The sequence below is a fragment of the Macaca fascicularis genome, chromosome 9, assembly GCF_037993035.2.
Source record: "Macaca fascicularis isolate 582-1 chromosome 9, T2T-MFA8v1.1".
Classification (NCBI taxonomy): domain Eukaryota; kingdom Metazoa; phylum Chordata; class Mammalia; order Primates; family Cercopithecidae; genus Macaca; species Macaca fascicularis.
Window position 1 is genome coordinate 109,073,116 of NC_088383.1, and position 288,358 is coordinate 109,361,473.

A 288,358-nucleotide genomic window follows, 5' to 3' on the forward strand; every position below is an offset into this window, starting at 1 on the left:
ACAGGCACACACCACCACGCCCAGCTATTTATCTATATACTTATTTATTTATTTATTATAGTTTTTAGTAGAGACAGGGTCTCACCACGTTGACCAGCCTGCCCTCAAACTCCTGGGCTCAAGCCATCTGCCCAAGTCAGCCTCCGAAAGTGCTGGGATTATAGGTGTGAGCCACTGAGCCCGGCCTATTCAACTTTGATTGCATCAATAACTTCATATGAAGAGTGAAAACAAAAAGTAGTATCTTCCTCATGGGACTATTGTGTTGACTAAATATGATAATGCATGCAAAATCCTTAGTAGAATATCTGGCACATAAAAGGTACTCATAAATGTTAGCTGTCATAATAATAATGAGAATTGTTATTTTCTCAAACTCCTGAGATCAAATGATCCCAAATTCCAAAGTGCTGGGATTACAGGTGTGAGCCACCACTCCTGGCCTGAAAATTGTTAGATGTGATTGGAGGAGTATTTTTCTCTTCATTTTCTTTTTTTTTTTAGAGATGGGGGGCTCACTATCTAGGCCAAGCTAGTCTCGAACTCCTGGCCTCATGTGATCCTTCCACCTCAGCCTGCCAAAGTGCTGGTATTATAGATGTGAGCCACTGTGTAGCCCTACCTCCTTTTTTTAAAGAGATATAGTCTCACTCTGTCGCCCAGGCTGGAGTGCAGTGGTATAACCCTAGCTTACTGCAGCCTTCAGCTCCTGGGCTCAAGCAATCCTCCCACCTTAGCCCCCCAAGTAGCTGGGATACAGGTGCATGGCACCATACCCAGTTATTTTTAAAATGTTTTATAGAGAAAAGGTCTTGCTATGTCACCCAGGCTGGTCTTGAACTCCTGGGGTCAAGCACTCCTCCCATCTCAGCCTCTCAAAGTTCTGAAATTATAGGAGTGAGCCACTGTGCTTGGCCTAAATATTTAAAACCGAGGAAACTCAATCCAGGGAACTGGCATAAAGGAGATGGAAGCACTGAGAGGCCACATCAGGGGCAGCAAGCCAACCTGGTGATTATTAGCAGCAGAAAGTGGCCACCACCGCCCAGTGGAGGCACGAAAGGAGGAGTTGGCATCCTTGGAGCTCAGGGGCTGGGTTACCTGACAAGAGCTGGAACCAAAGCAGGACAGCCTGAAGGAGCTGGAGCTGCAGGGGATATACAGCCTTCGGGGAGATGCCAGCCCTGGCCTCCTCTCTCCTCCACTCCTCACTCTCTTGCCATTGCCTCCCTTTGGTTGATCCTACCAGAAGACAGCTGTTAAAGGAGTGTAGGAAGTCCAGCCTGCAGCACCCTAAAACTGTTGAAGAAAAAGGGCCCATGTGAGACAGGAGAGAAATGGAGGTCAAGCCCAGAGAAAAATGGATCATCCTTGAGGGAGACGGCATTACCCAAGAGGTCAGATTCTCGGGCAGGTGAGATGCTGCAGGACCTAGGGCACAGATGGAGCTTCTCCCTGTCAGGATAAGGTACACTTTTTCAGTTGCAATTAGAGGAAAAAAGGAGAATATGGGTGTAGAGGCAGCTAGACCTATAAATAAAATGTTGAAGAGGAGAGAAGGTTCCTTGGTGACGCCTCTATTTTTTTTTGAGACAGTCTTTCTCTGTTGCCCAGGTTGGAGTGCAGTGGCGCAATCTTGGCTCACTGCAACATTTGCCTCCCAGGTTCAAGCAGTTTTCCTGCCTCAGCCTCCCGAGTAGCTGAGCCACCGGGTCATGGCTCACGGTAGCATGAGCCACCGTGCCCAGCCCAGACTATAGCTTTCATGCCCTTTGTCCAACCGATTAAGCCTTTTTGCCCCATAGGGCAAGTAGGAGAGACAACTCTGCCTGGAATCGGGGGAGTTCCAGCAGTGGCCACTCTTCTTCCCCAGCAAGCACCACGGCAAGCCTCTCAGGGTTGTCCCTGATCATCCCAGTGGGAGTCTGGTAGTGCGCACAGAGGAAAGGGCTATGAGAGGAGATAAGCCTCTTCTGTTTCCTTAGGTTTGTTCTCCTGCCTAGGGCTTCACATATTCTTGCCAGCCCTCACTTGGCCGTTAGCAATTCATGAAACATTTTTAGCTGAATCACCTTATACTGTGCGAGGGTGCTATTTTTCCCAGGCCAGCACGTGTTCCAGCCCTGTGTCGCCTGTCTTTCCTAGCTTTCAGGTTACACCTTTCCCTGAATCCTCAGTTCTCTGATGAATTCAAGAAAAGTTAATTTACTGTTGAGGTTTTTTTTTTTCTTGTATGGGTAGAGCAATGCTCTTCTAGCTTTTTACTTCTCCAAGCTAAAACTGGAAGTCCTCAAATTATATTTATTGTAATACTTATAAATATTCAAGGTTTTCTGCTTGAGCTGGGTGCAGTGGCTCATGCCTGTAATTCCAACACTCTGTGAGGTTGAGGTGGGAGGACAGCCTAAGGCCAGGAGTTTGAGACCAGCCTCAGCAATATAGTGAGACAGCAGCTCTAGAAATAATAATAAAGAATTAGCCAGGTGTGGTGGCACGTGCTTGTAGTCCCAGCTCCTCAGGAGGCTGAGGTGGGAGCATGGCTTAAGGCCAGGAGGCCAGGGCCACAGTGAGCCATGATTGCACCACTGCAGCAGGGGGCAATAAAGCAAGACCCCATCCCAAAAGACAAAAGAAAACAAAGTTTTCTGCCCATGGAAAGAATATTTTATCCAAATGTAATAGTAGTTTCGATGAGAAAGTCATTCCGCCATTCATTGTGCATGGGAGCAGAAGTCCTCCCATTCATTCTTCATCCCACTGCAGCCCAGCTCCGCCCTCGCTCTACTGACATGGCTCCTGCTAAGGATGTGAACACCACCTGCTTGGCCAAATCCACACCTATGGTCCATGAACCCAGCTGACAACTCTTCTTCCTTAGCTTCTGAGTCTCCCCATCTCCTGGTGTCCTTCCCACCGCTGGGGCTGGTGTTTCCTAGGCTGCTCAGAGGGCCCCTTCATCTGCCTGGCAGCAGTATCCCCTGTCCCTCCTGCTCTCCTGCAGTGTGGACACCACCTACCCATCAAGAGGAGAGGCCTTACTCCTCTCACCGCGAATTTGGGTTGGCTGTTGGGAGTTGCTTGCAATGAATAGACGGTGGCCATACATTCTGAGGTTTGGTAGGCAGAAGCTTCGCAGCCTCTGCCTCGCTCTCTAGATGTCCCCTAGGAGGCTCCCTCCTGGGTTCCAGGCACCAAGCCATGAGGTGGGCAGGCCATGAAAATGCTCGGGTTGATGCTCCCAGCTGACCTCAGCTTTGAGGTCATCCCTGCTCAGAAGCCAGACTTGTAAGTGAAGAAGCCTCAGTAGGATTCCAGCCCTCAGCCATTTGAATCCATGCAGCTGTTCAGGGTGGAAAAAAATTGAATGTCTGCTGAGGCCCCAGGCTTAGTGGATCAGGGAAAAGCCATTTGCAATACCCCGTTTAGACTCCTGATCCACAGAACTTACAAGGACAAAAAATGCCAGTTGCTTTACATCACGGAGTTTGGGGAGGTTTGTCACATAACAAGAGATACCTGGAAGGCTCTCCCGTGTCTCCTCACTCTTTATGGAGAAACTTGTGAATATATATGTATACATTTAAAATATATTTATTTAGCTGGGCGCAGCGGCTCACACCTGTAATCCCAGCACTTTGGGAGGCTGAGGCAGGGGGGCCACTTGAGTCCTGGGGTTCGAGACCAGCGTAGGCAATATGGTGAAACCCCGTCTCTACTAAAAATACAAAAATTTGCTGGGCATGGTGCCTGTAGTCCCAGCTACTCGAGAGTCTGAGGTCGGAGGATCACCTGAGGCATGATGGTGCCACTACACTCCAGCCATGGTGACACTGTCTCAAAAATAAAATTTATTTATTTATGTAACATATACTTGTATATCCTATATTTATATTGTGGTTATTAATATATAATACATATAATATTTATAATATTTATATATTACAAATTGTAAATTTATGCTATATTATGTATTTATGTAAATATATCTATTTTTAAGTATTTTTACTTCTCTCATACCTGCGTCCCTGTAATTCTGGTGCTTTTCGAGGAAGCAATGCCCTCCACACCCCAGTGTGTCTGTGTGAGTGCGTGGATGGGATGCATCATTGCATAAAGGGTTGTTCCTATTTATGTAAACCAGATTCTCCCATAGGTCTCTACAATTTATATGTCAATAAATACTACTAGATTCCTTTCCAAAAATGTTATAGTATCTGTGCTCCCTCAGGTAAGGCATGAGGGGCTGTTTATCGGTGCCTCTAAGAACACTAAGTTATTTTAAACTTTGCATTTCAGTGAATGAACAATAGCATTTAATATTGGTATGTGACTCAAATGAATAAAATAAAGTAAGAGTTTGATCTGTTGCCATCTGTCAATGAGATAAAAATGTAAAGATTAAGAAATGAGACCAGGAGCAGTGGCTCACGCCTGAAATCCCAGCATTTTGGGAGGCTGAGGCGGGCGGATCACGAGGTCAGGAGATCGAGACCATCCTGGCTAACATGGTGAAACCCTGTCTCTGCTAAAAATACAAAAAATTAGCCAGGCGTGGTGGCGGGTGCCTGTAGTCCCAGCTACTCCAGAGGCTGAGGCAGGAGAATGGTGTGAACCCAGGAAGCGGAGCTTGCAGTGAGCCGAGATTGCACCACTGCACTCCAGCCTGGGTGACAGAGCGAGACTCCGTCTCAAAAACAAAAAAAAAAAAGAAAAGAAATAAGAGGTCGGGCATAGTGGCTCACACCTGTAATCCCAGCTCTTTGGGAGGCCAAGGTAGGAAGATTGTTTGAGCCCAGGAGTTCAAGACCAGCCTGGGCAACATAGTGAGACCCAATCTCAACTTAAAAAAAAAAGAAATGAGGCAAAATATCGAGTCAATAGTTACCAGGAAAGGTTTCAACAACTTGATTAGTTAGACATATATTCCAGGAATATGGAGCACTATGTTATAGCTGTTTAAAGATGTCAGAAAACAGGGCAGGCATGGTGACTCATGCCTGTAATCCCTGCACTTTGGGAGGCCAAGGCAGCAGGACTGCTTGAGCTCTGGAGTTCAAGAGCAGCCTGGACAACATAGTAAGACCCCATTTCTACAAAAATTAGCCAGGTGTGGTGGCACTTGCCTTTAGTCCCAGCTACTTGGGAGGCTGAGGCAGGAGGATTTCTTGAGCCTAGGACTGTGATACCAGCCTGATCAATATAACAAGAGCCTGTCTCTTAAATAAATAAATAAATAACAAAAAATAATAAAGATCTCAGAAAGCTATTTAGTATTTTAGCAGTTATTCCATTTACTAAGGTATTATTTACTGAATTGTTTCCCCCCAAAATAATGCTGGTGCCCTGACCCCCAGCATCTGTGAATGTGAACTTACTTGGAAACAGGATCTTTACAGAGGTCAGGTTGAAACGAGGTCACAGGTGGGCCCTAAGCCAATATGACTGTCCTTATAAAACAGGGACATTTGGGCACAGAGACAGACATGCATACGGAGAGAATGTCACATGAACATGAAAGCAGAGCTCAGGGTGATGCCCCTACAAGCCAAGGAACTCCAAAAATTGCCAGAAAGCCACCAGGAGCTAAGGCAGAGGCATGGAACAGATTCTCCCTCACAGCTCTCAGAAGAAACCAAGGGTGCCGACACCTTGATCTCAGATTTCCAGCCTCCTAAACTGTGACACAATCAGGTTCTGTTGTTCTGAGCTGCCAAATTTTTGATACTTTGTTATGGCTGCCCTAGGGAACTAATAGAGAAGGAAAACTGAAATATCAATGAATGGCACTTTTCTCTGTTATTTTCTAAAATAGAAAGGTTAGTGGAAGGAAGGGCTGAATTACCTATTCCCATTACAGGCTAGTAAGGAGTGGTAACAAGAATTTTATGGAAAGTTTGGAAACCCATTTTTTCAGAGTTACCAAAACTGCAAGTTTTAGACCAACAATTTTCCCCAGCTTCAGCGCAATCCAGCCCCGTGGCCTCCATCTCCAGTTTTAAAATTAATATAAAAGGTCATGCACACCCAATATAATCAACTTGTTTTTCAAAAAGGGAGGTTGTAGAAGGAGAGCTTGGTTACTTCTTCTTTTTTTTATTTCTTTTTCTTTTTTCGTAAACTCAGTGGTAAGAATTGATTGCTTCTTTAGTAAACAAATGTACCTTGATCTTATGTGAGAGAGACCAAAACTCACTTCTCTTGTAGCACTAAATACACTGCATTGTATTTAACTAATGATTCATAAATATGCTTTGAAAGAATTTAGTTTCTACTTTTCCAGGACTTGCAATTTTATAATTTTAAGTGGTTTGGAGGAGACTTTCAGACTGTCCTAAATTTTTTTTATTGTGTGTTACTTGATACATCTAAAGGAATATATGTAACACATCTAAATTTTGAAGCATAACAACAAAAGGAATTATTTGTAAGCCTATTATCCAACTGAAGAACTAAAACATGGCTGGTACCATTATAGCTCCCTGTGCGTGACACCCCTGATTTGACCCTCCCTCCTCTCCATTCCCCTAGTGCCCAGGCTATCATTGAAAGCACAGTTATTTTTATGTCTAGTCATTGTCTTCTGTTGTGGCCACGGTGCCACTGCATCCTGTATGTCGTGGGAAACTATACCCCAAGCATGACTGCTCCAGCTCCCTCAACCCTGAGACCTCTGGGTAACAATTCGTATTTCAAAGGTTATCAGATTGTTTTTATCTCAATTAGATTCACAGCATTAACTTGCAGGATACTTGAGGTCTGTTTCTGATGTTCATCTCAGTGGAGCTACCAGAGCATCTGTTGTCATATAATTAAACAAACAAACATATTATATATATTTTGTTCATAGTTTGTGGGAGCTTCTAAACCCTTGGAATTTCCTGAGTGTTAGAAGTGTCATTGGTAGGCTGGGCGCAGTGGCTCACACCTGTAATCCCAGCACTTTGAGAGGCCAAGGCAGGAGGATCACTTGAGGCCAGGAGTTTGAGACCAGCCTGGCCAACATGGTGAAACTCTGTCTACTAAAAATACAAAAATTAGCATGGGGGCAGATGCCTGTAATCCTAGCTACTTGGGAGGCTGAGGTAGGAGAATCACTTGAACCTGGGAGGTGGAGGTTGCAGTGAGCGAGAGTCCATCTCAAAAAAAAAGTGTCTTTGGAATATGGTGGATCCCTGGGATCACACCTGAGTATGTGCCAATGAGATGACTCAGGTGGACTCCAGGATAGTTTTAAGATGGAGGCCAGCCATGCCAGAAAGACCAGCCATATGTTTAGAGGGTTTGGGCTTTGAGCCAAGTGATATCAGCCTGAACTCACAATCTCCACGGAGGAGAGGAGGCTGGAGACTGAGTTCATGAGTTCAATGACATGGCCAATGATTCGATCAATCATGCCCATGTAATGAGGCCCTAGTAAAAACTCTGGGCACTGAGGCTCAGGTGAGCTTCCTGGTTGCTGAATACATTAGTGGGTCACGGGGGTAACACATTATGTTTCCAAGGTGGAGGATACAGAAGCTCTGCATTTGAGAGCCTCCCAGGCCTCACCTTATGGGATTCTTTATTTGTATCCTTTATAGAATAAAACTGTAAGTATAGCACCTTCCTGAGTCCTGTGAGTTGTTCTAGCAAATTATCATGCCTGAAAGGGTCATGGGAAACCCTGATTTGTTTTAGTTAGTTGATCAGAAATATGGGTGACCTGGGGACCCTTGAACTTGCAGCTGGCATCTGAGGTGAGGGTAGTCTTTTTGGGGACTGTGTCCTTGATCTGTGGAGTCTATGCTAACTCTGGGTAGTTACTGTCAGAATTGCATTGCAGTATGGTAGCATCTAGTCAGTTGCTTAGTGCAGAACAGACACCGTTGAATTAGTTGATCAAAATTTTTTGCTAAATATTCAGGTGCAAAAGAAAACCTGTATTTTGATTTGAAACATACCGTACCTTTTCTGGGCATCAACAATAATTGGAATATGTCCTCTGCCAAGGGATTTATCACCCTGATCAATCAGAGCTTCCTTCACTGCTTCATATCCATGGAAGACCATGGTGGGCCAGGATCCAAAGTACAGGGTGTAAACAGAGCCGTACTCTGGCCAGCTGGAAAGAGATGCAAGCATCTGTGTAAGTGCTAGTGTGAAATCTGTTGAAGGTTTGGGGAGAAATTAAGTAATAATTATACATGTGGCTTAGCCTTTGCTCCATCAGTTCCATTTTAGGAGTTCAACCTGAGGTATCGACATGCATTCCTTCTTTCCTTCATTTATATATACAATCACTCAGCAAATATTTACTAAGCATCTATGCTATGTCAGACACTGTGCACAGCCCAGGATTCCTCATGGAAAGTCTGGTGAAAGTGACAGGAAATAAACAGCCAAAAAAACTACATTTGCAATACAAATTGAGCATAATTCTATAAAGTGATAAAGAGTATATTGTGTTGGATGACAAAGGGAGAACTTAATAAAATAGAGAGGTAAGAGAAGGCATTTATGAGGAGGTAGTATTTAAGTTAAACCTAAAGATGAGGAGGAAGCAGCCAGGATAAGGGCTTCAGGGAGAGCTCACTATGCAGGTATAAACTCTTTCAAGGATGATATCCATATATTGGCTGGGCACAGTGGCTCATGCCTGTAAACCTAGCGCTTTGGGAGGCCAAGGTGGGAGGACAGCTTGAGCCCAGGAGTTCAAGACCAGCCTGGGTAACATGGTGAGATCTCATCTCTAAAAAAAAGAAAAAAAACCCAACATATATTTATGGTGGTGTTGTTCAAGGAGGAAAATGTAGTATTAAAGTATCCAATAACTAGGGGTTGGTTTTCAAACTTATTTTACATTCATGCAATTAAATTCAAAGCAGCCACTTGAAATTCATTACAGGAGGTTATATAATGTTATGGAAACATGCCCTCCAGCCCAGGTGACAGAGCGAGTCCTTGTCTCAAAAATAAAACATAAAAATGTGCAAAAGATCTGAAGAGACATGTCACCAACAAAAGATCTACAGATGGTACTACAGCTTGAATGTCCCCTCCAAAACTCAGGCTGAAATTTCATTGCTATGGTAATAGTGTTGAGCGGCAGGACCTTTAACACTTGTGATTAGGTCATGAAGGCATTGCCCTCCTGAAGGAATTCATGTTGTTGTGGGCTTGGGTTAGTTATCACAGGACTGTACTCCTGATAAAAGGGTGAAATTCAGTCCTTTTTTGCTGTGTCTCTCATGTGTGCTTCCTGGCTGCGTGTTATGATACAGCAAGAGGCCCTCACCAGATGTAGCCCCTCAATCTTGGATTTCCCAGCCTCCAGAGCCATGAGCCAAAAAAAAACGCTTCATTTCTTTCGAAATTACCCAGTCTGTGGTATCCTATTACCACAGCAGAAAACAGAATAAGACAGATGGCAAATGAGCATATGAAAATATGCTGTACATCATATATCATTAGGAAATTGCAAATCAAAACATCAATGAGATACCACTACACATCTATTAGAATGGCCAAAATCCAAAACATGGACAACTGCAAATGCTGATGAGGATGTGGGGCTACAGGAACTTTCCTTCATTGCTGGTAGGAATACAAAAAATGAAACTGCCATTTTGGAAGACAATTTGGCAGTTTATTTGTTTTGCTTTGTTTTTCAGACAGGGTCTTGCTCTGTTGCCTGGGTTGGAGTGCAGTGACTTGATCACAGCTCACTGCAGCTTCTAACTCCTGGACACAAGTGATCCTCCCGTCTCAGCCTCCCAAGTAGCTGGGACCACAGGCATGTGCCACCACACTTGTCTAATTTTTAGTTTTTTTTTGTAGAGATGGGGTTTTACTATATTGCCCAGGCTTTTCTTGAACCTACAGCCTTAAGCAATCCTCCCACCTCGGCCTCCCAAAGTGTTGGGATTACAGGTATAAAGAACCACACCTGGCCCAGTTTGGCATTTCTTACAAAGTAAGCATACTCTCACCATGTGATCTGCAATCACACTCCTACCCAAAAGAGTTGAAAACTTATGTCTGCACAAAAACTTGCACGTGGATGTTCGGAGCAGCTTTTTTACAATTGAAGCAACTAAGATGTTCTTAGGTAAATACATGAATAACTAAACTGTGGTGCATCCAGATAATGGAATAGTATTCAGTGCTAAAAAGAAATGTGCTATCAAATCAAGAAAAGACAGGGAGGAAACTTAAATGCATATTATTAGGTGAAAGAAGCCAATCTGAAAGGGTGATAGATGGTATGATTCCAACTATAGGACATTTTGGAAAAGGCCAAAGTATGGAGACAGCAAAAAAGATCAGTGTTTGCCAGGGCTTGGCAGGAGGGAGGGATAAATAGGCAGAGCACAGGGGATTTTCAAGGCAGGAAACTATTCTGTTTGACACTATAATGGTGGGTACCTGGTCATTACACATTTGTCCAAACTCACAGAATGTACAACATCATGAGAGAACCTAAGTAAACTATTGTCTCTGGATGATGATGACATGTCAATGCAAGTTCATCAGTTGTAACAAATGGACCCTCTGGTGTGAGAGGTCAGTAGTGGGGGACATGTGTACATATGTAGGGGCAGGAGGTACATGAGGACTCTCTGTATTTTCCACTCAGTTTGGGTGTGAACCTCAAACTGCTCTAAAAAGTAAAATCTATTTTTAAAAAAGTTACCTCTGCTCCCCTTCTCTGCATTATTTTTCTATACAGCATTTATAATACTATGATGCTATATATATATATTTATATATATATAACAGGTTGAGTATCCCTAATCCAAAAATCTGAAATCTGAAAAGCTCCAAAAATCAAAACTTTTTGAGTGCCAACATGACGCCACAAGTGGAAATTTCCACACTTTACCTCATGTAATGGATTGCAGTCAAAATGCAATCAAAACTTTGTTTTATGCACAAAATTATTAAAAGCAGTGTATAAAGTTTACCTTCAGGCCCATATAAGATGCATATGAAACATAGATTTCATGTTTAGACCTGGGACCCTTCTCCAAGATATCTCATTATGTAAATGCAAATATTCCAAAATCATGGCCAGGTGCGGTGGCTCACACCTGTAAACCCAGCACTTTGGGAGGCTGAGGCAGGTGGATCACCTGAGGTCAGGAGTTCAAGACCAGCCTGGGCAACATGGTGAAATCCCATCTCTACTAAAAACACAAAAATTAGCCGGATGTGATGGTGCACCTCTGTAATCCCAGCTACTCATGAGGCTGAGGCAGGAGAATCACTTGAACCCAGGAGGCAGAGGTTGCAGTGAGCCAAGATCACATCACTGCACTCCAGCCTGGGTTACAGTGAGACTGACACACACACACACACACACACACACACACTCCAAAATCTTAAAAAAATCTGAAATCTGAAACACTTCTGGTCCCAAACATTTTGATAAGGAATACTTAACATGTGTTGACTTGTTTTGGTTTTGTCTGACTCTCCTTATTAGAATTGTTTAAGTTATACAAGGTCAGGGTTTTTTCCCATCTTTTGTTCATGGCAATGCTCCTAGACTCAAAAGGGCACCCTGTCAAACAGTATGGCTCATAGAATGTTTATCTAAGAAATTAGGGCTAAGGCTTACCATCAGATAAATGTCCTATACTGCTTCTTGTGTACTAGATAATATGTTTTTGCAATGAATTTATGGAGATAATATCTTTCCCCCAAACAGCACTTCCAAAGGTATGAATATCAGCCAGGGTAGCCAAGCTGGCTGCATCAGAGCTGGGTGTTGGGGAGAGGAGTGGAGATCACTCTCTAGAGAGGATCACAAAGCCTCCCATGGATCATTTAGTGTAAAATAATAGTAATCATATCCAAGGGCATTTATTACTTTTTTTTTTTTTTAAGCAGAGTCTTGCTCTGTTGCCCAGGCTGGAGTGCAGTGGTGCAATCTTGGCTCACTGCAACCTCCACCTCCCAAGTTCAAGCGATTCTCCTGCCTCAGCCTCCTGAGTAGCTAGGACTACAGGCATGTGCCACCACACCCAGTTAATTTTTGTATTTTTAGTAGAGACTGGGTTTTGCCATATTGTCCAGGCTGGTCTCGAACTCCTGACCTCAGGTAATCCAATTTATTGCATTTTTACATTTCCATGTCTGGCTTTTTGGTGTTATATGCTGGGGGCATTGGAAGCCTTCCAATTGAAGTATGTTCTGACCCCAGGATTTTCTCATTCACTAGAATTCAACCAATATCTCAAGTTAGGTCAACATCCTCACTACCTGCTCTGCAGTGCTCCAGTCCTAAAGCAAGAGGATATCTGTCTTGTACGACAGGAATAAACAACCAAAAGTGGCTCCATGATGTGAAGAACTAAGAAAGGCCGAGGAGAGGCTGCTGGCCCGCAGTGGTCTGAGACGCAGAACCTGGCCTAGAGATGGCCAGCCTCGGAATCAAAGCCCCTTATCTTGGAGAGAGATGCAAGGGCGTCCTTGGGGTTTCGTTGCGGCCTATTCCCAATCACGGGAAGGGGAGTTGGGCCGGGAGAAGCCTTCCCCTGTGTGACTTTTCTTCCACACCAAAAAGAAAATCAGGCAAGTGACACATATTGCAAGAGCCAAGCAGCGAGTTCCAGCAACTCCATTTCACTCCTGGGTGTTAGCAACCATCTGGGTCGCTAGTCAGAAAGCAACAGCTGAGAGAGGAGCAGCTGGAACCAGTCTGTCCCTGCCGGACAAAGGCTGCCCCAGGTTCTTGGACTCGGAAAAAAAATGGAAAGAGGTTTTGAGTTTGTTGACTTTGCTGAAACTTGAGATTAAGAAGATTCAGAAGGGTTCATCTCTTTCCTACCTCTTATTCAGAAACTCTGCAACTTTTCTCTTTGAATTTCTAAGCATCCCCATTATATGTACTTTTTCTTTTCAGCATTGATGATTCATTACATTTAAAACTTCATTTTATTTTTCATAGCTGTCTGAAACTGTTCAAATAATTAACTTCACAAATGGGAGAAAACAGGTCATATATTCTGAGATCTGATTTGGAAAGACACAGCTGTCAAAGTCATCCTCCTCAAACATCATTTTTCTCATTTCTCTCATCAGTTAGAAGTCTACTGTGTTCTTGACAGTGAATTGAGGTATTTGAAAGAAAAGTGCACATGTCCATCAACAGATACATGGATAAATAAAATGTAGTTATATGCACAATGGAATATTATTCACCCTTAAGGAGGGATGACATTGTAACACATGCTACCCATGGATGAACCTTTAAAACACTATACTAAGTGAAATACGCCAGACAAAAAAGGTCAAATATTGTATGATCCTGCTTATATGAGGTATCTTCAATAGGCAAATTCACAGAGCCAGAAGGTAGAATAGTGGTAGGTTACTAGGGGCTGGGAGGAGGAGGAAGGTAGGGAGCTATTGTTTAATAGTCACAGAGTTTCCGTTTGGGATGTTGAAAAATTTCTGAAAATTGATAATAGTGATGGTATTTATTGCCACTACTTGTAGAATTTAAACATGGTGGAAATGGTAAATTTTTTTGTTGTTTACATTTTGCCACAGTAAAGACAAAGAAAACATCTACTAACTTGGTAGTTGAGAAATGTTACCTCATTTTTATTTGCATTTAAAATAATGCCGTTATTGATTTATTTTTTGATTTTTAATAATAGCAAATTCTCCAAGATCCTGAGATTTATTCTTTGAGATAAATCTTACTATTAATGTCTCATGGTCTATACATTATTTTATGGGGAATTAAATTGTTACTATAATACATCTTTTAAAAAATCTAAAAAAAAAAATCTACTGTGGTTTTCCTACTACTTATTGTAGCAAACACTGAAAATCTCTGCAGCACTAAAATTATTTATTAAATGCTTTCAACTCTGATATTTTTCTCTTATTTCAGAGCCATCCCTCTGTATTTCCCACAGCAGACTATTTACTTCCATTAAGTAGACTTGCTGATTAGCCTGCATTCACGTATCCACTAGCACAAGGACCAGGAGGATTTTTATGTAAAGGGCTTTAGGGCCCATGAGGATAGGGCCAGGGCTGAGGATGAGTTTGTGCATGGAGAAAAACCAAGGTAAAGAGAATCAGCTGGGGACCTCACATATATTTGTCTTACTTTTGGTACCTTCTGTGAAACCAACATCCACTGGTGTTTTTGCTGTTTCTGTGAGTATACACTTGCAGACATTTCAGGGAAGTAAATTATTGACTTTGAAATACTGTGAAAAGTTAGAACTTTAATGTTGATTTGGATGTGGAAAGCAGGTGAATAAATAGAGGGAACTGGTAAACACGTTGGGTAAAGGGTACTTTGACAATGACCAAATCATGTCCGTCTTCTGCTCAAAACTCTTGAAAGGTGGTTTTTTTTTTTTTTTCCTTTTTCCCACATCTTCTTTCCTTTTATTGAAAAACATTTTAGAAAATGTCAGTTAATAAAAAGTAGCAATGAATCAACAGGGATATACTAGTGGAAAACACATTATAAAATTAAAAATGCCATTGGCTTCTTCAATTGATTAAGAGCATACAATGTAACAGAAGGTCTGTTTTAAACAAATTTTCTTTTTTGGGGGGGAAATTTGCATTTTTAAAATTATTACACTTTAAGTTCTAGGGTACATGTGCACAACGTGCAGGTTTGTTACATATGTATACATGTGCCATGTTGGTGTGCTGCACCCATTAACTCGTCATTTACATTAGGTATATCTCCTAATGCTATCCGCCCTCCCTGCTCCCACCACCCCATGACAGGCCCCAGTGTGTGATGTTCCCCTTCCTGTGTCCAAGTGATCTCATTGTTCAAGTCCCACCTATGAGTGAGAACATGCGGTGTTTGGTTTTCTGTCCTTGTGATAGTTTGCTGAGAATGATGGTTTCCAGCTTCATCCATGTCCCTACAAAGGACACGAACTCATCCTTTATTATGGCTGCCTAGTATTCCATGGTGTATATGTGCCACATTTTCTTAGTCCAGTCTGTCACTGATGGACATTTGGGTTGGTTCCAAGTCTGCTATTGTGAATAGTGCCACAATAAACATACGTGTACATGTGTCTTTATAGCAGCATGATTTATAATCCTTTGGGTATATACCCAGTAATGGGATGGCTGGATCAAATGGTATTTCTAGTTCTAGATCCTTGAGGAATCGCCACACTGTTTTCCACAATGGTTGAACTAGTTTACAGTCCCACCAACAGTGTAAAAGTGTTTCTATTTCTCCACATCCTCTCCAGCACCTGTTGTTTCCTGACTTTTTAATGATTGCCATTGTAACTGGTGTGAGATGGTATCTCATTGTGGTTTTGATTTGCATTTCTCTGATGGCCAGTCATGATGAGCATTTTTTCATGTATCTGTTGGCTGCATAAATGTCTTCTTTTGAGAAGTGTCTGTTCATATCCTTTGCCCACTTTTTGATGGGGTTGTTTGATTTTTTCTTGTAAATTTGTTTAAGTTCTTTGTAGATTCTGGATATTAGCCCTTTGTCAGATGGGTAGATTACAAAAATTTTTCTCCCATTCTGTAGGTTGCCTGTTCACTCTGATGGTGGTTTCTTTTGCTGTGCGAAGCTCTTTAGTTTAATTAGATCCCATTTGTCAATTTTGGCTTTTGTTGCCATTGCTTTTGGTGTTTTAGACGTGAAGTCCTTGCCCATGCTTATGTCCTGAATGGTACTGTCTAGGTTTTGTTCTAGGGTTTTTATTTTTAGATCTAACATTTAAGTCTTTAATCCATCTTGAATTAATTTTCGTATAAGGAGTAAGGAAAGGATCCAGTTTCAGCTTTCTGCATATGGTTAGCCAGTTTTCCCAGCACCATTTATTAAATAGAGAATCCTTTCCCCATTTCTTGTTTTTGTCAGGTTTGTCAAAGATCAGATGGTTGTAGATATGTGGTATTATTTCTGAGGGCTCTGTTCTGTTCCATCAGTCTATATCTCTGTTTTGGTACTAGTACCATGCTGTTTTGGTTACTGTAGCCTTGTAGTACAGCGTTTTAAACAAATTTTCTAAAGCGATGTATTTTTAAAATTCTCCCCATCCTCTACGTACACACTCACAAAAACAAAAACAATGTGTGAAGGAAACCTGTCATACACAAGAAGTTGTATCCTGAATTCTTCAGGGAAACAGATATTGAAATAGGAATTAAAAAGAGTCAGCAACAGATTAATTATATATATATAGTATTTATTTATATTTTTATATATTTATATATTTTTATATAAATATATAAAATATATGACTATATTATATACAATGTATATTTATATATAAATATATATTTTGTAATATTTTACAATTATATATTTATATATAATATATTCATATATACATATATTTTTATATATTTATATACATTTATGTATTTATATAATATAAATTTATATACAAATATATAAATATATAAAAATTATATATATTTATTTATATTTATATATAATATATATATTTATATATATATCTATTTTTGAGATGGAGTCTCGCTCTGTTGCCCAGGCAGAAGTGCAGTGGCACAATCTCAGCTCTGCAGCCTCCGCCTCCTGGATTCAAGCGATTCTCCTGTCTCAGACTCCCAAATAGCTTGGATTACAGGCACCTGCCACCACACCCAGCTAATTTTTGTATTTTTAATAGAGACAGGGTTTCACCATGTTGGCCAGGCTGGTCTTGATCTCCTGACCTTGTGATCCATCCACCTTGGCCTCCCAAAGTGCTGGGATTACAGGCATGAGCCAGCACGCCTAGCCTAATAATATTTTTAAATTGAGTCTTCAAGTGCTGCGTGACACAAAGCTATACTATATAAAGTACTGCTAGGTACAAAGGAAAAAATCTGTACCGCTTTTAGCAGAAGTGCTTTTCCAGATAAGCAAATCAAAACAATGTAATCAGCAGACCAAGGAGGCTACAGCCAGACATCAGGGCTACACCTTCTCATATCTTGCTAGAAGATCCTATTTATCCAGAATAAAATTTCAGGACAAAACAGGGACATTTTAAACATTTCTTACTTCACCCATTTAAAATTTTCTGTATTTTCAGCATGATCCAGCAAAAAGAGGGCTGCTGTGAGAACTGGCTATTTTAATTTCTTTCTGTGGTGAGACTGTCATGGAGCCTGGATATTTTAGGCTCTTATACATCCCTGACCAGTGTCCCACCATGGTCAAAAAACTTAGCGATGAAGTTGGTGAACTCGGCTTCCTGCAGCTGCCTTCTTCTCCCATTGAGGAAGGTCAGCTGCCAAATACCAGGATCCACTCCTGCAGGATCCTTCCTGTGCACCACAAGGAAGATGCTCTTCTTATGTGAGCTATAAATGGTCATGGCCGGGCACCGTGGGTCACGCCTGTAATCCCAGTACTTTGGGAGGCCAAGGCGGGCAGATCACTTGAGGCCAGAAGTTCAAGACCAGCCTGGCCAACATGGCGAAACCCCGTCTCTACTAAAAACACAAAAATCAGCCAGGCATGGTGACATGCGCCTATAATCCCAGCTACTCGGGAGGCTGAGGCACAAGAATCACTTGAACCTGGGAGATGGAGGTTGCAGTGAGCCAAGATTGTGGCACTGCACTCCAGCCTGGGTGATACAGCAAGACTCTGACTCAAAAGATAAAAAAAGAACTAAGTGGCCAGAATCCCCATCATCACAAAATAGGATAGGATGCACATGGCTAAAAAGGGCTTGGACTCTGGAAAGGGGTACATAGAATCCCAAATCAAAGCCACTATGGCAAGGAAACAGGAGTACATTCAGATGATGAGGCAAATGTCAATGAGACCAAAATTCTCCCCCTACTGGTATTTTTCCAGAAGTACCTTTCCGGCAGAATCATCCAGAGTTTTTCATAGCGGATCCATCCCACTTGTCAGTTTTTCCACGCTTCTCATCCGTCTTCCACTTAGCCAACAAGCCACTGAGGCTACTGCCTCCGCCACCACTTCTCCTGCCCTGGGCAGCTGCTGCCATCTTGTCACAAAAAGCTTTGTTTGAAAGGTTTTGTTTCCAACCTTTGGGAAAAACCACCAATGGGTAATAAGACTTGGAAGGCCCACCATGCTCTACCTTGCCCTTCCCCTCTTCTCACACCACCTCTTCGGTCTCATGTTTCGGTGCTCCCATTCTCACTAATAATGTTGTGCCTATGTTGAATATTTTTTACCATTTCTGGAAGGTTCTTGAACTGAGGTCTTCATGCTATTACTCAGTCCTTTAAAAAAAATAACAACTTGAGATATAATTCATATGCCATACAATTTATAATTTAAAGTATACAGTTCAATAGTTTTTATTATTTTTTTAATTTTTATTCTTTGAGATGGAGTCTTGCTCTGTCGCCCAGGCTGGAGTGCAGTGGCACGATCCTGGCTTACTGCAACCTCTGCTCCTGGGTTCAAATGATTCTCCTGCCTCAGCCTCCCCCAGTAGCTGGGATTACAGGCGGACGCCACCATGCCCAGCTAATTTTTTTGTATTTTCAGTAGAGACAGGATTTCACCATGTTGGCCGGGCTAGCCTCAAGCTCCTGACCTCAAATGATCTGCCCACTTCAGCCTCCCAAAGTGCTGGGATAACAGGCGTGAGCCATCGCACCCAGCCTCAATAGTTTTTAGTGTATACAGAATTATGCAACTACCACCAAAATCAAATTTTAATATCTCTTCAGTACCCCAAGAAGAAACCCCATGCCCAGTAGTAGCCACTCAATTCCCTCTCCTTCCAGCCTCAGGCAACCACCAGTCTTTTTGTCCATATAGATGTGTCTATGATGAACATTTAATATAACTAGGACTTGGCTTCTTCCACTTAGCCTAATGTTTTCAAGGCTTATTCGTGTTGTAGCATGCATCAGTACTTCATTCCTTTTTTATAGAATATTCCATCATATGGATATACCACATTTGATTTATCCATTCATCAGGTGATGGACACTTTGGGGTTGTGTCCACTTTCTGGCTACTATGCATAACACTGCTATGAACATTCATGTGCAAGTCTTCGGGTGGACATGTTCCCATTCTTTTGGGTAGATACCCAGAAGTGAGATTGCTGGATCGTATGTTAACTCTCTGTTTAACATTTTGAGAAACTGTAAAATGTTTTCTAAAGCAGTTCCCTCATTTTACATTCCTACCAGCAAATTATGCAGATTCCAATTGCTTCACTTCCTTGCCCACACTAGTTACTGCCTTATTATAGCCATCCTAGTGGGTGTGAAGTGGCTATCTTGTTGCATTCCGCTAATGACTAAAGATGTTGACCATCTTTTTCATGTTTTTATTGACTATTTGTGTATATTGTCTGGAGAATGTCTGTTGAGATCCTTTGCCCATTTTATTAAGTTGTTATTCCCCGATCTTTAACTGGCTTATTCTCTTTCTCATTCTTTATCTTCTCCCTCTTTTTTCAGACCCTACTAGCAATGCATTCCTCCCACTTTGATAAGTTTCTCAAGTGCTTTGGTTAAGGCCTACTTTCCCACCAGGCCGTTTTTTTTTTTTTTTTTTTTTTTTTTTTTTTTTTTTGAGACAGAGTCTTACTCTGTCCCCCAGGCTGGAGTGCAGTGGCATGATCTCGGCTCACTGCAACTTCCGCCTCCCGGGTTCAAGTGATTCTCCTGCCTCAGCCTGCCAAGTAGCTGGGACTACAGACACACACCACCATGCCCGGCTAATTTTTGTATTTTCAGTAGAGACGGGGTTTCACCATATTGGCCAGGCTGGTCTCAAACTCCTGACCTTGTGATCCGCCCGCCTCTGCCTCTCAAAGTGCTGTGATTACAGGCATGAGCCACCACGTCCAGCCCGAGACTGTTGATTCTAAGAGAGCAGAGACTATGTCTGTCTTACTCACTGTTGTTCATTACTAGCCCATTACTTTATACATTTTAGGTTTCCTGGCACATATCAGGTACTCAACAAACATCTGTCGAATTGTATTTAATGTGATTTTCACAGTTTCTCTTGTGTTAGTAGGGTTGCTGTCTCCATTGAAAAGGTTTTTGTGGGTCACCTCCTCTCTAACCATTTGTGGTCCTGTCTCCTACCAGTTGAAGGTTGTCCCAGAGGCTATTAATTCTTGTGCCTGAGTTGAGCATATGTTTGGACTAACTGCAGCCTCCATAGTGTTGGAGGATCCCTAGGGTGAAAAGCAGTAAGTGCAGCTCATGTGTGAGGTGAGACGCAGTCAGAGGAAAGTGAGTTGATGCCTCATGGAACTGTCTACCATGGCCACAGCTGGAATTAGAGGTGGGGTGGAGCGGAATTGTGATAGGGCGCCAGAGGCATCAGACACACCTAGTGTGTCAGAACCTGCCTTATGTGTCTGAAATCCAGTTACAGTTATTGTGCCTATTAAGATGCACACTCTAACAGACTTATATATGGAGAAAACCAAGGCAATTTTGTTTAGGACAAATTGCCTTTCGACCCCTGCATCAACCACTTATGGAATGTGTTTTTAATTCCTGGGAAGGGATGTGACCTTGGCCCGGGGCAGGGGTCTTTAGCTGAGGAAAATTTCTGCAGAGCAACTCTGCTAAAAGCTGTCACCATGAACACTCCCAGCAACTGGGAGAATGAGTGGTTCACATCTGCAAACGGGATCTGGGGGTTGTGCCATCAGCCCTGCACTGTTCACCTCCACTTGCTTTGTAACACAAATAAGGGGAGCTGCTCCCCCAGGCTCCAAAGGGCTGATCTTTCTGGAATCAGCTGTCATACTGCTCAGCTTACTGAGAGCACCTCTGCCAAGCCCTGCAGAGGGCAGAGAAGTCACCCATAGGTCACCACTTCACACATGAACCATCTGATTATCCCTTTTCCTGACCTTGACTGCAGGGCCTACAAATCTCTAAACATCCTCTAAAATCTCCCCTCAATTTAGAGCTTTCATCACCCTAAACGTAATGGCTTCAAAGGCAAATATAAAGGGCTGTGGTAAACTTGGATCTGGAATATGACAGGTTCAAATCCTTTGCCACTCATATTCATGGGATCTTGAGTAATGTAATCTCTCTAGATCTCAGCTACGAAATGAAGTAACAGTAGAGCCTCATAAGGTTTGCAATGGACAGCTCCTCATGCCTCTTGGCACTGCTGAGGCAAGGGGATCCAGTAAACTGCATTTTGAAATGCAATAGTAAGTGCTTCTCCCACTGCCTGGAACATACTCCACCATCACCATTGCTCTCTTCAGCTGGCTGGCTGCCTCCTGTCCATCCTTACAAAAATGTGGCTCCGGTCAGACATTGCTTCCTAGAATCCACAAGGCTGGGCTGATCTTTACCGGTACCCCACAGCACCCAGTGAATACCCTGCTTACTTACCACACTATCACACTTGCCTACTTACTTGCTGTACTGCCCCATCTCTCTCTCTCTCTCTCTCTCTCTCTCTCTCACACACACACACACACACACACACAAGGCTATATGGCTTTTTGTTTCCTCAGCAACTAGCACACAGTAGATGCTCAATAAATATTTGTAGGAAGACTTTTTTTTTTTTTTTTGGCATTTTTAGTAGAAACAGGGTTTCACCATGTTAGCCAGGCTGGTCTCAAACTCCTGACCTCAGTTGATTCGCCTGCCTCGGCCTCCCAAAGTGCTGGGATTACATGCGTGAGCCACCAAGCCCCGCCGGAAGGACACTTTTTTTAAAATTAAAAAAAAAAAAAAAAGTAGAAAAACTGATTGGAAAGACAGGTACTAATTCAGAAGAAATATGGTAAGGGAGACAAGTAAAACATTCTGAGTTACGGTCTATGTCAAAATAGACACTAGAAGTGAGTAATGAATGAACAGTAAATTTGTTTGTTTGTTTTGAGACGGAGTCTTGCTCTTTTGCCCAGGCTGGAGCGCAGTGCCTCGATCTTGGTTCACTACAACCTCCACCTCCCAGGTTCAAGTGATTCTTCTGCCTCAGCCTCCCGAGTAGCTGGGATTACAGGCATGTGCCACCACAGCTGGCTAATTTTTGTATTTTTAGTACAGATGAGGTCTCACCATGTTTATCAGGCTGGTCTTGATCTCCTGACCTCACGATCAGCCTGCCACAGCCTCCCAAATGCTGGGATTACAGGCGTGAGCTACTGCGCCTGGCCCAGTAAATTCATTTTAAGTGTTTATACCAGGGCAGAGACCAGGAGAAAGATGAGAAGCTGGCCCAGCTTGTTGGGATGCTCCTGGAGGGCTGTGGTTGGGGTTTAACATCCAGCTAGCTTAGCTCATAGCTGCTGAAGACATTAATCAATGTGCTCTATTATGCAATTGCAGATAGCAGGCACTGTGCTCTCTCCACTATGGGAACTTACAGCTACTCAGAGACAGACACATATATTGACTCCTGTAGACAAGGTGAACTAATGCATCCCAGCAATTACCATGTGCAAATCTTTACGCTAGATGCATCAACATATCCTCCTGAACCCACTGAAGAGTTGCCCTGCAAACATGAGTAAACAGGTTCAGAGATGTTAGGTAACTTCCCATGGTTACACTTAAAGTCCTGACATGGACACTGTAGGCTCACTTCTAAGTTCTTTTTTCCATGACTCACTTGCCTGATTTACCTGCATGTCATATTCAACTTTTTGTTCTTTCATGCAACAAAGCCATCTCATATGGGCCAGACGCCATCTTAGGCATTAGCAACAGAAACAATCCCAAGGGAACAGCACAGCCACAGCCCCCGCCCTCACAGAGATTAGCATTTGTGAAAACAGACATCAAGCACATAATGAGAGACATGACATTATGTGCTTGATGTCTGTTTTCACAAATGCTAATCTCTGTGAGGGCGTAACTATGTGCGCATAACATGTGGGGGGCGGGGGGGGGGGGGCATCCAGGATGCTAACCCAGGCCAAGCAGTTCAAAGTGAACTGAAGCTTTTACATCTGAAGAAGTGATGCAGACTCAGGAGTTGGCCAAGGAAAGTCAGCATTACGAGGGAAGGAAAGTGAACCAGGCAGATGGAACAATGTATGAGATGGGACAGAGAGAAGGTGCATTCAGGGACCTTAGAGAAGGGTGGCTGGAGAGGACAGCAGGGGTCAGATCACGAACTTCGTGTGCACACATTTGAGACTTAATCCCAAAGCAATTAGAAGCCAGTTTCCAATTCACAAAATTCTTTTGCCACAGAAGAGGCAGAAATCACTTCATTTTAATACCTACCAATAGCCTATAGGATGGTCAGTTCGAATTATTTTCAGGTCCACAGCAACTGACATAGGATACTATGGGGTTGATCCCATAAGAACAGGAGGAAAGAGCTGCTTTCCCCAAAACTCCCATTACCACTCCCTGCTGGCCCAAGATCACCAGGAAATTGACCCCAGGAGGGAATATAGAACGTTTGGGAAGAGCAGGTCCAACTCTGGCTCTTGCGCCGCTAACATCTTAATAGTGAAGTTGGTTATATTGTGCCATTACACTGCCAGTTATAATTTACACAAATTGTTCTTCCTCTGGCTTGGTCTGTCTCCTCCCCTGCTCGGTGTAGAAGTATTTTTGCTCTCAGGGACGGATCCCAGTAGCCTGATGTTCCATCCTCCCTCCTTGCCCCTCTGTTGCAGGCCCTGTCCCACAAAGAATTAGAAGAACATCCCTTGCTAAATTCCAGGAGTCAGCAAAGAGCGGACACCTTGTTTTAAACATTCTGACAGCAGGTAGGCAGTATTCTGGGAAGAGTATAATAAAAGCCTCTACAGTTAAGTTAAACCAGCAAATAAACTGGCTCCCTAGTTCAAATGTGCAAGACAGCCTTAGGAGCATGTTAAGATGACAGAAAAATGAAGACATGGGGAAAAAAACACAAATCACTGATAGTAAAATAATTTTATTTAGTTTCTTATTTTAAAAAAGGTAGCATTTCAACATATAAATTTAGACTCAAGATTACAGGGTATATTTGCCAAAAGGAACACCCTGAAAGATGGCCAGCCTCAGAGCTGAGGGCACAGGGAGGCACACTCCTCACATGTGGAGTTTAAGCAGAAGTGCTTTAAGACTTCACAGCGGCATTTCCCTGTTCCTCAGCCCTGCCTCCAGGGCCATCACTTTGGGGCAACAGCTTTGCTCATGTAACTATAAAACATCTCTAGGAATGAAAGCACAGAGGTCAATGATCCAGATTTTCCACGACAATCATCTGAGGCAACAATTTGACAGGTAAAGAATTTATTTTTATAATTCAAAAGTTCTTTTAAGGAGAACTAAAGAACACAAAATTCATTCATAAAGAGAATTTATAGAATTAAATGAGCAAAAATGAAAAATTATTTTCTCCATATTACAAATGCCTCTATAGGATAAGGCCCAGGGGAAAGACCCACTCAAATCTGGGCTTTCCTTTCCCAAATAAAGTGTTTGGCACAACCAACAAGCTGTCATGAGACTGACAGGCCTGACAGCTGAAAGGTTTCTAGAAGTGGTCCCATGACTTTTCTGTGGAGCTTCAATATAGTGTACACAAGAGGTGTCTTAAGCTGCACAAACTCAGGCCAAACTACGCAGCACACTGCTCCAGAGAAGTTAAAACTGAAGGAAAAAAAAAAGGTCCACATGAAGTAGGTCTCCTATTGCCACAGGTTAACTCTGTTGTTTCTCATGGAAAATTAAATTCACTGGCTGCCCAGGACGTCAGTGGAATCCTGATCTCCTGGGGGAGGTGAGAGCTGGAGAAACAACTTGGATTTAAGCATCTCTGGGCCAGGTGGGAAGGAGACAATGACCAAGGATGCTTTCCAGGTGACTTTTTGTTCCACACTATGTGGGCTCCAGACAAACAATCTTAAGGAGCATCAGTGTGCTTGTGACCATCGCAGCCCTCGGACTTGGGCCTTTAGACGGAGGTGATGGGGCAAATGAATATACCCCAGATCCAGTTTTAAAAATAAAAACTTCCTGCAATTATGATACACAACTGTGCAGCAAATCACTAGGAATTGTATGCTGCTCCTATTTGTGGTTAAAGCCCTGTCCCACTCGTGGCCAGTCACAGCCGAAAGGTAACACACAAGGAGGTGGCTGTAGCTAAAAACCAGGCACCTTAGTCAAGCATGGCCTGCGGCAGTGATGCTGACAGTCATCACCCAATGGAGGGAATGCAGGGCCCCAGAGCTTTGGTTCAGAGCAAAGGTTTCATCTCACCCCAAACTTCAAATCAAGCCCTCTGTATCTCTGAGCTTATGAATACAAGAAACTAGTGATTAGGAATCTCTATGAGGAATCTCTGGTTGGGTAGCAAAGCTCAGGTCCCTGCAAGCCACCACCATCCTGTAGGAAAACAGAAAGGTGCAAATCGTATCAAGTAAAAGGTTGCTCAAGTGGAAGATCGTTTCCTGGGGAACTTCAGTGGCCTGGATCTTAATCACATGGATGAAGGCTGGAACTGGATCCCAAAGAAAGGGCCTAGGTCCCAAGTGCAATGAGTCTTCTTGAACTTACCATATCCTTCTCAGTCATCTCTTGAATGGCTGAGCACACAATTCCCTGGGGGACCAATGTAAACATTATTCAACTGATCTCCACTTAGGAAAACACAGCTTGTTATATATTTAGTGTTTAACATTCCAGTGCAGGCAGTATCTTAGCATCAGACTTTCCTCACTCATGAGTAGCAGTTTAGAAAGGAACACATATAGGTTACTTGATAAGACTGTGGCTGAAAAGACCATTTGTGTGTCAGACAGCTGGCTCCATCCTCCAATCAGTGGACTACCCAGGACTATCGCAGGAGAGGCAGAACAGATGAAGTGTAAGTTCCGTGTAAATCTGAAGAGTCCGTATAACCATTGTTCCCACTTAACCCCTTGGGCCACATCTTGATATGGAGAACATTTCCACCTCTTGCATCAACCTGTGCTCTCTTTGTTTTGGATGAGGTTCTCTCCAGAGGGTTCAAGAGCCTCCTTAGAGGGGAGTGAGCTTTCTCTTCCAGTCCTAATATCTGAATATTTCAAAGCACATGAGGAGTCCACGAACATGTTAGGGATGTTGCTGCCAAAATAGATCTTACTGTTGGAAGCAATGGCCTGGTACTTTTTGAGCTCCAGATATTCCGGGGTCAATTTGTGCTGTGTGGGAGCAAACAAGAGCAAAGGCATCAGGATACTCTGGTGCAACAGTCTTCTCTCTCTCTACATACATTTCTCCTGTTGCTCTTCTGAGTATCACGAGTCAAGCCTGAATAATTGCCAATGACCCTCTCTCACTTTGGAGAGTGGCTATCACATTAACAGTTGCGTTCCTGACTTAAAATTCCTTCAATAAGCTCTTGACTTAATGCAAGAGAAGCTGTTCACTTTTTAATAAAAGGATGGGGGAGGTTAGAAAACAATTTGTGATAACTAATGATAATAACTAATAATAATAATAATAACTATGGTGACTTTCATTTCATCTAGTTGAATTCAACCTGGAATTGGTCTGGAGTTTCTGTTGATTGTCTTTCTAAAAAACTTATTTTTATTTTTGTAGAGATGGGGTCTATGTTGCCAGGCTGGTCTCAAACTCCTGGCCTCAAGCAATCCTCCTACCTTGGCCTCCCAAAGTGTCGGAATTAAAGATGGGAGCCGCTGCACCCAGCCTCTTTTTTTTTGGAGATGAGATCTCACTCTGTTGCCCAGGCTGGAATGCAGTGGTTCAATTATAGCTCACTGCTGCAGCCTCCAACTTCTGGGCTCAAGCGATACTCTCATCTTAGCCTCCAGGGAGGCTACAGGAATAAGCCATCATGCCTGGTTCTCTGTTGATTCTCTTGAGAGAGATACACAGATCAATGGATGAGAGCAGAACTTCAAAGGAAGGGCTGGTGCTGCTTTTCTTGAACAAATTCTAGAACTAGAATAAAATCTCAAGAGGTCATCTGATCTGGTCTTTTGCCTTTCCCCAGAAGCTGGATGTTTAAGCTGTCTGTGACAGACAGATATTTGTCCACCACCAGATCTCCCTCTGTCACAGAGTTTTGTTTTGTTTACATCAGTGCCAAGATGTATCTATCTAACCAGAATCTCCCTGGGTTTGATTAAAACTCACTGACCACCAGACCTCCCTCTGTCACAGTGTTTTGTCTAAATCAGGATGCCAAGATTATCTAACCAGAATCTATCTGGGTTTGATTAAAACTCGTCGACCACCAGATCTCCCTCGGTCACAGAGTTGTTTTTTGTTGTTGTTGTTGTTTTTTTGCCTAAATCAGGATGCCAAGATGTCTGTAACCAGAATCTATCTGGGTTTGATCAAAATCCATTTCCACTGTTCCCTGGAACATATGCCTTTCAAAGCCCCTCAGATCCTGCTCTGTGATCCTCTCCTTGAGTCCTGGCCTGTCCCCCAGGCAAAAGTCCATGTTGTCCTTCACAGTCCTACAGCATTTATTTTCTACACTTTGACATCTTTCACTCCCTGGATCTCTATCTTCCCCAGGTGATTCGTATCCTCTGTCAAAACACTCAAATCAAATCTGGTCATAGTGTACAACCACATTTCTTCCTCAAGCCTTTTTAATATAGGTTAGTATATGAGTCACATTTTTCAAAATGGCATAAAACTACTGCCCCTTTCTGAATAAGGTAGACCTCAATGGCAAGATCTTGAAACTTGTGCCGGATGAGCTTCTCCCATTAGATTTGGACTCCTAGCTTCCTCAACTGGAGCTTCCTGTCATGCCTTTCTCTTGGTCAAATTCCATTCTGTGTCTGTAGAATTGTCTTTCAATGTTACGTTCATTTTAAAATGTATATTGGTTTTCAAAGTACTGACAACTCTCATTCTATCATATCTTATCATTTCTTCTAAATACAGATTATGTTGTTCCTTTCTAAATTGAAAGCCCTGTCTATATCTTAAAACTTGACTCTAATCCTTCAAACTGCATCATCCACTTTAGTAATCTCTTTCTCAACCCTTTATCTCTTACAAATCTGCTCCACAATAACCTTCTCAGAATACTAGCAGAGTTCTAGCTGCCTCTTATATAGCCCCTGCTCACTAGCCCTTACCCGCTAGCCAGCTTACCCCAGTCCTTACAGCAAATTATCACCTACAGATCACCCAACCTCCCTTCTCAAGTTATCCCACATGAAATTCCTCATGACTGGAATAGTTTTTTAAATCCAATAAACAAGAAGTACTCAATGAGGGGCATATGGAAATACGTGCATGTGTGTGTGGCAGTTAAAACAACTGGTGACCATTACTGACATTTAGTAGACAAGGGCTAGGGATACAAAATATCCTACAATGCATGAGATGGTCTTCAATGATGAAAAAGTATCTCAACCCCAAATGCCAGGAATGCCTTTGACGAGAAACACTGCTCTAATCAAGCTAAGTATCTACCCAAAAAAACTACCTTATTTGGAAAGCAATTGTAAATAGACTCTACTCTTCTCCTGTCCCTCTTACCTCAGAAGACCTTTAACTTGACTAATTATTGAGCCTTATACAGCAGTACAAATGAATGGATTTATGGCGTTTGGCCTGTGTTTATATACGTTAGCCTTTGTCCTAAGCTTCCCACTTTTATAAGGGACTATATAAAGTTCCCTACCCAATGAATGTGAAATAGTTCTTGCTAACTGACTAATTCTGGAGGATGTCTTGGTCATAACACTTTCTTGACAATGGATAAAATCACTTCTATCATATCAGAGCCCCTGAAAAGAGAAAGCAAAAACCCGACATGCATCATTAGGAAAGTGGCCGGGGAGCCAGTCACCTTGTTTGAGGTGGCATATTTATGTGCAGCATAATATTCAGCATCTGCTTTCGCCTTCTCTCGGGCCAGGAATGCAGCATCTAGCAAATAAAAACAAAGGAAAGGTGTCAATCCATTCCCTCAGCTAGTTAAAAGTCCCTTTCCCCACTGCCTAATATTTTGACTGCTTATTTCACATTGAAAGTTTTAAAAACATATTAGCAGTTTTTGAGTCCCAGTCCCCAGACAGCAACTTCTCCAAGAGGAATACTCTTTTCACTGTCAAAATAACTCTCAGCTCATCTAAGCCCACTTGTTTTCTACTCTAAGTTGCTCCTTCTTTCCTCTACCCACTCTCCCACCTCCTATCACTCAAAGCCTCATACTCCACCCAGGTACTAAGCTTCAAGTAAATTAAGTCCAGACATAAAAACTCTATTTACTGCATTGTCTCTAGCCCCTCCAAATTTGATCGAGAATCAGTCAACACAGACAGGAAGCAGTAATATATAAACAAGTGACTTCAAGACTGAGCTAAGAATATCAACATCTCACTATGTGAAATCAAGGAGTGTGAGGCCCTCCATGAAAACTGTTTTTTCCATTTTATTTTTATTTTGGACAGGTGGAAAAGAAACTGGTGGTGATGATGGGGTTTATTATCTTGTATATTCTTTACAGTTGATTATGGGTAATTTTCAGATCTTGTCTGCCTGAAAATAAAGTGGTAGCTAATAAGCCCCAATTTAAGGAAGAAAAGGAAAGCTGAGCTACCCACAGTCACAAACAAACCCAACAGCTGGATATGTGACAGCAATTAAAAAAAACTGATTCATACTATCAGGACAGCTACTTCCTCCAGACCAGATTATTCCATGGCCTTCTCACCCACCACAATCAAAGGCAGAGAGGAGGCAGTTCAGGACAGTCAGAGCTTCATCCTCTCCCCACAATGTACCTTCGATTTCAGAAATGCGCTTTTCAGTTTCTTTTTCCATCACTTTCTGCTGAAACCGAATTTTTGCCACTTGTGCAATCTTCTCTGCTTCTATAATCATATAACATAAGAAGACACATTCAAAACCATTTCTGCAGTACCTGAGGCACTTCGAACCAGCAGCACACAGTCTAACACTTAATTACAGAAAGTTTTATGTGCTAATTGTTTCACTAAGTTTTATCTAATCAGACTGTAAACTACTCAAAGGAAAAAAGGGAATTTATTTCCTAATTTACTGTTCTATTTTGACAGTGCTAGTTTTGTGGGAAGGAGTAAAAAAGGTTAAAGTGCCAGTCCTTCATGCAACTCTGTAGCAATGGTCCACAAGCTAATGGGAAAAAAAGATACTTTATGAAAGTACCAGAGAACAAAAACAGAGCAACATAAATGCATGGCAATACAGGACAATTAACTAATGTGGCAGGAGAAAGAAAGAATGAATGAGATAAGTTAAACCAAGGAAGGCCTTCTGGAAGTAACCTTAAAGGAAATAATGGATATGACCTAAGAAGACATGCCAGGAAGCACAGAGAAAGACAAGAAGCACCAGGCATGGTGATTAACGCCTGTAATCTCAGCACTTTGGGAGGCTGAGGCAGGAGAATTTCTGAAGCCCAAGAGTTCAAGACCAGCTTGAGCAACATAGTGAGACCTCCATCTCTATAAAAAAATTAAAAAATTAGCCAAGCATGATGATGCATGCCTACAGTCCCAGCTACACAGGAGGCTGAGGCATGAGGATCTCTTGAGCCTGGGAGGTCAAGGCTACAGTGAGCCATGATCATGCCACTGCACTCCAGCCAGGGTGACAGAGTGAGGCCCTGCCTTAAAAACAAAAACAAAAACAAGAAAGACAAGAAGGCACAAATGAACAAGTCACAATGAAGAAGTGATACGGAGCCAGCCAACAAGACGACAAAAAATAAGAACAGAAAGAGGGCTAGGAGACCTCTGTCGAGTGACAGGCTAAGGAGCTTAGTTTTACTGTACTCAGGATCTACTGTTAAGCTACCATTAGGGAAATGACATGATGAAAATGGTATCAGAAGAGGAGTATTCCAACTGCTGTAGGGAAATAAAGCAGAAAGCAGGGTGATTCATTTGGGAAGGTGAAAACAAGCACTGGGAGTGAACATGTTGGTGCGGCAAGCAAGTACATGCAAGGGAAACTCAACATCTTTAACAAACCTCTGGCCTACCCAAATGACCCAGGACAAGGAAGAAAGACTCAAATTATACTTTACATTCAATCACTGCTATTCGTAAAGAACATTCTCAATTCTCCTTTTCAGTCAAAGAAGATGGGTATTTTAAGACATCTTATCTCTGACCCCTAGAGAAAGTGCATAATGGAAAGAAAACTTTCAAGCGATTTTTTCTTTCCAGAAAACAGTATGCTTTACGAACTACTCCAGGAAATAATTCCCTCTTTCTCCATCAATATAAAATCCATCTATATTACACCATCCAAAAACTAAACTACTGTGTTCAATGGGGCTAGAAATTGAACTGTAAGGAGAAACTCAAGATAAAACATGAATAAAAGGTGAGGGATCTGAAGCCTGCAGCTAGAACCCAGAGAATGCTGCCTCAGCCTAGGGGGACTATTGTGGTAATCTCATTTAACAAAGCTCTCTGTCATGTGGGAATAAAATCAATAAAAAGCACAACCAGACTTCTAGAAAAAATGGTGCAAAAGGCCAGAGAGAAAACCCTTTATATATCTAACAACATCTTAAAATGCTAGATGAAATTTAGCAAATTTGTTTTTCAATGCATGGCTGAGTTGTAAGAAAGAATGAGAGATCCTCAAGTGACTTAAGCCAAGGGGGAGCCAAGAGCCTGTATGGTGGCGTCCCTGGGGTGGTTATTAGACAAGAAGGGAATGGGACAAGAAGGGAATGGGACGCAAGACCAGGAGATGAGGCCTTGTGATGGTAGGACTAAGACCCTTGCATAAAACTGAGACCTCTAGAGGGCTGCAACTCTAATGAAAGAGGAACTAAAACACTCTACCAACCAGCCCAGTTAAGAAGTAACCTTTTCTCTACCTAGCCGCATCACAGTGAAACTGAAGAACACCCAAATACAGAGAGAAACAAGCTAAAAGCAAAAAGAGAAGAAAGGCTGATTACCCAAAAGGAGCAATTAGACTAACAGCATACGTAGTAAATAGGTACAAGAAGCCAAACAAAATTGAAATAATACTGCCATATTGATAAGGAAAAATTAGCTTGCTTTAGAATTGTAGGCTAAATTACCATTCAAGAATGAAATAAAAGCATTTTCAGACCAAGGAGGACTGAAGATAACTTTCACTCCTTAGTCTTCACTGAAAAACAAATTACTAGAAAAAAAAAAAATCGGCCGGGCGCGGTGGCTCAAGCCTGTAATCCCAGCACTTTGGGAGGCCGAGAGGGGCGGATCACGAGGTCAGGAGATCGAGACCATCCTGGCTAACATGGTGAAACCCCGTCTCTACTAAAAAATATACAAAAAAAAACTAGCCGGGCGAGGTGGCGGGCGCCTGTAGTCCCAGCTACTCGGGAGGCTGAGGCAGGAGAATGGCGTAAACCCGGGAGGCGGAGCTTGCAGTGAGCTGAGATCTGGCCACTGCACCCCAGCCTGGGTGACAAAGCGAGACTCTGTCTCAACAAAAAAAAAAAAAAAAAAAAAGAAAAAAAAAAATCACCAGAAGCAATGGAGAGGAAAAAAATTACTCAACACAAGTCCAATCAAAATAAATGTTTACTGCAAGGGTTAATCATAATGATCATAATCAATGGGAGGATAAAGACAACATGAAACTAAAATACTATGCAATAATAAGATGTAAGACTGGAGGACAGTGATAAGAGTTAAAGCATTCTAAGGTACTGTTCAAAAAGAGGATAGAATGATTAACAACCAGTTATACATTCCAGAAATGGAATGTAAAACTTCCAATCAAGTAAATGGAAGAAAAGAAAAGAAAATTCAATCAACTCAATACCAATCAGAAAAGGGAAAAAGCAGCAGAGAAAAATGCATGGTAAATAGCACATAATCAAATGATACAAACACATCCAAATATAGCAGTAACCACAATAAATATAAAAAGACTAAACTCACCAGTTAAAAGACAGATTCTCACATTGGATAAGATAACAAAATCCAGCTATATGCTGTTTACAAGAGACACACCTAAAACATAATGACATAGAAAAGTTGAAAGTAAAAGAATGGGAAAAGGTACACCAAGAAAATAACTAACCAAGAAAAATCTGGTATAGCTATATTATCAGACAAAATAGCTCTTAAGTTAAAAACATATCTAGGGATAAAGGTTATTACAAAACAGAAGCAATTCTCCATGGAGATATAACAATCCTGAACCAGAATGTTCTTAATGATATAGTCTCAAAATATGTAAAGGAAAAAATTACAAGTCAACAAACCCATGGTCATAGTGGGAGATTTTAACACATCTTTCTCAGTAATTGATAGCTCAAGAAGGCAAAAATTAGAAGAATAGAGAAGATGTGAACAACACAATTCATAAGCCTGACCAAATGGGTGTATAAAGAAACCTGCATCCAACAACCAGAGAACACAGATTCAATCTTTTCAAGCACACAGACATTTACAAAAAAGGACCACGTACAGGTAGGCCACAAAGCAATTTTCAACAAATATTTAAGAATCCATATAACAGGTCTTATTTTCTGACTACAATGTACTAACACTGGAAATCAACAATAAAAAGGTAGCCCCTCAAAACCTGCTAAACCAAAAATTGAAACATATACTTTTAATAATTCATGAGCCAAAGAAGAAATTAGAAGGAAAAGGTTTTTTAAAAAATTAAAACTGAACACCAATAAACAAAGTACATTTCAAAACCTGTGAAACATAGCTAAAGCAGTACTTAGAAGAAAATTTATAATCCTCCATGTTTCCACTAGAAAAGACTGAAACTTAACTATCCAACTCAAGAAGTTAAAAAAGAACAAATGAGTAAGCTAAAAAAAAAAAAGATGGAAGGAAATAATTTTTAAAACGTGTAAATAATTAAAACAAAGTAACAGTCAACAAAACCAAAATCAAAAGCCAATTATCTGAAAAGATGAATGAAATAAAACAGACCTCTGGCAAAACTGATTCAGCAAAAGAAAAGGCACAAGCAAACAGTATTAGCAATGAAAAGGGGCACACAGATTTGGTAGAAGTTTTAAAAATCATGAAGAGAATTCTACAAATAAATTTATGCCCCCAAATTTGAAATATCAGATGAAATGAATAATTTTCTATGAAAATATAATTACCAAAACTGGCTTAAAAAGAAACATGTATTTGAATAGACCTATACTCAATACAGAAATTAAATCAATAGGTTAAATATTACCACAAAAAGCAAACAAAAATAAAGCAGAAACCTCCCAAGACTAAGATGGCTTTTACAAGTTCCACCAGACCTACAAAGATGAAGTTATACAGATCTGATATATAATGATCTGATTTACAACCGAACACAGAAAAGGAAGCCATGCTCTTCAACTCATCTTGGGGACAGTATAACCATGATACCAAAAAACCTGACACTAAAAGTGTAAGAAAATTATAAGCTGATCTCATTTATGAAAATAAAGGTAAAAATTCTAAAGAAATTATCAGCAAACTATATAAAAATGTATATAATGACCTATAAAATGACCAAGTGGATGTTTATCCCAGAAACGCAAAGATACATCTGTTAATATAATTTACCATACTAACAGCTTTAAAAACATCTCAATATATGTAGAAAAAAATTTCAGGCTGGGCACAGTGGCTCACACCTATAATGCCAGCACTTTTGGAAGACTGAGGCAGGTGGATCACTTGAGCTCAGGAATTCAAGACCAGCCTGGGCAACATGGTGAAACCCTGTCTCTACAGAAAATACAAAAATTACCTGGATGTGGTGGCGTGCACTTGTAGTCCCAGCTACTCGAGAGGCTGAGGTGGGAAGATAACTTAAGCCCAGGAGGCTGAGGCTGCAGTGAACTGTGATTATACCATTGTACTCCAGCCTGGGTGACAAAGCGAGACCCTGCCTCAAAAAAATTCTGAAAGTTTTAACAGCCATTCAAAATAAAAGCTCTCAGCAAGCAACGTACAGATTGAAACTTTATTAACCAGTGTTAAATACAGTAAATGCCACTGGGACTATTTAAAGTTAAGGACAAGAATGCTTGTCACTTTCTTTTCTACACTGTACTAGAAATCATAGCCTAAAGCAGTAAGATAAGAAGAAATAAAAGGTATGTGACTATAAAGAAGAAAAATAAAATTGTACTTCTGTGAAGATAACGACCTATTGTCTGAAGACCATATGATTGTTCATGGGAAATCTAAGCGTCTATTAGAAATAAGAGCATCTTCAGCAATATTGCTAAATAAAAAAATCAACAGCACACTTACACAAAACCAAGTAGAAAATGTGCCTTTAAAAAGTCAATAACAAAAAAACATAAAGGTATATAAGAACAAATCTTTAATGAATGTGCAAGAACTTTAGAAGAAAATTATGACACTTTTTAAAAGACATCTCTCATAAATGGAGAAACAGATTTATAAGACTCAATATCATAATTTTCTCCAAATTGATGTATACATTCAATGCAATTCCAATCAAAATCTCAACACAATATTTCACAAAACTTAAGGAGCTGGTTCTAAAATTCATGTGGATGAATAAAGGGCCTAGAAGAGTCCAGGATAATTTTAAATATAGTTAGGAAGAGTTAACAGGTAAGAGGAATAGTTACACAACTCACTCTCCACATAGCAAGACTTAACATAAAAGCTACAATAATTAAAACAAAGTAGTATTGAGGAAGGAGAGACCAAAAAATTGGAAAATAATAGAGATTCTGGCATCAGAACAAATTATGTATAGTATCTTATTATATGATGGATATGGCATTAGAAATAAGTAGAGGAAATAATAAACTATTCAATAAACAGTCTGAGACAATTGGCTTGCCATTTGAAAAAATTAAACTGAATCCCTATGTCATACTCAACATCAAAATAAATTCCAAATGGGTTAAGACTTAAATATGAAAAGCAAAATTTTAAAACTTTTAGAATAAAAGTATTACTTTGGACTAGGGAAAGAATTCTTAAGATAGGAAAAGCACAAAACATAAAGGAAAAGACTAATGAATTTGCCTATACAAAAACTACACATATATGTATATCGAAGACATTGTAAAGTTCAAAGAGAAACCACAAATTGAAAGAAGATGTTGGAAATGCATAAATCTGAAAAAGGATTAGTATCCAGAAGATATAAAAAACTCTTACAAACCAACTCAAAAAAGCAATCAAATAATGGGCTAAGGACAATAGGCAATTCATATAACAACAAAAAAAAGGAAACTTGAATAACCAATAAGCAATATTCAACTTTACTAACAATCAGGGGAATTCAAATTGAAATTATGTGATACCATGTCTTCCATTAAACTGGCATAAATTTTTAAGTCTGATAACTCCAAGGACCGAGAAGAATGTGTGGAAATGGGAATTCAAATATGGCAGCACAGAAACTGGAAATCAAATACTGTTGAAGAGACAGTAAAATCAAAGAAGTACTTGAGAGAGCAATTTGTCAATATGTTGAATGTGAAGACATGCTACTCTATGACCCATCAATTCTACTTTGAGATAGCTATTCCAGAGTAGTGCTTCTCAAACTACCTGTGGAAAAGTACCTTACTTTTTTGTGTGTGTATTTCAATTTATGAGGAACCAATAAATTGTAAACTATAACAAAAACAAATTATAGTACTAGAAAAAAGAAATTAAAAAACAAAAACATAAATATATAAGCTCTGATTTTTTATTTTTGATTCAATAGACATAAAACTGCTGTATTAAAATGCTATAAAAACTTCTAAACACTCATTCTCAATTTCTGTACTCATCTCATTGAGGCTTAGAAACGAAAAGCTGGTGATAGGGCACTGGCCCACAACATACATTGAGTAATGCTACTCTACGGAAACTTGCACATGTACACTGTATCCAGGAGGCACTGGATAAGAATGTTATTGTGGTAGTGTTTGTAATAAGGAAAAACTAGAAGCTACTTTACCCTTCGCTGGTAATTCATTACAATAAAACTAGGTCTGCTCATAGAACGAAAAATATAGCAGCTAAAAAATAAACGATCTACCATCTCACAGAGAATAAGGATAAAATGCCAAAAAAAGAGGAAAAAACCCTAGATCTACATGTATCAATATGGATAAAATTCAAACAATGTTAGTGAAAATAAGGCAAGTTGTAAAATAAGAGTTTGATATCATTTTTGTAGTTTCGAATAGGTAAAACAATTTTATAAACTGTTACACACTTACAGTAAAAGTATAAAAATATGGACAGAAAGGATATACATCAACTTCAGAATAGAAGCTAATCTGAGAAGAAAAGTCAAGGAGTAGGACCAGCGAACATACAAAGGAGGCTTCAAACAGATACTTAATTTTTTTCTTAAAAAAAAAAAAAAAAGATCTGAAGGGAATAAGGCAAAATCTTAAACTTTCATTATATTGTTCTCTGTACATTCCCGTATAATTGAATTATTTAATTAAAGATGTCTTAAACTTTCAGCATCAACTGAAGGCCAAAGAGGGCAGTCTAATACACAGTGACCTAGAGTGTAAGGGAAGCCATTGTAATCCAAAATGAACTGTAAACAACCCTGCCATGCTTTCATAAACGGCACTATCTATCCAGGTAAAACGAAGTGCATGTCAACAACAAGGATGCATACTACAATCTGAAACTTTGGTCAAAAAACTTCCCTATTCTTAATCTGTACAAATGAAAATGCTATCCACAGGCTCAAGTTGCCTATAAACCCTATCCATTCTCCCTGTTCTTCAAAGAGACAACAGTGGCAGCCAACAACATGATGGAGAGCCACAGCACGTCATTAAGTACTGGTCTCACCTACTTTTAAAGGCATTAGAACATCTGAATGTACAGTGGAGGTTCCAGAATTCCCTACTACCTATGATGCAATCTTACTGAGTCCCATGATACCCAAAATGAGACTGACAAAGAACAGGACAAACAACAAATGTACTTAGAGACAATCATTTCAGAGAGAAATTCAAGTACCTATAACTGCCTTTTTCCTCTCTGTCTCAGCTTCTTTTTCCACAACCTTTTGTTTCTGTGCAGCTATAAGGAGTTTTGTCTTCTCAGCCTCCCTGTGAAGCAAAATGTTATAAAAATTAGAAATGATTCTCTTATGTGCAGTCACAGCCAGTAATTCTGACCCTATAGTGAGTCGGAGAACTGTTTTTTCAACACGAGCTTTTGGACTCATTAAGGTAGGTTAAGAGAGGTGTTACTTTATTTTTACTTATAGTAAATCTGAGGTTGAAAGATTCAATGATTTGCCCAAAGTCACCCAGAGATAGGAAAGAAATTTAGTACATTTGAATTTTAGTTTGGCTTTCTTCTCCTAGTTGTATTGTGTAAAGCCTGTGATTTGCAAGAGAATATATCAATACTTCCTTTGCTGTTAGACCTCCAGCTAGTCCATACAGTAGCTCTGTGCCAATTAGAAAATGGCACCAGCCTCTGGGCAGATGCAGTCCCGCAGGTGCATGGTTTGACATGCAGAATGAAGCTGGGTTTCAGCCCCTGCCCTCCTCAGGCGGGCACCCATGTGCAGTGGCCATATTTGTTGCACAGAAGATGTAACGAGGTCGTAGTTATTAGGTAGTAAACTGGGGCTTAGTGTAAGGAGAATTTTCTAAGGCTTCCAGTGTCTAATACAGGTTAAGCATCTCTGATCTGAAAATTTGAAATCCAAAATGCTCCAAAATCTGAAACTTTTTGAGTGCCCACATTATGACACAAGTGGAAAATTCCACACATAAGCACTTAAGGTGAACTTTGTTTCATGCACAAAATTATTTAAAATATTCTATAAAGTTACCTTCAGACTATAGGTGTATATGGAACATAAATAAATACCTGGAAAAAAAAAAAAACTAACCACTATACCAACAAGGAAGAACAAAAATAAATTTTATATTTACACCTGGGTCCCATCCCCAAGATATCTCATTAAGTCTATGCAAATATTCCAAAATCTTTACAAATCCAAAATTTAAAATACTTCTGGTCCCAAGCATTTCGGATAAGGGATACTAAACCCGTAACGGAAACGGCTGGCATTATTACTAAGCATGTACAAGTAGCTACTGAGTAACCACGTGGCAGAAATGGTATAAGAAAACACTACTATCAGGTGCAAGGTTATACTGGATCATCTCAAGGTAGCTTTTAATTCTGGAATTCCAATAGTCTATAAAATTAAGAAAGATCCAGAATCATCTGAAAAGTAACTCCAATAGTTTCCCCAAAACACTTCCCCTCAAAGTTTCCCCTCTTTCCTCTGATAACATTGATACACACATCAAATGACAGTCTGAATACTATGATTTATTTGAGAGCAGAAAACACACAATATTCATTTTTCCATCACAGAAGCAATCATATTTAAAGCCTAAGACATGCTGAGCCTTTAATAAAAATTTTTTTTGAGATGGAGTTTTGTTCTTGTTGCCCAGGTTGGAGTGCAATGGCGTGGTCTCGGCTCAATGAAACCTCCACCTCCCAGGTTCAAGCGACTCTCCTGCCTCAGCCTCCCAAGTAGCTGGGATTATAGGTGCCTGCCACCATGTCCGGCTCATTTTTGTATTTTTACTAAAGACAGGGTTTCACCGTGTTGGCCAGGCTGGTCTCAAACTCTTGACCTCAGGTGATCCGCTGGCCTCAGCCTCCAGAAGTGCTATGATTATAGGCATGAGCCACCATGCCCCGCCTATAAATATTTTTTAAATAAGTGGATCACATCCATAATCTACCCAGCCTGGCACTCTACAGTTTTAAAAGAAGAGTGCCTTGTCTACAATGAAAAAGAGAAAACAGGCTGGGTGTGGTGACTCACACCTGTAATCCCAGTACTTTGGGAGGCCAAGGCAGGAGGATTGCTTGAGGCCAGGAGTTTGAGACCAGGCTGGGCAACAGGGCAAAACCCTGCCTCTATGAAAAACACAAAATTTAGCCAGGTGTGGTGGCATGCACTGGTAGTCCCAACTACTCAGGAGGCTGAGGTGGGAGGATCGCTTAATCACTTGAGCCTGGGAGTTTGAGACTGCAGTGAGCCGTGACTGTGCCACTGCACTGCAGCCTGGGCAACAGAGTGAGACTCTGTGTCAAAAAAAAAATTAAGAAAAAGAAATAAAACTCTGTATGAGCTCAGAGAGGTATGAGGGAAAAGAAAAATATAAAAGAAGAAACAAACAATAAAAATATGCATGGTAACGAAAAGGATTCAGAAGTAAACAACCTCATAAAGCAGTATTACTGCTCCTTGGACCTCCAGTATTTATACATCTGTGGTATCTTTGACTTGTGCAAATTTATTTTTCCAGCATCTGTCCCTTTAACATAACAGCCAAATTTCCTGAAGACTTTTATTTCTTCTTTTCAGTACCAGTCATACCAAAACAATATTGCCATTTCAAACACAGTAAGTATTCCCCTAAAAGGGATCCTCTTAGAAACTAATTTCATGTCTTCTCATTCCCAGCCAGCCCTGGATACATAAAAGAGAAGACCATCAGGAGTCAACAGAAGCAAGGCTTCCCTAGAGGCACATTATAAAGAACCAGGTCTAATTTTAGATATACAATCACATACAATGGAAAACCAAACTTTATACCAACAAGATATCTACTCCTACCATTACAACACAGAAACAAAATATGAGCACTCTCTTCAACCCTAACACAGGTTCAGGACTCTTTCCTCTATTAAATATTTAATTCAAGGTACTATTCATATAAAATTATAGCTCCTTAAGCTTCCAACAATAGTTTTACAGCAAACTGCATCTTTAGACACTGACACTTCTCCTGAAATATCCACACATACAGAAGAACACTAATAAGAGTCTAGTGGGAATTAAGACACAAGAGTAGCAATATTACTAGAGTAAGAGTAAAGAAGATACACACATACTCCACCCCAGAGTGTATTATCTCACATGTTTCCTCTAGACTGGAGTGTTAATATGCAGACAGCCCTGAACAGAAATATTGGGATCCCATGCATATTACTCACATTAACTCAAAATTTCTTCTTATGGCTTCTGGGATTTTGGGTTTTGTAACACGCACAGCCTAAAAAATAAAAGTGAAAAAGCCAAAGTATATTTGAAAGATAAATCTTCAATTAAATCTTCTACAGAAAAGCACCTCAAATGATACTAATCTAACAAAACAACAGCTATAATATAGCGGCCTACTAACACGTTTGGGGATCCCACTGGAACATTTACTTTTCGTGCCATCACACCAAGAATCAAAGACAAGCTGCTTCGTACTTCCTACACAATGCCAGATTACAGGAAAAACTAGTCTACCCACTGAGGAAACAACTGCCTTAGGAAAAAGGTTCTCCCTTAGAAGATGTTTTACAAAGGTCGTTAGATACTTTTGCTTTCTTTTTTAACCCTGAAAACCAAAGAAGCCAGGAAGGCAAATTTCCAAGACTGAAATTGTAAAGTCAGAAACAATTAAGTCAAATACAAAAACAAACAAAAAATCCCAGTTTGGTGCATGCAATTTAATACAGTGAGTAGTGAGTAAATTAATCTATCACTTTCAACCCCTGCAATCACTCGGTATTTGCTATAAGTAAACAGCGCAGTGGCTGAAGGAAAACAAATATCAATTAAAAGCTTATATTCTTTCTTCCTGAATTCTCACTTAGAAGAAAGTCTGTCTTTGTAGAGGCTGTTTACTACACACTTTGTTTCCCTAATCATAGTGTTCTTTGACATAATTAAGATTATCTACCTGGACAGTACTGTTTTTTGAAGGCTGACTTTTCTACATCAAGGAGTTGATCTCTCAAAAGCTTTTGATTTTACTAAACATATGATACCCCGCTGCCCCACCTGTACTGCAAACACACAAAAAACACTTTGCTGGTCTGAGGAAGTTTTCCTTCTGAAAACTGGCTAACCTTTTAGGTATTATAACAAAGCCTTTAAGCACTTAGTCTTCTTTAAAGGCTTTTAAAACTTTTAAGCAATATAGCATTCCCTACATGAAACAGATGAGTCAAATTTGTAGGTAATTTTGAGGACTATCATAACTAAATATAAGCATTACAGTGGAATGAAATAAGCAGCTGAAGACTGTGTGGAAACACACTGGCAGTGACACATGTGAGGCCTCACGAGACATCCAGAAGACAAATAAAAATTCAGGACCAGATTTTGTGAGATGTCAGATTTCACCATGTGACTAGCAGACATAAGATCACTTCCAATATGGATTAATATGACTCTGAGGGAAGCACTGTCACACTGCATTTAATTAAGAGACTGGCCACATATCTTTTCAGCCTTATTAAAAGAAGCATAAAGCAGGACTGTCTTTTTTTCTTTCTTTCTTTTTCTTTTTTTTTTCTTTTTTTTGAGATGGAGTTTTGCTCTTCCTACCCAGGTTGGAGTATGGTGGTGCAATCTCAGTTCACTGCAACCTCCACCTCCCAGGTTCAAGCGATTCTCCTGCCTCAGCCTCCCTAGTTGCTGGGATTTCAGGCATGCGCTACCATGCCTGACTAATTTTCGTATTTTTTTTAGTAGAGGTGGGGTTTCACTATGTTGGTCAGGCTGGTCTCGAACTCCTGACCTCAGGTGATCCTCCCACCTCGGCCTCGCAAAGTGCTGGGATTACAGGCATGAGCCACCACACCCGGCCAGGACTGTCTTTTGAAGACTCCTATTTTGCTGAATGAGGCTGAAGAACATACTACATTGTGCTTGCCAATCTTGGGCAATCTCACAGATTTTCAAATATGTGAAAACATAAATACTCTACAGATACCATGAGTAAGCTGCATCATAAGAGATTCTAAAAGTAAAATGACAGGAAAGTCCCACTCGAGTATCCCTCTCCCTCACAGGAGAGACAGCTGTTCTCCTGTTTCTTTTGCCTACTAAACCTCCGCTCTTAACCTCAAATAATAAAATAAATAAAATAAAATAATGCCCCCACACCACTCACATACACAGAGTGAATGGAGGGAAAAAAAAATGGCTAATGAAATGAATATATGTGTTGAAACTAACCCCTGGGTTTTAAGCATATATTATAAATCAAAAGTCAGTCTAAAATATTGTCACTCCCTTAAATAACATAGGAAAAAAAATCAAAGATGACCATTTTCATCATTCTAATTTGCCAGAGTAGTTTTTCAAGAGGAAAAATGGGATATAAATATATGGAAAGGAAAAAAATAAAATGACTGTTAACACAGAATGTTCATTCAACAATAAATATTTATCAGGTACCTACTCTGTGTCAAGTGCTATCTGTTGCAGGAATTGTGGATAGAGCAGTGAACAAGGTAAGGCTGCTCTCATGTAATTTAACCCAAAAATTACTAGAAGGCAGTGAATTCAAGCTGTAGACATACGATAAATCTACCAAGAACCAATCACATTCCTCAATGATTGAACGGCATTAAAATACATTAAATCCATTGGTATTAATTTAACTTAGGATATGAGTTTCTCCCCCAAATCAGAAATTCGTTTATTATTTTTTTTGAGATGGAGTCTCACTCTGTCGCCCAGGCTGGAGTACAGTGGCGCGATGTCGGCTCACTGCAAGCTCCGCCTCCCGGGTTCACGCCATTCTCCTGCCCCAGCCTCCTGAGTAGCTGGGACTACAGGCGCCCGCCACCACACCCGGCTAATTTTTTGTATTTTCGGTAGAGACAGGGTTTCACCGTGTTAGCCAGGATGGTCTCGATCTCCTGACCTCGTGATCCGCCTGCCTTGGCCTTACAAAGTGTTGGGATTACAGGCGTAAGCCACCGCGCCTGGCCCAAATCAGAAATTCTAAAAACCAGAAAGGCTGATATGATAAAGTAAAGCCATAAACTATGTTTCTATTTTTAACTTATATTGGAGGATTGCGTGAAGCCAGGAGTTTGAGACCATCCTGGGCAACACAGCGAGGGCCCATCTCTACAAAAAATTAAAAAATTAGCCAGATGTGGTGGTGTGTGCCTGTACTCCTAGCTACTTGGGAGGCTAAGGCAGGAGGATCACTTGAGCCCAGGAGTTCAAGACTGCAGTGAGCTATAATCATGCCACTGCACTCCAGCCTGGGCAACAGAGGGAGACCCTGTCTCAAAACAAAACAACACAACACAACATGTATATGACTACTTAGGTGCCTGATACAGCTTAAAAATATCGATAATGAAAACTTATCTGGAAGATTAAGCTGGCAGAAACAGCAAAGGCCATTATTTTTTAAAAGATGATGTTTCTTGCCAGATTTTAAAATAAAAAGTTGAACTATCACAACCATATGGTAATGTGTTAAAAATAACAAAGCTCAAACACAGACTTGGAATTCTTAAAATGCATTTCAACTATTGTAAAAAAAAAAAAACATTTATAACAAGACAAAAGCAACCAAAGGAGCTCTTCTCTTCTCAGGATATGCTTAAGTTATTGCAAAATATAAAAATTATTTTAAAATTTTTTAAACCCTAAAACAACAAAGATCTTCTCTACCACTTTAAGAATGTATAACAAAACTACATTTTTTCACCCAATAACTTCTTACAAAAACAAATGAATGTAAGTAAATTCAAAAGATCCTTCTGGCTGTTGTGCAGAAAATGAAGTAGACAAAGGTAAAAGTGAAAGTGGGGAAAGAAGACAGGCGGTTACTGCTACTGCACATGTCAACGTAAGAGTTGGTAGCTTGGCTTGAGATGACGGTAAAGATGGAGGTGTGGTCAGTTTTATTAATACATGGATTTTGGTGGTGGAATCTGCATGACACAGGGACTAATTAGATGCTGAGGGTGAGATGATTGTCAAAGATGCCTCCTACACTTCTAGATTGGCTTGAGGGAAAGGAGTTACCATTAACTGACAAGATGAAAAAAACAGGAGAAAATCTGATTTGACGAGAAAACACCAAGGACTCAATAACTAATGAAAGAGTAGGAATGGGAAGATCAATGGAACAGAACTAAGTTCAGAAAAAGACTCTAGTATATAATGGAATGTAGTATGTAACATAAAAACTATTTCAAAGAATAAGGAAGATGGAAAAATAAACTATTCAGTAATTACTGCTGTTACCCAATTTGGGGTTGAAGGGATGGAGTTGAAGGCCTTCCTTGCAACTGAGATCAAAATGGGTTCCAGATGAATTAAAAGATTTAAATCTAAGAATACAACTGTAAAAGCAGATACAATTTTTGTAATTTCTAATTTTAATTCCTATACTTTTAAGGTGGTGAAAGGCTTTTAAAACATGCCAGCTCGGCCGGGCGCGGTGGCTCAAGCCTGTAATCCCAGCACTTTGGGAGGCCGAGACGGGCGGATCACAAGGTCAGGAGATCGAGACCATCCTGGCTAACACGGTGAAACCCCGTCTCTACTAAAAACACAAAAAAAATTAGCCGGGCGAGGTGGCGGCGCCTGTGGTCCCAGCTACTCGGGAGGCTGAGGCAGGAGAATGGCGGGAACCCGGGAGGCGGAGCTTGCAGTGAGCTGAGATCTGGCCACTGCACTCCAGCCTGGGCGACAGAGCGAGACTCTGTCTCAAAAAAAAAAAAAAAACATGCCAGCTCAGCAACACACCATAAAGACAAAATCGCTGAAATTACTATGTGAAAGATGAAAACTTCAACGTTATCAGCAAGGCAAAAACAAAGTTAAACAACAAAGAAAAAACTGGAAGAAAATGTTTCCTATAAATATAAAAAAGAGCTACAATAACTAACATATGAAAAATAGTTTATTTTTAAAAACGAATTCTACCCCTCTCAAAGGGTAAGGTTCAAAAACAAGTTATCTATATACAAATGCTATTTATTTACTTACTTATAGAGAGGGTTTTGCTCTGTTGCCCAGACAACAGTACAGCATGAACACAGCTCACTGCAGCCTCAATCTGCTGTGTTCAAGTCATCCTCCCACCTCAGCCTCCCAAGTAGCTGGGCCTACAGGCACATGCCACCATATCCACCTAATTTTTTAAAAAAAATTTTTGTGGAGAAGGGGTTGCCCAGGCTGACCTCAAACTCCTGGGCTCAAGGGAGCTTCCCACCTCAGCCTCCCAAAGTGGTGGGATTACAGATGTGAGCCGCTATGCCCAGTCAAAAGCAGCTTATTAAAAATCAGTTAGAAAAACCTTAACTTAAAAAAAGAGCAAAACCAACAATTTATAAATGAAATAAAAATGGCTGATAACCTAAGGTATTCAACTTTAATAATTAATACAAAATAACAGACTAATTTTCTCCAAAAGGATTAAAAGAGAAAGGGAAAGCTTGCATCTGCTAATTATTTGGGTACAATCATGCAATCAAATGTGTTAAAAACTACAGCTTACCAACACTGCTAATGAGAGGGTGGGAGCTGCTAAAATTTTTCTAAAAGGTGATTTGGTAGTACGTATCAATAAGTCCCCAAACAGGGAATACACTTTGATCACCAATCCCACTTCAAGAATTTATTGTAAGACAGGGATTTAAAAAGATGTACAGAATATATAAGCTTGGTCATTTCAACATGTATATAATAGTAAAAAATTTGAAACCATAGAGATTCACTAAATATAACCATTAAAAGTAACGATTTACCAAACCTATATTTTTGTTTTGGAAAGATGTTCATAGACAATGTTAGTGAAAAAAGCAGGTATGGTATGATTCTGCTTTAGTTGACCATGTATGCATTTATATCTACAAACATTTGTTCATATATATGAAGAGTCAGAAAAGATACAACAAATGATGTTATCCCCGCTTAATAAGATTACTGGTGAATTTCATTTTATTCTTCATCATTTTCCTAGTATCTAACTTCTTTCTACAACATATATAACATGTGTGTATAAAAATTCCAAATTTATACAGAACAAATCAGTAAGCAAGAAAACAATCCAACAGAACACTGGGCAAAAGATATGAACAGGCGATCAACAGAAGAGAGTATAAATGACCAATAACTATATCAAAAGATGTTCAATCTCATTAATAACCAAAGGAATGCAAATCAAAGGGAGATATAATTGCCCACCCATCCATATGGTAACGATCAGTATGTCTGATTGCTTCCAATGTTGGTGAGTTCATGGGTCACAATTACTTGCACATATTGCTGTTAAGAATGTAGATTCGTACAGTCAGTTTGAAAGATAATTTGTACATACAGGAACATGTGTCATGAATGTTCATTACACTATTGTTTAATAGCAAAAAACTGGGAACAGAAAAATGGCTAATATAAGGCAAGGAATTCTAAACAGCTGTTGAATAAGCTACATCTCTGAGTAACACCCTGGGCAGAATCTAAGAAGAGCTGAACTTCACATTCACTATCTTTAAAATCAAAAAGCTACTCCAGCTACAACTGACTTGAACAACTCAGAGGACTTTCCAAAGTTACCTCTGGATATTTCAAACTACCCCTTAACTCTGGTGGCTCACCTTCAGGCGCCTGTCTGAGATAATGACATTGCATGAATGAGGCCATGAGAAAAACCCCACCTATCTTTCGAGTCTGGTTTATGAGGAAGCACAAACATACAATCACAGTGAGTGCACACTCTCAGTAGCAGTGGCACTGAGTGTAAAGAATTGAGAGACATGTGATAAGCTTTAGTTGCAGTAATGTTCATCACAACAATCAACAATCAACTGGTCTCCTAGAGCCCCTGTAAAAGGACACTAGAGAAGCCTCAATACCACTTCTTAGGTTATCTAGATTCAGAGCAGTGGCTTTCGAATGTTATTGACTGTGGACACAGTGAGAAACACATTTTGCACTGACACCCAATATAAACACCTACCCCCCCAGACTGTGAAACACAAGTTTCACAGAATATTTAAACTTACTACATGTCATTTCTTTTCTTATTCTATTTCATTTTATTTAAAATGCTGTTCATGACTCACTAAAGTTGATTTAAAACCCACAATCTGAAAACACAGTGACTCAAAAAAAAGCAGGGGTAAAACCTCTCACCATTCTATTTCCCAATGTCACCATCACCACTACCACTAAATTCACCTGCTACCTTGCTTTTACTAGGGCTCTCCCTCCCACTTGAAATACCTTTCTCATTCTTCCCCCATTTAAATCCAATTAATTTTTCCAAACCTACTTAAAATCTCAACTCAATCATAGCCCTCTCCTAGACACACTGTCTTCCAATGTTCTCTTACTCTTACAGCAATAATCATTCAATAGATTTATCTGTCAATTAATACTTTGTGATAACTATTCTGTCCAGAATTGTTCAAATCTTACACTTGAACTCCCTTTCCATAATCTTACTGAGGGCAGGGATTATGCTTACACTGATTTATAACCATTACTGTATCTTAGTGCTTCATACATGGCAGAAATATAAATTTGACTTCCTTGTAAGAGCCTCAGCTTATCAGTTCCCTCTAGGAGTTCACAAATGTCACCCATAATAAGCTACGAGGGTATTTTATTTTGGCAGAGATCTGAAGTCAAATTGAGAAAGGTATTCTATAAATCACCACAGCATCCCAAATAATTGCTGAATAAACAATCCAATGAAAGGAGGAACAAACTCAAAACTCTCAAAATCCCCAGAGAACTTCCCTAGGAAAAGAACTTACCTGTATGGTGAGACCTGGGGCCATGAGGTTTAAGTCTTTCTGCAGAGCTTGCTTCAGGTTTTCATCTATTTGATCTGTTTTTTAAGCCAAGAACAACAGATCTCATGATACTCAATTTTTTTTACACTGTATTCACGAAACAAAACTAATCACTATTAGACCTAAAGTTTCCACAGTACTATTCTTTTACAGAGCTTAAACTGCCTTTTCTTCTCTTTTGTGTGGGGAAAAAAGTTGTGAGGAATTATTTAATAAATTAAGGAAGATGACAAGCAGATAGTCTGTTTATCCAATAAGTTCACCCACTAAATGTGCTACTTAACTATGGATAAGCTTATTTACTGGGTAACTTACTAGACTTATTTACTGGATAAACAACTACTGGGTAAAATATGTTGATCTAATAAATGGAGAATCTGGATCTCTAGTATCTTAATTCAGGGCTCTTACTCAATATGTATCCTGATTCTCAAAGAAAAGCAAATTTCTACCTTCAGTAAATCTTTACTCGAATTCCCATATAACTAAACTTCATTTCCATGGATCTCAGCCTTACTGTTATTTTGGATTTAAAGAGAGAGAGAAAGAGAGAGACAGAGAGAAAAGCTCATAGAAAAGTATTTGAAGTACACACAGCAGGAACACTTGGGCTTGTAGCCATGCACTTTCTCTTCACCTCAATGGTACTTCAGCTATTTAAATGATTGCTGGTGAGACAAAGCAGGACCCATCAGTTTTCTCCCATGCCACTGCAGTGGTTGACAATCACCAAAGAGGACTAAATTGATAGATTTTAAATTGATTATTCTTGCTTATTCCTTCATCTTAGAAATTCACTAAAAATTTCAGGGGGGAAAAGTGAGCTACCAACAGCAACAACTCATTGCCTGGTCAGAATTTCCACTATCATAAATGAAAAGCTAAGTTGTACAGAAGTGAGTTAAGAAAGCAGGGCTGATACTGCGATCCTTAGGAAGGCCTTTTGCAAACTGGTCCTTGTTTGGAACCTAGGAACTTGGATTTGTGGAAGGGTCCCACCATCCCCAGAGCTAATACAACTGACTTGCTGTGAACTGTTTATACAATGTGGTTTATGCCAAACACCTGCATTCCTTCTAGGAGTCTGGAATTTTGTTATGTGGTAGGCAGAGGGTGCCTACATAACCAGCCCCCAGTGAAAACCCTAGGCAATGAGTCTCTAATGAGCTTCCCTAGTAGACAACATTTGACATGTGTTGTCATAGCTTGTTGCTGTGGGAATTAGGCACATGTTTGACTCTTGGAAGCCTGCACCTGCTTTCCTCTGCACTTTGCTGATGTGCCTTTTCCTCTCGCTGATTTTGCTTTGTACCCTTTGGCTGTAATAAATCTTAGCTGTGACCACAACTATATCCTGAGTCGTGTCAGTCTCCTACCAAATCATCAGAAATGGGAGCCTCAAGACACAGGTTTCTAAATTTTTCAAATTATCTATTAAAATAGTAACAAAGCTATTTTCAGTAAGTTATTACAGTAAAAACAGAATATAGTCTGTGAGTAGTTTTTCCAATCTCTACCAAATTATACAAAAATTTTTAAACTTAAGATAAAAAATATTTTAAAGACAATTGCTCTATGATAAATTCAGAACAAATGCTTAAATAGCACTAAGGTTTACCAATATCTCAATAAGTTGAACTAGATTTCCAGTTGGCTATTTACATATTTAAAAGAATTAAGACACTTACCAAACAATTCAATGTAAACTTCCTGAAGTGTGTGGGCACTGCAGAACTGGTTCAGCTCATGGTGGATTTTATTGAAGATTAAAGTCTTGTCATAATCTGCAGTATAGTTCTTCACGATATCAAACACTGAAGGAGAGGTACAACCCATGTTTGTTTTACCCAACAATGACTCAGGTACCTTCAAATTCAGCCAGGGTCAAAGTCAGGGTGATATACTACACACGAGGAAAAGTGCCAACAAAATAGTGAAACCAAAAACCACAACTAACAAATCTTGATGTGTTGCTTGTGCTCAATTTTCCAAATACCCTTGTATTTGCAATACTAATACCAAACACCTGCTGGTTAGCCCATCAAACAGGGGCTAACTTTAAAGTTCATACTAAAAAGCATACATTAGTTTGGAGGTAATAAGGAACTATCAAAGTTTTCAAGCAAGGGCATGACAGTCAGATTTACACTTTGGCCAGCAGTGTGAAGATGAACTGAGAGGCATAGAGATCAGAGGCAGGGAAAGCATAAGGCAATTACTGCAAAAGTTTAGCTAAGAGGTAAAGAGAGACTAAGCAAACTGAGGAACAGTAGAAATAAAAGAAGAAAGCAGCTGCAAAAGACCATTTTTTAAAAGGCAATTTTTTAAAGCTGTTAAAAAAGACACCAGGCTAGAAGGGAAAGGAGCAAATATTAACTGAGCTGGGCTTTATCTCAGGTAATTTACATAAATTAGCACTGAAGTCTCCTAAATTTGCATATCAGGAAACTAAGAACCAGAGAATTTTAGAAATGCCCCAAAAGGTACATACTAGACCATGTCAGAACCTGTTCTCTATCTATAAAAACATGCTGCTTTCTACTTCTGTCTTCAGATCCAAGAATTTGCTCCACTGGCCTTCCCATGTGGGATATTAGATGCAACTGGATTTCAAATCACAGCCGGGCGCGGCGGCTCATGCCTGTAATCCCAGCACTTTGGGAGACGGAGGCAGGTGGATCATTTGAGTCAGGAGTTCAAGACCATCCTGGCCAACATGGTGAAACCCTGTCTCTACTGAAAATACAAAAATTAGCCTGGTGTGGTGGCGCACACCTGTAGTCCCAGCTACTAGGGAGGCTGAGGCAGGAGAATTGCATGAACCCAAAAGGCAGAGGTCGCACTGAGCTGAGATCATGCCACTGCACTCCAGCACTCCAGCCTGGGTGTCAGAGCAAGACTCCATCTCAAAAAAGAAAAAAAATTAATGGACAGGCCATTAATAAATACTTAATACCTAAATCATTTGCTTGATCATTTCCCAAATGAATTATATCTAATAGTTTCCTATTTAATCTCTGGCTAAAGAATCATCAGTCCCTTCCCTTTTTCAATCAAAATCCATTCCATTGATTTGTGATCAAGGAAAGGAGATGAAAAAAAAGACAAGGAAAATGCTTAATATCTGAAAAATATAATCCAAATGCACTTGACAGTAATACACCTGGCTCTCTACTCTGAAATCTTTTCACTATTTGTGCCTGTACTGGTGATGTGAAATTTATTATGACCTTACATCCCAATATATTCTTTTTTAGGTCTGTATTATGTCTTCTCAAGTACAATTAAAACCCCTGAAGGCAAAGGCTCTAACTTCATCTTTTTAAATTGTTCTTGCCAAACACAATATTCTGTATATACTAGACATACCAGTTTTATTAACAAGCATGCATCTAAAACGGCATATCTTTCTTCACAGCTTCTAATTAAGTTTTTGATTACAACAGTATCTACCCACCCCATTTCTGTAGGTTTTCATCTTTTATCAAGAAAATGCTTTCCCCACACTGAAGGCTTTCACACTGCTTTGCAAATTACAGCAAATATCAACTAGAAAATACTTCTCTTTGATGGCAAATCAGTGTGGGCCAAGGAATTATCAGTTACAGATATCTAACACCTAAGGAAATTATCTCTCATCCTGACTGGATAAAATACTACTTTCCTATTCTAGAAATAACCAATGACCATCTTGCTCTTAGAAACACTAAGCTCAGGGAAAAGTAAGTTATACAGTTGCATAAAGTCACCTCTGTCCAGAACTTCTGACCTATTTTTGCCTCTATTCCCCAGAAATTTATTAATCAGTGATCAATGAAGTCATAAAACTTTCAAAGTACCCCTCTATTCCTCAAAGAATCTCTCAGCTATAAAGCCTCTGGCTATAACTATGAAAACCACAGATAGATGGGTAACATACCTGCATAAGGAGCCAACATATTAACCACTTCTATTCGGTCAATATAGATCATGACCCCACCACTAAAAACAAAGAAACAAAAGTGTGAACTACTAAAGGCAATCCATAAAATACAGTTATAGACCTGTGGAGAAGCTGATAATCAAACATATTATTATTCACTTAAACACAGAGAGAATTCACTTCCCTTTTCATAGCATTTCTGCCCCTCTATAGGTGTCAATGTCTTCTGTACACTTGTAATAGTCATTTAAAATAAGTAATTTAAAAAATACCTTGAACTTCACATTCTTCTTTTGATACAATTCAATGCAGTGATTATACCCTAGAAATAATTTGGACCCTGCTTGCCTTTCTTTCCCTAAACCTCTTTAGGACAGCAATTCTCAAAGTGAGGTCTTCAGACCAGTAGTATCAGCATCACACAGGAACTTTTATAGTTAGAAATGAAAATTCTCAGGCCTCACTCCAGACCTACTGAATCAGAAACTCTAAATTAGATGGCATTTAACACTACACATGAGAAGAAGGTGGGATGATTAATTTTAAACTATGTTTTATTAAGCATCTATTCTGGGCCAAGTACTGGTTAGGCATTTTCATATACAGTAATTCTAATCCTTACAATAACTCTGCAAGGTCGATTTTACTGCCTTTTATAAATGAGGAAACTAAGCTTTAAAGTGTCAATAAAGGAATCTGTTGGGGAAAGAGGTATATAGAAACTGTCTGTACTTTTTGCTCAATTTCACTATGAACCTAAAACTGCTGTAAAAAATAAAGTCTTTAAAAAATAGTCAATAAAGCAGATGCAGCAGTGCTAATACAGTTAGGTCTACTTGCTCTAAAACTCCAGTTTTTTTCAATAATACCCTAACGGTTCTTAAGATGGAAAAGCTCCTATTTGGAGACAGGCCTTTGCTCAAACAATGCTCAAATCAGAAATCCCCTTGGGTTCACTATCATGCCTATTTGAGAGATGTCTAAGTGATCATAGGTGTAGGAACAGAAACTCCATCTGAACTAAAGGGAGGCTGGTAGGCAAAGAGAAAGCTTACCTTGTTCCACAAGGCACATTTTTAACTTCATCAGTTTGTAGTGTCGTCTAGGGAGGAAAAGATATCTCATCAACATTCAAGAAACACATTGTCAAAAAACTACTGGTGCCAGAGGCAAATCTCTGGAGAGCTGCTGACAGTAAGTACAGCAGAGTTCCATCACAATTTCAGTTCCCAAAGATTAGCTTTCAGAATAGTCATTTCTTTCTGTATTCTAGTAGAAATGAAAGACTTGAGACAGAAAATATTTTACAACAATTTTTTTTCTTTTTTTTTTTGAGACAGAGTCTTACTTTGTCACCCAGACTGGAGTGCAGTGGTATAATCTTGGCTCACTGCAACCTCTGCCTCCTGGGTTCAAGCGATTCTTGTGCCTCAGCCTCCCAAGTAGCTGGAATTACAGGCATGCACCATCACGCTCAGCTAATTTTTGTATTTTTAGTAAAGACGACGTTTCACCATGTTGGTCAGGCTGGTCTCAAACTCCTGGCCTCAAATGATCCACCCACCTTGGCCTCCCAAAGTGCTGGGATTACAGGAGTGAGCCACGGTGCCCAGCCTACAGCGAATGTTTGAATCAAGATGCACTGGGAAAGGTTCAATGTTCAATCTGCTAATAAGTAGAAAGGACTCTTCCAGAGTCCCTTATCTGCCTGGAGCTGGCCAGGGGTCGTAAACAACACAGCTTGCTCACATAGATACTCTGACTAGGACTTGTGCTCTGAACTTTGATTCCACTGCTAATACTACTATTTATGTTGAAGATAAAAGAGATTATATGCATACAAGTACTCTAAGACTCAAAGCTGCCCTTGAACCCAACAGCAACCTTTCTTCTCTAAAGCTGTGGTCAACATTTCAGTTTAGTACCTAGTGATCTCTCACATGTCTTATTCAGTTTCCTTTTTAACAGAAGTGCTACCACCAGTACTGCTTCCTCCTGGTGAACCAACAATCTGGTACTTAATTGCTTTGCCCATGTCACACCTTTGTTCAGATCCAGAATGAATGACTTCCTGCTGTACTCTAAGGCCTCAAATAGGTCAGCACCTAATGAGCACATTCTAGACACACTGCATCTTATCAAGCACAAAGCAAAGGAAAAAGGAAGCACAGTCCCCGTTCCCAAAGAGTTCACAATCCAGTACAATGCAATCCATCAACACGTACAAAAAAAACAAACCAAAACAAAACCAAAAACACAGATTATAAACTGAACTGTTAAGTGGTAAATTACAGAAAGTTAAAAAAACAGTAGTTTGAAAAGCTCTCTGAGGTGAAGGATTTACAAGCCAGGTCTAGAGTGGGAGAAATAAGAACAGATGAGGCAGAGGAACATCTTAAGCTCAATAAATATCCTACTGAAATACACACAGTTGAAGAAGACAATACATGTATAGGTGAACGAAAGTAGATGGGCTTGCCTGGAGCAGAAGGGGCAACTTGGATGAGAGATGAAATTCTGACAAGAGACCACGGTGATATTAGATAGAGGGCCCTGAATGCTGGCTGGGGAGTTTGGGCTCTCTCTAGTTCACCTTATATACAGTCACAAAACGAACCATTCAAAAATATGTTTACTTAATTCCTTTTCTCATATGTGATGTATTCTCATTCTCCATCTTATATGGAGGTAAGAAAACCAGCTGGGAGGCTAAATAATTAATTTATTTAGATTAATTGAGTAAAGGCCATGAAATGAAAGCTGTCAATCCAGACATAATAGAGGAGGAATCTGATACTTGGTTGATATAAAATTTCAGGAGGGGAAAAAATAAAAAATAACTCTTGAGAGATTAGAATGATAGTTAACATTGGCGGTAACTCTAGGTAAAGTTAGGGGGATTGATGAAGAGACAAATTCTATTTATTTCCTTTAAAACATTAATTCAGTTTCCATATTCCACACCAACTTTACATACACATTCCTATTTAAACCAAAAGGATATTCTCTAGCCAATTTTCAAACTGAGAAGAACTAGAAAAGAGTTCAAACATTAGCCTGTTTAACACCCTATCTTTATGTACTTTTATATTTCTTTTATGTCCTCTTAAAAATTACTTTCCCAGTATGAAAGAACATTTATTTAAAAAGTGAATCTATGACCGACCTCTTTATGAAGGCTGAAGGTTTTCATATAATTTCTCTATTACTTTTTCTTCTTACATCATATATGGAATTTCACATTTATATACATTCAATTGCCAAGTTTGTTAAACCATTTATTTGAACTATGTCTTCTAATATGTTCCAAAAATTCCTAAAAATAAATTTATGTCTTACTCTCCTATGAACCTTTTTTTTTTTTTTTTGAGATGGAGTCTTGCTCTGTCACCCAGGCTGGAGTGCAAGGGTGCAATCTCGGCTCACCGCAACCTCGGTCTCCCAGGTTCAAGCAATCTCCCGCCTCAGCCTCCCAAGCAGCTGGGATTACAGGCACGCACCACCACACCCAGCTAATTTTTGTATTTTTGTAGAGACAGAGTTTGACCGGGTTGGTCAGGCTGGTCTTGAACTCCTGACCTCAAGTGATCTGCCTGCTTCGGCCTCCCAAAGTGCTGGGATTACAGGCATGAGCCGCCACACCCGGCCAAGAACACTTTTAAAATATGGTTTTATTAATATAATTATTTCCTAGAATGTTACTGTTTTACACATAAAGAACATTCCTATTTAGTCACACTGGCTGGCTGTAGCATGTAAAACTTTTTTGTAGATGCAAAGTATTTTAGTTTACACTGAAGTCTGTACTAATTTCATTTACATCTCTTATGATAGTTTATTACTAATATATACACACACACTATATATTTGTTATATATATACACAATTAAACTCTCAAATCTGTTTACTATTATCTATATCTCCTTTATTTATATTTTTGCATCCGTATGACTTAAACATACTAAGCATTAAAGCAGAGACAGATCTACCTGGCTTTGAACAAAATCTATTTGTTAGAGTCTTGATTTTTTTTTTTAAGAGATGGAGTTTCCCCATGTTGCCCAGACAGGTCTCAAACTCCTAGGCTCAAGCAATCCACCTGCTTCAGCCTCCCAAAGTGCTGGCATTACAGGTGTGAGCCACTGTGCCCGGCCTTAGAGTCTTGATTTGTAAGGGTCTAATGCTACCATTGCTAACATTATTATAGATTGTTTGGGCTACTCATGAGGTCCCGTAATTAAAACTCCTCCTTTCACAGAAAGTTAACCAATTTTTCCAAAGTCATGCCACCAACTGATGGCAACGCCACGTCCCCACGTTCACTACACCACATTGCTTCCTGAGAAGTCAGCTCAATTTAACAACTTCCACCATAAATAGAAAGCCAGAAATACAAATGTGTTACAACTCCTGTCTTTAGAAAACTGGAGCCTTTCTGGAAAGAAAACACACAAAAAAACTTAGCAAACAATGCAAAGACAACAATATTAAAGAAAATAAGGCAAAGGGCCAAAATTTACAATACAGACTTTAAGAGCTACAGATCAGAAGAGGAAGAATCTGGGACAAGCCTTCAAAAGCCTGGCAAGATTTAGACAGAAGAGAAGGAATGGAGAGTGAGATGGTAGATAAAGAAGTGATGGCATGAACCAAGGAAAGAATGGGTAAAATAAATATGGAACAACATAAGGAAATCAGTCTGACTAGGGGAAGAATACATTTCACTTCAATAGACACAATTTTTTCCCTAAGCCATCTAAAACAGGTCGGAAGAAAACCTGGGGGATTTAAGAATTTATAATTAAACTCTCACTTAGCAGGAAGCCTAGACATAAGATTACAAGATTAAATAACATAGAATTTTCCTGAGTCCTGAAAAATTAGCAGCAGATGGCAGACAAACTTCTGAATCCAAAGATTTATGATCACACTGGGCTTGCAAAAGTGGTCACAGTCTAATCCTGGTTTTGTCATCTTGTTACATTGAAAGATACTTATTTTATTGTCTCCCATGGCCAAGACACTTTTCAACGATCAGACACTTATTTCAAATATCCTGAGATGCCATCAAAATATAACATTCACTAAGATTCCACATAAAATTGTGCTTAATATACCAGGCAAAAAAACATGAGGCAGAAAAGCTGTGTATAGGGCGGATCACGAGGTCAGGAGATCGAGACCATCCTGGCTAACACAGTGAAACCCCATCTCTACCAAAAAAAAAAAAAAAAAAAATACAAAAAACTAGCCGGGCGACGTGGCGGGCGCCTGTAGTCCCAGCTACTCGGGAGGCTGAGGCAGGAGAATGGCGTAAACCCGGAAGGAGGAGCTTGCAGTGAGCTGAGATCCGGCCACTGCACTCCAGCCTGGGCGACAGAGCCAGACTCCGTCTCAAAAAAAAAAAAAAAAAAAAAAAAATTTTTGATCCTCCATGTTAACAGTAGCCCAGGAGCCTGCCTCTGTGGAAACCAAACACTGTTCTAAACCACATAATCAAATCACTGGTTTGTATGTCTAGTTGTGTTCCTAATTCTTACTTTTATTGCAATAGCAGCAACAAAAAATTTGCTACATATCACAATATAGATGGTAGAAGTCAGTCCTTCCAAGCTACCTGGTTCATACTTTTAATTCATTTCAAGTAAGTGAGGTGGTTTAACATAGTAACTTGTGTTGTAACAACTGTACTCTGAACGTTAACTCCTGCATTTAAGTAAATACCACCATCTGCTTAAGCAATAAGGAAATCTATCTCCACCCAGAAGTGTGGTAACTCCTGTCACACCTGTCTATCTGGTATGGGGGCTTCCCTAGGAATCACTCACCTGCACAGATCTGAATGTAGTAATGAAAGGCAACATGATATGATAGCCTGGTCCACTGGGGCTAGTTAGTAAAGCTCCTCCCCTGCAAAAAGATGTTTCAATTTGACAAAATTATAAAAACAAAAATTATCTTTCTAAATCTAAAATGCTATAATAAATACTCACTCTTGCTCATGCTGCTGACCTACCAAAGCCTCACTAATATGAATTACTCATAATGAACAACTGCTTAAAATACCTCCACACCTAAAAAGGTAAAAAGATCAAATTAAACTGCCAATGTTACACCTTGTTTCATAAGCTCAACCAACCGTACCTCTGCATCTCCAGCACTGCTCTCAGGTTCAAAGGATTCTCCTCGGTCTTTAACCTTCTGAGAAATATTTGTTTAAAAAATTTTAATGGCTTTCAGTAGAGGTACATTAACTGTACATAACAAAAGCCAAATCAAAATATATAATACATTTAATCACCAGGTTGAAAAAAGACAATGCAAACTTTGAAGTAAAGAGAAAATTTCTGAGGCTTATAGTTCTTTCAATCTATCTGCAAGGTAATTAAAATACTGGGAACATAAAATTTCTATATAAAAACAAAAAAAAATTAGCATGAAAAGATGAAGAGTGACAAGACTATATAAACAGGTTAAGGGCCTGTTCACCAAATCCTGGAATGCGAAAACTATGAAAGCAAGCCCTGGAAATTATAAAAAAGGAGGCATTTGGAGAGCAAATAAAACAAAGAAGTCCTATTTTGCACCTTGTAAATTCACAGAACTTAGCTTCCTGTCTTGAAAATATAAACACGTTTGCTAAGTCATAATAACAAGAAAAGATGAACTGTTTGAGGTTCATCACTAATTCTTTGAGTCATTCTTTGAAATGTCCTTTCTCTGGTTTTACTGCCAGAAAGACAATGCTAAACTGGAAGGAAATCTGGACTAATCTGTAATTTCTTATGCTAGAGCTCCATCTGCTAAGATATACCATTAAAATTGTTCTTTTTCTAGGATTCAGGATGGATCTGAAAATAGAAATATCAGTTTTGAGGGATAGTGGAAGCAAGCAAAAAGTTGACCCTCTTTTTGAATACACCATTATCCCAATTTCTTCACAAACTGGCCTCTCTCTTACCAGTCTACATCAAAAGGAACTTGTGGTAATTAGGCTGAAGGAAAAGCTATGAGAGCTCAACAAGAAAGCAACAGCTCCCACACCACTCCTGTCCCCAACTTGAACAGAAACAGTAAAGGGGGAGGAGAATGGCCCATCAGTGTTATGCTTATGTCCCTGGATGTCCAGGGATATAACCACTATCATGGTCATCATGGTGTTACAAGACGTAACTAGACACTGGAAGCTTTTAAATGAAAAAGTCTAAGAAACAATCATAAACAGAACCAAATTTTCTATACAGCATAAAGTCTGTACAGTTGGACAAACTATAATTTATCCATCTCTTCAGTTAGAGGTAGAATGACTACTTTCTTTCTTCCTTCTTCATTTTTCCACAAATAATTTGAGTTTGCTGTGTATAGGAATAACCGTAGGGAGACTTAATCTCTGCAACAAAACGAACATAGCACTAAAACTGTCCAACATCTGGACGGTGTTCCGTAAAAGCCCGCTTCGACCCCCGTGCTTTCCCTAGAGATGGGACATGCGTCCCCGAACGCTGCAGAGGGAACAACTTCCCAGACTCCACTCTGGAGTACCCTTTTAACGTTCTCTAGAGCCCTGACTGACTGCACAAGCCGCTCACCTGTAGTACACAGCCAGGTGGCCCTCCTCAATCTTGTGGATGGAGGCGTAGAGCAGGACAACCACCAACCCCACCACTGCAGCCACCAGGACCCGGGCTTGAGTCATATTCATCCTCGTTCCTCCTGGGAGCGGGAGAAAAGCACCCTCAGTCCCGTGAGTGACAGGTCCACCCCCTCCAGCTTCCACCCTCTCCCTTCGGAAGCCTGGCGCTCTCTCGCAGGCTGAGCCGCGGAGTCCAGTGCCCCAGTCCCCTCATTCTTCCCTTCTGGCGGAGCCCGCTGACCCCTTGCCAACTCCTCCGCCCCTGGAGGCCAGTGGGCCGCCCCTGCTCGGTGACCTTCCTGACACTCTCTCTCCCAAGGGTCTCTCCCAGGTGGAAGGCACTGAGAACGAGCCCAGCCGCAGGCTCGCGAGGAAAGCCGACCCCTCGGCCGCGCCTCACCGATCAGTGACGCATTGCCCCCGCCCGCACGTGCATCCGACTCCCGGGCCAAGCCAACCGCCGCCAACAGCCGGCCCCGCCTACTCGCCCAGTACTGCGGCTGCGCGGGGACGCACACGGCGTAGCCCCGGCCCGCGACTAGTGAGACGGGAAGCGCATGGGACAAAATTATCCTAGCCGCGGACCGCGCAGGGTTTTTGGAGGCAAGTCGCTGTTTTTCGGTACACTGCTGGTTAACTGCTGTGGAAGAGGACAGCCGGGGATCTGGAGTGAGCAGCGAAGCAGAGAAAAGGAAAGGGCCTTTCGGACAAGGGACTGGTTGGTTTGTTCTTGTGCAGAGAACCCACTCGGTCATTCTCAAGCGGTAGCTGTTTGGTTTATGTGTCCTTTTGCAGTGTATGAGGAGCCCCACTGTGTAACACGCACGTACTTCCAGCACAGATCCTGCACTTCAGGAGCAACTAAACTTGTTGCAAATAAAGTGCTGTCAAAGTTCAGAAGAGGAAGACACTACGTATAACTGCATCATTCTCTCGCTTTTTAAGTGTTCCTATTATGTGCCAGAATGCTGGTCCAGTGAGGGCTTTATGAAGGCCATCCAGACAACAGGAACAGAATTGCTAAGCACATGGGGCGGGAGGCAGAGGGAATCCTCCAGGGAGACAAAAGTACTTCAGTTTCCTTGAAGGCTTGTGTGATGGAAAGGAGTGCTATGGTAGGGGTCACTACATATTCTGTTCGTTTTAAATTCTAAACCATGGGCACATATTGCCAAAAATAAAAAAGGGAAGGAAAAAGGTATAGGTGGGAGATAGATGAATACAAGAGAAATCAAGGGCATTCATGGTTTAAGCCTTGAAAGGCTAGAGGTGGAACTATAACTGGACAAGGTGGACTAGGGTTATAAAGACCTTTACAGTCCCCGTAAAGGGGGTGGGGGTGTGTGTGGGTTGCGGGATGAAACTGTTCCACCTCGGCTCATCAGGCATTCTCACAGGGAGCCCGCAACCCTTGCATGTGCAGTTCACAACAGGGTTCATGTGCCTATGAGAATCTGATGCCACTCGCTAATCTGACAGCAGGCCGAGCTCAAGGCGATAATGCGCACTTGCCCGCCGCTCACCTCCTGCTATCGGGCTGGGTTCCTAACAGGCCACTGTCTGGTACCGGTCCGCGGCCCAGGGCTTGAGGACCCCTGCCCTCTTGGGTAGGGAAGTATGGGAAAGCAGTGCTTTAGGGCCAATGAATCTATAAAAGGCTGAAAGTGGAGACAGACTGTTGGCAAGAAAGTCAAGTGGTTAGGAAACTGCAGGCCCAGGGTTACTTTAGTAGTGGAAGTGAGAAGAGGTAAATAGAATCAATTTGTCTTCATTAAAGGAAGCCTTCCCAGACCACTCTACCCACACCCTTCAATAAATACACTTACCTGTATCATTCATTTGATTTTTATTATCTAGGAATGTCTGGGACCTTATCTGTTCCTAATAAATGATATTTGCAGAGCTTAGGTATTTTAACTTCCAAAAAGCAAAAGGAATGGAAAATAACTTGCTCCATACCCTGTTTTCTATAGACATTCTCTTAAATTTTTCATAATATTGCTTAAAGAATGAAATGTATACAATTCACAACTGCCATTCCCCTCTGAAAAGTTATTACCCACCAAAAAATAGTGGTCCAACTCATGCATCAAAAGCAAGTTTGGGGATCCCACTATAATAGTCTGTTCTGACTCACACCATCTGCCCAAATTATATAGGTCAGGCGGCCCTGACAACCCCAGCCACACACCAGCAGCGGCTCCCACCCTATAGCAAATCTTTCACCAATTATTAAAATATTTAGGAAATGCATGACCATTGAAAAATGATCCTTAACAATAACTGCAATGCTTGGATGACTTGTAATGTTCAGACTCCCAGATAAGCACTTTTACTGTACTACCTATGTTGTTTCTGATCTTGCCATCTAGCTTAATACCCTCCAAGTAATAGGTACCCAATAAATGTTTATTATTAAAATCTTCTAAAAGTAGGGAAACAAGATAGAGACTGCCTATTATAACAGATGACGAATAGTGGTATGTGATGACTAAAAAATTTGGTTGACTAGGAAAATGATACCACTTTAGCAAGAATGGGGATGGTGGGACTGTGACATCAGTTTACAGGGCAAGATGCAAGCATGTTTTTAGATGTAGATAGTGGTGATAGGACATCTCAGAGGAAAACACTATTAAAGAAGTTGTCCAATACTACCTTTACCATACGTCCTAGTATCCCTAAGGAAAGTACATGTATCCTGTGCTCTTCATGGAACCTTCATATTTTCCTAAGCCATATTCAACTGTTTTATTATAATCTGATTTTTATAATGAATAGAGATCAAAAAAGTAATTTAAAAACCATTTAATACACAAAGTGAAAAACTGTTAGAATATAAAAGCATTTCACATTTTTTAAGACAAATAATATCTTCTAAATTACTTAACAGATGATAGAGGTCCACAGTCCTTTATCTGAAACCCTTGGGGCAAGATGTTTCAGAATTAAGAAATTTTAGATTTTAGTAAAGTAATTTTGTGCATATACCATACTACATTACCCAGCCCTCATCAGAGTCTGTGGCAGCAGCCCTCCCTCTCATCATCAAGCAGCAAAATAAAGGAATAGTCACACTAAATGGGGTAAAAACATTCAAAGTCAGTTCAGATTAGATTGCAAGCAAACGAGTTTTGTCACCAAGCTTATGGAAACCTTGTTTTCAGAGCTTTTTGGATTTTGGAATTACAATTACAGATAAAGGATTGCAGACCTTTATAAATTTGTGTGACAAGACATGAAAGATTGTTTAAACAAATGACTCATTTTTACAAATGAAAAAACGTAATTTTCAAATACATTATAAATTAACAGGCATCTTCTCTTTGACACTATTAAATGTACATCTTAAATACATATACACAAAACAACATGATTTATGAAAGCCAACTAATATTAGAAGCATACATACACAATCCCTTCAGTGAGAAGGGAATACTGTTAAATTTTCAGTAAAATTTAAAATGATTACACCAACTCCTTATGATGCCAGGAAGAGCACCTGTTCAGTGCAACACAAGGAGGTAGAATTTATTCTTCAAGAAATAAAACTTGTGAGCAGCCCTTTTAGAAAAAACATAGACAACTTTTACTTAAAATGCCTATTAGTTGAGGTTTTCTTCTCTGTATACAAAACTACATCTGGCCTTATGCCCAACAGTTAAAAGTGGAAACTAATACATAGAAGGCATTTTTAATCAGTTAAATAATGTTTCACCAAGATTGAAGGCACAAATGTGTCATGATGATGCTCCTAAACAGCTGTGGCATTAAAACAAATATTCAAACAAGTACATTGACTTTTTATGAATTTCTGGCTTAAATTACTCAAAAATGTTATACTTGTAAAATCATGTTCTTCTGATCATAGTAGAAATGTAGTTTCTGTTCATAGCCATTTCTTCCATTGACTGATGTCTGAAGAATGGTTTCATGGGGAAAAAACACATTTCCAACATGTATAGCAACAACTTCCATAGGTTTGGGGACAGTGAACAAGTGACAACTCATTCTGTTAACCAACTCCAATCAAGATTCTAAAACCAGGCATGAAAAAGTTATAATTAGATGTTGACTATAAGTAATAAGTATATGGGTGTTCATTTTTGCAAGTTTTCTGTCTGTTTGGACATTTTATAATCAAAAGTTGAAAAATCATTTCATTTACCTTATTTCCTGATTTTAAAAATTTCAGAGTTTTTTTCATAAATATTTGAAGCAAACAATTATTCTTTCCTTTTCGTTTTCTTTTTCTTTTTTTTTTTTTTTTTTAAGAGAGCAGGATCTTGCTATGTTGCCAAGCTGGAGTGCAGTGGCTCTTCATAATGCACTGCAGCCTTGAACTCCTGGGCTCATGCAATCCTTCTGCCTCAGCCTCCCTAGTAACTCGGACTACAGGTACATGTCACTATGGCTGGCCGCCATTATCATCCTCTTTTTTTTTCCTTTTTTTGAGACAGGGTCTCACTCTGTCACCCAGGCTGGAGTGCAGTGGCAGGATTACGGCTCACTGCAGCCTGAAACTCTTGCACTCAAGCGATCCTCCTGCCTCAGCCTCCCAAGTAGCTGGGACCACAGGTGTGTGCCACCACACCCAGCCAATTTTTATATTTTTTGTAAAGACAGGGTTTCGCATGTTGGCCAGGCTGGTCTCAAACTCCTGGGCTCAAGCAATCCATCTGCCTTGGCCTCCCAAAGTGCTAGGATTACAGGCGTGAGCCACCATGCCTGGCCGCTGCTATTTTTCTTAATGCAAGAGGAAATATACAGAACTGACATTAAGACTAAATGCAGCAAAAGTTGATGCAGTAAACATTTTATTGTAATTTCCCCAAGTTTTAACAAATCAGTAGTTTATAGTAACCAAATTTTAGCACACAGTTTTATTATTACAGCTATATAAACATAATTTATTTTCTATTTGGGAGGTACCATATCTGAATTAAAGTACAAGTCCCATCTTAATGAAGAAAATGGATTGCTGAAGCAAAAAGGTACAGAACAAACCATTCAATTTCAATGGTCACATTGTTAAGAAAGCTTACCACTCATTTAATTTGACCAAAAATGCTATTATTGAAGATAATTGATGACATAATCCTAGTATATCCCTGAGTAACAGCAGATAAGGATTTAAGGTTGAGGATATTCCCCAAATGCTCTTTCCTCTTGAGTTCTGTTTCCTATATGCATCCCAAATGCCAGACAGGCTAGCATGGAAAGTTAAACCTTTTGCACCCAACATAGCCAAAGCAGGCACCCATATCCACACAAAACTTACCATCATACTATTGCCCTGTTCCTCATTTGCCTCATGAATAATAGTGCTTAAATGGCCAAGGCAGTTCAAATTTTCTTCTATCATTTGTGCTGAAGTATCCCTGTGAGATGAAAGAACAAAGCCTTTTCAAATTCAGCAAAAGGGCATATGAATTTCCTCTACTTTCTAGTCTTCTAGGTTAGCACAATCACTACCCTTCCTGTAACCCAGTACCCCAGTGCAGTTGACTCCTGTAGTCTTTAGTTTCCTCATCCCTCCCTACAGAGGCAGAGTCCTGTTTAAACCAAGCTTCTGCCTCTACCTCTACCTACCTCTAAGGATAAGAAGTCCACTATAACTCCAATCTGACTTTCCTCTGAAACGTAAGAGGCACTTATGTACAACTTGCTTTTCCCCTGAATATGTAACTAGGGAGGAAAAAATCCTTGTGGCAAAGACAGATGAAATACCTCTTTTTGTTTCTAAAAACTTCTCTTTCCTTAAAAGTAGTAAAAACACCAGCATGCATACTTCACAGACACAAATGTAGGGGAGAAGAGAAAAAAGTAAAATCTGTTATGTAGAGATCACAGAAAATGAAAAACTCATTAGAAACTACAGATAGCAATGAAACAAAACAAGCAAGCTGATTCCTGAGGACAGCAAAAGAAAACAGTGAACAGTGTGGTGGGGGAGCTACCTAGAACCAAGAAGTATCCCTGGAAGTTCATATTTGAAGGCAATCCTGCTTGTGGTTTCTACCTTCATGCTTTCCTCTTCTACATGGCCTCTCTCTTCTCCCTTTGCCAACTTCAGTCCCCTAACAAGAGTCCGTTTTAGGTCATGGATGATAGTCACTATCAGCTTAGAATGACATTCTGATTCAGCTCTTATCCAACAGATGGAAAAATTGTGGCCAAACAGTTCCCAATCCTTGGTAGTTAAGTACCACAGATACATAATAATTGAAATCAATTTTCTTATACAGTGTATTCTGACTGGACACGGTGGCTCATGCCTGTAATCCCAGCACTTTTGGAGGCCAAGGCAGGTGGATTACTTGAGATCAGGAGTTCAAGACGAGCCTGGCCAACGTGGTGAAACCCCGTCTTTACTAAAATACAAAAATTAGCCAGGTATGGTGGCACGCGCCTGTAATCCCAGCTACTTGGGAAGCTGAGGCAGGAGAATTGCTTGAATCTGGGAGGCGGAGGTTGCAATGAGCCAAGACTGTGCCACTGCACTCCAGCCTAGGCGACAGAGTGAGATTCCGTCTCAAAATAAAATATAATGTGTTCCTTCTAGAAAATACATTGAAAGTATGTCACATATACTTTTGCAAACAACCACACCTCAAATTGGAAATTACCTGTATTGCGGTGACATTTGCAAACATTAGCATCTGCCAAAAAAACCTAAATGCCTTTAATAAAGGCATAAAAGTAAGTAAAGTATTAAATTTTATTTCCTTCAACTCTGATTACTGGAATATTTTGTAAAGTCCATATATTTAATTATAGCCTGTGCTACAGTTGTAGGTGTACTGCATTGGGCCACATGTATAATGACCCCAAGATATATACCCTGGAACTTCCTTTCTTTAAAAAAATAAAATACCTGATATCAGCTTGCCTTCCTGCCATGTGCTTTTCTCTCATAAAAGTAGAGTACAGAATGTGCAACTGCATGACCTCCTGAGCAGTGATGTAACATGGCTGCTCTTCTGCAAAACTAATTATGGGCAGAGTTTCCAGGAAATGCTGGTGCTGTAGAGGTCTCCATGAGTTGTGAGAAAAGCGACAATACACAAGCTAGCAAAGAGCCACTGGCTTTGGATACGGCACATCTTATGCTGAGAAAATAACAGAAATGGATAGTCATTCAGCTTTAGCAAAAGAGTAGGAATTAATAAAATATAGGGCTTGGAATTTCAGTTCTTACTTGCAAAACTGATTTAAAACATTGAAAAAAGTCTAATCTTAGAAATACAAAGTTATAAAATAGATCTCAAAAATTTATTAGAAGGGTAATCAAGGATCCCCAAAATGATAAATGCAAAATGATAGCATAATTTCTTATAAACTGTTAATGAAGGAATAAGGTTTGAGTAAAAGAAAGTAATAAGCCAATAAAAGAAAAGACTTAGAACTTGGACTGAGCTAATAATAAGCAACATTTGCTGAACATTTATTTCCCAAGCACTTTATATACATTGTCTAATCAAATTTCCACAACAGTTCTATGAGACATTCCTGTTTTACAGGTGAGGAAATATGAACATCAAAAAAGTCAAGTAAGTTGCCTAAGATTATTACAAAGGGATAGTCAGGACTCAACCCTGGTCTGAAGGCACAGAAGACTACCTTAACAACTACTGCCTCATTCCTATACCACTGCTATGAAAACACAGCTATCTATTGTTACAAAGTAAACCCACCCATCTTGAGGAGTTACCACACATGACAGAGAATGATCATGTTCTGCTGAAGTCGGGGGCAGCCATACTGACGTCTGAGGGGTTACTGCACCTTCTAGACTGGATCCTACAAGGGACCGGGCAGAACTCTGTGTCTGAAGGAAAATAAAAAAAATCATCAAAAGATTACAGGCAAGCATCTCTGTTGATTCACACAATTTCTTACCATATTCCTAAGACTTACATTTCCATTACTACTTATATGCACAACCAGAGTATTTCAGTGCAAAACTATTCCCACCTTTACACACTGTTAGTAAACTGTCCTTGGCCCCTTTCTTCATTGACTAAAACCAAATGTATCCATTCATCTTATACCATTTTAGTTGAAGAAAGAAAAAAAACCCAGTTGAATAGATGGTCAGTTTCATCATCTAGTCAGGTACATCTATCCCCAAGTTGGGTTGGAATACCACAGTGGTCAAGGGCTAAGAGGAGTATAACAACAGAGAAATTGGAAAGGAGAGATGATAATAAGTCCTGCATCTCAACTGCTAGTTTGGACACCAAGCAAGGAACATGGACGTCATTTCATGCCAGTGCAAAATATATACATGCCAGCACAAAATGTGTTCAAGAGGGCTCACCTCATGCTGATAAAAATCCCCTTTGCAGGGAATAACAGCAACTCAATGTCACATTAAATAATTCATTAATAATTACTTACACAGGCAATTTTAAGGAGATGCCATATTTCTTTCTGCCTTTTTCCCTGCATGAACATGACAGTATTATCAGCTTCTTTGATGTTACTGAGGGCCACTTCCACCTTAGGGAGTAGATCAATAATCTTCTGCTTACAGCCCAACAACTTGCTGGAGAGATTAAATCAGTGTCAGACACTTACATGTTCCCCAAGACTGTATGTATACCATATTCCCAAAACCCAGCTGAGGAAATGAACCACAATCAGCATCAGATTTAATGACTGATCTCCAAAGTAATGCATACAAAAGGACACATAAATGCAGACAGCTATGGCCAAGCTACCCAAGGTACTTTCAGAATCCTTCCTGGGTAAGTATACTTTACCAAAGAGGGCATTTGTACTTTGAGAAGAACAAGATAAACGTATCCTGGTTCTTCAGTAGGAAATGAAGCAATTTTCCTACCTCAAATGACCAAACAGCTCCTTGAGCACACGGTCCTGACTCTGCACAGTGTGCACAATGATTTTCACCATCTCTGTGCTGTCACTGTAGGAGTGATCTATAAAAGACATCAGTCAGTAGGTATAATCTTTCTTCTGCAACATATCAACCTCCAAACAAAAAATTCCTCAAAAATCCCTGAAACTCTGAAACTAATTTTAATTAATAAATATCTCCATTTAAATTAAAAATTGGGTTAAAAGATATAAAGATTACCTATAAATAAAATCTAGTTATATATAAAAAATAAAGTTTGTATGTGTATAATGTATATATAAATTTATCAGTAAGAGGCCTTAGTTGCCTGTGCTTAAGAAGAATAGTCTTGGCTATCTTTAACCCATACTAACCCAAGCCCCAGACACAAATGCAGCCTCTGGCCAAGAGAACAATTTTTCTTGGATGATTAACCACATATTTAGAAACAGTAGGACAATTCATCAAACTTTCATTGCCTAAAGGAAGGAGGTCCTTGAACTAGGTTGCTTGGAATTTCATGTTTTTCCATCTGTTTACAGCCCAGAAAAACTTTGAAAAACGCTCACTGAAACCAACTAGTAAAGGGACCTATAGACAGCCTGAAAGTTCCATTTGAGGGCAGTATGACATCTTAAAGCCTTAACTGGCAGCAGCCAGATACCCTCAATTGGGATAGCTGTTGGTCACAATGAGTTCTACAATTTATAATGTGTCCTCGATTTAAAACAAAACAAAACAAAACCCCAAAAAACTATCATTAATTGTTGTATTTCAGAAAATGGCTAAAGGAGTTGAAAGTTGCTCATGCATCATGCTGGTATTTTCTTTGGACAATAATTAAGCCTAAATGCAATAATAATAATAATATTTGCTACTCTCTGCTTATAATTTTCCCATTTAATCCTCACAGCAGTCCTGTGAGGACTATTTTTGTTACCCCCATTTTACCAAAAAGGAAATGATGAAAGGAGCATCAAAGAAGGTTTAAAAAATGTTGTGTCCTTTGTTATCACTCCAAATACCTCCCCCATAGCCCAACTTTATTCCCCACACATCTGTGTTGTCTCCTCCTCACCAACAAGCAAATGAAAGGCTCCAAAAAGGTTCTTCTCCAAACAGCATTCCTTCCTAAATACCATGGACCAAGCCAAGAGCCTTCTCATATAACTAGCTCTTTTAGATAGTGAAAGCCCTCAGAACTTTAGCCTTCTCCAAGGCTAAAGGATGAAGAAAGCTGGTTTTAACCATTTTCAGATGAACAAGAGATTCAAGTCAACTCTAAGCTAGAAAAGACAACAGAGGCCACAAATCAAGTGTGATTATATAATAGGCCCCAATGACAGACACAATCTTGTTACAGTTTGTCACTCAAGGTGACACTCAAGCTACCTGGATAGCAATTTATTTCTGAGCTTCGTGCTATGTTGACAGGGCTACCTCAAAGTTTTTAAAAATATAACCTAAACAAATGCTATCACTGTGTATCTGCGGAATCTGATTCATTAGCCAGAAGACTGGGAGTCACAATTTTTTTTTTTTTGAGATGGAGTCTAGCTCTGTCGCCCAGGCTGGAGTGCATGCAGTGGCACAATCTTGGCTCACTGCAACCTCTGCCTCCCTGGTTCAAGCGATTCTCCTGCCTCAGCCTCCAGATTAGCTGGGATTACAGGCATGTGCCACCACACCTGGCCCAGAAATATTGATTAAAGAAAAAGAATTGGACTTGCTCTATTTGAAATCTTAGATTTTAATATTTTACTCTAGCTACAACAACTTCTATTACTTAAATCACTATTTTGTTAACATCTTCAACCTTTTTATCCTCTTATTCCATCAGTAAAATCCTAACCTTGGATTAATCCAACCATCTGCTCTATCAGTTCCTATATCCAAGCTACTAAATTATCAACAAAAAATTAATATTACTGTTCACTATTTGCCACTGCTAATTCACAAGTTTTTCATTTCTGCTCTGGGTACTTTTCTTTTTTTAGAGAAAAAGTCTTGCTCTGTCACCCAGGTTGAAGTGCAATAGTATAATCTTGGCTCACTGCAGCCTCGACCTCCTGGGCCTCAAGCGATCCTGCTACTTCAGCCTCCCGAGTAGCTGGGACTACAGGCATACACTACCACACCCAGCTTTTTAAAATTTTTATTTATTTATTTATTTATTTATTTATTTATTTATTTATTTTTTGTAGAGACGGGGTCTCACTACGTTGCCTACACTGGTCTCAAACTGTTGGCCTCAAACGATCCTCCCACTTCGGCCTCCTAAAGCCCCTAGTATCACAGATATGAGCCACCTGGCCTGGATTCTTAATGTATGTTTTGGGTCAGCAACATCTTCCACTGCACACAGTGGCTTTTAGAAGTCTTTAGTACACTATTCAAATCTATGAGGTCATCACCTCTTCCATTTCAGTTAACCTCACTTACCACTGCAGGATAAGAGGCCATAAGGCAGTAAGACCCTGACCTTCCAACCTCTACTCCCAAAAAAGTATCTGTATCCACACTCATTCTCTTTCCAATATCAATAGTATCAAGGCTAATCCCTCCTACTGTTCTTTGGAGCCAATCTCTCAACTTGTTCAGGGACCTCCCTCTCCACAGGGTTTTTTGGCCCCGAGTATATGTTCTGAGAAATGCATCACTGGCCACTTTCGTCACTGTGTGAATACTACAGTGTACTTATGCAAACCCTGATGGTATAGCCTTTTGACAATAGGCTACATACCTGTTCACCAAGTGACTGTACTGAATACTGTAGGCAACTGTAACACATTGGTAAGCATTTGTGCATGTAAACATAGAAAATACATAATGAAAATACAGTAGTATAATCTCTATGGGACTATCATAGTATGCACAGCTTGTTGTTAACTAAAACATCATCATGTGGCACCTGATGTTTAAGTCTTCCTTCTGAGAAGTGACCTCCCTTGGCTCTACATCTCCTTTTAGCTACTCACCCACCTCTCTTCTTTCCTGAGCAGCCAAGCTTCTGAGAATAGTCTAGATAAGCAGTTCTCCAACTTTTTGGTCTCAGGACACCTTTACACGAGAAAATTCTTGAGAACCCCAAAGGGTTTTCAGGAATTAAAACAGAAATTTAAAAATACTCGTGTCTTAATTCATTTAAAAATAACAAACCTATTGCCCACTAACATGTTTTTATTAAAAACAAACATACAAAAAAAAAACCTTTATTTAGGTTTTCTCTCTCTCCTGAAACTCTATACTCCAGTCATACGGCATTTCCTCAGACATGCTAAGTACTATACATACATGTCTTTACACAGAATACTCATATCTACGAGAGCCACCTCCTTTCACCTGGCTACTGCTACCTGAGATACTTGGAAACCTGAAGTGGAAGGATTGCTTGAACCCAGGGAGTCCAAGAGCAGCCTGGTCAACATAGCGAGAGCCCACCTCTAAAAACAAAAACCAAAAAAACATTATTTTCTACATCAAAAAAATTTCAGTGAGAACCCTTGCACTGTTTTACATTTTTGCAAATCTTTCTGATATACCACTGATCTCGTCAGAAAAGTTTTTAAGTGCTGAGAAGCTGACAAATTCCAGCTGGTAAATACAAGTTTTCTAAAATTCTTTTTGCTTGAAACATGGAATGTTATCATTGACAACAAATATTGTTTTTTTTCCCTTAAAGTAGTAAGCGCGCTATACTTTTTATTTTCATTTAATTTCTTAGAAATTATCTCATGTATGCAAATCTGAATAATGATAGTTTGCCTGACAGTTGCTCTTCCAAGTAAAAATGGTGTCTTCCCTGAAAGAGGCCAGACAACTAGCAATGTAAACAATTACTGAAGTGGTTTTCCTTAAGACGACCATCATACTTCACTGTGTAGAAGAAACACTTTTATGAGTACTTCCCATTTCACCACACAAAATATTAAAAACACATACTCAAAGGTTGAGATTTAAATAAAATACTATTTTTACTGCTTTATCAAGAACATTTTTAAGTGAAACTGTCATTTTTAAAAAACTGTGAATGCATGGTGATAAAAAATATAACTACTACTAGCATAGTTTGGTGCTAGTGCCTTGATTCATACTAAAGTGCAAGCCATTTTACGTTGCACCATCAGTGAAAATGTCAACATGGTGAAAAACACAAATAACATCTTATTATGAAAATGGTTCTAACCTCACAGACTCTCTGACAAAGTTTCAAGGATTCTCACAGGTCCATATGCTACATTTTGAGAACTGCTGGTCAGACTAAACTGAATACATTTCAGTAAAATAAAAGCAGTATAAGAGGAGATAGTGTTCTTTTTTAAATGTGAAAAGAGTATATGAAATACAATTTCACATGTATATTAATTTGCATGTGTTGCTATGTGTCTACAAATTTTAAAGTGTAAAAGTATATCTTTTTTTAACATATTCATTTAAGTATAATGCACATTAGGGCACAGACTTTATTTCTTCTGTTACCCTTCAAAACAAATTTTTAACTAAATGATAATATCTTGCAGGTACATAACAGTTTATAGTTTTCAAAGCATTTTCACAAACATCCTCTTAAATACATTGTCACAACATACTCACTGAGTAGGAACGCTAGGTTTCCACCCCATTTTGCAGAAGGAAATGGGAAACGGAGATTTGCCTGAGGTAACAGTAGGTAAATTACTCAATCTAGAATTCAAGCCTTCTGATTCCCCATCCAGTACTCTTTTCAGCAGACCTTGCTCAGTATTTAGCAGGTGTTCAACAGGAATTGTTTTACCAACAAAATAAGTCATCAGTGACCAGTGCAGATGAAGGCATTATTTTCAAGGCAATCTGCTTTGGCCTAGAACAGCACAGGCCTTCCCTCTAACCATTCCAAACCTGAACCCATTGCCTCAAATTCTTTCCAACCTCTCTAAGTATTTTTTTGTTTTGTTTTGTTTTGAGACAGAATCTCGCTCTGTCACCCAGGCTGGAGTGCAGTAGTGTGATCTTGGCTCACTGCAACCTCCTCCTCCCAGGTTCAAGCGATTCTCCTGCCTCAGCCTCCCAAGTAGCTGGTATTATAGCCACGCGCCACCACACCCGGCTAACTTTTTTATTTTTAGTAGAGATGGGGTTTCACCACGTTGGCCAAGCTGGTTTTGAACTCCTGACCTCAGGTAATTCACCCACCTTGGCCTCCCAAAGTGCTGGGATAACAGGTGTGAGCCACCACAACCTGCCCAACCTCTCCAATCTTAAGCAACACTTATTTTTTTTCATCTTTCTAAACATTTTCTTGCTGCTTCTTCCTCTTTGAGTTCCTTTTTTCTGTCTTCCATTCTTTCTTTTCACATCCCCTTCTAAAATTTTTCTACCTCATTTTCTCTGTTACTTTCTCTTTTTAATCTCCTAAATTCTCACAAACTTAAAACTTACTATACCATGTCTCAATGGTAATACCAAAACTGGAATTTATTCTGCAGCTTTAAGAAAATTTTTAACTTAAAAATATTTAATCCCCCACATTTGTTAGGCTAGTAATAGTTACCTAAAATGCCTTCAAGCACTGTGATAGAAGTGTCTTACCTGAAGGTCTGTGTTTTAACTGCTTATATAGATCAATAGCACGCTGTTCCCTGTAAAAGAGAAAACATGCTCTGATATGTGAAGGTAATTTAATGACTTCAATAATCTACAACTTGAAACAATATTATTTTATTTGAATAATGAACCCATTTTAAAGCAAGTTCATATTGCCAACGAGTATTTCACAGAGCATTTTATTGAGTAATAAGAACTACACAAGTTCTTAAAATGCAAAGTTTAATATAGTTCATATCTATTATGATCTACCATGAGGACATCTCTGCACCAGAGACACTTAAACAGACAAAAATTATGACCTATAATTAGAGAAAATATCTGAAGTTTTTAATCCAGAACTTTAATTAAGAAAAAATCTCAAGTTTTAGGGCATTTAAGAGTCAATATCTTGGACCAGAGGTACTATGAGTAGGGAAACAGTTTGTAACTTAGTTATACTTGGAAAATTCTTAACACTCATATGAAATAAATGCTTTTATTCAAAACCAAAAAAGGCCAACCCAAAGAATTATTTCTGAAGTTTCCTGTGACTAAGAAAAAGCTTCCACTTTAAAGATAATCCCAATATATTTGGGGAAAGGAAAACTAGAGAAAAGAACCACATAGAGGTTTAATTTGCCAGATGTAAGCAGAAAGAACAATATGCTACAAAATATAACAGATGTCAAGACCAACAACACAAGTACATCCTTACAGAGATTCCATCAAGTCTCCCTGACGTCTTCCATAGGGGCTCTTCTGTAGCTCCATGATTTCAGCATGCAAAGACATAATCTGATCCTCCAGGTATCCAATGACACCAACCTAAAATATGATGAAAATACAAAGGAAATGAAAGGCTTACCACTACATCATTGGAAACAAAATTCAGATCTTAAGGATACAGAATGACCTGCTGCTTCATTAGAGAACTAAATAATATAATATGAAACACTGATATTGTTAAAGCCTTTCTATTCTTCAGATTCTGACACTTAATCCTTCACATAAGAACACACTTATTCTTAGTCTTCTCTCTTTTCTCTCCTGACAACAGTAAACTACTAGTATTTGCTTTTACCTCTGGAGAAGCAAAAAGGTACAACAGGTGTCAACTAATAAGAAAGACCAAAACCACTGGTATTACTTGTATCTTGGCTCTATGATTTTGATTGCCTCCTGGCCCCCACTGCCTTGAATAGGGACACAAAAAGATAAAGACCTTGGATTTCCCACCCCAGGACACCATGGGTATTCCCACCCACATCCTCAGGGTAAGTACTGACATTAAGGAGTGTAATAACTTAGGACCATGGACAAATGTACAGGATAAGGGGAAGAAAATCTGCCACCTAGAGAATGATCTATACCTAGGGACACCATATAATTTATTGTCCAAACCAGTGTCATTTTGAGAGTGAAAGGGACTACTACTGATAATTATGGCAAGATATTAGGTATAAACTGGGACAGTCCCACTAAACCCAGATGTGCAGCCATCCTATCTAAACCAGTCACAAAAATAATACTGACTCCCATTTAATCTTCATAACCCTACTAGAAAAGAAATTGTGCCCATAATATGGAAACTAGCTGGATGTGGTGGCTCATGCCTGTAATCCCAGCTCTATGGGAGGCTGAGGTGGGAGGATTGCTTAAGCCCAGGAGTTTGATGCAAGTCTGGGCAATATAGTGAGACCCTGTCACTAATAAAATGTAAAAATTAGCCAGGCATGGTGGTGCACCTCTTGTCCCAGCTACACAGGAGGCTAAGATGGGAGGACTTGCTTGAGCCTGGGAAGTTGAGGCTGCAGTGAGCTTTGATCATGCCACTGCACTCCAACCTGGGCAACACAGTGACCCTGTCTCAAAAAATAAATAAATAAATAAAGGAAACTGAAGCTTAGTAAGGCACTAGGTAATTTTCAAAAAGCCCTTGTTTTTAATCACTATGATACCTCCCTCTTTATATACAAAGCATCTACTAGAATTTTGTCTGAATTTCGGGAATGACATGAAAAATGCTCTTTATATACCAAAACCAAAGACAGTTTCTAATGGAGACATCAAGAATTAATAAGTACACAGAATGTGGTCAATGATTTTACCTCAGCATAGTGGATGGCCTTTTCTTCCATTTCTTTCCATGCTTTTAGCATTTTTTCTGAAGCTAAAAGAAAAGTCTAAATTGGTTATCTCAGAAATAGCCATATCTTTAATTACTGGCCTGCCTGCCTCCTTGCCATATCAACATCAAAGATGTGTTATGAGTTGAATTGTGGCCCCCCAAAAGATATGTGGAATTCCTAACCCCCAATATCTCAGAATGTGACCTATTTGGAAATAAGGTCATTACAGAAGTAATTAGATAAATTAATACTCATACAGGAATGGTCTGGGCTCTTAATCCAGTATGACCAGTGTACTTAGAAGAGACGAGACACAGGATACAGATACACAGGGGAGAATGCTATGTGACAATGGAGACAGATTAAGGTGCTGCAACTGTAAGCCAAGGAATGCCAGTGATGGCTGGCAGACCATAAGACCATAAGAAGCTAGAGAGAAACAAGGAAAGATTCTTCTCTGCAGATTTCAGAGAAAACATGGCCCTGCCAACACCTCGATTTTGGACTTTTAGCCTCCAGGGCTGTGAGACAATAAGTTTCTATTGCTGAAGCCACACAGGTTATAGAACCCTTAGGAAATGAATACAGATGACTGTTTTCTTTCTTTCTTTTTTTTTTTTTGGGGAGATGGAGTCTCACTGTCACCCAGGCTGGAGTGCAGTGGTGCAATCTCAGCTCACTGCAAGCTCCGCCTCCCAGGTTCACACCATTCTCCTGCCTCAGCCTCCCAAGTAGCTGGGACTACAGGCGCCCACCACCATGCCTGGCTAATTTTTTGTATTTTTTAGTAGAGATGGGGTTTCACCATGTTAGCCAGGATGGTCTTGATCTCCTGACCTCGTGATCTACCCGCCTCGGCCTCCCAAAGTGCTGGGATTACAGGCGTGAGCCACTGTGCCCGGCCGACTGTTTTCTTAAAAAAAATATGTATATCAGTGTGGAGATAGGTGGATAAAGGAAAAACCAATTTTTTTTTTTTTTTTGAGATAGTGTCTCACTCTGTCACCCAGGCTGGAGTGCAGTGGCATGATCTCGGCTCACCGCAACCTCTATCTCCAGGGCTCAAGTGATCCTCCCACCTCAGCCTCCTGAATAGCTGAGGTGTGCACCACCATGCCCGGCTAATTTTTGTATTTTTTGTAGAGATGGGGTTCTACCCCACATTGCCCAGGTTAGTCTTGAACTCCTGAGCTCAAGGGATCCACCAGCTTCGGCCTCCCAAAGTGTTGAGATTACAGGCGTGAGTCACCACACCTGGCCAGAAAAGAAATTTAATACTTGAATGTGATTTTTAAAAATTAAATACTATAAAAGGATATAAACAGAAAAGACTCTGTCTTCCTCCCTTCTACCATCCACCTCAAGGGACCTTACTATGATTATTTGTTACACAGACACATACCCTGCTCCCTCGCAAGTGAAACCACTGGTATACTCTCTATTTTTTCCCACAATTTAAAACTTTTCTGTCAACTAAAGACCCAGGTGATCTTTTAATAAAGCACATACAGATCTACCTCATTCTTCTTTAACAATTGTATAATAAGCCTTTGACAAGTCTAAGGTATTTTAATGAAATAATTATATTTTATCACTTGCCAGAATGTCAATAATATACAAATAGAGATAAAATAACAATATTATTAATAAAACCAGTTCTGGAGAGTAAATTCATTCACCCAACTGGACACTATTGATTGTTTATTCTGAGATACACATACTTTGCTCAGGACAAGTGTACAAGCAGTATTTGTTTCCTAAAAAGGATTTGTTTTATAAAAGAAAACAGAAATGCTGGTAGTGACTCCTTCAATTTACTCATATTTTAACTCTGTCTTTTTACATTTCCTTAGTGCATCTGAAGGAGATAAGCTTGGAGTCAAATATTGAAAATTTGGAGATCGTGTATGCAAAAAATAGGACTCCACGGTAGATGGTTTGAAAAAAATCATAGCCTTAGAATATTTGTGTCATTATTTACAGAAAGGTAAGTAGTTTAAGACTCCCCTGGTTGTCTTAGTCCATTTGGGCTACTATAAAAAAATACCATAGACTAAGTGCCATAAAAACAATAGAAATTTATTTCTTATAGTTCTGAAGGCTGGGAAGTCCAAGAACAAGGCAGATTTGGTATCTGGTGAGGGCCTGCTTTCTGGTTCCTGATGACTATCTTCTTGCTCTGTCCTCACATGCAGAAGGGGTGAGGGATCTCATTCAGGCCTCTTTTGTAAGAGCATTAATCCCAAACACGAAGGCTCCACTTTCATGACCTAGTCACTTCCCAAAGACTCCACCTACCAACACCGTCACCTTCAGGGTCAGAATTTCAACATATGTATTTCATGGGGGACACAAACATTCAGTCCACAGCACTGGCTAAGAAGTCCAGATTTTGTATTTATTTTTAAATTACGTTTGAAATTCAAGATTATTAAATTGCTTCTGTATTTTTTTGGAGCTAAATAATTTTAGCCCAATTGTGAAACTAAATTGCTCAACTAAGCAAATTTTTAAAAAGAGGTAACATTCAAAACAAACATGGTTTCTGGTAATCTAAGTTGTCCTGTCTCCTGTCCTAATGTGAAGGTAAGTAAAACAACTGGCTGAGTTAAGAAGGCAAAACAACAGATGGCTTCAAGAAACCAGATATTCCTTTGAAATATATCACTCAGACACTTACATATCCCATACGTCATCTGCTCGCTGTATCTCTCCAAGTCAAGCTGAATGCTTTTGTGAAAAAACTCCAATTTAGCTTTCAGTTGTTGTGATGCTGAGATCAAAGTGTTCTTCATTTTTGTTAAGTTAGCATTATATCTAAGAAGACTTAACCTAAACCATAGCAAAAAAAAAAGAAAAAAGATATTATCAGCATTCGGCATTCAGAAACATTGAACAATAATTTAAAAACATAAACTGCCACAAGGCCAAAGCCTAAGTTTCTATTATCAATCTATGAGAAATAACTGATCTCTAGAATCTGATCTCTAAAGACTTCCTGCCTATAATATTCTGTGATAAACAATCTTTTTGTACTAGGACCATACGGGAATTATTACCCTCAAGTCATTATAATAGAATGGTCTCAGTCCATTAGTGAGAATTCTACAAGTTTAATCAGAACATTACACTTCAAATTGGCCTAGTATGTTACTATTACATGAAATATTGATTAGTGAAAACCAGCAAGATTAATTCTTGAGTATATGATGCACATTGCATTGTGCTTATAAACAACAGAATCCACTTACATTGCTGCCCTTTGTCCCTGAAAGAGCCTGCTGTAGTCTTCTTTTAGTCCAGACACATAGTGCACTGCTTCAGCCCACACTTTACGCAGCTGTACAATTGGAAGCTGTATTTTGCTGTCCTGTACTATATACAAGAAGATGAGAAAAGGGGCAAGGGAGTTAGTTACTTTTGAGGATTTTAGAGTTGATTTATTGTTCTCTGTGATTTTCTGTCTACAAAAACAGGATTCCCATAGATGCTAGAAACTGATGCTAAAAGAGCCACTTGTTTCCATTTAATTCAGTTCAATATACATTTACAGAGCACCTGCAATACATAAGCCCTGCTCCAGATACAAGGGGGAAAAAAAAATGAATGACATAATCACTACACTCACAGAGCCTGAGATTATTCCTGTATCTGTCTTTTTTGTTTGCTTTTCTGCAACCTGGAATACTCTTTTTCTCTCTGCTAATCCAAATTATTTCTTTCAAGTTCTAAATCAAGTCCCATCTCCTCTGGGTCTTTCCTACCTCTAAATAATAAATTTCATATCCTGGACCAACAATCCAGCATTAAGAATACACACAAGAGTCAGGTGTGATGGCTCACGCCTGTAATCCCAGCACTTTGGGAGGCCAAGGCGGGCGGATCCCTTGAGGTCAGGAGTTCAAGACCAGCCTGGCCAACATAGTGAAACCCTGTCTTTACTAAAAATACAAAAATTAGCTGGGTGTAGTGATGCACATCTACAGTCCCAGCTACTCAGGAGGCTGAGGCAAAAGAATCACTTGAACCCAGGAGGTGGATGTTACAGTGAGCCAAGATCGCACCACTGTACTCCAGCCTGGGTGACAGAGTGAGACTCTACCTCAAAAAAAAGAAAAAAAAAGAAAACACAGAGGGTAAATGGCAGTTTAATAAAATATGCTTTCTTCAATGCCAGACTTTAAAAAGTTATCTATTTGTGATTTTTATCTCACCCATTCTTTGGTAAAGGGAATGCTACTTTTCTAAAACCATGTGTTAAGTTCAATGAAATTCTATTTTAACATATGGAATTCTCCAACATTGAAACAGATTCATATTGTAAGGCAGCAAGTATATTCTCTGTTACTTTTTTCTAATGAAAACTTCAGAGAAAGGTTAGGCAAAACTTGCTACACTAGTGTTCCTACGAGAAAACACATCATCTGAAGCAGACTTTAAATAAATTAAGCTATATAAATGGAAAAATATTTGCCTCCCTTAATAATTATTAATATTCTCAATTAACCTTTCTCCTATTGTATAACCAAACTTCCACCTGTGGCTTCCTACAACAGACCAAAAAAAAAAAAAAAAAAAAATCAAACTTTTTAAACAAAATAAAACAAAAACAACTCATTGATGGGGGCATGTAAAAGAGGTACAGGAGCCCACTGAAAGAGCTCCAAATGGCCAAAGCTGGAACAATCTGAGCAACAGAATAAACTAGTATTGGATTATAATATAAAGTATTTTAAAAAATCCATTAATCCATACTAATATAAATAAATGACTGAAATTAATAAATGGGAGAGCAAGGACAAATCTCCTATGCAGAAGAATTCCAAATAAATTATGTAGATACTCTATCCTAAAAGAGGGGAACATAACTCCCTCTTTTTTTTTTTTTTTTTTTTTTGAGACAGGGTCTCGCTCTGTCACCCTGGCTGGAATGTAGTGGCATGAACTCAATTCACTGCAATCTTACTTCCGTGACCTTTCTCTCAAAAACCCACTGCCCCAGTCTAATCATGAAAAAAAAAAAAAAAAAAAAAAGGCCAGGCACGGTGCCTCATGCCTGTAATCTCAGCACTTTGGGAGACCAAGGCAGGCGGATCACCTGAGGTCAGGAGTTCGAAACCAGCCTGGCCAACACGGCAAAACCCTGTCTCTACTAAAAATACAAAAATTAGCTGGGCATGGTGGTGCGTGCCTGTAATCCCAGCTACTCGGGAGGCTGAGATAGGAGAATCGCTTGTACCCGGGAGGTGGAGGTTGCAGTGAGCCAAGATTGTACCACTGTACTCCAGCCTAGGCGACAAGAGCGAAACTCCGTCTCAAAAAAAAAAAAAAAAAAGACAAATTTTAGCAGAGGGACATCTTACAAAATACTTGACTGGTATTCCTTAGAACTGTCAAGGTCATCGAAAACAAGGACTATTTGAAGTCTGAGAAAATGTCACAGCAAACAGGAGCTAAAGAGACATGACAACTAAATATAATGTATCCTAGATGAGATCTTAGAATAGAAAAAGGATATTAGGTAAAAATGAAGGAAATGTGAATAAAGTATGGGTTTCAATTAATAATATATGGGTTCATTAAATGTAACAAATGCATCATACTAATGTAAAATAGATTTTTTTAACTTTTTAATATTTTTTAATATTTTATGTTTTTTATTTATTTTTTTGAGAAAGGGTCTCACTCTGTTGCCCAGGGTGAAATGCAGTGGTGTGACATTGGCTCACTGCAACCTCCACCTCCCAGGTAAAATGTTAACAATAGGAAAAACTACATGCGCGAGTGAGGGGAGTTACATGAAAACTCTGTACTATCTGCCCAATTTTTTGGCAAATCTAAAACCATTCTTTAAAAAAAAAAAGTTCATTAGTAAAATAGTAATAATAAAGTCTGGGGCAAGGGGAGTTGACTGAAAAGAGACATGAGGGAACTTTCTGAGGTGAAGGAAATGATCTACATCATGACTGTGGTGTGGATTACACAAGTATATAAATTTGTCAAAAGTTATCGAAATATATCTGTGAATTTCATGCTACATAAATTTCACTCTATGTAAACTGCCTCAATTTAAAAGAAAATTTCAAAAGAAAACTAATAAAAAGATTTTTTAAAAAGTAAGATTACATATATTTCAGCCCCTCTGCTCAATTTTGTTGTTGATTTTGTAATTTTGTGCTTTATTTTATTTGGGTAGACATACAGTGATCAAACACTTAACTTGTTCAAAAGAAAAGAATAATTTTCACACGATAAATTAAAACATTTGAACATCAAGCAGTATTCACAGGAAAAATGAAATAAATACTTTAACATGCTTAGACAATGAAGAGACAATTAAAAAGTAGGTTTAACTAATAGTGAAGTTTCATTCTCCTGTGAGAGTCCCATCCTCAAGAAAGTAAATCTTCTCTTAAATGAATGATCTGGTGGAGATTTAATATCTACCTTTTCACATTCCAAACTATATAAATCAATTTTTCAGAATTCTCATATAACTCCATATAGAAATTTCAAGTATGAGATACAGAACACAACATCAAAAGTCCATTTCTACTAATCATACTGAGAGTTAAAGTTAAATTAATTCATGTTTAAAGCTCAGCCGCTAAACAGACTGGACTTACCAATATAATTTACACAATCAGATAAACTTCTGGAAGCAAATGGCCCTTCATACACAGTTTTACTTTTATCAAACAAATAAACCATATAGCTATCACAGCCTCTCTGAAAAAGAAACAAACAATTAAAATCCTGCTCAAGGATCTTTGAAAATCCTAGGTTTTCTAAATACTTATGCACCAGATTTTCTACTTTGAAATGCAAATGATCAAAGTCAATGTGTATTAGCATATCTCTTACAAATAACAGAGTCCATACTTTTGTTGAGGAAAAAGACCCAAACTTTTGTATGGGCTAAAGTAAACAATCACCAAAACCCAAAGAACAAATGCAAAAAGATATATACAGTGAAAAAACTATTCAGTAATCAAAAGGAATGAAGTACTGATACATGCTACAACATGCATGGACTTCAAAAATACAAGGCAAGTAAAAAAAGTCAGACAGGAGACTATATATTACATAATTTCATTTATATGGAATGTTCAGAAAAGGTAAACTTTTGGAGATAAAAAATAGATTCCTGGTTGCCTGGGGTGGGCAGAATGGAGATTAACAGTTAATGGACTGTTAATGGAAACGTTTTTAAGCTGGTTTATGGTGATAGCTGCAAAATTTGGTAAATTTACTTAAAAAAAAAATCACTGCAATTGAGCATCAAGTCAGTGACAAGTTAATAAAAAAGAAACAAAAAAATCACTATATTGTACACCTTAAATGAGAACTAACGTGATAATTAATATGCCTCAATAAAGTCATAAAAAGAAAAATGGGGAAAAAAGTCATGACCAGTCGTATTTTACTACCCATCCATCCTTTGGCAGGACCTATGAGACTGCTGGTCTCACAGTAGTTTCAGAGTACTGGACTTCAAATACGAAAAGAAATTTTTTTGTTTGAGACAGGGTCTTGCTCTGTCACCCAGGCTGGAGTGCAGTGGCGTGATCATGGCTCATTGCAGCCTCAACCTCCCTAGACTCAAGTGATTCTCCCACCTCAGCCTCCCAAGTAGCTAAGACTACAGGGGTGCACCATCAAACCAGCTAATTTTTGTAGTTTTTGTACAGACAGGGCTTCACCATGTTGCTCAGGCAGGTCTCGAACTCCTGAACTCAAGCAATCCACTCACCTTGGGTTCCCAAAGTCCTGGGATTACAGGCATGTGCCACTGCACCAAGCCAAGAAGGAATAATAAGTGGGAGTGTGGCAGGCCAGGTCTCACTAACACAGGCCTCCATAACAACTGTTTCAGCACTGACTGAGTGGTGAAGTTAAATACTAAAAGCTGAAAGAGCAGCCGGGCACAGTGGCTCACGCCTGTAATCCCAGCACTTAGGGAGGCCGAGGTGGGTCGATCACCTAAGGTCAGTCAGGAGTGGTGAAACCCCGTCTCTACCAAAGATACAAAAAACTAGCTGGGCATGGTGTCGGGCGCCTATAATCCCAGCTACTTGGGAGGCTGTGGCAGGGAGAATCACTTGAACCCAGGAGGCGGAGGTTGCAGTGAGCTGAGATTGCGCCATTGCACTTCAGCCTGGGCAACAGGGCAAGACTATCTCAAAAAAAAAAAAAAAAAAAAAAAAAAAAACTGGAAGAGCCAGTGCCCTTACACAAAGGCTGAAATGTAACCAAAGCCTACCAAGAGTTCCACCCATGCCCTTCCTGGGACTAAAAGCAAAATAATGAAGGAATTCTTAATAGGACCCATTTACGATTAAATGTTTTATTGGGGGTCTGAAGAAACTCCTCAGGCTTCCACAAACAAGTTTATTGGAGATCTGTAGGAACTCCTCAAACCTCTGTGATTTAATAGGAGACAAGATAAGGGCAATCACCCCAGCACCTGGACCCATTTAGAGTAAATAAATTTACTGAGGCTCCAGAGGAATGTCTTCAAGACTCAGACCTTAGTTACAGATTAATCATTTATGTTTTTAGATGAATGCAAACTTACACATAGACATATAGCTTAGAGGATATATAAACTCTGGGAAAACTTTGTAATTTTGAGGTGGTCTGGCGATAATTTCCAGGCCTTCTACCTGTAACTGGTTACTGAAATAAAAACTCCCTCCTCTCCCAGTTCATCTGCATCTCGTTATTGGGCCGAGAGAGTAAGCAGCCTGACCCTCAGTTTGGTCTGGGTACAGGAGCAGAAAACTGGCACCAAAGAAAAAGTCTTGCAAAGTTCAAAACAACAAATGTTTCATTTCTATCCTGTTCACCTTGCAAAGCAATGATAAGAGTTGGGAGTAGGACAAAACCAAAACAGAATGTGCTCCCCAGACCAAGGAATTCCAAGTATGCATAAAAATTGCAGGGCATGCAATCCCTCTAGATTTCATATACTCTAGGGATATTATAATTAATTTTCTTACAACTCCATCTAGAACACATTGAGAGGCTGGTTTCCGAGGATCCAGAGAAATTCCTGTCTCTGAAAGAAGTTCTTGAGAACCAGTATTTATTCCAGTTTCACGCTCAATACGAGACTGTAGTGAATGAAGACTTTCATCAGGTGGTAACAGAAAAGAAATTATCTTTGCAGAAGTCATATTTAGGATGTGTACTATCTGTATAAATAAAAAAAAAGGTAAATTTATTGATCATTTGCTACATAAAAGATTCACTGCCAGATACTAAAAGGTGAATATCAACAACAGGCATTATTTCTACATTAAACAAGGTTCACTCATTCTCCAAAGTGAGATCTCCTTTTATAATTATAAAATGACATTCTGAAAACTGAACAATTTCCTTTTCTACAATAGATGTTAGTTCCAACAATAAAATTTCAAAGTTATAGGGATGCACAAAATGAATAAATAAAAATCTCAATTTGAAAGAACAGTTATTTATTTTGAAAAAAACATTATCATAGACCTAAAAGGAAACATTCCAATTCATGAAGTGCCTAACAGAAGACAACCACTGGGGTAAACCACTTTCTTTCTTTATTTTATTTATTTATTTTTTTTGAGACAGAATCTTGCTCTGTCGCCCAGGCTGGAGTGCAGTGGCGCGATCTCGGCTCACTGCAAGCTCTACCTCCTGGGTTCCCGCCATTCTCCCGCCTCAGCCTCCCCAGTAGCTGGGACTATAGGTGCCCGCCACCACACCCAGCTAATATTTTGTATTTTTTAGTAGAGACGGGGTTTCACCGTGTTAGCCAGGATGGTCTCGATCTGACCTCGTGATCCGCCCGCCTCAGCCTCCCAAAGTGGCTGGGATTACAGGCGTGAGCCACCGCACCCCACTGGTAAACCACTTTCACATAACATCCCCAATAATTAGATCTTTTAATCTCCATTTTAAACAGAGAAAGAAACCAGAGTTCTAAGTTAAATAACTTGTTAGGGATCACACAGCTAATAACTGGTAGAGCTTGGATCTTAACTCTTTTTGTGTCTGGCTACTTTGTGCTGCCTTAAGAAATCATCTGATAGAAGAACTAGGTCTCTCTTTAAACAGGAAAAAGCATTGTTATGCGTGGTGAGTTATCTTTTTATAAGGCAACCTAACCCCAGAGCAGCAACCTGCCTAAGGGCCCCAAATCAAACAAGAACAGTTTTATCACTCTCTCCTAAAGCCCCAGTAAAAGTAACCTGATACAGGCCAAGTGAGTGTGAGGCTGAGTCAGGTGGGGCTCTGCCCATGTAAGTGCGGACAGCAACAGAGTTGGACTTCAGTCTTTTGAAAAGAACATGATTTTAAATTCTCTTCCTTCCAGTGTCCTTAGAAAAGCCATACAAAATTAATGCCTACATTTCTCCATGCCTTACATTGACTAGTATATGCAAATGATTAAAATTCTCTCAGCTAAAAATCCTTACTACAAAGGTGGACATAATCCAAGGCCACTATTATTTCTTTTTTTCCCTTTAAAACACAAATTTGAATTGATGTTCAAAGACACAAAACTGTAGACAACAGTATAATAAGCCCCCTCCCAACCCTGTGAATGCCTCACCTAGTTTCAACCACCATTTACATAGAGCCTATCTTGTTTCTCTGTCATAGCCCTCTCCTGATTTATTGCTTTATCTTTTAAATATTTTATTTTGTGACAATTTAATTTTTTTGACATATAAAAATGTTATATATTTGAGATATACAACTTGATGTTTTGATATACATTGTGAAATTATCACATTTCAGCTAATTAATATATCTGTCACCTCTTCATAGTTGTCATTTTTGTACTTTTTTCTTTTGCTGCCATGTTTGGACCTTTTGATGAACATCTCTACATACACCTCCCCACTCCCGTCCCTGCAGCCCCTGGCAACTATGATGCTACTGTCTGCTTCTATTAAGTTTAACTATTATAGATTCCACATGTAAGTGAGATCATGCAGTATTTCTCTTTCTGTGTCTTGCTTATTTTACTTAGCATGTCCTCCAGGTTCATCCACATTGTCCTAAATGGCAGAATTTCCTTCTTTTTCTTAAGGCTGAATACTATTCCACTGTGTATATATGCCACCTTTTCCCTATCTATTCATCTGTCAAAGGACATTTAGGCTATTTCCATATCTTGACTATTGTGAATAATGCTGCGATGAACATGGGAGTGCAAATATCTCTTCACAAGCCTGCTTTAAAATCCTTTGGATAGATACCGAGAAGTGAGATTATTAAATCTTACAGTTCTTTTTTTTTTTTTTTTTTGAGACAGAGTCTTGCTGTGTAACGCAGGCTGGTGTGCAGTGGCATGATCTCAGCTCACTACAACTTCCACCTCCTGGGTTCAAGCAATTAACCTGCCTCAGCCTACTGAGTAGCTGGGATTACAGATGTGCACCACCATGCCCAGCTAATTTTTGTAATTTTAGTGGAGACGGGGTTTCCGCATGTTGCCCAGGCTGGTCTCAAACTCCTGACCTCACGTGATCCACCTGTCTCAGCCTCCCAAAGTGCTGGGATTACAGGTGTGAGCCACTACACCTGGCCAGTAGTCCTATTTTTAATTTTGAGGAACTTTTATACTGTTTCCCAAGACAGCTGTAATAATTTACATTCCCACTAACAGTGTAGAAGGGATTTCTTTTTTCCCACATCCTAACTCTTACCTTTTTTCTTTTGCATAATAGCCATCCCAACAGGTGGGGGGTGCTATCTTAGTGTGGTTTTGATTTGCATCTCCCTGATGCTAAGAGTTGTTGAGCACCTTTTCATATGTTTGTTGGCCATCTGAATTTCTTCTTCTGAGAAGTGTCTAATTTAGGTCCTTTGCACATTTTTAAATTGGGTTATTTACATTTTTGGTATTGAGTTGCATGAGTTTCTTGTAAATTTAGGGTATTAATTTCTTATTAGATGTATGGTATGTATGTATCTTTTCCCAATCCATGGGTTGCTTTTTCGTTTTGTTAATTGCTTCCTTTGCTGTACAGTTTTTAGTTTAAAGGCCCACTATTATTTCCACTTACAAATCCTAACACAGATGCCCAAATAAGTGGTGCTACAGAAATACTAAACTGAGACTGGGCATGGCGGCTCACGCCTGTAATCCCAGCACTTTGGGATTACAAAACAGGTGGATCACTTGAGGTCAGGAGTTCAAGACCAGCCTGGCCAATATGGTGAAACCTCGTCTCTACTAAAAATACAAAAATTAGCTAGGCTTGGTGGCACAACACCTATAATCCCAGTTACTCAGAAGGCTGAGGCAGGAGAATTGCCTGAACCTGGGAGATCAAGGCTACAGTGAGCTGAGATTGCGCCATTGCACTTCAGGTGACAGAGTGAGACTGCGTCTCAAAAAGAAAAAAAAAAGAAAGAAAAAGAAAAAAGAAAGAAAGGGATACTGAATATTCCCAACACAAAGAAATGATGTTTGAGATGATGGATATGCTAATTACCCTAATCTAATCACTACACAGTATATGTATTGAAACATCACTATTTACCCCATGAATATGTACAATTATTTGTCAATTTAAAAAATTAGGCCAGGCGCAGTGGCTCACACCTGTAATCCCAGCCCTTTGGGAGGCCAAGACAGGTGGATCACTTGAGGACAGGAGTTCGAGACCATCCTGGCCAACATGGCGAAACCCTGTCTCTACCAAAAATACAAAAAAATTAGTTGGCCATGACGGCACACACCTGTAATTCCAACTGTGTGGGAGGCTGAGGCACGAGAGAATCACTTGAGTCTGGGAGGTGAAGGCTGGAGTGAGTGGAGATCGTACCATGGTACTCCAGCCTGGGTGACAGTACAAAACTCTATCTCAAAAAAACAAAACAAACAAAAAAAACTTAAAAGCATATTAACAATTTTGTTTGTTTTTGACACAGAGTCTCTCTCTGTTGCTCAGGCTGGAGTGCAGTGTTGCGATCTCGTCTCACTGCGGCCTCCACCTCCCGGGTTTAAGCAACTCTCCTGCCTCAGCCTCCCGAGTAGCTGGGATTACAGGCATGCACCACCATCCCTGGCTAATTTTTGTATTTTTAGTAGAGATGGGGTTTCACTATGTTGGCCAGGCTAGTCTTGAACTCCTAACCTCAAGTGATCCACCTGACTCCGCCTCCCAAAGTGCTGGGATTATAGGCATGAGCCACCGCACCTGTATTAACAAAATTCTTAAAAAGAAATACCAAACTGTTTTTATAACCGGAAGTTGATCCTTTTCATGTGAATTCCAAATGTCACAACATGATTGCCAGTATTTCTCTTATTAAGAGACTTCTCTTTAATATAAATCTTTTATGCTTAAAAGGGGAGTAGGGAAATCTTCAAAACTGATATGGATTTACAATACAATTATACTACCTGAGACTTTCCATGCCTTCCCAGTTTAGGCATATTTCACACTATGACAGCTGCCATTTATAGCAACAGCAGAAACTTAGGATGAAAAATCCTATAATGGACATCTACTTTTACACAGGATATTAGGATATGTCATCATGGCATCCCACTACCAAAGCTCCAGGCCAGAAGGGAGCAAAAGAAAAAAGAGGAAATACAACCTAAATTTATCTTTTTGTTCACTAATATTTAATGAGTACCTACTATTGGTAGGTACATACTGTTGGTACATAATATTAAATGTGTTGTGGTGGTAGTAGTGGGTATACAAACTGAGTACCTGATGATCCTTGCCCTCCAAACAGTTATAGTCAAACAGAAGGTATTAAGATATACTAAGAGAACTAAAGTACCAGGCAAAATGTGATAGGTGTTATAATCAGCGTAAAGTATCATACACTTGGCAGTAGGAAGCGGGCACTTCATAAAGGAGGCACTACTTGAGCTAAACTTTGAAATGAAAGAAAGACTGAAATGGGAAAGGACTGAAAAGTAAGTTCCTTTAGGCAGAAAACAAGGCGAGCAGAAGCAGAAAAGTAGAAAGGGATGGGCATAATCAGACAATACAGTTAATCCAGTTCAAATGTACCTAAAATGATGCTCTCTCGGGGTATTAGTAAGAGGTAAGTCCGGAAGTATAAATTGATATGAAACCAAGATAGGTTCTGAGTACCAATGAAAGGGTCTGAACTTTATTCAATAAGTGAAAGAGAACTATGCAAGCCTTTCTAAATTGAGAACCTGGCAAGCTCAAAATTATTAAGATATTCAAAAGATAACTTTATAAAATAATTGGATATATCGATTGAAGAGAAAGGAAGAGCCAAGACAGCCAAAGTTTCCCATCTGGGTAACTGAAAAGGTGACAGTGCAAATAAGAGGTGTAGGAAATCTACAGAGGTAGATTTAATGGGGCCAGGTGCAGTGGCTCATGCCTGTAATCCCAGCACTTTGGAAGGCCAAGGTGGGAAGATCACCTGAGGTCAGGGTGTCAAGACCAGCCTGGCCAACATGGTGAAACCCCATCTCTACTAAAAATATAAAAATCAGCCAGACATGGCGGCGGGCGCCTGTAATCCCAGCTACTCAGGAGGCTGAGGCAGGAGAATCGCTTGAACCCAGGAGGTGTAGGTTGCAGTGAGCTGAGATCGTGAGACACAGTGAGGCTCTATCTCAAAAACAAACAAAAAAAAGAAGTAAATTTAATGGATAGAACAAATATGTTCAGTTTTTAATAAATTAAGTCTTAAGTGCTAGTGGAACAACCAGATAGTTATACAGTTATACGACAGTTATAAGTCCTTGGTGGAAACGTCTAAGCTATGGAGAGAAATAACTTTAGGAGTTATCCATGTGCAGTTTATAGGTAAAGCTATACAGCTGAAGAAACTGCCTAATAAAAAAAAGGAAATGTAATGGAAAAAGAACCAAGAAGAGACTCAGAATACAGTTACATTTAGGGGCATGAAAGAGGAGGCAAAGAAAAAAATAATTAAATGTTGCTGTTTTACCATTATTTTTATTGGTAGGTTCAGTACACTTTTTCCAACTCTTCAACATATTTAAAGATTTTCATAATAAACAGTTGAAAAATATGCATACAATCAGACTTGCTAAGCTGTTTTTTCAAAAGGGAAATAGTAACTGTTTTGTTGCTTCCTTTTTTAAGTGAAAATCAAACAGACATCATTCCTTTCTTGTACAATACATATAAACATTTTAGGAAAATGTTCTACAGTAACACCAAGCTGTTTTGTAGTTCATACTTCTGTACTTTTGCTCATGATGCTCTGCTGCCTATAAATCTATCCCACCCCCACCCTTTTCCTAAAAAATCTCATTCTTCAAAATTCAGTCTTATTATCATGTCTAACAAGCATCCTTGAAGTTTCTTGAACTACTATAACTAGTACCTTATATATACCTTATTCTGTATAACCTCATAATAATATTGGTTCTTTGAGGAAGATATTACTGTCCTTGAGATAGACAGACAACATTTGCTCAGGTTCACAGACAGGTAAATAGTGGTGCTGCAAACTGAATTTAAGTCTGTAAACTACAAACTCCATAATGTGGAATCTTTCCCCATGCCCTATAACAAGAGGCTCACAGATGCCCTTCAAAGCAGAAATGATGCTATAATTCCTATGATGAGTATGAAACAAATAAGAGATGTGATTCATTCACAACCGAAATGTTTCAGAGGCAACATAGAACTAAAGCCCTGCTTTCCTAACGCACTAAGGGATAATTTATTCTTTGGCACAGTAGAAAGAAACCAAATCAAGAAGAAGCTAGGTATCTTTTCAGTGTTAGCCAAGAATGACATCCACATGGCCTCAAGTTTCTATTTAATAAAGTATGCCAAGATCGGGCACGGTGGCTCACATCTGTAATCCCAGCACTTTGGGAAGTCAACGTAGGAGGATCACTTGAGGCCAGGAGTTCAAAACCAGCCTGGACAACACAGCAAGACCCCATTTCTACCAAAAATTTAAAAATTAGGCAGGAGAGCTGGCGCACACCTGCAGTCCCATTTACTCTGGAGGCTGAGGCAGGAGGATCACGTGAGTTCAGGAGTTCCAGACTAAAGTGAACTATCTCGCCATGTACTCCAACATTAAATGATTATAATTTCTCATTTCAATTTTAGAAACCTGTATACTATAAACTATCAATAAAAATGTGAAGACTATTATGAGAGTTGTTTCTGGGTACACTGCCCAACAGAACTATCTATAGCTCTCATTCATATCAATAAATAATTTACTAAGAACCTGATACATGCCCTGCTCTGTACTGACTGCCATGGTTAGGATGGGTAGGGTGGGTGGTTGTTAGTAAAAGTAGTAAAACAATCCCAACATTGAAGAAGAAAACAATCTATATGAAGATGCATGAATGGAAGATGAGAAATAGAGAATATAACCTTTAAATGACAAATTGTGTGGCAGAGACCATTTAAAGAAAAGTTCTTGAAGACATGCCAGTGTAGGTGAGGAGATACACAGAAATGGATATCATACTAGGCAGAAGGATAGCATCTGTCAAAGCATAAAGGTAGATAATGGGTTTGAGGTATAAGGAGCAGTGACAAGCTGGTCTTGTATGAGGTAAAGGTTAAGAGAGGCAGGTACAAGGCAAAACTTGGTTAGGGAAAGCCCCCTAAAAAAGCCAAGCAGATCAGTTTACACTTGACTTGTGAAAAAAAAAAAAAAAAAAAAAAAGAAGAACTATGTTAGTTTCTTGGGCAGAAGAATAAAAAAGCATTTTCAGAAGATGAGATAGGTAGTACATATTGAATTAACTATAGGTTAGGGAGTAAGTGCAGAACCATGAAAGGCAGATAGGAACCTTCCTTACCAAATCAAATCCAGTATGACTAGACATAAATGAATGAGGATAATGGCAACAACATGGGAAAAGGTAAATTAAAAAGTTGCTTCAAAGGAGTAATCAACAAAGACCACAGAGAAGCAAACTGAGACAGCTTGCTAAAGAAATTTTTTTTAAAAATCAGCTCTAAGAATATAATTTTCTTTTTTCAAATATGCATCAGCGCTGGACGCAGTGGCTCACGCCTGTAATCCCACTTTGGAAGGCCAAGGCGGGCGGATCACCTGAAGTCAGGAGTTCAAGACCAGCCTGGACAAGGTGGTGAAACCCTATCTCTACTAAATATACAAAAATTAGCTGGGTGTGGTGGCATGCACCTGTAGTCCCAGCTACTTGGGAGGCTGAGGCAAAAGAATTGCTTGAACCTGGGAGGTGAAAGTTGCAGTGGGCTTAAAACGTGCCACCGCACTCCAGCCTAGGTGACAGAGCGAGACCCTGTCTCAAAATAAATAAATAAGTAAGCAACAGGAAAAGATTATTAAACTATATTTATGCTAACTTTCCAAATAAACTTGTTAATTTCAATGCTGGTCTTATGCAGTAGACCCATTAAGACTAACCTTCAAATTCAAAATGTGATCCATTAGTACAAAACATCTTGGCTGCTTCAAAGTAAGGTCAACAGGTCCTCCTCTCTGCTGAGGGTCCCAATTCAACATCAACTGTAGCCAGTTTTCCATGGGTTCTACTATTAAACTAGAAAACATACAAAATAGGGTGAAAAGCAAATCATTATGTTCCAATTTCCCTTTATACTGTTAGAAAGGTAATTTTGTAGGTTGTCCACTTTCTTTCCCACATCACTTGTCTATACCATTTCATAACTTACTTTCAAATTCATGAAATGACAGGGAACAAACTTTTTTCCATCAAAAACTACTCAAAACTCCACGTTAGTTACTGACAACTCCAACGGATGAGTCCAAATCCATTCTGCAAAGAACCCATTTCCTTCATTATCCTAAGAACCTTCTTAGGACCTATGTCAATCAGTTAAATGGCAGTTCTTGTTTCCACTAGATCTGTGCTGTCCGATATGGTAGCCACTAGTCAGTCCCAAATGGCTATTTACATTTAGTATTTATTCAAAATTCAGTTACCTAAACAAACTAGCTACCTGTCAAGGAGTCAATAGCCTCATGTGGCGAACAGAGATACAGAAGGTTTCTACATCATCACAGAAAGTTCTACTGGATAATGCAACTTGAAACAGAAAACTACTCTACTGTTCCTTTACAACCCTGGAGAAACTGAGGCAAACTTCCTTAACTAAAATATACTTACCTACAAAGGCTATTTGGTTGAGGTAAATGGCTACTAAACCGAACTTCTCCTGACATCTCTTCACATGCAAATATACACTTTGGATCCTTCTTCTTAATCTTCTCATGCCTATAAAATCAAAAGCTACCTCAGCTGACAAAGTGATTCTCACAAATACTCTTAAGATTTCTTGCCATTTAATTATATTCAATTGTATATTTCAAAGGCAATTAAACAAAGAAAAAAAAAAAAGCAGACAAATGAAAATATTTCCATTCCCATTAAGCATGCCCAAGTTCTCATCCATTTCTTACCAGGTAAATGGCTGCAGATGATGCAAAAAAGGCCTATATCCAGCAATACATTCAAATACCATGGTCCCAAAGCTCCAATAATCAACAGTGGCTGTGTAAGGCTTATTCTCAAAGAGCTCTGGGGCCTTCAAAAGAGAAAATGTTTTAAACACCAACACTGTATGGGAAAAACTACTTTATTTTTGAACTACTATATTCATGATCTTCAGAAATAAGAGAATCCTACACACATTTAAATTCAAAGAAACAATACAGGCCTCACCAGATACTGCAGTGTTCCCACAAAAGATGTACACAGACTTCCTTGATCAACATCTTTGGCATATCCCAGATCAATTATTTTATGTATTATCTGAAAAATAATAAGACAGATTAAGTATTAAATGGTAGAGAAATTTAAAAAGGAAAGACAACAATATCCTTATAAGGCTATAGAGAGGGTGGTGGTGAGGAGCTTAGGCTCTGTAATATCACAAAAATATTTCAAGTCTGAGTGCCACCACTTAACTAGGTGTGTGATCTACCAAGTTATTTAACCTCTCTCAGTAATCTAATTGGACGACTAACAGTCCCTACCTCACAGAATTGTTATTAGGATCCAATGAAATAATGAAAGTAAAGAAGGTAATACAGTGCTTGGTACACGGTAAAAATTAAATACAGGTGGGCTATTAATTTTTATTTTGCTATATTCAAAATAAGCTCGATCCATTAAACTGGAAAGTAAAGGCAAGGGTGACTTCCAAACTTGAAGAAGCATCATACCCCCTTAGAGTGGATTAAATGTGAGTAAATACTGAGATCTAACTTCAAGAATGTCCTGAAGTCTTTGGATTAAAAAAAAAAAAAAAAAAAAGCAGAGATATTTGGTGCCAAGCATACACGAAAGGCTCCTAAGAGAAGAAGCATCACGAAGGTTCCAACACCCCCACGAGACCAACAACTATCTTCACTAACTGAAAAGACAGCACACACAACTCAACCCAAGGCGCAGACTCTTGGCTTTTAAGTCTTTACTGGAATGAAATTTGGACGCTGGAAACAAGAAAACTGCTTAAAAGTTACTAATTAAATGAACATTTTAAGAGTCAATTCACAATTTCTGGTTCTTCTCCAGATAACTCATCTAAATTGGGGGAAGGAAAATAAGTTTTAAAAATATACATACTTTCTTTTTTTCTTAAAGTGAACCCAGGATGTGTGTGTATGTGTTTTGGATGTGCTTCATAAGAATAAAATAGTAAGTGTTAACATATTATGTATTCACTGCCAGTATCTTTGCTAGATACTATGCTGGAAAAACAGACATGAACAAGACAGGTGAAGTCTAGGAGCTGCGTTAAGTATGAAAAAAAAGAAAAAGAAAAAGAAAAAGAAAAAAAAGACAGGTGCAGTTCCTTCTTTAATGGAACCACTGTTTAGCAGAAGGGACAAAAAACTAAACACAAAACTACAGTTCAGTGTGGTAAGGTCTGAAATGGAAAAAGTAAGAGTGTTACGGGCATACAGCAAAGACACCAAAGCTCAAGGACTAACTATATCAGACAGACTATATTCAATAGGCATGAAACATTACTTCAGGTTTCACCTACCTTTCCACCAACGTCCTGAAGAACTATGTTTTCAGGTTTTAGATCTCGATGTATAATTTTGTTTTCATGCAAATATCGAATCCCAGACCCTAAATAAAGTTTAAAATACACTTTGAAGTAACAGAAAGCATTGAGTTAAAAGAAAAATTCACCTCACATTTTGTACAAATCTGCTCTGATGCTCAAGTTTATATGGATCATCGTAACTACACAACTAATATTACAGTAGTTCAGGTTTTCTTCACAGAAAAACGTAACATTAAGCAAATACTACAAAATTATACTATATGTTCATCTAACTCATTAGAATTAACATTAAATAGAAATGCAACAAGCAATTGGGAAAATCCCTGTAATTCTAATAAGCCCCCTTCTCCCACCTAAATCAACCATTTAAATTGGACTTTAGCTCTCATGACCTTGGAAAAGAGGCAAAACCAAAATCTACGCGGAAACAAATTTTTGGTTTTTGAGGTTCCTCCAAAAGGTTAGGTACTGGTTATTTTAGGAATTTTTCTGGAGTCATTCTGATTAAGCAGAGATTTTTCACCCCAAGAGTTGACTTGGCCGGGCGCGGTGGCTCACGCTTGCAATCCCAGCACTTTGGGAGGCCGAGGCGGGCGGATCATGAGGTCAGGAGTTTGAGACTAGCCAGGCCAACACAGTGAAACCCAGTCTCTGTTAAAAATACAAAAATTAGCCAGGCATGGTGGCGGGCGCCTGTAATCCCAGCTACTCAGGAGGCTGAGGCAGGAGAATCACTTGAACCTGGGAGGCAGAGCTTGCAGTGAGCTGAGATCGTACCACTGCACTCTAGCCTGGGTGACAGGGCTAGACTCCGTCTCAAAACAAACAAAAAAGAGTTGATTTGAGGACCCATCTCTCAAGGAGATGCAATTCCACTGTAAAAAAAATTACTATGTCAATGGTGTGGGAGGAGTGAAATTGAGTAAGGTCATTTTGCATGATTTTTTTGTCAGCTATTGGAACACCTATTAGATTAAAAAAGGACTCCTAGCCAAAAATAAATAAAATATCCTAGTTTGTGTGTGTGTGTGTGTGTGTGTGTGTGTGTGTGTGTGTGTGTGTGACAAAAGTCTCACTCTGTTGCCCAAGCCGGAGTGCAGTGGCCCAATCTCGGCTCACTGCAACCTCCACCTCCTGGGTTCAAGCAATTCTCCTGCCTCAGCCTCCCGAGTAGCTGCGACTACAGGCATGTGGCATCATGCCCAGCTAATTTTTCTATTTTTCTTTTTATTTTTTTGAGACGGAGTCTCGCTCTGTCGCCTAGGCTGGAGTGCAGTGGCGTGATCTCGGCTCATTGCAAGCTCTGCCTCCTGGGTTCACGCCATTCTCCTGCCTCAGCCTCCCAAATAGCTGGGACTACAGGCGCCCGCAACACACCCAGCTAATTTTTTGGATTTTTTAGTAGAGACGGGGTTTCACTGTGTTAGCCAGGATGGTGTAGATCTCCTGACCTTGTGATCTGCCCGCCTTGGCCTCCCAAAGTGCTGGGATTACAGGCATTTTGTATTTTTAGTAGAGATGGAGTTTCACTATGTTGGCCAGGCTGGTCTTGGACTCCTGACCTCGTGATCCGCCCACCTCAGCCTCCCAAAGTGCTGGGATTACAGGCGTGAGCCACCGCACCCTAGGATATAAAAATATCCTGGTTTTAATTTAGCATCAACAGTAATAGATTTATATGATAACTTCTTATAGATGTTGAAATTCTATAGACTTTGTACAGTGTATCAACAATTCTCCTGAATTCCCAAAAAGGTACAGAATCTTTTATGGACCAAAGGGGCATTACATCACAATGGTATTTTAATACTGATTACATACCTATATCACTTAGTAAAGAAAGTATCTGGCTTTCTTTAAGTCCACAACAATTTTCTGGTTTGTTGAGCAGCTAAAAAAAGAAAGAAATCTAAAAATGTGTTCTGCAAATTGCTGGGCTGTAATAGTGACCACACATTAATTACTATACTCTAAGAGAATATTCAATGAGAAAGTAAGTCATAATAAAATACAAGGGAATACAATTACCAAATCCATACTGACGGCATGTAAATTTCATGATAAGGCTCATAAAAGTAAAAAGAAGCAAAAAGCACTTGAAACTGGAAAAGGCTGACAAATCTCAGGGATATATATATAAATGGTCATATGGGCACATTTAAAATTAGCTAGAAAAGAAAGATTGCAATACAGAAAACAACTTTTTACAAGCACCTTAACCACTGAAAATTTCATCTAATACCACTGCTATAGTCCCATCAAACAGCAACAACAAAAATGCATTTTCTAAATCAGGAGTCAACAAACATTTTCTGTAAGGAACCATATGGTAAATACTTTAGGTTTTGCAAGTCACATAGCCTCTGTTAAACTACTCAATTCTGCAGTCATAAGAAAGCAGCCACAGACAATGTGTAAAGAAATGAATGTGGCTATGTTCCAATAAAACTATTTACAAAACAGGAAGCAGACCATAGTTTTTCCGATTCTTATTCTAGTTTATTATATTTAATATGATTCAAATAATGCTAAAGTTTGTGATTTACTATCTCTCATCTCAAAACATCCACACTACCTTTCGGAGATCTCCTCCAGAACAGTATTCCATTGCTAGAAGAGGCACATCATGAATCAAAATATTCAATTCTTCAGGAACATCACAGGCCTTTACAACGTTGGCATGGTTCAACCTAATAAGAAAGAAAAACATTACAATAAAAAATTTATTTCCAATAAAAAGGGACTGGATTTGAAATGCTACTTAATTGCAGGTGGATGAACAGAGGGGGAAAGATCGGTATTATTTATAATACTCTAATTTCTGATTTGTATAATTAAAAATTAGAATTTTTTAAAAGAAAACATACATAAAAATACCATCACTATTACTACTATTACATTTCTAAGTGCCAAGCAGTAAGCATTTTAAATATATTAACTCAATTACTTGTCACAATAATCCTAATATAGGTAGATTTATTAATACTTTCACCACACAGGAGAAAATTGAAGCACAAATTGGCTAAGTAACACAGTCAGTAGGTAGTCAAGTAAGGATTCAAATCTGGCGTTTTAGGCTGGATGCAATTGCAACTGTAATCCCAACAATTCGGGAGGCTGAGGTGGGAGGATTGCTTGAGGCCAGGAGTTTGAGATCAGCATGGGTAACACTGAGACCTCATCTCTACAAAAAATTAAAAATTAGCCAGGTGTGGTGGCACATGCCTATAGTCCCAGCTACTCCAGAGGCTGAGATGGGAGGACTACTTGAGCCCAGGGGTTCAAGTCAAGCCTGGGTAACACAGCAAGACCACATCTCTTTAAGAAAAAAAAAAGAAAAAGAAACAAACAGAATTTCCATGTACATGCAGGGCCTGATAATTTATATTGTTAAGCTTTCCTGGTGATTCTGCCACATAACCAAGTTTGAGAAGCAAAATGAAATTAAGCACAGATATATTAGAGTCAGAAAGTATTTATTTCAAATCCACACTTTACCAACCACCAGCTATGTGACTCTATATGCTTCAACTTCCTCACTTACAAAATAATACCTAAATATAAGATTGCTGTGATAAACTGGAAGAATGATCCGTAAAGCACTTAGCACACTACCTGTGGAAGTTTTAAAATATATCTACTTCTCTTTTCAAAAACTTAACTCTCCTCCCCTTGAATGTAGGCTGTACTTAGTGACTCACCGTAACAAACAGAATGTGGTGGAAAAGGATGGAGTCTTACTTCTGAGGAAAGATCATAAAAGATATGTCGGTTTTCATCTTGCTCGCTCATTCGCTGTGTCTCTCTCTCAGATCACTCACTCTTTCTGGGGAAAAGATCTTTCTGGGGAAGCTAGCTTCCATGTCATGAAGACATTCAAGCTTCCCCATGAAGAGGCCCACGTGGTGAAGAACTGATGCTTCTGGCCAACAGTCATATAAGTGAGCATGGAAGCAGATACTCCAGTGCCAGTTAAGCCTTTGGATTACTGAAGCTCCAATCAGTATCTTGAGATGTCTCAGGAAAGACTCTAAGCTAGAATCACCCAGCTAAGCCAATCCTAAATTCCTAAGTCACAGAAACTATAAGATACTAAATGTTTGCTATTTTAAGCCACAAAATGTTGGGGTTATTTATTTATTTATTTATTTTTGAGACAGAGTCGCCCAGGCTGGGGTGCAGTGGCATGATCTCAGTTCACTGCAACCTCCGCCTCCCAGGTTCAAGCAATTCTCCTGCCTCAGCCTCCCAAGTAGCTGGGATTACATACACCTGCCACCACGCCCGGCTAATTTTTGTATTTTTAGTACAGATGGAGTTTTGCCATGTTGACCAGGCTGGTCTCAAACTCCTGACCTCAGGTGATCCACCCACCTTGGCCTCCCAAAGTGCTGGGATTATAGGTGTGAGCCACCATACCCTAACTGACTTTTGTTAACTGAAATGAAATACTTTTTTGATTGTGGTAAAATACACATAGCATAAAATTTACCACCTTAACCATTTTTAAGTGTATGGTTTAGCAGCATCAGATGCTTTCCTTTTTTTTCAGACAGGGTCTTGCTCTTGTCACCCAGGCTGGAGTACAGTGGTGTGATCTCAGCTCACTGTAGCCTCGACCTCCTGGGCTCAAGTAATCTTCCCACCTCAGCCTCCCGAGTTAACTGGGACTATAGGCATGTACCACCACACCCGGCTAATTTTTGTATTTTTTGTAGAGATAGGGTTTTGCCAGGTTGCCTAGGCGGGTCTCGAACTCCTGAGCTCAAGCAATCCACTCGCCTCAGCCTCCCAAAGTGTTGGAATTACAGTGTGAGCCAACGTGCCCAGCCTGGCATCAAATACTTCCACACTGTTTTGTTACTATCACTACACTGCACAAAACTGTTGAATTCTGCAAAGCTGAAACTCCGCACCTATTAAAAATTATTCTCTATTTGCTGGTCCCTTCACTGTCTGGCAAACACCATTCTACTTTCTTCCACTGTGAATTTGACTAGACTAGGTACCACATATAAGTGGAATAACACAGTATTTGTCTTTTTGTGACTGGCTTATTTCATTTAGCATAATCTCCACAAGATTCATCCATGCTGTGGCATGTGTCAGTTTCCTTCCTTTTTAAGGCTGCATGATATTCCATTTCATGAGTACACCACATTTTGTTTATACATGTCTCTGTTGGTAGATACTGGGTTGCTTTTACCTTTAGGCTATTGTGAAAAATAATGCTATGAATATGAGTGTACAAATTACTCTTGAAGTCCCTGCTTTCAATTCATTTTTGTATATACCCAGAAATGGAATTGCTGGATCATATGGTAATTCTATTTTTAACTTTTTAGGAATCACCATACTGCTTTCCATAACAGCTGCACAATTTTACGTTCCTACCAACAGTGTGTAAGTGTCCTAGCTGATTTTAACTAAACCTTCTTAATCCTAATGTGATGTTATTTGAAACATAATATATTTAATGAGAGAAAAAAATACATGTTCCCAAAAAGATCCTGAGAAGAGTGGATTCCTGGTCTCTTTCCCGATGATGACATCTGGTTGGGCCGTAGAACCAGGGGAATATAAGTCAAGGAGTACACTTACTTCTTCATAATCTGGATTTCGTGGCACCATCGTTCTCTGTTTTTGGTACTTAGCTCTAGGCGACAAGACTTAATTGCTATTTTGAGATCAAGTTCCTGCCAAAATAGAAAATCAGCAGAAAAAAAAAAAAATTAGGTTCTTGTGCAGATTTATTTGCTACCAAAGAAATAACCTAAAACAAAACTTTTTAGCTTTACTAATTAAATATATTTATCCACAGCTCTCTTGAAGCAACGCTTTTTTAAAAAGATAAACCATGAGACTATTACACCAATGCTTTAAAACTGACCTTCGAACACATAACAGCACACAAGGGAAAAGTGACTGAAACTGATTTTATAACAGGTCTCTTTGGAACTCTCTCTCATGTGTAATGTCAGAAAAAAAAAGATCCTGTCTCCACAGCAAATTCCATTCAGAGCTTAATCAAGACAACTAACATGGGCCCCAGCTCCCAGCATAACTAGAATGAAGAAGGTAATTCAGGGCTTCCTGGACTCCAAACAGCAAGAGAAAGTTTTAATATAACCAAGCCTAAAGCAAAAAACTCCAATCTTAATGTATGCATTTCAAATGACATGAAGGAAAAAAATCCTACCAATGAGTGTACTTCTGTTTCCATATCTACACAATGAACCTAACATCTCTGGCCTGTGACTAGTAATTTAGCCAATTCTGACTGAAATTAAACCCATTCTGATGCACATTACAGGAAATAGCCAGATCCCATCATATTCTGGCAACACTAATAATGCAGCTCAGAAACAGCAGCCAGGGCAAAACAGGCTACACTATGTTTCTGATATCACAAAGAGAGTTCAAAAGAATTTCCAACATACGTAATCTCTGACACAAACCAGAGTTGTAATAAAGGCTGTGTATGAATAAAGAGAGGGGCCAGGACAGAAAAAAATATATTATAGGTGGGGAAGGAAGACACAGCTTGGATAGGGTAGTGTGAATTGGGGGCTGAGAGGAAAAAAAGGCTAGAGATAAGATGATACTTGGTGCATAGAGAAGAAGGAAAATAGGACAGACTACAAGCTAGCCTACCCACAGGTCTCACTCCCTTCAGTCTTCCTTTTGTTATGAGCAGGTGGCCAGTTATATCTATGTCCCATGCAGACCTTTACCACCATGGAGATGAGAATCAGGCACAGCTATGAACAGCACTGAGTCCTAAATGCTCATGTTGATGGAGCAGTAAGTTATCTATTTCAAAAATCCCACTTTGTAAGATCCTTCAACTCCTTAATTTATATTTCATCCACTCTGTGAAATTCTACCTTTTCGCAAAGAATGTTCTATGGGCAGTTTATAGATGTACAACAACAACAAAGTTATGTGCTTAAAAAGCTGGAATATTCTGGGGATAGGGTGACGGCTGTACAACGTCAATATACTTAATGCTACCTAACTGTACACTTAAAAATAAAGTGATAAATGTTGTGTTATGTATACTTTACCATAATAAAACAAAAAGTGATGAATTCATCCATCCCCACCCAGGGACCAAAAAAAGAAGTCACAAAAGCTGCCAGCATGCATCCTTTTTCCTTATGATCAGTCTATAGGCAGGCTTAGGTAACACAGGCAACATGCCACTGGAAGCACTTGGCTCCCACTTATTTTTTTAGTGTGTTATATTCCCTCTGATGGTGAGAATTATTAAATTTACTACTTATCCTGCTATCATAGGATTTAATGCCTTAGTCCTTCACCTTCCATTCTCTTTCTCCAAGATTTTCTCCCACACCCTATCTAGAAACCTGGTTCACAAAACTTCCTCAGTTCTATCAGTTTCAGTTGTCATTCTAATTACCCTAAACATGCCTATTTCTCCAAAGTAGACACCTATCTCCCCTTTCTCCCACCCCAAATTATGAGCTTTCTCACTACACCCATGTTCCTTTAGATAACAAATTATTACTTTTCCTCTTGAATTCATTTCTCTATTCACAATCCAAGCCCAGGCATTTTAGTAAAATCTTAACTGTTCATCTTGTCCCACATGTTGTTCCACTCAAATTTATCCTTCACAAAACCATTTTCCTAGAACAACACTTTTAATCTTGACATTTCCTTGTTTAAGGCCAATTAATGAGGAGCATTATGATCATAGCAGCAACAACAAAGTAGCAGCAGGTGCTAACAGTTGAGGGCTTTCATGGGTCAGGTACTGTATTTAGCTTTACATACATTATTATTTTATTTAACTCTCAAACCCATGATGCATGCAAGTATTATACTATACCTATTTTATAGGGAACAAAACAAAGCCTGTATTACAGGAAGTGTTAGTCCGGGGTCTATTTACCTAAAATGTCCTTTAGGAAAGCATGAACCTCTCAAATGGCAATGCATGGTTGCGTGGATGTGCATCTGTGCATTTTTCTGGGGAAAGGGTTCACAGCTTTTATTGATTATCATTTTTTATAACAAAAAATACATGTCCCAGGCCTGACGCAGTGGCTCACGCCTATAATCCCTGCACTTTGGGAGGCTGAGACAGGTGGATCACCTGAGGTCAGGAGTTCGAGACCAGCCTGGCCAACATGGTGAAACCCTGTCTCTACTAAAAATACAAAAAATTAGCCCAGCGCGGTGGCGGGCGCCTGTAATCCCAGCTACTCAGGAGGCTGAGGCAGGAGAATCGCTTGAACCCAGGAGGAGGCTACAGTGAGCCGAGATCGCGCCACTACATTCCAGCCTGGGCAACAGAGTGAGACTCCGTCTCGAAAACAAAAACTAACAAACACACAAACATGACCCAAATATTATTTTTTAAACTGCTGTTACAATGGTTAAACATTCTCTATTAAATCAAAGTAAAATTCTTGAGTCTGATGTTAACTGTCCTCCACTGACTGGAGCGCCCCCCATCTCCAATCTATTAATATCGCCTTCCGTTTGAAGCCATGATCTGCACCAACTTACCCTCATACTGTCCCGACCTGGAATACATCCCCAATTCCAAAGCCCATCCATACTTCCAAAGGTTTAACTCTGGACCCATCATGAAGCCTTCCTTGTCTACTGCAGTCCCCACTGATATCACACGGCCTCCAAGCAAGCGCGCGCACACACGGACCCAAACACACGGACGCACACATTCCAACAGGCAGTCTCCTTCAACCCTCTTCTCACACATTCGTGCTCACACATACACACTGTGACGTGCATCTGCCTCACACACCCTGACACTCTACATTCACAGAGACACACGCGCACTGTCACACTCACTAAACACCTGGTCACAGCCTGACAGTCATACCCAAGTTCCCCGCAACAGCTCTATCTATGCCCAGTACCTCAGATACAACTTTGGACACACACAGGCAGAGTATCTTTCTCTCTCATACACACACACAAGCCTACTGGCCCACAAATACTGCCCAAGGTCCCACTAACCATCTATCCCACACTGTCAGCCCTGTGTTCCACAGACGCTCAAACCCACCGCCGCTCCCTCTCGCGCCCCGCCTCACCCGATGCTGGTACAGACAGACGTTCCCGAAGCCGCCGGTGCCCAACCGCTCCCGCATCTCCCAGGGCCCGCCCGCGCCCGGCCGCAGCCCCGGGGGCCGCTCCATGGGGCGGGAGGGCAAGCGGCCTCAGGCTCCGCCGCTGTTCCAAGGCCGGTTCCGGGCCGCCGACGCTCGCGCGTCTTCCTTCTCGCGAGAATGAATGCGTCACTTCCGGTAACCGCTGCGAGAACGGCCCTTCCCTACGTTTTCCCAGGGCGCCGCCGGAGCCCTGCCGGCTAAGGGGTGGGGAAACGAACAGGTACTCGGTCCGCTCTTTAGGTCCCCTAGGTATTTTCTGGGAGGGCTGAACGGAACCACAATGTTTTTCAAGTCTTGGAAAACATAAGATCTCTCCAAACCTCGCATTCCCATCAAATCCACTTTTCAAAGCAGTCCAGTCTCTCCTGTATTAAATATATTTTTTTAATTAAGATGGGGTCTTGCTCCGTTGCCCAGGCTGGAGTGCAGTGGCATGATCACGGCTCACTGCTGCCTCGACCTCCCGGAATTGAGCGATCTTCCCACCTCCCGAGTAGTTGGGATTGCAGGCGCGCACCACCTCGCTTGGTTTTTTTGTTTTTTGTAGAGACATGGTCTTGCTACGTTGCCCAGGCTGGTCCCGAACTCCTGGCCTCAAGCAGTCCTCCCACCTCGGCAACCCAAAGTTCTGGGATTATAGACGTGAGCCACCACGCCCGGCAATTAGTCTTTTCTAAACTTCACATTGTCTCCACTCGTCTACACTTCACCTTTCTTCAGATCCCTGCCATCTATCCTCCAACTCCACCACCCGCTGATCCGGCACGCTAAAGACCACCAATGATTTAAAGGCTGCGGAACTGGAAAAATACTACGCCAGCAGGCCCACTAATGAATTAGCCTTACTGTTCACTGACTTCCCAATACACCTGCTCCATGATATGCCCCGTCATCCCAAATGACTCAATGATGTGACGCTATTCCGGAGTGAAGAATGTTTCTCGGGATTTTGGGAACTTTTTTCCTAGATGCCTCACAGAGCTTGCTGTCCAGCAGTCCAGTTAGGGCTCTGCCAGCACAGCAGTTCATTGTGAGAAGTGTTTCTAATGGGTGCTGCAGGGCTGCAGAGGCAAGCTTTGGGAATGCTGTTGGTGCAGCAAGTGCTTCCGGGTGGCGGATTGACATAGCATAGGAGAACCAGCTTCTGGTCTTCCATTTGAGAGGCTCATACTTTCACTGTACCTGGGGAATCTCAATACTCCAAGTAAAGGAGTCAGCATGGAATCAAATTCTTGAGAAATGTGATGCTGCAACCAGAATGTTGAGCACTGCATGATACAGACCAAGTCGATGTTGTAGGTCATTAGTAACATGTGGTATGGGAGGTTCTGGTTTCTATAAGTGCGTGGTTTCCATGGACTTGGAGATGATGGCGCCTCTGAGGACATGTCATTTAGAGCTGGGCAGACCGCACAGAGAATTGTGGTACAGATTGTTATAACAGTATGAAGCCCTCTCATTTGACGTATGTACAGCATGGCCAGTGCTAGTGTGCTCAATTTCCATAGGTGGGGCTGTAATCTCATAATTCCCACTCAAAAGAGGAAGGGATACTGAGGACCCAGGGATACTGATGATTGGGCTGACCCGGAAGTGGCCATCTTTGTGGAAACCAGGTTGGTTCCCTTTGTTAACTTTTTAAATGCCCCCATTCCCAGGGCCATGAGTAATTTGAGTTGTTTTTTGTTGTTGAGACAAGAGTTTCACTCCTGTCACCCAGGCTGGAGTGCAATGGCGTGATCTCAGCTCACTGCAACCTCTACTGCCCGGGTTTAAGCAATTCTACTGCCTCAGCCTCCCAAGTAGCTGGCATTACAGGTGCGTGCCACCATGCCTGGCTATTTTTTTCTATTTTAGTAGAGACAGGGTTTCACCATGTTGGTTAAGCTGCTCTCCAACTCCTGATCTCAGCCTCCCAAAGTGCTGTGATTACAGGCGTGAGCCACCTCGACCAGCCTTCAAATTTTTAAAAAGCCTAAGCCTGTTGACCCCAGGCTCCACAATCTTCAATTTTCTGAGTCTCAGTTTTTATTCTTTTTCATGTAAAATAGAGGTAATACCTACCTCACAGAGATTTTGTGAAGATTAAATGAAACAGTGTCTGGACTGTAAGTGCCCAATATAAAGGTAAAAATATTTTTCTTTTTGCTCCTACTATGTAGTATTCTCTTTGCTCCTTCTCCATGTAAATGTTAGATCACTATTTTCAAGCCCTCCTTAAATACTGATATTTCTGGCCAGGCGTGGTGGCTCAAGCCTATAATCCCAGCACTTTGGGAGGCCGAGACAGGCGGATCACAAGATCAGGCGATCAAGACCATCCTGGTTAACACGGTGAAACCCCGTCTCTACTAAAAATACAAAAAATTAGCCAGGCGTGGTGGTGGGCACCTGTAGTCCCAGCTACTCGGGAGGCTGAGGCAGGAGAATGGCGTAAACCCGGGAGGCGGAGCTTGCAGTGAGCTGAGATCTGGCCACTGCACTCCAGTCTGGGCAACAGAGCGAGACTCCGTCTCCAAAAAAAAAAACAAAACAAAACACAAACTGATATTTCTTAGGCAATCATCTTCAGCTCAGGACTGTATTTACCCTATCTTAATTTCACCTATGGCCTATACCTTGATGATCTCCAAAGCCCTGTAACCAACCCAGGTACCAATGAGTTTAGAACTGCCCACCAGCACAAAAGACACACATTAGATATATCAAGCACATAAAACAACAATATCCAAAGCAGAATTTATCCTTTTTTTTTTTTAATCTGTCCTTTCTCTTCCCCATTAAACTGTAATCTCTGGGACAACAGGGACCATACTGGGACAAGACTATGGTCCTGGAGCTTAGAAAAATGCCTGGCACATAAGAGTTAAATATCTGAAGGACTAAATGGGCTCTTCTCTATGAATAAGATGAATGCTTTAAGAGAAAAGTAGCAAAAGCCTTGGATCCCTTCTCCACTTTGGGTTGCTCAGGGAGAAACCGCCCTGTGTGATTCTGGAACAGCTGGGCCTAAAGCTCTAGCCCCTCCAATTACACATACTACTTCATTTCAATGGTCATAGGCAACATGAACACAAGACACTTCTCAACCATGGAAAAACATCTGGATTTCATTTGGTAGTTTAAAGGTTTTTGAAAATGTTGATATACACAAGCTGTACTTGAAGCTGGATGACAGACATACTTTTATTCTTTTATTTTTGAGATAGAGTTTCGCTGTCACCTCGGCTGGAGTGCAATGGAGCAATCTCGGCTCACAGCAACCTCCACCTCCCGGGTTCAAGCCATTCTCCTGCCTCAGCCTCCCGAGTGGCTGAGATTACAAGCACCTGGCCCCACACCCAGCTAATTTTTGTAGTTTTAGTAAAGACGGGGTTTCACCATGTTGGCCAGGCTGGTCTCAAACTCCAGTCCTCAGGTGATCCACCTGCCTCGGCCTCCCAAAGTCCTGGGATTACAGGCATTACAGTCCTGGGATTACGCCACTGTGCCTGGCGACTTTTAACATAGGATTTTTTTTTTTTTTTTTTTTGGACAGAGTCTCGCTCTGTCACCCAGGCTGGAGTGCAGTGGTGCGACCTTGGCTCACTGCAAACTCCACCTCCCAGGTTCAAGCAATTGTCCTGCCTCAGCCTCCTGAGTAGCTGGGACTATAGGTGCGAGCCACCACACCCAGCTGATTTTTGTACTGTTAGCAGAGACAGGGTTTCACCATGTTGGCCAGGATGGTCTCCATCTCTTGACCTTGTGATCTGCCCGCCTCGGCCTCCCAAAGTGCTGGGATTATAAGCGTGAGCCACCACGCCCAGCCTTAACATAGGATTTTCATCCTAGAATGACTTTTCCCCAAAAAGATTCAATCTTAGGCCTCTTGCTGCAGGCAAGTTCCATGGGACTGCACAAAAGAGGCAGGGAAACAGTCCCCATGGGAGATTGTAGTTTCTTTAAAAATATGCTTCTAGGCCAGGAATGGTGGCTCATGCTTGTAATCCCAGCAGGTTAAGAAGCCAAGGCGAAGGATCCCTTAAGCCTAGGCATTACAGACCAGCCTGGGCAACACAGGGAGACCCCCGTCTCTACCCTCTACCCAAAAATTTAAAAAGTTTGCCAGGCATGGTAGCATGCGCCTGGTGGTCCCAGCTACTCAGGAGGCTGAGGTAGGAAGAACTCTAGAGCCCAGGAGGTTGAGGCTACAGTGAGCCAAAATTGCGCCACTGCAGTCCTGCTTGGGCGACAGAGTGAGACCTTGTCTCAAAAAAAATTCTTCTAATTAAAAAAAAAAAAGAAAAAGGCTTTACTACTTCCTATGAAGTTCATAAAAAGGTCTTCCCTTTGTTTAGTCATCCAGAGTAAAGTCATAGGGCTCAAAGTCTTTCTGGAAGCGGCGAGCCAGGGTCTCCTCGTCTTCCTTACTGATCTGACACTGCCTCCAGTCAGATTTACCAGGAATATTAAGGATGGCTTCACTGGCCAGGACCTCCCTGCAGAAAGAGCACAAAGAAGTCAAAATGGAAACTAAAAGCCTGAGTTCTCCTCAACATCACCCAAGGAAGGTATGCAGATTTATCTGACTTTGCTCTCCTGCCCTGAGTGCCATCTCTGGCATACTATTGATCAAATCATACCCATTTTAAATGACCAGCTCAGGTACTACTTATTTCCTGATCCTTCAAACCCCACTTGCTTCTCCCTCTCTTAAAAAACTCGGAACTATATTATTGGTACTTAGAGAAGCAACACCACATAGTAGAAAAAGGGCAGGCCCTGGTGTGAGAAAGATCAGAGACTGGATTCCATTTCCAGCTTTGCCGCTTGCTATCTATGATTCAGACAGATGATTTCATCTCTGAGTCTTGATTTCCTCACCTATGAAATGCAAATAAGAATACCCACTATACAGGGTTTTTGTGAGGTACAGAGATAACACAAAGTACCATATTAACTGTGATTACAACCTGCCTTAAACTGTAGTTTTGTCACCTCAACTAGACATGGAGTTTGCAGAGTCAGGAGCCTAGTCGTACCCACTCTGATTTAAAACTCCTCTGCCTCTCCTTCTAGGGGACTCAGGCCCACATAACAGCAGCATAAGCCCAATATCAACAAAACAACTTATCTTGGTTCTTAGGACTAAGGAATAACTACATACAGACACACACACACAAGCTGCCTTCTAATTGCCATTGCTTTATATTTTTATTTATTTTGATATATTAGAAATAATTCTATTACACATTTATGTGGTTCATTTTCCACTCTGAAGTTACAATAAATAGAAGAGTTAGAAACAAATCACAAATGCTCTAAAAGTCAAAGAACCTACGCTCTTTTCAATAGGCAAACTTTGAGCCTATTTCAAATGTAAAAAGAAAATAGAACTACCTTTCTTGTACAGCTGAAAAAAAATGCCATTTCAAATATTTTGTTAACTATAAAATGCTATATAACTATAAATTAGTATCTTGATAATTACTCAATACTGAAAATACAACTATCATAAGCACAAAACCATTCAGAGAATCTCCTTTTTGTGTGCTTTATACACCTATGTGTATCTGCAATCGTGTGCTTATGTTGTCAATGTTCATAACTGCATCTGTTGCTGAGGCAACAACAAAAAATCATGTCAGATGTCTAAAGCTCGTAACACACTTGTTCCCATTTATCTTTCTGAAAAATGCAGACAACTACATTTACTGGACTTATCTAAAGCGGCAGTCTCTTGGAGGCTTTCTGAATTAGTCCAAGACAGGTTCAAGGCTCACTCAAAGCCCATTGTTAACTAGAGGAGAAGAAATAGCTGCAAATCACAGACACCAGCATCAGATACTCTCTTCTACACACTTTCCACTCCCCTTCAAACCGTATCTTCTTGTCAGCAACTTCCCATCTTCAATCTTTGCCTAAGTTATGTTACTCCCTCTATGGTTTTGCGGTCATGTTTTGCCTGATACGAGGAAAGGAACTGAAGCCTCCTCCAGGCCTTTACCATACTGTAGAATACTGAGGTTAAGACCTAAGTTTTGAGGTCCAACAGGCCTGCATTTGAACCTACCACTGTGTGACTACAGACAAGTTACCTAACCTCTCTACAGCCTGCTATCCAGTGGGGTAACCATAAGCCAGGTATGGCTATTTAAATTTAAATTCTAATTACTTAAATAAAATCAAAAATTTAGTTCCTCAGTCACATTAGCCACATTTCAGCACTCAGTGGCCACAAGTGGCTAGTCACTACTGTATTGGACAGTGCATGTATTTGAGCATTTCCATCGTTGTGAAAAGTCTACTGGGCACTACTCTAGAGCCTCATTCTCCACACTGGTAAATCGGGATGACAGTACCTACCTTACAGAGCTGTGAAGATTAAATGAGTCATGTATGTGTAAAGTTCTTGGCACAGTTCTTGGCACAGAGTATGTGCTCAATTAAAGTTCCCTAGCACTTCTGGCTAGAATGCCCTCACCCCAATCTTTGCCCTGTAAATATAACTCTCAGGTTTAACTTTGCCACTTTCATGAAGGTTTTCACCAAGTAGAAATGAGCTGTCCCTTTTCTGAATTTCTACAGCACATTATTCTCCAAAACTCTGTCATGGTACTCTTCACACTCTACATTACATTACTGTCATATATGTAAACATCTGCCCTAAGACCATGGGTCCTTTGGGGCAAGGACTGTTTACAATTTAGCTTTTTATCAATTGTCCCATGTACCCACCACTTTGTTCATACAAAGTCTAGTGAAAATACATTGAAAAGAAGAAAAACATACCTTCCAAACTGCAAAGGAAAATTCTTTTTAATTCTGTGGAAAAGCTTTTCTCCTGTGTCAAGTTCAACATAAAAATATGCTGCTCCTGGCTGTGCAATCTAAAATAAACAGAGTTGTATGAGGATGTCCAATAATGCTTTAAAAATCTATAATCCTTGTTTATCTCTAGGCAAAGAATTCAGTCTAAATGCACAAGAAAAAAGATGTGTATGTTGCTACAGATCCCAAGCCACTTAGTGGAACTAGGGCTTAAAAAGCCTAACTGGAAGATACTACCAATATCCTCCCAGTGGCATTCATCCTTCTAAGTTCCTACCTTAGGAAATTCTAATTTCTTGCTCTTCCCAGGAAAGCACTAAACTTTGGAGTAATGCCCTCTTCACCTCCAGTCTAGTCAATACCCAGTACTCTAGTTCCAAATTGTCCACTGCCTCTTTTGGTTTTTTTTGTTTTTTTTTGAGACAGGGTTTTGCTATGTTGCCCAGGCTGAAGTCCAGTGGTGCAATCATACCTCACTGCATCCTCCAACTCCTAGGCTGAAGTGATCCTCCTGACTCTCAGCCTCCTGAGTAGCTAAGACTACAGGCACATGCCACCATGCACAGCTTATTTTTTAATTTTTTGTAGAGACAAGGTGTCTCACTTTGTTGCCCAGGCTGGTATTGAACTCCTGGCTTCAAGTGCTCCTCCCGCCTTGGCCTCCCAAAATGTTGGATTACAGGTGTGAGCCACCATGCCCGACCCATTGCCTATTTAATAACATTTTTGGAATGCCTTGATAGCACCTTAGGCTCAACATGTCAAAAACCAGATCTTGCCGGGCACGGGTGGCTCATATCTCTAACACCAGCACTTTGGGAGGCCGAGGCGGGCAGGTCACAAGGTCAGGAGTTCGAGACCAGCCGGACCAATATGGTGAAACCCCGTCTCTACTGAAAATACAAAAACTAGCCACATTATGGTGGCACATGCCTGTAGTCCCAACAACTAGGGAGGCTGAGGTGGGAGAATCACTTGAACCTGGAAGGTGGAGGTTGCAGTGAGCCAAGATTGTGCCACTGCACTCCAACCTGGGCAACAGAGCGATACTCTGTCTCAAAAACACAAAGAAACAACAACAGAAAAAACAGATCTTTACTCTTCCCTGAATATCACCATCCCGTTTCACCTGCTTGATGTCAGAGTGCTCTGGGATTTCCAACAGCTCTATCTGCTGCTCCTGGGCCTGGGTAATGAAGGCATCTTTAATGTCATCAGTAGCACAGCAGCTGACTGGGACAGGAATGACCTGGGGGTTGGGGAGAAAGGAGAAATTCTTTGTGCAGGTCCCAGAGAAGTTGTGCCTGCACGGTCTCTGAGAAGTAGCAAATCCATCACAGGGGTAGAGAAACACCCCTCAGCACAGAATCTCCTCAGGCCAGACAAGCCTGTGTCAGCCGGTCTGTAAGGACTTAAACTTATGAGATAGCCTGCCACATGTGGGAGCCATTCTCTGATGCAGGAAAGGCTTAAGAGAGATATCTCTGTCACCAGCCTTTGCCATCTCCGCTATTATATATGTGGCAGAGTTAGGCCCATTTGAAAACTTAACAAATGTGCCAAAAAGAAAACCACCACAACTACAAATGATCTACAATCTGATTTTCTGAGCTGCTAGCCCCATGTAGGCTTTGAGACTATTTCCTGCCACTAAGTTTTCCCTCATGCTGGGCCTCCACACAAAATACTCACTTTCTTCTAAATTTTTATCCAACAAGCCGCACATCTTCTTTGGCACTTCCTCGGAACTTCCTCAACTACCCATTCCTTTTCTAAACAAAGAACTTACTATCTATGCTCTTTACATGTACTGACCACACACTTCCCTGTGAAGTCTCTTGGGTTACCACCAGATACTTTTTAAAAACTTTTTAAATGAACGTTATTTAAATATTAATATAAAAATATTAAATACTTTAAATATTAAAGCTAAACATTATTTAAATTTTTTTTTTTTTTTTTTTTTTTTTTTTTTTTTTTTGAGACGGAGTCTCGCGCTGTGTCACCCAGGCTGGAGTGCAGTGGCGCGATCTCGGCTCACTGCAAGCTCCGCCTCCCAGGTTCACGCCATTCTCCTGCCTCAGCCTCCGAGTAGCTGGGACTACAGGTGCCCGCCACCACGCCCGGCTAGTTTTTTGTATTTTTAGTACAGACGGGGTTTCACCATGTTAGCCAGGATGGTCTCGATCTCCTGACCTCGTGATCCACCCGCCTCGCCTCCCAAAGTGCTGGGATTACAGGCTTGAGCCACCGCGCCCGGCCCTATATATTTTTTTTTAAGATGGAGTCTCATTCTGTCACCCAGGCTGGAGTGCAGTGGCACAATCTCGGCTCACTGCAACCTCCGCCTCCCAGGTTCAAACGATTCTCCTGTCTCAGCCTCCGAAGTAGCTGGGCGCCCACCACCATGCCCAGCTAATTTTTTTGTATTTTTAGTAGAGACGGGGTTTCACCATGTTGCCCAGCCTGGTCTCGAACTCCTGAACTCAGGCAATCCAACCACCTTGGCCTCCCAAAGTGCTAGGATTACATGCGTGAGCCACTTCTCCCGGCCTATTTAAATATTTATTTACCAATATCAAGGTCCCCATAGTGCCCTTCCACATTTCTATGAACAGATCACCTACCTGTAGCTGGAGGTGATGGCTCTTATAATTTCTCTCAAATACAACACACCGTTTCCCTCGACTCTTAAAGAACCGTCTCAGTGTGGCCTTATACTTCTCCACCTCTTCTACCACCTCTGCTGAAAGCTCCACCACTGACTGGTAGTGTCCAATGGGCAGGATGAGGACATGGTCATCAGATAAGCCTCCTTTGGCCAGGGCGAGGTAGCACTGAAGAAGCAGCACACAGAATTGAGACATCAATACAGCATGTAGGATTCTCCAGGGAGAAAAGCCTATACAAAGAGTGAGTCTCAGGATGTAGGAGAAGTACTTGAGGTTATTAATAAAAATTCTTTCTTTAAAAACTCTGATTTTAGAGATTGCAGCAACAATGTTCTCAAGTATCCGCTAAAGAATCAAATTAGACATAAAAAATTTCTATACAAGTAGCAAATGAACTAGGAGTAAATGAATTGGGAGAGGCACACAAACAGGCTTTTGGCTTCAAACACACTGAGCTGAGGGAGACCAGAACAAATCGCTGCGTTTTCCCTCCCAGGCTCCAAACTTGAAAACAGTTTTTCAGTTTTTATCACCTTCAACCACAAAAAGATACAACTTCTGATTTCAAAATGACCACTTGCGGCTGGGGTAGTGGCTCACGCCTGTAATCCCAACACTCTGAGAGGCCGAGGCAGGTGGACCACCTGAGGTCAGAAGTTCCAGACCAGGCTGATCAATATGGTGAAACCTCATTTTAACTAAAAATACAAAAACTAGCCAGGCCTGTGATGGCATGTGCCTGCAGTCCCAGCTACTCGAGAGGCTGAGACAGGAGAACTGCTTGAACCCAAGAGGCAGAGGTTCCAGTGAGCCAAGATCATGCCACTATACTCCAGCCTGGGTGACAGAGTGAGACTCCATCTCAAAAAGAAAATGACCACTTTCTGCCTCCCCAGTAACTTTCATTCCCACCCCTCACCCCCAAATATACTCCTTGGGCTCACAAAAAAGGCTAAGATGGCATGCTTAGTATCTAATGTTCCTAAGCCTTAAGCTGCTGACTAAACTCTACAAAACAAAAGCAAACATACAACCTAATGGGGTAGAAGGAAAGTAAAACTTCAAACTCAGATGCATCCAAAGAGGCAGAAAAGAATGGTTTCCAACAATGGATGTCAGCCTTTAATGGCAACTAAAAATATTTCTGTAAAAACCAAAACATGCAAGAATGTTCTACCACTCAGATATTCTCTGATGGGAAGATGCCATGAGTGAGCACAGAAGGGCCCATTGAGTAGCAGTATAGGCAAACATAGATATGTTAGAAAACAATTATTCAGACTGGGCGCACTGGCTCATGCCTGTAATCCCAGCACTTTGGGAGGCCGAGGCGAGTGGATCGTGGGGTCAGGAGTTCAAGACCAGCCTGGCCAACAAGGTGAAACCCCATCTCTACTAAAAATACAAAACTTAGCTGGGCATGGTGGTGCACGCCTATAATCTCAGCTACTTGGGAGGCTGAGGCAGGTGAATTGCTTGAACCTGGAAGACGGAGGTTACAGTGAGCCGAGATCGTGCCGCTGCACTCCAGCCTGGATGACAGAGCAAGACTCTGTCTCGGGGGGAAAAAAAAAAAATTTATCCCAAGTATACTCTTAGTGTGGTGGGCTCAAAGTTAAGGCTGAAGGAGGGAATAATTTCTCATCTAAATAAGAAAGTCCAATAGAATGACAGGATATGTATTGGAAAGATACTAACGCATGATTGTCCTTGACTTGTTTGGCAGAGAGGACCGGGCATGTTGACAAAGTTAATTTTCCAGATGACTAAAGTTGATGAAAACCTCATAGGCACTAAAATTTTTTTTTATTTTTATAATAACCACTTTATATTGTATTTGTTTAAAAGGTTACTCTAGAAGCCTGATTCTTCTAGCTTTTTTTGTCAGAAGGTCACTGCCATAAATATCAGCTTTTCTATTATGATACGCATTCTTTAGGTAATGATGTCTAAACTAAATAGCTCCTCTGCACCATCTCTAATCCTGTACTTGCAATTTTTGTGAAGTTTCACACTTGCCTAATCTCCTCTCTTTCAAAATCTCGCCTTCTAATCTGTTCTATACTAGAATTATCTCTAACCATGTATAAATAGGACCTGAACTAATGGTTCTCCCCATAAATAAAATGCATTGATTTTGCAATAATTTTTTAGACTGCCAGCAGCCCTTCCACCTTTTAACTAATCTGTGGCTATGGACCATCAGCACAATTCTATGTACTACCTTTGAGGAAGGCACGGCAAAGAGAAAGCCGGGGAAAAAAATTTAACAAACAAAAAAAGGCAATCAAAAAGAAAAGTTGCAGGGAGGAGATCCCAAACCCTTCCCCAGACACCCAAAGGTCATTACAGGTTTGTAAGCGGTTTCTACCTAAGGACAGTGTAGACTTGAGGCTGAAATACTCATGTGGCCTACTTGGGATGTTGGGTTGGCCCACAAACAAGACCTTTTTCCCCTCTAGTTTCAGGCCTAGATGAGAACAAAACAGATTTCCTTGATTGTTGCCCAGGCCCACACCCTGAGTTAGATAACCTGGACAACAGAAAGATGAACGGAAAAGAAAAGTCACTTCTCACTGAGGCCTAGAGCAGCACTGAGCTATGTCACACATTCCAAATCTCTTATCTCCTGCGTGTGATCTTGAACCTACAGAAGCTTCCCAAACAGAAGGCAATTCAAAGCCTGCCTTACTATACAAATTGTGTGGGAGAGAAAAATGGCATAAACTAATCCAAAAAGGAAAAAAGATGCAAAAGAGATCATCCAAAAAGGGCACTGCTGTAAAAGCTAGAGCTTCTCAAGTTTGCTCTTATTCCACCCAAGATGTCATCCAATAGGTTCTGTGGCTCAGCTGAGTCACAGGCCTTGACCCCATTAGTGCTCCCCCTAGAGATAGGAGTGTGCCACTAATTAAGACTTTTTTTTGTTTTTGTGACAAGAGTCTCGCTCTGTCCCCCAGGCTGAAGTGCCGTGGTGCCATCTCGGCCTGCAACCTCCGCCTCCCAGGTTCAAGCAATTCTCTGCCTCAGCCTCCTGAGTAGCTGGGATTACAGGCACCCGCCACCACGCCCGGATACAGGGTTTCACCATCTTGGCCAGGTTGGTCATGAACTCCTGACCTCGTGATCTACCCGCCTCAGCTTCCCAAAGTGCTGGGATTATAGGCATGAGCCACCACACCCGGCCAAGACATTTTTTAAAATGTAAAAGACTGAGACTCTGCAGGTGGAAACAACACAGGCAGAAGAGTAACCGCCTTAAAGTACAAGATGAAATTGAAACTCTAGTCAGTCTATAGGAAGGAAGACACAAAAAAGAGTCCTCAGATTGTTAGGATAAGTTGAAAGGATCAATCCCGGAAACCAAAAGTAGAACAAATCAATGAGAAATGGATGACAGCACCTGTCTTCAGAAGCACTATACATTTAAGGAATTGTCTTAGTCCATCTTGTGTTGCTATAATAGAATACCACAGACTATAATTTATATGAATAGCAATCTATTTGGCTTGTGGTTCTGTAGACTGGGAAGTCCAAGTGCATAGCACTGACACCTGGCAATGGCCTTTGTGCTTCATCACCCCATGGCAGAAGGGCAAGTAAGGGTAAGAGTAAAGGAGCAAAAGGGGACCTGAACTCACTTTAACAAAGCCACTCTCATGATAACCCACTCTTGTGATAACATTAATCCATTCATGAGGGCAGAGTCCTCATGACCTAATCACCACTTATTAGGCCCCACCTCCCAAAACTGTCACAAAACAAAAACAGCTTGTAAATATTTTCCTCAGGAATCCTGGGGAACATCCAGTTCCAGTCATCAGTGACTACAGTGTTAAAAATTAAGCTTTCTTCATTCTAAATGAATGAAAAAGAACAATGGTTTATAGAAAACCCCCAGGGAAATGAGAGTCGAAGACGGGTATTATTTAATATCTAATCCAGCCCTACACAAGCAAAAGTATCTGGGGAAATGTGAAGTAGAATGACTTTCCCATGAGACACACACATTCAAGCTTTCCACCACCTGAATAAAATCATACTCAAGACCGTCCCGTTCTCATAGTCTGATTCAATACTTACCAAACAACCTTATCATCATCTTGGGTTCCTAGGTACTCACACCATGAGTGTGAATATGGGTATTCCTGTCATTAGTAAGCTACACCCTCCACTACTAAGCAAAACTGAAATTTTATCTTTGATGTGATCAGTTACTGTGAATCAGTTTCCAGCATTACATAATTCTAGATAAAAATTAATAGGCCGGGTGTGGCGGCTCACGCCTGTAATCCCAACACTTTGGGAAGCTGAGGTGGGCAAATCACCTGAGATCAGGAGTTCGAGGCCAGCGTGGCCAGCATGGTGAAACCCTGTCTCTACTAAAAATACAAAAATTGGCCGGGCATGATGGTAGGTGCCTATAATCCCAGCTACTTGGGAAGCAAGTGCAAAATCACACACTGACTAAAGTAGCACATAACTGGCAATAGGCTACAACAAAAGAACACTGAACAGGGTGTCAGGAGCCCTAATTATAGCCCCAACTATGCCATTAGCAATGACCCTGGAAAATTTACCCTCCTAAGGTCAGCTTCTTCCATGAAACATAAAGACGAAGAAAGAGAATCACTTGAACCCGGGACGCAGAGGCTGCAGTGAGCTGAGATCGCGCCATTGCACTCCAGCCTGGGCAACACAGCAAGACTCCATCTCAAAAAAATATATATATATTCATAAAGCTCTAGCTTCTGAATCTGAAGCTATAAAGAGTATCAACATTTTTAACCCAATACGGGTACATAAGCATCAGAAGACTGCCTTTTTAGGACAAAGAAAATCACTTTAAATGGTAATTAGCAAAAGGAACTCATCACTCTCAAGTAGATGGGCTAAAAAATACAGACAGTCCAAGAAGTATATAAAAGCATCACCCTTGGAGAACCATACCTATTTATGAGAGAGGAAAAGAGAGAGCTATCTTGTAAAACTGGCTATTGCTATAACAAATGTTGGCAGGAATGTGGAAAAGCAGAAGCCTTCATACATTGCTGGTGGGAATATAAGATGGTACAGTCATTTTGGAAAACAGTTTAGCAGTTTCTTAAAAAGTTAAACATAAATTTACCATATAACCTAGCAAATCCATTCCTAGGTGTATCCAAAATAAAAACATATATTCACACAAAGACTTGCATTCAGATATTTTATGGGAGCATTATTTCTAATAGCCGTAAAGTAGAAACAACCCAAATGTCCATCAATTGATGAACGGATATAGACAAAATGTGTATCTATACACTGGAATATGATTTGGCAATAAAAAGGAATGAAATACTGATACATGCTGCAACATGGATGACCCTCATGAATATGATGCTAAGTAAAAACAGCTAGACACAAAAGACTACATGTTGTATGATTCCATTTATAAGAAATGTCCAAAAAAGGCAAACTATGGAGATAGTAAGTAGACTACTTGCTGCCTGAGGCTAAAGTTGGGAACAGGGATTAACTGTAAATGGGCATAAGAGATCTTACTGCCATGATAAAAATGTTCTAAAACTATACTATGTGATGGTGGCATAACTCAGTAACCTTACGAAAATCACTGAATCGTACACTTAAACATGGGTAAATGTTATATGTAGATTATGCCTCAATAAAGTTACTAAAAAACAAATAGGCATCTCCTTCTCTATAAAGGTCCAAGGAAGTAACTCACATGTGTGCCGATGTTGACCACCAAATGCTTTTCCACTTCAGGGCTAGCAAGGCAAAACCAGCAGGGTCCTGGAGGCTGAGCTTCATGTAAAAGAAAGCCGGGTGTTACTATGGTCCAAGCACAGCATATAATCACCCCACAGAACTTAGCCTTATCTGATTTTTATATCCTGAAAAGACTGGTATACAACACTGCCACAATGGGCTGAGCCTGTGTTCCTCACTATGACCCCCTATGAACATTTTCAATGAAATTAAACTTCCATTCGAATTTGTAACCAATCCACAGGTAGGTAACCCACAAGTGCAAAATCACACACTGACTAAGGTAGCACATAACTGGCAATAGGCTACAACAAAAGAACACTGAACAGGGTGTCAGGAGCCCTAATTATAGCCCCAACTACGCCATTAGCGATGACCCTGGAAAATTTACCCTCCTAAGGTCAGCTTCTTCCATGAAACAAAAAGACGAAGAAAGAGAATCTCAATGAAACACCTTTAAAGTCCTTCCTCTGAGTTTGATCATTCTTTTATGAATCTATATTGGTTTTGGAGGCTCTTTACCTCATCATGTTCTACAGACATAAAGGAAAGATGCTTTTCCCATAGTTCTTGCAGGAAGCGCCTCAGAACAGCCTAAAAGTCAGGCCAGTCTTGTTTTATTTTTTTAAGACAGGGCCTTGCTCTGTCACCCAGGCTGGAGTGCAGTGGTGTGATCTTGGCTCACTGCAATCTCCACCTCCTGGGTTCAAGCGATTCTCCTGCCTCAGCCTCCCAAGGAGCTGGGACTGCAGGTGGGTGCCACCACGCCCTGCTAAATTTTTGTATTTTTAGTACAGACAGGGTTTCACCATGTTGGCCAGGCTGGTCTCGAACTCCTGGCCTCAAGTGATCCAGCTGTTTGGCCTATCAAAGTGCTGGGATTACACTTAGTGTGAATCAGTTTCCGGCATTACATAAATCTAGATAAAAATTCATATAGCTCTAGTTTCTGAATCTGAAGCTATAAAAAGAGTATCAATTTTTTTTTTTTTTTTTTTTTGAGATGGAGTCTCACTCTGTTACCCAGGCTACAGTACAATGGCATAGTTTTGGCTCACTGCAACCTCCACCTCCCGGGTTCAAGCAATTCTCCCACTTCAGCCTCCCAAGTAGCTGGGACTACAGGCGCATGCCACCACACCTGGCTAATTTTTGTATTTTTAGTAGAGAAGGAGTTCCACCATGTTGGCCAGGCTGGTCTCGAAATTCTGAACTTGTCATCCGCCTGGCTCAGCCTCCCAAAGTGCTGGGATTACAGGCGTGAGCCACCGCACCTGGCCAAGAATATCAACATTTCTATCCCAATATGGGTATATAAGCAACAGAAGACTACCTTTTCAGGACAAAGAAAATCTCTTTAAATGGTAATTAGCAAAAGGAACTCATCTCTCTCAAGTAGATGGGCTAAAAATACAGAGAGTCCAAGAAGTATATAAAAGCATCACCCTTGGAGAACCATACCTATTTATGAGAGAGGAAAAGAGAGAGCTATCTTGTAAAACTGGCTATTGCTATAACAAATGTTGACAGGGATGTGGAAAAGCAGAAACCTTCATACACTGCTGGTGGGAATGTAAGATGGTGCAGTCACCACACCCAGCCAAGGCCATGTTTATATTTTATTTTTATTGTTGGTCCTAATGACTCATTGCACAATTTTCCCCTGCCAGAAGAGGCTCTCTTAGCAATGCTGCTTTCCAAACAAAAGCCGAAATAACAGTTACTGTTCACAGAGGAGACCTCTGGAATAAAGGTACTTACGAGGTTTGCGAGGCTGCTTTGGGTGAGGAGATTTGCTATCTCTACCTGTGGATGAACGCTTCCTTCCCTGCTTTTCATTTAAATCAAAGAAAAACTGACAGGCTGATTCTTCCTGGAATGGCCAAATGCAGAAGATTAAATATTATTCAACCAACCTTTAGATAAGTAGCCAACCACTCACATACAAGGGAACATTCCTGCCATGCCATATCTTTCTTTCTTCTCAGTCCTTTCTGCATACTCTAAGGAAGCAAAATATCTTCCCAATTCTGATGCCTGAACTCTCAGTCACACATCAATGCTTACCCAAACTACTGCCAAATTCATCTCTTTGGAAAAACAAGTTAAAATGCAAGTTATAAAGTAATTCTTGCCTAAAACAGAACAACATGAACCCACCCAAATTCACTCTTCCTTTTTCTCTCAACAGGGACATAGTGTAGTCATACAATTTCACAGGTCAAATAAGCCTAATTCAGCCTTGATTGAGAGATGAGAAGGTTGCTCGGAAAGAAAGAAAAGTCTGAGAAAGCAGACCGTGCATGCTAGTAAGAGAACTTGACCTTCCTTGCTTTAGTGGGGAAAAAATTAATTTGAGAAAACTCTGCTCTTAAGAGAATTTCTTCAGAGTGAATCTTATTTTCCTACTGGCTCCTACTGGCAATCATCATAAAATCACAAATTACATTGCTATGAAACTGCTAGGGCCTTGCCTAAAGAGCTAAGAACCGATAATCAACTTTAGTCAAAGACTTTACAAATAAAACTGTAACCCCAAACGTATGAATCCAGTTTGGACAAAGAAAGACCTAATCTATGAAACTGTTAACCCCAAACTACAATAAAAAACACTAAGTTTAGTTAAAATCTACTAAGATTTTCTAAACATCATCATGATTTCCCAAGGGGGAAAAAAAAAGATTTAGATTCTAAGGATTAAACTTGTCTTATGTACTAAACTATAACCAGGAAAAGAACACATGTAATGGGCAACCCTGCCCAGAAAATGCCAGCCCTCAATCAGAACATACCACAGGGGCAGGAATTTGCTTTCCTATGGATGCTTCCTGCCCAGATTTTCTGTAAGGGTTTTCAGTGACATCCGGAGGCTGTTTTACCAGTTCTGCTGCATCCATTAGCTTCATGGGAACAATACTGAATGCATAAAGATACTTTAGAGAAAAAGAACATAACGACATTAGGGGATATACTATTTACCCAACTGTAATCAACCTATTTTACTGTGAAGATTTCAGGGAAAACATGTGAAACTAAGTAAAATTAAAAGAACAGCAACCAGCCCATCCATAGCTCAGAGAATAAACAGTAAATCAAATGCCAATTCAGTGGCCTCTGCAGGGGCTCACCAAGGGCTGACAAAGAAATGAACAACAAATCAAAGCCCCAGCCCTCACAAACCAGGAGTTCTCACTCGAATAATGGAATAGTAACAACTGTCCCCTAGAGGGACTTGCTCTATAACACTTGAAGACAAACTGCTTCTGCGTCCCTTATCTTTGTGTACTTTGTCCACAGAATTGTGGCACTGCCATTCATTTTTCCTAAAGAAAATTACAAATGAACTTGGGGTTTCTCTCTCTTGATATTATACAAATTCTGCTATATATGCTAATAAAATTTTCTTAAGAGACTAGCAGCAAAGAAGTAAATATTCATATAAATATCTGGAATCTTGCACTAATGCCACAGATATTGAAAACTTTAGATAAGATATAGATGTTTAAACTTACTACTGATTAGGGAAATGCAACTAAGTAACAATTACATATCATTTATCACATTGGCAAAAACTTTAATAAAACTTTGATGAGGGCCGGGGGTGGTGGCTCATGCCTGTAATCCCAGCACTTTGGGAGGCAGAGGCGGGCGGATCACCTAAGGTCGGAAGATAGAGACCAGCCTGACCAACATGGAGAAATCCCATCTCTACTAAAAATACAAAAGATTAGCCAGATGTGGTGGCACGTGTCTATAGTCCCAGCTACTCAGGAGGCTGAGGCAGGAGAATCACTTGAACATGCAAGGCGGAGGTTGCAGTGAGCCGAGATCATGCCACTACATTCCAGCCTGGGCAACAGACAGAGACTCCATCTTAAAAAAAAAAAAAAAAAAAAAAAAAAGAAAGAAAGAAACTTTAATATGATCCAGTGAGAAATATGGAGAGAGAAAAACAAAACAAAACAAAACACACCGCTGGGGTAGGGGTACAAATTGGAACAAAATTTTTAGATGAATTTAATAATGCTTGCCAAATTTTATAATGTGCACACCTTTTGACTAAAGTATAAGTTGCTTATGGCTGAGGCTAACATGTCCCTGAGAATAAAACAGACTGAAAATACTAAGTGTTATTCAGTTTGAAAGGGCAATTAAAAGAAAAATTACAAATCTAAACTTGCTAAGAATTGGGCAAAAAAGCTGAAAATAGGCTGGGAAATTTATGTGGAGGTCAAAGGGGAAGCAGGTATGAGAGGGTCCAGCAGAAGAAAACATAGCTGCCAAAGTGTTATGAGTCCGTCAGCAAGTTTGGCCTGGACTTAGCTGTTGCAGGAGACGTGGTGAACTCTGCCCTGTATGACATGGATGCTGGGCAAAGAGCTGTCATCTTTGACCAATTCTGTGGAATAGAGAATATTGTGGTAGGGGAAGGGATTCACTTTCTCATTCCATGGGTACAGAAACCAATTATCTTTGACTGCCGTTCTTGACCATGTAATGTGCCAGGCATCACTGATAGCAAAGATATGCAGAATGACATCACGGTGCACATGGGGGCCTGTCACTAGCCAGCTTCCTCGCATCTTGACCAGCATTGAAGAGGATTATGATGAGCGTGTGCTGCTGTCCATCACTACCGAGATCCTCAAGTCAGTGGTGGCTCACTTTGATGCTGGAGAACTAATCACCTAAAGAGAGCTGGTCTCCAGGCAGATGAGCAATGACCTTATGGAGTGAGCAGCCACCTTTGGGCTCATCCTGGATGACAAGTCCTTGACACATCTGACCTTTGGGAAGGAGTTCACAGAAGCAGTGGAAGCCAAACAGGTGGCTCAGCAGGAAGCAGAGAGCGCCAGATTTGTGGTAGAAAAGGCTGAGCAGCAGAAAAAGGCAGCCATCATCTCTGCTGAGGGCGATTCCAAGGCAGCCAAGCTGATCGCCAACTTACTGGCCACCACAGGGAACAGCCTGATCGAGCTGCGCAAGCTGGAAGCTGCAGAGGACATCACATACCAGCTCTCACACTCTGGGAACATCACCTCCCCTCCAGCGGGGCAGTCCATGCTCCTCCAGCTGCCCCTGAGGGGCCACCCTGCCGGCACTTCCGCGGGCCAACTGGGCCACAGCCCTGATGATTCTTAACACTGTCTTCCTTCTGTCCCCACCCTAGAAATCACTGTGAAATTTCATGATTGGCTTAAAGTGAAGGAAATAAAGGTAAAATCACTTCAGATCCGCGCCCCCCCCAAAAAAAAGCTTAAAATATTATGAAAAAAATATATCGATTTGCTTATCTTTTGTATGCTTTGTCTATGGCATGTGATAGTGGAATAATCTTCAGACTCTTTATCTGCCTATTTTCCCACTTCACTAACTGTTCTTATTTTAGCCGTCTCAATCCATAATAGGTCAGTTTTGGCCCTGGGAAATCAGAAATGCTCTCAGAGAAGTGAGAAAAACAATCTACTTTTCTGGTATATTCTCTTTCATCAACTGCACTGTTTTCCAGTACAAAGATAGATTCCAGGTATCACTAAGATATCCCTCAGGAAATCTTAGCCCTAAGGAGGGCTTAGGTAAGTCCCCTGGGTTTTTTGCTTTTTTGTTTCCTGAGACAGAGTCTCACTTGGTCACCCAGGCTGGAGTGCAGTGGCCCGATCTCAGCTCACTGCAGTCTCCGCCTCCCACATTCAAGCAATTCTCCTGCCTCAGCCTCCTGAGGAGCTGGGATTACAGGTGCCCCCCACCATACCTGGCTAATTTTTTTATTTGTTATAGAGATGGGGCTTCACCATGTTGGCCAGGCTGGTCTCAAACTCCTGGCCTCAAGTGATCCGCCCACCTCAGCCTCCCAAAGTGCTGGGATTACAGGCATGGGCTACCATGCCCAGCTCTTTGGGGTTTTTTTATTTCAGCTAAATGAAGTTGCTAAAAGAAGTAAGCAAGCATCTGAGGGCAAATTCACAAATACCCACAAAGACAACCACATAGATGTGAAAGTAAAGGAACACTGTTCATTTGATATTTTGCCTTTATTCTTCTGGGCCTATTTTCCCAAACCCTTCTTTAAACTCTCCTACAAAAAGACCCAAAGAGACTTGACCTTTCATTACCATATCTTTACAAGGAGTCTCCGAAGCTGCTGGGACCTTGCAGTGAGGGAGAAAAGAAGATCTGAATGCTAAACTGGGCAAGAGATACATTTATCAGGCAGACCGTGAGTATCAACTTTCCACCAAATAGGCAAATCTTTACCTTTTTCTTTTCTGGATTTCCAACATTTGCCAGAGCTATAAACCGGGTGGCATGCTGTGCATTTTCCTGTAGAACGACATGGTTTCTAGAACATATTTGAGAGACAAAATATTACAATTTTACTTTTGATTTGCAATGACAAAACATGTGGACTCCATGGGGCCATAAAAAGAGCAGAGGTCCTCAGTTCATCACAAGTCAAATGATTTCAGATAAGTTACTATCTATCCGTCTAATAGGGCAACGATCCCTACCTCACAAGGCTGTTTTAGGAAGAGATGAGATTATGTCTTCAGAAACCATCAAAACTCCAACTTTTGGCTTTAAAAGAGTTGTAAAATTAGTAAAATGTTGACAATAGTTCAAGCTAAGTGATGGGCACATGAGGGTTCATTTTACTATTGCCTCTTCTTTTGTGTAATAAAGAGCTAAAATAAAATAGGCCAGGCACTTTGGGAGGCTGAGACAAAAGGACTGCTTGAGCTCAGGAGTCTGAGACCACCGTAGGCAACACAGTGAGACTGTCTCTACAAAAAAATTGTTTAATTAACTGGGTATGGTGGTGCATAACTATAGTCCCAGCTACTCAGGAGGCTAAGTTAGGAGAATCACTTGAGCCCACAAGGTTGAGGCTGCAGTGAGCCATGATCGTACCTCAGCACTCTAGCCTGGGATACAGAATGAGATCTTGTCTCAAAAAAAAAAAAAAAATGTGTAGTCCTTTGTGTCTGGCTTCATTCACTTAACATGAAGTTTCAAGGTTCAACCATGTTGTAGCACATATCAGTACTTCATTGCTTTTCCTTGCCAAATTACATTCATCATATATTTACCACTTTTAATTTACCCATTCATCAGGTGATGGACATTTGGGTTGTTTGCACTTTTGAGCTATTATGAATAATGCTATTATGATCATTTGTGTACAAGTTTTTGTGTGGACATATGTTTTCCCTTATCTTGGGACAGGAATAAAATTGCCATTACCATGCTGCTGACTCTTATGTTTAACCTCTCAAGAACTGCTAAACAGTTTTCCAAAGCAGCTGCACCATTTTACACTCTCACCAGCAATGTGTGAGGGTTCCAATTCCTCCACATCCTTGCCAACACTTGTTATTATGTATTTGTCTTTTTGACTACAGCCTTCCTAGTGGGTATTAAGTGGTATATCATTGTGCTTTTGATTTGCATTACCATAATGGCTAATGATACGAGCATCTTTTTATATGTGTATTGGCCTTTTTTTTTTCTTTGACACGGAGTCCCTCTCTATTGCCCAGACTGGAGTGCAGTGGCGCAATCTCTGCTCACTGCAAGCTCCGCCTCCCGGGTTCACGCCATTCTCCTGCCTCAGCCTCCCGAGTAGCTGGGACTACAGGCGCCCGCCACCATGCCCAGCTAATTTTTTGTATTTTTAGTAAAGACAGGGTTTCACTGTGTTAGCCAGGAAGGTCTCGATCTCCTGACCTCATGATCTGCCTGCCTTGGCCTCCCAAAGTGCCGGGATTACAGGCGTGAGCCACTGCACCCAGCCCTATTGGCCATTTTCATATGTTCTATGAAAAACTGTATTCAGATTCTTAAGAACTGTGTACGTTTTGAGTGGCTTGTTCTCAAAACTTCTGTTTTTGCAGTATATTTTTAGAGAACAAGACATTTTTCTGGAATGCATATATGGAGATTTAACAGAAAAAGCTGTATCACCTATGATTCTGCATTAGGCTGTGGGATTATGGTAAGGGGGGTATTCTCTTCTTGCTCACTTACATTTTTTTTAACTGGCAACAAGTGTATACTACTTTTGTAAAAAAAGAAGGAAAATAAGTTATTTTAAAGATAATCCATACCCTTTATCAGTGAAGATAATTCTGAGCTTTTACTTAACTCGCTCACTTGTAAAACACTGGTTTTCTTGGCAATATATACTTTTTTAAAAAATTAACTTGACCTCTATATACCTACTATGTACTCACAAAAATTAAAAAAATTAAAACTCCACCTCTGAGTGCTAAATAAAAAAAAGAAAAAAAATACTTTATTGGCTGGGCGCAGTGGCTCATGCCTGTAATCCCAGCACTTTGGGAGGCTGAGGTGGGCGGATCAGGAGGTCAAGAGTTCAAGACCAGCCTGAATGACATGGTGAAACTCCATCTCTAATAAAAATACAAAAAAAAATTAGCTGGATGTGGTGGCATGCACCTGTAATCCCAGTTACTCAGGAGGCTGAGGCAGGAGAATCGCTTGAACCCAGGAGGCGGAGGTTTCAGTGAGCCAAGATCATGCCACTGCACTCCAGCCAGGCAACAGAGTAAGACTCTTTCAAAAAAAAAAAAAGACAAAAAAAAAAATTTTTGTTATTTTTCCTTCTCATTTACTTTTAATTAACAACTAAAAATTGTATATATTTATGGCATACAACATGCTGTTTTGAAATGTGCATATATTGTGGGATGGCTAAATCAAGCTAATTAACATATGCATTATCTCATATTTATTTGTGGTAAAAAAATTTTTAAAGAAATGGGGCTCCCTATGCTGCCCAGGCTAGAGTGCAGTGGCTATTTACAGGCGTAGTCATTGCACACTACAGCCTAAAACTCCTGGGCTCAAGCGAGCCTCCTGCCTCAGCCTTCCAAGTAGCTGGAATTATAGGCACACACCACCATGCCTGGCCCTGAAAAGGAAAAAACTGATACAAGTTCTTGATTCTGAAACTGAAGGAATTCCAAAGTGATTTCAACTTAGGGAACAAACTCAGGGAAGATGAATGACTTGAGAGTCACTTATTTCACTGTCTGAGTAACCAAATGGAACCAAGACGTTATATGGTTAAAAACGAACAAGAGAAGTTTATATAGAAGATCCATGGCAAATTCTTCAAAAAGCCAAAGAGAATGAAATGCTACTCACCGATATGGAAGCCTCTCATAATAGGTCTTTTCCAAAGCAGCAAAATGATATCTTGGTTTCAAGCCCATGGCAAGACTGGAAACCAAAGCAGAACCACATTTTTTGGTATCCACTTCTCCCTAGTAAACAAAAACTTAGTCATCCATACAGACCAAAAGTTATCAAGAAATGCAAATAAATAATAAGACATTTTGAAATGTCTTTGAAATTTACACATGAATACAAATGCGGGCAGAAGGAATTGCACAGTGAATTTCATACATATGGCAATCAGAGAAAAAAATCTTAAATAAGGAAGCTGAACTATTATGAATGTAGAAATAGGAACAACTGTTGGAAGCCAGAGATTAAAAGGTTACTCCTCTATATTAATGCCCAAAACATAATTAAAACCTTTTTTGGAAAGTAAGCTCTCCCTCTGGAGCCCACAGACTGAGCTTCTAGTTGCTTTTTTTTTTTTTTTTTCTGAGATGGAGTCTTGCTTTGTCGCCCAGGCTGCTGGAGTACAGTGGCACGATCTTGGCTCACTGCAACCTCTGCATCCTGGGTTCAAGAAGCGATTCTCCTTCCTCAGCCTCACTAGTAGCTGGGATTACAGGCACGTGCCACCACACCCAGCTAATTTTTGTATTTTTAGTAGAGATGGGGTTTCACTATGTTGGTCAGGCTGGTCTCAAACTCCTGATCTCGTGATCTGCCCGCCTGGGCCTCCCAAAGTGCTGGGATTACAGGCGTAGGCCACCACACCCAGCCTCTAGTTTGTTTGTACTGCATCTGTAGTTCACAGGTCCAGAGAGTCACAGTCAATTCAGAAAATCAAAGTGAAAAGCTAGGTTTCAGGGCTCCTAGGATCCACAGAATATCTGGTATAGAGTACTCAAGGACTTCATCACGAGCATATAATCTTTTATTTTGCTTGAGTCAAGGAAGTAGCAGTTTCAGGAAGGGCATAACCACACCCTTCTTAAGTAACATGAAGTTTGCCCAAACTTATTCTTGTTCCCAGAACACCTCAGATTCTGTTAACAACCAATTAAGTGATCTCTCACCCACAGCATTATTTATGAACTCTATTCTAAGAGAAGGTATTACTTGGAAATAAGCTAACCAAGTTTGTTTTCCACTACGTAAAGCAGGAATTTTCTTTTGTCTTATGCTTGTTTCCTTCAGGTTTCTGCTGAAGGGCAGGGAATTAGCTTTGAGGTTGGTCCTAGCATCTTAGGGACTGGTGAACTATACTTTTCTCCTCCATAAATATACTGTATGGTTATTTATAAGCCTTGATCAAAATCAATTTTTAGCTCCCTGCAAAACGAAGGGGCCTCATTTTCTCATCCTTCCTTACAGAGCATCACATGTGTCTTTCTCTCTTCCTTCATCACTTTAGCAGCCCTTCTCTAGATCTTCCCTAGCTTTGCTATATCCTTGTGCTCCAACCAGCACTACCCCTTGTATTCTAGGTAAAGAGTAACCATGGGTTTGTCAAAAAAGAAGAGAGCATCCTCGATAATGCCTGGTATCCTGCTGGCCTTTCTGGTCATGGACACATGGTGCTGAAATTGGCAAGGGGTGGTGTACAGGTTCCACTTCTGGATCATCACTGATAATCCTGAATCCATCCATGGAGATTTGTCCCCAAATGCATTCTTACATTTCCCTTCAATGAAGCTCAGCCAATGTTTTCTGCCCTCACATATAACCTTTTCAAAATATTCCTTAGGCTTACCACCACCAGTGTAGTATTTCACTCCCCATGATAGTTGTCACTCCTGGTGTACCATCCTTTTCAAGATTACTCATAAAATATTAAAATCTGGCCAGGTATGGTGGCTCACACTTGTAATCCCAGCACTTTGGGAGGCCAAGGCAGGTGGATCACTAGAGCCCAGGAGTTCAAGATCAGCCTGGGCAACCCCCTCTCTACTAAAAATGCAAAAATTAGACTGGGCGCGGTGGCTCATGCCTGTAATCCCAGCATTTTGGGAGGCTGAGGTGGGCAAATTACTTGAGGTCAGGAGTTTGAGACCAGCCTGGCCAACATGGTGAAACCCCATCTCTACTAAAAATTCAAAAAATTCTGCCTGTAATCCCAGCACTTTGGGAGGCCAAGGCAGGCAGATGGTCTGAGCTCAGGAGTTCACAACTAGCCTGGGCAACACAGTGAAACCCCGTCTCTACTAAAATACAAAAAATTAGCCAAGCACGGCAGCGTGCACCTGTAGTCCCAGCTACTTCGGAGGCTGAGGCAGGAGAATTGCTTGAACCCAGGAGGCAGAGGTTGTGGTGGGCAGAGATGGCGCCACTGCACTCTAGCCTGGGTGACAGAGTAAAACTCCATCTCAAAAAAAAAAAAAAAAAATTAGCCAGGCACAGTGGCGCATGCCTATCATCTCAGCTACTCAGGAGGCTGAGGCAGGAGAATCGTTTGAACCCGGGAGGAGGAGGTTGCAGTGAGCCAAGATTGCACCACTGCTCTGCAGCCTGGGTGACAGAGTGAGACTCATCTCAAAAAAAAAAAAAAAAAATTTATCAGTGAAGCCTCAAAACATTAAGAGGCTTAGGAAAGGGCACTTGAAGCAGAGAGTATTAAAAAAATTCCTTTATAACTAAGATTTCAGCAGTCTCATCTATGAAGCACACTTTCATGAAATTAACTTTTGCTTTGGTCAGTTGATATAGCTTTTAGAATCCTGAAAATTTTCACAAAAGACTTCTAATAAAAGTACCCAAGAGCTAAAATACTCAATATAAACAGGAAAAGAAAAAAGGCCCAACTCAAGCCAGTGCAATTTGCTTTTAGAAATTCCAACTGAACAAGTACTACTCACAGAAGAATTCCCAAAGTTCCCCACATACTTGGGCCACGGGGATGTGAGCAAGATATCAACACCCTTAAACTGGGAGGTTGTACACAGCATCGTTCTCAGAGAAGACACATCCTTGGGACTAAAATTATAACCTGGTACTGGCTCATTTAAGGACTCTGTGCCACTGAGGTACACAATCTGCAGCCCCGAGCTTCCAGTGAAGATACCTTTACGACCTGGGTTCAAAGAAAAACGAACAAATTTTAGTCAAAATTACAGAATGAAAAGCCATCAATAGGGGGATGAATCTCCCATGATTCTCCTATGTCCCTGCCATTTTACATATCTGAAGTGTAAACTCTCCAGCAACTCCCTTCTGGCCGCTAGGCATCAATGGTGAATGGCTATAACAATATTCCTGCTCAGTAAATACAAACAGCTCTACATGGAGGCTGCTGAGCCCACAGGCCAGTATGTTTACACCAGGTGCCTTACAAATATTACTAGAAAAAGCTAGGAAGAGAAGATTAGAAAAAAGGCTTTCTGCCTTCTAGAGAAGACTCTACATGGACTTAAATGCAGACATCAGGACACAGGAAAAGGCAATGAGAAGAAAAATACAGTTCTAAGGAAGCTACAGTCTAGAAAAGATGCACACGATGAAATCTCGTCTCTACTAAAATACAAAAAATTAGCCAGGCATGGCAGCGTGTGCCCATAGTCCCAGCTTGGGAGCAGGCAGCAACTTCCAAGTGAAGGAAAACATTTGGAAAGAGCAAGTGTTTAGGAAAAATTAAAGACTCTACTCTCTTCTAGGGTTGGTCCTGGCTTGTGGCCTTGTTTCTATTCCCTCCTGTTGCCGTCAAGACCTTGCTCCATCAGTTTTCACCTCCCTTTCATCTACTGAGTCTACACAGCTGGCGCTTTCTGTTCAGAAAAAAACATGCTCAATCATCCCCATCCAAAATGAACACACATACTAAGAAACTTCCTCGTCTTCAGTTTTGAACTTCTGAAGAGCAGTCCATGCTAAGTGCTTTACCTGCTTTTTGGTTTTTTTTTTTTTTTTTTGGTTTCTGTTTTTCAGATGGAGTCTTGCTCTGTCGCCAGGTTGGAGTGCAGTGGTGTGATCTTGGCTCACTGCAACCTCCACCTCCGCCTCCCGGGTTCAAGTGATTCTCTTGCCTCAGCCTCCCGAGTAGCTGGGACTCCAGGTGCCCGCCACCATGCCCAGTTAATTTTTGCATTTTTAGTAGAGATGGGGTTTCATCATGTTGGCCAGGATGGTCTCAATCTCTTGACCTCATGATCTGCCCGCCTCAGCCCCCCAAGTGCTAGGATTACAGGCGTGAGCCACTGCGCCCAGCCTACTTTATTAGTTCCTTAAGCCCCTGCAATCAGTTTCCTTCTCCCATCACTCTCTTAAAGGTCACCCTATATCTGCCAATGTTCTCCTGAAACTATGTTATCTTCACTTGGATTCCTTGAAGTTGACAATATCTTCACCTCTCAAACAGTCCTCTAAGCACTTTTATGTCTTTTTTCCTACCCCCAAGATGAAGATATACCATCCCCACCCACCAAGGTACTATCATCTACGTGCTTCCCTTATGACTGTATTTCTTCCTTGATTTCGAGACCAGCCTGACCAACATGGTGAAACCCTGTCTCTACTAAAAAACACAGAATTAGCCGGCCATGGTGGCACACACCTGTGACCCCAGCTACTGAGGAGGCTGAGGCAGAAGAATCGCTTGAATCCAGGAGGCAGAGGTTGCAGTGAGCCGAGACTACGCCATTGCAATCCAACCTGGGCAACAAGAGCGAAACTCCATCTCAAAAAAATAATAATAATAATTCTCACTTCCAACTATATGTTGGATGTCTTACCAGTACTTCAAGCTCACTATCACATGTTCACTACCAAGCTCTTTGCTTGATCCTCCTACTGGATCCAAAAAACCTATTTCACAGAAGTAACCCAAGTACCTCAGCTGCTCTTTACACTCCTGACACTAAATTCATATAGTAAAATGGCTGCCAAATATCTATAGTAATGCCCTTAATCCAAATCTACAGACTATACCGAGAACTACATAAGTCAGACCCATGTTAAAATATACAACAGAATTTCAAAATGTGTATCTGACATGTGTAGTTAAAAAGAAACAGTGCTCACTTCAGCAGCATATATACTAAAACTGGAAAGATAAAGATAAATATTAGCACGACACCTGCACAAGGATGACATGCAAATTCATGAGGAGTTCCATATTAAAACAACAAAACAAATAAAGTCCTTCCTTCAATTTTTGCTTAAAGAAGTCTCATAGGATTAGAACAAAATAAGACTGGTAACAGGGGGGCCACAGCCAAACAGAGACAAAAGGCCAAGATGAACTATGATGGGGAAGGAGAGAGAAGACATTTACAGCAAAGGAAATGAAGAAGCTTTCTAGAGAAATAAGACCAACAAAGAGGAAATGTGAAGAACAGTAGAGTCAATTAAAAAAAAAAAAAAGTCAGGCACAGTGGCTCATGCCTGTAATCCCAACACTTTGGGAGGCTGAAGCGGGCGGATCACAAGGTCAGGAGATCGAGACCATCCTGGCCAACATGCTGAAATCCCGTTTCTACTAAAAACACAAAAATTAGCTGGGTGTGGTAGCACGTGCCTATAATCCCAGCTACTCAGGAGGCTGAGGCAGGAGAATCACTTGAATCAGGGAGTCAGAGGTTGCAGTGAGCTGAGATCACGCAACTGCACTCCAGCCTGAGCAACAGAGCGAGACACTATCTCAAAAAAAAAAAAAAAGAAAATAAGCAGTTGAATGATCTAAGAGGCAGCAGACTGTCAGCAGGTGGGGGGAAAACAAAAGCAAAATTTGACAGTGCTTTTGAAAATGGCCAGACATTGAAAGAGCCACTAAAAGCAATACAGAGGACTGTGGAGGAAACAACTTTAAGCTGGAACTGAAGAGTGTACCTGGAACCAGAAAAAGGAGAGTAAAAAAAAAGTTAAAAATCCCCAAAGAACAGTACTAAAAATGTGAGTTGCCAAAACCTTAGAGTGAAACCTAGAGCGATAAATAGTTGGGAGCCTAATTAACAAGTAAGCTGTATATATCCAGCAAGATTGTATGGTAAGGCCACATACATGAAATTTCCTTTGTGTGAACATAATTTATACCTTAAGTATCCCATATAGTGTAGACAAGGAGTTTATCCCTCTAGTTGGCTAAACAAGTGTGTACTGGGTTGTGGCAACATAACGAGATTAGGGCTAAGTGGCAGAAATAATAAAGGAAAAATGCCACTGTTCTAAGGGCATTGTCCTAAAGGTATAGCAGCACATATACAGACTTTGGGAAAAAACCCTCCAAACTCCATTATCTCAGGCTGTAATCACTGAAAAATCTAGCCAAAAATTTCCTGGGACACTAATTCCTGAGAACACTGTATTATGTTCATTACAAATACAACAAATATCGGCCAGGCACGGTGGCTCACGCCTCTAATCCCAGCACTTTGGGAGGCCGAGGCAGGCGAATCACGAGGTCAGGAGATCAAGATGATCCTGGCTAACATGGTGAAACCCCATCTACTCTAAAACTATAAAAAATCAGCCAGGTATGGTGGCACACGCCTGTAATCCAAGCTACTCAGGAGGCTGAGGCAGGAGAATCACTTGAACCTGGGAGGCAGAGGTTACAGTGAGCCAAGATCGCGCCACTGCACTCCGGCCTGGGTGACAGAGCAAGACTCCGTCTCAAAAAAAAAAAAAAAACACACACACACACACATACACAAATATAACAAGTATCAGCTTACCCAGATAAGTAATGTTTTCAGCTAATTCACATCCATCAGCATCCTGGAAATATTTTACTGTTTCCTGGTTATTAGCACCAAGCACATATGTCTGAATAGGAGCTAGTGAGGGAAACAGACATGACACCATATATTTACCAGATCTGCTTTAGAACTTGAGATATGCCTCTCTATAGAAAAAATATTTACAGCAAAAGTAAACAGTCCATGCATTCACATTCCCCATATTTAGCAATCCTAAATGTGGAACTGCTATCCACTAAGGATATACTACACCCAACCTTGTAGCTTGACTATTTTCTGTTTTGTTTTGTTTTCTGAGACAGAGCCTTGCTCTGTCACCCAGGCTGAAGTGCAGTGGCGCGATCTCGGCTCACTGCAATCTCCGCCTCCTGGTTCAAGCGATTCTCCTGCCTCAGTCTCCCGAGAAGCTGGGATTACAGACATGCGCCATCATGCCCTGCTAATTTTTGTATTTTTAGTAGACACAGGGTTTCCCCATGTTGGCCAGGCTGGTCTCGAACTCCTGACCTCAGGTGATCCGCCCGCCTCAGCCACCCAAAGTGCAGGGATTACAGGCATGAGCCACCGCACCAGGATAGTCTCAATAATGAAAAACAACTTAAATTCTTAAATACTGAAAATTATTCTTAAATTCTTAAATAATGAAAAACAACTCAGCAAGAACTGTGGCCCTTGAAATTTTATTAGAAATCGTATGTTAAATAAAAATAATTTCTATACCTTTCTTGATGCCAGTCTTATACTCCTCCCATTCAGCATCTGGGGTGGAGCCAAAGAAATTTCCTACACACAACAGCAGCTAAAATGAGTTTTTTAAACAGATATATGAGATTTTAAAATATCAAACAGTACATAATTGATAGTAATATTTAACTAGTTATTCAATAGTTTCAAATCAGTTTATTCTTAATCAATTTGCAGATTTCAATATACAATTCTTTAGCAGCAACTGTTAAGTTACTGATTCTATGAATTATTAAGTTTTGGCTTTTGGCTGTCAAATTCATGTTAGAGTCAAGGAACTAAACTTTTAAAAGAAGTTAGAATTCAAGGACTCCTCAAATTCCCAGTCCCACTCTGCCACTCATGGCTCTCTCCACATATCCTTCCCTGGAATATACAGTAATATAAAAATAGATCTCTAAAGATCCCCATGTGAAACAAACAAAAAAAAACTTAAAATATCAGAAACTCTGAGAAATACAGGGCATAAAAAACACATTTCCTGACTGTTGTCTTTACTCAACCTTTAACCCAATGAACAAATTATCCTCATACCTGGAATACTCTCTTCTGTACTCTTAAGAGTTTACAGTCTAGTTGGCAACCATACACAACATTCATATAGAGCTTTTAAGCCTACGATGCATTGGTATATATGTTACCTGACTTAATCCTCACCACATTCATGAAATAGATCTGTGCTTCCCAAACCCGGGGGTCAGAATCACTTAGGGAAGTGTTGCTAGTCTGTTTTCAGTTTTTTGTACAGGGATAAAGTAACAAGATTCAAAGTCAAAAAATGTAAAGATCAATAGTATAGTAAATAGGTCTCCGTCCCCTAACCACTCAGTAGCTACTAAGTTCCTATGCTCATGAAGGGAACTCAATTTAACAAAAATGATATGTGTTCAATCAAGACCTAAAGGAGTGCAAACTTTATTTTTACATGTGACTACAAAGGTAAAATTAAATTCAGTAAAAACAAACATCTTACATCAAAGTTTCCACTTTTCTTCTGAATTGCTCGAACTCTATTGAACAAAATATCAAACTTTCCTTCAACATCTCCACAAGCCAAGCTGCAAACAAAGAAATAAACATTATAGCAATTCAGGAAACAAATGGGCCTGCCAGGTTTGGTATATACTAGCCTTTTGGATTAGATAGATACATGATTTAGTCTCTCTGCAGTTACCTTGCAAGGTTCAGAGCACGTAAACCACTGGGTAGATCCACTGAGGGTCTCACCAACACCTCCCACTCGCCATATCTAAAATTTAGCTTATCATTTACTCCACAATTGAGCCAGCTTCTCCTCATTCCTAAGTTTTGTGGACATGTCTATGGCTGACAGGGTCAACAAGAGTCAAAAATACCCCATCCAGTCGCCAAGTCCCATCAATCCCTTTTTCCAGACATCTCACATTCATTCTATCCTTTTTATTTTGACTCCTCCTATCTTAGTACAGGGCTTCAGTCATTCATTTGATAAACAGGCTCTGGACAGCTACAATACGCTAAGTACAATATGCCAAGTATACTATGAACATGTTAGCAGTACAAGGTGGAGGAAGACTCAGTTTAAGCCTCAAAGAGTTTATAATCAGGGAAAGGAAAACACTCTAATCTTTATAAATTTGTAAGAAAAGGGCTACAACAGGAGGTATATGTGAAGTGTTATGGGGCAGGAAGTAGAAAATGGCAAGAGCTGACATCGGTAAGGTAAACTGGCCCTAGGTTGTGAAGGGACTTTTACTATCATCTCATTTCTGAGTGTTTCTGATTTATATGGTTTTTCCATGGCTTATATCATTTTCTTAATGTGTTTTAATTCATCTTGAAATATTAAAATTTAATTGTTTTGTGAGTGTGTCTTTCTGGCATGCTTTTATTGTCCACCTTGCCAAACTTTTTTTCTTTTTCTTTTTCTTTTTTGAGACAGGGTCTCACTCTGTCACCCAGGCTAAAGTGCAGTGGTACGACCTTGGCTCACTGCAACCTCCACTCCACTCCACCCCACCCTACCCCCTTCTTATGGCAGAGGAAGAATCAGAGAAAAATACAATGAATCTAGTGTTAGACTCAAAGTAGAGAATACACTTATGTTTCCTCTAATGCCTTCTTTTCTTCCTATCCATCCTACATAAAGTTGTCAGCTTAATGTCCTTTCCTCAAAACATTAAGAGGTTCCCCACTGCCTACAGAACCACAGCTTTCCACAGGCCTTGACCTGTCATCTTTCTTTTTTTTTTTTTTTTTTTTTTTTTTTGAGACGGAGTCTCGCTCTGTCGCCCAGGCTGGAGTGCAGTGGCCAGATCTCAGCTCACTGCAAGCTCCGCCTCCCGGGTTCCCGCCATTCTCCGGCCTCAGCCTCCCGAGTAGCTGGGACTACAGGCGCCGCCACCTCGCCCGGCTAATTTTTTGTGTTTTTAGTAGAGACGGGGTTTCGCCGTGTTAGCCAGGATGGTCTCGATCTCCTGACCTTGTGATCCGCCCGTCTCGGCCTCCCAAAGTGCTGGGATTACAGGCTTGAGCCACCGCGCCCGGCCCGACCTGTCATCTTTCTAGTGCTTTCTGCAAGTTTTCTTAACTCAAACCTTACTTACTGGCAATTTGATTACTCTCTGCCTCTGTCATTCCCTAGGGTAGTTCCACCCTACCCATCCTGAATCTAAGCTTTTCCCATCCTTCAAGGTTTAGCACATTTCTGAAGCCTTCCTGGCTGGCTCAGAAGTCATCCCCTTCTCAAAACCTCAGAAAACCATATTACAGCATTTCAGAGCAAGCTCTGTCATAAACTAATAGGACTTTTATTTATATTTTGAGCGCCACCTCCTCTAGGAAGCCTTCTAGTACCTATTAGTTACCAATTTCTAGTGTTCCCATAGGATCCTGCATTTCTTCCATCACAGCAGTTGTCATATGGAATTATCATTGTTTCTGGGCGATCCACTGTCCAGTTTATACATCATGAGGTGCCTCATCTCCTCATCTGGGCCCTTTTCCAGTGTTCTCTATTCCGCTGAATAAAAATAGAAATCTATGACCCAACAGGGCCAACTCCTTTTCACTCACAATTAAACCATCACAAGCCTTGTTGATTTTACTTCCTTAATAAACTTTAATCCCTAAACTTTTCCTCTGTCATCACTCCACCTAATCCCAACTGTTCTCTACTTTGGCTCTGATTTGTTCTCCACATTGCAGACAGAACTGCTTTCCAAAATGAAAATTTGATCATGCCAAGTCATTCTTAAGCATTTCAATAACCCTTTTAGGTTAAAGACAAAAATACAGTTATGTGCACATAACAATGTTTCAGTCAACAAGGGACCACATATATGATGGTGGTCCCATAAGATTATAATGGAACTTAAAAATTCCTATCACCTAGTGATGTCTAGCCATTTGTAACATCACAGTGCAATATATTACTCATTTGTTTGTGGTAATGCTGGTATAAACACCTACTGGGCTGGTGGTTATAAAAAGTGTAGCACATACAGTTAGTACAGTATACAATATTTGATAATGATAATAAACAACTATGTTACTCGTATATATATAATATTTAGTATGCTATTGCCAGGTAAGGTGGCTTATACCTGTAATCCCAGCACTTTGGGAGGCCGAGGTGGGCGGATCACGAGGTCAGGAGATCGAGACCATCCTGGTTAACACGGTGAAACTCTGTCTCTACTAAAAATACAAAAAATTAGCCGGGTGTGGTGGCTGGCGCCTGTAGTCCCAGCTACTCAGGAGGGAGGCGGGAGAATGGCGTGAACCCGGGAGGCAGAACTTGCAGTGAGCCGAGATTGCGCCACTGCACTCCAGTCTGGGCAACAGAGTGAGACTACGTCTCAAAAAAAAAAAAAAAAAAAAAAAATTTAGTATGGTATGCTCTTTACTGTTATTTTGCAGAGTATACTCCTACGTATTTAAAAAAAAAAAAAAGTTAACTGTAAAAAAGCCTCAGGCAGGTCCTTCAGGAAGCATTCCACAGGGCACTGTTATCATAGGAGATGACAGCTTCATGCATGTTATTACTACTGAAGCCTTTCCAGTGGGACAAGATATGGAGGTGAACAGCAGTGATACTGATGATCCTGACCCTGTGTAGGCCTAGACTCATGTGTGTGTGTGTGTGTGTGTCTTAGTTTGCAACAAAAAAAGTTTAAAGCCAGGCACAGTGGCTCATGTCTGTAATCCCAGCACTTTGGGAGGCTGAGGCAGGATAACTTGAGCCCAGTGAGCCCAGGAGTTCAAGACCAGCCTGGGTAACATAGCAAAACCCCCTCTCTACAAAAAATACAGAAATTAGCTAGGTGTAGTGGCTTGTGCCTGTAGTCCCAGCTACTCAGGAGGCTGAGGTGGGAGAATCACTTGAGCCCAGGAGGTTGAGGTTGCAGTGAGCCGTGACTGCACAATTGCACTCCAGGCTGGGCAACAGTGAGCCCCTGTCTCCAAAAAAAAAAAAAAAAAAAAAAAAAAAAGTTTAAAGGGTAAAAAGAAAAAATAATAATAGAAAGAAGCTTGTAGAATAAGGATATAAAGAAAATATTATATATACACAAAGCTGTACAATGTGTTTTGCATCTTAGCTCTGTTATAACACGTCAAAAAGTTTTAAAAAACTTAAAGTTTATAAAGTAAAAGTTACAGTAAACTGAAGTTTATTGTTGAAAACAAATAATGTTTTTATAAATTTAATATAGGTGAAGTGTACAGTATTCATAAAGTCTACAATAGTGTAAAGTAATACATTCACTCACCTCTTACTAACTCAGAGAAACGTTCAGTTCTGCAAATTCCATTCATGATAAGTATCCTACACGAGTATACCCTTTTTTTTTTCCTGTATACAGTATTTTCTTTTTTACATAGTTGTTTTTTGTTTTGAGACAGAGTCTCACTCTGTGGCCCAGGCTGGAGTGCAGTGGCGCGATCTCAGCTCACTGCAACCTCCACCTCCCAGGCTCAAGCCATTCTCCTGGCTCAACCTCTTGAGTAGCTGAGATTACAGGCACCCGCCACCATGCCCGGCTAATTTTTGTATGTTTAGTAGATACAGGGTTTCACCATGCTGGCCAGGCTGGTCTTAAACTTGTGACCTCAGGTGATCCACCCACCTCGGCCTCCCAAAGCATTGGGATTACAGGCGAAAGCCAACACACCCGGACAGGTATTTTCACTGTACCCTTTCTATATTTAAATACAAAAATACTTACCGTTGTGTTACAATTGCCTACAGTATTCAGTACAGTAACATGATGTACAGCTTTGTAGCCTAGGAGCAACAGGCTATATACCATTTAGCCTAGGTGTATAGGAAGCCATACCATCTAGGTCTCTGTAAGTACACCAAAGATGTTCGCACAATGACGAAATCGCCTAACAACTCATTTCTCAGAACATAACCCTGCTGTTAAGCAATGGATTACTCTATTTCCCAAGGCTCAATCCTAACTTTCTCGGGAAGCCTTCTTGACTCCTACCATTAAGCCAAACACGCGCCTCTTATGCACTCTCCCACAACCATGAATCTTTTCTTCCCAAAATTTACCACTATTGCTTTTTTTTTTTTTTTTTTGAGACAAGGTTTCAAACTGTCACCCAGCCTGGAGAGCAGCAGCATGATCACAGCTCACTGCAGTCTCGACCTCCCCAGGCTCAGGTGGTCCTCCCGCTTCAGCCTCCCAATTAGCTCGGACCACTACGCCCAGCTAATTTTTTTTTTCTGTATTTTTTTGTAGAGACTGGGCCTTGCTATACTGCCCAGGCTGGTCTTGAATTCCTCCACTCAAGCGATCCTCCTGCCTCGGCCTCCTGAGTCGCTGGGATTACAGGCGTGAGCCACTCCACCTGGCCCTATCACTATGGTAACTTCACATTTATCTGAATTCCCCCCCTTTTTTTTTTTAGACTGAGTCTCGCTCTGTTACCCAGGCTGGAGTGCAGCGGTGCAATGTCGGCTCACTGTGCAACCTCAGCCTCTGGGTTCAAGCGATTCTCCTGCCTCAGCCTCCTGAGCAGCTGGGATTACAGGCACGCGCCACCACGCCTGGCTAATTTTTTGTGTGTATTAGAACAGACAGGGTTCACCACGTTGGCCAGGCTGGTCTCGAACTCCTGATCTCAAGTGATCCGGCCACCTCAGCCTCACAAAGTGCTAGGATTACAGGCGTAAGCCACCGCGTCCGGCCATTATTTGTTTTGTTTTTTTGTGTTTGGTTTGGTTTTTCTTTTGTTTGTTTTGAGATGCAGTATCTTCTGTCGCCCAGGTTGGAGTGCAGTGGCGCGACCTCGGCTCACTACAACCTCCGCCTCCCGGGTTCAAGCGATTCTCCTGCCTCAGCCACCGCGTCCGGCCCATTATCTGGATTCTTTAGTGCCTGTCCCTCTAGACTATAGGCTTCGTTAAAGCAGAAACTCGATCTGTTGCAACACCTACCACAGCGTCCAACACACCTGCAATTCTTCAATAAATACTTGATGAATGAAGACACCACCCGCGCCCCTCCTCCCCGCAAAAAGAAGTGCGCCAGGGAAGCGTCCCTATCTACTCTGTCCACCACTGCCCAGGGCCCATCAGTGGGCCCAATGGCTAAGAGTATTTGGTGACTAAATATATGGGGACAGGAGAAACGAAGGGGAAAGGATGTGTCAGAGGCCAAGACTGCCCCCTAAGATGGAGGAGGCCTAACTCTGGGAGGTTCCGCCTCTCCCAACGAGCGTCGCCAAGAAAAACCCCTTCAGAAGCGAAAAAAGCCAGGAAAAGAGGCCAGCCCCGGCCAGGAAAAGACATCACCTAAGCTCCCCAGTAGCCCAGTGTCTCTGCGCCTTTTCCTTCTCCCTTCCTGTCACGGGAAAGACTCCCGCCCGTGTCGACCCCTACACACACGAAAGAGACAGAAAGAGAGAGGCTTCCATTCACGGTCACTCACAGGCGCAGCGGTTTCTGTGCCATCTGTCCAAATAGTATGAGTTGTGACCGCCACCTAAAATTGGGAATGCGAATCTGCGCTCCACGGAAAAATGTGACCGCGCAACAATCAGACGTCAGCGCCCTGCAGCCAGTAACGGTTCACTTACTTACGGAGACCGCCGAGGGACAGAAGCCTCTCTCAGGTGGTTGCGCCTCAAGAAAGAATCAGGAGGAAAGGGGAGGAGTGAAGAGAGAAAGAGGAAGTGACCAAAAGAATTACAATTACAATTTTTTAAATTACATTTCAGAGCACTTGAAGCGAGTGAATGGCTAAGAAGTACAGAGCAGAATGTCGGGTTCTAACCTAACCTAACCTAACCTAACCATATCGGTGTAGTGGGCAAGACACACCCCCTCTATCCACGTTTTTTGTAAGTTTTTAACCTATCAAAAAGTTAAAAAGTTAAAAGTCGGGGCGGCCAATGCCTATAATCCCAGCACTTTGGGAGGCTGGGGCGGGCGGATCACTTGAGGTCAGGCGTTCAACACCAGCCTGGGCAACATGATGAAACTCCGTCTCTACTAAAAATACAAAAATTAGCCGGGCATGGTGGAGAATTGTCTGAACCCGGGAGGCGGAGGTTGCAGTGAGTCAAGATCGTGCCATTGCACTCCAGCCTGGACAAGAGCGAAACTCCGTCTCAAATTAAAAAAAAAAAAAAAAAAGTTAAAAGAATAATGGCTATTACCTTGATTCATAAGTCTCAGCATGTTGCCAAATTTGCTTGTGTTCCCTTTCTCTCAAAGTGCCCAAACCCTTCCATTCTCACTGGATCATTTGAAAGTAAAGTGCAGGCAGGGCGCGGTGGCTCACGCCTATAATCCCAGCGTTTTTGGGAGATTGAGACCATCCTGGCTAACACGGTGAAACCCCGTCTCTACTAAAAATACAAAAGATTAGCCGGGCGGGGTGGCACGTGCCTGTAGTCCCAGCTACTAGGGAGGCTGAGGCAGGAGAATCGCTTGAACCCAGGAGGCGGAAGTTGCAGTGAGCCGAGATCACGCCACTTCACTCCAGCCTGGGAGACAGAGAGAGACTCCGTCTCAAAAATAAAATAAAATAAAGTGCAGACAACAGGAATACATCTGCATGCATCTCCTAAGATTAGGACATCCTCCTACATAACCATCATAGTATTAATACAGCTACGAAAATTAACATTAATTATTCAATATTATCTAATATACATCCATATTTAAAGTTCTCCATTTGTCCCCCCAAATTGATTTTATATTTGGGGCTTGTTTTGATTCAGATCCAATCAAGTTTCACACTTGCATTTGGTTCTGTCTCTAGTTTATTTTAATCTACAAAAGCCCTCCTACCTATTTGGTTTTAGTTTTTGTAATACTGACTTTTTTGAAGGGTTCAGGCCAAGTGGTAGGAAACAAGTGTGTAAGGAAATGGAAACAATAGAGAGATCCTGACGACTGAGGGGAAGGAAAGACTCATCAAGGACATCTAAATAATTCAAAATTAATTAAAACATAAGATTAAAGAAGAACTACAGGCCAGGCACAGTGGCTGATGCCTGTAATCCCAGCACTTTGGGAGGCTAAGGCGGGAGGTTCACTTGAGAACAGGAGTTCAAGGCCAACCTGGGCAACATAGCGAGACCTCGTCTCTACTACAAATCTTGAAAGAGAAAAAAAAGTGCTTCTTCTCCGAGAAAACACCAAATGGTGGATGACGCCGGTGCAGCAGGGGGACCTGGAGGCCCTGGGATGGGGAACGGCGGTGGCTTCCGTAGAGGTTTCGGCAGTGGCATCCGGGGCCGGGGTCGCGGCCGTGGACCGGGGCCGAGGCCGCGGAGCTTGCGGAGGCAAGGCCGAGGATAAGGAGTGGATGCCGGTCACCAAGCTGGGCCGCTTGATCAAGGACATGAAGATCAAGTCCCTGGAGGAGATCTACCTCTTCTCCCTGCCCATTAAGGAATCAGAGATCATTGACTTTTTCTTGGGTGCCTCTCTCAAGGACGAGGTTTTGAAGATTATGCCGGTGCAGAAGCAGACCCGTGCTGGCCAGCACACCAGGTTCAAGGCGTTTGTTGCTATCGGGGACTACAATGGCCACGTCGGCCTGGGTGTTAAGTGCTCCAAGGAGGTGGCCACCACCATCCGTGGGGTCATCATCCTGGCCAAACTCTCCATTGTCGCCGTGCGCAGAGGCTGGGGGGGGGGGGGGTGGGGAACAAGATGGGCAAGCCCCACACTGTCCCTTGCAAGGTGACAGGCCACTGCGGCTCTGTGCTGGTGTGCCTCATCCCTGCACCCAGGGGCACTGGCATCCTCTCAGCGCCTGTGCCCAAGAAGCTGCTCATGATGGCTGGTATCGATGACTGCTACACCTCAGCCCAGGGCTGCACTGCCACCCTGGGCAACTTCGCCAAGGCCACGTTTGATGCCATCTCTAAGACCTACAGCTACCTGACCCCTGACCTCTGGAAGGAGACTGTATTTACCAAGTCTCCCTATCAGAAAATCATTGACCACCTTGTCAAGACCCACACCAGAGTCTCCGTGCAGTGGACCCAGGCTCCAGCTGTGGCTACAACATAGGGTTTTTATACAAGAAAAATAAAGTGAATGAAACCTGAAAAAAAAAAAAGTTAGCTGGACATGGTGGGTATGCCTATACTCCCAGCTACTCCAGAGGCTGAAGTTGGGGGATCACTTGAGTCCAGGAGATGGAGGCTTCAGTGAGCTATTACCTTGCCACTCCTCTCCAGTCTGGGTGACAGAGCAAGCCCTGTCTCAAAAACCAAACAAAACTACAAAGTTGTGGCTTCTCCCACAGCCTGCAAGCCTTCTTTTTTGTTTCTTCCCTCATAAACACTGACAGCTGTGCTTTGCTGGCACGTAAGCATGCATTTTTTCCTAATCTTTGGATAATACAACACCGCCCAGGAGTGGCACTCAAGACTGAATCTTGAAGAAGAGTAGAAGTTTGCAAAACATGAGCAGGTAATAATTCCCAGAAAAGGATACAAAAGTAAGATATAAAAACTCATCCGTGGCCGGGCGCGGTGGCTCAAGCCTGTAATCCCAGCACTTTGGGAGGCCGAGACGGGCGGATCACGAGGTCAGGAGATCGAGACCATCCTGGCTAACACGGTGAAACCCCGTCTCTACTAAAAATACAAAAAAATTAGCCGGGTGAGGTGGCGGGCGCCTGTAGTCCCAGCTACTCGGGAGGCTGAGGCAGGAGAATGGCGTGAACCCGGGAGGCGGAGCTTGCAGTGAGCTGAGATCCGGCCATTGCACTCCAGCCTGGGCGGCAGAGCGAGACTCCGTCTCAAAAAAAAAAAAAAAAAAAAAAAAAAAAAAAAAAACTCATCCGTATTGAAAAATCAAAAGACTCCATGAAAGACTGTTAGAAATAATAAACGAATTCAGTAAAAGTTGCAGGATACCAAATCAACATGCAAAAATCAGTAGCATTTATATGCACCAACAGCAAACAATCTGAAAAAGAAATCAAGAAAGCAATCGCATTTACAATAGCTACCAAAGAATATAAACTACGGAGGAATCAATTTAACCAAAGAAGTGAAAGATCTATAAAAAGAAAACTAAAAAACTGATGAAAGCAATTAAAGAGGACACACACACAAAAAGGAAACATATTCCATGCTTATGGATTAGAATAATTAGGCGGGAAGACCACAAGGTCAGGAGATCGAGACCATCCTGACTAACACGGTGAAAACCCGTCTCTACTAAAAATACAAAAAAAATTAGCCAGGCATGGTGGCGGGCACCTGTAGTCCCAGCTACTCAGGAGGCTGAGGCAGGAGAATGGCGTGAAGCTGGGAGGCGGAGCTTGCAGTGAGCCGAGATGGCGCCGCTGCCCTCCAGCCTCCAGCCTGGGCAACAGAGGGAGAGTCCGTCTCAAAAAAAAAAAAAAAAAAAAAAAAAAAAAAAAAGACAACACTACCTAAAGCAATTTACAGATCAATCCAATCCCTATCAAAATACAAATGGCATTCTCTACGGCAAGGATCCCCAACCCCCGGGCTAGGGAACAGTACCCATCTGTAGCCTGTTAGGAACCAGGATGCACAGCAGGAGGTGAGCGGTGGCCAAGTGAGAATAACCGCCTGAGCTCACTTCCTATCAGATCAGTGGTGGTGCCAGATTCTTACAGAGGCTGGAACCCTGTTGTGAACTGCCCATGCAAGGGTTCTAGGGCGCTGAGCACCTTACAAGAATCTGATGCCTGATGATCTGAGGTGGAACAGTTTCATCCCCAAACCATCCTCCATCCCTACATTCAGCTCTCTTTTTCTAATGTAAATGTCATGTACGATAGTTTGTTGTTTTGTTTTGTTTTTGTTTTTGTTTGAGACGGAGTCTAGCTCTGTTGCCCAGCCTGGAGTGCAGTGACGCTCTCTCGGCTCACTGCAAGCTCCGCCTCCCGGCTTCGCGCCATTCTCCTGCCTCAGCCTCCAGAGGAGATAGGACTACAGGTGCCCGCCACCACGCCCGGCTAATTTTGTTTTTGTATTTTTAGTGGAAACGGGGTTTCACCGTGTTAGCCAGGATGGTCTTGATCTTCTTGACCTCGTGATCTGCCCGCCTCGGCCTCCCAAAGTGCTGGGATTGCAGGCGTGAATCACCGCGCCCGGCCACGATAGTGACATCAGAACTGTTTTGTAAAGCGAAGTGGGATAGATGTGGCACACACCAGCCACGGTTTCCACCGTCCCCAGAGCGTGGAGAGGCAGCGCCACTGCTCTCAAGGTTAATGACAACTCAGTAAAGCACTGCTCTTATTTTTTGCAGTCTTCAATTTGAGAAAGGCGAGAAATAATGTTTTCAATAAATATGGTTCATACCATTAAAAAAAAAAAAAATCCCCCCAAGTCCATGGAAAAATTGTCTTCCACAAAAGCGGTCCCAGGTGCCAAAAAGGTTAGGGATTGCTGCTCCAAAGAAATAGAAATAGAAAAAAAATCCTAAAATCTATATGGAACCACAAGAGACCCCAAAGAGCCAAAGCAATCCTGAGCAAAAAGCACAAAGCTGAAGGCATGATGCTACCCAACCTAAAAATCTACTACAAAACTATAGTAACCCAATCAGTATGGTACTGACATAAAAATATACACATAGACCAATGGAACAGAATAGAAAACTCACATATAAATACATGCATTTACAACCAACTCATTCTAGTCAGTACCGAAAGTACAAAGGTGCCAAGAACATACAATGAGGAAAGGACAATCTCTTCAATAAATGATTCTTGAAGAACTGGATAGCCCTAAACTGAAGAATGAAACTCAACTCTCTCTCTCACCATATACAAAAATCACATCAAAATGGATTAAAGACTTAAATTAAGACCTCAAACTATGAAGCTACCAGAAGAAAACACTGGGGAAATGTTCCAAGACATTGATCTGGGCAAAAATTTTTTTGTATACGACTTCAAAAGTACAGGCAACAAAAGCAAAAATAGACTAATAGGATTATATCAAACTAAAAAGCTCTGCACAGCAAAGGAAACAATCAACAAAGTGAAGAGACAACCCACAGAATGGAAGAAAATATTTGCAAACTATCCATCTGATAAGGGATTAATAACCAGAATAAATAAAACAAGGAGCTCAAACAACTCAATAGCAAAAAAACCCCACAAATAATCCTATCTTAAAATGGGCAAAGCCATATGTGGTGGTGCTTGCCTGTAGTCCCAGCTACTCAGGAGGCTGAAGCAGGAGGTGTTTTTTTTTGGGGGGGGGGGCGGGGGGGGAATGGAATCTCACTCTATCACCCAGGTTGGAGTGCAGTGGTACAATCTCAGCTCACTGCAACCTCCACCTCTGGGATCCAAGTGATTCTCCTGCCTCAGCCTCCCAAGTAGCTGGGATTACAGTGCTCACCATCATGCCCGGCTAATTTTTTGTATTTTTAGTAGAGATAGGGTTTCACTATGTTGGCCAGGCTGGCCTTGAACTCCTGACCTCAGATGGTCCACCTACTCAGCCTCCCAAAGTGCTGGGATTACAGGCCTCAGTCACTAAGCCCAGCCCCAGGAAGACTGTTTGAGTCCAGTTTGATTCCAGCATGCACAACATAATGAGAACTCATGTCTTAAAAAAAAAAGGAGGCGGGGCAAAAGATCAAAATAGACATTTCTCAAGACATACAAATGGCCAACAGCTATAAGAAAAAATGCTCAACATCACTAATCATCAGAGAAACGCAAATCAAAACCACAACAAGGTATCACCTCATCCCACTTAAAATTTCCTATCAAGAAGACAGGAATTCACAGATGCTGGCAAGGATGCAGAGAAAGAGGAACTCTTATACACAGTTGGTGGGAATGTAAATTAGCACAGCCACTATGGAAAATTGTATGGAGTTTCCTCCAAAAACTAAAAATAGAACTACAATATGATCCAGCAAATTCCACTATTGGGTATGTGTCCAAAAGAAAGGAAATCAATATTATCAAAGAGATATATGCACTCTTATGTTTATTGCAGCACTACTCACAATAGCTAAAATATGGAATCAACCTAAGTGCCCATCAGTGGAAGAATGGGTAAAGAAAATGTGGTATATATACACAATGGAATATTATTCAGCCATAAAAGGAATGAAATTCTGTCATTCTCAGCAACATGGATGAAACTGGAGGTCATTGTGTTAACTGAACTAAGCCAAGCACAGAAAAGACAAATATTACATGTTCTCACTCACATATGGGAGCTAAAAAAGTGGATCTCATGGAGATGGAGGTAGATTGGTGGTTACCAGAGGCCAGGAAAGGTAGTGGGGATGTGAGGATGAAGAGTTTGATTAGTGGACACAACTACAGAAGAAATAAGACCTATGATAGATCAGAAGAGTGATTATAGCTAATGTTAATCTATTGTACATTTCAAAATAGGTAGAAGAGAATAATTCAAATAATGTTCCTAGCATAAAGACAAAATAAATATTAAGGTGATGGATATCCCAATAACTCTGATTTAATATTTATACATTATATACATGTATTAAATTATCACATGTACTCTGAAAATACATACATTTATTACATATCAATATAAAAACCTCATCCATGAAATTCTGTATTATCTTTGCAACTTTCCTGTAAATCTCAATCTATTCTAAAAAAGTTTATGAAAACTCATCTATGGGAATTTAAGGTGGCTAAAGATAGCTGAACACAGTGTAACAGGAAATAAAAACTTTTAAAAAATAGATCAATATGGCCGGGCGCAGTGGCTCATGCCTGTAATCCCAGCACTTTGGGAGGCCGAGGTGGGTAGATCATTTGAGGTCAGGAGTTCGAGACCAGCCTGGCCAACGTGGTGAAACCCCATCTCTACTGAAAATACAAAAATTAGCCTGGCATGGTGGTAGGCACCTGTAATCTCAGCTACCCGGGAGGCTGAGGCAGGAGAATCGCTTGAACCTGGGAGACAGAGGTTGCCGTGAGCTGATATTGCACCAGTGCACTCCAGCCCGGGCAACAGAGCGAGACTTCGTCTAAAAAAACAAAAAAAGATCAATACATGCATGGAAAAGGAAAAGGGTTGGAAGGGGTAAGACTGATTCTATGTTGAGATGGTAGAGTTACAGTTTAATTCCTCTTTTTTTATTTTCTATAATGGGAGAAAATAATATACATATTACAACTTCTAAAAAGATGTTTAAATAGGGCCTTATGTTAGGCATGGTGGCTCATGCCTACAATCCCAGCACTCTGGCAGGCTGTGGTAAGAGAATCACTTGAGGCCAGTTCAAGACCAGCCTGGACAACATAGTGAGACTCCATCTGTATAAAAAATAATTAGCAAGGAATGGTGGAGCATGCTGGTAGTCCTAGCTATTCAGGAGGCTGAGGTGGGAGGATCAATTGAGCCCAAGAGGTCAAGACTGTAGTGAGCTATTATCACACCACCACACTCCAGCCCGGGTGACAATAGAGACCCTGTCTATAAACAAACGAAAAAACATAAGGGACTTGTATGTGTAATGAAAGTCTAGTTTTTTCAAACAGGCCATGATACGTCACTATAGGGTTCTAAGCAGGAGTAATAGGGCCAGTTTATATTTTTAAGACTGCTCTGGCAGCAGTGTGGAGGGTGGTATGGAGGGACAGTTAAGATGAGAAGAGCCCACAGCAACAGTCCAGAAGAACAGAGGATAAATGATGACCATCTGGAACGGAGGGGAAATGACAGAAACAGAAGTAAGAAACTCTTTGGGATATGTAATTGGGGACCTCAGACACCTTCTCAGCTGCTAATGTTGTGTTCTGGGTAAGGCTGCCTATCTTTCAACCTAGACTGGTCAGTCAGTATGTCCCATTGTCTGATGTCTTTAGTGTGAAAAGAAGTCGATTAGGTCCCTAAGATCCCCCCCGATCCACACACACAGTAGGAAGGCATTTTATAAAATCCTTTATTTTATAAGTGGCAATCCTCAACTCCCCACCCAACACATAAACACACATACCCATCTAGTCTTTGTTTTCATCACATTTCCAAAACTGGCCACATGTCAATCTGACTCACACAGAAAATAAACAAGAGGGGCCCATCACATATGCCAAGTTATCAATACTCCTTTCACCATTTCTGCTCAATCTAGAAGACTCAGCTTGGAATTATTTTAACATTTTATGTTATTTGCAATATTATGGAAAAGTAAGTTACCAACATTCACAAGGTGATAAGCTGCAAAGAACAAGTTTGTTTTCCTTTTTAAATTTAGAATCTTGTTTACAACACATTAGCATCATTAACAGAAAAAAACAGCCATTTACATAGTAACTCAAAAACCAGCCACTTAAGAAAATAATGTAGTAATCAACCACTACCAGAGAAAATAGGTCCTCTCATTTTATTTTAGTGGTAAGCCCAGCTGTTTTCTGAACTTTGTGAGAGTCTCTGTCCTGAATATGGTAAAGCATTCAAGTAAAAGGTAGGGAGTTTAAGTGTGAGATTCTGAGGGATTCTGCCTCAAAGAAGGTTCAGGAATAGCCACAGTCCTCCAGTTTACTCTAACGTTGAGATGTTCCTGGGATGACCAGCATAGTTTCCTTTTGAGGAGTTTTCACAATTCATCAGCCTCAGGATTCAGGTTTTATAAGACATTCTTCCACATTAAAAAAAAGACTCTGTCCCATAAAAATAAGTTTCTCATCGCTTCTCCAGCTTCTTGTACTTGGCTTCTGTGAGGGATGAGGGAGAGTTACATCTTTTAAAACTGGCTCTTACAAAGACAGTTTTTAGTTAGCATTTCCAGTCAAGTTAAAAAAAATACGTATTATATTGCTAAAAATCTATTAGCTTCTATCTCATCATCTGTCCAAATATACAGATCATTGATCTGTAAAACTTGGAATAAGAATTCAAGCACAGACACTCAGAATTGAGAGCCTAACACAGGTTCACGAAGTCCTAACCCTGTCAATAGCACCTGCTTAGACAGCTCCATCAGGATGGGGCAGATCTGTCACTTGACCTATCGGGAGCCTTACTTAAAAACTGCCTCTCTCAGCACTGTCCCAGGTGCCCTCTGGAACCAGACTGGAACCCTCAGGAAGTATAAATGTACGTTTCCTCTTTTATGTTCTTATCCTTACACCTTACTCCAGGAAAGCAATTTTGAAAGATACAGAGATTTAAAAGGCCATCAAATAAGCCTCTTACTGTGACATCCCATTTTTCTATTAAAACCATGAAAGCACCTGGTTTCACAATTTTAACAGAAAAAGGGACTCTGTCACAAATGGTTACTGTGAACCAAGATACCTTCTACATGGTAAGGTTACCCCTGCCTTGTACACAGTAAGGTTCACAGTAATCATTGGCTAAATGTAACGGTAGAAAATAAAACTGATTGTTAATCACCACCCATATCAAATCCCAGCCTACTACAAACTACTCTCTTGAAGTAGTCAGCCCTTGTTAAATGATGAAAATAAAATAATCTATAAATGTTATCTAGGACAAAAACAAACTCAGGCCAGATGTGATGGCTCAGGCCTGTGATTCCAGCTACTTGAGAGGCTGAGGTGGGAGGACTGCTTGAGGCCATGAGTTTGAGACCAGCCCGGGCAACACAGCAAGGCCTTGTTTCAAGAACAAATTTTTTAAAGTAGCTGGATGCGAAGGTGCACACCTGTAGTCCCAGCTACTCAGGAGGCTGAGGCAGGAGGATCACTAGAGCCCAGGAGTTCAAGGCTACAGTGAGCTATGATCACGCCACTGCACCCTAGCCTGGGTGACACAGCAAGGCCTCATCTCTTATAAAAACAAAACAAAACAAGACAACAAAAAAAAAACAAAAAAACACTAAATTATTTACTTTTAACCATGTATGTAAGAGCCAGAGCCAGTTAGTAAGCCACAAGCACTAAAAGTACCAGTTTCTTCCTCAAAGGAAAAGTGATCTTTCAAGAAAATCCTCAACTGACTATTTGTTTAAGACATATTTATCTACATTATTAAAGGTGCTTCTGCCTTCTCAACTATAAATAAGAACTTGAGCTTTGTAAGCAAACAGACCTGCTTAGAAATATGGCTCTTACATGTACTGGCTTTGTGTCCTTAAGCAACTACTCATCCCCTTAAACCAGTTTCCTTGCCTACAAAATAGGGATAAAAATCATATACTTAAGCCGGACGTGGTGGCTCATGCCTGTAATCCCAGCACTTTGGGAGGCTGAGGCAGGTGTATCACGAGGTCAGGAGTTCAAGACCAGCCTGGCCAACATGGTGAAACCCCGTCTCTACTAAAAATACAAAAAACAAAACAAAACAAAAATCATGTACTCACCTCACAGATTATTGGGAAGATAAAACACACAATACAGGCCAGGTCGAGGTAGGCAGATCACCTGAGCTTGGGAGATCGAGACCAGCCTGACAACATGGAGAAACCCCGTCTCTACTAAAAATACAAAATTAGCCGGGCATGGTGGCGCGCCTGTAATCCCAGCTACTCGGCGGGGCTGAGGCAGGAGAATCGCTTGAACCCAGGAGGTGGAGGTTGCGGTAAGCCGAGATCGCACCATTGCATTCCAGCTTCGGTAACAAGAATGAAACCCGTCTCAAAAAAAACAAAACAAAAAATAAACATAATACAGGTAAAGCACTAAGAACAGTGCCTGATATATCATTAAGTAATCAGGAAATGTTGTTTTTATTAATATAATAATAAATTACTAAGGTTTTGTGAAGATTAATAGATCACTGTAGGCACACCATAAATGTTAACTATTACGTTTACTAAGGACATGCTGGCAAGAGGCACTCTTTATTATATCAAAACAAAAATAAAAACAGTTACCCAGTTTTTTTGAATATGCATCCAACTTGTAAGCTGCCTGCTCAAGAGCTGCTACCTGCTCTTCAATGACATTGATCTGATCCAGATAAGGCTGTAGTCCAGCATCTTTAAAAACAAAGAAAAAACTCATGTTTATATGGTTTTATCAACAAGAATATAGGAAAAGAGTGGAAAAGTAATAATGCTAGTGTCTCTCCAGCTATGCTAAGACAGATTAGGTGGAATGACATGATTCTGACCACTAGCAAGGCAGGTGCTTTAGAAGACAGTAGCTAGTTGATCAGCCTCAACTGTGGCCCAGACTTAGTGTCTCTCATCTACTAATTTTCCATTCTTTTCAATTTCTTGCTCCTCGAGCAATCTTTCCATTACTGATTCTGTTTCTTGGGTACTCCCATACCAAGAAAGAGTACCCTAGAGACAAGGGAACACAAAAATAATAAATCAATGGAAAAAATATATTCGATTACTCTAAATTAGTGTTTTCCATTATAGAGTTTTTGGTTTTCTGCTTATAGAGTAATCCTTTATGGATTTGTAAATCAGTTCATTAGAATCTGGCCACCCCTCCTTCGCCCCCTCCCTTCCAGGAATAAACTGATAAAATCAAGATTTAGAAGCAAAAATAACCATACCAACAAAACATGCTAATCCTCAGAATGGAAGAGATTCATCTTAAATTTGGAATTCATTTTAGAAAACAAGCTCCCACGAGACAAGGATGTCATGTTCCCTCCTCTTCTCCATGGCCCCAAGCACAAAAGAACATTAAATACAAACATGTTTAATTAAAAATATTATTACTTACATTTCTGGTTTAAGTCCTTTAAATTCCTACTAATGTTTATAGCAATATCTTTCATTTCAAGATACTTCAAGCTGGTGAGTTTATTCATATTTTCCAGGAGCTTATAGTCTTCACTGGTGGCTTGAAAATTAAACAGATGTAATGCCTTTAAGATTTGTCTTAGATCATTAGAATGTGGGAGTATAGGCTAAGTGGTAGTTCAAGGCAGGACCAAGGAAGTGTCGATGGAGTGGGCCACTTTTGATCTATGATATTTATAACTCAGCCTATGTACTCTGAAAGTCTCAGTAGAAATTCAGGCAACAATCAGAAAATTATTTAAACCAAACAAGATCCAGAAGGTTCAGGATCATGGTTACAAAGGGAAATAATAAACTCATGTCCTAAGAAAAGGGAGGTAAAATAGTCTTGGTACTTCTACAGCATGAAAACATTTAACATACATACATATAATATACATACTATCAGGCCAGGCGCGGTGGCTCATGCCTGTAATCCCAGCACTTTGGGAGGCCAAGGTGGGTGACCACGAGGTCAGGAGTTCAAGGCCAACCTGGCCAAGATAGTGAAACCCCATCTCTACTAAAAATACAAAAAATTAGCCAGGCGTGGTGGCAGGCACCTGTAATCTCAGCTACTCAGAAGGCTGGGGCAGAGAATTGCTTGAATCCAGGAGGCGACGGTTGCAGTGAGCCAAGATCGCACCACTGCACTCCAGCCTGGGTGAGAGAGTGAGACTCCATCTCAAAAAAAAAAAAAAAAAAATGTATATATATATATATATATATATATATATATATATATATATATATGTATATACACACACACACACACACACACACACACAATCAGCTAGGACCTCACTACTTCTTAGTTAACTCATTTATTACCATGTATAATTCTATATTGCATTTTATGCAGTGACATTTCCAAACCATCTGTCTACTTCTCATATCCTCAGTTCTTTCCCTATCCCCATTCAAAGCAAATGGCCTCTACTCTAACTTTCCCAAAGGCCAAGTCTATTAACATAAGCTGCATCAACCTCTCTGCCTTACTTCTTTTGTTTTTTGTTTTTCTCTCTGCCTTACTTCTAAACTTCTCTGGATCTTAATATCTTCCCAAGAGGCAGAAGTGTTCCTATTCTTGCCAAGACAACCCCCTCCTCTTGTGGCCTTGATCCCAAACACTTCTACTTCTTCAGGGCCTCTCTTCAATCATCTCCTTTCACTTGCACTTCCAAATTCTCCCTCTCTCCTGGCACCTTCCTCTCTATATAGCAATATATTCAGATTTCCTCCAGCTCAAAAGCACTCTCTCTATTCTGCTACACCTATATCATTTGCTCAGTAAAGCAAAGGAGCTTCACTGCTAAACAATTTGAAAAAGTAGCTGACACTCACTACATCCTCTTCCTTAACATTTACTTGCATATACCCTTGCAGTCTGGTCTTTGGCCCTACCATCCAGAGATTACATGTTCCAAGGTCATCAGTGCCCTGCTAACCACCAAATCTATGGCATTTGCTCAGTTCTTATCCTCTTAAACCTCTCATTGTCTTGGACATTACTGATCTCTTTCTCTTTGAGAAATGCTCATTTCTTTTGGCTGCTATAGCATTGTACTATACCGATTTTCTAATCTCTAACTGCTCTTCTTAGATTTCTATGCCAGATCCTTTCTTATCAGACCCCCTTAACTATCAGCGCTCAACTTTTTCTCAGCTGTAACACGTAACTGATGTTTATGTGGGTAGCACATACCTATGGGTATTCCCAGGATTATGCTAGAAACTAGCATAGTTTAAGAGGAAATATCAATTTACTCTTAAATTCAATAAAGCATGTGTGCAAGTAATAACAATCATAGGAAAAGAACAATTTGCTTAAAATTGATTATATAATAAATCATTTGGAAACCTAGGTACGTTAAGTGTTATTAAAAACAAATTAAGCGCACCATATACACATTCCCTGACATTTTAGCCTAGGCTCTCTTACCTACTTCTAAGCTCTTCCTTGGCAATCTCATCCTGCACAGCCTCCAATCGGACCACTATGAAAGTGACTCTGAAATCTGTTTCTTGTGCTCTGATCAGTCTCTGAGCTCTGGAATCCAATGTATAAGTCACCTGAGTTCCCTAGTTACATCAACAAGCAGTCAACCCAAAACTGAAAATATTTTCACACTAAACATGGTTCCTCTTTCCAGCTATTTTGGCTGATGGCACCACCCAGGCTTAAAACCTCAGATACATTTTGGTCTGCTTCCATCCCTCAGTATCTACTTAATCAAGTCCTATACAGTCCACTTCTGTAATGTTCTTGCACCCATGCTCTCCTTTCCATTCCTTTTACCACCACTCTGCCTCAGATCGTCATTACTTTTCTTTTATTATTATTAGATTACTTGGAGCATGTAACCTCTGGATGGTAGGGGACAAGACAAGACTACAAGGATGGAGTCGTGCTATGTTGCCCAGGCTGGTCTTGAACTACTGGCCTCAAGCAATCCTCCTGCCTCCCAAAGTGCTAGGATTACAGGCATAAGCCACAGTGCCTGGTCCTCTATTGCTTTTCATCTGAATTATTGCTCATCTCTCTCTGTTCTCTCTCCCCCATATCTATACTCTCATATTTATACTGCTATCAAATTAGTCTCTCTAAAACAAAGATCACAACTAGGCATTGCACCTCACACCTGTAATCCCAGCACTTTGGGAGGCCAAGGTCGGCGGATCACTTGAGGTGAGGAGTTCGAGTCCAGCCTGGCCAACATGGAGAAACCCCATCTCTACTAAAAGTACTAAAAAATTAGCCAGGCGTGGTAGCATGTGCCTATAATCCCAGCTACTCGGGAGGCTGGGACAGGAAAATTGCTTGAACCGGGGAGACAGAGGTTGCAGTGAGCCAGGATTGTGCCACTGCATTCCAGCCTGGGCAACAAGAGTGAAAACTCCATCTAAATAAAATAAAATAAAACAGGGGTGATGTATTCAAACACCTAGAAGCCACCAAGATAATGTAAATGAGTAAAGTAAGCCAAGTGTTTGCACATTAAATGCATAAGAAAATTATTCACTTCCACGAAGAAATATGCTTCCCCTTACTTCTTGGAATATGTGGTCCTCTTTGCCCATCATTTGCTTTACCAGTTTTGACAGAGGCATTGGTATAGAAAACCATTTCTGTACTGCTACTAATAAAAATAACAGTGATCAATGGCAGTTGACACTAGCTCTCAGTAAAGGGGAGAAAACAGGAAGTGGTAAGGACAAATTAGATAGCACTAGTCCTTTTAAAAGAGGCAGCTGCTCAGCTCTAGTCAATTATAGTTGAAAGAATGCAGGGGGTAGTAGGGCCAAATCTTTGGAATTGTTAAAGGGAAGCCAAAGGTCTACATTTTGTTACCTGGTTTCTCTTGCTCAAAATAACAAACAAATAAATAATCAGGCTGATAACTTAGAGAGTCATAGCTGGGCACAGTGGCTCACACCTGTAATCCCAGCATCTTGGGAAGCTGAGGCGTTAGGATCACTTGAGGCCATTAGTTCAAGACGAGCTTGGGCAAAGGAGCAGACCTCGTCTCTATTATTTATTTATTTAGGACACAGTCTCCCTCCATTGCCCAGGCTGGAGCGCAATGGCACGATCACAGCTCACTATAACCTCCACCTCTCCGGTTCAAGTGATTCTCCCGCGTCAGCCTCCCGAGTAGCTGGGATTATAGGCATGCACCACCACACCTGGCTAATTTTTACATTTTTATAGAGGCAGGGTTTCACCATGTTGACTAGGCTGGTCTGGAACTCCTGACCTCAGGTGATCCACCCACCTCCGCCTCATGAAGTGCTGGATTACAGGCGTGAGCCACCGTGCCTGGTCATATTTTAAAAATAATAATAATAATAAAAGAAAAGTAATGAAGATCTCAGGCAGAGTGGTGGTAAAAGGAATGGAAAGGAGAGCATGGGAGCAAGAACATTACAGAAGTGGAATTTATAGGACTTGTTCAAGTAGATATTGAGAGATGGAAGCAGACTAAGACTGGATACCAGGCTTAAAACCAAAATAGATGGAAAGAGGATCACTTGAGCTCAGGAGTTCAAGACCAGCCCAGGCAATATAGTGAGACCCTGTCTCTTAAAAACAGAAAAAGAAAAAAAATTTACAGATTCACAACCCCTACTATTCTGTATCAAGCCTTTTCTCATAGATTCTCATTCACAAATTTAGCTTACAGTAATTTCCTGGGGGAAGTGAAACAATTTAATAAATGTTTTTGAGATGCTGTACTGGCCCAGACTTCACTTTCTTTCTCTTTTTTCTTTTTTTTTTTTTTTTTTTTGAGATGGAGTCTCACTCTGTCACACAGGCTGGAATGCAAGTGGCATGATCTCAGTTCACTGCAACCTGCAACCTCCACCTCCTGGGTTCAAGCGATTCTCCTGCCTCAGCCTCCCCAGTAGCTGGGATTACAGGCGCCTGCCAACACGGCCAGCTAATTTTTGTACTTTTAGTGGAGACACGATTTCGCCATTTTGCCCAGGCTGGTCTCGAACTCCTGACCTCAAGTGATCCACCAGCGGCTTCCCAAATGCTGGGATTAAAGGTGTGAGCCACCGCGCCCGGTCCATACTTCACTTTCTGATCCTCCTCCACACATAGGTCATGTGTCCACTGGGAAACGATCAAACACTAGTCATGTCCCAAAGGGTGGGTTATCAAATCCTCAGACCAACTTAATAGGTCCCTAAATCTACAGGTCATTCCCTGTTCCTCATTTCCCTTTATCCCAGTAAACACATCTTCTGCTTTAGCCAAACACACTGCTTGCACATACCACGTCATTCACTAGTTGTATCATCTCCCCCTTTTCCACCAACAATTCCCTTCACAACCCTGCTCAAAATACACTTTCCCCAAGGAAGCACTTCTTGATTAATGTTGCTGGATATTAATTTTTTGTTATTGTTTTCTCATTAGTCTATGTTACAGAGGCCTGCAGAGTTGTATTCTCTTTCTCTCCCATTCATGACGTCCCCAAACTTCCAAGAGGCCTGTCTCAGGGCATGCAGGGTAGGAACGGAGCTGTAGACTGATGCTGTTAACCATCTCCCAGGCCTCTCGGGCCAAACCGCACTCGAATCAACCCAGACCCAGTCTCACCCGTCAGTTCCCCAGTCAGGTAAGTGGCCATTTTGGAGAACATGTCCCGGCAGAGCTCAGTGATGTCAGCTTCAGCAGGCTCCTTTGCTTCCTCAGCTGTCTCCACGGCGGCATCGTCTGGGCCAAGGGAGAATGACTAAGTGTCCCGCCTACACCCGGTGCTAATCCAGCCAAAACTGCCTGTTCCGACATCCCTCCACTTGCCTTCATTCCATCAAGTCGGCTCCATTCTCCATCTGCCATAATTTCAAGTCCTTCACGGCGTCCCTGCCCATCTGACACACCAACTCGCCTCCCTCGCACAGCCCCTCGCCGATACCCGGCACCCCTGCTAAACCATCCGTCACCCTGACAGGACAAACACTCGCGCGCAGAGACAAGTGCACTCCTCCCACCAGCCCGTTCCTGCCAGGTGAGCCAACCACACACTAAACCTCGCCCTCCCGAGATGAAGCCCCAGGCCCCCCACCGGGCGCTTCCTCCTCATCCATTCCGGGTACCTCTAGCGGACTCATCACGCCGGGTAGCCAGTACGCCCTCGGCTGCAGCCGCCATGGCTGACCCTGCACTGTTTCCGGGCCCGGGTGCTGCGCATGCGCACTGGGTGTGCCCCGCCCACCCGGCCGGCCCTGCAGTCCTGTGCCTCGCAGTCCAGTCGAGCCTCAGGTCTATGACACAGCAAAGGGTGATTCCGGAGCCGAAACTGAAGCTACGCCAGGCTGTTATGAATCGATCCACTGCCAACAGTCGCGACGTCGGGAATGAGGGCTAGCTCATCCCTACAGTCACACCCTGGAGGGATCACTCGTCTTGTACCACTCATGACCCGTCTGGGAATAGTCAACCCTGTTTGTGGCCTGCTGAACAAAACCACTAAAGACAGGTTGCCCCCTCCCATGACACTCCGCACTGGAGTTAGTCATCAAAAGATGGCTCAGGGAATCCAAAGTTTTACAGGTTGTCTCGTCCACGCTTTGGGGAAACGTTCAGGCATTAATCCCTGGTTCTAAATACTCTCCCTCCCAATGTCCTGGGTTAACACCAACTCACTGGCCCCTATTTCTTAAACTGCAGACAGGCATCTACTTCTCTTCAGTTGATACAGCCTTTCTTGAAGAAAGCTTGGACTGTAACATTTTTAGAGCTGAGGATACACTCTGGTTATCTTAATTGCATTTAAACTGTTTCACAAGCCTCCTAGGTGTACAGAGTACTTAATGGGATGGGAGAACAGGAGTGAAAGAGGTAGATGAGAAGAAGTGACTGGGGAGCAATCGAAGGTGCAAAATGAGGAGGAATAAAGGCCACAGAAGAAGGGAGAGGAGATATTCAGCAGGCCTCAGGCAGGCTCCTGGACACCCAAAATCTTGGTGTAGGAGTTTCTTATCTTATCCCTGGTTATCCTCCATCTGCACCCTCTCACCCCACCCCAATGCCAGTACACCATATACATACACACACACACCAGCTACCCCTTATCCCCAGCCCTCCTGCCCTGACTGTCTCCACTCTGAGGACTGAGTCTCACTTGTCACCTGTCCTCACTTTTCCCATGGTGCAACCATAGTAGCCACTATTTCAAGCCATTCCTGTGAACCAGCAGTTCTTTTTTTTGAAACAGAGTCTCGCTCTGTCACCCAGGCTGGAGTAAAGTAGCGCAATCTCAGCTTGGCTCACTGCAACCTCCACCTCCCGTTCAAACAATTCTCATGCCTCAGCCTCCCAAGTAGCTGGGATTAGAGGCACGCGCCACCACACCCAGCTAATTTGTTTGTGTTTTTAGTAAAGACAGGGTTTCAGCATTTTGCCCAGGCTTGTCTGGAACTTCTGGCCTCAAGTGATCCACCCATCTCAGCCTCCCAAAGTGTGGAGATTACAAGCATGAGCCACCGTGCTGGGCCTAGAAGTTCTTATTTCAGGACTCCTGTGGTAGCCCAGCTCCTTCACATCACTGCACCTACTCTATACCTCCTAGAGAGCATGAACTATTCCAGCCCAGGCACATGGACGGCCCACAATTTCAGCCTTTTTTCCCTCTATAATACCAGAAGCAAATGCAAACTCGTTTTCCTAAGGAGTTTTATTGATAGCCACCATGGAAACCCACATGGTCTTATGGAAGAATAATGTCAGAACCCATCACATATTAATTCAAAGATCTCTGAATCCTGAGGTCATTTCCTTGCCTGATTCCTCTCAGGCTCCATTTTTATCTCCTGGTTGAAGCCCACTCAGTTTCCAGGTTCAGTGGACCAGGAGGCAGCCTCTTGCAGAAGATCCTTCATAGACTTTGCTCCAGGAGTGCCTCACACTTAATTCCTCTGCAACATTGGAATCTCACCACTTGAGCATCTCCTGTCCTCTAAGGCTTCCTCTCTCTTTTATAGGGAACCTCTATAGGGGAAAACGAGAAACCCATGGGTGCTAGCAACAGATCTCGGGATGCACAAAGGATAAGAATACGATTCACTGGGAAGTAGGAAGACATGTAGATACTGCCTACTCTCTTGGTTTCTACCTTTTTCACAAACCATGGCTATCCAGGTGCTTAGGAAGAGCCATTACCCTCCCTCCCTTTATCCTGTTTGCTAATTTTTTTTTTTTTTTTAAATTAACACACAGAGCTAAGTACACAGGGAGTAAAAGGCCCAGTGGAAGATGTTATTTCACAGAGCTATGTGGCAACACACAGAAACACTGAGTCACAAGCCTAAGCATGATGCCCACCACACACACAAACATTGGCTCAAAAGGCCAGATTTTGGGTAGGGCTCAGCAGCAGCCATGACAGGACCTGTTGTCCTAGAAGTGCAGGGGATGTGGTGAGGGGGCCTGTGGGGAGGCAGAAGGAGGAGAGCCTGCTGTCTGATGCTTTAGGCCCCCTTCCTCACCACTCTCCTGCCCACCCTGGACTCCCCAGGGGTCTGGGGTCACAGCTGGGGCTGGCTGCAGGTGCTTCCAAATAGCTTGTTCCTCCTGTTGGAAGAAGAAAGGGACAAATCATTTGAATAAATAGTTTGTGTACCACTTTTCTTTTCTCTGTATCTGATTCCAGAGAACTCAGACTGCTATAGACTATTTGCATCCCTCCCAAATTCATCTGTTGAAATTGTAACCCCCAATGTGATAGTATTAGGAGGTGGGGCCTTTGGGAGGGGATTAGATAGTGAATATGTAGCACATATGAATGGGCTCATGCCTGTAATCCCAGCATTTTGGGAGGCCGAGGTGGGTGGATCACCTGAGGTCAGAAGTTCAAGACCAGCCTGACCAACATGGAGAAACCCCATCTCTCTAAAAATACAAAATTAGCTGGGTGTGGTGGCGCATGCCTGTAATCCCAGCAACTTGGGAGGCTGAGGCAGGAGAATCACTTGAACCCAGGAGGCGGAGGTTGCAGTGAGCCAAGATCGTGCCATTGCACTCCAGCCTGGCCAACAAGAGCAAAACTCCGTCTCAAAAAATGATAATAAATAAAATAAAATAATAAAAGAGACTTCCCTTACTCCTTCTACCATGAAAGGGCACAGCAAGAAGACAGCTGTCTATGAATCAGGAAGTGGGCCCTCAACAAATACTGAATCTACTGGCATCTTGATCTTAGACTTCCCAGCCTCCCAAACTGTGAGGAACAAACCTGTGTTGCTTATAAGCCACCCGATCTATGATAATGTATTATATCAGCCCAAACAGACTGACACAGACCATCTCAGAGTGGCCAAGGCAGCCCTTAGGCCAGGGCAAGCAACTTCCAGGCCTTATCTCCATGACCCATCTCTGCTGATACACTGACCACTGTAAACATGTTTCCCCAGGAGCCTGAAAACATAGGTCTTTCAAAAATACTCTTGCCCCACCCACTGAGTGGAAAAGATGGCAGAGTTCAGCTGTGAAGAACTAGGAGGACCAGGTGAAGGGCCACTCACCACGCCTGGGGAGGGAACCAGCCACCCCTTCGTCTCCAGCATTTTCAACTTTGAGCCGACAGCATCAACCTGGGACACTACTCCTTCCAGCACAGTTTCCAGCTGCAGAACTCTCCTTGTGAGCCTGTGCGGGATTTGAGAGAGACTAATGGAGCAGAAATCTGTGTCTAGGGACTGAATGTCTAAAGAGGCAGGGTTCACAGAAGGGCTTGTGTCCAGATTGGAACAGGAAGGGAAGACCCAGCCTTGTAGGCAGAATTAAAGGGGAGCAGAGGTTCTCCCTGGGGTAGGACAGAGAATTGGAAAGTTGTGGGAAAAAGTACAAGATAGGGTATCATAATAGAAGTGTTGCCAGCCCTGAGCCAGTCCTTCTTGGCTGCACATACATGTAGAATTCTTCTCCTGAAACCCAGCCTCCTGCTTTGGCAGCCTCTGGACCAGACTCGCCTTGTGGGGTGCTCACAACGGATCGGCCTAGTTTCTCAATCTCAGTGTCGAGGGCCACCTGCTCAGGAAGTCAGAGGTTAGAGGGGAGGAGATAACTCTGGGAAGCCATCAGCTCCTGTTCCATCACCCCCTCTACCAGGATCTCAGGATCAAGCCTCAGGTTCTAGTTCTTGCTATTCCCCTTCCCTCCCAGACTCTGGAGACAATAGGGTCAGGGTGGTGCTGGACCAACCTCTGGAGGAGTCACCTCTCAAAGAAAACACAAGATCCTAGAAGCTTTTATGGATGAGGTGTTTACTAGAGGCCAACTCATTTTAGCAGAGGAGGGACACTACCAGTGTTCTTGGCACTTTCTAGACTGCTGTCACCCTGCCTTTGACTTTTTTTGGTCTACATTGGATTGGGATGGAGCAGGCAGAGTAGGGACAGCCAAGAATCCGAGTTTGAAAATTCCCAGAAGAAGGTAAGTCCTCTGAGGGAATTATCAGTGATTCTTGGGCAATTGGTCATTTTTCTCTGAGCCTGTATTTTAGAGCATGGTTCTCAACCTTGGCTATGTACTGTAATCACCTAGAGAGTTTTTAAAAGTACTGATGTCTGGGCCCCACACCCAGAGATTCTGGTTTAATTGGTCTAGAGTGTGTGTCCTGAGTATGAAGATTTTTAAAGGCCCCCCCAGGGTATTCTTATGTGCAGCAGTTTGGGAACTACTATTCTAGAGAGATCTTTACTGTCTATGGGAGAGTTTTCAGGTTGGGTTTGTGTTCTAGGTGTGTTGGGGGAAGGGGAGGGTGAGCTATTTCCTTACACTGTCTCTCCACCCATCAACCCAGCTCACCCTCTCTCCCTCCAGGTCCTGTCGCATTTGTTCCTGTTCCTTCTCATCCAGAATACGATTCCCATCTCTGTCAAACTTGGTGAAGGTGGCTGTGAGCTCAGTGATTTCATGCTCTGCGTGTCCCATTCTGAGAAAAGGATGATGAAATGATTTCTGCCCAGCTGTGGCTGTGACCTCTCAGTTATGGAATTCCACTCTTTTGCTTGACTCTGGCAAGAGTTTTGCTTTCTGGAAAAGAAGGTTCTCCAAAGTCTAGCAATCTTACCCCCAAGAAAACACTTGGTTCTATTTCTTCTTCCTCTCCTGACTCCTGCTCACTAGATTCAGGGCCTCATGAGCTTCTACAGGGATTATTGCAAAATCTGTTTGTCTCTAAATAGCCTGCTATCCCCCAGCTTCCCCTTTACTCCCTACCTGTGAAATCCATCGTCCATAATACAACTAAAATAATTAACCTTTCTAATATGCAGGTCTAAAAATGTCCCTTTTTGAAATCCCTTCTGCTACCCTATTCTTTTGGCAGAGTGGTAGTGTGGCCTTTCTCAGTGTGGCCCTTGCCTGTTTCTCTCGTCTCATCTCCTGCTATGACCACCCCCTGTCCCCGCCCCTTGATTTAATACCTTAGCAATGCTCAACTACTTATTCCTCCTGTGTATATTGCTTGGTTTCAGACCTCTATGCTTTCGTATGTGTTTTCATCTCTTCTTGGAACAGCCTTCCTCTGCTTGTCCATCCTCCAATACCCTATTTAGACATTACCTCTTCCAGGAAGCCTTCCCTTAAGCTCAGAGATAGAATTGATCACCCTCTACTCCTAGTCACTTCTGTTGAACAAAGACTTTGTCCTATTTAATTATGTTGTCTCCTAATCCCAGCACTTTGGGAGGCTGAGGTGGGTGGATCACTTGAGGCCAGAAGTTTGAGACCAGCCTGGCCAACATGGCAAAATCCCATCTCTACTAAAAATACAAAAATTAGCCAGGCGTCCTGGCACATGATTGTAGTCCCAGCTACTCAGGAGGCTGAGGCATGAGAATCACTTAACCCCAGGGAAGCTGAGGTTGCAGTGAGCCAAGATTGTGCAACTGCACTCCAGCCTGGGCAACAGAGCAAGACTCTGTCTCCAAAAAAACAAAAAAATTAGGTTGTCTATTAGTGCCTGATCTGCAGCTGGTGCTCACAATGTATTTGTTCAATGTGTATTAATATGTTTGACTGGGAATCAGGGAGTGAATGGCTAAAGGAATAGATGAGTGTTCGTGGGGAAGCATAGAACAAAAATCAGAGTTTTGTGGGAGTGGGGTGTGTATTCAATGATTAGGGAATTATTACATGGGTTCCTAAGAGTTGTTCAACAAGATCCAGGATGTTATAGAACATGGTCAGAGATCTTTAAACCAAGGGCACAGTTCTGAAGGTCAGGAGCAGAGACCTACGGGCAAATATCTGAAGCCTGCAAGTCAAGATCAGAGGCCCCTAAACCAAAACCAAAGGCTTATAGGCAAATGAAGTATGGTTGAGGGTTGAGGACTCAAGAGATTGGTATTAGAGAAGGCTGGGTCTCTGGTTGCTCACTCCCTTAAGGTGTTGGTGAAATCCTCAAACTGGATCTCCTGCTCCCCACCCTGCAGGACCTTCTGCACATCCGATACCCTCTCCTTCCTCAGACGCAGTCTTAGCAGGGTCTTGTTGTAGCCCTGAAAGGGAAAGGAAGTAGGCACATGTTCTCACAGGCTGCTCACTCATCCCTGGCCCCCAGCCCCACTCATAGTATGCCAGGCTTCCAAGGATAAATTAAATGCACACAAGGGCACAGGCACCTCAGTCAGTCAGGAACAGACCAGGACACAGAGCCTTAGACTGCGGCACTGATGGAAATGTGTAGCTCAAGGAGACTGAGCAGTCACCTGTTTCAGGAGGTCAGAAAGTTGCAGCTCATCCTTCTGTCCAGCCAGCTCCTCCTTGACCTCTGAATATGTGTCATTGATGATGGCCAGGAACATGTTCTGGAAAATAAAGTGGGGACCTGGGTCCTCACCTCCAGACCCACTGGAAGGATTGAGCCCACTGATCCCATTAATCCAAGACTCGTGTTCCAAAGGGGTCAGCGCTCTCAATCCCAGCTCGGCAGCCCACCAATCCCTGCCTCTCAGGGTCCCCAGAGCCCAGCCTTTCAGCACAGTTCTGTTAGAGATGGATCATGCTTCTTGACCAACCTGGTGTCCTCACTCTCAGTTGCTGCAGTAGCCTTTCTGACCACAGAGATACCCTAACATATGCCACAGACCTCCTTCGTATAAGGGCCCATCAATCATTGGAACTAGAAGCTTTTCAGGGTGAGAGTACAATTATGATCTCTTTACCATCTACCCCCCAATCCATATCTGTATCCCCATCCATTGATCAAATAAAGAAAAATACCAGCCTTGTTAGTAAGAATAAAATCCAAGAGCTGGGCACAGTGGCCTTCACCTGTAATCCAGCACTTTGGGAGGCTAAGGCAGGCAGATTGCTTGAGTCCAGGAGTTAGAGACCAGCCTGGGCAACATAGCAAAACCCTGTCTCTACAAAAAATACAAAAATTAGCTGGGTGTGGTGGCTCCCGACCATGCCAGTGGTCCTATCTACTCAGGAAGCTAAGGTGGGAGGATAGTTTGAGCTCGGGAGGTGGAGGTTGCAGTGAGCTAAGATTGCACTACTGCACTCCAGCCTGGGTGACAGCGTGAGACCCTGTCTAAAATAAATAAGTAAATTAAAATCCAGATTGTTCCTGGTTGGCAGGGAGAGAGAACTACCAAGCAGTGGCAGTAGAAATCAGCATGAGGTCCCCAGAGGAAGGGGGGTCTTGGAGGACAGTCATAGAAGCTTCCACGTGCAGCTACTACTCTTCATGAGGTACTTTTCTCCCCTTTTCATCCTTGGAGAATGAGGTTTTGATTTTACTGAGGGAGTCTGCAGGTTCCCTTATACTCTGCAAACCTGCAAACTGACCATGCTGGCTATACTACATTAACCATCTCTCAGAAGATCCAGACATCTGCCCCCCCGCCCCCACTCACTCTCCATCCTTGATTTAAGAAACTTATCAATCTTGAGTGAGGGACATACTGGGAGAAAAACTCCACCCTGCAGGCTCTCTATGTCCCCACCCCTCAGAGAGACCCTCACCAGGAGCACGAAGAAGACGAAGAAGACATAGGTGACAAAGTAGGCAGGGCCCAGGATGCGGTTGGCATTGTCGATAGCATTGTAGTCAAAGTCCCCGAGGATTATCCGGAACTGAGTGAAACTGAGAGACCAGGTCTGGGATTTACCCAGAGCCTAATAAATACCCCCATCCCACTTTCCTAGCCACAGACAGACCCCTCACCACACGTCCACCCCAATCTGATAGACACAGTGCAGGGTGCTTAGATTATTTGAGCACACACACACCAGGGCTTCCGGAGACGCTCGCAGAGATGCTTTAAACGCAGACATGCCCACACGCACATACCCATCTTCCCCAAGGATACATACACCCATGGAGCTGGAGGGTGAGGGGCCAGGGAGGAGTGAAGGAGTGAAGGGGGTAGGACACACACATGCACTTGATGAAAGTGCTAAAGTTTTCCACTTGGGTCCCGAAAAGCAGGTAGCCGAGTTGGGCATAGGCGAAGAAAACAATGAAGAACATGACGGCGAAGCCCAGGATGTCCTTGGCACAGCGGGCCAGCGTGGAGGAGAGCTGGGTCATGGTTTTGTTGAAGCTGATGTACTTGAATATCTGGAAGGACCATGTTGAACCAAGGCATGAAGAAGGAAAAAGGAAAAGTGTTGAAAAGACCACGCCAAGGGCCTATGGAGGCCACAGGAGTTGCCAAGCCAGACAAAGAAAATGAGACACATATTGAAGAAGGGAGAATGACACAAAAATTAGCCAGACGTGGTGGCACACACCTGTAATTCCAGCTACTTGGGAGGCTAAGGCAGAGAATCACTTGAACCTGAGAGGTGGAAGTTGCAGTGAGCTGAGATTGCACCACTGCACTCCAGAGAGACTCTGTCTTAAAAAAAAAAAAAAAAAAAAAAAAAAAAAAAGCCCGGTATGGTGGCTCACTCCTGCAATCCCAGCACTTTGGGAGGCTGAGGCAGGTGGATCGCTCAAGGTCAGGAGTTCAAGATCAGCCTGGCCAACGTGGTGAAACCTCGTCTCTACTAAAAATACAAAAAGTTAGCCAGGTATGGTGGCGCATGCCTGTAATCCCAGCTTCTCAGGAAGCTGAAGCAGGAGAATTGCTTGAACCTGGGAGGCAGAGGTTGCGGTGAGCTGAGATCGTGCCATTGTACTCCAGCCAGACAGCAGAGTGAGACTTCGTCTCAAAAAAAAAAAAAAAATCGGGAGCTGTGGCTCATGCATGTAATCCCAGAACTTTGGGAGGCTGAGGTTGGCAGATCACCTGAGGTCAGGAGTTCGAGACCAGCCTGGCCAATGAGGTGAAACCTCGTCTCTACAAAAAATACACAAATTAGCCAGGCGTGGTGGTAGGCGCCTGTAGTCCCAGATACTCAGAAGGCTGAGGCAGGAGAATCACTTGAACTCAGGAGGCGGAGGTTGCAGTGAGCCGAGATTGTGCCACTTCACTCCAGCCTGGGCAACAGAGCGAGACTCCATCTCAAAAAGAAAAAAAGAAGAAGAAGAAGAAGGGAAAAAGAAAGGAGAATGAGCACTCCTTGAAGCAAAGCTGGGTGTGGGAGTGTCAGGTACCTTGATCCAGGCGAAGAAGAGGTTGACAGCATTCATGTTGTTGTACTGCGTCTGCCAGAAGGCGAGGAACTCAAAGTCTGCATATGTGTTTGGCTGCTGCAGGAGCTTCCCCATGAGCCGATTCACCTCGAGGGTTCGGAATATGTGGAAGCCCACAGCCACAATGGAGAGCTGTCACACAGGGGTCATGGGGGTGTCAGAGAAGGCAAGGGGATCTCAAGGGAAGTTCCAAGATGAGGCCCCAAGGAACAGCCAGGGTAGGTAAGACAGGTGAGAAAAAAGCCTTCCTTGCTGACTTGTTCACTATCTCAGGTTCAAATAGAACTGGGTAGGATGACTGGGGAGCATCTTAAGTGTTCTAAAGCCCAAGAGAAGGGTTTGGGGCCAGTGGTAAATATTAATATATAGATTGTAAAGGGCTGTAGGGAACTGGAACCAGTCATTTCCTTCCGGTCCCACCACTTCCAAGCTTTGGTCAGGAAATGAATGTGTCCTGTTAATAGGAGGGAGATGAAGATGAAGGAGCAGAATATTTGAATAGAAGACAAAAGGCATGGGTTTCCACACAACAGGTCATAAAAGACAAGGAAGGAACAGCGTATAGTACATTTAAAAAAAAAAAAAAAAAAAGAGCAGGGCTCAGATAACAAGTGAGGAGGAGAGGAGATGTGAGAGACAGGGTTTCCTAAGGGCTGAGAGAGGGTAACATCTCCATCTCACTTAGGGAGCTGTTAAATGATGATTTAACCAAAAGTCAGAAGGAGGGCTTAGGGCTCCAAAAGGAAGAACTTGGAGCCCCTATCAGGGTGGAACCCCCTCCTCCCCCCAGAATGTCCCAAGTCCTAGATATCTGTCCCTCACCAAGATGACCACCAAGTCCAGTATGTTCCAGATGCTGCTGAGGTAGCGAAGTCGGTGAATGTGGAGCTCCAGGATTTCTTCCACCACATAGTAGAAGATGAAGACGCAGAAGACGACCTCACAGCCAACAATAAAGAAGTCCCAGTTGCTGACATAGCGGATCAGCTTGACCGTGCGGATTTGCCAGGATGGGATGGCACCTCCTGTAGCTGGAAACTCCACCACCAGCCTGTGGGGGGAGGGGGAGACATCTAGTAGAGCCTGGGCTGGGACAGCTCCTCCCACTTCCTGTCCTCTCCACCCCCACCACAGGGTACGAGTTTAGAGAAGGGTCTCATGCACAAGAGACGGGAACCAGGAGCCAGGGACAGGGGAATGAAGTAGGGAAAGGGGGCTCACCTCAGGACACAGAAAAGATTGATGTTGGCATTGTAGACTGAGAAGTCGATGAACACCACCCGAGTGCCTCTGTCCAGCCACAGCCCCTCCTGAAGGTCCCGGAGAGCCTCTGCACTACCCTGTCGGGATCCTGGAAGGTCCAGGTAGTAGCCACCTCCACTGTAGCTTGTGAGCCTGCCCCAGTGGGAGGAGCCCCCCAACTCATCCTGCGAGTGGTATGTCCACCTGCCACAGAAAATGCCGGCTGAGCCAGCCCAAAAGTTCATCTCCCAAGGCAATGACAATGCTTTATCATTGTCTGGGCTTTACAGGTTTACATATTGTGGGTATGTGTATATATATGATATGTGATATATACATATATAGTGTATCATTTATTATTCTGTTTGATACTAACAACCATTTGAGAAGGGAGCGTGAATATTATCCACATTTTGCAGAAGAGAAAACTATGAAAGAGGTTACCGAAATAATGCAGCTATGAATGACAGAACTGAAACTCAAATGCAAATCTGATTTTTCACTATGTCACTCAAAGATTTGGATGACAAAGCCAAGCCCCACTTTTGGCCCACCTTGAATAGTCCCCCTAAGGGAAGCACCTGGACCAGAAGGAAAAGCTCCTTCCAGCTCTGTGACTGTACATCAGGCTCCTTCACCCCATGTTTCTCCATTCTATCCACTAAACTTTCTATCCTGAGTGCTTATTTCCTTCTTCCCTAATTCATCATCCATCCTTGACCCCTTGCTGCTCCACGTATCAATCTCAAGCGTTGGGCTTTTCAATTTCACCCATTCTCTATCCCCAACTTCTAGGCAAGAAAGGAAGCTTTCCGTGGAAGAACTGCATGCAAGGTAGGACAAGTGTGATTGCGACCTGCGTGTGGGAACAAGTCTGGAGGCTATGGCTGTGTTTGCTAACCTACCTCCTCTGTTCCTGAGTGACACAGACCAAGGTCCCCAAACAGCCACAGCTGGGATTCAGGGAGATGCCCCCTGAAGTCCCCTGAAGTGCTCTTGAGGCTCTATAAGCCTCAATGGAAGTGGTTTCCATACCTTGGGATGGTGTCAGGTTTGGAGGGGCAAGCCCTGTGACATTGGTAGGACAGGCTCACTCACGCTGTGCCATTGAGCGGCCCAAAGGGGAGTTGTTCTTCTTTGTCTGGAGAGTAGACATCATAGCAGCTCAGAATGTCCTCCCGGAAGTCTTCATGCACCACGCAGGAGTCATTGCGGACCTTTAGCTGCCGCAGCCTCGGAACCCCCAGCAGCAGGTTCTCATAGTAGATGAAGGAGTGGGAACCATGGCCCAAGCTCTGGTTGTTGTACCATTTGGTCCAATATAAACTGTCCAGTAGTGGGCCCTGGGCAAACTGAACCACAAGCTGGCTTGAACCTTACCCAGCCTCCTCCTGACCCCCTACCCTTAGGATGACCTTTGCACTCATCTTCTGACTCCCCAGCTTGTCTCCAGTCTGCTTTAAAAAAATTATTATTATTATTATTTTAAGGGATGGAGTCTCACTCTGTCACCCAGGCTGGAGTGCAGTGGCACAATCTCGGCTCACTACAACCTCTGCCTCCCGGGTTCAAGCGATTCTCGTGCCTCAGCCTCCCGAGTAGCTGGGATTTCAGGCATGCATCACTACACCCGGCTAATTTTTGTATTTTTAGTAGAGACAGGGTTTCACCATGTTGTCTAGCTGATCTTGAACAACTGACCTCAGGTGATTTGCCTGCTTCAGCCTCCCAAAGTGCTGGGATTACAGGTGTGAGCCATCGTGCCTGGCCTGCTTTTTAAAACTCTTCCATTGACCAATAAACCAGAGTCTGATCTGAAGTGGCCCTGCTCTTTATTTAAAATTCGTTTTGAAGTTCAGCCTTACCTCTGACTCCCGATACTAGTCTAACTCCTGGTTTAATTCCCTGATCGCTGTATTAATCCCTTACCCACCTCCACCTGAACTCTAGCCTAACCCATTAATTCAACCTGGCCCTTTGACTCAGTCTGATCCCTGACTGACCTGATTTCCCAGCATAAGGTCTGATCCATTGTCTAACCTGTGGCCTCAGGCCATTGAGAAAGAGAGGGGAGGGGTAGAAAAGATCTTATACTTACATCCCAGAAGTCTGCCATGCTGCTGATGGCCTGAAAGGAGACTCCAGTGTCTGATGCAGTATGTAAGAAGAGCTCAGACATCACTTTGGTGTAGTAATAAGCACTGGAGCTTGTCATTCCATAGGTCACTGGAAAACAACCCAAGAGGCTATGTCCTTCTCACTGTTCCCCCAGAGGAGACAGGAAAACCCATTGCCCTGGAGCCAGAGATGCTTCCAAGACGGAAGCCCGTCCCCCATCTGGACCCATCCCCTAGACTTGGTTAGGAGCCTAAGGGTGGCATAAGGAAGCCAGGAAATGCATTAGGGAAGGGTTGTAGCTACAGTGTCTCCTCCTCTTCTTCCAACTCACCTCAGAAAGACTGAACTCTGCTCAGTAGTTGTCTCTTACATTGTCATTATGAAAGTACACTTTTCTTTTTCTGAATCAGCTTAGCTTCCCAGCTCTTACTCCCCAGAGCCAAGATATTTCTGCCTTCTGCACTGGGTAGTGATTCCTTTTGTCCTCTTCCAAAAGGTAGTGATGCCTTTTGGAAAATGCCCCCAAATTCTAGAGCACTCCCTCTAGAGTTCAAGGCCTTGGCCAAACACCTTACAATAGAGATGTGGTCTCATGGCCCCTGGTGTCAGTGACTGTAGCCATGGGAGTGGCAGGTAGGCATAGCACCTCTGGCCCTGGCATGACTAGTACAATTGGATGGGCACAGTCATCACCTGAGAGAGCGACTCAGTGTTCCCAGATCAAAAAAGACCTAGGAAAAATCGCCCTGTGATTCTCCCTGTGCATACATTGTGTGCAAGTTAAATTAAAAAAAGAAAACTGGCCTTTACCCTGAAGAACTTGATCTCCCTCATGCACACTAACACATCCATCCAGTCCCATGTGCTGGTGGGGCTGTAGGGAGTTCTAAGTTTTGTTTACAAAGCAGGATTCTAAAAGTATAAGCCATTTATTTAATAGATTGTCCCTTAGTTTAAGATAGTTTAATGTTTTCTCATTTTGTAATTCAGGCTGTGCATTTGGGGAGGAATACCATAGAAGTGATACTGTGTCTTTCTCAGGGAATGATATCAAGAACTACATATTGCCTGTTCATCTCATTACTAGTGAGGTTAACTTTGATCTTTTGTTAAGGTGGTGTCTGCCAGTTTCTTCAACATAAAATTACTGTTTTTCTTTCTGTAATTGTATGTATTTTTGTGGGGAGACCCTTTCAAACTGTGTAAATATTCTGTTACTCATCCATCATTCACTTTCACTGAGCATCAATGAATGCTAGCTTTAGCATCCCTTGATGATTTTTGCCTGATTATTACTAATATTGTCAAATGGTGATTTTTTTTTTTTTTCACTCTTGTTGCCCAGGCTGGAGTGCAATGGCGCGATCTCGGCCCACCGCAACCTCCACCTCCTGGGTTCAAGCAATTCTCCTGCCTCTGCCTCCAAAGTAGCTGGGATTCAGGCATGTGTCACCATACTCGGCTAATTTTGTATTTTTAGTAGAGATGGGGTTTCTCCATGTTGGTCAGGCTGGTCTTCAACTCCTGATCTCAGGTGATCCGCCCACCTCGGCCTCCCAAAGTGCTGGGATTACAGGTGCGAGCCATTGCGCCAGCCTCAAATGGTGATTTTTTAAAAATTCCACAATTCCTTCTCCATTTATTAGTTGACATTTTCTTCAGAAGAGCTTTCCCTTATTCCTAATTCATGTATTCATGTATGTGTGTGTATATATATATGTGTGTGTGTGTATATATACACACACACACACACATCAATTTGAACCTATGGATTCTTGGAGGCTTTTTTTCCTATGGGTTATAATTTATTATTTATTTTGTTACTCAAGTTTTTTGGCCAGGTAATAAAAGGCAAAGAAAAACTAAATAATTGTTCCAGGTTTGGCCGGGTGTGGTAGCTCACACTTCTAATCCTAGCACTATGGGTGGTGGAGATGGGCAGATCACTTGAGCTCAGGAGTTCAAGACTAGCCTGGGCAATATAGCCAAACCCCATCTCTACAAAAAAAAAAAAAAAAAAAAAAAAAGGTAGACGGGCATGGTGTTGCATGCCTGTAGTGCCAGCTACATGGGAGACTGAGGCAGGAGGATCACTTAAGCCCAGGAGGCAGAGGTTGCAATGAGCCAAGATCGCACCACTGGGTGACAAAGTTAGACTCTGTCTCAAAAAAAAAAAAAAAAAGCCGGGCGCGGTGGTTCACGCCTGTAATCCCAGCACTTTGGGAGGCCGAGACGGGCGGATCACGAGGTCAGGAGATCGAGACCATCCTGGCTAACACAGTGAAACCCCGTCTCTACTAAAAAATACAAAAAACTAGCCGGGCGAGGTGGCGGGCGCCTATAGTCCCAGCTACTCGGGAGGCTGAGGCAGGAGAATGGCGTGAACCCGGGGGGCAGAGCTTGCAGTGAGCTGAGATCCGGCCACTGCACTCCAGCCTGGGTGACAGAGCGAGACTCCGTCTCAAAAAAAAAAAAAAAAAAAAAAAAGACTTATTCCAGGTTAAATGATACTAAAGAAATTTGACTTGATGTAAATGTTCTAAAGTAAATAATAATAATAATAAATTGAAAGCTAATCCTGGACCATAATTTTTTTCCATTTGCTATAAAGGCTGTTAGTGGAATAATTGATGAAATTATAATAAGGTCTGTTCGTTAAATGGTAGTACTGGACTGCTGATAAATTTCTGACTTTGATAAGAGAATATCCTTGTTTTTAGAAAATATGTATTGAAGTATTTAGGAACAAAAGGGCATTATGTCTATAATTTACTCTCAAACGTGTGTGTGTGTGTGTGTACACGTGTGCACGCTCATATGTGGAGGATGGGGGAAAGAGAATGAGAAAGGAGAAGCATGGTAATATGTTCATATATGGGAAATCTGAGTGAAATGTGTGCAGTGTAGCAATAATTCTTTGTATTTTTCTTGCAAATTTTCTGTAAGTCTATAATTACATCAAACTCTTTTTTTGTTTTTTTTTTTATACACAGTTTCACTCTTGTTGCCCAGGCTGGAATACAATGGCATGATCTCAGCTCACCACAACCTCTGCCTCCCAGGTTCAAACGATTCTCCTGCCTCAGCCTCCTGAGTAGCTGGGATTACAGGCATGCACCACCACACCCACACCCAGCTAATTTTATATTTTTAGTAGAGACGGCGTTTCTCCATGTTGGTCTCGAACTCCCGACCTCAGGTGATCTGCCCGCCTCGGCCTCCCAAAGTGCTGGGATTACAGGCATGAGCCACCGCGCCTGGCTACATCAAACATTTTAAAAGTAGAATTTGTCAGCCTCTTGTGAGCAATTCCCTGTAAGAATTTTCCTTTTCAGATGTTGGGCCATATTTTCTCCCATTTCCTCATCTGGAAGGAGAATGATCATGGATTGGTCACTAACATACTTTTTCAGGGGGGAGAAACAGCACAGAAGGAAACATTATTATTCACATTTCCCCATTCCACACTGTTTTTTTTTTTTTTTTTTTTTTTTTTTTGAGACGGAGTCTTGCTCTGTAGCCCGGGCTGGAGTGCAGTGGCTGGATCTCAGCTCACTGCAAGCTCCGCCTCCCGGGTTTACGCCATTCTCCTGCCTCAGCCTCCCGAGTAGCTGGGACTACAGGCGCCCGCCACCTCGCCCGGCTAGTTTTTTGTATTTTTAGTAGAGACGGGGTTTCACGGTGTTAGCCAGGATGGTCTCGATCTCCTGACCTCGTGATCCGCCCGTCTCGGCCTCCCAAAGTGCTGGGATTACAGGCTTGAGCCACCGCGCCCGGCCTCCACACTGTTAAGTCCAAGACATGGCTTTATTTCTAACTCGAATCTGTGATTACTTGTCGTTAGTTATCTGGACTCAGTTTTTCTGGATCTGGAAAATGGGTTCCTGCTGGAAATCAAACTTCTGTGTGCGGAGAGCCCATCACAGTTACAACTGATAGCAAGCTGAACCTTTCCTAATGAAGTAGGTTGGCTAAATTGTCACATCTTCTGAGTAGCCACTAGGTGGTACTCATTGCTATAGCTTTTACTCTTTTCCAGTTCAGAGAATTAACCTTGCTCTGAATGGCCTGTCAACTATCTATGGATGCCTAATATCTTTGATTATTATACAAGGCAGTAAATATTATGTCTTCTGAGAAAAATGGCTTCACCTGGTAAAATGCCTATTGACAGGCAGAAATTGAGTATTCGTTATTTGTAACTTTTTAAATTGAAGTGCATAGGTACAGAAAAGACCAAGAAGCAACCTTAAAAATTTTCTAAATTAGAATCTAAATTGCGTTTAGTACCTGTTCAACACTCTCTCTCCATACAAACACTCTTTCTCCCTCATTCATTCTTATATCTGTTAATTTTGTACTTCATCCCATGAGATGAGGGGTACTTTCCCACCATCTTATGAAACCCAAACTGAGTATTTCTAATATCCTCGATGTTCATAGTTAGTAACCCATATTATCAGCCTATCAACCTGAATTATTCTAAAAACACATTTTATATTCATTAAACAAACATTATTCAAATTCTACAATGTGTAAAATACCTTGCTAGGTGTCATGGTTTCTTTTATCTTTATCTTTTCTTTTCCTCTTATTTTTTTGAGACAGGGTCTTGCTGTGTTGCCCAGGCTGGAGTGGGGTAGCACTATCATGGCTCACTGCAGCCTCAACCTTCTGGGGTCAAGTGATCCTCCCATCTCAGCCTCCTGAGTAGCTGGGACCACAAGTGCGTGCCACCACTTCTGACTAATTTTTTTATTTTTTGTAGAGACAAGTTCTCACTATGTTGCCCAGGCTGGTCTTGAATTCCTGGGCTCAAGCTGTCCTCATCCTTTAGCCTCCCAAAGTGTTGGAAACATAGGCGTGAGCCAGCATGACCAGCAGTGTCATGGTTTCTATCCTTAAAAAGTTCTATTGAGGAAGACATGTCCCAGAATGAACTTGATGTAGCAGAATGAGCATGAGCACTGGAGTCAGACAGATCTAGGTTCAAATCCCAGCTCTGAGGCCGGGCGCGGTGGCTCAAGCCTGTAATCCCAGCACTTTGGGAGGCCGAGACGGGCGGATCACGAGGTCAGGAGATCGAGACCATCTGGCTAATACGGTGAAACCCCGTCTCTACTAAAAATACAAAAAACTAGCCGGGCGAGGCGGCGGGCGCCTGTGGTCCCAGCTACTCGGGAGGCTGAGGCAGGAGAATGGCGGGAACCCGGGAGGCGGAGCTTGCAGTGAGCTGAGGTCCGGCCACTGCACTCCAGCCCGGGCGACAGAGCGAGACTCCGTCTCAAAAAAAAAAAAAAAAAAAAAAAAAAACAAATCCCAGCTCTGCCACTTACAATATAGACTTGGGCTCTGAGTCTCAGCTTGCTCATCTGTAAAACTGGGAGTATAATACCACTTAGGCAACTCAACAAGTAGTTGAGTGGGTTCCCAATAAGTGTTTGTTGGCTGAACCAACAGTGAAAAAATTAAAAATAACTATAATACTATAATAAAGGGTAGAAATGAAATAAGTGAATCATTCTTTTTTCTTTTTTTTTTTTTTTTGAGATGGAGTCTCACACTGTCACCCAGGCTGGAGTGCAGTGACGTGATCTCAGCTCACTGCAACCTCTGCCTCCCGGGTTCAAGTGATTCTCCTGCCTCAGGCTCCCGAGTAGCTGGGATTACAGGCGCCCGGCACCATGCCTAATTTTTTGTATTTTCAGCAGAGATGGGGTTTCACTATGTTGGCCAGGCTGGTCTTGAACTCCTGACCTCGTGATCTGCCTGCCTCATCCTCCCAAAGTGCTGGGATTACAGGTGTGAGCCACTGGGTCAGGGTTTTTGTTTGTTTGTTTTGAGACAGAATCTCATTCTGTCACCCAGACTGGAGTGCAGTGGCATGATCTCAGCTTACTGCAACCTCTGCCTCCCAGGTTCAAGCAATTCTCCTGCCTCAGCCTCTCAAGTAGCTAGGATTATAGGCACGCACCACCATGCCCAGTTAATTTTTGTATTTTTAGTAGAGACGGGGTTTCACCATGTTGGCCAGGCTGGTCTCAAACTCCTGACCTCAAATGATCCACCCGCCTTGGCCTTCCAAAGTGCTGGGATTACAGGTGTGAGCCACCACACTTGGCCAAGTGAATCATTTTAAAACTGAGTAAAGCACTATTATTCCATATTTGACCCATCACAGCAATGTCATCAAAACAGTCAAGGACAATTTATATTTAGAAAATGTTGGAAAGAGGCTGGAACATTCTTTAGTCCAAAGAGAATAATATATTCATACAAGTCTTGGGTAAGAGAAATAAAGCCAGTCCTTGGTTGACCTAGCAAGCAAGCACAGTTTACCAGTAACCCCTCCCTACACAGTGTGAGGGTAGAAATGGTGCTGGCAGAACTCAGTCTCTCTAATAAGTCATCCATTGAGAGCATCAGATGGGCATCAAGCATGGAGGTTGCAGGAATCTGAATCTAAAAGCAGGGCAGAGGAAGCCCAGGGTTGTTCATGGGGTGATGATTTGGCTCCTGTGTCTTTCTCCCCTTTTCTTAACCCACTGATGATAAGCAAACTTCAGCATGCATCAGAATCATCTGGAAGGCTTGTTAAAACACATATTGCTGGCCAAGTACAGGGCTCACTCTTGTAATCCCAGCACTCTGAGAGGCTGACATGGGTGTATCACTTGAGTCCAGGAGTTCAATACCAGCCTGGGCAACATGACAAGATCCTGTTTCTACAAAAAATACATAAATCAGCCGGGCATGGTGGTGTGCACCTGGGGTCCCAGCTACTCGGGAGGCTGAGGTGAGAGGTCAAGGCTGCAGTTAGCCAAGAGCATCACAAAAAAACAAAAACCAAAACCAAAAACCCTTAAAACACATGGATTGCTGTAGGTTTGGGTGGGGCTCAACAATTTGCATTTCTTTTTTTTTTTTTCTTTTTTGAGATGGAGTCTCGCTCTGTCGCCCAGGCTGGAGTACAGTGGCCGGATCTCAGCTCACTGCAAGCTCCGCCTCCCGGGCTTACGCCATTCTCCTGCCTCAGCCTCCCGAGTAGCTGGGACTACAGGCGCCTGCCACCTTGCCTGGCTAGGTTTTTTTTTTATTATTTTTTAGTAGAGACGGGGTTTCACCATGTTAGCCAGGATGGTCTCGATCTCCTGACCTCGTGATCCACCCGTCTCGGCCTCCCAAAGTGCTGGTATTACAGGCTTGAGCCACCGCACCCGGCCAACAATTTGCATTTCTAATAAGTTCCAAAGTGATACTCGTGGTCATGGGACCACACTTTGAGAACTGCTCCCTTGACCTGTTGCAATCAGAAAAGCAATCAATCCCACTTGTCTTCAATAGAGATGTCAAGAAGGCAGGGGGTTTCCCAGTATGTGTTTTGGTGATTCTCAAGATAGAGAGTAGAAAAGAGAAAAAACCTCCCAGAAAAAAACCTCAGAACTTCCCAGGGATTGCAAGATGCTTTTATAAACTACATAGACCACTTAGGACACCTCCTTCCCACTCCAGGGGAAAATCACTGAGTTCACTGCCCACACGAACCACTGGTAGTCATGTAAGGGGATCACATCCCTCGGTGCATTATTGCAGAAGAAAACTGAAAACAACTTGATGCGTCTGGCACGATGGCTCATACCTGTAATCCCAGCACTTTGAGAGGCCAAGGCGAGTGGATTGCTTGAGACAGAAGTTCGACACCAGCCCGGGCAACATGTCTCAACTCTGTCTCTACTGAAAATACAAAAATTAGGTGTGTTGGCACACACCTGTAGTCCCAGCTACGCGGGGCACTGAGGCAGGAAGATCACCTGAGCCTTAGGAGATGGAGGCTGCAGTGAGTCATGATCGTGCCACTGCACTCCAGTATCGGTGACAGAGTGAGACCCTGTCAAAAAAAAAAAAAAGAAAGAGAGAGAGAAAGAAAGAAGAAGAAAAAGAAGAAAGAAAGAGAGGGAGAGAGAGAGAAAGAAAGAAAGAAAGAAAGAAAGAAAGAAAGAAAGAAAGAAAGAAAGAAAGAAAGAAAGAAAGAAAGAAAGAAAGAGAAAGAAAGAAAGGCAGGAAAGAAGGAAGGAAGGAAGGAAAGAAAGAGAAAGGAAGGAAGGAAAGAAAGAAAGAAAGAAAGAAAGAAAGAAAGAAAGAGAAAAAGAAAGAAAGAGAAAGAAAGAAAGAAAGGAAGGAAGGAAGGAAGAAAGAAAGAAGGAAAGAAAGAAAGAAAGAAAGAAAAAGAAAGAGAAAATAACTTGATGATATTTCCTGGTGTTTCCCTCCCCCTACATCCCCACTAGTTTCTATTCTCTTCAGGTAATAAGTATCATAGTTTGACTCTACAGTCAAGAACCAGCCTGTTTAACTGGAACACCTGGTTCAAAGATTTCTGAATCGGACAGAGGCTCGATGTATCCATTTCATCATCACCCTTCTCCAAATCAGGAGAAAGAAATGACAAGACTAGACACCTATTGCCTCAAAACACCTATTATGTGTCCTGTGTTAAGTGCTTGACATGCTTATTTCATTTAATCCTACTATAGCCTTATGTGGTGGGTGCCAATATTATCCATGCTTTCCAGTTTTGGAGGGTTTAAGTAACTTGCCCAAAGGAAAACAACTAATGGAGCCAGGATTAAAATGCAAATCTGTCTGCCTCCATAGTAGACCGATTGTGTATCACTCCCAGAATTGTCCCAAGAGATAGAAGTTACAGAGGGTGGCCAGGTGCAGTGGCTCATTTCTGTAATCCTAACACTTTAGGAGGCCAAGACTTGAGGAGCACTTGAGCCCGGAAATTCATACAGCAGCATGGGCAAAACAGGGAGACCTTGTCTCTACAAAAAAATTTTAAAATTAGCCAGGCATGGTGGTGGGCACCTGTGATCCCAGCTACTTCGGAGGCTGAGGTGGGAGGATCGCTTGAGCCCTGGAGGTTGAGGTTGCAGTAAGCAATGATCATGACACTGCATTCCAGCCTGGGCAACAGAGTGAGACCCTGTCTGAAAAAATAAAAAAATAATAAGTTTTAGGGGAGAAACTTAAGCTACATAAAAGGCAGTCCTTCTTCACCACTAGTGCTTTCAATTATGAAATGGGCCACTTCACAAACATCCTTTTCACCACTGGGAGTGTCAGCAAAGGATTGTCAGCTGAGGATCATCTGAGGCTCACATGGAGGGGGTTCTAGGGCTGGCCTTCCCAGCTCCTTCCTGTAAGATACAGTGAAAGAGTGCAATTGCCCTTTGTATTTCATAAGGTGACACTAGACCAGAGGGGGGAATGAGTCAGGATTTGACTCAGTATGTCAAATGCCAGTATGTCAATATGTCACTACCATTTTGAGGCAGAAATGGGCTCATTCCAGGAGATCTTTGGAGACTGGATGATAACTACATGAGAATGTGTGAAGGGGATTCAGAGACTAGGTGATGGTTTCATGTCAAATATAGAGAGTATCCGATTTTTTTTTCTTTGACAGAAATTAAATTCTCCTGCACACACTATATCATGCTTCTTAATCTTGGCCTCAGATCAAATTCACAATTGTTCAATAATAACAACCACCACCATTATTGATACATTATTCACCAGGCTTTATATACATTTTCTCCCAGGATCCTAAAAAATACCAATACAATAGCAATTACCATCTCCATTTTATGCAGATAACTCAGATTTAGAATGTTGCTTTTTTGTTTTGTTTTGTTTTTGAGATGGAGTCTCACTTTTGTTGCCCAGGCTGGAGTGCAATGACACCATCTCGGCTCACTGCAACCTCCGCCTTCCAGGTTCAAGCAATTCTCCTGCCTCAGCCTCCCAAGTAGCTAGGATTATAGGCATGCACCACTACGCCTGGCTAATTTTTGTATTTTTAGTAGAGATGGGCTTCACCACGTTGACCAGGCTAGTCTCAAACTCCTGACCTCAGGTGATCCACCCACTTTGGCCTCCCAAAGTATGGGATTACAGGCATGAGTCACTGTGCCAGGCCCCAGAGTGGTATTAAATAACTTGTCAAAAGATAATACAGCAAGCAAGTATTAATATAACTTGGATTCAAACTCAAGTCTGCCTTACTCCAAAAACCATGATTTAACCACTATTCTATACTACACTAATATATCATGCTATCACCCTAACGCCCTAAATCCTTCTGATTAAGGATTCTGACTCTCCTTTCAAAATTCCATCCAAATAGTTAGAATTGTGCAAGTCTATAAGATGTCCTTATAAGCAAACTCTGTTTTGAGAGTTTAATATCTGAGTCTGAAGGTGAATTGCAAAAGCACTTGTTAAACTCAAAAGATCGCTGTCTTGGAAGAAGCTTCCATTCTGGTATAAAACGAATAACAGTATCTCAATCTGTATCAGGAACCATATTCTGACGTAGATAAGTCCCAAGGAAGGAAAAAGTCACATGCACAAAAATGATACCTGGGTTATTTATAATGTCAAAAAAAATTGCAAACAACCCAAAAATCTTACAGAGACAATTATTAAGTAAAGTATGAGATCACTGAGTCACTTAATGGAATATGATACAGTCATTAAAATGGTAACAAAAACAATGCTTGGGTAATAACCAAATTTTATCCACTCTTATGTTTACAGTAGAGACTGAATCCATACAATGATTGTATCCATACAATGAAAATTTTTTAAAAACACACTAAGTGTAAAAACTTGAAGGAAAAACCGACTTTTTAAAAACCAGTGGTATAATAGCTGAATTTTCTTTCATTTCATTCTCATGGAGTTTTTAATGCTATAATAATAGTAAAAGAATATAAAAATTATAAAATCATTAAAAAAATTTTCGTCTGTGTGTTTCCAAGTTGTAGGCTGAAATTTCCAGGTGCTGGATGCTGTACTGACTTTGCTATTACTTCATTAAGATCTGTTCCCTCCTTTCCTGGCTAATACCATGATTTTGTTTGAGGTATCACACCTCTTCGGATCATCTCAGATATGTTGGCAGAAGCTAAATCCAACCCTGGCTATAGGACTTGGACAAGCAGTTCAGGTCAGAGCAAATCCGCAAAGACTCCTCCCTTAGCACAATTACAGGTTCAGGGATGACCTTGTAACCCATTTCAGGCCAAGGAGTCATAAAGAGAGATTTCTGGAACCTTTGGGGATCTTCTCTTTTCTACTAGATGTGAATGAGAAAGCCCCAGAAGAGTCAGCCTTAGGATGAAACTGATTGTGCCCCTGGCAAAACTGAGTAACAGAAACAGACAGATCCTTGACAATGTCATTAAGCCACTAGCTTGATCAGCCCTGAACCCTGCCCTTCTTCGAACTTTCGTTACCCAGACAATAAATCCCATTATGGCTTAAGCCAGTTTTTGTTGGGTTGTCCTTCATTGTAACATAGTCCTTACATGGCAACCATAACATTTCCAAAAAGGTTGCACTATTTCTGAGGAAAAGAGAGCTAGAAAAGAGGGCAGTGAGCCCAGCGCAGTGGCTCACACCTGTAATCTCAGAAATTTGGGAGGCCAAGGTGGAAGGATTGCTTGAGTACAGGAGTTCAACACCACCTTGGGCAACATGGTGAGATCCCATTTCTACAAAAAGAAAAAAAATTAGCTGGATGTGGTGGCACACATCTGTAGCCCCAGCTACTCGGGGAGGCTGAGGCAGGAGGGTGCTTGAGCCCAGGAGGCTGAAGCTGCAATGAGCTGTGTACGTGCCACCGCACTCCAGTCTGGGTGACAGAACAAGACCCTGTCTCAAACAAAAACCAAACAGGAACAACAGCAGCAACAAAAGAGAGCAATGGATGCCAAAGCCTACATTAATTAAAATACATTCTTATCCTGTATTAAAAGGAGCTTGCTGAGCAAGTCAACTGATGATGATATTCTAAAAACATGCCTATCATTAAGTCCTCAGGCTCTTCAAGGTTTATTTCTGGGTAAACCAAGATCTCTAAAATACCATGAAAAATGTATATTATATACACACACACACGCACATATACATTTACATATGTGTGTGCAGGCACACACACACACACCCCTCACTCCTAAAATTGCCCTTATAAAATGAGTATTTAATGTGAATTTTAAGAAAGGCAGATACAAAAAAAGTCAAATGAAAAGTAGCTCCAATTTTTTTTTTTTTTTTTTTTTTTGGAGACAGAGTCTCACTCTGTCGCCCAGGCTGGAGTGCAGTGGCGCAGTCTCGGCTCACTGCAGCCTCCACCTCCCAGGTTCAAGCAATTCTCCTGCCTCAGCCTCCCAAACAGTTGGGACTACAGGCATGGGACACCCCTCCCAACTAATTTTTTGTATTTTTAGTAGAGACAGGGTTTCACCATGTTGCCCAGGCTGGTCTCGAACTCCTGAGCTCAGGTAATCTGCCCTCCTTAGCCTCCCAAAGTGCTAGGATTACAGGCGTGAGCCACTGTGCCTGGCCAGAAGCTCCAATTTTTAACATTGCTTTTATCATTTGTGATATTCCATACTCCTTATATAAAAACCAACAAGACCAATTGTTCCCAGAGTTAGCACCTCCTTATTAACCTGGTGTGCTTTTTTCTTACTCAGCAATGAGAACTATGAAACCTATTTGTGTTTTCTTCTTTGCTTTGGCCACTAGGAACCTCAGGCTTTGTTATCATTTGCAGTACTCTTGTTTAATCTTGAGTGTTCTGGTACACGTTTTTTTCCTCTCCTAACTTTTTCCCACTTCTTTTGCTAAGTAGGTTTTATTGTAGTTCTAACAGGCTATATTTCACTGTATCTGCACTTTTTAACATAAGCTCTGATCCCTTTTAGACATAGGTGGGGCATAAATGTATTGTTACTGAAGAAGTATGACTAATAATTATTATTAATCATTAACATCATGAGCTTGGGTAATAACCAAATTTTATCCACTCCTATGTTTACAGTAGAGACTGAATATTTTCGTGATTTCTTTTGAACTGCTGGAAGACCTGCCCAGCTCAGAGCAGTAAGAAGTCACCAGTGCTGACTTCAGTCGGCAACTTTGTACATCTCCTTTCCCAGGTGATTGCCATATCTAGGCCATCGTATGCTACTGAGCTTCTTCCCTGCCCCTAATATGTGATATGTGATGGAACACAGTTGTCCTTTTCCAACAATACTCTCCTTGGGAAGGAATGGGATCCCTTCCCTCAACTTATTGACAAAGACTATCAGAGGGCTGGGGTGCATCTGCCAGCAAGTGTATATAGTTCCTTTATGTGTCTATACTAGTGGAACACATAAAGGAACTATTATATATACACTTTTTTTGACACTCAAAAGTCAACTGCTCCTTCCTAAGCTGGATAGCTCTGAAGAGAAGCAGTAAGGATGCTTCTCTAGAAATCTGGGGATGTCTTCCACCCATAATCCCTCCCCTGACAGTCATTGTTCAGATAGAGCCTCCACTGTTCCGTCAATCCTCCAACTGTTGAAGAGTTGGAAGTTCCTTGGGCCCTTATCAATTCTCTAAATTTGTCCTGCAGCTCCTCTGATGGCCTCTTCTTGAGCCCCTCATCCCATATCTTGCTGAGAAGTTCTCTGAAACATCTCTATCTGTATCTTGGCACACTAGATCCAGCTTGGCTTTGATCATATAAATAATTTGGGGTGAGGAGAGGTCTGTGGTTATCCCTATAGGGTTGTTCACTTTCTTGTGAAATACAATACAATGTCATGAAATGATCCCTTCTTATGCCTTCTCAACAGCCTCTGGTAATAGTTTCACAATAGCTTAGCTATGCACTTTAACATCCACTCCTTTTAGAAAAGAATCACCTCTCATCCAACTCCCTAATGATTTTGTCTCCAGCAGATTTTTCAATTAATGCCTTGATTTCTCCAGGTTCCATTAACTGTTGTTTCCCCCAGCGCCAAACTATGGGCAAGATTCCTCCCCACCTTAACTGGCACAGACTGCTAGTTATTCCCCAAAACCTTTCCCCTCTTTTTACATAATAATGCAATTATATTTGGAGCACGTTGCTGTCCCACTAAACACCATATCACCCAGCCTACCTTAGAAGCTAGGCCTGATGACCATTTAATTAAGTTCCGGCCAGTGAAATGTGAGTGGAGTGATATACTTCCGCTTACAACTTCCGGCTCATGTCCTTAAAGGAAGGAACATGCCTTCCCTTTTTACTTTCCTCCTTCTTGCTAGCCGAAGCATGGACAGAAGAGCAGCAGCTGAAGCATAAGATAGAAGCCATGCGTTGAAGGCTGGGTACAGTGGCTCGCACCTGTAATCCCAGCACTTTCGGAGGCTCAGGCAGGAGGATCACTCGAGGTCAGGAGTTCGAGATCAGCCTGACCAACATGGTGAAACACCATCTCTACTAAAAATACAAAAATTAGGCCAGGCAGGGTGGCATGAACCTGTAATCCCAGCTACTAAGGAGGCTGAGGGAGGAGAATCGCTTGAGCCCATGAAGCAGAGATCACAGTGAACCGAGATCACACCACTGTACTCAAGCCTGGGCAACAGAGTGAGACTTCATCTCAAAAAACAAACAAACAAACAAAAAAAGGAAGCCATATGTTGAGGATGACAAAGTAGAAAGGTAGAAGGAGTCTGGGCTCCACGTCACTTCCGAAGCTCCACATTAGTCCAGGGCTTCTTATGGCCCAGACTGTTATGTGAGAAAGAAATGGACTTCAATCTTATTTAAGCCACTGTTATTTTGTTCTTGTTCTTGCAGGTAAATCAATATCCCAACATATACTTGTATGAATATACCCATGCCAGATGGATATTTTCCAAAAGAAGTCTTTCCAAGAAAATTAACATAAAAATTTGGGGCTTTTTGCTGTTAGAGGGGAAAAACATAGAGCTGATGTCAACAAACAGCACAAACTTTCTATCCTAATAAAGTCAAGTCTAATCAGATTTCTTGGTTAAAACCATTTACTGGGTACACAGACCCTTATTCCTTTTTGGAGTAGAAAGTTCCCTCCTGAAAAAAAAAAAGTCTTTTATTGTTCTCCTCCTCCTCCTTCTCTCCTCCTTCCTCCTCTTGGGCAATTCCTCCTTCCATTATCTTTGCTACTATCCCACCACACATTCTGGTGAACGTTACTGGGTCATTCCAAGTTGGACTCCAAATACTTCATGTGTCTTAAGACAGAGGGTAGACAGGGGAAAGTAGGAACCTGGAAACGAGGGAAGGGTTAGAACCTCAGGGTATGCACTGAAGGTTGTTGAAACCATGCATTTCATATCAGTGTGTCTACAGAGACTACAACTGAGAGAACTAGATTCACTCACATCTGCTTCAGTAATGAAGTCTATGAGCATTATTAAGCTTTTTATGGCTTAGGTTCAGAAGATTGTGGTTCTAGAGAACCTATGACACATGGCCAGTTTCTTCTTAGGAAATTAGATTCAGAGCCAAAAGGTTTTATGAGTTGCTGTTGAAGGAAAAACAATCAGACTGAGGATGATTACTCTGGAAAAACGGAAATGAATCCAAGACCTTGTTAGTGATCCCCCTGAAGTTTCTAGTAGCTCTGAGATCTTAGCCCAGCTGGAAGAATAGACCTATACATACTTGTCCATGCTGAATCAATATAATAGATTATCTCAGGGGATGGAACACTGAAATCAGACACCTAGAAGGCTGGAGATAGGAGTAGGGGCCAGGGCATAAGGCGATGAAACAAGGAGGCTGCTGGAACTTCCCTGTTCTATTCCATTCTGAATGCAGAATCAAGGGAAAACAAAGCAATTGATTCTCATGGATTCAGTATGGCTTTAGTTGATGGCTTGTAAGTTCTCATGCGGTGTCAGAACTGCGTAAAGAGTTTACAAAGACAGCAATCAAACCAGGAAGTCAACAGTCCTAAGGAAGATGAAGAGTCTTCTTTAGAGTCATCCTGGAAAAATACTGCCCCCTAGATAGCATTGCCTCTGTGTGGCCCAGAAACCTCCTGACATAGCATGAACTTCAGTTAATGTCATAAGAGATAAGGTAAGACTTCTGTAGCTATGGTCTCTGCGAAGGAGGGCACCCTGTTTCAAAAGAGCTGAAGACACCAACTGTAGTAAAACATAAAAGGCCTGTCTTGATATAGGGATTTTCCTGGCTGATAAGGCAGCGGTGATTCCACATGCTCCTGTAGAAGGTAACAGAGGAAGAGTTGCACTTGCTCTTACAGTGCTTCTTTGAGCTAGTTTGCTGAAGATCTCCCAGAGACTGGTCATTTTGGAAAAACTAAAGCTACAGAGAGTATACTAGTGCTGAGACCCGGAGACTTTTTGCTGCCTAAATCTAGCTGAACCAAAAAAAAAAAAAAAAAAAAAAATGTATTTAGTGCTAGAAACCACGAGAAGAGTGGCCCTTGTTAAAAGGTGCCCAAGCTGGAGTCTTTGAACACATGGACCCAGAAAAGGTGGCAAACCAGGCAGGAAAAACCTAGTGATTATATATGTAAGGGGTCACCCCAATTGGATTGCCAATTTCATGCACTGTCTTAACAAATGATAAGGGAGCAGTAACTAAGTTAATAGAGTTGGTAACGAGTGATTTTATTACATAGAAGTCCTGGCTTTTACCTGTAATTGTGCAGTATAAGCTACCTGAATCAATAAGATTCTGTAAGGATTACAGGATAATCAATACCATGATCGAACCATATGTTCATCCAATACCAATAATCGGTTCTCTCTAGAGTTACTGGGCCTACCCTCAACATTTTGAGGAGTGCAAACAGTTTTCATTTATTTGAGTTATATCTATCTACCCTCAATAGACCCAGTAACTCCAGAGAGAATTGATTATGGGCATTGGTTCAATAACCAATCAATAACTCATCATTGTTTTTTGAAGTGTTGCAAAATAAAGGCCATCCAAGAAGACTCTATGCAGACAGCGTTGGTCACCCCAGAGAGATAACCACCTTCTTCACCAAGGGCTTTCTCACTCAGTACACCACAGGAGGCTCTCAAACGGTTCCATATAAAGGGAAATCATATTTAAGTAGTTAATAGTTGCTTGATTTATAAACAATTTTTATATATGTAATTTTTTCATGTTAATAATAGAGATAGGGTTTCTATGTTGCCCAGGCTGGTCTTAAACTCCTGGACACAAGCAATCCTCCCACAGACTGCTGGGATTACAGGCATGAACCACCATGCCTTGCCTGTAAATAATTTAAACAGAAACTATGTTATAACCACTTGGAAGGTCATGAACTTCCTGAAACACCTTTATCAAACTTTTCCTGGGGTTCAAGAACCAAAAGTGGAAAATGTGATTCCCTGGAGTTCCCAGCAGGGAGAGCCCTTTAAAAAAAAAATCTCAAGAAGCCATAGGCTTGTGTCTGGAACAGGAAGACATGGAAAAGCCTGTGAGACAGAGGACCAGGGAGAAAACAGGAGGAGTCAAAAGCTGTGGGCAGAGGTAGGGGAGAAGAAAGCAAAGCGGACCAGTGCCTGGGGAGAGAGAAGAGAGACAAGGAAGCAGGCACGGGGAGAGCCAGTCCAGGATCCAGAAGTATCCAGCGAGAAGCACTGTTCCTGATCCTGGGCTTCGCTGCAAGCTGGCAGGGCCTTAGAGTTATTCTGAAGTGTGATTTGTCTTTCACAAAGTGCATCCAGAGCACCTCCTTCACTGACTTTATTGCCATTATAGCCATCAGCACTTTAGGGGAGCCTCTTACACTACATTTATCACAATCAGCGGACATTCCACCTCACAGACTGCATTGCTGTTGACTTTACACATCCTTCTAGTGTAAACCAACAGAAGCTTCGTTATCTAAAATTCATGTATATTTATATGTGTCTAGAAAACAATTGAAATGGGCCGGGTGCACTGGCTCGTCTGTAATCCCAGCACTTCGGGAGGCTGAGGTGGGTGGATCACCCGAGGTCAGGAGTTTGAGACCAGCGTGGCCAACATGGTGAAATCCCATCTCTACTAAAAATACAAAAGTTAGCCAGGCGTGTTGGCGTGAGCCTGTAGTCTCAGCTACTCTGGAGGCTAAGGCAGAAAAGAAAGAAGGAAGGAAGGAAGGAAAGAAGGAAGGAAGGAAGGGAGGGAGGGAGGGAGGGAGGGAGGGAGGAAGGAAGGGAGGAAGGAAGGAAGGAACGAACGAACGAACGAACGAAGGAAGGAAAGAGAAGGGAAGGGAAGGGAAGAAGGAAGGAAGGAAGAAAGGAAGGAAGGGAGGGAGAGAGAAAACAGTTGAAATGATTATATACCAAACTAGGAACAGTGATTACTGGGAGGGATTTTTTATTTTGTTTTATTTTACTTTACTTTAAGCTCTGGGGTACATGTGCAGAACGTGCAGGTTTTTTACATAGGTATACATGTGCCATGGTGGTTTGCTGCACCTATTGACTCGTCATCTAGGTTTTAAGACCCGCGTGCTTTAGATATTTGTCCTAATCCTCTCCCTCCCCTTGTCCCTCACCCTCCTGCCACAGGCCCCAGGGTGTGTGATGTTCCCCTCCGTGTGTCCATGTGTTCTCATTGTTCAACTCCCACTTATGAGTGAGAACATGTGGTGTTTGGTTTTCTGTTCCTGTGTTAGTTTGCTGAGAATGAAGAGGGATTTTTACATTCTCTATGTTATCTGACTTTTTAAAAACAAGGACTATGTATTAAGTAAAAAATTAATAAATATATTCCCAATCTGATTTTCCTTGTAGGGGAAAGGGGGTAGAATTATGTTGTAATGGAATGAGGAGAAATACTGGTTTACACCTTTTTCCTCTTACTTGCCCTTTGAGACTCTGACTATGGCAAAACTCTTGCATATTCATAGCCTGAGGCCTTAGTTGGCTGTTGCTACCTCCTCCATCCCCTGCCTCCTTCAGGCTGACAGCCAGCACTATTAAAACTAACAAGCAAGCAAGCAAATGGCAATGACTTTGGGCCTCCCTGGCAATGACTTAAAAACAGTTAAAAACAGTTTTAGCACTGTTAAAATAAATAGGCAAGCAAATGGCAATGTCTGGGCTTCCCCAGACATGAATGATACCTGTCTCTGGGACCTTCAAGATTTCCCAGATCTCCCTGCCCACTTTGTCTCCCAGTTCTTACCATGGTCCCAGTGCACCCTCCACTGTAGCGCTCATCACAGTCTATGTCACTGTTTGTTTACATGTCAACCTTCCTTACTCCTTGAAGGCAGAAGATGTGTCTCAGGTATTTCTTTCCTTTTTTTTTTTTTTTTTTTTTGAGACGGAGTCTTGCTCTTATTGCTCAGGCTGGCGTGCAATGGCACGATTTCAGCTCATTGCAAACTCTGCCTCCCGGGTTCAAGCAATTCTCCTGCCTCAGCCTCCCAAGTAGCTAGGATTATGGGCATGTGCCACCACGCCTGGCTAATTTTGTATTTTTAGTAGAGATAAGGTTTCTCCACGTTGGTCAGGCTGGTCTCAAACTCCCGACCTCAGGTGATATGCCCGCCTTGGCCTCCCAAAATGCTGAGCCACAGGCGTGAGTCACCTTGCCCGGCCTTGTCTCAGTTATTTCAAAACCCTCAGCACTTGGCCTAGGGCCTGGCACATAGTAGGACTTCATAAATGTTTGAATGAATGAATGTGTAAATATCCAGGATCTCAAACTTAGTTTCAGCATTTTGCTAATGAGCTCTCTTTGTCTCATCTGTTTTTTTCCTCCATGGTATGAAATAATCTAATTCGACCAGCTTAGACTCAGTCTCTGAGCCAGTGGTTTACACACATTTTGTTCTCAGAACCCCTTTGTAACTCTTCAACATTTTGAGGACTGCAAACAGTTTTCATTTATTTCGGTTATATCTATCAATCATTACCTTATAAAAGTTAAAACTGGTCAGACACAGTGGTTCATGCCTGTAATCCCAGCACTTTGGGAAGTCAAGGCAGGTGCATAGCTTGAGCTCGGGAGTTCAAGTCCAGCCTGGGTAACATGGTAAAACCCCATCTCTACAAAAATACAAAAAATTAGCTGGGTGTGGTGGCACGTGCCTATAGTCCCAGCTACTTGGGAGGCTGAGGTGGAAGGATCCGTTGAGCCCGGGAGAGGTGGCTGCAGTGAGCCAAGATCACCCCAGTACACTCCAGCCTGGGTGACAGAGCAAGATTCCGTCTCAAAAAAATAAAAATAAAATAAAATCAAACTCAGGAAAAATGTAAATATGTATTAATTCATTCATTTGAAAATGATAACAATCCCAATACATGTAAACACAAATAACATATTTTTTTTTAATAATATATTTTTTCAAACAAACCCCCCAAAAATTTGGCCGGTCATGGTGGCTCACACCTATAATCCCAGCACTTTGGAAGGATCACTTGCGTTCAGGAGTTCAAGACCAGCCTGGGTTGGCCGGGCGCGGTGGCTCATACCTGTAGTCCCAGCACTTTGGGAGGCCGAGGTGGGTGGATCACGAGGTCAGGAGATCGAGACCATCCTGGCTAACACGGTGAAACCCTCTCTCTGCTAAAAATACAAAAAACTAGCCGGGCGAGGTGGCACATGCCTGTAGTCCCAGCTACTCGGGAGGCTGAGACAGGAGAATGGCGTGAACCTGGGAGGCGGAGCTTGCAGTGAGCCGAGATCGCGCCACTGCACTCCAGCCTGGGCGACGAGCGAGACTCCATCTCAAAAAAAAAAAAGAAAAAAAAAGACCAGCCTGGGCAACATAATGAGACCCTGTCTTTACAAAAAATCAAAAATGAAGTGGGTGTGGTGGCACATGCCTGTAGTCCCAGTTGCTTGGGAGGCTGAGGTGGAAGGATTGCTTGAGCCCAAGAGGTCAAGGGTACAGTAAGCCCTGATGGCAGCATTGTACTCAGCCTCAGTGACAGGGTGAGACAAAGAAAAACAAACAAAGAAAAATTTTAATGGAATTGTTTTCCATGTTTGCGAGTCTCCTAATGTCTGGCTGTCTGGCTTAATAGAAGACAGCTGTATTCTCATATCTGCTTCTGCACAATCTGTTGCAATATGTTATTTTGGTTGAAATATATGAAGAAAATATGACTTTAAGCAAATATGTTTTGGGGTAAGAGAGAACCTCCCAAGCCCCTTGAAAGGGTCTCAGGAAACCCTAGAGGTCCTCAGAGGACACTTTTGAAAAAGATTGCTCTGGCCGGGCACAGTGCCTCAGGCCTGTAATCCCATCACTTTGGGAGGCTGAGATGGGCGGTTCACCTGAGGTCAGGAGTTCGAGACCAACCTGGCCAACATGATGAAATCCCATCTCTATTTAAAAAAAAAAAAAAAAAAAAAAAAAATTAGCCAGACGTGGTGGTGCGCACCTGTAATCCCAGCTACTCCAGAGACTGAGGCAGGAGAATCACTTGAACCCGAGAGGTGGTGGTTGCAGTGAGCCGAGATTGCACCACTGCACTCCAGCCTGGGCGACACAGCAACACTCTGTCTAAAAAAAAAAAAAAAAAAAAAAAAAAAAAAAAAAGAAAGAAAAGAAAAAGAAGAAAAGATTGCCCTCATTCCTTATTTTTGTTAGTAGAACCTCTGCCAAGTCTGGAGGTTCTGTCTGAACTTAAAATCTCAGCAATCCTGCTGCCACCACCCAATAACATAATTGTCAATATCCTTATAATCCCCTACCTCCCCTACCTGTGTACCTTATTTCATAGTTTTCAAAGAGTTTTCCTATGTAATGTCTCCCAGTTGCCTATCAGACATGTCTGCTGATTCCATCTTACTCATGAACAAAATTTCCTATGAATCATGAAGTTCAGAGTGTACATGATTTGCTCAGGGCAAGAGGCAGAGGTAGGGCTCAAACTCACACCTTGTAATACGAATTATATGCTCTTTTGCTAGCCACTTACATCAGCAGTACTCCATCCTGGCCTCATCTACAACAATCCAGAGTATTGAGATGTTTTTCTTTTTCTCTCTCTCTCTCTCTTTTTTTTTTTTTTTTGGACATGGAATCTCACTCTGTCGCCCAGGCTGAGTACAGTGGTGCGATCTCGGTTCACTGCAACGTCCACCTCGGGGGTTCAAGCGATTCTCCTGCCTCAGCCTCCCAAGTAGCTGGGATTACAGGCACACACCGCCGTGCCCAGCTGATTTTTGTCTTTTTAGTAGAGATGGGGTTTCACCATGTTGCCCAGACTGGTCTTGAATTCCTGACCTCAGGTGATCCACCTGTCTCAGCCTCCCAAAGTTTTGGGATTACAGGCGTAAGCCACTAAACCTGGTGAGATGTATTTCAATATTTTCCTAATTTATATCTTGATGGGGAATGAAAACCAATATTTATTAAAAGCCTATTATATTCCAAGCACTGTACTACTAAATACCTAATTTGTTTTCCACCAGCCTCACAAAAGCAGATGTTATTCTCACTTGAGGAATCAAGGTTTAGAAAGATTTAAGTATCTTGACCTATTTGCCAAAGATGCGTGGCTAATAACTGGTAGTACCATCATTTGGATCAGACCACCTTATTCCAGGTCACACACTCTTTCCGTTATAGAACTGTGCCTTCACTAAAATTGTGGTTCTATATCACAAAATATCTTCTCACATCATTACAGCCCCCCAGGGACTCAGCCACAGACACTTTCTGAACCTCCAATATATTTCTGCTCCTTTCTTTGTTGATTCTAGAAATACTGTCAAGCTTTCTTGACAAGCTCACTTCAACCTCTCCTATTAGTGCAATTCCACCAATCTACGGATAGAACCTTGAAATCCACTAAAAGAAAGCAGAGTAAAGAGAGGCATGCATTTCTTTAAAACTAGTGATGGATTAAGAGCATCCAATTGATATTAATTGGCATGTAGCCATTAGGCATTAAAGGTTTAGGGTCTCTGCCCTCCTCCCCAGCTCCATGGTGATCAGACCCAGCCATTTCCTGGCTTAGAGCCTCTCCTATACAGGGCCAGTCCCAGGTGCACCTTTGAGATAACAATAATGTCTCCTAAAACAAACAGCCATTATTTCTACACAAAGACCTTCAATGTTTCCTCCATCAACAAAAGGCTACAGCCATCCCTCCAAGAAGACAAAGGGCTGGAAGCCCTTTCATAAATATCATGATGATGGTGTGGGCCCAGTGGGAAGGGCGAGCCAGGAAGATTATTCTCCAGCACTTTCTCTGCTGAGGAATAGCTGGGACAGGACTGACTCCACCCTTCAGAAAGAGCTATGAGTGACTAATCATTCCTGAACTATTCATAATGACAATAATAACATTTCCCTAATCTGCAGAAAGAAAGTAAAAATATTGAGCCATTACAGGATTGCCATCAGGATCAAATGAGACAATACGTGTGAAATCTCTGTGTAAGGTTTCAAGGATTGCACAACTGACATTATTATTATTATCAGACAATTGATGGGTCACCCATATTGCCTGCATGAAAAAGACAGCTGTATTTTAGACAGATGAGATTCCAAATAGTCTTGGTTTCTAGGTCCACCAGTTCCTAGAATAAAGCATAAAGGAGAAGAAACATGGTCAGTATGGCTGACCATGATAGTCTACTAGGGCTTGTCCCCCGTCAAATTGCTGTGCAGGTGATGGCTAAATATGTTGGCTATTCTTTCCACTCCCAAGAGCCCAGATCCTGGAAATGAGGTCGCTGATGGTTGATTCCCCACCTAGGGTCTAATGGTCCAAGTTCCCCACTTTCCCTTCCCTCCTTTGTCCCCCTGAAAACATCTCTCATGCAACTTACACAAAAATAATTACACATTATAAATTAAAGTGTGAGAAAAGTGTCCAACCTCATTGGTAATAAAAGGCAAGTAAATTAATGTGAGTTGTACCGTCTTATACCTATTTAATAATAAAAATTATAAATGAGAACTTCCAATTTTGATGAGGTTGTGACAAAATTGATGTGACCTTATAGCAGTAGTGGCATAATAAATTTGTATAATCCCTTACAGAGGTAAAATGACAACCATAGCAAATACTAAGGAGATATTTCTATCTTTTGGCCTCGTGGTCATCTCTCTCCTTAGCAATTCAGAAGGAAATAATTTAACAAAAGTGAAAAAAAAAAAAACACTGCAGCTGTAGATACATTTACCCATGATAGGCAAATACTGAAACAACCTGAGAAATGTTTTAGATAATTGTAGTGTGACTGTAGTCCTTAAAATAAAAATATAAAAACTGGCTGGGCATGGTGGCTCATGCCTGTAATTCCAGCACTTTGGGAAACCAGGGCAGGGGGATGACTTGAGCTCAGCAGTTGAAGATCAGCCTAGAAAGCATAGCAACACCCCATCTCTACAAAAAATTTAAAAATTAGCAGGGTGTGGTGGTGTCCACCTATAGTCCCAGCTACTTGGGAGGTTGAAGTGGGAGGATTGTTTGAGCCCAGGAGGTTGAGGCTGTAGTAAGCTGAAATCATGCCACTGCACTCTAGCCTGGGCAACAGAGTGAGAACTTGTCTAAAAAAAAAAAAGAAAAGAAAGAAAGAAGGAAGGATGGAAGGAAGGAAGGAAAGAAGGAAGGAAAGAAGGAAAAAGAAAGAAAAGAAAGAAAGAAAGAAAGAAAGAAAGAAAGAAAGAAAGAAAGAAAGAAAGAAAGAAAGAAAGAAAGAAAGAAAGAAAGAAAGAAAAGGAAGGGAAGGGAAGGGAAGAAATATGAAAACTACTTAGAGGCCAGGCACAGTGGCTTACGCCTGTAATCCTAGCCCTTTGGAAGGCTTGAGCCCAGGAGTTCAAGACCAGACTGGGCAACATGGGGAAACCCCGTCTCTATGAAAAATACAAAAATTAGCCAGGTGTGATGGTGCATGCCTGTAGACCCAGTTACTTTTAGGGCTGAGGTGGAAGGCTCACCTGAGCCTGAGAGCTTGAGGCTGGAGTGAGCTGAGATTACACGACTGCACACCAGCCTGAGCAACAGAGCAAGGCCCTGCCTCAAAACAACAACAATAACAACAACAAAAACAAAAACTATGGTGGCTTACGCCTGTAATCTCAACAATTTGGGAGGCCGAGGTGGGCTGATGCCTTGAGGTCAGGAGTTCCAGACCAGCTTGGGCAGCATGGTGAAACCCCGTCTCTACTAAAAACACAAAAATCAGCTGGGCGTGGTGGCGGGCACCTGTAATCCCAGCTATTCGGGAGGCTGAGGCAGGACACTGCACTCCAGCCCGGGTGACAGAACCAGACTCTGTCTCAAAAAAAACAACTACTTAGAAATATGATGAAATGTTATAAATGAAAGTATACAATATAATACAACTAGGTAAGAATGTATGCATAAACACTGGTAATAAGAAAAATGAAAAATTCTTTAATACAGTGGTCACGAACTATATTTTAAAATATTCTTTAATATTTTTATATCATCTTTTAAATACAGCAATAAAAAGAAAGAATAGTAGTTAGCTGGTAGAATTTCTCAATACTCTGATTCTATCAGGGTAGGGCACGGAGTGGTCCTTGCTAAGATGATGATGGGTATTAGTAAATTTATGAGCAATACGTTTCCAGGTGGAGAGACCGTAGTAGATTCCAGTGGTTAAAAGCCTCGGAATTCAAGTCAGGCAACAAATCACTGAGTTGGATTCCTCTTTCTTCACTTGCTTGCATGTGTGGCCTTGAACAAGCTGTTTGACTTTTCTAAATCTTTCTGACTTGTAAAATGGTAGTGATAGGCAGAACCAACTTCACAGAGTCATTGGAAGTAGCCAGTGAGATAAAGTACATAACATAGCGCTAGGTGCATTGAGAAATGATTCAATAAATGTTTGTTGTTTGTGCTGTTAATAATGATGATGATGGTGGTAGTGGTTGTGATAAACTGAGGGCTTCCAAGGAAAGTACTTTATCTAGGCCGGGCGCGGTGGCTCAAGCCTGTAATCCCAGCACTTTGGGAGGCCGAAACGGGTGGATCACGAGGTCAGGAGATCGAGACCATCCTGGCTAACACGGTGAAACCTCGTCTCTACTAAAAAAATATAAAAAAAATAGCCAGGCGAGGTGGTGGGCGCCTGTAGTCCCAGCTACTCGGGAGGCTGAAGCAGGAGAATGGCGTGAACCCGGGAGGTGGAGCTTGCAGTGAGCTGAGATCTGGCCACTGCACTCCAGCCTGGGCGACAGAGCGAGACTCTGTCTCAAAAAAAAAAAAAAAAAGAAAAAGAAAGTACTTTATCTTAAAGGTCTGACATCACTTAAAGGATGCTACTCAAATAATACTATCCCTATATGTGGAGCTAACTACAAATTTTGAAAAGTAATTTTATGTTATGTTATTTATTGATTTACTTTTAATTGACAAATGATCACTGCTTTTATTTTATTTTATTTTTGAGATGGAGTCTTGCTCTGTCACCCAGGCTGGAGTGCAGTGGCACAATCTCGGCTCACTGCAACCTCCACCTCCCAGCTTTAAGCGATTCTCCTGCCTCAGCCTCCTGAGTAGCTAGGACTACAGGAGCATGCCACCACACCCGGCTAATTTTTGTATTTTTAGTAGAGTCGGGGTTTTGCCATGTTGGCCAGGCTGGTCTCGAACTCCTGATCTCAGGAGATCCACCCGCCTCGGCCTCCCGAAGTGCTGGGATTACAGGCATGAGCCACCGCACCCGGCCCACTCTGTATCTTTATGGGGTGCAATTGTGATGTTTCTTCAGATATATACATCATGGAATGATCAAATCAGGCTAATTAACATATCCTTCGCCTCAAATATTTCTTTGTGTTGAGAATATTTAAAATCCTCTCTTTTAGCTATTTTGAAAGATATAATACATTATTATTAACTGTAATCATGGAAGTTATTTTTTCCAAGTTTCCACAAGCAGCACTGAAAAGTTGTTTTTAATGCACTTTTTAAGATAAACTTTAGGCCGGGCGCGGTGGCTCAAGCCTGTAATCCCAGCACTTTGGGAGGCCGAGACGGGCGGATCACAAGGTCAGGAGATCGAGACCATCCTGGCTAATCCGGTGAAACCCCGTCTCTACTAAAAAATACAAAAAATTAGCCGGGCGAGGTGGCGGGCGCCTGTAGTCCCAGCTACTCGGGAGGCTGAGGCAGGAGAATGACGTAAACCCGGGAGGCGGAGCTTGCAGTGAGCTGAGATCCGGCCACTGCACTCCAGCCTGGGTGACAGAGTGAGATTCCGTCTCAAAAAAAAAAAAAAAGATAAACTTTAATTATTTATTTATTTATTTATTTATTTTTGAGACAGATTCTTTCTCTGTCATCCAGGCTGGAGTGCAGTGGCATGATCTTGGCTCACTGCAACCTCCACCTCCCAGGTTCAAGCGATTCTCCTGTCTCAGCCTCCTGAGTAGCTGGGATTACAGGTGCCCGCCATCACACCTGGCTAATTTTTGTGTTTTTAATAGAGATGGGGTTTCACCATATTGGCCAGGCTGGTCTCGAACTCCTGGCCTCAGGCAATCCACCCGGTTCGGTCTCTCAAAGTGCTGGGATTACAGGCATGAGCCACTGCGCCCAGCCCACTTTATTTTTTTAGAGTAATTTTAGGTTCACAGCAAAATTGAATGAAAGGTGCAGAGATTTTCCATAGATCCCCTGCCCTCACATAATTACAGCCTCCCCTGCCATCAACATCCAACACCAGAGTGGTACCTTTATTATACAATGGACCTACATTGACACATCATTGTTAACCAAAGTCCACAGTATATGTTAGGTTTTACTCTTGGTATTGTGCATTCTATGGATTTTACATATAATGACAGGTATTCACTATACAGAGTAGTTTCACTGCCCTAAAAATCCTCTGTGCTGGCTGGGCGTGATGGCTCAAGCCTGTAATCCCAGCACTTTGGGAGGCCGAGACGGGCGGATCACGAGGTCAGGAGTTCGAGACCATCCTGGCTAACACGGTGAAACCCCGTCTCTACAAAAAAACTAGCCGGGCGAGGTGGCGGGCGCCTGTAGTCCCGGCTACTCGGGAGGCTGAGGCAGGAGAATGGCGTAAAAACCCGGGAGGCAGAGCTTGCAGTGAGCTGAGATCCGGCCACTGCACTCCAGCCTGGGCGACACAGCGAGACTCCGTCTCAAAAAAAAAAAAAAAAAAAAAATCCTCTGTGCTTTACCTATTCATCCTTCTCTTTCCCCAACTCTTGGAAACCACTGACAACTTTTAGTATCTCCATAGTTTTGTCTTTTCCACCATGGTATATAGTTGGAATCACACAGTATGTAGCCTTTTCAGATTGGCTTCTTTCTTGAAAGGTATTTTTTTAATGACCAGTCTAGAAGACCAGCTGAGGGTTTTGAATTTCCACTAGATAATACAAAGATAACTATTACCAGTGATTGTGTTTGGTTCTTTATGCATGTTATCTCCAGAAGACAAATGTTATTATCCTTATTGGTAGAACAAGTGTTCAAGGTCACAAAGCCAGGAAGTAGAGGAGCTAGTATTTGAATCCAGTGCGTCTGACTCCAATGTTTTTATGTTTTCATCATGCCACAGTGCTTACCTAATAATAAACACGGGTTCTGGAGCATTTAAACCCAGTCACGGGAACTGACATGGAAAAGCACACTGGCACAGCTGCATATCCAACTGCATGCCACTCCAATTCTCAGAAAACAGCATCCTGATAGAGCAACGCAACAGCCACCCCGCTTGGTGCCAGCTTTCAGTCTTATAACTTGTATTCCCAATCCTTAGGCAGGAGAGCTCAGTCAGCATACTGACTAGCCAAATTAAGTGGATCTGGTTCAGTGTTTCTTTACCTTTTTTACATTATCCGTCTCCCCAGAAGTCTCTTTAGACATTTTCTTCCTAATCACTCCCAATTCCAATACCACAGACAGACTCTACATTTTCTTATGTACCGTGGCTCTTTGGAGGCCCAAAAGCCATTGTAATACCTAAAGGATTGTTTTTGCCCTTGGAGAAACTATTTTTACACACTTGGGGGCTACATCATCCCCACTGAGAACGTATGGTCTAGATGCAGTTGGCCAGAGCTCAGGGAGGTTAACAGGGAGTTGAGACACCAGGGAGGCAAGGGCAGGACCTTGGAGAGCGCTGAAGTGGCCCTCCTGAGGCCATTCCAAGGCTCCATGTTGCCTGAAAATATGTCTGAAAGGAAGAGGCAGGTAGAGGCAGGGGCTAGGAAACTAGTATTAGTTTTATCTTACTAAATGTTGTAGGAATAATCAGAATGTGAAGGCCTCCTAATTCTGTTTCATAAAAAGTTCTTGTGGGGCCGGCACTTTGCGAGTGTGGACTTTAATTCTCAAGGCCCAAGGCAGTTAAACGGCACATTTTCAGGTAGTCTAACGATTTCAGGGTCTTTATTTAGAGCCCAATTCCATAGGACTTGGAGGTTTTCTGAGATTTAAAGGTATCAGATTAATTCTCCCTTCCTCACCCTCCACTGCTGGCTGGGTTTATGATGCCACATTTATAGTTTTACAGTGCCTGCTGTGACTTGAAGACAGTAGGCACTATTTACCACGTGCCAGACAGACACTGTGCTAAGCATATTAGTGAGCTATTTTATTTAACCTGCATAATAATCTTCTCAGGTAGGTCTGATCATTATCCAAGGATAAGAGAGGTTAGCAAACTTGCTCAGGATCACACAGCTGATAATTGGGGAAGCACCAGATCTTGAACCCACATAGTCAACTTCAGAGCCTCACTGCTTAACCAGCATGCTATACTGCCACCAGATTGACTCAGTGGCCCTTGTAAGGTTTTTGTTTTTAAAAATCCCATTAATATCCTTAGCACAGGACTATTATCTCCCCTACTCAACTTACCCAGAGATATTTCTGTGACCCAACGTTTATATTTCTGTCCTCTCCTCAGGAGAACTTAAAATTTGTCATGTCACTCCTATGCTTAAAACTCTTCAATAGCTCTCCCTGGACCCCTCAGAATAAAGTCCAAATTCTTTATCATGCCTTATAACGCCCCTCATGATCAGCCCCTTCTTATAAGGCCAGCCTTGTTGTCTTTTACCATTTTGCTTATCAAACTCTCTGCTCCAGCCACGTTGATGCACTTTAACTAAACTGTGCCCTCTGTCCCTTTTGGGCCTTGGCACATGCTGTCCCCTCTTCCCAGGGAATTCCTTTCTATTCACCTCCCTTTCAAGGGGATAAATCCTCCATATCTCTCAGGTTTTAGCTCAGATATCACTTCTTCTGCATTTCCTCACAGATCCCCCAAATCTGGGTACAACAGAAATAATGGCATCGCAGTACTCTGTGCTGGTCAGATTGTCCGTGGCATATTTTGTCCAGTGCCAGGCATCACATAGATGAAGTCTGCAGGCAGGCAACCAGTATGGAGAGCGTTCTGAAATTGCTTTTAATACATACCAGGCACTGAGTTAATGATTTCATGGCTATTATCTCACATAATCCTATTGGATTGGGTAAGTACAGATGAGGAAACTGAAATTCAAAGAAGTTAAGCAAATTGCTCGAGGGCCCTCAAATGGTGAATGGCAGTGCATGATATTTGACCAAACCTGTGCAAATTCAGAGCCCATGCCTTTAATCCCTGCATAATACTACCTCTGAAAACCACAGTATCATGACTAGATTAGTGACAAAATAGAAGTTATCTAACCTAGAGAACAGATGACCCAGGGCAAGCTATATTCACTCAAACAGTTGAAAGGTTGTCACTTCAGAGAGTAAGGGACACATCAGTAGTTAGCTTAATAGAAGAAAGTTCTAAAAAGGAAGTGAGCCACTGAGGGGAAAGGCCCAAGTATCTGTCATCTATATGTTTCTCAGTCCAACATCTGGCTCAGAGGAGGGGGCTCCATAAGAGGAAGGAAACGGAGCTGCCCAGTAGTAGAATGGGTTGCCTCATGAAACAGTGACAGCCCCATTGACACTCCCCCGGTTGGGCTGGTTGGCCGCCTGACAGAGCGCCATGGAAAGGACCACAGAGAAAGGATTCCACGTATTCTGCATCCTAAAATTAGATGACCTCTAAAGCCCGCGTCCACTCAAGGATTCTGTAATTATTGGACTAAGTCTATAACTCAGATTTTGGCAAGTCACAGACCATCTGGCAATGCATCAGTGCACTGAGATCTCAGAAAGCAGAGAACATGAGTGGATTGGACTCCTGGACTTCCAGAACCCAAGCTTCCACTCTTTCCAGCTCCATACAATGGAGTTAGAAATGGTTCACTGTAACTCTGGGGAGCTAGAAACAGTCCTGTTCCAGAGGCTAATCTGGAAAGAGAGATGTTTAAGTCATTTTAGAGAAAGGCTCTGCCTGTGGGTTTCAGCTGCTGTCATGGGATCTGAAAAAGGAGATGACTTCTCCTTGCTAGCAGATGGTTAGGACAAAAAAATCAATACGTCAACAAATGAATTTCTGACAGCCATTTGCTGAAAGGAATTGAAAGGGCTCCACAAAATGTACATTGGGCTAGCCGTTGTTCCTCATGTGCACTGTGTCCTTTCACTCCCTGCTGAGTGGCCAGTGGCAAACACAGAGGACTGTCCCCTCTGTCCAGCATGGAGTGAGTTCCAATAGAGCACAGCCAGAACCAGTGCTTTCTGCCAGCTTTCCCAGAGGGCTCGCACAAATGTGGGTGGCTCAAAAAACAAGAAAACGTTCCATCAACATTGATGTTATGAGACTCTCTGACTCCACTTTCAAAAGATTTGTGCACCCTGACAAGAACAGAGTATTGTGGAGCCTAGAACACCTAATAATGAGGGCACCTTAGTTGTATGGTTCAACCTACAGCTTTAATCAAACCACAACTCCACACACAACTATATTAAACTAGGCAAACATCACTTGTGCAATTTTTGAAAGAAGTAATAAACCAAATACAATGTGCTGTCATTACCTACAGGTCTAACAGCATCTGTTTGGTCCAGTTGTATTATTATTTACAGTTCTTTGATGCTATCTTTCCATAGTCGCCCTCCTATCTTTTCACTTGCTTCTCTCAACTTAGAGATCAAACCTTCTCAGTTTGTGTCTATAGCTAGAGCCTCAATAAGCTTCCTCCGTGGCATGGTGGTCTCTCACATGGGACCATCACCACTCCATGTGTGTCCCTCCCTCTCTTAGCAGGGATCTGAGATCTAAGGTCACCTGAATCTTTTACTTCCTCTCTTTTTTCTTCCATTCTTTTACTGCCTCTAAAGAAACATGAATCAGATATAGTATAATAACTATGTGAAGCCCACCAAACTATTTTTCCAAACAGAAGGGAGTGGTTTTCCACTCTTTTTTTTTTTTTTTTTTTTTTTGAGACAGAATCTCGCTCTGTCCCCCAGGCTGGAGTGTAGTGTAGTGGCACGATCTTGGCTCACTGCAACCTCTGCCTCCCGGGTTCAAGCGATTCTCCTGCCTCAGTCTCCTGCGTAACTGGGATTACAGGCACCTGCCACCCAGCTAATTTTTGTATTTTTAATAGAGAGAGGGTTTCACCATGTTGGCCAAGCTGGTCTCAAACTCCTGACCTCAGGTGATGTGCCCACCTCGCCCTCCCAAAGTGCTGGGGTTACAAGCGTGAGCCACCGTGCCAGCCCACTCTCTACAGAAGGGTAAAAAATTTTCACCTTTCACCTTTTCAGCCAATAGAAAACAATGGCCGCAAAGTGAACTTAAAAACTGGTTTCCCCTTGTAATTATTGACCAAACTGCCTTCCTCTTCTGATATATTCCTTTTAAACAAAATATCTTAAGCTGCAAAGGTAAATAGATGGGATTGGAATACTGTTATCTAAAGTTCCCGGATATAGCCTGCTTGCACAGATAGATGCTGGCTCCACAGGTGTTACCCACAGGAATGTTTATACAGATGGAGCACCATAGATGTTTCTCACAGACAGAGGTACACAAACACAGATGCTACTCACATAGACAGATGTCCACCAGGAACACAATATATACCAGCAGCTCTCGCAGGGTGGTCTTGACATAAAGTTCCCGGTTCTCAGCTGTGTTCTCAGTCAGGGTTGTTCCCCAAAGTCCTAAGGGGCATGGGAGAGATGCCTGGGATCCTCAGTGGCAGTGTTCCTCCCAGTCATCCCCACCCATCTGTCCATGGACTTTAGCCCCTTTCCACCCCTGCCCTTCCTTGCCCATCACCTTCATCCTTGGCTGAATCTGGCTACTCTACCCACACCCATGCTTGCCCTTCCCATCAACTCCCTGAGGTCGACAGAGGTGAAGGCCCTGGCTCATAGAGAATGAAGGCATGGAAAGGAGGCACCTGTTTCAGGTGGGGTAGTCCAGGGCATCCTCACATCCACATCCTCCCTCAAACCAGCTCCCACATACTCCTCTGGGTCCCCAGGTGATGACCATGCCAGACTCCCCACAACCGGTAGACCGCTTAGCTGGTCTCTGTGTTCTGGGGCGTGCAGCACTGCCACAAGCAATTCACACACCCCAAAGTGACACTGAAAGGTCACCTCTTCTTCAGATCACATTCCACCCCCACCCCCTGCCCAAAAGCTTTTACGACTCCTTCTCCTGACTCTAATATCCCAGGAGAACCCTCCCTCTATCCAGTACCTCTGATGCCTCGACAGATATGGAGGCAGCAGCTGGACACCTGAGTCCTGTGTGCCGTCTCCTGGGGTTCATCTTCAGGCTTCTTGGGTTGGGGCTGGAGGGGCCCTGAGCTGGCGATGGTGCAGACCCTCAGCGTCCCATGTGGGGAAGGGGGACCACTGTAGGCGGGATTGTCCCAGGCTCCACTCCCCAGCTTTTGCAGCTCCTGCCCCTCAGGAATTTCCACAGCATTCATGGGAAATGAGGTAAGGGGGCCTGGTACCCCAGGTGCCCACTCTCAGCTGGAGGAAGAGGGAGCAGAGGCGCAGCCCAGCCTAGCCAGCAGAGAGCAAAGGGAAGGGCGTCTGAGAGCAGCTGTTTCCACACAGCCTGGGCTCCTGCCTTTTGTAGGGGGATGTCTGTGCCCGCTGGGGAGGGAGCGGGTGAGAGGACAGGGTGGGGAAGGACCATCAATCCTGTCAGGAGCTGTCTCTCCCTCTTGCTGCAAGCCCCAGGGACCAGCAGAAAGGGGAGGTGAGGGAACTGGAAGGTGGGGGTCTGAAAAGGGAAGAGAGGGGAATAGGAGGAGGATGTGGAACTGGGAGTGGAAGGAGAAACGGGAGGAAGAGGTGATGCTGGGGATGAAGGGGGCTGCTTGCAGATGTGCCTGGTGGAGAGACGGCTCAGAGGTCAGACAGAAGAGATGATCAAAGAGCAATGGGAGGAGCTGAGACGGGAGGGGAGCCGGGGCCTGTGCTGTGGGTCTGAGCTCATTCCCACTAAAAGCTCCTGAAAGGGCCAACATGGATTGGGGTGGGGACCGAGGCCAGGGAGGAAGGCTGAAGAGCGCTGCCCCCCTCCCAGGCTTTGCCCACCTCCCAGGCTCAGCCAATGGGTCTGAGGCTCCCGTCCTGTCTCACCTTGAGCTGTCCCCTGGTGGAGTAGAGACAGGCGGCTCCCCTCCCTCACTTCACCCTCTCAGCTGTGGGGGAAGGACAGTGGCAGGAGGAACCCCAGTGTCACATACTTCAGGGCGCTGAGGGGGCAGAGGAGAGGACTGCAGAGTCCTAGGTTGTCTATATTCCTTGTTCTGAGGCTTGCCTTTCCATGGCTTACGGGTGAGATACACAAAGAGAGGGGGTTCCTTAAGGGTGTGGGGCTCAGTATGGGAAAAAGGGTATAACCTGGTTGGGAGGCTGGATCAGAGAACAAAGGACAAGGACAGTATGATGCGGGACTAAAGGGGAGTGGATATATGGACCCAGCTGAGCTAGGAACATTTTCCCATGGCTCTGCTTAGTCCTGGGCCTAGAATTGTGAGCTTGAGCACAAAATGGAACTACGCCTGATATCAGGATTGATCTGCTTTCTTTATAACCGCAGGTCTCTGAATTAAAACTGTGGCATGGGCCCCCAAGCACATTCCTGCCTATGCCCTGCTCCAGCGTCCGATCACCTGCCCCAGCTCCCCCATAGGCATGCATGATGCCCCAGAATGGGGCTGGTCCCACAGGTGGTGGTGGTCACCCTGCAGTTTCTCCTCCTTGAGGCTAGAGGAGAGACTTTCCTCTCCCAGCTCCTGGCTCCCCACCTAGGGCTACTCACGGGCCTGAAGCTCACCTTCGCATTCAGTAAAACATCAGCCTTGTCAAAATAATCAGTCTTGAGTGTCCCTATAAAGAGATCTTGGCTGGGTGTGGTTGCCCACACCTGTAATCCCAGCACTCTGGGGGGCCAGGGCGGGAGGATCACTTGAGCTTAGGAGTTCAAGATCAGCCTGGGCAACATGGTGAAACACCGCCTCTACAAAAATAAATAAATAAATAAATAAATAAATAAATAAATATAAAATTAAAAAAATTAGCCAGGCATGGGGTGTGTGCATGTAGTCCCAGCTACTCAGGTGGCTGGGGTGGTAGAACCACTTGAGCTGGGGAAGCTGAGGCATTGAGGCTGCAGTGAGCTGAAACCACACCACTGCACTCCAGCCTGGGCAACAGAGCAAGACCCTGTCTCAAGATAAAAGAAAGATAACAAGCGTTGGTGAGGCTGTGGAGGAAAGGGCCCCTTGTACGCTTGGCTATAGTGTAAATTAGTACAGACATCTTGGAAAACAGTATGGAGGTTCCTCAAAAAAACTAAAAATAAAATTACCATATGCTCCAGGAATCTCAAAGGAATTGAAATCAGTGTGTTGAATAGATGTCTCCTTTTCCATGTCCATTGCAGGATTATTAACAATAGCCACTAGCCAAGATACGGAAACTATCTAAGTATCTATCAACAGATGAATGGATTTAAAAGATGTGGTATATATGCACAATATAATATGCTCAGCCTTGAAAAAAAACACAGAAAATTCTGTCATTTACAACAACATAGATAAACCTAGAGAACATTATGTTAAGTGAAATAAGCCAGGCATAATGAGAGAGATGCCCTATGCTCTCACTTATATGTGGAATCTAAAAAAATTGAACTCATAGAAGTAGAGAGTGGAACAGTGGTTAACCAGAGCCTAGGGGTGAAGGGTGGGTGAGAGGGGAAGAGAGTGGTCGATGGATAAAAGCTTCCAGTCAGGCAAGAGGAATACGTTCTGGTATTCTGTTGCACAGTGTGGTGACTACAGTTAATCATGTACTGTGTGCTTCAAAATAGCTAAAAAAGAGGATTTAAAATGTTCTTACTACAAAGAAATGATAAATATTTGAAGTGGTGAATATGCTAATTCACCTGATTTGATCACTCCACAATGTATATATGTATCAAAATGTCACATTGTACCTCATAAGTATATAGAATTATTATTTATCTATTAAAAATAAAATAAAACTTTAAAAAATGGAGCAAATGGGCCAGGCACAGTGGCTCACACCAGCACTTTGGGAGGCCGAGCTTGAGGCAAGGAATTCAAGACCAGCCTGGGCAATAAAGTGAGGCCCTGTCTGTACAAAAAAATCAAAAAATTAGCTGGGCATGGTAATGCATGTCCGTGATCCCAGATACACGGGAGGCTGAGGCACGAGGATTGCTTGAGCCTGGTCAGGGCTGCAGTGAGCCGTGTTCATGCCATTGCACTCCAGCCTTGGTGACAGAGAAAGAGCTTGTTTCAAAAAAAAAAAAAATTCAGCAGCAGCAAATGGAGGCATGAATAATGCGAAGTAGCGTATTTTAATGGTATAGACACTAAACATTATGAAGTTTAGAGGAAAAGGCAGCTTCCTCTGGAGGAAATGAAACAGAAGCTAGATCTTGATGGATGGGTAAGGTTTGGGAAGGAAGAGCCGCATCGGGTTTGGATGGGAAGGTTTGGAAAAGGAGAGGTTCCTTCTAAGCGTAGGAATGATAGGTGGGGTCTTGGGCTCTGAAGATGTCTGTGATGCCCCTAGGGCTGGCGCTCAGTGCATTTGGGAGAAAACAGAGGAGGAGGAAGGCCTGAGGTTGCATAACGAGGGTGAGGCCCTCCTGGTGGTCCCTATTGCCACCGAGGACTGTGGTGTATGTGAATCCCTTCAGAGAGCATGGAAACTACCAGCTATTCAGAGTGGTTGAAGAACAAAAGGAGGTGGCTTCTGACAAAGTCAGTGGGAAGGAAATAACAAAACAAGAAAAAAAGGAATGGTTCTTTTTCATCTGGGGCACTCATCCATGCTAATTTTTCATCCATAAAGAAATGAGTAGTCAATCCTTTCATGCTTCCTTTACCAAAAGGTGATTGAATTTCTTTTATTAATTCATAGCCTATGTTTAAGGGAAATATATTATTTTGAGATTTTTATTTGTAGTTTAAAAGTTTCTTGGTGGGTTGGAGATTTAAGGTAGTTCCAGACTTCTTTTAGATTTTTCCTCCTTATTATAGTTTGTATAAATATTGATCCAATCTAGATATGAGCTCTGGGTAGAAGGAATCTTTTTTTTTTTTTTTAACTATAGAACACAGCGTTCCAGAAAAACCTCATTTCCATTGGTGAATGACTATTGGCGTACACAAACCTGGTATGTGGTTGAGGAGAAGGGATGCAGCTGACGTGAGAAAATCTTGAGAAGAGACGTGAGAAAATCTTGAGAAGAGAGCCATAATCCCCCTTCAAATTCACCTGAGGTTTTGATGTATGAGGAAAGATGAAAAGAATTGCATGTGGGTAGGCCTGGCTGAAGAGCTAAGGAGTGCAGGTGCATGTGTGTGGGATGGGGGCCTGATAGCCATGCGCAGAGAGTTGAAGGCATAAGCCCCAAAGAAGGAGAGGGATTGTGAAGGTGCTCTTTAGGGGATTATCTAAGGGTAATGAATGAACCAAAGGGGAAAAAAATGTTTCATCAGAAGAACTTTCATAATGGGTAAGATGTAAGAGGCTGTAAAACAACCTCCCATGAGAGATGGTGAAATTCCCATCCCTTGAGTCATTTGGAGGAGACCTAGAAAGTTTTGGAAGTATACAACACTGCCCTGTTAGGGGAACAGATTTGGCAACCAAGACTATCCTCTATTGTGGTGTTTTACAGCTCAATTTCCAAGGTGAGTCCATTGATAAGCAATAAATTTGGAAACTCCCCAGAAAAAAAAGAAAAAGGAGGAGGAACTGTGCCAGAATCAACCATCTTATGTTAGATAAGCTGATGACAAAGGAAAAGGGAGCCACTGCCTCTCACCCACGAGCCTTTTAAATAATTGCAAAATGACCCCTGCCTTGCATAACTGGACCTTAGGATAGGGGTGATGAACAGAAAGCTAACAGTATGGTCCAGAGAAGCAGGAAAAGCAATGGGAGATGGTATCTGATTCCCATTGGGTAATTTTGAATTCTGGAGGAGGCTTGTGATCAGCAGGGGTTTGAATGTGCTACAGGAGGGTCATCATGTGACAAGTCTCATGTCTCTGATTGTTCAAGGCCACCAGTGGACTGCTTTATTCACCTTTGGTCACCTACCTGTGCAAAATCCAATTGCTTTCTCCTGCTTAGTGTTAAGCATTCCCCATGTGTGTGGATCAGCCAGGATTGGCCCCAGGAGCACAACTTATGCAACATGGCTTGAGAAATTTACTCAAAAAAGTTCTCTGCATTCTTATGATGTTTAAACTTGCTCAAGAAATTGCAAATGTGGTAATCAAGTGACATCTCCTGATTATCTTGTGTCCAGTACCTCTCTCCATGTCCTCAAGCTCCTACTGGCACTTGACTTTTCCTGTTGTTGATGCCATTGACAAACCAGTGTCTGCCGGATGCAGTGGCTCATGCCTGTAATCCCAACACTTTGGGAGACCGAGGCGGGCAGATCACCTGAAGTCAGGAGTTCAAGACCAGCCTGGCCAACATGGGGAAACACTGTCTCTACTAAAAATACAAGAATTAGCCAGGCATGGTGGCATGCACCTATAATTCCAGATACTTGGGAGGCAGAGGCAGAAGAATCACTTGTACCTAGGAGGCGGAGGTTGCAGTGAGCCGAGATCATGCCACTGCACTCCAGTCTGGGCAACAGAGTAACTCTGTCTCAAAAAACAAAAAATGTGAATAAAGTCCCTGTGTTTAGCAGTTGGCTCAGCAACTTACTAGTATACAGTTCTGAACAAGTCACTTTTGAGACTCAGTTTACCTATCTACAAATCTCCAAAGTGTTTATAGCAATGCCTGCCCTGCTGACCTTAAGGACTGTTTTAGGATTTAGATAGTAGAATATAGAAGTTTTTATAAACTGTGTACTTTGAAGCACAAAACAAATTTAGTTCTCTTGCTATTGTGTCCGTGCTTGTACATTCCACTCATATACAGCAAATCGTGGGTAATGTAGATACCTTCAGCCAGGACTTTGACATTGTTTCTGAGTGACATGGATCCCAGAACTCTCTGTGTCTACACTATTTCAAGCAGCTGACACCAGTAGAATGGAGTGATACCATTTGGCTTAGAGAGAATTCCAAAGGTAATCTTTGAGTGACAGCACCTATTAGAGGAGTTTTATAACCACATGATAAGCCTTGTGGTCCATCAAAGCCAGAAGCACCTCTTCCTCAGGAGGCTTTTTAACCCACTTGGCGAATTAGTCCCATGGCTTCACTGGGATGTGGTTTTTGGTAATATGCCATCCAAGTGTAGACACCGGGGTGGGGATTACCCCATTTCTGCCACCAGTGCACTCCCTTTTCACAGCATGCCCATCCCAACAATCTTCTTCAGTGACCCCCGGATCTACTGGACTCCAATTAAGAGTCGGAAATAGCAAAGTCTATAGGAAGAAAACTTGTGGCCCAGGACCTTGTAAGTTCTACTGAAGGAACCCCTGGGGAAAGTCACCTTCCATATTCCAGACAAAAGAATCTTGGGGTGATTCACATTCCAAGTTCTACAAGGAGAGGCAAGCTTCAAACCACCTTCTGTATACTATATACTGATTCTTAACCGTTTCCACCTCAGTAAGTGTAAACCACAGGACACAGCTCATAAATAACCGTGGCTCACTATGACAATGATTCTTAATGGAAACATTGGGAATCACTTACTTATAAGAAAGCATCCTGGACATGAGACCTTAAGCTTCATCAATATCCCACTAGTCATCTGTGTGGGAAAAATAGTAAAATTTGTTTTTTGTTTGTTTTTTGAGACAGAGTCTCACTCTGTTACCCAGGCTGGAATGTAGAGGTTCAATCGCAGCTCACTGCAACCTCAACATCCCAGGCTTAAGCAATCCTCCTATCTCAGCCTCCCAAATAGCTACGACTACAGGGCATACCACCACACCCGGCTAATTTTTGTGTTTTTTGTAGAGACAGGGTTTCACCATGTTGCCCAGGATGGTCTCAAACTCCTGGCCTCAAGTGATCCTCCCGCCTCAGTCTCCCAAAGTGCTTGGATTACAGGCGTGAGCCACCGCACCCAGCCCCAAGTCTCTAAAGAGATCCTTTTTTGGGGCCAGGTGCGGTGGCTCACCCCTGTAATCTCAGCACTTTGGGAGGCCGAGGTGGGCCGATCACCTTCGGGAGTTCAAGACCAGCCTGACCAACATGGAGTAATCCCGTCTCTACTAAAAATACAAAATTAGCCAGGCGTGGTGGCACACGCCTGTAATCCCAGCTACTCAGGAGGCTGAGGCAGGAGAATAGCTTGAACCCAGGAGGCGGAGGTTGCAGTGAGCCGAGATTCTGCCATTGTACTCCAGCCTGGGCAACAAGAGTGAAAACTCCGTCTCAAAAAAAATAAAAAAGTTCAAGGAGGGTTTTGATCGATGAAAAGCTTTTGGATGTTTAGACTAGAAGATCTCAGGTGACCTTGGAAAGTAAGAAGGCTTTAGATGCCTACAGATTTGGGGGAATGAAGGTGTACAGCTTCAAGGGTAAGTAACCAGGCAATGAAAAAAGTGGCTCAAGAAAAAAAAAATTACAAAAAAACCTGGCTCCGTTTAACAACACTGGTAATTTATTAAAGATTTGTTGAGTACCTACTGTGTGACCATCGTTCATATCGGCTTGGGGATATCCCAAGAAACAGAAACAACCATCCTCATCTTCACATACTAAAAGCCTCACCCACTTCTTATGGTGCTGATTTTAAAACAGCTTTATTGAGATAGAATCACACGCCATAAAATTCACCCACTTAAAACAGACAATGCAATGGTTGTAGTACATTCACAGATATGTGTGACTATGGTGCTAATTTTTTTTTTTCAAGATGGAGTTTTGCTTTTTTACCCAGGCTGTGGTGAAGTGGCACAATCTCGGCTGTTGTTGTTGGCCAGGCTGGTCTCGAACTCCTGACCTCAGGTGATCCACCCGCCTTGGCTTCCCAAAGTGCTAGGATTACAGGCGTGAACCAGTGCACTCAGCCGACTATGATGCTAATTTTAAAGGAGGAAAGTTTGGGAATTAAGTTTGGAAGTCGGGATTTTTGTAATTTATGCTGTAAATGAGAGAGGGAGAGGACCCCAACCAGCAGAACAAATTCTCCACTCCTACCCTCACCGGCGGAATCACAGGACACAGTGGGAGGCCGCAAAGGTGTTTTACCTACCATGGCCACTGGGTGGCAGCAGGACCCCGGCCCCATGTCTGTCAACATGGAGAGGCTGCTCTTTTTCTGGATGTAAAAGAGCGAATAATCCAGTTTGGAGGGCTGAACCCTCAGAGGGGCCCCAATCTAGAGACCACTTCTCTCCCCCAGCTTCTTTCTATACCTTATCTCCCCCCAGGCCCCCCGGGTAACTCTGCAGCTTCAGATCTGGGCCTGCGAACAGGTTCTAAACCTATAGGGCTTTATCATTCTAGAGGCCTAGTAATGGCCCCTATTAAACTGGCTCCTCTGAGAAGCAGACACCAAGGCTGAGCAACTATGTGTGGGTTTTTTGCGGGGGAAACATCTGTGAAAGAAAGCAAGGAGCTGAGTGAGGCTGAGAGCGCTGTCAGAGAGTGAGGAAAGTCCTGCCTGAGTGAAGGAGATAGGGTAGGAAGATTGGGAGAGCAGCCGTGGTATAGTCGAAGAGAGGTCCAGTGAAACCTTCTGGGAGGTTTCACAATAGGCCACAATAGGCCACTGGGGAGTTCTGTGTCCCCCAGGAATGGGCTTGCTTTCGCATCCCTGCCACACTCAACTACTGGTGAGGCTGCTGCAGGTGGCAGCAGGCCTGGGGCAGTGTGGCCCAGGTAAATGTCTTGGTCAGCTGCCCTACCTATAGTCTGCGGTCTCTGAGACCCATTCACACCGCTTCCATGCCTTCCTTTGGAGAAGGGACAGCTTCAGCCCTCCGGGGTCTCTACCAAGTGCCACATCTGCTTCCTACCTCTCAGGGAGACAACTCAACCCTCACCTCTCATCTCATGTGCTGATTTCACTCCCCGATTTCATTTCCCTCTCCCCACACCCCACCCTCCATCATGGTTCCTCCCATGCCCTGGATGAGACTCTGCCTGCTCCTGGATGAGTTCAGGCACACTTACCCTCCCAGGCAAGTCCTACATTTCCATGCCTCCGCGTTTGGCAGCTTCTTGCTTAGAAACCCTAAAACATGAAGGAGGTAATGGGATTACCTGGGTGTTGGCTTCAGCCCGGATCCCAGGTGTCCGCCTGCCTTGGCTGGAAGCTAGCTGACCAGCACCAGGCCCCATCCCTTTCCTGGGGTCCCTGTTTCTCAAGTGACCATCTATTCTCTGGTGCCAGAGTTGGTGGTGAGGTCCCAGACTCAGCTGAGCTTCATAGACCTCCCTGAACTATGCGACAGGCAACCATAGCTTTGCCAGGTGGCTCAGAGAGCCAGGTAGCTCTTGGGGATCAGAAAAAAGACATTGACACTTGTCTGGGGAAAGCAGAGGTTTGGTAAAGTGAATGTTAGGGGGAAAGAATGATGGTTCTTGGCGTGTCCTGGGGAACGACAGGGTCCACAGCCCCCTTTGGGGCTCTGTGAGTGCTGTTGAGGCTGTAGGATCTGAGGCAGGGCTGAGGGGCCTGCGGTGCATGGGCTCCAGGCTTGGCTCCTCCATCTCCCTGGCTGGTCCTCAACTGCAGGCTTGGGAAGGATGGGATATAAAGGTAGTTGGCTTTCTGGGCTGCTGCCTGAAAGGAGGACATGGGGACACAAAATATTCTGCAAGAACATATCTGGGCCAGATGACATTGCAAATCCAGAGTCCCTTAGGACATGTGAAGGGAATAACTCTGGCCTTTAAAAGGGAATCCAGCGAACCCAGGGTGTGGGAGCAGCAGAAAAACAGCATGGAAATTCACCTTGATGACATTAATTTACACCTTAGATGTTGAAGGTAAAGCTGAGGGCTAGCATGGGATTTTCCCTTTCCCTCCTGGGTAGGGAGAGATGGGGAAGAAAGGTGGAGTTGGGGGCTGGAGTAGAAAGATGAAGCTTTTAGCTGACCTGGGGAGCCTTCCAGACTGTAACTTGCCCAGAGGTCAGGCCTCCTAGGTACCAAGGCTTATGCAGCAGGGAATGTGATCACGGGGAAGTGCTGAGTGGTGGCAGAGCAGGGGAGAAGCAGCGCCCAGCAAGTGTCCTTCTGACTTTCTGCTTAGCATGTTTGTTCTGTCGCTGGAAAGAACGAGTTACTAGACAAAATATATGAAGTACCTAGTACACACCTAGCAGATGTTAGGTTCGGACAATCCCCATCACATCCCCCACCTCAGTGCCCCCAGGCTGGTACAACTTTTCTGAGCCTTGCAAAATACAGGTAAATATGTGGGCAAATATTAGTAGATTGTCAAAGCACCTCTCACAGTGCACATAAATAGATGCTTTAAAAAAATAAATTTAAAAAAAAACCACTAAATGACTCTGTCACCAGCCCATTCTCTTCCCTTACCCAATTCTAGGGGCACCTGTTAAGAAGGGCATCCATCTCTCTTCCCTGAACTCCAACCTGTTTAATATAGTATGTTTACACTCTGCCTTCATGAGATGCTAGCATGCCCAGTTTGCTATTGTGCTTTGTCCTGTTTCTCTTGGAAATCTGTGAGCTCCCCAGGGGTGGGAGCAGAACTTTGGCTCCATTCTCCCCCACACAGAGCAGAGAATTGACTTTCCACTGGGCACACGGGAGGCTCAGTCAACACTCTATCCCCATGTGGCTACGCTGGCTTAGAGGCACAGAATGGGAGAGAAGCAGGCTCTTGGCTGAGGAAAAGCCCTGGGCGAGCACTGAGGGAAGCTTGGCCTCAGACACAGCCAGCTGCCCTCTGGACCTCGCAGCCCTGCTGTGCCCAGCTCAGCTGCTGTGTCAGTGCAAAGCCAGGGTGACATCAGCTGTGGGAGAGGTTACTGTCAGGCAAAGGGAAGGTCGAGGGAGAGCTGGCTGGCTGGGGCACGAGGCTAGATGGACTCAGGAAACGGTTCCCTTGTAGGGGAAGCAGCAGCTTGGGAGGGGCAGTTGGGAGGAGAGAAGCAAAAGGGGTGAAGGGCCAGGAATGGCCAGGGCCTGCCTGTTCCTTTCACCTACAGCAGGGAGAGAGGCATGGGTTCAGAACTCTGCAGAGAGTGTGACCTTTCTTGGAGCACTCTTAGCAACTGCAGGAAGCAAATGGGGGTGTACCGCTCTACGACCAGGAAGGCAACACGGGAGCTGGGCATAGTGACTCACGCCTGTAATCCCAACACTTTGGGAGGCTGAGGTCAACACTTTGGGTAGATCACAAGGTCAGGAGTTTGAGACCAGCCTGGCCAACATGGTGAAACCCCATCTCTACTAAAAATACAAAAATTAGCCAGGTGGGGTGGCATGCACCTGTAATCCCAGCTAATTGGGAGGCTGAGGCAGGAGAATTGCTTGAACCTGGGAGGCAGAGGTTGCAGTGAGCTGAGACCATGCCACTGTACTCCAGCCTGGGCGACAGAGCAAGACACCGTCTCAAAAAGAAAGAAAGAAAGAAAGAAAGAAAGAAAGAAAGAAAGAAAGAAAGAAAGAAAGAAAGAAAGAAAGAAAGAAAGAAAGAAAGAAAGAAAGAAAGAAAGAAAGAAAGAAAGAAAGAGAAAGAGAGAGAGAAAGAGTGGGAGGGAGGGAGGGAAGGAAGGAAGGAAGGAAGGAAGGAAGGAAGGAAGGAAGGAAGGAAGGAAGGAAGGAAGGAAGGACAGAAGGCGATGCAGGGCCAAGCTCCTCTTCTCTCTTGACTTTGGCTCTGAAGCTGAGTCAGGGCAAAGAGACCTTCCCTTCAGCTTGTTGATTTGTTGTTGGAGGCCCTGAGCCTGTGTTTGCTTTTCCTCTCCATGTGTTCATCCTAGACGGCTTGCTCAGAATGGGGTAGCCTTCCAGACTAGGGAAAGATCCTCTATGGGCCTCCAGAGGAGTGAGGGAGTAGTCTGTGGCCTGGGAAAGGCATCTCCGTAAGGTCAGACCACCACCCAAATCTCTGGCCCTGGTCCTGGTCCTAAGACCTTTGTCCCTAGGCCTCATCTGCTGGGACTGTCAGTCCCCATGTCACACTTCTGCCCCTGAGACATAAACTGCTTCCAGTCACACGCACTATCTGATCTGAGGACCTACCCCCGGGCCCCAGGGATAGGTAATAATAAGTTGGTGGAGGCCTCTCCCCTAGTACGCATACCTGTGTGTGCAGACATTGCCGTGTGTGAGAACACACAGAAATGGCTGGAGTGAGAGGAAGGCCATGGCTCTGTGGGTAGTGTGGAGAGACAGATGTCTGCCAACAGAGGGAGGGGCAGGGCTAGTGCACTGGCCTCTTCTCTACCGGGGAAAGACATGCTGCACCATCTCTCTAGCCTGAAGCCCAGGAGGAGCCATATTCCAGGGTCCTCATTCATAGACTATCAGTTCCGTGTTTTCCTCCTCTAGGTCTCTGAACTTGCCAACTGCCATTCTCCACACTTACCCTTAATGGTCCCTTGGGATTCAGCACCACCATCTCCTCCAGGAAGTTTTCTCTCATTCTCCAGAGCTGGTCTGGAGTGTACCTTTCCTCTGGAGCCTATAGCGCAATCATCTAGAGTTATAAAGATCTCCAGCCAGGTGCAGTGGTTCATGCCTGTAATCACAGCACTTTGGGAGGACAAGGCAGGTGGATCACTTGAGGTCAGGAGACCAGCCTGGCCAATATGGCAAAATCTCATCTCTACTAAAAATACAAAAATTAGCCGGGTGTGGTGGTGCATGCCTGTAATCCTAGCTACTTGGGAGGCTGAGGTAGGAGAATTGCTTGAACCCCAGAGGTGGAGGTTGCAGTGAGCTGAGATCATGCCACTGCACTCCAGCTTGGGCAACAGAGCAAACTCTGTCTTAAATAAATAAATAAATAAGATCGTCTCACTGTGGTGAGCTGCCCAAGGTCACCTATGATCTCCTGTGACCTCAGCTCTTACAACTGTGTCTGGGACCATGTGAGTATTCCACAAAAAGTCACTGAATGAGTGAATTAATATGCTCATGGAAGTGTGGGGGCCCCATCTCTTATTTTACACAGTCTCCTCCAGAAGCCAGTGATGGCCAGACAGGCTCCATAAAGGAGCCTGGGCAGCAGGAGGAGTAGTGTTCTCTCCCCATCCCCCCTGGCTATCCATCTTGGGCAACTGGACGGGAAAGAGCCCACATCTGGGAAGGGCCCTGCCCCATTCTCTTGGCACAGAGGACTGACTCAGACAACCTCCGGGACAGGAGCTTGCTCCCATCCCTTCCCCACATTGCCCTCTGTCATGGGAAAGGCCGAGAGGACCAGCGTTAGGAGGGAACTTTCTGCAGCTCTGGCCTCTTGCCCAGTGTCATGATGCCACGGGCAGTGTGGATGGTCAGATACGTGAGCCTGGCTGGATGACAATGTGTCTCAGCATGCTTGTTTATTTGAGCAAGCTGACACTTTAATCTCAGGATCTGGAATGGCTGAAGTGACAGTGGCTGGGAGAAGACTTGGGTTCAGCACCAAGCCAGTCATGGGGAGCAGAACATGCCTAGCTTCAGACACTTAAGGGCTAGGGTCTCAGGTCAAGAGAATGGATTATGTTTACTTATGTACACCCAAAGTTTGGCTTAAATTTGTGTTTAAAAAAATAAAAATGTAAAAGGACAAGGAAGAGAAGGAAAGGAACTGAGACCGGAGTCAGCCCTGAGGTGCCTGAGCACTTGTGGGGCTCACAGTCAGTCCACGTGTAAACCTCACCTCTCCAGGTTCAGAGCCCTTATCGCTATTTCTAGCCTTTCCTTGCAAGGAGCGCAGAAAGACGAAAGGAAGGGAATGTTAATGGGCTGTCCAGGTTACATGAAGATCCCCCTCTCTCTGGTTGGCAGCTGGCTGGGGACAGGACAGCCACAGATCCTCCAGCCCCCTCCCCTGAGCTGCAACTCTTATTTCTTTTCTTTCTACTGACAAGTTTACCACAATTCCAGACATGTATCCCTAAGCCTCCTCTCCTAACATGTCAATAATAGAGAAAGGAGAAGTCAACGCTGTCCCCAGGGCTGGGGCTATCCATGTGATAAACGGGCATGCGTTGGAATCACACAGGTTCCAGGGATAAAGTCCACACATGTGCAGAAAGCCTTTCACAAGCACCTTCACCCTTTCCCCAAACCTCGGGGAGGCCAGAGCCGGATGTACCAACTCTCACCTCCAAGGAAAGACATGAGAGTTTCAAGCTGCTTCCTCTCCCCTGACCCCGGCTCACATTAAAAGAGCCAGCCATGGCCAGTGTCTTACCCCTGTAATCAACACTTTGGGAGGCTGAGGCAGGTGGATCACTTGAGCCCACAAGTTCGAGACCAGCCTGGACAACATAGTGAAACTCTATCTCCATTGTATTTTTTACAAAATGTATAATAGAAAAAGAAAGAGCAAGTCAGAGATGAAGCTCAGACTAGAGTTGGAAGAAGAAGAAACAGGTTCTGGAATCCTGTTCTTTGAAATCTCTCCAAGGCTCAGCTTATTTCCTGAGCATGGTTGACTCCTGTGTCACCCCGTCACCCACTGTGAAATAGGGGAAGAAACGGAAACATGCAAAGGTGTGGTCTGGTCAGTCACAGAGCAATTCAGAGTCAGTATAAGAATGCCCAGGACTCCAGAGTCTTCAACATCAATCCAGGGAGCACAGAGACACCAACAAACTATCAGAAAGACCACTGTATGGTGAAACCCCATCTCTGCTAAAAATACAAAAATTAGCCAGGCGTGGTGGCATGTGCCTGTAGTCCCAGCATTTTGGGAGGCCGAGGCAGGTGAACCATTTCAGGTCAGGAGTTCGAGACCAACCTAGCCAATATGGTGAAGCCCTGTCTCTACTGAAAATACAAAAATTAGCCAGGCATGGTGGCAGGCGCCTGTAATCCCAGCTACTTGGGAGGTTGAGGCACGAGAATTGTTTGAACCTGGGATGTGGAGCTTGCAGTGAGCCAAGATTGCGCCACTGCACTCCAGTCTGGGTGACAAAGCAAGACTCTGTCTCAAAAAAAAAAAAAAAAAAAAAGAAGAAGAAAAGAAAAAAGGATGCCCAGGACTCTGGAGTCTTCAACATGAGTGCATAGAGCAGAGAAACACCAATAAACTCTCAGAAAGACCACCATGCAGAGTGTGCCCATAGATTTCAAAACCCTTGCCCAAGGCCAGGGCAAGGTGGTTCACCCCTGTAGTCCCACCACTTTGGGAGGCCAAGGTGGGTTAATCACTTGAGGCCAGGAATTTGAGACCAGCCTGACCAACATGGTGAAACCCTATATCTACCAAAAATACAAAAATTAGCTGGGCGTGGTGGCATGTGCCTGTAATCCCAGCTACTCGGGACGCTGAGGCAGAAGAATCACTTGAACCCAGGAGGTGGAGGTTACAGTGAGCTGAGATCACATCACTGCACTCCAGCCTGGTGACAGTGAGACTTCATCTCAAAAACAAAACAAAACAAAACAAAAAAACCTTTGCCCAGGCCACATCAGGGTCAACAAGGAGGACTGTCTTCACAGATGTGGCAATCGACTTTGCAGCCAAGAGTGACTCATAGTCACCAGAGGTGAGAAAGGGAGAAATAACAATTCCCCACATGTCTGCTCCTGCCCCGAAAACTCTGGAAAGCTCTGGGAGTGGGCCACCCTCCCCTTGCCGCCCCCTGGAGGACTCCCCTTCCAGGGAGGTCATGATTTCCCAAGGAATTCTACAGCATTGTTATAGGGCTACTTCGACTGGGGAAGCTGAAGCTGTGCTCCAAGTGGTGAGGTGATTCCACAGAGGCCTGCATAGGAGGGGAGGGGAGAGGCCAATGCCACTCTGACAAGCACCTCCACTGTGCAAGAGGCATAGCACTGTCTCATCTCTCTGGACAGTGACCTGCTCAGGGTCATGTCCTTTCTTCGTGGGTGGAGGGAAATTTTGACAGGACAATCGACATCTTTGCCCTCTTAGCAGTGAGAGGGAGGAGAAAATCCTCTGAATTATCCTCCTTCCCACCAGGTGTTCCTATAAGAAAAAGGTCAGGTAAATACAACAGCTCAGGTGTAGGGATGGTTCAGCTTCCAGGACTCTGATGGGAAGCAAAAATCCAGCAAGAGTGAGGGCTCAGAATTACTCAGAAAGATTCCTGTCCTGGTAGAGGTCAGGCAAGGATGACAGCCTAGATTAAGAGACTTGGGCTCTGCTGGCCAGCGCTGCCCTGGGGCTCTTTCCTGGAGCTATCTATGCTCTTGGAAACAGCCTCATCTGATGGAGAATCTGTCTACACTGATTCTCTGTCTTCCAGATGGCCAGGTCTGGAAACATCCATGATGGCATGTCCTGATTACTGTATTTATACCCTAAAAGGGGGCCAGGAAAGTCACAGCCAAGTGTGAATTCAGCTAGGAAAATTATTAGACACAAAGCCTGGAACACTAGGTGTAAAGGGCAAGTGGACAGTGAGTTAAGAAACAAAACCAGGCCGGACACAGCGGCTCACGCTTGTAATTCCAGCACTGTGGGAGGCCGAGGCAGGCAGGTCACTTAAGCCCAGGAGTTTGAGACCAGCGTGAGCAACATGGCAAAACCCCGTTTCTCAAAAAAAAAAAAAAAAAAAAAAAAAATTAGCAGGGCATGGTGGCTAGTCTCGGCTACTCGGAGGGCTGAGGTGGGAGAACTGCTTGAGCTGGAAGAGGTTGCAGTGAGCTGAGATTGCACCACTGCACTCCAGCCTGGGAGCCAGAGTGAAACTCTGTCTCAAAAAAAAAAAAGAGCTTTGCTTGGGTTCCTCTTGAGCAAAGATGATGCCCAGAATCTTGAAAGTTCATGCATTTTGTAGAACAACTTACTCTAAATTCCCTTATCATTTTTTCTGCCCCTGGCATTTATCTATTTATTTTGTTGATTGTCTCTCCCACATGGAACTTGGCCACCAGTGTCCCTAGCTCCAACAATAGTGCCTCGTCCATAACAAGAGCTCAATAAATATCTATTGCATTTTGAATAAATGAATGAATGAATGAATGAGGTAAATTTAGGACACCCTTTTCTGGGCTCATACTCCGGTTTCCAACCTTGCTAGTTTTTTTCAGTTGAGATGTAATTACTACACAATAAAATGTGCAGATCACAAGCGCTCAGTTTGATAAATCTTGACAAATTGTACATTCTCAGGCAACTACCACCCAAATCAAGACACAGAACATTTCCTTCATGAGAAACTTAACTCAGGCCCCTTTCCAAATCAATTTCCCTATCCCAAGCAACCATATTTTGTTCTATCACTACGGACTAGACTTTCCTGTTACTGGATTTCATATAAGGGAATCATTCAGCATTTATTTTCTGTGTCTGCCTTCTTTGGTGAGCATGCTTTTCAGAACCATTCATGTTGCAGCATGTATTTGTAGTCGTCTTCTTTTTTTCTTTTTTTTCAAGATGGAGTTTCACTCTTGTTGCCCGGGCTGGAGTGCAGTGGCGCGATCTCGGCTCACCGCAACCTCTGCCTCTCCGATTCAAGTGATTCTCCTGCCTCAGCCTCCTGAGTACCTGGGATTACAGGCGCCTGCCACCATGCCCGGCTAATTTTGTATTTTTAGTAGAGACGGGGGTTTCTCCATCTTGGTCAGGCTGGTCTCGAACTCCTGACCTCAGTTGATCCTCCCGCCTCGGCATCCCAAAGTGCTGGGATTACAGGCATGAGCCAGGGCGCCCAGCTGTCTTCTTCTTTTTTAGAACACAAAATTTTCAGAGCAATTTTACGTTCACAACAAAACTGAACAAAAAGTGAAAGGTACAGAGAGAGCCCATACTCTCCCCAACACATGCATAGCCTCCCCTTTTATCAACATCCCCTACCAAAGTGGCAAATTTGTTACAATGATGAACTTACATTGGCACATCATTATCACCCAAAGTCCATTGTTTACATTAGGGTACAACTCTCTATAGGTGTTGGACATTCTATAGTTTTGGACAAATGTGTAATGACATGTATCTACGCCTATAATATCAAACAGCATAGTTTCACTGCTCTAAAAATCCACCTATTCCTCTCTTCCTCCCCCGCAAACCCCTTGCAACCACTAATCTCTTTACTGTCTCCATAGTTTTGCTTTTTCCAGAATACAGTTGGAATCATACAGAATGTGGATTTTTCAGATTTGCTTCTTCCATTTAATAAAATAATATGCATTTAAAGCTGGGCACGGTGGCTCATGCCTGTAATCCCAGCACTTTGGGAGGCTAAGGAGGGCGGATCATGAGGTCAGGAATGCAAGACCAGCCTGACCAATAGGGTGAAACCCCGCCTGTACTAAAAATACAAAAAATTAGCTGAGTGTGGTGGCGCATGCCTGTAATCCCAGCTACTTGGGAGGCTGAGGCAGGAGAATTGCTTGAACCCGGGAGGCAGAGGTTGCAGTGAGGGGAGATCACACCACTGCACTCCAGCCTGGGGGACAGAGCGAGACTCCCTCTCAAAAAAACAAAAAACAAAATAATTCAGCAAATTAGACATTGCAAAGAGAACCTGAAGGGGGGCAGACCACGTACAGATTTCTCTGCCACATGCGAAGTACTTCTGAGGCATGACTGGATGAGCTGTCCACATCTGAAATCATCCAATCTTGTTCAGAACTCTTGCACTGGACAGGGAGCCAGGACTGGTATGCGGGCTCCTGGTCACTGGCCAGAGAGTTGGCCTGACCCTGAGACCAGTGGCCAACAAGGGAGCTGATTAGTCTTCCTTCCAGGAAATCCCAGGTGGGAAGCAAATCATTAGCGCAGCACTCCGTATTTTCTCCTCTTCCCAGAGGAATGATCCTAGGGCAGAATTTGGGGGAGACACGGGCATGGAAGGAGAAGGGGTGAATGCATAGCCTGCCTGTTTCTGAGCTCTCATGGTAAGACTCCTACAGACCCGGAAAAGATGGGGGCACAGGGACAGATCAGTAGGGTCAGAGCATCTCAGGGACCGAGGACAGTATGGTCCTGAACAGGGATTAAGAGCTTGGGCTCTCATATGGCATTTCTGGGCTCAATTGCCAGCTCCATCACTTACTGGTTGCTGTGATTATGGGCAAGTTATTCCATCTCTCTATATATCTTTCCACACTTATAAAATGGAATAATGGCGTACCCACCTCCCAGGGTCACAGTGAGGATTACAGAAAACGATTCTTGTGAACTGGCTGGCAGTAATAATTCAATACCTGCCAGCTATTCTTATTCCACATCCAAGCCCTTTCGCCTGCTGCTGGGTGAAAGCACATGTCAGTGTTTCCTGACTGTTTCCACAAAGATTCCAAAATTACAACCTGCCAGTCTGAAGAATCTCCAAAACCTCCCGCACGCATCCTGGAGGCGCGGGCATGGGGATGGGACTGTTTGCCCGGGGCCTGAACAGGATTCGTGCGCGTAGGCACACACACCAGCCAGACTGCGTGCGGCCCGAGTCCGGTGCGGTCCCGGGTGAGCAGCGCGTGGCTGGTGGGCGGGGCAGAGCCATTGTTCGCAGGCGGACTGAGCCCCCAGCGCTCGCCCGGGAGGGAGGCGGGGCTTCCCGCGTCCCCGGAGCTCCCGATCCCGGGGTGGCGGCCTGGTCTCCCTGCCACGCGCCTGGGGGGACGGGAAGACGGGACGGAATTGTGAGTAGTGGGCGTCTCCCGAGGCTTCCCCACTGTTTCCTGAGAAACTTCCCCAGTGCCCACCCAGCCGTTCGCCGTGTGCCCGGGGGCCGGTCCTGGGCTAGACTCCGCGCCCCAGCCCCAAACCGGGTCCCCAGTCCCTTCCAGAGAGAAAGCTCCTAACGCGGGGTGCCGGGCAGAGGCCCAGCGGCGGGTAGAAGAGAAGCGGAGAAGGAGAAAGGGAGGGGAGGGGGAGCGAGGAGCTGGCGGCAGAGGGAACAGCAGATTGCGCCGAGCCAATGGCAACTGCAGGACGAGGTGGCACCAAATTCCCTTCGGCCAATGAAGAGCCGGAGTTTACAGAAGCCTCATTAGCATTTCCCCAGGGGCAGGGGCAGGGGCAGGGGCCGGGTGGTGTGGTGTCGGTGTTGGCAGCATCCCGGCGCCCTGCTGCGGTCGTTGCGAGCCTTGGCCTCTGTCTCCTCCCTCTCCCGCCCTCACCTCCATGCGGGGCCGCCCGCGCCAGTCAACTCCGCGCACTTTGCCCCTGCTTGGCAGCGGATAAAAGGGAGCTGAGGAAATACCGGACACGGTCACCCATTGCCAGCTCTAGCCTTTAAATTGCCGGCTCAGGGACCTCCACGCACCGCGGCTAGGGCCTAGACACCCAGCTAGCGTGCGCGGCGCCGCGGCTCAGCGCGCACCGGCGGGCTTCGAAACCGCAGTCCTCCGGCGCCCCCGAACTCCGCTCCGCGGCCTCAGCCCCTGGAAAGTGATCCCGGCATCCGAGAGCCAAGATGCCGGCCCATTTGCTGCAGGAGGATGTGAGTTTCCCAGCCTGGCCCCGTACCGCAGGGTCGCCGGCGCGGGCTGGGCTTCCAGGGGACGGGTTGGTGGCTGAAGAGAGGGGAGAGCTCCGCAGAGGACTTGGCCATGTTTTTCGAGTTGTGCTGCCTTCAGTGAGTTGGGAATGTGGGTTGTAATTTGCGGACTTGAATCTCCAACTTTTGTTTCTTAAGCTTTAAAGAAAAATCCGGTCGTGCTGGTGCTTTTATGAATTATGCGGGTTTTCCTTTGTGTTCGTGGGGATGTGAGTGCTTTACTTCTCCTTCCTACTGCCGCCTCCCCGTAGGTTTAGCGCCCCTCGTCCCCCGCCCCTAATGTATCGGTATAGTTTCTGGGAACTTCTCTCCGTTGCATCTCGGATACACCCTACCCTCAGTGAACTCTGGCGCTGGGGAAGGGTCTTTGCTGTCCACCCTTCCCCCAGCGTCATTAGAGAGCGGAGTGGCCCCAGCTGCCTCCACGTGTCTCTTCTCCTGACTCTCCTCTTCCTCCCCCTTCCAGATCTCTAGCTCCTATACCACCACCACCACCATCACAGCGCCTCCCTCCAGGGTCCTGCAGAATGGAAGAGATAAGTTGGAGACGACGCCCCTCTACTTGGAAGAAGACGTTCGCCCTGATATCAAAGATGATATATATGACCCCACCTACAAGGATAAGGAAGGCCCAAGCCCCAAGGTTGAATATGTCTGGAGAAACATCATCCTTATGTCTCTGCTACACTTGGGAGCCCTGTATGGGATCACTTTGATTCCTACTTGCAAGCTCTACACCTGTCTTTGGGGTAAGCAGCCTCCCTGTCCTCCTGACCTAGTCCTCCAGGTACTCACTGCTCTTTTAATAAGGTGGGATCTTACACAGAACACCAGCCCCTCCCAGCCTCCCAGCTGGGGTTTTTCTCAGGCATTTTCTTTGGTTGCTTCAGGCCTAGTGGGCTGGGAAGAGCCTGGGGGTACTGAGATGCAGGAATGTCAATGCCTTGGGTTGAGAGCTCTGGGACCTTGTGCTTGTGGGCTTTGAAGTGTAGACCTGTGCTGGAGAGTCAGCTTTCCCTGAAAGAGCTTTTCTGTTTGAGTCATTTGCTTGGCTGCCTGTCCCACCCCTGCCAACCACAAAAGAATCAAAACCCTCTACCTGGGAGGCATGGGAACATGGTACTAAACCATTGGCTTTCTAGGGTCTATGTTGAGCAGTAGTGGGCTAGCGCAACGGGAAACTACTCAGGGAGAGAGTTTGTTGGAAAGGCAGGAACAGAGAGGTTATCCACAAAACTATTTTGACCTGACCCCTTGGCCAGACCAGGCTTCTTCGTTACAGAGGAAGATGAAGCTCCCGTGTAACCCGAGTCACAGATGTGTGTTGCTCTGTTACTCTACATTCCAGGGTGCTGCACATACCAGTCAACAAAATGCTCTTAGAATGAAATCAGGTTGAAGATATGTTTCATGTTCCATCCCCCATCCAGCCTGCTTCAGGCCCCCCTCCTGATGCCATGAAATGCCAAGAATTCTGCACCTTCCAACACCAGTCCTACCCATTCCTCCTTGCCAGGGACATCGAGGCCAGGCCAGAAAAGAGCCTTGAGAAAAGAGAGCCTGGTCTTGAGGCTGCTGTAATGAGGGAGACAGTTCCCAGTTTGTCCCTAACCTGCCCTTAGCTCAGCTCTTTCAGGGACCAATTGGTGTGGCCTGATGGCATGGTTCTGCCCCCTGGATGCACACATGCGCTTTGCAGGTTTTTTCACCTCTGCCACTATGAGCCTAAGTTGGGAAGGGAGAGCAGGGAGCTCTGCAGATGCAGGGCCCCTGCATTGCTACTCTCTAAGGGGTGGTGAGCCAGGACTTCTCCTCCAGAAAACAACTTGAGGTTTTTCAGAGCAGCCTCAGGTGTGGGATACTTTCTGACAGCTCGCTCTTGCTCTTGAAGGGTAATTATGCAGAAGAGCTGGGAGGCCAAGTTTTAGCTGTTTCCCTCAGGACCTCTTAGGTCTTCCGAAGATAGTGAGATCTGGTTCATTGAGCTTTGTTTCCAGAAATCCTCCAGGTGCTACAGTGAAATGCAAGTGAGAAAAGCCCCTTTGTCAGAATCTCAGTTTTTCTAGGTACCACCTGTGGGCAACAGTACTTTTTTTAGGATTGGGAAGGTAGCATTCCTTGGGTTACATATGTGTCACAGCTGTGACACAGACAGAACAGGCCAGGTGCAGATCAGTTCATCTGCATACCAGGAAGAGCTCTTGTATTTGTGAGGGGAGGGCAACATCTGTTGTCTGGCCCCTCTGAGGATCCAGCAGAACTTCAGTTGCAACATGAGGGATGAAGAGCAGGGATAGCATTCCCCAAAGAGTCAGTGGATGCCTCTCTCCACCCTTTCTCCCCGAGAGGATAGTCTTCACAAGTAGTTTTCTCACCTGCAAGCTCCTTCCAGGCTCAGCACTCCCTGTAGGTTTTCTGAAGCCCAGAGTTTGACCCAATTGCCTCTGCTTGGTTACCCTCAGTTGCTAGTGCAGGGAGCAGAATTCCATCCCAAAGTCAAGGCTGTGCCTGCTACATTTTTTTGGTGACCTGCCCATCGGTGTGTGCTGTGCCTTTGGGCAGATAAATGTGGCTCACAGAGACTGGATGGTAAACTTATTGTACTGGGCCCTTTGGTGGATGGCTTAGCTGAAAGAATGACCATCTTGATAAGGGGATATCAGAACTCCTGTCTTAAGAAACAAGGAGGATAAGGGGAGGAGGGTCAGAGGTCTCAACCTGGACATCTTCTCTTCCCACCTTCAGAATTTAGGAGCTTCACTTTTCTTGTTTTAATCCCTATGGACAATGTTAAATTAGCAACTGGTTGTGATTCCAGCATTTCTTATGACGGAGCAATTTTGAGAGCCTTAAATCTCTCATTTTGTAGTCTCCCAAAGGAGCCCTTAGGGTAGGACTAAGAAGGATGCCTCTGGCAACACTGAGAGCCAGAGGCAAAACCATTCAAGTCTCTTTCTTAAGGCCAGAGCAATGAGATGTTGCTTAACCATCAATTTGGACATTTTCTTCCCCCGGGGAGGAGAGAGGGAATAAATCTCCAACTGATTTAAGCCCTTCTATTTGATAGACTTAGAGGTGTTTCTAGAAAAGGCACCAGAGTGCCTGAGTTCTTTCCCCAATTTTCCTGTTAATATAGGATCTTACATACATTCTGAGTCAACTTGCCCCAGGGTCTTTTGCGGCAAGTAACAAGCCCAGAAGCTCCCTTGCTCATTAGGAAGGGCTCTGGCTCAACTGATGGTTTTCCAAGTAAGGTGCAGGTTAGATACTGTATCTGGGGAGATGTCAATCGCCACCTGACTTGAAGGCAGATCACCTGGGGCCTCAGTCCCCACTCTGAGGGAATGTGGAGAGAGCTCTTCTTAGGGCTGACTCTGGCTCTATGGCTCTCCTGGAGATCTTATAGGAGGAATAGGAGAGAAGAAAGGAGGTTGGGGGGAAAAGGAGGTTGTTTAGGAAACAGCTATCAATGGCTGCAAAAGAACACAGGACAATTTGTTACAATGTGTGGTGTCTCCAACTGCAACTAAGTTCTGTGGCCACTGAGGATCTATTGTTTCTAGCTGTTTCCCTAGGAATGAAACATTGTTAACATTCATTCCTAGGAATGAAACATTGTTAACAGTTTCTCCCAAGGCCACAGCTTCTGCCTACTAGAGCTACGGAACAGAGGAAGAGATGGGTACACCCAGCAGCCCACTTCCTGCCTTGGCCTCCCAAAATGCTGGGATGACAAAATGGTTCACACCGCACCTGGCCCTCTGCTGTTATTTTAATAACACCCTTGCATATGGGTCCTGAGCTCTGCAGGAGTAGTTTGTGGGCCTTAAAACCTTAGTGAAGGCCTAGATAGAGGTGAAAGGAAATAGCTAGGCCCTGGGAGAATGCCTTTAAGATGAAGAATGAGTGGTAAGAGCACTGTTCTCTCTCCTGCCTTCCCAGTTAGAGATTATATCTGGCACCTCCTGAGCCTGCAGGTCTCCAGGAAGGTGAGGGAAGACAATGGTGGGGTGCTCCACTGACAGCTTGAAGAATATCCCACCATTGTTTAGAATGAGCATTGCCCGGTGAGAGTATGGGCTGACAGGGATGTAGCAAAGGCAAGACAGAGGAACTGTGCATGTATCTTGGGGGAGGTGGATGGTATAGCTGGAACGTGAAATCTCTGGTAAATCTTAAGATACTGTGCAAATTGGATTTATGCACAAATTGGATTAGGGCTAATTTTTCCCTGATATGGCCACAGTGCCTGCTAGAATATTTAAATGCTTTTTTTGTACCAGTTGATAAATGGCCATGGTCTGAATCCCCTAAAAGTCCCCTACAACTAAGTGCTTCTCAAATTGGTCAGTGCCCAGATTGTACTGGCTGTTATTTTATTTTTTGAGATAAGGTCTTTCTCTGTTGATCAGGGCTTGAGTGCAGTGACGCGATCATGGCTCACCACAGCCTCGACTTCCTGGGCTCGAGATCCTCCCACCTCAACCTCTTGAGTAGATTATCTGAAGAGACAAGGTCTCCCTATGTTACCCAGGCTGGTCTCGAACTCCTGGGCTCAAGGGGATCTTCCTGCCTTGGCCTCCCAAAATGTTGGGATGACAACGTGGTTCACACTGCACTTGGCCCTCTGCTATTATTTTAATAACACCCTTGCTTATGGGTCCTGGGCTCTATAGGAGTAATTTGTGGCCCTTAAAACCTTAGAGAAGGCCTAGATAGAGGTGAAAGGAGATAGCTAGGCCCTGGGAGATTGCCTTTAAGATGAAGAATGAGTGGTAAGAGCACTATTCTCTCTCCTGCCTTTCTGACTCCTTAGTTCCTGGGATTCCTTAGCTTATCTTTTTTTCCTGGGTTGAGAGGCTGTGGGGTGATGATATTTTTTAAGTGGTAAAATCTAAGGGACATGGTTATCCCTAGAGTTCATGGTCAAGCCAATCCTCACCCAAAGCCTGAAGAAGACAGTTTCTGGCATCCAGAGAGTGTCTTTGGCATCCTTTCCCAGATGGAACTCACACTGATTGGTGACTCCCCCCGCTGTCTTCTCCTGGCAGGATTATTCTACTATGTTGTCAGTGCCCTGGGCATAACAGCAGGAGCTCATCGTCTATGGAGCCACCGATCTTACAAAGCTCGGCTGCCCCTGCGTCTCTTTCTGATCATTGCCAACACAATGGCGTTCCAGGTAAGAAGCGTCTCTGCTCAGCTGTTTGTCCTCCACCCTATCACTGATCCGGGCACAGAAAGGAGGGATCAGCGCCGGAGAGGAGCCACACCTGGATGGCCGTTTCACTTTCCTCTCTCCTGTGGTCACCTCAAGTGCCAGTTCAGTCCTTAAGTCCATGAAGAATGAAGAGACTTCTGAGTCTTGGAAAAGGGAACTGGAAAATAAATGGAAAATATTCTTGATGTGTAGGAATATTTTTGATCCTAAAGTCCCTCTGTTGTCACACATTCTGGCTGTTGTGGCTCTTCATCATAAGGGGCTTTGGCACATAAGCCAGAGACTGACCTTAGATTCCCGGGCAGACACTGGACAATAAATTCACTATTTAAGGTAAATATCTTAGGGAGGCAGAGCTGGGAGGATCACTGGAGCCCAGGAGTTTGAAGCTGCAGTGAGCCATGATGGTATCAAAACAAACAAAAAAATTGAAAAGTGAATAACTTAGGACTCCACCACAGTGGGATTGAAGCTGATGTTCCCAGACTCATGAACTCTTATTTTCAGATAATGAGAGCAAACACTTTTATTGCACTATGTGCCTGGAACTATTGTAAGCATTTGATATAAAGTCCTCACAACAATTTTAGGAAGTAGGTACTATTATCCCCATTTTACCGATGAGGAAACCAACTTACAGAGAGATTAGATAGACCAACCCAACATTGTGGCCCTTTCTTGGGCTGCCATGGTGGCTAAGTGAAACATTGAGGTTTGTTGAGGCAAAAAGTTTAGAGCAGGCAGGGCACGGTGGCTCACGCCTGTAATCCCAGCACTTTGGGAGGCCGAGGCGGGCGGATCACGAGGTCAGGAGATCGAGACCATCCTGGCTAACATGGTGAAACCCCATCTCTACTAAAAATATAAAAAATTAGCCGGGCGTGGTGGTGGGCACCTGTAGTCCCAGCTACTTGGGAGGCTGAGTCAGGAGAATGGTGTGAACCTGGGAGGCGGAGCTTGCGGTGAGCTGAGATTGCACCTCTGCACTCCAGCCTGGGTGACAGAGGCTCTGTCTCAAAAAAAAACTCTGTCTCAAAAAAAAAAAAAAGTTTATAGCAAAGACAGATGAAGGGAAATGGAGAAAGGGAATGCATCCCTTATAGTCATTAAGCTGTAGCAATGGGCAAATGATAGCACATGGCCTGGGGCTTAGCTTGGAGCAAGAGGAAGAAAGGAAACCAATTTAGTGGCGGCAAAATCGAAAGAACTTACCACATTTGCATAATCATCTCTGCCATAGCAGCTTATACCTTGAGGGCTTCCAAAGTTGTCCTGTGGAGCAAAGGGAAGGAAGAGAGATATTGGTACATTCTTTAAGGGATGGAAAAAGTCATGAAGAAGCCCAGAGGTCATTTGAAAATGCAGTCATGATCATGAGTTGCCTGCCTGGCCTTGTTATTGGGTTGTATGAGCTCTTTTGCAAGGCATCAGAATGGTACACCCTGCAACTTTATCTACTGATTGGGACCCTAGGACACAAGACTGCCTGCCTCATGTTCTCCATGCCCAGGGATTAGGTACCTCGTGAGGATCTTTTCCAACATTCCTTGCTTAAAGAATTGCGATGTTCTCACTTCTTGAAACTCTCTGAGCTCTGTATGATTTATCTCTGTTCCACCCACCATATAACTTTCCAGAAACAGCAGTCCCATTGCTATGGTCCTGGGACTTTGAGTTGCTTTTTCCACTTAAGCTTCAGTGACAAGTTGGGAGAAGAGGGGAGGCAACTCCATGACTCCTTTGGAGCCCAGATTCCTGGATATTTTGTGAGGCTGGGCTGAGCGCCTTGGGCTCTTGATACCTTTCCACTGGGAGGCTCCTAAGAGGGTGTCTATCCTCAAGCCTTACATTCCTCTTCTCTCTCTCCCCAGAATGATGTCTATGAATGGGCTCGTGACCACCGTGCCCACCACAAGTTTTCGGAAACTCATGCTGATCCTCATAATTCCCGACGTGGCTTTTTCTTCTCTCACGTGGGTTGGCTGCTTGTGCGCAAACACCCAGCTGTCAAAGAGAAGGGCGCTACGCTAGACTTGTCTGACCTAGAAGCCGAGAAACTGGTGATGTTCCAGAGGAGGTGAGTGAAGCCCTGATGGAGGTGGGGATACGGCCCTGACATCTGGTCATTAGGGACCCCATTTTTTCTCCCAAGACTTATAAAATATAAGCTGAGAAATTTACTGCGTTTGCGTGTTCACAATCATAATTTAAAATCCCAGTTTTTAACATCCCACAGGCCCATAGCCATAGACTATTGCTCCATTTCTTTCTCTCTGAGCTATCTTAATTAAACCCATTACATTCAACAGATGTGTATTGTCCTAGGACAGTCATAGATTCAAAGATGTTTATAGCCTACTTGCCTAGGTTTGTTTGTTTGTTTATTTGTTTTTGTTTGTTTTTCAACAGAGTCTTTCTCTCTTGCCCAGGCTGGAGTGCAGTGGCACAATCTTGGCTCACTGCAGCCTTGACTTCCCAGGCTCAAGCAATGCTTCCACTTCAGCCTCCTGAGTATCTGGGACTACAGGCACACACCACCATGCCCGGCTAATTTTTTGTAAAGACAAGGTCTCCCTCACTGTATTGCCCAGGCTGGTAGGTTAGTTCTTACCTTCAAAAAGTTTGTGGCCTATCATGGGGTGGAGAGATAAGCCAAGTATCCAGATAACCATGGTATAAGGCAGAATATTTTCTGTACTATGAGAGGTATAAAGGGGAGGGAGATTGCTCAACGGGCAACACCAAGGAAGTGTTTATGAAATAAGTAGTGTTGGAATCCACCGACAGATAGAAATTTTCACAACTGGCCGGGCGCGGTGGCTCAAGCCTGTAATCCCAGCACTTTGGGAGGCCGAGACGGGCGGATCACGAGGTCAGGAGATCGAGACCATCCTGGCTGACACAGTGAAACCCCGTCTCTACTAAAAAAATACAAAAAAACTAGCCGGGCGAGGTGGCGGGCGCCTGTAGTCCCAGCTACTCAGGAGGCTGAGGCAGGAGAATGGCGTGAACCCGGGAGGCGGAGCTTGCAGTGAGCCAAGATCACGCCACTGCACTCCAGCCTGGGCGGCAGAGCGAGACTCTGTCTCAAAAAAAAAAAAAAAAAAAGAAATTTTTACAACTATGTGTGGGGAGAGACAGTGCAAACAGAAGAAACAGAATGAGCTAAAGCATGAAGCATGTTCTAGCAATCGAGTCCTTTTGCTTGAAGTATAGGGTGTGGGAAGAAGTAAGACTGGAGAGACTAATGCCATCCTTGTTGAGTTCTAAAAGCAGACTTAGGATTTAATTCAATAAGCAATAGGAAGGCATTACATCTTTCGAACTGCAATGTGGCATAGTTAGCGATGTGCTTCAGGAAGGCTGCTTTTAGAACAAGTGTAAGAAACCATTGAGCCAAAGTGAGAGGTAGGGACATAAGTTAGGAAATGAGGACCCCTGCTAGCAAAGCAGTGGCAGAAATGGAAAAAAGAGTTGGGTGCAGGGAATGTCAGTGATGTAAAAGTCAAAGACTTGACTGCTGAAGGAATGTAGGGGATCAGTGCCCTTGGAATGTCAGTGACCTGGTCTACATTGAGAATGAAAATTGAGAAAGGGCTTCCAGAGGGACAGATAGCTGCAGGTGATCAAGGACACTCAATAGGCCTTTGAGGGAAAAGAAGACCAAAGAACTAGGGGGTAGCCAGCAGAAAATGGAGGCATGATACTAAACAGACTGAAAAAGAGTGCTGATGAAAAAGAGAAAGGAGCCCAAAGGCAGATGGGAAAACCAGCCAAGTATGGAGAGACATCTGTTCATTAGTTTGTAATTTGGACCTCACCTATTTTACCAACGTGGTATTATGCTTGAGTAAAAATCAGCGATGGCTGGGCGTGGTGGCTCATGCCTGTGATCCCAGCACTTTGGGAGGCTGAGACAGGAGGATTGCTTGAAAGTTCAGGCATTCGAGACCAGCCTGGGAAACATAGTGAGCCCTCATCTCTACAAAAAAATTAAAAACTAAATGGGCATGATGGTTCATGCCTGTGGTCCCAGCTACTCAGGAGGCTGAGGTGGGAGGATCTTTTGAGCCCAGGAGTTAAGACTGTGGTGAACTATGGTCATGCCACTGCACTCCAGCCTTGGCAACAGTGTGAGACCCTGTCAAAAAAAAAAAAAAAAAAAAAAATTAAAACAATGAACTTAGAGTCAGACAAGCAAATTCAACATGGAGGAAAGAGACAGCCCATCCCAATTCGTGTAGAAGATCCATGTAGGTGTGGAGTCCCCCTCCATTGACCTGGTGTCTGGTCTGTCACTGTAGGTACTACAAACCTGGCTTGCTGCTGATGTGCTTCATCCTGCCCACGCTTGTGCCCTGGTGTTTCTGGGGTGAAACTTTTCAACACAGCGTGTTTGTTGCCACTTTCTTGCGATATGCTATAGTGCTTAATGTCACCTGGCTGGTGAACAGTGCTGCCCACCTCTTCGGATATCGTCCTTATGACAAGAACATCAGTCCCCGGGAGAATATCCTGGTGTCACTTGGAGCTGTGGGTAAGTCAGCTGTCCAAGCAAGACTACATCCAGTGGTCTGCTGATTAGGGGATTAGGCTAGGAGCCAGAAAAACTAGATAAACCTGTTTTTGATGGCTACTTTGTATCTCCGTTTTTTCCACTATAAAACTAGGGGGCAGTATACTGGAAAACCCTTTTGAGAGTCACGCAACATGTTTTATGTAAAAATGAAAGGATAAGAAAGAAAACACAAAAAAAACACTGATCTTGATTCCAGGTTCTAAAACAATTTCCAAATGCCATGTATACTCCAGGCGTGGCGGCTCACGCCTGTAATCCCAGCACTTTGAGAGGCCGAGGCGGGCAGGTCACCTGAGGTCAGGAGTTTGAGACCAATCTGGCCAACATGGTGAAACCCTGTTTCTACTAAAAAACCAACCAAACAAAAAAACAGAAACCAAATGCCATACAAGATGAGCACCTTGGAGTTTTCCTTTCTTTCATCAACTCTGGGCCAGACTGCAGTCTTGCTTGAGGCAAGGAATGCATAAATAGAACAATGGGGTCATCTGAGTGGCCAGTAAGCCTGGTGTTTTATGAACTTCAAGTATGCCACACAAAGTATTTTTTATCTTTCCACTCTACTCAGATATGCCTTGCTTTAAGTGTGTGCCATGCCTTACTGTTTGGTGATGCCATTATGAAGAGCATCAAAATAACTGCTGGTGGCCCTTTACTACCACCTACCATCTTGTCTCCTCTCATCCTCTGTTTTTCTCTCTTCTTTTCTGGGCTAGGAACATCCCTTCCCCTAACATGCCTTCAGGAATCTCCCAGTAAAGCAGTGTGATCACAAGTTCCTGCTCAATTCTCTAACGTTGATCTTTTCCTTTCTTTTCTAATAAGATGGGGTCTCACCATGGTGCCCAGGCTGGTCTTGAACTCTGGGCTCAAGTGATCTCCTGCCTCAGCCTCCCAACATATCTACATTTTTTTCTCTGTCCCTCTTTCCAACTGAATATAGACTTTGACCAAGGCCCTGAATGAGTTTTCCTTAAATAGATCTGGTGACCTCTTCTCTCCAGTAATTGGTGCTATTGGTCATTCAATAATATCTAGACAACCACACTACTCCACACATTTATGCAGGTCATTGCCTAACACTCATTTTCTTTTTCTCTTTAAAATCTTCCTTTATATTCTCAAAACCATCTTTATTATCTTTTAAATTGTTGTTGAGACAGAGCCTCACTCTGTTGCCCAGGTTTCAGTGCAGTGGTGTGATCACGGCTCACTGCAGCTATGACCTCCTGGGCTCAAGCGATCCTTTCGGCTCAGCCTCCCAAGTAACTGGTACTACAGGTGCATGCCACCACGTTTGGCTAATTTTTCTATTTTTTGTAGAGACAGGGTTTTGCTATGTTGTACAGGCTGGTCTCGAACTCCTGAGCTGAAGTGATCTGTCTGCCTTGGCCTCCCAAAGTGCTGGAATTATAATAGGCATGAGCCACTGTGCCTGGCCTACTATCTTTATTAAAAGGATTTATTTGTCTAGGCGTGGTGGCTCACACCTGTAATCCCAGCACTCTGGGAAGCCGAAGTGGGTGGATCACTTGAGGTCGGGAGTTAGAGATCAGCCAGGTCAATATGGTGAACCTCTATCTCTACTAAAAAAAAAAAAAAAGAAAGAAAGAAAGAAAAAAAGGAAAGCATTAAAAAATTAGCCAGGCACGGTGGCACGCACCTGTAGCTGTAGTCCCAGCTACTCAGGAGGCTGAGGCAGAAGAATTGCTTGAACCCAGGAGGCGGAGGTTGCAATGAGCCAAGATTGTGCCACTGCACTCCAGCCTTGGTGACAGAGTGAGACTCCATCTCAAAAATATATAATAAAAATAAAAGCTTTTTTTTCTCTCTCTCTCTTTTTAACTTTCACGTATCTCCTTTCAGACACCTTCTTGCCATTGTGCCTATTCTTACTTTAACCATGATTAAAATAAATCACATACACTGTATAAATCTGAGATTATCATAGGAATGGAGTTTCTGGCTTGAGATGTGTCCCATATTGCAAATGGATCTATAATGATCTTCCCCGCCTCCAGCCTCTGGGTGGCCATCAGTTCAAAGTGGCTGCCAATATTTGACCTGTCTTTGTTATCATTCACTCCTCCTTGCCTGCTGTTTGCCTCCCTTATCACCTCACCCTTTGTTCTCCTCCAGCTCTGTTTCCTGCCACCCTAATCTTTTTGTTTCTTGAATTACCTCCCCGACTGTCACATGCTCATCTTCTCTGCCAAATTAACCTTCTCCCTTGAGCCTTTCTTGGGTTCTTTCTTGCTGCCCCAGTTGCAGAGTCCTGTCTTCTTTCTACGCTCTTCCTCTTTTTTTTTTTTTTTTTTTTTTCTCCCTTGTCTCTGTGTGCATCTGATTCCATTTTAAATCTGGTAACTAAAGGCCTGGCTAGTGCTTACACAGAGCCCAGCTGCAAAACCATTTTTTTTTTTTTTTTTTTGAGACGGAGTCTCGCTGTGTCGCCCAGGCTGGAGTGCAGTGGCCGGATCTCAGCTCACTGCAAGCTCTGCCTCCCGGGTTTTTACGCCATTCTCCTGCCTCAGCCTCCCGAGTAGCCGGGACTACAGGCGCCCGCCACCTCGCCCAGCTAGTTTTTTGTATTTTTTAGTAGAGACGGGGTTTCACCGTGTTAGCCAGGATGGTCTCGAACTCCTGACCTCATGATCCGCCCGTCTCGGCCTCCCAAAGTGCTGGGATTACAGGCTTGAGCCACCGCGCCCGGCCTAGCTGCAAAACCATTAATGGACATTAATAATCCTCAGTACCTTTATTCCTGGCATTCTACCCCCATCCTCCCCAGTTCACACTGCAGATCATCAGGTGTCACAGAGGGAGGACATACCTTGAAATGCCCTAGATGACATCATTTACTTTGCAGGACTTCCTTGCCTTGCTTCTGATTAATGTCATGACTGGTCTGTCTGAGGATATTTTTATCTACAAAGAGCCAAATATTAGCTCTTAGTAGCTATCCTTTACCCATGCCTGATTAGGGTCAGTATTATTTTTGGCTGTGGTTCAGAAAGAAGAGTCCTGCCAAGAGTTGGCAAACTCTCTATCTGTCGAGTTTCCAAAGCTTTACACATTAGATAAATTCCCCCGAATCCAGAATGTGTTTGTTTTCCTCCCTCCAGCAAAGTGAAATGCTCATCCCAAGAGTCCTCAAAATCTCAGAGGTTAAAGGGTATCTAAGCATTTCCATTTTTCTTCCCTCAGAGAGCTTCTGTTTTATCAGCACCTCCCCCACACCAGGGTCAAAGCTCAAAAAAGTTGGAGCACCCCTGGCAACTGCAGTGACTGAGGACATTCCAGCCTCTGGGCTGGCCTTTCTTCTGATCTTTGGCTGTAGGGCCCACTCTCTAGGAACCTCCCACCCCTAGAGGTAGTTCCAGTGTGGTGGGGAAAGGTGTGCTTCTTTACTCTTTTTTTTTTTGAGACGGAGTCTCACTCAGTTGCGCAGGCTGGAGTGTAGTGGCGCAATCTCAGCTCACTGCAAGCTCCGCCTCCCGGGTTCACACCATTCTCCTGCCTCAGCCTCCGGAGTAGCTGGGACTAAAGATACCCGCCACCATGTCTGGCTAATGTTTTGTATTTCTTTTAGTAGAAACGGGGTTTCACTGTGCTAGCCAGGATGGTCTCGATCTCCTGACCTCGTGATCCACCCGTCTCGGCCTCCCAAAGAGCTGGGATTACAGGCGTGAGCCACCGTGCCTGGCTTTACTCATTTTTTTAAAAGTCATAGCCACAGTGCTTCATTCTGCAAGCATGTGCACATACACACAGAGCCTTGAGGGCAGGGCCAAGAATGAATTTGGAATTTTCCAATCTGATATCCATTCCCAAAAGTAGGAGCTTCTCTCTAGTCATTTTATCCTCTGAGAAACTCAGTTCTCCTCCCACAGGGCTCCCAGACAGCCATGGGTGACCAGGGTCTCCAATCACTCCTTAAGATGCCTTTGACTGGCCAGGTGCAGTGACTCGTGACTGTAATCCCAGCACTTTGGGTGGTCAAGGTGGGAGGGTTGCTTGCAACATGGCAAGACCCCATCTCTACAAAAAAAGTAAAATAATAAAAGTAAAGATGCTTCTGAGGGGATCTATTTGGTTCATATTAAAAGAGACTGAATTCATCCATTCATTCAACAATAGTGAGTTTCTCCCAGGTATGAGGTACCCTGCTAGCTAACTGGTATGCACAAATCAAGAAGACCTCAGTGCACCATCACTCCATGACTTCTCTTCCTGCTTTTGTTTCAGGTGAGGGCTTCCACAACTACCACCACTCCTTTCCCTATGACTACTCTGCCAGTGAGTACCGCTGGCACATCAACTTCACCACATTCTTCATTGATTGCATGGCCGCCCTTGGTCTGGCCTATGATCGGAAGAAAGTCTCCAAGGCCGCCGTCTTGGCCAGGATTAAAAGAACCGGAGACGGAAGCTACAAGAGTGGCTGAGTTTGGGGTCCCTCAGGTTCCTTTTTCAAAAGCCAGCCAGGCAGAGGTTTTAATGTCTGTTTATTAACTACTGAATAATGCTACCAGGATGCTAAAGATGATGATGTTAACCCATTCCAGTCCAGTATTTTAAAACACAAAAGTATTCAAAGTCAACAACTCTGCCTTTATGATGCTAAGCTGATATTATTTCTTCTTTTATCCTCTCTCTCTTCTAGGCCCATTGTCCTCCTTTTCACTTTGTTGCTATCGCCCTCCTTTCTCTTATTGCCTCCCAGGCAAGCAGCTGGTCAGTCTTTGTTCAGTGTCCAGCTTCCAAAGCCTAGACAACCTTTCTGTAGCCTAAAATGAATGGTCTTTGCTCCAGATAACTCTCTTTCCTTGAGCTGTTGTGAGCTTTGAAGTAGGTGGCTTGAGCTAGAGATAAAACAGAATCTTCTGGGCAGTCCTCTGTTAATTATCTTCAGCCCAGGCTTTTGCTAGATGGAATGGAAAAGCAACTTCACTTGACACAAAGCTTCTAAAGCAGGTAAATTGTCGGGGGAGAGAGTCAGCATGTATGAATATAAGGATGAGGGAAGCGAAGCAAGAGGAACCTCTTGCCATAATCACACATGCAGCTGCCTACTTAGTGAGGACTTCAAGCCCCACCACACAGCGTGCTTCCTTTCTCTCCTGGCTCGGGGTAAGAAGTGGCTGTGGTGTTTGGCAATGCTAATTCAACGTCACAACATATAGTTTAGGCTAAGGATAAAGAAGAGACGTTTTAAGTTTGTAGTAAAAGTGGTCCCTTCTGGGGAAGGGTTTTCTTTTCTTTTCTTTTTTTCTTTAATAACAAGGAGATTTCTTAGTTCATGTATAAAGAAGTCTTGGTTTTGGGTGTTTCCAGAATTGGTAAAGACAGCAGCTCATAGAATTTTGAGGATTCCATGAGCTGCTCATCACAGTTCTTTCCTCTTTCTGCTCTGCCATCTTCACGATATTGCTTGCTCCCCTCATAGTAGTAAGATGGCTGTGGCATTTAAACATCCAAAAAAGGGAAGGATTTTAGGAGGTAGAGTCGGGTCAAACATAATATATATATACATATATACATTGGTTAGAACGTTAAACTATTAGAGTATTTCCCTCCCAAAGAGGGATGTTTGAAAAACCTCTAAAGGAGAGGAGGAATTAGTTGGGTTGCCAATTTCCTCTCCACTGCTGGACATGAGATGGAGAGGTTGAGGGACAGGATCTATAGGCAGCTTCTAAGAGCGAACTTCACATAGGAAGGGATCTGAGAACATGTTGCCAGGGGCTTGAGAAGGTTACTGAGTGAGTTATTGGGAGTCTTAATAAAATAAGCTAGATATTGGATCCATTCATTCATTAGTTCCAGTTTCTCCTCAAAGAGAGTAAAAACTAGAATACTTCTCCCCATAGTGTTGTGCCCCTTCACTCTCTTTTTTATTTTTATTTTTTTTGGCTCTGTTAACATCTAGCCTAAAGTGTAGAACTGCCTGGGGGGCAGGGTTAGGAATCTCTCCACTACCCTGATTCTTGATTCCTGGGTCTACCCTGTCTGTCCCTTTTGTTTTCTTTTACCAGATCTTTCTCTTCCCTGAACGTTTTCTTCTTTCCCTGGACAGGCAGCCTCCTTTGTGTGTATTCAGAGGCAGTGATGACTTGCTGTCCAGGCAGCTCCCTCCTGCAGACAATGCTCAGGGTCACTGAACCACTGCTTCTTTTTCGAAAATAGAGCTAGCTGCCACTTTCACATGGCCTTTGGAGTGTCTCCACCTACACCCCTGTGCTCCCCTGCCACACTGATGGCTCAAGGCAAGGCTGGCAAACCCTCCCAGAAACATCTCTGGCCCAGAGAACCTCTCTCTCCCTCTCACACGAGGCACAGCCAAGCCAAGTGCTCATGTTGAGCCAGTGGGCCAGCCACAGAGCAAAAGAGCATTTATTTTCAGTCCCCTCTGTCTGGGTCAGAACCAGAGAGCATGCTGAATGCCCCCTGCTTGCTCAGTAAGGGTGCCCCGCCTGAGTCAGTGCTCTCAGCTGGCAGTGCAATGCTTGTAAAAGTAGGAGGAAACAGTTCTCACTGGGAAGAAGCAAGGGCAAGAACCCAAGTGCCTCACCTCGAAAGGAGGTCCTGTTCCCTGAAGTCAGGGTGAACTGCAAAGTTTTGGCTGAGACCTGGGATTTGAGATACCACAAACCCTGCTGAACAGAGTGTCTGTTCAGCAAACTAACCAGCATTCCCTACAGCCTAGGGCAGACAATAGTATAGAAGTCTGGAAAAACAAACAAAAACAGAACATCAGTGTTTTGAGAACTTTGGACCACTCCTGTCCCTGTAGCTCAGTCATCAAAGCGGAAGCCTGGCTTTGCTCTATTAAGATTGGAAATGTGCACTACCAAACACTCAGTCCACTGTTGAGCTCCAGTGCTGGAAGGGATGAGGGCCTTTCTTCCTGTGTTAATTACATAGAGGCTACAGGGGTTAGCCTGGACTAAAGGCATCCGTGTCTTTTGAGCTATTCACTTCAGTAGAAAAGAATCTAAGGGAAGATCACTGTAGTTTAGTTCTGCTGACCTGTGCGCCTACCCCTTGGAAATATCTGCTGGTACTTCTAATTCCACAGGTCATCAGATGCCTGCTTGATAATATATGAACAATAAAAACAACTTTCACTTCTTCCTATTGTAATCGTGTGCCATGGATCTGATCTGTACCATGACCCTACATAAGGCTAGATGGCACCTCAGGCTGAGGGCCCCAATGTATGTGTGGGTGTGGGTGGGGGTGGGGGTGTGTCTGCTGAGTAAGGAACACTATTTTCAAGATTCTAAAGCTCAATTCAAGTGACACATTAATTGAGTCTGATAAACTCAGATCTGATCAAGAGTCTGGATTTCTAACAGTCCTTGCTTTGGGGGTGTGCTGACAACTTAACCCGGGTGCCTTACATCTTTTCTAATCACAGTGTTGCATATGAGCCCGCCCTCACTCCCTCTGTGGAATCCCTTTGCACCTGAGAGCCTACTGAAGTGACTGGTAGAAAAGGGGGCCTGAGTGGAGGATTATCAGTATTGCGATTTGCAGGATTCCCTTCTGGGCTTCATTCTGGAAACTTGTTAGGGCTGCTTTTCTTAAGTGCCCACGTTTGATGGAGGGTGGAAGTAATTTGAATGTATTTGATTTATAATTTTATTTTATTTTTTGTTTTTGTTTTAGGTTAAAAGATGGTTGTAGCATTTAAAATGGAAAATTTTCTCCTTGGTTTGCTAGTATCTTAAGTATATTCTCTGTAAGCGTAGTTCAAATGGGTCATCATGAAAGGTTAAAAAAGCAAGGTGGTCCTGTTTGCTGGTGGTTAAGGCCAGGGCCTTTCCTACCACTGTGCCACTGACTTGCTATGTGACCCTGGGCAAGTCACTGAACTATAATGTGCCTCAGTTTTCCTTCTGCTAAAATGGGGATAATAATACTGACCTACCTCAAAGGGCAGTTTTGAGGCATAACTAATGCTTTTTATAAAGCATTTTGGGATCCTTCGGCACAGGAATTCTCAAGACCTGAGTGGTTTTTATAATAGCAATGTCCACCATGAACTTGATATGTCCATGTGCCCCAGATGCTGTCATTAGTCTATATGGTTCTCCAAGAGATTGAATGACTCCATTGGAGAAGTGGTGGATAACTAGCCAGAAAAAATTTGAGAATGCATAAACAACTCATTGCCATGGAAACATACAGAGGATACTTTTTCTTTGATTGGGTGGGATTTTTCCCTTTTTATGTGGGATAGTAGTTACTTGTGACAAGAATAATTTTGGAATAATTTCTATTAATATCAACTCTGAAGCTAATTGTACTAATCTGAGATTGTGTTTGTTCATAATAAAAGTGAAGTGAATCTGATTGCACTGGGTCTGGGAGTTTTTTTTTTGTCTGTGATTCAAAGTCTTGGGATTTATCTCTGGCTCATATCTATGTCTGTACCTTTAAGAGTATAAAAGAAGTAGAAGTTACAATGGTTGACTCATACCCCAGTAACCTGGCCTGCTGTCCTAAAGGTAACTTTAGGTTAAACTCTGGGAAGCAGGAAGCCAGGAGTCTGCTGCCATTAAATCAAACACATTAACACCAGCTGGCAACTTGGCCCTGGGGAAGTGCCAGGGTTCTCAGGTGTGTCATGTGGTCAGTTACATAGACCTAAGATAAAGATACTGGGAGAGGAAGAGACCAGCAAGAGAAGCACTCCCTGGGAAAGCAGTTTTTGGCTCTTGCTGCCCAGGCTGGAGTGCAATGACATGATCTGGGCTCGCTGCAGACTCTACCTCTTAGATTCAAGCATTCTCCTGACTCAGCCTTCCAAGTAGCTGGGACGATTACAGGCATATGTCACCATGCCCAGCTAATTTTGTATTTTTAGTAGAGACAGGGTTTCACCATTTTGGTCAGGCTGGCCTCGAACTCCTGACCTCAGGTGATCCACCAGCCTTGGCCTCCCAAAGTGCTGAGATTACAGGTGTGTGCCACCGCACCCAGCTGAAAGCAGTTCTTTACCTTGCAACCCCGGCTGGGCAGTACAGCTCTTTCCTGTTTCTGAAATGAAGTCACCTCTAGGGAATAAAAATGGCTTCTTGAGAATGCTGATATGCACAGCAGCAGGAAGAAAGGAAAACCAGTCCAAGAGAAGACTTGTATGTTCCTGGAGCAGAGGACTTCAGGCTCACAGGTGCACAAAGTGGAAACGGTTTTGGTTTTTGGTTTTTCCTTTTAGCTTTTAATACTTTTATTAATTTATTCATTTATTTATTTTTTGAGACGGAGTCTCGCTCTGTCTCCCAGGTTGGAGTGTAGTGGTGTGATCTCGGCTCACTGCAACCTCTGCCTCCCAGGTTCAAGCAATTCTCCTGCCTCAGCCTCCCATGTAGCTGGGACTACAGGTGCCGGCCACCATGCATGGCTAATTTTTGTATTTTTATTAAAGACAGGGTTTCACCATGTTTGTCAGGCTGGTCTCGAACTCCCAACCTCAGGTGATCCGCCCGCCTCAGCCTCCCAAAGTGCTGGGATTACAGGCGTGAGCCACCGTGCCCGGCTAGCTTTTAATACTTTTAAAATTATTTTTCTTGAGACAGGGTCTTGCTCTGTTGCCCAGGTTGGAGTGCAGTGGTATAATCGTAGCTCACTGTAGCCTCAAACTCCTGGGCACAAGTGATCCTTCTGTCTCAGCCTCCCGAGTAGCTGAGACTACAGGTATGTATCACCATGCCTGGCTAATTTTTTTTTTAGTTTTATTTTTTTATTTTATTTATTTATTTTTTTTGAGATGGAGTCTTGCTCTGTCGCCCAGGCTGGGGTGCAGTGGCCGGATCTCAGCTCACTGCAAGCTCCACCTCCCGGGTTTACGCCATTCTCCTGCCTCAGCCTCCCGAGTAGCTGGGACTACAGGCGCCCGCCACCTCGCCCGGCTAGTTTTTTGTATTTTTTAGTAGAGATGGGGTTTCACCGTGTTAGCCAGGATGGTCTCGATCTCCTGACCTCGTGATCCACCCGTCTCGGCCTCCCAAAGTGCTGGGATTACAGGCTTGAGCCACCGCGCCCGGCCTAGTTTCATTTTTGAAGAGGCAGGTCTCACTATGTTGGTCAGGGTGGTCTCAAACTCCTGGGCTCAAGCGATCCAAAATGCTGAGATTACAGGCGTGAGCCACCACACCCAGCCTAGCTTTTACTATATTTTATCTGATAATCCTCTTATGGAAAAGAGAAGGGCAGACTCTTTCACAGTTTGAAGAATCTCCATATTCCATCAGGAGCCACCTTGAGCAATACCTGGGTGTTTTTTTTTTTTTTTTTTTTGAGACGGAGTCTCGCTCTGTCGCCCAGGCTGGAGTGCAGTGGCCGGATCTCAGCTCACTGCAAGCTCCGCCTCCCGGGTTCCCGCCATTCTCCTGCCTCAGCCTCCCGAGTAGCTGAGACTACAGGCGCCCGCCACCTCGCCCGGCTAGATTTTTGTATTTTTTAGTAGAGACGGGGTTTCACCGTGTTAGCCAGGATGGTCTCGATCTCCTGACCTCGTGATCCGCCCGCCTCGGCCTCCCAAAGTGCTGGGATTACAGGCTTGAGCCACCGCGCCCGGCCTAATACCTGGGTTTTTAAGAGCTCCTCAGAGCCAGTTCTCCAGCTCACCTTGCTTTCTAATCTAAGGTTGCCTTCACCTTGGACAAGAAGCACGAGTCTCTGAGTAATTCAGAGTATGCAAACTCAAAAGTCTATGTACATGGAGTCCTTGCTAGACCTTAATGGTGACATTTTCATCAATATCTGGTTTTCTACCATGAGTCCCTTTCCCTCTTTATTTTTCTTAACATGTTCAAGCCAGAATATTTTTTCAGCCGTTCTGTAACTGCACAGTTTCTTCCAAGTCTCTATTTTGTTTCCTATTAACTGGGATCCAATTTATTTATTTATTTATTTATTTATTTATTTATTTATTTACTTATTTTTGAGATGGAGTCTCCCTCTGTCACCCAGCCTGGAGTGCAGTGATGCGACCTCACCTCACTGCAACCTTTGCCTCCCGTGTTCAGGCGAGTCTTGTGTCTCAGCCTCCCAAGTAGCTGAGATTACAGGCCTGTGCCACCACCACACCCAGCTAATTTTTGTATTTTTAGTAGAGACAGAGTTTCGCCATGTTGGCCAGGCTGGTCTGGAACTCCTGACCTCAGGTGATCCACCCATCTCAGCCTCCCAAAGTGCTGGGATTATAGGCGTGAGCCACTGCACCCAGCCTCAATTTATACAATTTATCCTCACTGTTCTCTTTGCTGCTGTCTGAACCCTGATTTTGATATGTTTCATGTGGGAAGGTATAAGGACGTTAAGGTTCTGTTTAGGAATCAAGATTAACCATGGGGCAAAAGGACAAAAAAATAGATTAAGATAATAATGGAGAAGAGCATAGAAATGAAATTCCCAATGCCGAAATGGCCACCAGATTTTTCACTTTCCCTAGAAGAACCACGATAGTTCCTAAAGATGTCTACCAGGATAGAAAAGGAAGAGGCGTCTATATTGGAAAGGAAGAACTATCTCTATTTGCAGATGACATGACTTTGTATACAGAAAATCCTAAAGAATACACACGCATACACATATTAAAGCTAATGAATGAGCTCAGCAAGGTTGCAGGATATATTAATATCAATATGCAAAAATCAAGTGTATTTCTAAACGAGCAATGAATAATTTGAAAACGAAATTAAAGAATTCCACTTATAACAACACCAAAAAGAATAAAACAAATAGGAATACATTTAACAAAAAAAGTACATAAGTGTGGTACATTGAAAACTACAAAATGCTGTTGAAAGAAATTAAAGAAGACCTGCTAAATAAACAAAAAGAAATCCCATGTTCATGGATTAAAAGACAATATTGTTAAGATGTTCATACTCCCCAAATTTATCTACAGATTCAAGGCAATCCTTATCAAATTCCAGCTCCTTTTTATTTTTTTTTTTTTAGAGAAATTGACAAGCTGATGTTAGAGACTGGGGGAGGGTTGCCAATGCACACGGGTTCTGTGGGAAGTAATGAAAATGTTCTAAAGTTAGATTTTGGTAAGGGTTGCATGTCTCTGTGAATATACTAAAAATGTCTGAATCATACACTAAAAGAGTAATTTTATGGTATATAAATTATATCTTGATAAAAAATTATATGAGAACAAAGCCTTCTATTTTAATGTTTTACCACTAGTTGTAGCTGATATGCAAACCCAAATATATTATGGAAGCACTGATTAAAATAAATTTTTTGATTAAAAGAAGTGCTCCAAGGCCGGGCGCGGTGGCTCACGCCTGTAATCCCAGCACTTTGGGAGGCCGAGGCGGGCGGATCACAAGGTCAGGAGATCGAGACCACGGTGAAACCCCGTCTCTACTAAAAATACAAAAAATTAGCCGGGCGCGGTTGTGGGCGCCTGTAGTCCCAGCTACTCGGGAGGCTGAGGCAGGAGAATGGCGTGAACCCGGGAGGCGGAGCTTGCAGTGAGCCGAGATCGCGCCACTGCACTCCAGCCTGGGCTGGGCGACAGAGCGAGACTCCGTCTCAAAAAAAAAAAAAAAAAAAAAAAAAAAAAGAAGTGCTCCATATTCTCTCTCTCTCTCTCTTTTTTTGTTTTTTTTTTTGTTTTGTTTTTTGAGATGGAATCTCACTCTGTTGCCCAGGCTGGAGTGCAGTGGCACATTCTCTGCTCACTGCAACCTCTGCCTCCCAGGTTCAAGCGAGTCTCCTGCCTCAGCCTCCGAAGTCGCTGAGATTACAGGCACCTGCCTGGCTAATTTTTGTATTTTTAGTAGAGATGGAGTTTCACCATGTTGGCCAGGGTGGTCTCGAGCTCCTGACCTCAAGTGATCTGCCCACCTCGGCCTCCCAAAGTGCTGGGATTACAGGCGTGAGACACCACCCCCAGTCTATGTTCTCTTAATTATGCAGTGATGTGGTCTCTAGTCTCAAACTTCAAGGGGACAAAGACTAGCCACATGAGAAAAGGCAAGCTGCTATAAACTAGAGTATAATATGACAATTTGGCGGTACCAAGTTACTTGGAAAAATCCAGATACCATGTTCTACATTTAGTTAAAGGGGTTTAGGCAACAGCATAAACACAGACTTAACTTCCTTTTGAGTGGGAAATTAAAGTTCTGAGTCCATCAGACTTGTGGATACAATCATAATAACAATAACAATATTTACTAGAGCTGGGCACTGCACTGAATGCTTGGCCGTGTGTTATCGCACTGCATCAGAAGCGGGTGTTATTATTACCTGGATTTTACTGATGAAGTAACTGAGTTCGCTTGGAGGAAAAGCTGTGAGAAAATGTGTAATGGTGCTATGATCTGGTTCAGGACCTATGGTCTTAACTACTGGCTCTACTGAGTATGGAGTAGATGACAAACTAGATATGTCATAATCTGTCATATGTCCAACTGTATGCCTGGCAATATTCAGTTATGCTTAGAGGCAAAGCCTGGTGATGTGGCCCTCCTCCCTGGGTAGCAGTGGCAGGGAGCTTAACTTTTGCACAAACAGCAGATGCATCCACTGTTCCAGAAGAACCCAACTCACTCCACCTCCTGACCCATCTTAACATTCAGTCACACTTGGGTTTTAAGCTTTCCTCTCAAACCATAGATATGTACCCAACATTTCCTGTCTACTTTTCCCAAACCACACTTCACCCTCCTATAAGGTTTTGAGCTCCTCAAAAGCATCTTCCTCTTTCAGAAATGTCTCCCTGCCCCTAAACAGCACTGGAAACAACAGAATGAGCTCAGGTCTTACTCTAAATTCTGTCACTGCTACAAACTGTGTGAAATGTCACAGGGAGTAGGAGTCATATTTTGTGACCTATAGTTAACTTTCTGTGCAGCAGGCAAAGCGCCGATTCTTGTACACTGACTGGAACAAATGCCACAGGCCCTAATTGCAGACTCCAAGGAGCTGAGATTCCATACTGGGGTTGCTGGAGGCAAGAAGCCTTCCCACTTTCAGGACCCAGACCTGCCCTTCCCCCACCCAGTCCCGCCCAGCCAGCTACACCCTGGCCACAGAGCGCTCACAAAGGCTCAGTGTGTGTATGCCCGGTTGACTCACAGTGGTTCTGGGCCCAGGCGAGGACCTTCTCAGAAGGGCCAAAGGGGCCCTCTCTCTCCTGGCCATTTTCCAGGGGGAGCACTCAGTAACCAGGACCACACCAGACTTCAAAAAACAGAAAGGAAAGTGGAAGTGAAAGGCAGCAGAGGACTCAGAATTGCTGTTTCTTATTTCTTAGAGAATTATAGACAGCAGGAAAGACTCACCTTTTAGTCTGTCAGTTTGTTTGAGAGAGAGACAAAGAGATACATTTTAATTGAGAGACAATTCACATAACATAAAACTAACCACTTTATTTATTGAGATGGAGGTCTCACTATATTGCCCAGGCTGGTCTCAAACTCCTGGGCTCAAGTGATCCTCCTCACTTGGCCTCCCAAAGTGCTGGGATTACAGGCGTGAGCCACCGCGCCCAGCTAAACTAACTATTTATTTTATTTTATTTCATTTCATTTCATTTATTTATTTTGAGACAGAGTTTTGCTCTTGTCACCCAGGCTGGAGTGCAATAGGATGATCTCGGATCACCACTGCAACCTTCGCCTCCCGGGTTCAAACGATTCTACTGCCTCAGCCTCCTGAGTAGCTGGGATTACAGGCACCTGCAACCATGCCCAGCTTTTTTTTTTTTTTTTTTTTTTAAGTAGAGACGGGATTTCACCATGTTGGCCAGGCTAGTCTCAAACTCCTGACCTCAGGTGATCCACCTGCCCCAGCCTCCCAAAGTGCTGGGATTACAGGTGTGAGCCACCGTGCCAGGCCGAACTAACCATTTTAAATTCACCAGCTCTGTGGCACTTAGGGCATTCACAATATTGTGCAAACACTACCTTTGGTTCTAAAACATTTTCACCCCAAAAGAAAACTCGAACCCATTCAACAGTGATTCCCCATCTTCCCACCCACACTTGGCCCCTGGTGACCATCAGTCTGCTTTCTGTCTCTGTGGATTTGCCAATTGAGGATATTTCATATATCTGGAATCATACAATATGTGACCTTCTGTGTCTGGCTTCCTTCTCTTGGCATAATCTTTCAGCGTTCATCCCCACTGGAGCATATATCAGTACTTCATTCCTGTTTATTACCTATTCATATTCCATTGTATGAATATATCACAGTTGGTTTATGGATTTATCAATTGATGAACACTGGAGTTGCTTCCACCTTTTGGTTATTGTGAATAGCACTGCCATGAACATTTGGGTGCAAATAAGAGTACCCGTTTATAATTTATTAGGGTTTATATCTAGGAGTGGAGTTGCTGGGTCACATGCTAATTTTATATTTAACTTTTTGTGGCACCATCAAACTGTTTCCCCAGTGGTTGCACCATTTTACATTTTCTCCAGCAATGTATGAGAGTCACCCTCTTCTTAACGTGTACCCATTTGTCCCTTTCCTCTTCCCTACTGTTTAAGAAAGCCAGTTCCCCACAGACTTCTCTTTTCCCTGGAGTAGAGGGTGGGAGAAGTTGCATCGCTAGTAGAAAGACTATTCCAAGCCTCCATTCTTACCTTTTCCGCAAATAGAATACGGTGACCAGGAGGAGGCGAGGACAGGCTGCCACCTCCCTGTGGTCACTAAGGTACACCCACTACAGCCGTTAACGCGACGCCATAAAACTACCCTCCTAGCGACCTCCAACGCCTCGGTCCTCGCCCAGAACATCACATTAAACTTTTAAACAGTCAAAGCTGAGCGCAGATAGGAAGGGGCTCGGTGTGGAAGGTGCCAGCTTTGGCTCAGCCCTGCAGGTGACTATTTAACTCTCAGCCCAAGCTTAAGATCTCCGAAGACACCCATTGCCTCGTCCTGCCCAGTCCCCTCCGCTAAAGGGCCGGCTTGCCCGGGCCTGGCTGGCAGCTGACATGAATGGAGAGGAAGGGCCTCCCTCTCCACCCACTCTCGCCGGGGTTACTGCCGGTCACAGACCCGGGCCTTCAAGAGCTATTTACATTTACAACAGCCCACCAGCGCCTGACCACGCCGGAGCCAATCAGCGGCCCCCAAGCTTGTCTGATTCTGTCTGCTCCAATCAGGAGGCGCGGTCCTTCCAGGCTCTTGCTCCTGTGAATCACAGGTCGGCGGGAGCCTTTTCCTTTTTTTTTTTTTCCCGGGGAGTCGGCCTTGGGGCTCTGCTCTCCTACCTCAGTCTGCCCTACCCTGGAATGGGGAAAATGCGGACATGCCACTCAGTCCGGCCGCGAACAGTGCTCCAAACTCAGAGAGTTTTCCAGAAGGGTGGAGATCGCGATCCCTGCCCGCCGAGGTCCCATAGCTTCCCTGCTGGGAAGACAAACGAGGCACTTTGGCCGTCTTCATGGCCAGCCCCTCCCTCATAACCCGAGATTCCTTGTGGGCTCGTAGTCCATAGCTGCCTTTGAGGTGGTGTAGACCTTGCTAACCAGGACGGCCCAGTAGGCAGAGCTCATTTTTATTCCTGTCTGCAATCGTGCAAAAACGCCTCTCATGGGAGAGGCAGAGCGCCAGGAGTCAGCAAAACACACTAAAGATTGGGCAGTCACTGGGGAGAACGTGAGTAAAAGCACAGGAACAACAAAGCGTTCAGGAACGTTCGAGGCTGACGCAACCGGCGCAGGAAGGTGGTGTGTGGTGGGAGAGTGGGAGGGGACAGTGGAAAGTTTAGACTTGCTTCTGTAAGTGATAAGCAGTCATCAGATATTTTCAAGCAGAAGAGGAAAATAATCTCTCTGTTTCGCAAAGTTAACTCTCATGGCAACAGGGCAGAGTAGCGGGGGTTGGGAACTGGGAGAAGTTGGGAGGCTATTGTCACCATTCCGTTGAGGAGTCGTGGGACCTCACAAGCTGGGATAGTCACGGTGAGAATGGAAAGGGCACAAGCTGAGAGGCATTTGGGAGGAGAATCAATAGCACTTTATTGACTGGATGTGTGAGATGAGTGAGGACAGCAATCAGAAGAGGACTTTGAGGTTTCTAGCCTGAATGGTTGGGAGGACAGCACTTCCCCTACCTGAAATAGGTAGCAAAAATGAGAAAGAGAGAAGCAGAGAGATTTTGAAAAGGGAATAGGAGTTCAGTTGTTGACATGTGGAGTTTGAATTGCAAGAAGTATATCCCTGTGGATATGATACCCAGTAGACATTTGGAAATTAGGATCTGGTGTCGAGAAGAAAAGTAGAGATGAGATCCAAAGGGTTTATAGTGGAGCTGGAGAGAAATTGATGACCTAAAGAGAAATTATAGAATAAGAAGATTCGGGGCCGGGCGCGGTGGCTCAAGCCTGTAATCCCAGCACTTTGGGAGGCCGAGACGGGCGGATCACGAGGTCAGGAGATCGAGACCATCCTGGGTAACACAGTGAAACCCCGTCTCTACTAAAAATACAAAAACTTAGACGGGCGAGGTGGCAGGCGCCTGTAGTCCCAGCTACTCGGGAGGCTGAGGCAGGAGAATGGCGTGAACCCGGGAGGCGGAGCTTGCAGTGAGCTGAGATCCGGCCACTGCACTCCAGCCTGGGTGACAGAGTGAGACTCCGTCTCAAAAAAAAAAAAAAAAGAAGATTCGGGCAGGGCACAGTGGCTCATGCCTGTAATCCCAGCATTTTGGGAGACCAAGGTAGGAGGATTGCTTGAGCCCAGGAGTTCGAGACCAGCCTGGGCATACTGACTCTACAAAAAAATGCAAAAATTAGCCGGGTGTGGTGACATGTGCCTGTAATCCCAGCTACGTGGGAGGCTGAGGTGGGAGGATCACCTGAGCCTGGGGAGGTCTAGGCTGCAGTGAGCCGAGATAGCACCGCTGCACTCCAGCCTGGGCAACAGGGCAAGAGCAAAACCCTGTCTCAAAAGAAAAAGAAGATTCAAGTACAGAATCTTGGGAAGGTAGAAAGAGGACACAGAGGCCAGGTGTGGTGGCTCATGCCTGTAATCCCAGCACTTTGGAGGCCTAGGTGGGTTGATCACCTGAGGTCAGGAGTTCAAGACCAGCCTAGCCAACATGGTGAAACCTTGTCTCTATTAAAAATTAGCCAGGCGTGGTGGCGGGCGCCCGTAATCCCAGCTTCTGGAGAGGCTGAGGTAGGAGAATGGCTTGAACATGGGAGGCAGAGGTTGCAGTGAGCTGAGGTTGTGTCACTGCACTCCAGCCTGGGCAACAGAGACTCCATCCCAAAAAAAAAAAAAAAAAAAAAAAACAGGGCACAGAGCTAGCAAAACAAACAAAGAAGTATCAGAAAGATATGAAAAATTTTTTAAAAAAGCAAACTACAATACTATCATAGAAATAAGAAAATAATTACAGGAAGAGGAAGCAGGACATTGTTTATATATGTACATAACAATAGGACATTGATTAAATAAATTATAAAGCATTCGTTTGATAGAATACAGCCATTAAAATTATGTTGTAAAACTATATAAAGAGATGTTCAATGCATCTTTTTCCCCCCAATGTATCTTAGAAACACTCAGGTTAAAAAATAGTATATATGCTGGGCATGGTGGCTCACGTCTATAATCCCAGCACTTTGGGAGGCTGAGGTGGGTGGATCACAAGGTCAGGAGTTTGAGACCAGCCTGGCCAACATAGTGAAACCCTGTCTGTACCAAAAATATAAAATTAGCCCAGTGTGGTGACGGGTGCCTGTAATCCCAGCTACTCGGGAAGCTGAGGCAGGAGAATCACTTGAACCTGGGAAGCAGAGGTTGCAGTGAGCAGAGATCGTGCCACTGCACTCCAGCCCCCGTGACAATGCGAGACTCCATCTCAAAAAAAAAAAAGTATACATACCTACATATATATATAATTGTCCCAGTTTTTTAAATTACATATGTGACTGCAAAAAGGCATGAGAAGGATGGGTGGCTCACACCTGTAATCCCAGCACTTTGGGAGGCCAAGGCAGGCAGATCACCTGAGGTCAGGAGTTTGAGACCAGCCTAGCCAACAATTGTTATACAAAATACAACAGTTTTTGTATTTTGTGAAAATACAAAAATTAGCCAGGTGTGGTAGCACATGCCTGTAGTCCCACCTACTCAGGAGACTGAGGCAGGAGAACCCCTTGAACCCAGGAAGCAGAGGTTGCCGTGAACTGAGATTGCACCACAGTACTACAACCTGGGTGACACAGTGAGACTTCGTCTCAAAAAAAAAAAAAAAAAAAAAGAAAAAGGCAAGGATGAGGGAGCTGTTCTATATCTTCATTGAGGTAATGTTTACACAGGTCTGTACAATTATCTAAACTCCTCATAAGGGAGGAGACCACCCCTCATAATGTCTTATGCCCAATTTCTGCCTCCAAAGAAAGAAGAAGTGAAAACTAAAAGACAGAAATGAAATCCACAGGCAGACAGCCCAGCGCCACACCCTGGGCCTGGTAGTTAAAAGATCGACCCCTGACCTAATTGGTTATGTTATCTATAAATTACAGACATTGTATGGAAAAGTACTGTGAAAATCCCTGTCCTGTTCTCTTCCCTTCTAATTACCAGTGCATGCAGCCCCCAGTCACGTACCCCTTGCTTGCTCAATCGATCATGACCCTCTCACGTGGACCCCCTTAGAGTCATAAGATGCGGACCCCCTTAGAGTTGTAAACCCTTAAGAGAGACAGGAATTGCTCACTTGGGGAGCTCGGTTTTTTGAGACGTGAGTCTTGCAGATGCTCCCGGCGGAATAAAGCCCTTCCTTCTTATATTTTTTTGAGATGGAGTCTCGCTCTGTCGCCCAGGCTGGAGTGCAGTGGCGCGATCTCGGCTCACTGCAAGCTCCGCCTCCGGGATTCACGCCATTCTCCTGCTTCAGCCTCTGGAGTAGCTGGGACTACAGGCGCCGGCCACCATGCCCAGCTAAATTTTTTGTATTTTTAGTAGAGACGGGGTTTCACTGTATTAGCCAGGATGGCCTTGATCTCTTGACCTCGTGACCTCGTGATCCACCCGCCTCGGCCTCCCAAAGTGCTGGGATTACAGGCGTTAGCCACGCTCCTGGCCAGCCCTTCCTTCTTTAACTTGGTGTCTGTGGGGTTTTGTCTGTGGCTCATCCTGCTACACTCCAGCTAGAATTCCTTCCTTAATTTTTTTCTTTTTTTTTAAGAGACAAGAGTCTCACTCTGTCATCCAGGCTAGAGTGCAGTGGCATGATCTCATGATCTCGGCTCACTGCAACCTCCACCTCCCAGGTTCAAGGGATTTTCCTGCCTCAGCCCCTGGAGTAGCTGGGATTACAGGTGTGCAGCACCATGCCCGGCTAATTTTTGTATTTTCAGTAGAGATGGGATTTCACCATTTGGCCAGGCTGGTCTCGAACTCCTGACCTCAGGTGATTCGCTCGCCTCAGCCTCCCAAAATGCTGGGATTACAGGCATGAGCCACCGCACCTGGCCGAATACCTTAATTTTAACAAGAGTTAAATTGAAGTTGGCCAGGTGCGGTGGCTCATGCCTGTAATCCCAGCACTTTGGGAGGCTGAGGCGGGCGAATCATGAGGTCAGGAGATCAAGACCATCCTGGCTAACATGGTGAAAACCCATCTCTACTAAAAATACAAAAAATTAGCTGGGTGTGGTGGCGGGCACCTGTAGTCCCAGCTACTGGGAAGCCTGAGGCAGGAGAATGGCGTGAACCCGGGAGATGGAGCTTGCAGTGAGCCGAGATCGCACCACCATACTCCAGCCTGGGTGACAGAGACTCTGCCTCAAAAAAAAAAAAAAAAAAAATTGAAGTTGATGGTACCCACTTCACAGGGTTGTCCTGGGGATTAAATGGCAGACCAGAGCACACTGTCTGGAATACAAGAAGGGCTCAGTCATTAAAGAAGGGAAGGATGACCCAGGACCACAGCACAGAGGAGGCGAGACTGGGAGCAAGGTCTGGAGTATGGGTAAAGGCCACACCTGGGCCTCTAAAACAAAACCACCAACAAATAAAAGACCCTGGAATGGGTCCAGACAGAAAGGAAAGTTGAAAAACTGAAAACTTTAAGACTGAAAAAGGGTGCTGGGCATGGTGACTCATGCCTATAATCCCAACAGTTTGAGAGGCCAACATAGGAGAATTGCTTGAGGCCAGGAGATCAAGACCAGCCTTGACAACATAGGGAGACCCTGTCTCTACAAAAAAAAAAAAAAAAAATAAGTAGTGGGATGTGGTGGTACACATCTGTGGTCCCAGATACTTGGGAGGCTGAGGTGGGAGGACTGCTTGAGCCTGAGAGGCTGCTGCTTTGGTGAGCCTCAATCACACCACTGTAGTCCAGCCTGGGTGACAGAGCAAGACCCTGTCTCAAAAAAAAAAAAAAAAAGGAGGGGGGAAGGTTTATGAGGGGCCTTAGTAGCTGACTTAGAATATAACACAGACAAGGAAATAGACCTATTCCTCATTGTCCAGAGGGTTGAATAAAGGAATAAGACTAAGTGGGAATGAGAGCAAGCGTGGCTATGGACGGGAGGGCAGCTCAAATAACTTGAGCTATTCTACAGTGTCTTGGGAGGAGTAAGCTGCTTCTCCCACCATATTTGTTCAACTCGTCCAAGATTCTGTAAGCAGGTTCCTGAATGGGATGAGATAATGGATTAGATACCTCTTAGGTTCCACCTAGGTTTTTTTTTTTTTTTTTTGAGACGGAGTCTTGCTCTATCGCCCAGGCTGGAGTGCAGTAGGGCCATCTCAGTTCACTGCAAGCTCCGCCTCCTGAGCTCACGCCATTCTCCTGCCTCAGCCTCCCGAGTAGCTGGGACTACAGGCGCCCGCCACCACACCCGGCTAATTTTTTGTATTTTTAGTAGAGATGGGGTTTCACCATGTTAGCCAGGATGGTCTTGATCTCCTGACCTCGTGATCCACATGCCTCAGCCTCCCAAAGTGCTGGGATTACAAGCGTGAGCCACCGTGCCCGGCCCCACCTAGTTTTAAGACTATGATATAAAGCACATCTAAGCTCTTCAACCAAACATAAGGTAATAGGAGTTATGTTATTTTCAGTCTAGGGAATGGATGTCAATCTCATCTCTTTTGATTGTCAAGCTAGTTCCCATTTCTTCATGGTTTTGACCAAATCTGTTTAAGCTGTCTTTATGATCTGGACTAGGTGAGCTTAAAGTGATCATACCTGGCTGATAAACACTAATTGCATTTCTAAGTAGGCCTCTGGTAGAAATTTAATTATTTGGTTTTAATGTGAGTTTTTTTGTTTTGTTTTGTTTTTTGAGACAGAGTGTCGCTTTGTTGCCAGGCTGGAGTGCAGTGGCATGATCTTGGCTAACTGCAACCTCTGCCTCCTGGGTTCAAGCAATTCTCCTGCCTCAGCCTCCTTACTAGCTGGGACTACATGTGTACTCCCCGCACCCGGCTAATTTTTTATTTTTAGTAGAGATAGGGTTTCACCATGTTGACCAGGATGGTCTTGATCTCCTGACCTCATGATCTGCCCCTCTTGGCCTCCCAAAGTGCTGGGATTTTAGGCGTGAGCCACCATGCCCGGCCCTTAATGTGAGTTCTTATTATACTTCATATCTGTATCATTCATTTTGCATACTATGGTGCAATAGAGAAACCATTAGGCTAGGAGTCAATATGACCCAGTTTCAAGTACTGGTTCTACTACTTAATAGATGTGTGGCTTTGGGGAAAGGCATTTATGCAGAGGTTTTCAATGTGTAGTCCATGGACCCCTGAGGGTACCCCAAATAATTTTCAGGGCATCCATAAGGCTAAAATGATGTCCATGGTGATATTAAGCCTTTATTTGCCTTTTTTCACCATCACATTGACATTTCTTCTGATGGTGGGAAATTCTTTGCACCTTGATAGCAATCACGGTAGTAGCACCAAACTGTACCAGTGGGCATTACATTCCTCACGGCCCTGCACTTGGAGGGGAATTCAGTCCCCCAGGCTAGAATGCAATTATCTTGGCTCACTGCAACCTCTGCCTCCTGGGTTCAAACGATTCTCCTGCCTCAGCTTCCCAAGTAATTAGGATTACAGGTGCCTGCCACCACGCCTGGCTAATTTTTTTTTTTTTTTTGAGACAGAGTCTCGCTCCGTTGCCCATTCTGGAGTGCAGTGGTGCAATCTCGGCTCACTGCAAGCTCTGCCTCCTGGGTTCACGCCATTCTCCTGCCTCAGCCTCCAGAGTAGCTGGGACTACAGGCGCCCGCCACCATGTCTGGCTAATTTTTTTGTATTTTTAGTAGAGACGGGGTTTCACCGTGCTAGCCAGAATGGTCTCGATCTCCTGACCTCGTGATCTGTCCACCTCAGCCTCCCAAAGTGCTGGGATTACAGGCGTGAGCCACTGCGCCCGGCCAATTTTTGTATTTTTAGTAGTTTCACCATGTTCGCCAGGCTGGTCTCGAACTCCTGACCTCAGGTGATCCACCTACCTCAGCCTTCCAAAGTGCTGGGATTACGGGTGTGAGCCACCACACCCAGCCAAGATGTTCTTGATAAAATAAAAATTATTAATTTATTAAATTTTGATCCTTAAGAACATCTTTTAAAAATTCTGTGGCATGAAATGGGAAGCAGGAAGTACTTATAAAGTACCTCTGCTACATGTCAAAGAACAGCGGTTGTCTTGAGGAAAAACATTAGTGTAATCATTGTAGCTGTGAGCTGAATTAGCCCCTTTATTCATGTAGTATCATTCTTTTTGAAAGAATGACAAACTGGTTGTTCAGACTTTGGTATTTTGCAGTTTCAAGAATATTAGTAAAGTAAAATTGTTACCTTGCAATATTTGTTCCAATAATAAATTTGAGGTTTTGGCAGTGGCTCATTCCTAATCCCAGCACTTAGGGAGGCTGAGGTGGGAGGAGCACTTGAGCTCAGGAGTTTGAGACCAGCCTGGGCAGTCTGTCCAAAAAGAAAAAAAAAAATTAGCCAGGCATGATGGCATGCACCAGCTGAAGTGGAAGGAGCACTTGAGCCTGGGAGGCCAAGGCTGCAGTGAGCCATCATTGTGCCACTGCACTCCAGCCCAGACAACAGAGCAAGACCTTGTCAGGAGAGGAGAGGAGAGGAGGGGAGGGGAGGGGAGGGGAGGGGTAGCTTTCAAGCAAAACTCAGAATTTTGGAAATCTTGCATGTGGTACTAAGCTTGACAGCTTCCCAATAATTAAAGACTAATCTGATGATATCAGTGGTGATGTTAACAAATGTGAATTTTTAAATATTATAGAATAAAATGTGTCAACATTTTAGAAGATTTGCATAACTCAGTGAACCGGTACTTTTCAAATGACCAAAACATAATGTTACAAAATCATGCATGGATAAAAGATGTTTTGAAAAGGCAAATGAATCCAGGTGTGGTGGCTCATGCCTCGAATCCCAGCATTCTGGGAGGCAGAGGCTGGAGGATCACTTGAGGCCAGGTGTTTGAGACCAGCCTGGCCAACATAGCAAGATCCTATCTCCAAAAATAATAAGAGTAAAAAAATTAGCCAGGCATGGTGGCATGCGTGTGAAGTCTTATCTACTTGGGAGGCTAAGGTGGGAGGATGGCTTGAGCTTAGGAGTTCAAGGTTACAGGAAGCTATGATTGTGCCACTGCCCTCCAGCCTGGGTGATGGAGTAAGACCATGTTTCAAAAACAAATAAAAAAAAAATTGCAAGTTAGACCAATGAACTATAATGTAATGAAATACAAAAAATTCATTGATATGGTTTCAAATTCCCAGTGCAATTAACCTTTAGGATACTACTTGTCAGGCCTCTGAGCCCAAGCTAAGCCATCATATCCCCTGTGACCTGCATGTGTACATCCAGATGGCCTGAAGCAACTGAAGATCCACAAAAGAAGTGAAACTAGCCATAACTGATGACATTCCACCATTGTGATTTGTTCCTGCCCCACCCTAACCGATATGATATATTCTCCCCTGCCCTTGAGAAGGTACTTTGCAATATTCTTCCCTGCCCTTTGAGAATGTACTTTGTGCGCCTATCCCAAACCTATAAGAACTAATGATAATCCCATCACCCTTTGCTGACTCCGTTTTCGGACATAGCCTGCCTGCACCCAGGTGAAATATACAGTTGGGTACTTGAGATTAGAGAGTGGTGATGACTTTTAACAAGCATACTGCCTTCAAGCACTTGTTTAACAAAGCACATCCTGCATAGCCCTAAATCCATTAAGCCTTGAGTAAACACAGCACGTGTCTCTGCAAGCACAGGGTTGGGGGTAGGGTTACAGATTAACAGCATCTCAAGGCAGAAGAATTTTTCCTAGTACAGAGCAAAATGGAGTCTCTTGTGTCTACTTCTTTCTACATAGACACAGTAACAGTCTAATCTCTTTCTTTTCCCCACACATTTTCTGACTCAGACTGCCTGCACCCAGGTGAAATATACAGCCTTGTTGCTCACACAAAGCCTGTTTGGTCGTTTCTACACAAGGATGCGTCTGACATTTGGTGCCAAAGACCCGGGACAGGAGGACTCCTTCGAGAGACCAGTCTGCTGTCCTCGCCCTCACTCATGAGGCGATCCACCTACAACCTCAGGTCCTCAGACCAACCAGCCCAAGGAACATCTCACCAATTTCAAATCGGATAAGTAGTCTTTTCACTCTTCTCCAGCCTCTCTTGCTACCCTTCAATCTTCCTCTCTCGCTACCCTTCAATCTCCCTGTTCTTCCAATTGCAGTTCTTTTTCCTCTCTAGTAGAGACAAGGAGACATATTTTATCCGTGGACTCAAAACTCCGGTGCCAGTCATGGACTCGGGAAGACAGTCTTCCCTTGGTGTTCAATCACTGTGGGGACCCCTGCCTGATTATTCACCCACACTCCATTGGTGTCTGATCACCGTGGGGATGCCTGCCTTGGTCATTCACCCACATTCCCTTGGTGGCAAGTCACTTGCGGGGATGCCTGCTTTGGCTGCTCACCCACATTGCAGCTCAGGGCTGCTCAACGCCCCCTGCCACCCCATCTGCCTTCTCCGTGTCTCTACCCTCTCTTTTCTCTGGGCTTGCCTCCTTCACTATGGGCAACCTTCCACCCTTCATTCCTCCTTCTCCCTTAGCCTGTGTTCTCAAAAACTGAAAACCTCTTCATCTCACACCTGACCTAAAATCTAAGTGTCTTATTTTCTTCTGCAACGCTGCTTGGCCCCAATACAAACTCGAAAATGATTCCAAAAAGCCAGAAAATGGCACTTTCGATTTCTCCGTCCTACAAGATCTAGATATTTCTTGTCATAAAATGGGCAAATGGTCTGAGGTGCCTGACGTCCAGGCATTCTTTTACACGTCGGTCCCTCGCTAGTCTCTGCTCCCAATGCGACTCGTCCCACATCTTTCTTCTTTCTCTCCTGTCTGTTCCTTCAGTCTCCACCACAGGTTCTGAGTCCTTTGAATCCTTCTTTTCTATGGACCCATCTGACCTCTCCCCTTCTCCCCAGGCTGCTCCTCGCCAGGCGGAGCCAGGTCCCAATTCTTCCTCCCCCTCCTCTCCCCCACTCTATAATCCTTTTATCACCTCTCCTCCTCACACTCAGTGCTGCTTACAGTTTCATTCTGTGACTAACCCTCTCCCACCTGCCCAACAATTTCCTCTGAAAGAGGTGGCTGACCATCCTGACCTTCATCAGAGCTAGCTGGGGCCTGGCATTCCTGGCACGAGTGGGTGTTCTGAGAGGCCCTCAGTTTGTCCCATCTGCACCACTGAGAGGTCTCCAGGTGGCCAGAAGGGCAAAGCTGCCTTCCAAGTGCCTGTCCGTGCCTGGGAAAACAGAGCAGGAGCGTTGTGTGGCCCACAGCACAGTGCTGGGCGATTCCAGGCGCTGAACAACTCCCCCTTGACCCTTGGGCCTGCATCTGACTCCTGGCTGCAGAATCAGAAGTTGAGTCCAGGCAACTGCTCGGCCACTCCCAGTCGCTCCTCCCTAGACACCCAGTTACCAAAGTCAGCAAAGAAGATGCGGTATCACCATCTGATCTCCACATGGTGAACACAACACTCTCACCAACACCTCCTTGACTGGTCTGTCTTCAGCACTGGAGGTGGGCAGGCAGATTTTCTGTGTTTACGAGAACCGCGCAGGCTAAGCACAAACATGGAACCAGAGTTCCAGTTGAGGAAACCTCACTCACAGAAGCCCAGGCTGCACCCCACCAGGTGATGCAGCGTGCCTGGGCTGTGGGTGCCAGGAGCCTAGTGCTAGGGACTCGTCTTGAGTGGGAATCCCCACGTTCCTGTCACTGCTGTCAAACAGAAGGTAAACAGTCTTATGAATGTATTTCCTTAGGAAAACTTGTGCAAACTTTTATTAGGATGTCTATTTATTTAATACTGAACTTCAGCCTACTTTGTGATAGACCATAAACAAATTGAGGAAATCACTATTTCTCACTTCTGTATTTTCTCAAAAATAATTTACAGAATTCAATATACTGTGTACTATTCATCTGCTATTGTGAAAGCAAAGAATTTCATCAAAACAAAATATTTTAAATTGAGTGAAAATTATGTATGTTAATTTTGCAGCTGTAATATTAATCAAACTTTGTGTAATTCTAATCACAAATGATGTGCCTTAAATGCCCCTCCAGCTGTGGGTTGACAGTGTCCAGACAGGGAGGGCCCATCACCGAAATCCTGAAAGATTGCTAGACCAATTCTATTCCAAACACTTCAAGGCAAAAAAAAAAAAAAGAGGCGGCTGGAGCTGAAGGCATAGTGAAGGTTAATGCTCCTTTTTCTTCATCTGACCTCTCCCAAATCAGTTAGCATTTAGGCTCTTTTTCATCAAGTATAAAAACTCAGCCCAGTTCATGGCCCGTTTGGCAACAACCCTTAGACGTTTTATTGCCCTAGACTCAAAGGGGCCAGAAGGCCGTCTTATTCTCAATATGCATTTTATTACCAAATCCACTCCCGACATTAGAAAAAGCTCCAAAAATTAGATTCCGGCCTTCAAACCCCAAAACAGGACTTAATTAACCTCGCCTTCAAGGTGTACAATAATAGAGTAGAGGCAACATATTTCTGAGTTGCAACTACTTGCCTCCACTGTGAGAGAAACCCCAGCCACATCTCCAGCACACAAGAACTTCAAAACGCCTGAACTGCAGTGGCCAGGTGTTCCTCCAGGATCGCCTCCCCAAGGATCTTTCTTCAAGTGTTGGAAATCTGGTCATTGGGCCAAGGAATGCCCACAGCCCGAAATTCCTCCTAAGTCATGTCCCATTTGTGCAGGGCCCCACTGGAAATTGGACTGTCCAACTCACCCAGCAGCCACTCCCAGAGCCACTGGAACTCTGGCCCAAGACTCTCTGACTGACTCCTTCCCAGATCTTCTCGGCTTAGTGGCTGAAGACTGATGCTGCCGGATTGCCTCAAAAGCCTCCTGGACCATCACAGACTCTTTGGGTAACTCATACAGTGGAGGGTAAGTCCGTCCCCTTCTTAATCAATATGGAGGCTACCAACTCCACATTACCTTCTTTTCAAGGGCCTGTTTCCCTTGCCTCCATAACTGTTGTGGGTATTGATGGCCAGGCTGCTAAACCTGTTAAAACTCCCCAAATCTGGTGACAATTTGGACAACATTCTTTTATGCACTGTTTTTTAGTTATCCCCACCTGCCCAGCTCCCTTATTAGGTCAAGACATTTTAACCAAATTATCTGCTTCCCTGACTATTCCTGGGCTACAGCCACACCTCATTGCCGCTGTTTTCCCCAGTTCAAAGCCTCCTTTGCATTCTCCCCTTGTATCTCCCCACCTTAATCCACAAGTATGGGATACCTCTACTCCCTCCTTGGCAACTGATCATGCACCCCTTACCATCCCATTAAAACCTAATCACCCTTACCCCCACTCAATGCCAATACCCCATCCCACAGCACGCTTTAAAAGGATTAAAGCCTGTTATCACTCACCTGCTATAGCATGGCCTTCTAAAGCCTATAAACTCTCCTTACAATTTCTGCATTTTACCTGTCCAAAAACCAGACAAGTCTTACAGGTTAGTTCAGGATCTGTGCCTTATCAACCAAATTGTCTTGCCTATCCACCCCATAGTGCCAAACCCATATACTCTCCTATCCTCATTACCTCCCTCCACGACCCATTATTCTGTTCTAGATAAACCTAGCTGACCCCATAAATCCTAAATCCTTTCCCCACTCCACTTTCCATTCCTTAAAAACAGCCCTAAAAACTGCTCCCACACTAGCTCTCCCTAACTCATCCCAACTTTTTCATTACACACAGCCAAAGTGCAGGGCTATGTGGTCAGAATTCTTACACAAGAGCTGGGACTATGCCCTCTAGCCTTTCTGTCCAAACACCTTGACCTTACTGTTTTATCCTAGCCCTCATGTCTGCATGTGGTGGCTGCCACTGCGTTGATACTTTTAGAGGCCCTCAAAATCACATTATGCTCAACTCACTCTTGATAGTTCTCATAACTTCCAAAATCTATTTTCTTCTTCATACCTGACACTATACTTTCTACTCCCCAGCTCCTTCAGCTATACTCACTCTTTTTTGAGATGGAGTCTCACTCTGTCCCCCAGGCTGGTGTGTAGTGGTGCAATCTCAGCTCACTGCAATCTCCGCTTCCCAGGTTCCAGCAATTCTCCCGCCTCAGCTTCTGGAGTAGCTGGGATTACAGGTGTGCGCCCCACGCCCAGCTAATTTTTTGTATTTTTAGTAGAGATGGGGTTTCACCATGTTGGCCAGGCTGGTCTTGAACTCCTGACCTGAAGTGATCCGCCAACCTTGGCCTCCCAAAGTGCTGGGATTACAGGTGTGAGCCACTGCACCCGGCCTATACTCACTCTTTTTTGAGTCTCCCACAATTACCATTGTTCCTGGTCCGGACTTCAATCCGCCCTCCCACATTATTCCTGATACCACACTTGACCCCCATGACTGTATCTCTCTGATCCACCTGGCATTCACTCCATTTCCCCATATTTCCTTCTTTCCTGTTCCTCACCCTGATCACACTTGGTTTATTGATGGCAGTTCCATCAGGCCTAATCGCCACTCACCAGCAAAGGCAGGCTATGCTATAGTATCTTCCACATCTATCCTTGAGGCCACCACTCGGCCCCACTCCACTACCTCTCAGGAAGCCAAACTCATTGCCTTAACTCGGGCCCTCACTCTTGCAAAGGGACTATGCGTCAATATTTATAGTGACTCTAAATATGCCTTCCACATCCTGCACTACCATGCTGTTATATGGGCTGAAAGAGGTTTCCTCACCACGCAAGGGTCCTCCATCATTAACGCCTCTTTAATAAAAACTCTTCTCAAGGCCGCTTTACTTCCAAAGGAAGCTGGAGTCATTCACTGCAAGGGCCATCAAAAGGCATCAAATCCCATTGCTCAGGGCAATGCTTATGCTGATAAGGTAACTAAAGAAGCAGCTAGTGTTCCAACTTCTGCCCCTCAGGGAGTTTTTCTCCTTCTCATCTATCACTCCCACCTACTCCCTCTCTGAAACTTCCACCTATCAATCTCTTCCCACAAAAGGCAAATGGTTCTTGGACAAAGGAAAATATCTCCTTCCAACCTCACAGGCCCATTCTATTCTGTTGTCATTTCATAACCTCTTCCATGTAGGTTACAAGCTGCTAGCTCATCACTTAGAACCTCTCATTTCCTTTCCATCATGAAAATCTGTCCTCAAGAAAATCACTTCTCAGTGTTCCATCTACTATTCTACTACCCCTCAGGGATTGTTCAGGCTCCCTCCCTTCCCTATACATCAAGCTCGGGGATTTGCCCCTGTGACTTTACTCACATGCCCCGAGTCAGGAAACTAAAATACCTCTTGGTCTGGATAGACACTTTCACTGGATGGGTAGATGTCTTTCCCACAGGGTCTGAGAAGGCCACGGGGATCATTTCTTCCCTTCTGTCAGACATAATTCCTCGGTTTGGCCTTCCCACCTCTATACAGCCTGATAACGGACCAGCCTTTATTAGTCAAATCACCCAAGCAGTTTCTCAGGTTCTTGGTATTTAGTGGCTCCTGGTTTTACCTCAAATTGCCACCCTTAAGTCTCTCTTGAAGTGGATAGAAGATCTTCAGTGGCAAGGTACCCTCCAATACTTTCACCCTGATGAAGTCCTATTCTTTACTTTTATACTCACTCTTATTCTGGTTCCCGTTCTTATGCCACCCTCTACCTCTCCCCAGCTATCTCCGCTACACTATCAATCTCACTCTCTCCCAGGCATTTCTCCATTTCTAATCCTTCTTTAACAAACAATTGCTGGCTTTGCATTTCTCTTTCCTCCAAAATCACAGAGGCCTCGACTTACTCACTGCTAAAAAAAGAGGACTCTGGGCCAGGCGCGGTGGCTCACACCTGTAATCCCAGCACTCTGGGAGGCCGAGGTGGGCGGATCACAAGGTCAGGGGATCGAGACCATCCTGGCTAACACCGCGAAACCCCGTCTCTACTAAAAATACAAAAAATTAGCCAGTCGTGGTGGCGGGCGCCTGTAGTCCCAGCTACTGGGGAAGCCGAGGCAGGAGAATGGCGTGAACCCGAGAGGTGGAGCTTGCAGTGAGCCGAGATCATGCCACTGCACTCCAGCCTGGGTGACACAGCAAGACTCCGTCTCAAAAAAAAAAAAAAAAAAAAAAAGACTCTATATTTTTAAATGAAGAGTGTTGTTTTTACCTAAACCAATCTGGTCTGGTATATGACAACTAAAAAAACTCAAGGATAGAGCCCAAAAATTTGCCAACCTAGCAAATAATTATGCTGATCCCCCTTGGGCACTCCCTAATTGGATGTCCTGGGTCCTCCCAATTCTTAGTCCTTTAATACCTATTTTTCTCCTCTTATTCAGTAGGACTTTGTGTCTTCCTTCCGTTTAGTTTCTCAATTCATACAAAACTGCATCCAGGCCATCACCAATCATTCTATATGACAAATACTTCTAACAGGCCCACAGTATCACCCCTTACCCCCAATCTTTCTTCAGTTTAATCTCTCCCACTCTAGGTTCCCACACCATCCCTAATCCCGCTTGAAGCAACCCTGAGAAACATCACCCATTATCTCTCCATACCACCCCCAAAAATTTTTGCCACCTTAACACTTCACCGCTATTTTGTTTTGTTTTTCTTATTAATATAAGAAGATAGGAATGTCAGGCCTCTGAGTCCAAGCTAAGCCATCATATCCCCTGTGACCTGCATGTATACATCCAGATGGCCTGAAGCAATTGAAGATCCACAAAAGAAGTGAAACTAGCCATAACTGACGACATTCCACCATTGTGATTTGTTCCTGCCCCACTCTAACTGATATATATTCTCCCCCACCCTTGAGAATGTACTTTGTATGCCTATCCCAAACCTATAAGAACTAATGAAAGTCCCACCACCTTTTGCTGACTCTCTTTTTGGACTCAGCCCACCTGCACCCAGGTAAAATAAACAGCCTTGTTGCTCACACAAACTTGTTTGGTGGTCTCTTCACATGGATGCATGTGACACTACACTTGTTGAGTTTTAGTGTAGTATCAAAGAAGAATATCCACAATTATCTATTGAAATCCTCCTCCCTGTGGTGGCTTACGCCTATAATCCCAGCACTTTGGGAGGTCAAAGTGGACGAATCACTTGAGTCCAGGAATTCAAGACCAGCCTAGACAACATGGCAAAACTTTGTGTTTACCAAAATACAAAAATGAATTGAGCGTGGTGGCATGTGCATGTATTCCCAGCTACTTGGGAGGCTGAAGTGGGAGGATCACTTGAGCCTGGGAGGCGGAGCTTGCAGTAAGCCGAGATTGGCCCACTGCACTCCAGCCTGGGTGACAGAGTGAGACCCCATCTCAAAAAAAAAAAAAAATTCCTCCTCCCTTTTCCAACTACATATTTGAATGAGATTACATTTTCTTCAAACAACGTATGGCAATAGATAGGAGAATCCAGCTGTCTTCTATTACGTCAGACATTAATGAGATTAGTAAAAATGTAAAATAACTCTCATCTCACTAAATATTTGTTTGCTTTGGAAAATAGTTATTTTCCTTAAAAAATTGTTGTAATGTAATAGTAATAGGTTTTTGTTGTTATTTTATCTGGTTTTTTTTTTGGAGACAATATCACATTCTGTTGCTCAGGCTTGAATGGATTGGCCTGAACACAACTCACTGAAGCCTCGACTTCCCAGGCCCCAGCAATCCTCCCGTCTCAGCCTCCCAAGTAGCTGGGACCACAGGTGTGTGCCACCACCCCTGGCTAATTTTTTAAATTTTTTTTGTAGATATGAGATCTCACTATGTTGCCCAGGCTGGTCTCGAACTCCTGGGCTCAGGCGATCCTCCCACCTCAGCCTCCTGAAGTGCTGGGATTACAGGTGTGAGCCACCACACCTGGCTGCTAGTATCTTTTGAAGCGTTAAACTTTTTAATTTTGATGCAGTCCAGTTATCTATTTTTCACTTTGTTGCTTGTGCTTTTGGTGTCACATTAAAGATGCCATTGTCTGTTTCAAGGTCACAAATATTTACACTTAGTTTTCTTTTAAGAGTTTTATAATTACAGCTCTTACACTTAGGTCTTTGATCCCTTTTGATTTCATTTTTGTGCGTAGTGTAAGGTACCTAAATAGTTTTAAGGGTATAAAGGGGTTGAGAGCTAAACGTTTGAGAATCACTGCTTTAACTTCTCCCAGCCTCAGTTTTCTCATCTTTAAAATGATAACTGGTCGGGCTTGGTGGCTTATGCCTGTAATCCCAGCACTTTGGGAGGACGAGGCAGGCGGATCATTTGAGGCCAGGAGTTCACAACCAGCCTGGCCAACACAGTGAAACCCCCATCTCTACTAAAAATACGGAAATTAGCCAGGCGGGGTGGCACGCGCCTGTAGTCCCAGCTACTTGGGAGGCTGAGGCAGGAGAATCACTTGAATCCAGGAGGCAGAGGTTGCAGTGAGCCAAGATCGTGCCACTGCACTCCAGCCTGTGTGACGGAGTGAGATTCTGTCTCAAAAATTAAAACATAAAATAAATAAATAAATAAATAAAATGATAACTGTATTTGACTTACCACCTCATAGGGCAGCTATGAAGTACAAAGAGGTGGTATAAATGAAAGACATAATAAATTAAAGCACTATTAAAATGTAAGTGATCATTACTGCTATCATTTTTATGTATATGTTGTCTGTCCAACCTGTTCAAAGATCCTTGGGTTTTTCCTTTCATTCTACTGCCACAGCCCTTTCCTCATACTAGACACACATCAGATCCTCAGTAAATATTTATTTGTGAACTGATAGATGCACTCAAACAATCTGGCCTGTGTTGTCAGAAGTAAAAAGAGAAGTATTTACATTTTGGTAGTCACTCCCTAGCTACTTCCTACTCTCAACTTGTTAAGCCTAAAAAACTAATACTAATAATACAAAAATTAAAAAACAGTTTGTTAAGTTTGTAGTCAGCCAAGACTCATAGCCTTTTTCACTTGAACTGTTAAGCTAAGTCTTCTTCATCCTATGTTTGTGAAATTAATATTTTGAACATAAGCGTGGGACTTTAAATATATCCCTGGTTGGCCAGGTGCGGTGGTTCATGCCTGTAATCCCAGCACTTTGGGAGGCCGAGGTGGGTGGATCATGAGGTCAGGAGATCGAGACCATCCTGGCTAACACAGTGAAACCCCGTCTCTACTAAAAATACAAAAAATTAGCTGGGCAGGGTGGCACATGCCTGTAGTCCCAGCTACTCAGGAGGCTGAGGCAGGAGAATGGCGTGAACCCAGGAGGCGGACATTGCAGTGAGCCGAGATCGCGCCACTACACTCCAGCCTGGGCGACAGAGCGAGACTCTATCTCAAAAAAAAAAAAAAAAAAAAAAAAATATATATATATATATATATATACACACACACACACACATACACACACACACACACACACACACACACACACACACACATATATATATATATATAAAATCTCCCTGGTAAATTTCATTTATTTGTTAATTCTAACTTTGGAACTTATTGAGAGCTTTATGAATCCCAGTTCAGTCTTCCAAGATATTAAATATCCCTTCTAGCTTTATTTAGTGGAAAACAGCATAAGCATGCGTTCTTTATCACAGAGAAGCGGGTTGTCTAGGTCAGAGACAAGGACAAAGTGAAATGTTTTGTTTTGAACCCATCTGAAATGAGACATTCTTTTCCCTTGAGTACTATGCAGTGAGTGGATGAGCACACTCGGTTTACCAAGGTCATTCTAGCTTTGTTTCCCAAACAGTTCCTTATTTATGTCATGGACCAGCCTTAGAATCAGAGCCAGTAGAATAGTCAGTGAAGAAAAAGGAAAAATATTGTAGAATTTGTTAGGTAAAGGTAATATTCTGTACAAAAAAAAAAAAAAAAAAAAGCACAGCTGATAGTACCTCTGCATTTTATCCTCGGTGAAGGCAAGAAAGTGAGGTGAAAGGGTAACAAAAATAGTTCGTTACCCAAGCGTTAAAAGACTTGGCAAATGTGAGTGCTACCAAAGGCAGGTGGACCCCAACGCCATTCTAGCAATGAATGGAGGAAAACCTAGAGAAAGGAGTAGAAGGTGTGTTTAGAATCATGGGTTTTGGAACCAAGATGTTCAGTGGAATATAAGGAAGAAGAAACACACTAGGATTGAGTCAGTCTGTTTTTTCTTCTTTTTTTTTTTTTGAGATGGAGTCTCGCTCTGTCACCCAGGCTGGAGTGCAGTGGTGTGATCTCAGCTCACTGCAACCTCTGCCTCCTGGATTCAAGGAATTCTCTTGCCTCAGCCTCCTGAGTAGCTGGGATTACAGGCATGTGCCACCACGCCTGGCTAATTTTTTTTGTTTTTTTATTTTAGTAGAGATGGGGTTTCACCATATTGGCCAGCCTGGTCTTGAACTCCTGACCTTGTAATCCATCCGCCTTGACCTCCCAAAGTGCTGGGATTACAGGCGTGAGCAACCGCGACTGGGACATCCTGGTTTTGATATTTGTAATTTCAGCAGAAAAATCTTTAACTTGACTGGAGAGAAGTAATCTAGTGTTAATGGGCTGCTGACTTGGGCTTCTAACAAGAGCCTGACAGGGCAGATCCAGACTCAACCAATGTCTCCCTTTTAGTCTTGTTAGCACCCTTGTTTGAGTACTAGGCTGGGGGAAGATTGGTGAGATATCACATAAGACAATGTCATAGAAATAGATTGGGGGTGGGGGCCTCCCAATGGGCTCTGTTCACTTGAAAAGTGAACATATAGTCTCTTTGTATTTTGTTCTTATTTTATATCTAAGTTATACTTGTACATGATTTAAAGAGTTAAATGGCCTTATAAGGCTTGTCCACATCCCCCCCCCCCAACTTCCCCATCCCTGCCATAAGGCTTGTTTTGAAACAGTAGTACCCCAGCCTCCACTCCCCACCATTTTCAGCTCCTCAAAGGTAACCATTTTCAACTCCTCTTAATGGAACCTTCTGGCATTTACCTCTGTATCGCTAAATGACTTATCTCTAAAGGCTTATATGACTATGTGTTAATTTAAGCATTATTACATTATTTATGAACTTCTCACCAAAGATGAGAATTTTATCTTTTTCACCATCACCAGTGCCACCACTACCACATCCTCACTCATTCACATGGTATCTGCATGCTTCACTTTTTCTGTCCTCTCAATACACTTGTGTTGTAAAAAAGTCAGTTAATTAAATAGTGTCGACTGGGCGCGGTGGCTCACAGCTGTAATCCCAGCACTTTCGGAGGCTGAGGCAGGTGGATCACGGTGGTCAAGAACTCAAGACCAGCCTGGCCAAGATGGTGAAAGCCTATCTCTACTAAAAATACAAAAATTAGCCAGGCATGGTGGCGGTGCCTGTAATCCCAGCTACTAGGGAGGCTGAGGCAGAGAATTGCTTGAACTCGGGGGGCGGAGGTTGCAGTGAGCCGAGATCACGCCACTGCACTCCAGCCTGGGAGTCAGAGCAAGATTCTGTCTCAAAAAAAAAAAAAAAAAAAAAGTCAGTGTTTATACTGCTGTGACTATGCAAATATTGTTCACAAATAAGCCAAGTAATGTACCCAAGTAAGCCAAGTAATGTTTCTCTCTTGCATAACTTTTTGGTTTTTTTGGACCTAATAGTTGTATTTTTCTATGTACTTACTATATTAATTTAACTCAACTTCCGCCCCAGTTGTCTACATCTCTTCTCAATACATTTGGTCACATCAGATATTTTTTCAATTTCATTTTCTTGAAGAAATATCTGCTGGAGCCCCCTCACATGCTCCAATCTGGACTGCTTACTCTCTCAACCTATTGCTTACACAATTTTTGTCCTGGGAATTCTCTTCAGCATTGTTCTCTCCTGTGTTAGATCCCCTGTTCCTGGATCCTTTGTGTTCCTCTTTCTTGGTTTACTCTCTTGCTTTGGATAAACCCATTCTTTTTTTTTTTTTTTTTTTTTTTTTTTTTTTTTGAGACAGAGTCTCACTATATTGCCCAGGCTGAAGTGTGCTGGCATGATCTCGGCTCACTGTAACCTCCATCTCCCAGGTTCAAGTGATTCTCGTGCCTCAACCTGTAGCTGGGACTACAGGCATGCGCTATCATTTTTGTATTTTTAGTAGAGACGGGGTTTCATCGTGTTGGCTAGGCTGGTCTCAAGCTCCTGGCCTCAAGTGATCCAGCCGCCTTTGCCTCCCAAACTGCTGGGATTACAGGCGTGGGCCCCAGCACCCGCTGTATTGAATTCCTAGCTTCAAGCAATTCTCTATCTAGCCTCAGCCTCCCAAGGTGCTGAGATTATGGGTATGAGCCAAAATGCCCAGCCTGCAATATTTTCTTATTCCTTTAAGAATATCAGTGATTAGTTGGGGAATATTTTTCTTTTCCCTACAAAGTCTCTTGCCCTCCAAGTTTTTTCTGTCCTGTTTTCCGTTTTGGCAGATTTGTTTCTGCAGATAACGAATGATCCTTGGCTATCTGTTTATGTATGACAATGAGGCACCAAAAAGCCAGCTGGAGGCTCTGCACATGTGGTAGGCCACATTCAGTGTGAGCAGAGCGCTGTCTTTCTGACTGGATAGTTTCTTAGAGTAATTCTCAATACTAGTATCATAGTTTTTTTGTTTGTTTTGTTTTTGTTTTGAGACAGGATCTCGCTCTGTTACCCAGGCCTCAGGCTGGAGTGTAGTAGTGTGATCACAGTTCACTGCAACCTCCACCTCCCGGATTCAAGAGATTCTTGTGCCTCAGTCTCCCAAGTAGCTGGGATTACAGGTCTGTGTCACCACGCTGGCTAGTTTTATTTGTTTGTTTGTTTGTTTGTTTTGAGATGGAGTCTCACACTGTTGCCAGGCTGGAGTACAGTGGTGCAATCTTGGCTCACTGCAACCTCTGCCTCCCAGGTTCAAGCGATTCACCTACCTCAGCCTCTCAAGCAGCTGGGACTACAAGTGCACACCACCACGCCCAGCTAATTTTTGTATTTTTAGAGATGGGGTTTCACCATGTTGGCCAGGATGGTCTCCATCTCTTGACCTCATGATCCGCCCACCTCAGGCTCCCAAAGTGCTGGGATTACAGGTGTGAGCCACCATGCCTGGCCTAATTTTTGTATTTTTAGTAGAGGTAGGGTTTCACCATGTTGCCCAGGCTGGTCTTGAACTCCTGGCCTCAAGTGATCTGCCTGCTTTGGCCTCCCAAAGTGCCCTAGGATTGCAGGTGTGAGCAACTGCGTCCTGCCTATATCATAGGTGTTTTTCTTTTAGGTTGTCAGAATCTGCAGAGAAGCTTCCTCCAATCTCCAGCCTGAGAATTCAGGCCTAGTTACCAGCATTCTAGAAGCTGAAAAAGGAGAAGTTCTTGGAAGACTAAGGAGTCCAACATTCAGTATATAAATATTAGTCTTTACCCTATGCTCTTTTTTTCTATAGTACTGTGTAGTTTCTGTCTCCTGAATGGACCCAGACTGATGCTATAACTTAGCCCTTAACTGATTCTGGTATTCCCCAGTCAAGAGATTCTTGATTTCACTCCTTCCAATGAATCAGCCTCCACTGTTTTACCTGGAGTTGGGAGAACTAACAATTTCTTCAACAATTATCCTATTCTTAGCCATACCTTCCCCTTTCTCCTCCCCTTCCAAAGGTAGCTGGGGCCACCACATCTTGAACCTTTGTGGCTTCTTTGGTGTAAACTACTTTGCTTTTGGCTACCCCTGCTGCCTGCTTAAGCTTCAGCTTTCCAGGTTCTAAGACAGCTATTACTCACAACCTGTTTTCCAGCTTCCAAAATTTTATTTTGGTCTCTTCCCCATTCTTTTGTCCTTATGGGATTATACCTCTCAAAAACCCTTTACTGTTATTTTACTATAGTTTGGGGAGGGAGCAAATGCATGTGTTCAAAATGTATTCTTTATCCTGAATCTCTCTTGTGGTTTATCAGAACTGATTTGTCTTGCAGTTATTTACTGGGTGCCTCCAGGGTAGGTACAATTCAAATATTTGGATACATCAGGGAACAGAACAGAATATCCTGACATTTGTGTTATTTACATTCTATTGTGACTGTGCGCAACAGAGGAGGAGATTATAAAAATTAAATCTAAATAGGCAGATTAAAAAAAATTTTTTTTGAGACAGAGTCTTTCTCTGTCGCCCAGGGTGGAGTGCAATGGCACAATCTTGGTTCACTGCAACCTCTGCCTCCTGGGTTTAAGGTATTCAAGCGATTCTTGTGCCTCAGCCTCCTGAGTAGCTGGGACTACATGCATGCACCACCACACCCAGCTAATTTTTGTAGTTTTAATAGAGATGGGGTTTTGCCATGTTGCTCAGGCTGGCCTTGAACTCCTGGCCTCAGGTGATCCTCCTGCCTCAGCCTCCTAAAGTGCTGGAATTACAGGTGTGAGCCACTGCTCATGGCCCCAATATGTAGATTATATAGTAAGTATTAGATAGATAAGTTTATTTATTTATTTATTTCTGAGATGGAGTCTTGCTCTGTTGCCCAGGCTGGAGAGCGGTGGCATGACCTCAGCTTACTGCAACCTCTGCCTTCTGGGTTCAAGCAATTCTCCTTCCTTAGCCCCCTGAGTAGCTGGGATTACAGGTGCCGTCACCACACCTAGCTAATTTTTGTATTTTTAGTTGAGACAGGGTCTCACCATATTGGCCAAGCTGGTCTCAAGCTCCTGACCTCAGGTGATCCACCTATCTCAGCCTCCCAAAGTACTGGGATTACAGGCGTGAGCCACTGCGCCCAGCAGATAAGGTTTAAAGGCACTATGAAAAAAAGCAGGGCCAAGTGCTGTGGCTCATTCCCGTAATTTCAGTACTTTGGGAGGCTGATGTTGAAGGATTGCTTGAGGCCAGGAGTTAGGGACCAGCCTGAGCAACATGGAAAGACCCCATCTCTATTACAAAAAAATAGAAAGAGAGAGAGAAATGGTACAGCAGGAAATGCGGAATCAGGAGTAATGGACAGATGGTAGGCTGCAGTATTTAACAGAATGATCAGGCTGGGCGCGGTGGCTCATGTCTGTAGTCCCAGCACTTTGGGGGGCCAAGGCAGCCAGATCATTTGTGGTCAGGAGTTCAAGACCAGCCTGGCCAACATGGTGAAACCCATATCTACTAGTAACACAAAAATTAGCTGGGTATGGTGGCAGGTGCCTGTAATCCCAGCTGCTTGGGAGACTGAGACAGGAGAAGTGCTGGAACCTGGGAGGTGGAGGTTGCAGTGAGCTGAGATCATGCCACAGCACTCCAGCCTGGGCGACAGAGTGAAACTGTGTCTTAATAATAATAATGATAATAATAATAATAGTAATAGAATGATCAAATATTATTTTTGCATACTATGTATAAAATACAAAAGACCCATATATCCTCCACCCAGTTTAACAGAATTGAGGCCCTTATGTAAACTTCTCTGATTACATCTCCTTCCCTATTGTCCTAAATTTGGTATTCATCTTGCCCAAGCATGTTTTGTTTTTTTGGTTTTTTTTTTGAGATGGGATCTTACTCTGTCACCTAGGCTTGAGTGCAGTGGTGTGATCTCCACTCACTGCAACCTCCGCCTGCTGAGTTCAAGGAATTCTTCTGCCTCAGCCTCCCAAGTAGCTGGAATTACAGGTGACTGCCACCACACCTGGCTAATTTTTGTATTTTTAATAGAGATGGGGTTTCGCCATGTTGGCCAGACTGGTCTCGAACTCCTGACCTCAGGTGATCTCCCTGCCTCAGTTTCCCAAAGTGCTGGGATTACAGGCATGAGCCACTGTGCCCGGCCAGGCATTTCTTTATATACACATATATATCTTTTTTTTTCTGAGACACAGTCTCACTCTGTGGCCCAGTCTGAAGTGCAGTGGCACGATCTCAGCTCACTGCAACCTCTGCCTCCCAGGTTCAAGCGATTCTCGTGCCTCAGCCTCCCAAGCAGCTGCCTCCCAGGTTCAAGCGATTCTCATGCCTCAGCCTCCCACCGCACCTGGCTAATTTTTGTATTTTTTTTGGTACAGACGGGGTTTCACCATGTTTGGCCGGGCTAGTCTCGAACTGTTGACCTCAAGTGATCCGCCCGCCTCAGCCTCCCATAGTGTTGAGATTACAGGCATGAGCCAATGGGCCTGGCCTTTATATTTGTATCTTTGTAAATACATACATATATTATATATATATATATTCCTAAATACTGTTAAACAATACATAGTACTGTTTAACAGTATTTTAACCTTTATACAAAGATAAGAGGGGGTGGGCACGGTGGCTCATGCCTGTAATCCCAGCACTTTGGAAGGCCAAAGTGGGTGGATCACCTGAGGTCAGGAGTTCCAGTCCAGCCTGGCTAACATGGTGAAAACCTGTTTCTACTAAAAATACAAAAATTATCCAGGTGTGGTGGCGGGCGCCTGTAGTCCTAGCTACTCAGGAAGCTGAGGCAAGAGAATTGCTTGAACCTCGGAGGCAGAGGTTTCAGTGAGCTGAGATCGCACCATTGCCTGGGTAACAGAGCCAGACTCCGTCTCAAAAAAAAAAAAAAAAAAGATAAGAGGAATTCTCCTGCAGTCTTGGGCTTTTTTCCCTCCACTCAATATTATACTTATATATTCACCCACATTGATATATGTAATCTCTAGTTAGTCATCCATTCTTCTGTTCATGGACGTTGAATTTATTTCTAGCTTTTTGCTATAAATATTTTGTGGCCGGGCGCGGTGGCTCAAGCCTGTAATCCCAGCACTTTGGGAGGCCGAGGCGGGCGGATCACAAGGTCAGGAGATCGAGACCACAGTGAAACCCCGTCTCTACTAAAAATACAAAAAATTAGCCGGGCGCGGTGGCGGGCGCCTGTAGTCCCAGCTACTCAGGAGGCTGAGGCAGGAGAATGGCGGGAACCCGGGAGGCGGAGCTTGCAGTGAGCCGAGATCGCGCCACTGCACTCCAGCCTGGGCAACAGCGTGAGACTCCATCTCAAAAAAAAAAAAAAAAAAAAAAAATTTTGTATCTCTCTCCTTTGTATACATGTGCAAGAGTCTCCCCAGAATTGAAATTTCTGGGTCACAGGATATGAGCATTAGCCTTTATTAGATACTGATAGTTCTCCAAAATGGTTGTGCCAACTTAACAGTCTTATCAGCAATGTGTGAGTTTCCACTCCTCCACTTCTTTACCAACACTTGATATTATCAGACCTACTTTCCAACCTACTTTTGTAGCTTTAATTCCCACTGCTTTTCTGCATGAATCTTTGATTCCGGCCATATTGTAGTACTTGCTCCTCCTTGAACACATTCTATAATTGATTCCCCTTCTCCCTCAAGTATTGATTGAGTAGCCATACATGTCAGAAGCCCTGCTAAGCGCTAGGAAAACAAAGATGAAAGTACACAGTTCCTGCCCTAAAGGAGTTTATAATTTATTGGAGTGACAGGCAAACAACAGTTATAATATATTAATAACTGTTACAATGAAGGTACTTACCAATTACAGAAAGCAAGAAGGCAGAAGGAGTCTATCTCCATTTGGAACAGCTAAGGAAAAAGGGGAGAGAGTCAGAAAAGACTTCGCAGAGGAGGAAGTTTGACCATGTTTTCCCCCATATAGTTACATCTGCCTGCATGATCCTTCCCTCTCCTCTTGCCCTATTTGTGCCAGCTCAAAGGCTAGCTCCCTACACACTGTCCCAATCACTCCAGGAAAGTACTTTGCACTTTTCTTGTATCCTGTCTTATATAATATCCTGGATATTTATACATGCATATCTTATTCCTCTACTAAATTATAACCTTAATGGAAGATGTTGCCCTCTTATATGCCTGTATATCTCCCATAAAGGCCAGGCACAGTGGCTCACACCTATAATCCCAGCACTTTGGGAGACTGAGGTGGGAGGATCACCTGAGGCCAGGGTTCAGAGACCAGACTGGGAAACATAATGAGATACCCAACTCGACAAAAAAATTTAACAATTAGCTGGATGCGGTGGTGTGTGGCTGTAGTCCTAGCTATTCAGGAGGTTGAGGCAGGAAGATCGCTTGAGCCCAAGGTTTCAAGGGTGCAAGTAAGCTATGACCACAGTGCTGTACTCCAGCCTGGGCAACAGACCAAGACTCTGTCTCTAAAAATTAAATTAAATTAAATTAAAACAAAACAGTAGGCCAGGTGCACTGGCTTATGCCTGTAATCCCAGCACTTGGGAAGCCGAGGGGGACGGATCACCTGAGGTCAGGAGTTTGAGACCAGCCTAACCAACATGGTGAAACCCTGTCTCTACTAAAAATACAAAAATTGGCTGGGCATGGTGGTGCACGCCTGTAATCCCAACTACTCAGGAAGCTGAGGTGGGAGAATCACTTGAACTCATGAGGCAGAGGTTGCAGTGAGCTGAGGTCATGCTGCTGCACTCCAGCCTGGGCAACAGAGTGAGACTCCATCTCAAAAAACAAAAATAAAAACAATATCTCCTATACAGCTTAGAATACTGATGGCACACAGTGTGTATTCATTCAGTAATTGCTTGTAGAATGAAAGATGAAAACAAACAAGGGAGGGCTTCATCATTGGTTCCCATTCTCCCAGGTGCTTGACCCTTCAAACATTTTAAGCAATTGCTAATTTGGGCTGCTATTTACTATTGCCAATGTAACAGGAAGACTTTAAGAAAACAACTTTTTAAAAAGTCGTCTGCCCTATTCATTTGGTACAAGAAAACATGTTATGTAACATTATAAAATCTAGCCAATAAGCCAGGCATGTTGGCTCATACCTGTAATCCCAGCACTTTGGGAAGCCAAGACGGGCAGATTACTTAAGGTCAGGAGTTCAAGACCAGCCTGGCCAACATAGAGAAACCCCATCTCTACTAAAAATACAAAAATTAGCTGGACGTGGTGGCGTGCACCTGTAGTCCAAGCTACTGGGGAGGCTGAGGCAGGAGAATCTCTTGAACCTGGGAGGCAGAGGTTTGCGGTGAGCCAAGATTGCACCACTGCACTCCAGCCTGGGCCACAGAGCAAGACTCCATCACACACACACACACACACACACACAAATTTAGTCAATCTTGAGGGCTTGCTCTAGTATTCTGTTTCCTGCTTCTTTAACAGACTCTACATTCCCATTTTAAAAGATCTTGCCAACATTAATTAATTAGCACTCTATCATCAGCAGAATGTAAAATATTGCATTTTAATCTGGTATATGGAGAAATGAGGTAGGAAGCAATTGAGGACTTGGAAGCTGGTAGTTTATATACTCCTTCTGTAATGAGTCTTCCTCTTTCTAACAGTAGAGGTTAATAAAATGCTATCTGCCTTGAGCTTTATTTTTTTAGGCAGGGTCTTACTCTGCTTACTTCCATCGCCTGGGCTAGAGTGCGTGACCATGGATCACTGCAATCTCGACCTCCTGGGCTCAAGTGATCCTCTCCATCCTCCTGGCTCAGCCTCCCAAATAGCTGGGCTGCATGCCAGTTTGCCTGGCTAATTAAAAAAAAATTTTTTTCTATAGAGATGGGATATCCCTATGTTGCCCAGACTGGTCTTGAACTCCTGGGCTCAAGCAATCCTCATGCCTTGGCCTCCCAAAGTGCTGGGATTACAGGTGTGAGCCACTGTACCCGAACTGCTTTGAGTTTTTTAACATAACAATGTCTTTTGTTTTTTTTTTTTTTGAGACAGAGTCTCGCTCTGCCGCCCAGGCTGGAGTGCAGTGGCGTGATCTTGGCTCATTGCAAGCTCCGCCTCCCGGGTTCACGCCATTCTCCTGCCTCAGGCTCCCGAGTAGCTGGGACTACAGGCGCCCGCCACCTCGCCCGGCTAGTTTTTTTGTATTTTTTAGTAGAGACGGGGTTTCACTGTGTCAGCCAGGATGGTCTCGATCTCCTGACCTCGTGATCCGCCCGTCTCGGGCTCCCAAAGTGCTGGGATTACAGGCTTGAGCCACCGCGCCCGGCCCATAACAATGTCTTAATTTTTAAAAAAGATTTTAGTAAGTGAACTCAAGTTATTTATCAGAGTTACAGGAAAAGTGTCATAGGCTTTACTTAGACTTTGGGAGTACGGTTGAGAGCACAGAAGCTGATCCAGGGAGTTAGCAGTTGACATAGCAATTTAATTAATACTTTTTATTCAATGCTTGCTACATGTCAGACAATTTTCCAGACTGAGCTCCCGCCCCCCTGCTGAAATAGAGTTGCTCCAGGCCTGAAGCAAATAGTTTTTTTTTTCATAGACTTTTATACGTATCTACTTAATGACATTATCTATATCAGAAAACTATGTAAAGTTAGGTGAAAATATTTTCTTTCTTTCTTTCTTTCTTTCTTTTTTTTTTTTTGTGATGGAGTTTCGCTCTGTTGCCTAGACTGGAGTGCAGTGGCATGATCTCGGCTCACTGCAATCTCTGCCACCTGGGTTCAAGTGATTCTCCTGCCTCAGCCTCCAGAGTATCTGAGATTACAGACATGCACCACCGCGCCCAGCTAATTTTTTTGTATTTTTAGTAGAGACAGGGTTTTGCCACATTGGCCAGGCTGGTCTCAAACTCCCGACCTCAAGTGATTCACCTACCTTGGCCTCCAAAAGTGCTGGGAGTACAGGTGTGAGCCACCGTGACTGGCCAATCCCCTGTGCTTAAAGCTAGTCTGCAACCTTTCCAGATTTAAAGTCAGCAAAGAGACCAGACACCAAGGACATCCCTTAGATTCTTCGTTGCCACCTGGTCACACCAGTGACCTAAACATATCTCATCAGTAGAAGCTGGGTTTGGAATCAAAATCTAACAGTTGTACCTGAGAAGCCCCGACAAAGAGGTGCAATGGGAAATAGTGATCTCTCATTAAAGAAAAAAAAAGACAAGTATTTGCATATCCTAGTAACAATCTTTTGATTTCCTTCGGGAGAGAAATTCCATTTTCATCTAGCCTTGGGATTCAGATGAAGGATTCTAGGGGAAAAAAAAGATTATCTTAATTAATACTGTGCAATAATAACTGCAGGGTTTTTTTTGTTTATGAGACAGTCTCGCTCTATTGCCCAGGCTGGAGTGTAGTGGCGCGATCTCAGCTTACTGCAACCTCTGCCTTTCATACTGAAGCGCTTCTCCTGCTTCAGCTTCCTGAGTAGCTGGGATTACAGGTGCCTGCTACCACACCCGGCTAATTTTTCTATTTTTAGTAGAGACAGGGTTTGGCCATGTTGGCCAGGCTGGTCTTGAACTCCTGGCCTCAAATGATTAGCCCACCACAGTCTCCCAAAGTGCTGGGATTACAGGTGTGAGCCACTGCACCCGGCCACAACTGCAATTTAAAAAATTTTCCTTAAACATTTCACAGAAAAGCTCTTTTTGCAAGGATTTAATTACCACAAGGATCAGGAGGAAATGCACAGGAATTTACTCATTTTACTCTCAGGTTGAGGACCACTATACACTATCTATGAATGTGTTTCCAAACTTCAAGATGAGGATGATACCTCCCTCAGTTACCGGAATTCTACGAAGAAAGCGAACCCATTCATGGACACTTTCTTCAATGAGGGACTTTATAAAGATGAGGGGGAGGGGTGTGTTAAGGAGGATAGTGAGTCTCCCCAGCTAGGTAGCCAGGTGTAGGCTCTGAGACTCAGTAGTGACAGGCTGGTGCAGGCCAGGGGCCGGGACAGAGTGACAGCTTATGGAGGACTAAATGGCAGCTGCCTCTGTTCCTGCCAGTAGCTCTTCCTTTTCATTTTGTGAGACAGAAACTTCTCTGTCAGAGCTCTGTGCCTTCATCCCACTCTACCCTCTGTTTAGGAAAAAATAGACACCAGACCACTCATCCTGTTCTTGGTATAACACTCAAGCGCTTGCCTTCGATTATCTTTGGCTTCAGAAATCTCTTTTTCTGGCTGGGTGCGGTGGCTCACAGCTGTAATTCCAGCACTTTGGGAGGCTGAGGTGGGCAGATCACCTGAGGTCAGGAGTTTGAGACCAGTCCGGCCAACATGGTGAAACCATGTCTCTACTAAAAATACAAAACTTAGTCAGGCATAGTGGCGGGTGCCTGTAATCCCAGCTACTCAGGAGGCTGAGGCTGGAGAATCACTTGAACCCAGGAGGCGGAGGTTGCCCTGAGCCGAGATCCCGCCATTGCACTCCAGCCTGGGCAACAAGAGTGAAACTCTGTCTCAAAAAAAAAAAAAAAAAAAAAAATCTCTATTTCTTTCTCCCCAGCCTTGTAATTAAATGAATAATTCAATAAAAGGAAAATATATTGGTCAGGCTTTTTGTGACGTCAGTAAAAGGCATACTTTCCAACCTTTTGTATTCATCCAAACAAAGCTAATGCATTTGTTAAAATCCTATACTTGGCCGGGCGCGGTGGCTCCCGCCTGTAATCCCAGCACTTTGGGAGGCCGAGGCGGGCGGATCACGAGGTCAGGAGATTGAGACCATCCTGGCTAACATGGTGAAACCCCATCTCTACTAAAAAAAAAAAAAAAAAAATTAGCCGGGCATGGTGGCAGGCGCCTGTAGTCCCCTCTACTCCCTACTCAGGAGGCTGAGGCAGGAGAATGGCGTGAGCCAGGGAGGTGGAGCTTGCAGTGAGCCGAGATCGTGCCCCTACACTCCAGCCTGGGTGACAGTGAGACTCCGTCTCAAAAAAAAAGAAGAAAAAAAATCCTATACTTATTTTTTTCAGACAGTCTCGCTCTGTCACCCAGGCTGGAGTGCAGTGGTGCAACCTCGGCTGACTGCAACCTCGGCCTCCCGGGTTCAAGTGACTCTCATGCCTCAGCCTCCTGAGTAGCTGGGGTTAGAGGTGCCTGCCACTATGCCAGGTTTATGTTTGTATTTTTAGTAGAGACGGGATTTCACTATGTTGGCCAGGCTGGTCTCAAACTCCTGACCTCAAATGATCTGCCTGCCTCAGCCTCTCAAAGTGTTGGGATTACAGACATGAGCCACCGCGCCAGTTCTAAAAATTATATATTTCTAATCTATGTGACCACAACTGATTTAAATCCAGATGAAGATAAGGTATCAAAATCAACCTCAGGCAGGCTGGGCTGTGCCACAATTTTAACACTAACTGATGAAGGCGGGACGCTTCTCCCGCTCAGCTGAGCATCCTTTCTCCCAAACTCAAAAAACTAAAATCCTGGAATCTTAGAACTGGAAGTGACCCTTGTCTTTGTGATTGTCCCCCAGCTCTGCTATGCATGAATTTTGCCTCCAAAATTGTCCCTTTTATATGAAGTAGGACTCTGCGCAGCCAGAATTTTTTGTGTTACCTCTTTGTAATCAGAGAGGGCACAACTGGCTGAGATTGTTGTCAGTATGAGGGCGAGACTGGAAAAAAATACCCTCTGTGACCAGTAGTTCTTTCTTCACTGTACGCAGCTTTCATACTGTTTCTCATGAATAAAACATATTCACATGACATTTTGTACTTTTCCTTCGTTATTCAGTTTATGCAGATAGCCATTTCCTTTGGATTGTAAGAGAAGTGTCAGCTCTGTGTGGTAAATGATTGAGAAAAAAAGAGTCACGAAGAAGCTACAGAACTTGCTTAAGAGCACGTGGTGGGACCCTCTTAGAAATGTGAAGAAAAGACAGGGAAGAAAAGGCCTGAGGTCAGGAGTTCGAGACCAGCCTGGACAACATGCTGAAACCCTGTCTCTACTAAGAATACAAACAAAATTTTTTTGCTGGGTGTGGTGGCATGCGCCTATAACCTCAGCTACTCGGGAGGCTGAGGTAGGAGAATCACTTGAACCCAGGAGGCAGAGGTTACAGTGAGATCGTGCCATTGCACCCCAGCCTGGACGATGAGTAAACTCCATCTCAAAAAAACAAAACAAACAAAACCAAAACAAAAAAAGAAATGGGAAGAAAGCAAAAGTCCTGGCGGGCATG

General features: G+C 43.1%; 6 protein-coding genes, 1 long non-coding RNA gene, 2 other non-coding genes and 1 pseudogene across 48 annotated transcripts; 4 read left to right on the top strand and 6 right to left on the bottom strand.

The window, feature by feature from the left end:
- Positions 1–23,832: 23,832 nt before the first annotated feature.
- ERLIN1 (ER lipid raft associated 1) lies at positions 23,833–60,560 on the bottom strand. 8 transcript variants are annotated; one of them, XM_005566177.5, is made up of 12 exons: positions 60,465–60,560; positions 60,021–60,144; positions 58,260–58,341; positions 53,487–53,533; positions 52,429–52,490; positions 50,198–50,323; positions 48,471–48,544; positions 40,890–40,948; positions 37,866–37,957; positions 29,670–29,759; positions 28,733–28,812; positions 23,833–26,087 (listed from the first exon to the last, which is right to left on the bottom strand). In XM_005566177.5, the coding sequence occupies exons 2-12, from the start codon at positions 60,131–60,133 to the stop codon at positions 25,866–25,868; spliced, it is 1,047 nt and encodes a 348-aa protein (XP_005566234.1). In that variant the 5' UTR covers positions 60,134–60,144; positions 60,465–60,560; the 3' UTR covers positions 23,833–25,865. The 8 variants fall into 8 exon arrangements, 6 of the variants coding, with proteins under 6 accessions (XP_005566234.1, XP_005566235.1, XP_045217299.1 ...); XM_005566178.5 differs by having other exon boundaries at positions 60,306–60,560; XR_012418073.1 differs by lacking the exon at positions 40,890–40,948.
- A 2,297-nt stretch (positions 60,561–62,857) lies between these two features.
- CHUK (component of inhibitor of nuclear factor kappa B kinase complex) lies at positions 62,858–105,915 on the bottom strand. Of its 5 annotated transcripts, XR_012418068.1 has the most exons (23): positions 105,747–105,915; positions 102,259–102,353; positions 99,233–99,347; positions 98,479–98,548; positions 96,631–96,719; positions 95,301–95,390; positions 95,039–95,163; positions 94,746–94,853; positions 94,022–94,157; positions 85,624–85,818; positions 83,248–83,350; positions 79,873–79,996; positions 79,302–79,453; positions 76,601–76,662; positions 75,208–75,317; positions 74,496–74,545; positions 68,913–69,009; positions 68,468–68,615; positions 67,762–67,895; positions 66,942–67,176; positions 66,025–66,144; positions 65,346–65,445; positions 62,858–64,101 (listed from the first exon to the last, which is right to left on the bottom strand). XR_012418068.1 is itself a non-coding variant. In XM_005566183.4 (21 exons), exons 1-20 carry the CDS (start codon positions 105,849–105,851, stop codon positions 65,377–65,379), a joined length of 2,160 nt encoding a protein of 719 aa, XP_005566240.1. In that variant the 5' UTR covers positions 105,852–105,915; the 3' UTR covers positions 62,858–64,101; positions 65,346–65,376. The 5 variants fall into 5 exon arrangements, 3 of the variants coding, with proteins under 3 accessions (XP_005566240.1, XP_005566237.1, XP_065377335.1); XR_012418067.1 differs by lacking the exon at positions 66,025–66,144; XM_005566183.4 differs by lacking the exons at positions 66,025–66,144; positions 66,942–67,176 and having other exon boundaries at positions 67,779–67,895.
- A 2,994-nt stretch (positions 105,916–108,909) lies between these two features.
- Positions 108,910–144,783, bottom strand: CWF19L1 (CWF19 like cell cycle control factor 1). Of its 18 annotated transcripts, none has more exons than XM_065521264.2 (16): positions 144,576–144,685; positions 141,237–141,327; positions 140,499–140,653; positions 138,626–138,710; positions 137,629–137,707; positions 136,885–136,986; positions 133,075–133,289; positions 130,247–130,365; positions 127,334–127,418; positions 123,871–124,011; positions 122,840–122,951; positions 121,035–121,114; positions 115,265–115,474; positions 113,767–113,886; positions 112,599–112,696; positions 108,910–110,305 (listed from the first exon to the last, which is right to left on the bottom strand). In XM_065521264.2, the coding sequence occupies exons 3-16, from the start codon at positions 140,564–140,566 to the stop codon at positions 110,161–110,163; spliced, it is 1,659 nt and encodes a 552-aa protein (XP_065377336.1). In that variant the 5' UTR covers positions 140,567–140,653; positions 141,237–141,327; positions 144,576–144,685; the 3' UTR covers positions 108,910–110,160. The 18 variants fall into 18 exon arrangements, with proteins under 18 accessions (XP_065377336.1, XP_045217301.1, XP_073858548.1 ...); XM_045361366.3 differs by having other exon boundaries at positions 141,237–141,330; XM_074002447.1 differs by lacking the exon at positions 141,237–141,327 and having other exon boundaries at positions 133,103–133,289.
- On the bottom strand, positions 114,073–114,219 carry LOC123567007 (small nucleolar RNA SNORA12). The gene has a single exon (XR_006689717.2). It is a non-coding gene; the product is annotated as a small nucleolar RNA SNORA12 (small nucleolar RNA).
- On the top strand, positions 125,017–126,234 carry LOC102142045 (prohibitin 1 pseudogene; annotated as a pseudogene).
- LOC123566966 (U6 spliceosomal RNA) lies at positions 135,225–135,332 on the top strand. The gene has a single exon (XR_006689680.1). It is a non-coding gene; the product is annotated as a U6 spliceosomal RNA (small nuclear RNA).
- An 8,242-nt stretch (positions 144,784–153,025) lies between the features above and the next one.
- Positions 153,026–162,485, bottom strand: BLOC1S2 (biogenesis of lysosomal organelles complex 1 subunit 2). 5 transcript variants are annotated; one of them, XM_065521278.1, is made up of 6 exons: positions 162,416–162,485; positions 161,916–162,032; positions 156,747–156,866; positions 155,939–156,043; positions 155,426–155,698; positions 153,026–153,815 (listed from the first exon to the last, which is right to left on the bottom strand). In XM_065521278.1, exons 1-5 carry the CDS (start codon positions 162,468–162,470, stop codon positions 155,427–155,429), a joined length of 669 nt encoding a protein of 222 aa, XP_065377350.1. In that variant the 5' UTR covers positions 162,471–162,485; the 3' UTR covers positions 153,026–153,815; position 155,426. The 5 variants fall into 5 exon arrangements, with proteins under 5 accessions (XP_065377350.1, XP_045217302.1, XP_065377351.1 ...); XM_045361367.2 differs by lacking the exon at positions 155,426–155,698; XM_065521279.1 differs by lacking the exon at positions 155,426–155,698 and having other exon boundaries at positions 162,120–162,485.
- Positions 162,486–164,091: 1,606 nt separating this feature from the next.
- PKD2L1 (polycystin 2 like 1, transient receptor potential cation channel) lies at positions 164,092–209,067 on the bottom strand. The gene is given in 17 exon segments (XM_065521282.2): positions 164,092–164,292; positions 164,295–164,309; positions 164,807–164,891; positions 165,842–165,965; positions 166,228–166,346; positions 167,127–167,253; positions 168,702–168,823; positions 169,034–169,132; positions 170,295–170,415; positions 170,711–170,892; positions 171,874–172,044; positions 172,735–172,963; positions 173,134–173,358; positions 174,253–174,506; positions 175,253–175,380; positions 208,060–208,173; positions 208,721–209,067. Coding segments are annotated over 17 exon segments (2,415 nt in total). The 5' UTR covers positions 208,956–209,067; the 3' UTR covers positions 164,092–164,227.
- An 18,811-nt stretch (positions 209,068–227,878) lies between these two features.
- Positions 227,879–247,227, top strand: SCD (stearoyl-CoA desaturase). Of its 3 annotated transcripts, none has more exons than XM_015456547.3 (6): positions 227,879–228,206; positions 229,533–229,815; positions 234,118–234,248; positions 236,159–236,364; positions 238,592–238,824; positions 243,115–247,227. In XM_015456547.3, exons 1-6 carry the CDS (start codon positions 227,931–227,933, stop codon positions 243,312–243,314), a joined length of 1,329 nt encoding a protein of 442 aa, XP_015312033.1. In that variant the 5' UTR covers positions 227,879–227,930; the 3' UTR covers positions 243,315–247,227. The 3 variants fall into 3 exon arrangements, with proteins under 3 accessions (XP_015312033.1, XP_073858555.1, XP_005566247.1); XM_074002454.1 differs by lacking the exon at positions 227,879–228,206 and adding an exon at positions 228,831–229,144; XM_005566190.3 differs by lacking the exon at positions 227,879–228,206 and adding an exon at positions 228,831–229,009.
- Positions 247,228–255,027: 7,800 nt separating this feature from the next.
- Positions 255,028–281,009, top strand: LOC107130883 (uncharacterized). Of its 6 annotated transcripts, none has more exons than XR_012418077.1 (4): positions 255,028–255,516; positions 264,298–267,364; positions 277,105–277,229; positions 277,721–281,009. It is a non-coding gene; the product is annotated as an uncharacterized lncRNA (long non-coding RNA). The 6 variants fall into 6 exon arrangements; XR_012418078.1 differs by lacking the exons at positions 277,105–277,229; positions 277,721–281,009 and adding an exon at positions 271,086–271,408 and having other exon boundaries at positions 264,298–266,191; positions 267,172–267,364; XR_012418076.1 differs by lacking the exons at positions 277,105–277,229; positions 277,721–281,009 and adding an exon at positions 271,089–271,408 and having other exon boundaries at positions 264,298–266,191; positions 267,172–267,364.
- Positions 281,010–288,358: the final 7,349 nt, after the last annotated feature.

Bases quoted from the DNA above. Each gene is read 5' to 3' on its own strand.
- ERLIN1 (XM_005566177.5), bottom strand. From the start codon at position 60,133: ATGAATATGACTCAAGCCCGGGTCCTGGTGGCTGCAGTGGTGGGGTTG. The intron at 50,324-52,428 runs GTATGTTACCCA...CCTCTCCTTCAG, and splicing joins TATGTTGGCTCCTTATGCAG to TGTTTGATATCGTGAAGAAC. The intron at 28,813-29,669 runs GTACATTGTGGG...TTTATTTGCTAG, and splicing joins GCGCATTTCTGAAATCGAAG to ATGCTGCATTCCTGGCCCGA.
- SCD (XM_015456547.3), top strand. From the start codon at position 227,931: ATGGGGATGGGACTGTTTGCCCGGGGCCTGAACAGGATTCGTGCGCGT. The intron at 228,207-229,532 runs GTGAGTAGTGGG...TCCCCCTTCCAG, and splicing joins CGGGAAGACGGGACGGAATT to ATCTCTAGCTCCTATACCAC. The intron at 236,365-238,591 runs GTGAGTGAAGCC...CTGTCACTGTAG, and splicing joins CTGGTGATGTTCCAGAGGAG to GTACTACAAACCTGGCTTGC.
- BLOC1S2 (XM_065521278.1), bottom strand. From the start codon at position 162,470: ATGGCGGCTGCAGCCGAGGGCGTACTGGCTACCCGGCGTGATGAGTCC. The intron at 162,033-162,415 runs GTACCCGGAATG...CCCTTGGCCCAG, and splicing joins GCGTGATGAGTCCGCTAGAG to ACGATGCCGCCGTGGAGACA. The intron at 156,867-161,915 runs GTGAGACTGGGT...TTAATTTTCAAG, and splicing joins CCTGACTGGGGAACTGACGG to CCACCAGTGAAGACTATAAG.
- CWF19L1 (XM_005566185.5), bottom strand. From the start codon at position 140,566: ATGATAATTCCATATGACAACTGCTGTGATGGAAGAAATGCAGGATCC. The intron at 130,366-133,074 runs GTGAGTAGTACT...TTTGTTTACTAG, and splicing joins GGAACTTTGGGAATTCTTCT to GGAGAAGTGGATACCAAAAA. The intron at 110,306-112,598 runs GTATGTTTTTCT...CTCTTTCTGCAG, and splicing joins TTTCCTTTGCAGTTTGGAAG to GGAGGTCCTGGCCAGTGAAG.
- CHUK (XM_005566180.4), bottom strand. From the start codon at position 105,851: ATGGAGCGGCCCCCGGGGCTGCGGCCGGGCGCGGGCGGGCCCTGGGAG. The intron at 96,720-98,478 runs GTATGTAATCAG...AACTTTATTTAG, and splicing joins TTCTTTACTAAGTGATATAG to GGTCTGGGATTCGATATTTG. The intron at 69,010-74,495 runs GTAAGACACTTC...TGTCTTTTATAG, and splicing joins GTTAAAACACAGACCTTCAG to ATCACTCCTACAGTGACAGC.